This window comes from Pinus tabuliformis, chromosome J (assembly GCF_031772625.1).
Source record: "Pinus tabuliformis cultivar Carrire ecotype Pingquan chromosome J, CPIR1, whole genome shotgun sequence".
NCBI classification, from domain to species: domain Eukaryota; kingdom Viridiplantae; phylum Streptophyta; class Pinopsida; order Pinales; family Pinaceae; genus Pinus; species Pinus tabuliformis.
Window position 1 is genome coordinate 1107622906 of NC_142295.1, and position 288358 is coordinate 1107911263.

The window sequence follows — 288358 nt, forward strand, 5'->3', positions numbered from 1 at the left end:
TATGTCATCATCAGTTGACATGTTACAGATCACCAACCAAATAAGATCATAAGTCTAAAAGGTAACAAGACCTTGAGGAAACTAGATGCCCCTCAATAAATTCATCTAAAACAAGAAAACTTTGAGCCAAATGCAAAGCTTCCTTAGTGAATTGGCAAAACTGTTCAGTTCTTTAAATATAAGTAAAACTAATCATTTGATATGACTAGAGGTATCCTCCAAATGCATTCCCAACTCTGAAAGGATCAAACTGTGGACTTGGATGTGATTGTTCATCCTTTTGATAGCCATATCAGAGTCCCCAAAAATCTGTAGTTGCACTATATTTTTCTCTATAGCTCACTGTAATAGGAAAAATAATGTTCTAAATTTAGCTTGATTTTTAATACCAATAACCATATATGCCTTACGAGTGAATTTCTGATCCTTAGTAGTAAATAACACAATACCCAGACTACAAAAGTGTTCTGGACCCTGGCAGGCCCCATCAAAGAAGCTCCACGCATAATCCTTGTTCATGATCATATGACTGGGTTTTGGCTTTATACTAGGCTTATAAGAAGAAAATAGTGAAATCACTTGTAATGAAACTTTGAAAGTAGGCACTTAGACATCCGCAAAAAACCTGGCATTCCTCACTAACCAGATTCCCCAAGTAATCAAGTATGGAAGTGTTATATTTTCCTTCAGCTCTCTTCTACTAAAGTACTCTTGAAAGCAATCTTCCATGATCAATTTATTCCACAAATTGATGAAGTGAGGTATGTTGTTCAACTTCTTTCCACACCTGTATTGAAAAGGGCATAGTAATATCTTTCAAGGAAAATCAAAGTCGATTCGTGGCCACTTCAATCATGGACATTTGTGCCATGTTCCTACATGTTTCCCATTGTTTCCAGGGCAGATTTGCATAAGATAGGGCACTGCAGTAAAAGTATGTGGCTGTGGGTTATGTTCAGAAGTTCGAGTGTTCTTTTGAGGAGATATATCAGGATATGGGGCACTCCTTTGAAGCCCAAACACAGTATCTACAACAAGAAATTGGGCGTGCTTGTGATGGGAGTTATAACCAGCAGTAGGGAGAACTTAACAATAGAGGAAAGGTGTTGATTTGATGCTACTTTTGGGCATGTCCACGTTGATTTATGATAGCAGAGGAAGGCACAATACTTGATATGGTTATTTCAATTATTTTTGGATCTGCAGTCCTGTTGGTATAAATAGTTAAAACCAACGTTAGAGGTTCATGAGGGAGTTAACTTTACTGATTACATGAAGGGCACCCTCAATGAGGAGTTACATTATGGTGACCTGCTGGAAAGTCATTATTTACTTGAGTTATGCCAGCCAGGAGGGCACACTCCCTGGCTGTTACTTTAGATCTAATAACATTTAACTATGAGCAATATTTTAATTGAGTGACAAAGGCATTTCTCAACTAGTTGTAAAGAGGAACTTAAATGCATACTTAATAAAGCTTATGACAATATAGTTTTGTGCCAGTGTCATAAAGGAGTTTCTATGATGTGGGAAACAACTTCAGTTGTTGTAGCTTGGAAAACAATTATCGCAAGTTTTATCACTGCTTAATGATCACCAGAAAGTCCCCCAAGGCATGCTTAGTATTTGTATTGAGGGAATTAAAATATAAAACTCTTTTAATAAGAAAGTTCAATTTACTATTTGAGAAAGGCATGGAGAAGTTGTTTCTGTGTATTTACATGGGCCTGGAATGTGCATGGCAATAATCTTGGATATTTGATGAGGAGCTCTACTGATCTGTGGGTGTTTTAGTTCTACATATTGTAAGGGGTGCTCTTTTTTGGCCTCATGAGATTCTTGAATGTTAGTTTAATGGTCATATCATGTTTCTATTTTTTTCTAGAAAATTGTTGGGCATTGGGGTCTGCCTGATAAATATAATTTGTCTATTTGCTACACTGTAAGCGAGAATGGGAATGCTTATACCTTACCACTGCCACACAAACAGTAGCTTGGCCACATGTACATAGTTTACCCCTGTTTGGAATTGAACATATGACCTTTGTGGAGAGAATCACATGTTCTTAACTGTTAGGACCACTCAGGCTGTATGTATCATGTTTTTATTACATGGCAGTATTAAATAATAAAGTAACTTTAGGCATAATGTAATAAAGTAACATGTTATATGAATCTGCAAGGTTAAGAGATGTTAATTAGCTGCTAGTTTTGTCTTAACATTAAGCTAGTTGGTTGTATGAGCATTTTTCTCTCATTAGAGATAGGAGCTTTGAATGTCTCTTTCTGATATGGAGTAAGAATATCATACTCTTGCTCTTTTCTCTTTGCAACTTTTATGTGCAGTTGTTATTGCAAACTTTATAAATATGTAGAAATATGAGCCCCATTTGTCTTAGAAGTGGTTAAACAAGTATCTAGATTAAATGTGCTTATTTTGAAGCAAATGAATCTCTAATGAATCGAGTTAGGCATAGAAGATCCTCCTTTTGAAAGAAGATGCTAAGAGACATGCCTTAATTCTTGAAGAAGCACCACATATGTCTCATATTAAACTAGACTAGACACATATGTTGCATTCTTAGTGATCTGATTGGTTGTGTCAATGTAGAGCTGCATAGTTCACAGTGTGAAGCTCACAAATTGTAGAATTCTTAGTGATCTGATTGGTTGTGTCAATGTAGAGCTGCATAGTGCACAGTATGAAGCTCACAAATTGTAACAACAATCAAGGTCCAATTTACAGCCCCCTTGATATGGCCACAAAATTGGACTTTTCATACTAAATTATGCCAGATTAAAAATCTGGTGTGAAAGATGAAATTTCTCAAAACTGGAAACAACAGGCTCACCCCATAGGTAGTATATCTCAAAAAACTAGTTTCTGGAATGAAAACCAAGAAAAGATACATTTGCAGAAATAGGTTGTGGATTCCAACTCTGTACCAATCCATAATCTCTAACATCAAAACTTTGAAAGAATGGATGAGAACACAACAGGCCTTGTTTAAAGAGGAAGCATAAAGATAGCAACACATCCTTGCTTATTGGGTTCAACTGATCTGGAAAATCTGAATTGCTTCCCCTGCTTGCTGAGGTTTAAGGAATGTTACAAGCCAAGTTAAATGAGGAACACCTTCATTGGTACCAGGAATTTAGCCTTAGAGTGCATGGGTTGTCCCCTCCATCAGCCCTATGGGATTTGCTATATACAGGTCCATCCTTCCTTCATGAGTCATGACACATTGGACTTGAAGGACATAGCATTGAGTATGCATAGATGGGTTCCAACTCCACAATTTTCAATCATTTCTAGACAACAAAGGATTGACTTTGAGCATGTCAATAATTTTCACCAATTTTCACAAAAGACCAATTTATTATTAAATTTCTATTTCATTGAAATTCATTTTGTATTAAAGCAGCATGCCAAAATCACATCTATAGTGATGAGACAACCTTATATATATGATCCAGGTGGATATTGGTGGCCACCTGCCAAGTCCACCTAGACCCCCACCATTGTCCCTCTTGACATTTTCAGTTTCCTTAATTATAGCACAATTTACTATTTTTAGCAGTTTTCGGGTCCTAAACTTCCGGAGCCGTTTTGAGGCCCTAAACGACGTTTTTTGGGAAATCCCGCTCGTACGAGTTTTTAGATAAAAAATCGTTGTTTGCGTTATAGTCCTCAGAAAGATCTTTTCAACGGGCTATCATGCGCGTAAAACGGAGATCGTATGCCAAAGTTACGACCCCGGGAAGTTGATGTACCAATTTACCCAAACGAGGCCCATAGTTTGGCGTTTTCATCTTCTAGGGTTAGGTTTTGGAATGTTAAGGGTTTTCCATTGTTTCTCAATAATAAATAGGCCTTCGAGCCTCATTGTAAAGACAGTTCGGAACAGTTCAGAGGCATGTAGCCGACACATCTCTTCTCAGAGATAAGCTACCATCGCCCTAGCTGGGTCATTTCTATTTGTAAGCATATTTCAGTATTCTCCATTAGTGAAATGAAGTATTATTTCCGCTGCATCTCTATTTTTATGGTTATCGCATCTCTGTATTTATGGTTATCTCTGTAATCTATTGCGTTCCTGCTTAAATCCGGATCAGTGGTATCAGAGCGGTCTGCTTTTTCTCTGTTTTTCTTTGCATGTCCCCAACGAGGTTGGGATATAAGGAGTTAGGGCTTGAACTGGTCGAACCTTTGCAAGACCAGCCTCGCAAATCTCGACGTCCTCCCATGGCGGATGAGAAGAAAGACGAGGGGGCAGGAGATCCTATCAAAATCTTGCTCGAAGAAGCGCTCGAGCGGCAAAGGAACGCGATGATGGATAGCTTTGCGCAGATCCTTCAGCGGCTACCCAGAGGCGACGCATCGGCTTCCAACAGCTACTCTGGAAACGCCACACCGTTTAAGGTACAAGTTAATTTTGAAATCCCCATCTTCGAGGGTCAAATAGACGCAGATGCCGTAGATAAATGGTTAAATCTGCTAGATGGGTATTTTTCTGTTCACGAATTTTCAAGTCGGGAGAAGATTGTTTTCGCTCTTCTCAAAGCAGCCCCCCACGTCAAGGACTGGTGGGAAACCTATTGCGAGCAGAAGGATGAAAGTACAGGCTCACTATTTTCAACCGCACCCACTTGGAATGACTTCCGGGATGCCATCAAGGAGCAGTACTACCCCGTCGAAAGCTATGAAGACAAATACATCAAATGGACCACACTGCGGCAGGGACGAGACCAAGATGTGCCGGAGTTCACAAACATTTTTCATACCCTTCGCACACAGTTGGGTATCAAAGATTCTGAGCTGCATCTGGTACTCAAATACCGCGGCTGCCTACACAGATACATCCAGGAAGAGATGGAGTTCTTGAACATCTCCTCACTCGGCACAGCATACCGATACGCTGTCAAAATCGAGCAAAAGTTCAAACAGAAGAAGCGAGACTTTGGATCTGCAAATCTAAAGCCCAAAGGACAAAGCCAAGGTGGGGTGACCCAAGACAACCCATCGAAGCTGCAAGAAAAGAACAACACCATGAAGCTGAAGAAGGACACAGGAAAGTGGTGTGAGTTCCACAAGAGTCCCACTCATAACACAAGTGAGTGTCGGACCAAGCAGTCGCTGGTGGCCGAGTTGAAGGCTTCCGAATCAGATGCATGTTCCGACTCTGAGTCAGAACCCGACAAGGGGAATGACAAAGGGAAGCAGATTATTGATGCGGATCCCAGCGCCACTGTTGCTACTGCCAAGATCCAGAAAAATGAGCCCGAAGATCCAGAGGAGGGGGAACGTCTTTTCCACTCACAGATGTGGGTGAAGGGTTCGCCGCTGCAATTCATTGTCGACAGTGGCAGCCAAAAGAACCTCATTTCAGCAGAGGTCGTGAAGCGGTTGGGCCTACCAACTACACCACACCCACAGCCGTACACTATTGGTTGGCTTCACGAAGGACGAGATCTCAAAGTTCGCCAGCAGTTCCGCCTTCCCTACAGCATCAAGCCCTTCACAGACGAGGTATTGTGTGATGTTACACCTCTGGATGTTTGTGATGTACTATTAGGCCAGCCATACTTGTGGAGGCGACATGCTGTGTATGATTCAAGGCCTCGCGCTGTCATCATTTCTTTGGATAATTCATTATACAGGATACCAGAGGTAGCCCCACCTACCGCCACCTCTTTGATCACTGCTAAGAAAGGCAGCAAGCTCATCTCACAGACTAGGAAATTTATTTTCTGTCTGGTTCGTTCCCAAAGTAAGGGGAAGATCGTTGCTACATCCATGACCCCCGCGAAGGGTTCCTCCACACAGCAGCAGCAACAGAGGGATACAGTCATGACAGAACACAGGAACAACTTCTCGTTACCTGGAGGGGTACCACACAAGTTTCAGGTGGGTGACAAAGTCTGGTTGCATTTACAAAAGGAACGCCTTACTGGAGCCTATCGGAAACTGAGACCACTCCGATATGGTCCCTACACCATTACTAAGGCTGTGGGAGACAATGCATTTGAACTCAGCATTCCCCCATTCCTTGGCCTGCACCCAGTGTTCAATGTGGACCGCCTTCGGCCATACTTTCCACCATTGCTAGATACATCCGACATTGCAGAACAGCTCACCCCCACAGAATTAAATCCAGATTGCATGGAACAAGCTGCAACTGATCGAATCATGGATACACAGATCAAGAATACTCGCCGACAGAATATTCAACTGTATCGAGTTGTCAAAGCAGGCCAACTCCTTCACAATGGCAAGTGGCTCACCAGGGACCAAGTTCAGCAAAAGTTTCCCCATCTCATGGAGGAACTCAACGCAATGGGGACCATTGCTTCCTAAGGGGGGAGGAATGATCCAGGTGGATATTGGTGGCCACCTGCCAAGTCCACCTAGACCCCCACCATTGTCCCTCTTGACATTTTCAGTTTCGTTAATTATAGCACAATTTACTATTTTTAGCAGTTTTCGGGTCCTAAACTTCCGGAGCCGTTTTGAGGCCCTAAACGACATTTTTTGGGAAATCCCGCTCCTGCGAGTTTTTAGATAAAAAATCGTTGTTTGCGTTATAGTCCTCAGAAAGATCTTTTCAACGGGCTATCATGCGCGTAAAACGGAGATCGTATGCCAAAGTTACGACCCCGGGAAGTTGATGTACCAATTTACCCAAACGGGGCCCATAGTTTGGCGTTTTCATCTTCTAGGGTTAGGTTTTGGAATGTTAAGGGTTTTCCATTGTTTCTCAATAATAAATAGGCCTTCGAGCCTCATTGTAAAGACAGTTCGGAACAGTTCAGAGGCATGTAGCCGACACATCTCTTCTCAGAGATAAGCTACCATCGCCCTAGCTGGGTCATTTCTATTTGTAAGCATATTTCAGTATTCTCCATTAGTGAAATGAAGTATTATTTCCGCTGCATCTCTATTTTTATGGTTATCGCATCTCTGTATTTATGGTTATATCTGTAATCTATTGCGTTCCTGCTTAAATCCGGATCAATATAAGAGTTCCAATTCTGCCTTTATATACAATACACTATATTGCTATCCAAAAAGGATGTATCAAGCTTATAGTAGAAAAAAGGCAAATAACCATTTTCTGGAGTTTGTGAGAGTTCAGCCAACATTTACACTAAGATTTTATATGCTTTGAGTTCAACAAAAAGATTTCAATAGCTCAATACGATAACTGTGCAAACATGAAATTACATAATGTTGTACATATCCAGAGACATGTTCAACCCGTCATGCACACAATATGTTGTTGGATCAGGAGAGCCCTTTATAGGGTTATGCCCATATTTTCTCCATGAATACTCATCAGCTCGAATATTTGTCATCTTGCCATTGATTGCTGGCACTTTGATTGTTCTTTTCACCCGCTATTTCCTGTAAAACAAATTGAGAAGAATGTTGTCAAATGCTTTTGGTTAATCCATTACAAAACAAATTACCAATATAGGTTCACTTAAAATATAAATAGAGATTTTGATTCATACAAAATTTCATTCATGAAAGTTATAACATTTTCATCAACCAACTTTTCTTACCATAAAGTTTGAAGGCATGTGAGTAGATTGTTCCTCCTCTGTAGATGGAGCAACTGTAGGTAAATTTTTTATTGGAAGTGTGTAATAGTTGTGTAGTTCTGGGGCAATGGATTGAGGCATGTTGGATGTCATAAATGAACAAGGTATAGAGTGTGAGCGGCGATACAATCCGACTGGTTGTACAATAGGGGGCATCACCCTAGGGTGTGGAACCAAAATGTTAAGGGTTGAGGTAGGGTGCCCAATGAATGAATTTGGTGCAAATGGTGGAAACAACCAGGGGGTTCGATGATCAAACGGGAGAGGTGGACACGGTGAATCAAATGGAAAAGGAATCAATGAACTCCCCATATTTGGATCCACATTATTCTCATCAAATAATTGAACTTGACAACTTGAAATATTATGAGATGTGGAATCTTCAGCGGTAACAACAAAAAAAACATTGTTATGCAATTGCATGGAAGGCGATGAAGATAATGATATTTTGAATTTCACATAAAATGATACATCAATTGAAATTTCCATACCAATATTTTGTAAAATAGAATGTTGTACCCTTCTAGATGTGTGGTCCAGATTGATTTCTTTTGTAGAAGAGATCTCCAATTTTTCATTCATGCTTCTTTTCCTTCCACGACACCATCCAACCTTTAGAAACGGTGGTTCATCTTTTCTTGATTTCAACACACGAACACTTTTTCCCCTTTTTTTATTGGGCTCAAGAAACTATGTCACCTCTTGGTAGTGACCTTGGATGGAGTCACAACATCGATTTTCTTATTATTGTACTCTTGGCTTACATTTTCTACCAATTGATTTAATGCATATGCCTGCTCCAAAGTTGTGGGTGTTATTTGTAGTAAACCCCTCAATTTCTTATGAATTGATGAAATCACAAGTTTAATTTCTTCATCGCTAGTTAGTGTGCTATCTGACCTTACAATGGTTGAATCAGTGGAAGGAGAAGGTGGAAGGTTCATTTCAATTTCTGGGGTCATTACAAATGTTTCATTTAAATCAAGTAAATATCTAGGTCTTTCTGTAATAGACCTAGAGACATTAGGCAATTCATTGCCCCCCGAAACATTGCTAGTCACTAGCATCTCAACTTTTAAAATATGCTTACAAATATTGCCATTTAGGGCCCATTTGCAATTACAAAAGTTTAGGTTCAGCCCTTTATAGATGACATGATACCATGTATCACGAGTCTCCATAGTTTGGCTACGAACCAAATACTCAGATTCACTGTTTCCATCAGCCACACAATCTTCATCTGGGATATTCTTTGCTTTGCACTTACTTAAATTTATTTGTTGCTCAGTTTTTGAAGCTCGGACAAAACCAACTTTTTTTAGACGTTGCATGTGAATGTAATACAACTCAACCTTTTTCAATAACAGATGCAACAACCAATCCACCCTTCTATGGGACGCATTGTTCTTCTCACAAAGGTACCTTTGCTTTAGATACCAGTGATAAGATTCGATAGCATTATTAGTATCTTGTTTGGAATGTGAGAAGTCCCTATATGATTTTGCCCACATATCTGGAAAAAAGACATATATTAGATGTGAAGAAACAATAGAAAATGGTCCATTACAAAATAAACTGATAAAATGCAACTTTAAGAAACTTACATAATTTGTTGTTGCCTAACCAGTTGGTTGTAAAATAATCCAAAAACACAGTTTCTTCTTTGAATTCATCAAAGAAACTTCGAATTTCATGTTGTACAGATTCATCATATTTACACGAATGCATGATTTCTCCTAAAGCACGGAAGATATGGACTTTATTTTCCTTTCCCCTAACTTTAGTTCCAACATTTTTCAACCATGCTCTACGGACATGCCATACACACAATAATAGTGTAGAGTTTGTGCAAGTCCTGAAATAATATAACATTAAAAGAGAATATCCTTGTACATTATTGCTTTTTATCTCTTCTAAAAAGAAAAAACTGGTTCACCTTAATGCCTCGATTTCCGCCGCTGCATCATCTGTGATGACAGCTCGGACATGCCAATCTGGGTTTTCCTTTTTCCCATTTGCAAATAATTGTGACATCCATTTACAAATATCAGGAGTACCATTCCGTGATGATATTACCCATGCCACTGGAATCCCATTGTGATGATTATCAAAAATCATTATGGTGTACAGTTGATACTGCATTACAATAAGACAACAAAATTATAAGCATATAAGAGGACGACATTGAAATGAAGTTTTGGTAGATATGTTTACCCTATATTTATTAGTGCTGAAAGTGGAGTCCATTGATAACATGTTGTTGTGTGAGTGTTTCACCATCATTGAAAGCATCCACTTAGTTTGTATGCCTATAATGAAAGGGATGTTTTTAACAACATCTTGTTGTTGGTAGAAGAAAAAGCTCTTTGGGCACTCACTAACCCAACAATCCACACTCATTGGATCACTTTCATGCCTCACATACTCTAGCCTTTTGATATTATTGTACATATTTGACACATCCTTTCTTGTCATAAAAGAATCTCGAGGTGCCCCTGTGAAGAACTCACCAGATCCATACCTTACATCAAAGATAAATTTGTCCCAGATCATCGTAGCATTAAAACCATCACAAATCAAATCTTCAACAATGGTTCGTATATTCTCTGTTAAATGTGGCGCATAATTGAATTTCTTGGGCATGTCATTTGCCTCATTTCCATGACAAACCACATTTTGCCCATCAATATGTCTGCATGCTGTATATATTAGAACATCATCATTTGGTCTAAGAGAAAGTTGTCGCATAATAAAGTAACACTGACAACCAACTTTAATGTTGTGACGTGGAAGATGTTTTTTAGTTGTAGATCCAGGTTCAGCTACATTGCTGGTGGTGGGCTCCAGTATTTTAGCAATAATGCTACAACTCCTGGAGCTTCCTATCTCTAATTTTATCAACCCGGTAGTTCGTAACAAACTTGGAAGCGACGGTGCTGTATTCACAAGTACTAGCTCTTGTCGCAACTGTCACTTGGTCAGCTGGCACAAGTCCGCTAGGGCTCAAGCCAACTTCTATATGATCTCAGAAGAAGCTTTCTAAATGATGGACGAAGGCTATCTCAAAGGAAATTAACCTACTTTGCAATAATGAACTGAAAGCCAACAAAACAGGGAAACCCTAGTAAACCCTAATCTGACTAGTCTAATCTCTATGATGCAATGGTGGGAGTGCAAACTTCTAGAAATGATGCCATTACTTCTAGTGATATGAGATGCATGAATTCAAGCTACTTCTACTGAAAAGAACATTGTTTTTGTATTTTTGCTTAAGTGGTTGGAGTTATTATGATTTTGTTTCTTATTAGGGTTTGACTGTGCAGGGGTAGTTCGAAGGGAAAGAAAGCTTGGGAAAGGTCAGGAGGGCTAGGAGAGGTTCCAGGGGATCCAAAACATCATTCCACAGAAGTCCACAACGTTCAGGTGCTCGGCAACCGAGGTTACAGGTTTCTACAGGATGTCTGCAGGGGATCCTACAGGAAGCTCGGGATTTCTACAGGAAGTCTGCTAACTTCTACAGGATGGTCTGTGGTTGGAGTTTTGGGTGATGGAGGAGTGGAGGATTTGTATGAATGGACAGGTAGAATGGAAAGGAAGCTTATGATGGCTCAGGGATAGAGATGTGAGATGAGGAAAGAGTGGGTACAGTTGGTTGGTGGATAGAAGGATGGAAGCAATGAAAGATCAAAGAGATGGAGCTACGTGAACAGTAGAAGTGTTGGAAGGCAAATGAGCTGAACAGAGGTTGGGTAGGTGACTTTAGGCGTGGTTGAGAAGAAGAAGAAGATAACAGAGTGATGCAACGCAGTGTAAAGGAAACAAATCTGCACAAAACCAAGAATTCATCAACCTATCCTAACTGTGTTATTAAATCAACGAACAACAATGTAACTTCAGAGAAAAATCGTGCATGGAGTTGGAATGAAGAAATACTGCTCAAGATCAGAATGCATGGATGGATCTACGATTGAAATGACTGTGTTGCAGCTTGAATGAAAGTGTATGACTGCGTTTTTGGTGGCTGGTACGGTCTACACCCCCAATCTCTAAACAGAGATGGCAGTGAGTGCACTGTCAACCTTTTCTTGGAGCTCTAATGAATGCTGATCCTCCTACTCTAATCTAAGCAACTAAAAGCACTTGAACTGTAAACTAATCCTATTCAATCACATAAAAGAAATCAAATCAGCAGACTGTAATTTCTAAATGCATGTCAAAACATTGGAATAAAGTGCTGAAAGGAAAGACAAGTAATAATACAAGGAAGAGGAGGTCTATTGCTCTCAGGTTGGGCCCTAACCTGAGAGCTATAGCTCCCTTAAAAACTCAGAATTGAATCCAAAGCTACCTGCCTTTATTGAATAATCATGAGTCTAATATCATGCCAAAACTGGCTTACAAAAGAATAAAAAACCGAGCTGTAGCTCGTGCTTAGAAATTGCAACAGTAGTTCAAAGGTTCAAAAAGCTCCTATCAAAGGCTACGGCCTTAATATTTATACATGATGAGGGTCCAGCTGGCTTCCTCAATACGTGGAGCTTGGCTGTCCAACTGAAAGTTAAACTGCTGTAGACTGCTGTTCCTGTAGAACCCGTTGGCTGCGTTTAAGCTCGGTGGGGAGAGCTGTTGGAGCTCGGAGTTAGGGTGGAGATCACGAGGGAGGTCATTTAAGGTTGTAGACAACCTCCCTATAAACCTGCAATTCCACCTTTGCTGTCTCCTTGTCTCCTTCTGCGTGGTCTTTGCTCCCTTTAATGCCAAAAAACCTGAAATCATCATGTATTAGCCACATAGATATAATGCCTGCCCTTCTTCCTACAAATAACACGAATATACCAAGAAATGAATGCATAAGTGATAAAAGATAAAGGGTTGAGCAAGGTAAGTAGGCCAAATGAGCCCAAATTGTTACCAAAAATTGGGGCTCATCATCACCCCCCAGCTAAAATATTTGCTCATCCTTGAGCAATTTTGCCCCAGCTCCTTGTCCTTGGCCGAGAACTAGGCTCCGGAATACGCTCTTTCTTTCCTACTCTTGGTGGCTCTGCCTGTTCTGCCCTTGGTGGCGATGAGGGTGCCGCTCCTTCCCTCTTCTCTGTTTCCTTGACCTGGAGCCGGGCTTTTGAAGCCGATTGGTCTATCCTTCTTTTCCAAGTAGTTGTTTTTGGGCTCCCCTTCTCGTAGGTGACCGATATCTTCGAGGGGGACCTCTCACTGGGTGAAGTAGGGGTATCTTCAATGACAATCGGGCTGCTGGACGAAGGCTGTGGCTTGCCCGTCTTTACCCTAACACTTCTTCGAGCTTTAAAGTATAGATGGGTCTCCCTCTTTCTCTTTTCTTTTGGCTTAGGTGGCGTGCTGAGGCCAGCCAGCACAACTGCTGCCTCCCTTTCACGGATATCAGCTTTCTTCTCCTTGGGTTTCACCTTTTCAGGGCTTCCTATAGAAGACCCTGTTTTAGCCAATTTCGGGCTTCCTGTAGAAGACCCTGTTTTGGTAATTTTCGGGCTTCCTGTAGAAGACCCTTTTCCTGTTTTCGGGCTTCCTGTAGAAGCCTGTTTCTGCTTTCCTGTAGACACAGGTGTCACCACCTTGGCTTGCTTTGCTGCATGGGTTTTTCTTTTTGGTTTGGTTGCGGGTGTTGATGAGGTACCTGTGCTGATGTGGACCTTCTCAACTTTGTCCGTTCTGCTCTGCAACCTTTTCTCTCTTGCTGACAAGATGGGTGTGTCACCTTTTTCTCGTGCTTCCTCCTTTGTTCTTTCTTCTGCACTGTGGTCGGGGTCTTCTGGCCTGTTTCTTTCTTTCCCGCGACCACTGCTTCTTTTTCCTCACTGCTGGAGGAACCATTTTCTTCAGTCAACATCCTTATGTCTCCATCTCTTGTCAGATTTCTGAATGCTTCCCATGAGAGGGGAACCTTAAATGAATGAAGCGCATCCTCCACAAGAAGTTTGATCAATCCATGGTGGGCTACCTGATCTGGTATGCCTTCTTTTAACTTTGTGGCACATTCAATTAGAGACTGTAGCAAGAAATAAGGAATGCTCAGTTTGTTTTCTACAGGAAGATCAATCTGGTGTCTCAATTCAGTGAGCAACCTAAAGTGATACCCATACACGATGCTAAAACGACTTTCACAGGTTATATACTTCATGATTTGCAGGCTAACTTCATTCCATGGTGGCAACAAACTGGTTCTACGCACCCCATTTTTGTCCTCCGTGAATTCCTCCTCAGGTGGAAAGAATTCTTTCTTTTCCTGCTAGCTCAAATTCCTTTCTTCCTTATCCCATGGCAAACCCATCGGAAGTTCAGTAATTCGACTGATATATTGCGGGGTGAGCTTGAGGCTTAGGCCCCTGAAGTTCACGGTGGCCAATGTTTTGGATTTTGGCCTCAAAGCTTGTAAAAATTCTTCTGCCACTTCGTCGTCATAACCCTGCAACTTGTCACAAAAGGATATCCATTGCGCCCGTGTGAAGAGCTCCACCACCTCCTGGTTTTCTCTTAATTTTGATGAATCAGTGGGTTCCCCTCTAATAAACCCACCCGGCATGATAAAAATTGTTGCTAGAGGTGGCGAATGCGGAAGAAGTTTTAGCTTCTTGGGACAGAGTGTAGAATTACGCTTCCGTCGTGCAAATAATCCACAAAACATATCTCTGAGGACCTTAACACAGTTTAATTACACTGACATCCTATAGAACGACAGTCTATGCACAGCAGACAACACTTGCAACAACTTTCTACGACCAGACTGTAGACGACAATCCTGCCACCTTTAAAAACCAATTGCATGGAGAGTTCAGGGTTACCTTTTTATCTGCCACCTTTTTACGTGAGGAACCCGCCTTCCTGTAGAAACAACTTTCCTGTAGGAGCAGATTTCCTGTAGGAGCAGCGCGTGATTCCTGGGGAAGACTGCAGTTGGTCTGCGCTCTCGGTGTTGTTCAACAGCTGTTCTGATAGCCAAAGGCTCGGAGTTTCGAACTGCAGAGGGATCCGAATGTTCACTCGAGGTTCAAACGGCGAATGATAAATGCATGCGGGCAATCTAGCCGATTAGATTTGAATTGGCGAAATCCGTGGCGCGGGGGTGAGCTGTCCCCGCCGGACCGTTGGATGACGTCGTTCCATCATTTGTCTACGAGTTCACTTACTACCGCATCATCCTTCCAGCAGATCCGCCGCCGTTTCTTCTGCTAAATCCGTTTTTCCCGACCGGGATTGTTCTCACGTGTGTGCTGCCCATTCCTTTTGTCACGGCCGCCACCCAAACATCTGACTAGACAATTAACCGGTCGACGTGGCCAGTCAACTGGCCATACAGCCGCTCAACCCATTCACTTCACACTTTGCAAACAATTCAAAGTAAAATTCATGCGATCTGACGGAAGAAAGGGTCGAGACACTTACCTGCGCGGCTGCAACACGATTTTTCGGGTTTTGGATGATGATGAATGGATCTATCTGCTGCTGGTGAATTTGCACAGGCCCGGAGGTTCACGTTTTCAGGCTGCCGACGATGGAGTTGATGCTTGGCTGCATGCATCTGTGTTCATGGCGTATGGCCAGCGCTGTGAATAGTATACACTCTAGCGGGCTCAACTGTTACAGGACTCCCGCGGGATGTCTTGTAACAGTTCTTCCTCCTTGGGTGCATGCTGCACAACGAAGGATCTGGCCTCCCGATCACGCTCCCAGGGCTTCTGGATGACTGGGATGGATATGGTATGAGATCTTCAACGTTTTTTCATTTAAAAATTGCTTTTTCTTGATAACTCATCGATCTGCTTTGCTGGTGCAGGTAACTTCGTTGCATGTCGACAAGGATGGCAGGACGAGGTGACAACAATGTGCAAGGGAGATAACAATAGCTTGCATGCGTCCAAACCAATCCTTAGTCGTTAGATCTCCTCTTAAAATAGATTCTGGGCCGTCCTGAACTTCTACAAGAAGTTTCCTGTAGAAATACAGAGCTTCCTATAGAAAGGTTGCATTTCCTGTAGAGAGTCTGCACCTTCCAGTAGAAAATCTGCATCTTCCTGTAGAAAATCTGCATCTTCCTGTAGAAAATCTGCGTCTTCCTGTAGAAGACTGAAGCTGTGATAAAATTGCACATACCTTGGAGAAAATGAGTATTCTTGGAGGAGGTGCTGGTGAGGTCTCCTGACAGCATGATAAGGATCCTTGGCTTTGAGTTGAGAGGCTTCCTCTCCTCCATAGAACACCTGCAACTTGCATGCAATTTTACATTATGAATTTGCTGATCTTGTTTTTTCTTATTGTTTTTTTCTTTTTTTTTTCTCTTTTTTTGAAAGATAACAGGGGCGCCTCAATGAGGTTTTCACCCTTTCCATCTGCCCTGAGCGCCTCAAAGAGGTTTTCACTCAAGGATCTTTTTCCAATCTTTTTTTTTTTTTTTTTTGAAAGACAATAGGGGCGCCGCAATGAGGTTTTCACCCCTACCACCTGCCTTGGGCGCCTCAGAAAGGTTTTCACCCAAGGATCTTTATTATATATATATATATATATATATATATATATATATCTATATATTTAGATCTTTCAGGGTATGCCCAAAGGAGAGGCAGAACCCTTCTCTATGACCAACACTGATTTCTCCATAGTTTTGATGAACTCTTGTCTTGAGAGAGGCTTCCTGTAGATCTTCAATCGATGCCCATTGACAAGCATGGGGATGGCTTCCTCATTAATGGTCCGAATAAGAACAGATCCATTGTCATGACATTTCTCCACTGCATATGGTCCTAGCCATCTGGTTCTCAGTTTCCCCTTGAAATCTTTGTATCTGGAGTCATACAACAAGGCCCAGTCTCCCGGCTGAAATTGCTTGTCATGGAGATGTTGGTCATGCCACACCTTTCTCTGAAGTTGAACCACTTTTGAGTGAAGGAGGGCCTGCATTCGGTGCTCATCCAGTACATTCAGCTGTAATAACCTTTCTTGTTGTGCATGGCTGAGATCTAGATCTAGTTGAGCTGCCATCCTCAAAGTGTTGTACTCGAACTCAATGGACAGCAAAGATTTCTTCCCATAGACCAGCTCATAAGGTGTGAAGCCGGTGGTAGTCTTCCAAGTTGTGTTGTAAGCCCATGTGGCCTCAACCAGGCGATCTGCCCAGTCCCTTCTGCTGCTGCTCACCACCTTAGTCAAGATCCCTTCTAACGCTCTATTGGTGACTTCCACCTGCCCATTTTCTTGAGGGTGATAGGGGGTGGAAGTCCTATGCTTGATCTTGTGGTGAGCTAGTAAGTCTTCAACCAGGTTGGATGTGAACTGGCTCCCTTGATCGGTGACCAGCTCTCTTGGGTAGCCAAACTTGTAGAAGATGTTTTCTCTTAGGAACTCGGCCACCTTTTCTTCTGTTTTTGCTTTGATTGCTTTAGTCTCTGCCCACTTTGTCAGGTAGTCAGTACACACAATGATGTAGGACCTTTGCCTCGAAGGAGGGTTGATTGGACCCACAAAGTCCATACCCCACTTCTCAAATGGCTCAAGAGTCACTTGAGGTTGGAGGGGCATCTCATCCCTTTGAGTCGGTTTCCCCATTCTTTGGCATTGGTCACATTGGCTGATATATCTTCTGACATCTTGATGAAGTGTGGGCCAATAGTAGCCTGCCTGCAGGATCTTGAAGGCAGTTCTCTTTGCTGCAAAATGTCCTCCAAAAGGCCCATCATGACAGGTGAGGAGGATATCAAAGACTTCCTCCTCCCTTACACAACGCCTTAAGATCTGATTGGGGCCAAGCTTGAACAGATTGCCCCCAATCCAAGTAAATGAGGCACTTTTTCTGATGATTCTGCTCTTCTCTCTTGAAGATAGGTACGGAGGGAACTGTGCTGAAACAAGGTAGTTTGCTATATCAGCAAACCATGGAGAGAGTGCTGAGATAGAAAACAGATGTTCATTAGGCATCTGGTCATCCACTGTTCCATCCTCATCTGCAGACAAATCCAATCTAGATAAAAATTCAGCAACAACATTTTCTTTACCTGGTTTGTCAACAATGGTCAAATCAAACTGCTGCAACAAAAGTAACCATCTAATAATACGAGCATTCACATCTGGTTTATTCATTAAATATCTAATTGCAGCATGGTCAGTATGTACAAATGTTTGATAGCCAGTGATATAATGTCGGAACTTGTTCAGTGCATGGACCACAGCCAAAAACTCTTTCTCAGTTACAGTGTAATTCAGCTCAGCTTTGGACAAGTTTTTACTAACAAAGTAAATGACATATGGAAGTTTTTGTTCAACTTGTCCTAAAGCTGCACCTATGGCTTTGTTCGAGGCATCAGTGTGGATGTGGAAAGGTAGGGCCCAATTTGGACCTCTCAAGATTGGGGCTGACACCAACTTGTCCTTTAATTCATTCAAAGCCCTCTGACAATCATCAGTCCACTTAAACTCCACATCTTTTGCCAACAAGCCAAACAATGGCGAGGCTAGCTTGCTGAAGTCCTTAATGAATCTCCTGTAATACCCTGCTAGTCCTAAGAAACTCCGAACATCCCTTACCTTTTGAGGAGGTGGAACCTTCTTGATGAGAGCTATTTTGTTAGGATCCACCTGTAACCCTTGGCAAGAAATGGTATGGCCTAGCACGGTCCCTTCAGTCATCAGGAATTCACATTTTTCAGGACTAAGGGACAGGTCATCTCAATGCATTTGGTTAGGACTTTTCCCAGATTGGACAATGCTTCCTGGAAGTTGGCCCCATAAGGAGTGAAGTCATCCATATAGATTTCCACTGCATCATGGACCAGCTCCGAGAAGATGCTCAAGACAGCTCTCTGGAAGGTAGCAGGAGCATTGCATAGCCCAAAGGGAAGAACTCGGTAGGCAAAGGTACCCCAAGGACAAGTGAAGGTGGTCTTATCTTGGTCTTCCGGGCTGATTTGAATCTGGTTGTGTTAGCTACCACTGCCACTTCCCTTGAGGCCTATTGCAACAGAGAGACCTTTTCAACAATGGGGATTGGATTTCATTGGGGAAATTCACCCCTCATCCTCAGGCCAACACAGATGGATCTTGACAGCCATAGATTACTTTACCAAATGGGTTGAGGCCATCCCATGTAGACAAGCAAATGATTCAACAATTATTCAGTTCTTGGAGAACAACATATTGTCTAGATTTGGCTGCCCCAACAAGATAATAACAGACAATGCTGCTGCCTTCAGATCCAAGAAAATGGTGAATTTCTGTCACAAATTCCATATTACCTTGGGTCACTCTACTGCATACTATCCCCAAGGAAATGGCCTTGCTGAATCATCAAATAAAAGTCTGGTAAACATCATCAAGAAAGTACTAGAAGAGAACAAAAAGAATTGGCATAAGAAGCTGGTCAATGCCTTATGGGCAGATAGACTAACAACCAAGAGATCAATTGGGACTAGCCCATACGAGTTGGTTTATGGATTAGAAGCCAAATTTCCTTCATCACTGGGAGTCCCTATTATGAAACTTCTTCAAGAAAGCCAAGCTGAACCAAATGATATGCAAAGAAGGATCAATCAGCTCATATGCTTACAGCAAACTAGAGACCAAGTCTTCAGCAGAGTCCAAGTTCTACAAGAGAAATTGAAGAAGGCCTTTGACAGAAGGACCAAGGCAGAAGACTTCAACATTGGTGACAAAGTCCTCAAGTGGGATTCAAGAAGAGAGGAGAAGGGAAAACATGGAAAATTTGACTCCCTTTGGAGAGGACCATTTGCTGTCCAAACAGTGCAAGGAAACAATACCTATTTCCTTAAAAGTCTAACTGAAACTGACTTGGATGAAGGTCCTGTGAATGGTAGGATGCTGAAGCACTATTTTGACTACCACCCATAAGTACAGCATGAGCTTCCATTGTACATACCCAAATGTATATATTACTTTTTTTCAAATTGTAAAAATGCAGTTTCTCAAGTGTTATTCACAATCAGCATAAGGTAAATAGAATCAGAAGTCTACCAAGAAAAGAAGCACAGAATTTTGGCATTTCAAAACAGCAAACTTCAAGATTGGCAAGAGCAGTCAAGGAGCAAGGCAATCTGACCTGCTGTTCTTGGTCTTTCAAATGAAACACCATCCCCATGTGGAGCCACTGTTAGCTACCTATATCAATAGGTTTCATATTTCATGATTGGTTATAAAAAGGCCAAATATGCTCTGCTTTGATGGTGCAAAGCTCCCATATTTCCAAGAAGACAAGGTGTGTAAATAGTTTCATGTTATCTTAAAGCTTGATGGATGGTCTAACAGCCCAATCTGGATCATGCCATGTTTTGAATTTTCTGTTGTAGAATAGAGAAGGCAGTCTGTCCAAACTGTTTAATCTTGGCAGACAAGTAGTTTAGGTAGAGAAAAAAGGCTCCCAACAGCTTAATCTGGGATCTTGGAAGAAATAAGGGTAGAATTAGATAGAAAAACAAAAGAAAAAGCCAAAGAAAAGAAAAGGCAAGTGAGGGTCTGCAAGTCCAAGTGCACCCTCCAAGAAGAAATAAAAAATGCTAGGCAAATAGATGGGTAGGCAGTTGGGGTTGCAGAAAGGTCTTTTCCTACAATTTGCAGGTGTGTTAACTTTGTTTACCAAAGCAAAGTCAATAAATTGAGAAGGTGTCATTCTTCATCAAGTTGCAGCAAACAAGAGGCATGTCTAACCTCCCTTCTTCCCCTCTCTATTTCATTACTAACACTCCCTCATCAGCTGAGATTCATGGAAGAGATTATGGTTTTATGGTGGTTCTTATTCTTTTAGAAGCCACATTTCTTGTCTAAAATTCTTTTCATTTTGATCTACTCTTTAAACTAAGTAAGTTTCAAATAAACTTAGTGATTTCCCCCCTCATTCACTCTTTCATCCATATTAACTCTAACTCTACTATATAAATCCCCTATATCACCTTTTCCCTACTATAATAACACTATGGTGTATAAATCCCAGCACTATGTACATATCCTCCTCTTGGCACTATAGCCAAATAAATGGTCAAGGGAGACTTTAGTCCATCTGGGACTGTGGTCAACCCTATCTTGGAGCTGCTCTAACCTCTGGTTATGAGCAGCAACCTCTTCCCTCAGCCCTCTCCATCCCTCTGCTGAAAAAACCTTATAAATCCCCTTTACCCATGAAACCCCTTTGAAACTACCCAATAACCCAAAAAAACCCACCTTTTGGCACTTATCCAAAGTTTCGGCGCGTATATTTGATTCTTCAAAATAAATTGAAAAACCTTATAAAACACCATACCCCGATGGTCTTCCGCCTAAGCGCGCATCCCGAAAATAAATATTAAATAATACCGCGCCTTTGCCATATCCACCGACCATGTCATCGACCTGACCGCCGTCCGATCAAGCGTCATGAATCCAACGGTCCTTATCGATATCGGAAGGGCCCCGACGTCCGACAGATACCTTCCGATATCTGTCAGAAGATTACGTCATTCGGCCGCCACGCGTCTTCCCCACAGCGCGTCGGAGGTACGCCTGACAAATACCTCGTCCGTATCATAAGCGGTGCGATATAAAACCGCTAACCGCTTCCGGTTTCGGTCATCTCGCTTGTCCAACGTCACTCCCACGTCATCCCACGTCAGTGCCACCCTGCCATCGCGTCAACCGCTGCGCCCGCCCTTCTGCTAATGTGTCTCGCCACTTCATCATCCCCGTGGACCACTCAGAGCCTGCCACCCCACCTGATGACGTCATGCTGACGTCACCTAACCCTGACCCCACCGATGACGTCATGCTGACGTCACCAGAAAAACGCGCCAAAAGTCCGAAAAATCAATATTATAGCCAAATTTCGCGTTTTTGGGCACTTTTCTACAAAAACGTTCGTTGCTCCTACATGCATTCTTCACGTCCAACCGTGCACCAACCTGCAGAACTCGACCAGGAGACCGCCAGCGCACCATTTCCACTTGCATTCCTCTCCATTGCTCTCTAAAAAACAGGTATTTACCTTTGAGAATCCTTCCCTCACCTATTCGTTTTCTGTAAATTGCCAAGGACGATTAAATCTGTGAAAAAATATATAATTGACCGGCAAAATCCTCGCGCCTAGCCCCATTTACAACTGTGAACTCCAAAAACACTAGCTGAGCCTTGTTTGCCCATATTTTCACAGAAAACCGCATACTGTTCGCGCAAACGTGAAACAGTTGGTCAAGCCACCAAATACCTGCTACAAGGACAGAGTGAGACCAGCCTTTGGTCTTATTTACACTTTAAACAATATTTCAATTGCTGTTTATCAGAACTACTCTCTATTCCTTATAAATTCACCTCCCCGGCAAAGAGACACTCCTCTATACTGTTCTGCTCAATTGAGACCACTTTACACTTAATTCAGAATCCTCTTTTGCAATGGAGACACCTGTAGTACTAAATGTTCAGCCTCTGAATGCCCCTCAAAGGGAATTGGAATGGCAACCCTTGGCAGATATGGATTATCAGATTTCAGAAGAGATGTTAATGAGAACCAAGTTCCATATCCACCTGTTCAATGAACTTAAGGCCAAACATGAAAATGGAACAGATGTGTTGGGTATATGGGATTCCTTTCTTCCTATTTTTAAGCTGCCTCAAGTCAATCAATTCCCTGATTTGATCCACCTTTGTGCTGTATGTTATGACCCTACTCAGAGGGCTGTGTTGGATCCTTCTGGTTCTGCTGTCTTTTACATCACTCCTGAAGCCATCAGGGACATGCTCTGCTTCAAAACTCAGAGAAAATTGGTCCCTTTGTCACTAGTAGACCTGATAAAACAAGGGGCTAGACTGACAGATGCTCAAATCACTAAACTAAATCAGTTATACATTGACTCTGATTCTGTGCAATATCCTCCTCTGAATCAAGTATACCTTAACCAGTTGGGCAGGGACTTGGTAGATATGATTAGTCCTATTTTGGGCTATAGCTCAATTGAATTGGTAGACCAAACTGTACTGGTAATGATGCTGATGTTCACTCCGGGCAGAACTCCACTTTGCTATGATTATGCCACCTACATCTCCGACAAAATGCATGAGCAGCTAATGAATTTATCCAGAGAAAAGGTGTTCAGATACACCTCTTACATTTACCATTTGATCTTGTACCATCAACATGAGAAATTTCATTTTTCAATCAAAAGAGTGGATGCCCAAGGCAATCCCAGATCAGTGGCCTATTGGTCCTCTGTCTTCCACAATAGATTTGATTCTCCATACACTTACTGTGAATTCATAGATCTGTTCATCCATCCAGCTATGGCAATGCTGATGAGCTCACCTCCTCCAAGACTCACTGATGACATGCAGAGAATTCTTCAGCTATCCAAATCTTACAGCATTGGGGATTGGTACTTCTACCAAAACCACACCGTCATCAGGATATATGGGTGTGAGTTGCCTCCATTCAGATTACCTAAATATGTGCCTATGAGGCTATTTTCCCTAGAGTACTTCAGGTAATTTGGCCATGTTGATGTGCTTCACTTTTCAGGTAAAGGCAAGAAAGCACAGTTGAAGGTCAAGAGCCAACTTGGTCATTTTATCTATAACCAGAGGGAGGAAGGATGGAAGGAAGCAGATAGAATGCTTGAGTCCCTTGGCCTTCAAACCAGTTTCCTATGGAAGCCCTATGACCCTAACCATTTTATAACTATGAGGAGGCTCAAATATAAGTTGTCTGCCTATGATCATTATAGTATCCCTCACATTGAAAAATATGCAAACCAAGACAAATGGAGGAGAGGGACCTTAGAAGAGCCTGTATCACAAGAAGAGCTAAATCAGAGGGCAGTAAGGAATCTAAGGAAGATGGCTGACCTTGAACTTTGCTCACAGGTATTCACACTTCCAAGCACACAAGTGGGAGCAGCTGCATCCTCCTCAACTGCCAAACAGCAAACTACCAAGGCCACTGAAAATATATCTAGCAAAGGCAAAGAAAAGGAAATGGAGACAGAACAATCACTTCATGGCAAGGAGCAGCCACCTCCAATGACTCAAGAGCAGGCAGATAAAGAAATGCAGCAGCAGGTAGAGCAACAACAACAACAACAGGAATTGCAGCAAGAAGAAGGGCAACATGACAGACAACAGCCCCTACAGCAACCCCTACAGCAAGAAAGAGTAGTTGATACTCCAATTTTCACTGAGCAACAGGCTCAAAACATAGTGCCTCCTAGGCCAGAAGTTACCATTGAAGCCTCGGTCCTCCAAACTCCACAGAAGGAGGACATAAACAGAAAAAGGGATAGAGTAACTCCCCTGACATCATCTATAAACCAGGGAGAGAAAAGACAAAGGTTGAATGACTTTTCTGAGGAGGATATAGCAATAAGGCAAGCATTGGGCATGGGCCCACCCAGCAGAGAAGCTTCAGCCAGTTCCTTCCAGCAGGAACAGGACAGAACTATGGGAGGGGAGGTCAGCTCCTCAAGCCAGCAAAGAGAAGGAGAAATGAGCATCAAGCAGCAATTTATAGACATCAAAAAAAGGAGTGACCCTATCAAGATACAGCTGTACAACCATTTATTGAAAATGGCTCCCTCCAATCAACAAAGACTGATGTCTGCATTTGATGTGCAGGAAGGCAAAATGATCATGAGCCATTTTATGCCAACAGCACTGCAGCCCCAATCTACCTCAGATTACCTTAGAACCAATCTGGAGGTCCTAGCCAAGTACATACACCCAATGGATAAAATTGAAATGCACAAACAGACTGGTGAGATGGTGTATGCCGCCTTGGCAGACAAAACATTAGAAAATTACAAACTAGAAAGCAGCCTCAATAATACAGCCTCTCAACTGGAGTTGGAGAGGGCATCATCCCAGGCAAAGGACAACAGAATAAGGTCCTTGGAAGACATCATCATTGAGATTGGGCATGATCCCAAAGATATCAAAGGAATACAAGAGATATTGAAGTTGAGGGATGCTGACATGGCTGCCTTAAGGAAAAAGATCAAACTCCCAGCTACCATTCACCCTCAAACAGATGAAGTAGCTCAGCAAAGACATGAGCAGGATGCCACAGCCTTGATGATTTCCCTTTATAAGCAACTTGTTCAAGCACAAGAAAAATTGGGAGAATCAGAGGCTGCACAAGCAGCATTGCAAATAGCACTGAAACAAAGAGAAGAGGGTCAGACCTCTTAGCCTCCTCTGGTCATCAATCTTGAGGAAACTGCTCCTATCACTGCTCCTCCTCCTCAACAGACTGAACAGACAGCAACATCTACTTCAGCAGCACCAAAAACCACAGAGCGTAACTGGACAAGTGGCAGACTCATTTCTCAAGGTGTCAATGCCCAGGAAGCTTCCAAAATGACACTTGGATCAAGGAATTCGACTGGTGATGAGTAAGAGGTTCCAAATCTCCAAGTGGAAGTAAGAACCTCCAAGTGGACTCAAGAACTGAAGTGGGAGAGGACACTAGTCAGCTTCATACCAGCCTCAAGCTGACTCATCCTTTCTCCAAAACTCCTATATATAGATCTCTCTCATGCGGTCATGGGAGGCTGGAATATTGTGAATGCAAAGAATTGCTGTTGGTTTGTGGTTGGATCATTGGGTGCTTATGCTTTGAAAGGGGCTAAAGAAGGAATTCCATTCTGCTGGGAAGGAGATGCTGGGTTGGAACCCTATGGGTTGTATCTCTTCCTGAACCTTGTTTATCAATCAATAAAGCTTCTTGGTTCTTTCCTATATGCTGGTGTTTATTGTATGATTTACATTAGTGTATTTGATTTACTTCTAATCCTGAATCATTTATGAATATGTATATTTGCCTTTGTATTGTGTCCTTCTCTTGTTGCATGTAGCTGTTCTCTTGTCACAGGTAGCTGTTCTCTTGTGATCTTGTGGGAGAAAAAGCGAGGAGGCAAGTAGCTGTGGACACGCAAAGAGGAGAGGATCTAGATCGAGGGACAACCAAAAGATAACGGTAAGTCTATCAATCTCCTCTCTTTCATATTTCATAAAGGAAGAAACCGAAGTAGCTGCATTCGTTTGTTGCTAAGGCACTATCACGTCTTAGGTGGATAGGATCGTCCTGCATAGGCATTTTTCCCCACAACAAATTGGCGACTCCGCTGGGGAAGAACTTTGTTTTAGTCATTTTGTTTGAGTTTGTATCATTGTTTACTTCATAGACTCAACAGCAACAATCGAACTGTTTTGCAAAGTAGAATGTTGCTGCTTTGATCCTTCACTGGGTTTTTTGTCTATGATCTTAACAATGGACTCACAAATGACTTGATGATCCTTTGTGATAGTCTTTAGTACCCTTTCAAAGCATCCCTCTGTTTATACCTTGCTTGTGTTTCTGATTTGGCCTGAAACAATTGATTTTTGAGCATTTTATGACCCGGAAACCAAGAGAAACGAGAGTTTCTCCTTTCAGCGCAGACACTCTGAAGGCAGTCTGCATTTCAACGCAGGTCCCGTGTAGGCTACCTGCGCTGAATGTCAAACTGACAGTGTTGTACCTGCGCTGAACCAGTGTGGCCTTGTGCAGCTGGGGTTCCTTGCTGTCTTTTGCCTTATTTTGATCTCTGTTTTTTGCAGCCTTTAACCAGCATAGGTACCACCTTTGATAACCCCTTTTCTTTGCTTAAATTCCACCTCATTTTTGTACAAAAAGACTGTAAGTGTTTTTATGTGTTTGTGGCGTCATTTACAGTTTTCCTTTGCATAAGCGAAATAGTCATCCTGTAGCCTTGTTTCAGATCTGATTGAGTGATTGATTGTGATCTTAGGAGAGAGTTCATTGGCTGTTTGCAGTTTGATTATCATTTGCTTTTGCTTATTGGTTGGAATTTGTCACTTTTAAGTGTCGAAACGAGTATTTCTTTCGAAAAGTCGCAAATTGATTGTAATCTCTTCTACCCTTGCTGATTTTGGAAAAAGAAAACTTGTTTATTTTTCAGTCATTTAAAAGCAAATTCGAAGTTGTACAAAAAGCTTTCTTTGTAGGCATTTATACTAAGAAAGTGAAAACAAACACCTGCATTGTGCATTTTGCATTTTGATAAGATTGCATGTTTGATTTAGGAAGAGTGCATTAGAGTGTGCTGATTGCTCTTTGAGAAAAGATAGTCGCTCTCTTTTCCCTTAGTAGCTAGGATTTTCAAAGTTGAAAGATTATAAAGCTTGCTTATCATCTTAGACTGCATTTAGGAATTTGTACCAATACATCTCGTGGTGATCCTGAAAGACAAACTTTAAAAAGATCAACTTAAAATATATTGAATGAACCTAACAACGCTTTGCAACATAATGCTCATCATAGAGGTCTAGGTAGAGACGTGTTCCGGCGTCGTTAAACGTAGTGACTATTGATCTCTAAGAAGGTGGGTGATTCCTCCTGAGGGACGATAGCACTAATACGGACTTGTGCTCCCACGTACCGTCGCGTATATATTGGGAGACCCCTATAGGCATATATCCTTTATCCTTAGGAAGCCGTGTCGGCCGCCCTACTTATCGCAATGCAGTGAACACAGCATTCACGAAGATCGACCACCCGTATCGTAAAACGTATTCTGTGGTTTTGCGAAAAGTTTGGCACACCCTCTGCCTAGATCTCCAGAGCAGTTTCTTTTGGCCTTTTTCAGACTCTATAACAGAAAAAGTCCATCCGAGCATTTGTCACTTCGGGCTCGTTAAAACATCGAAGGAGACTAGAGTCATCTTTAGCTTTTTCTCGACTCTTTAAAACTGAAAAAGCAAGTTGTGTCTAAAAGCGTCGTTAACAATATATTTTAAACGGAACAATCACCCTTATTCCGGCGTTGATCTTTAGGTTGAAAAGATGGAGCACACCAAACAAGGAGTTCCCCTTAATGGAAATCCTAGTCCTTTCTCCTCTTGGGGAGATGTTGGTGCGCCCCACATGGCCACATTGTTGCTTCCAGGACTGACAATTGGCCTACCAGTTTGGCTCTTTTCAACCGATGTCGTTCAGAATGCCACCATTCCTGAACAGTCGAGTCAACAGTTAGATCAGACAAGAGTTGCCCACCAGCCTTCTACTTCATCTTCCTCTCCTCCTTCCTCTTCGCTTGACGGAACTGGTCGGTCAAAGAACCGAGTTCCTTATGAGAAGAAGGAGAAGAAGAAGAAAGAATAGAAGCAGAAGGAGCCTAAGGCGACTGGGGGCAAACAAGCGTCATCTAACAAAAATCCACACACAACACTCGTAAGGCCTAAATCGCCATGCGTCATATGTAGGGGAGACCACTTCCATAGAGATTGTCCATGTATCCCCTGGATACTAAGAGACTGGTCCCCCCATTTGCACAATTCGGTAGCATCGACCTCTGATAGCCATGTCGATTGTTCACCATCAACTAGTGGGAGTGAAGCTCCAGGACAGAGCGGGAAAGCTAAATTTCCCTGCAGACTGTGTGAAGGCGATCACGCCATCCACCGTTGTCCCTTCTTAGACGAGGCGAAAAGAGTTCTGGAAGATCACCCGATATTGCGAGCGAATCTTCCTCCTGGATATCAAAAACTCTTGCCAAGTCCCTCGCTAGTTGAGAATCCGGTTGACCCGCCCAGGTGGTCAGCCGAAGCACCTGTCATTGAAGATGAACCTTCTGAATCCATACCTGAAGAAAGTCTAAAGGTTGAAACGGCAGTTGACCCGGTTTTGCCTTCAGAGGCTCTATCTTCGAATGACACCATCACAGAGGAGAATAAAGACGACACTGTCCAAATTCTCTTCATCAGCACTGACTCTGATGATCAAGGGGGAAATGCCACCATTCCTTTATCGTAGGAAGGAAGTTCATCAGAGCGCTATCCGACCATTTACTCGGTCCCACCACCAAGCAACCTGGTTGTGTCCTTTGACTGGAACCAACTAGGCAGACCTCGCTTGCCAGCTAGCATACCATTCAGAATCATTGTCCAAATATACAGAATGGTAATGGCTGGTACAGTTATTGATGAAGGGGCATCTGTGAGTATCCTTTCCTCTATTGCTTGGAAAGCGCTTGGTTCACCTGCGCTTTTGCCAGAAATGAGAAATCTATCAGGCTTTGATAAGGGAACCAGTCGCCCTTTAGGGATCCTCCCCAATGTGCCAATAACATTGAAAGGGAAGACCGTTCAAATGAACGTGATGGTCGTTCAAGGACCCTTGGATTGTAACCTACTCCTCAGACGAGACTATATATATTGCATGGGAGCAGTAGTCTCCTCACTCTTTAGAGTAATGTGTTTTCCACATGGAGGAAGAATGGTCAAGCTCGTGGACCAACTTTCGTTTCCCGGATCACATATCGCAAATAGTCATATACCATCCCTAAATGGTCTATTCACGCAAGAAGTGTCTCAACCCATGGTCCGTCCTCCTGATGAGCGCGAGTAATTCGGGAGGACATGACTGGAACCCAGGGGGCATGCGTCCTGGTCTGCTTCGGCAGAGAACTTTGGGTATAAGGTAGGATTTCCGCGAGAGAATATGACTAGTCCGTACCCCGTCCGTGGAGGAAAGAGGGTTGTTCTAGAATAGGATTATTTTGTCAAAGTTATGTGGGAGGACGGGACCCGTCACCCACCTTTGTTTATTTTGGTAGGCATTGCCGAGGAAGTGTTTTGTTTAACGAGGCAATATTTAGGTAACCTGAAAAAGGTAGGCCAAGGAAGGGTTTTGTCTAACGAGACAATCTTTGGGTAACCAGAAAGAGGTAAGCCTCCCTCAGTAACACAAATGTTTTGTCTTTGAGTAGTGTTCTTCTCTTGTCGCAAGTAGTTGCTCTCTTGTCGCAAGTAGCTGTTCTCTTGCGATCTTGCAAAGAATCTATTGAAAGTCGGACTAACGAGAAGACAAGTAGCTGCTCTCTTGTGACCTCATATAGACCCGTTGAAACTGAACTAGCAAGATGACAAGTAGCTGTGAACACCCAAAGAAAAGCAGAGGTGAGAAGAAGGAGGGGCAACCTTGAAATTGTATTTTATACCTGGGGGCATGCAAACCTTTTGGAGTGCAAGGAAAGAGCAGTTATTTATCTGTTTTTTGGGTTAGCCGTTTCCGAACTTGCATAAAGAAAGGATGCGGAGCAAAGCATAGTGGGATGAAGCTCCATAAAAAATAGCGATCTCACAATGAGACAATCTTACCTTATGACTGGTATAATCGAGCAGTGTTACCACAGAATTTATGCTCGTTAAAAAATAGAAAAGCGAGATTCGAGCAGTTTTAGCAGCATAGTTCATGCTCGTTAAAAAATAAACATAAGCTTGAGCAGTTTTAGCAGCATAGTTCATGCTCGTTAAAAAATAAACATAAGCTTGAGCAGTTTTAGCGGCGCATTCAAGCTCGTTAAAAAATAAACCCATCCCGGTAAATAACCATTGAAGTATGTAACCTGATCAACCATAAAAAGACCTTGGTTGTGTTTGTGCACCGTCACCTCCACCGTTCATTTGGCCGATCGTTTACCTCCATTTGATTGTTTACCCATTTTGAGGAACAGCTGCGAAGAGTGATTTCACCTAGCCATCCTTGTGACACTGCCGTGATTGGAAAATTCCAACCTGTACCTGGAATCAGCTGCTATCCCTGTTCATCACTCGTTCCTCAGAAGACGAGTCTTCTTTAAGCTCTTTTCAACTGACTCGTAAAATATGAAAAGATTGCCGAGTTTTGGCCTTCCAGCTCGTTAAACGACCGGAAGAGCTATCCCTCCTCTAGATTTTAATCTTTTTGGACCTGAGGGATTATTGCACAAAAAGATCGAGCGCTTATTTTGTTCGGCTCGTTAAAAGTACCGAAAACTCATCCCTTCTGTATTGTTTTATACTTTTTCGGACTTAAGGGATTAGATGACGAAAAAGGAATTTTGGAGTTAACTTTATGTACCTTTTCAGACTCTCTAAAAATGAAAAGGGCCGAGTTTTCCTTGTCGTTAGACTCGTTAAAATCACTAAATAGCGACAAACTTGTCTTTAGACGAGAACGAGTTTCACTATCGCTAGGCTCGTTAAAACATAGCGATGGGCTTGCCCGAAGGGCAGGTTATAGAACAAGCATATGTTATCCTCCTCAAGCTTGACAAAAATAAAGAGGTACTGGTCAACAATGAATGGGGAAAAATTGGGAAAAATCAAGAAGTCTTTTGATGGTAGCAGGTCGCTCTTGAACATGACACTTTTCCTCCGTACCACAATCGGGTTGGGTTGTTTCATTCACCGGTCACATCACCATGGTCTTTGCACACCATCCATACTTGGGGTAATGCTACCAATCCATCGCATCAGTGTCGCCATATGTTCAAGAGAAGTCGTTCAGAAAGAGTCAACCAGGTCCCATCCACTGCCATACATTATCCTTCATCCATTCATGACCGCCACCCTGAATCATATGTCATAGATTATTTTCACCTCCACTAAAATCATTAGCTCCGTTCCGTGTCACTGATCTGGGATTCATTAAGGCCCTCCTTTGACGGATCGCTTCTTGTCGACATCAGCTCATTATCCAAGAAGTTGATCTAGGAACAACCCCTTCAGTACTTTGAAGCTTGCATGCCTCAATGGCAAGTTTCTCACTTCCGGCGATAGGTATACATCAATGACCTTCGACCAGAAGATTTTGCGTGGTGTTCGACGCCAAGTCCTTTATTCACACCACGTGAATTGTACTGCAGTACCTTGAGGGTCATTATCATTATCGGTGATTCCTCTCGCGCTTGTTAACAGTTTACATCATTGACCGGTAATCAAGCAACGTCTTTCCATGTTCGACTTCAGCGCAATTCTCACATGGATCGACTTGTACTTAGAGTGAAGATCGAACGAGTTTGAAGACCCCGGATCTAGTTTCATCCATCCGGGTTGCGATATATATTCAGGAAAATAAAGACATTTGACATGTACATCGTTGCAGCAGATGATCATCCTTCTCAAAGGATGATAGTTTCGCCAGAACTATCAGTCTACCATCAGACAATCGTCTGTTCTATGTACCAAAATGTACTTATAAAGCTGAGCATGGGAATGCCCGCCTCAGCTAGATCATGAAAGCAGAATGAATCATAATGTATTGTATTGTATCTTATTAAAGGTCTCCTCCCAGCAAATGGATGAACCTCGGACTCCCCTGGATAAAGCATTTCACCCGATAAACGGCCTCATACTTTAGGGGGCAACTGTTATAGACATTTTTGTGCCTTGCATCACTGAGCATGAAATTTCAATAATTAAGGGATCCAAAGTCCCTAAACATGTTTTTCCTACCCCTAGAGGAACAAGGCCAGCAAACCACAGCAATTCACAGAAGTTCTCCACCTGAAAACACTCAAAAACAAGGGAATTCTGGATCATGTCAACTGCTCCACTGAGCATCTGCGCTGAATGTCAACTGCTCCACTGTCTACCTGCGCTGAATGTCAACTGCGAAGAAGGCTACCTGCGCTGAGCATAACTGGACAAGTGGCAGACTCATTTCTCAAGGTGTCAATGCCCAGGAAGCTTCCAAAATGACACTTGGATCAAGGAATTCGACTGGTGATGAGTAAGAGGTTCCAAATATCCAAGTGGAAGTAAGAACCTCCAAGTGGACTCAAGAACTGAAGTGGGAGAGGACACTAGTCAGCTTCATACCAGCCTCAAGCTGACTCATCCTTTCTCCAAAACTCCTATATATAGATCTCTCTCATGAGGTCATGGGAGGCTGGAATATTGTGAATGCAAAGAATTGCTGTTGGTTTGTGGTTGGATCATTGGGTGCTTATGCTTTGAAAGGGGCTGAAGAAGGAATTCCATTCTGCTGGGAAGGAGATGCTGGGTTGGAACCCTATGGGTTGTATCTCTTCCTGAACCTTGTTTATCAATCAATAAAGCTTCTTGGTTCTTTCCTATATGCTGGTGTTTATTGTATGATTTACATTAGTGTATTTGATTTACTTCTAATCCTGAATCATTTATGAATATGTATATTTGCCTTTGTATTGTGTCATTCTCTTGTTGCATGTAGCTGTTCTCTTGTCACAGGTAGCTGTTCTCTTGTGATCTTGTGGGAGCAAAAGCGAGGAGGCAAGTAGCTGTGGACACGCAAAGAGGAGAGGATCTAGATCGAGGGACAACCGAAAGATAACGGTAAGTCTATCAATCTCCTCTCTTTCATATTTCATAAAGGAAGAAACCGAAGTAGCTGCATTCGTTTGTTGCTAAGGCACTATCATGTCTTAGGTGGATAGGATCGTCCTGCATAGGCATTTTTCCCCACAACACCAAGCAAAAGCATCTAGGTGACTGGCCAACAGGCTACATAGCTCCTTTTCCTGGGAAGGAGATAGGGAGGAGCTGATCTTTAACGTTCTCTCAGGGCCAAACTCCACATTCTTGACTCTGGGAGTGACAGGGTTGGTTGTACAAAGATCCACTAAGGTGCTGGCTTGGGCATCCGCCACCAATTTCTCTAAGGATAGTGCACTGGAAGGTGGATTCTGGATCAAGGTCTCAATCAAGTCATCCTCGGTTTGGGGGTCTCTTCTAGTGGTATCTAGGGTGCACAAAGGTGCTGAGTACACTTCATCCTCTTCTCCTTCCTCCAACCAAAGTGGTAAGTCATGCTCTAAGGAAGGTTGGTCAGGAGGATATAGGACTAGCTGCTTGGACATAGGACCATTCTTGATGGTCATGTTTCCTGCACGACAACTTATGTAAGCATCTGCAGTGGCTAACCAAGGCCTTCCCAAAATAAGAGGATATCCAGTAAGCTTTGCCTTGGGTTGCAAAACCAAGAAATCTGCAGGGTATTCCCAAGAGTCGACAGAGACCAAGACATCCTCCACAATCCCTTTGGGAGTCACAGTGGAGCGATCTGCAAGTTGCAGAATTGTCGAGGTCTTCCTCAAGGAACCCTGAATATTGAGTTTGAGCATGGTATCCCTGGTCATCACATTAATGGCGGCCCCCAAATCAATCAAAGTGTGAGGTATGATGATGCCATTGATGTGGACATCTACTACAGGACTCCCAGGATCTAGATACTTTGGGCAGATGAATTGTCCTAACATAAGGTCAGACAATTGTCCTAAGACATTGATGGCTGAAGCATCTCTCTTTTGCCTGCCTGGGTGTTTGAAACACTTTTCCTTAACCAGTTTGTTGTATATTGGCACATCCTTGATGGCTTGGAGAAGTGGTATTTTCACACACAACTGCTTGAGCTCACCCAGAAGCTCATCCTCCTCTGGGTTGGGTTGTGTGGTGGCTATTAGTCTCTCAGGAAAGGGTGGAATAGCCTTTGGTTCACTTTCCTGTTTATCTTCCTCATCCTCCGGGGGAGGAGGTTGGCGATCTGGAAGAGTCTTTCGAGATCGAAGATTGATCTCCTGGATCTCTACAGCATAAGTAGGGCATGATGTTTCCCTAGTGTATACCTGCTGGGCCTGTCTATTGTTGGGGTTCGGGTTCGGTTGAGCAGGTATTTGAGGTTGCCTTGGAGGAGCAGGAGGTAATGGTTGAGGTTGAACTGGTGGTGGAGGCAAAATGGCAGGAGGAGTATTGTACTGGGGCCTCCACCCCAGCTGAGGTGCATTCCACTGAGGCTGTGGCTGGGTATGTGAGTGATAAGAATGAGTAGTGGGTTGAGTAGGGTACTGAGGTGGATAAGACCATGGAGGAGGCATAGACCAGGAAGGACCAGCAGGGGGACCCCAGGAAGGCATAGGGGTCGATTGGTTGGGGCTGTAATAAGCTTGAGGTGCCCCTTGCATCCCCTGCTGGTAAGGTCTAGGTCCTTGTGTCCTCCTTTGGTTGAGGTAATAGAGGGGTTCAGTGGGAGCTTCTGTCCCTTGGTACATGGCTTTGAATCCAGGTAAGGTTGGACATTGGTTTGTGGGATGGTCCTCCTCACAAACGAAACACACTTCAACCGAATGCAATGGACATTCGTTCTTAGGGTGTCTCCTGGTACATCTAGGGCAGAAGATAGCCAAGGCTCTCTTAGCTTCTTCCTTCTTCTGCTGGATCCTGAATGTGTCCAGCTGCATGGCAATGGTCTGTCTCACCTCACTCTTAAGATCTTCTAATTGATTTGCAAACTCATGTTTGGGGAAAGTGACACCAGTTGAGAGGAGGTTTCCTCTACCTCGTTTCCGAGCTGCTTTGGAGTGGTTTCTAAACACAGTCTTGATGTCCTCATAAGGCAGTTGGTAAATGTCCCCCCAGCTAACATGTGAAGGGTATCTAAGAGGTCTTCAGGGACTCCTCGGAGCAGGACCAACTTGAGGGATTCAGGGTCAAGTGTGCACCTGGCCCGCTTATAGCTAAGTTGGAACCTCTCCTCATAATCCTCTAAGGACTCATCACTTCCCATGGTCATCCGAAAGATTTCTCCCTTGGTTTCCTTGGACCTACAGTAATCCTTGTACTTGGTATTGAAAGCTTGCTGCATCTGAGCCCAAGTGGTGATACTATTCCCAGGTAAGCCCATGAACCAGCGTAATGCTGCATCCTTAAGAGTGGAAGGGAAAAGTTTCAGCTTCTGCTCATCTTCAGTATAGTCATAGGTTCTACAAAGGACAACAAACTCAAACAGGAAGGTATCAGGATCTTCAGTAGTTAGTCCATGGAAGTGAGGTAAAGTGGAGGGGCTAATGTTCTTCATTTTCATCTCTCCATTGGTCTCTCGGATGGGGAAGGCACCTTCTATTCTCTCATCTTCTCTTCTATTGTCAGCCATAGCTTCAGATGGGATGGTCTCTAATTCTTCTTCTGCTATAGGATCTTCGTATATCTCAGGAGGTTCACCTATAGGTTCTTCTGGATCACTGTCACCGAAGAAGAGAGAAGGGTGACTCAGTGATGTGGTGGGGGTGTTGGGTAAGAATTTGCCTGTTTTATCTCGATTCCTACGAGGCATGAAATGGAAAGACTTTTTTTGATTGCTTTTGTCTTTTTTCTTTGGTACCTGCAAAACTGAAACAAACTGATCTACAACTAACTATCTTACTGAAATAAAGATGCAGAATTAAATTGAAAGCAGGAAAGAACTAATCTACTTTGCTCAAATGAAATTGCAGGAATGGAAAGGCTAATCTACGCTTGCAGAATTGAAATACTAATCTATGAAAGCAGAAAATGCTAATCTATGAAAGCAGGAAATGCTAATCTATGAAAGCAGGAAATGCTAATCTATGAAAGCAGGAAATGCTAATCTACGAAAGCAGGAAATGCTAATCTATGAAAGCAGGAAATGTCTATGCTACTTTTGCAGAATGGAAATGAAATAAACTACTTAGCAGAAGGCAAGAGTAAGAAAATAGAAGAAAAGCAACAATTACTAATACTCTGACGCTTCCCCGGAAACGGCGCCAAAAAGATGGTGGGCTCCAGTATTGTAGCAATAATGCTACAACTCCTGGAGCTTCCTATCTCTAATTTTATCAACCCGGTAGTTCGTAACAAACTTGGAAGCGACGGTGCTATATGCACAAGTACTAGCTCTTGTCGCGGCTGTCACTTGGTCAGCTGGCACAAGTCCGCTAGGGCTCAAGCCAACTTTTATATGATCTCAGAAGAAGCTTTCTAAATAATGGATGAAGGCTATCTCAAAGGAAATTAACCTACTTTGCAATAATGAACTGAAAGCCAACAAAACAAGGAAACCCTAGTAAACCCTAATCTGACTAGTCTAATCTCTATGATGCAATGGTGGGAGTGCAAACTTCTAGAAATGATGCCATTACTTCTAGTGATATGAGATGCATGAATTCAAGCTACTTCTACTGAAAAGAACATTGTTTTTGTATTTTTGCTTAAGTGGTTGGAGTTATTATGATTTTGTTTCTTATTAGGGTTTGACTGTGCAGGGGTAGTTCGAAGGGAAAGAAAGCTTGGGAAAGGTCAGGAGGGCTAGGAGAGGTTCCAGGGGATCCAAAACATCATTCCACAGAATTCCACAATGTTCAGGTGCTCGGCAACTGAGGTTACAGGTTTCTACAGGATGTCTGCAGGGGATCCTACAGGAAGCTCGGGATTTCTACAGGAAGTCTGCTAACTTCTACAGGATGGTCTGTGGTTGGAGTTTTGGGTGATGGAGGAGTGGAGGAGTTGTATGAATGGACAGGTAGAATGGAAAGGAAGCTTATGATGGCTCAGGGACAGAGATGTGAGATGAGGAAAGAGTGGGTACCGTTGGTTGGTGGATAGAAGGATGGAAGCAATGAAAGGTCAAAGATATGGAGCTACGTGAACGGTAGAAGTGTTGGAAGGCAAATGAGCTGAACAGAGGTTGGGTAGGTGACTTTAGGCGTGGTTGAGAAGAAGAAGAAGATAACAGAGTGATGCAACGCAATGTAAAGGAAACAAATCTGCACAAAACCAAGAATTCATCAACCTATCCTAACTGTGTTATTAAATCAACGAACAACAATGTAACTTCAGAGAAAAATCGTGCATGGAGTTGGAATGAAGAAATACTACTCAAGATCAGAATGCATGGATGGATATACGATTGAAATGACTATGTTGCAGCTTGAATGAAAGTGTATGACTGCGTTTTTGGTGGTTGGTACGGTCTACACCCCCAATCTCTAGACAGAGATGCCAGTGAGTGCACTGTCAACCTTTTCTTGGAGCTCTAATGAATGTTGATCCTCCTACTCTAATCTAAGCAACTAAAACACTTGAACTGTAAACTAATCCTATTCAATCACATAAAAGAAATCAAATCAGCAGACTGTAATTTCTAAATGCATGTCAAAACAGTGGAATAAAGTGCTGAAAGGAAAGACAAGTAACAATACAAGGAAGAGGAGGTCTATTGCTCTCATGTTGGGCCCTAACCTGAGAGCTATAGCTCCCTTAAAAACTCAGAATTGAATCCAAAGCTGCCTGCCTTTATTGAATAATCATGACTCTAATATCATGCCAAAACTGGCTTACAAAAGAACAAAAAACCGAGCTGTAGCTCGTGCTTAGAAATTGCAACAGTAGTTCAAAGGTTCAAAAAGCTCCTATCAAAGGCTACGGCCTTAATATTTATACATGATGAGGGTCCAGCTGGCTTCCTCAATACGTGGAGCTTGGTTGTCCAACTGAAAGTTAAACTGCTGTAGACTGTTGTTCCTGTAGAACCCGTTGGCTGCCTTTAAGCTCGGTGGGGAGAGCTGTTGGAGCTCGGAGTTAGGGTGGAGATCACGAGGGAGGTCATTTAAGGCTGTAGACAACATCCCTATAAACCTGCAATGCCACCTTTGTTGTCTCCTTGTCTCCTTCTGCGTGGTCTTTGCTCCCTTTAATGCCAAAAAACCTGAAATCATCATGTATTAGCCACATAGATATAATGCCTACCCTTCTTCCTACAAATAACACGAATATACCAAGAAATGAATGCATAAGTGATAAAAGATGAAGGGTTGAGCAAGGTAAGTAGGACAAATGAGCCCAAATTGTTACCAAAAATTGGGGCTCATCAGCTGGCTTGTACATGATTTGGACCATAGGCACACCAATATCTGGTGATCAAGAATTTACAACAAATTAAATAAAATATTTATGCGTGTTTGACATAGTGAACTTAAAATCAAAATTATATATATATATATATATATATATAGCGAGAGAGAGAGAGAGAGAGAGAGAGAGAGAGAGAGAGAGAGAGAGAGAGAGACTCACACAACATATTCTAGATATGTTGAAGAATTTGTCTTCTTGATATCCTTCACATCTTTAATTCGTCAAGTTTTAGCAACAAATTGAGTAGGTGTACTTTCCCTCAATTTCTCTCCACTTATAAAATCCTCAAGTTGACAATATGGAATAATCGCGACTTGGTCTCCTGCTACTTCCGTCCATGTCAAATCTTCCACTGAAAACTTTGTCATTCCTTCTGGGTCCTCAACCTCCAACTCATTGATCAAGTCCCACTTCTTCATTCTTCAAATCCCTATACAAATGAGGGAACAAGAATATTGACTAAACATATGAGCGACAATTCATGTTATAAATATTGAACACCACTTTATGTGCAATTTTCTATAGTGTGTACAATTTACACTCAAGACCCCACCAGATATAACCACATTTAGAGCATAATTCCCTATCTCCCCTTCATCTTTTCCTACCCATGCACAAAACAATATTATAGACTTTCAAATGCTTCATCTTGGTATAATCAATACATGGCTGAAAGAAACATAACAACATGCAAAATCTGCTGCAAAGAAAAGCCAACAACTCCTTGATAAATATGGATCACGACATGGTTTTATATTCCGAAGGCCCAACCCTATTACTGAAACCTCTGTCTATGTATCTCAATTTTCAATAGAACCCTCAATCTCTTAGCTCCAAGTCGTCTGCAAAGATTCCCCACCTCATTGCTCTTTATCCAAATCCATGAAACAAGAACTTCTTGCACAGGCTTCAAGTAGTTTGAGAAATTGCTTTGGTTCACTAATCCTATTTTGTAATTTCACTTGAAAAATAAAAAATAAATGTGAAAGTCTTATGCTTTGAAGTCAAGTAATGTTAGGAATCTAAATGAAATGTTCTATAAGTTCCAGAACATTAGTGACTTATATTAGGACTTAAACTTAGCCATACATCTCAAGATTGAGATAGGTGGCAGCTAAGATTGAGGAGAATAGTTATCTTCTCTCAAAGCAACAAAAGGACAAGACATGAGAGGTCGATCACACCTGAGAAAGGAGCAAGAGAACAATAGAAAGGCAGAATGCATTCAAGAAGAAGAGCAGATCGCTGCAGTGACTAGCAAGCACAACAAACTGTCTATTGTTGTAGCATTCTTTTCCATGTACTGGCCATACTCCTTCAGATTTGCAGGCCATACTTCATCTTTTGTGATTTCTCAAGTGTATTCATTGTTCAGTGATCAAAGAAGAGGAAGAGAAAACTGCTCTTCAGAACAGGCATAAAAGAGCAGCCTAGACTGTTCTACCATACTATGTAGCTTTTTCCTTTCTTACACGGGCCCTACACTTTAGATATAGGAGCTGGAGACTTGTTGATCATACAACAGCTGGTTAAAAGAAAGCTACAGAGGTCACATTATAAGCTTTGACCAAAGAAATGAATATTGTCTTTCATATCTTGAAAGTCATTGTCTGGCTCTGAATTCAAATCTAACAACAATCTTGTCTTTGCAACATCCCTTGTCTCCTGCTGCAACCTCTGCATCTCGTATGGTTGCATGTAATTTGTCAGACCATCCAAAGCTTTAAAAAAAATTATTTAACAACACAGCTACTCTAATCTGCCTATTCTACCGTTGAATATCAATTTTGATCTTTGTAGGACTGGATTTACCTTCCACTCAGAATAATCAATACGGAAGACAAATTGTGTATCATGTACACCCCTTGAGCTATCTTCGGTTGTTGAAGTAGTCTTAGAAACTTGCATAACACAATCATAGTATGGTCTCAATAAGAATGATCTACCAACACCTAATTTAATATAAAAATAAATTAAGCAGGGAAATCTATAGTTAACAAAGAATAAATCTATTGTTTGCAAGGTGTTATAAGTATGATAAACCAATATAAATAAAAAATGAAATTTGCAGTTAGCAAAGGTTAAATGTACAGCTCTTATAGTTTGGCAACATATTTTTGGATGTCAAAATAATACGAATGAAGATGGTCTCTAGCAGCAACAATCCTTAAAGAGGGGTAGTTTTGATCAAATAATCAATACAAGCATTACCACTCATTCTTTGTTTTATGGTCTATATGTAATGAAAAAAAACAGATATGAGATTTAAGGTGAGTTATGCAATATGTCCTTACCAATCAAATGTTCACCATCTTCACCAACTGTTAGTTCAACATTGCCATCCTTCACTAAAAATGATAATGCAAAAAGGTTTTCTATAGCTTGAGAAAATGATGATTCTTCAAAAAGAAGATTGTCTAAAACAAGAAGCTTGTTCTATAATAACTTGCCATAAAGACTTCCAAATTTTATTTCCATGCTATCATCCTTAAGGACATCATCGGTTATCAGTACCTAGTTATCCATTCAAAGGATTAAAACTCTTAAATTTTAAACAACATGATTATGCTAAACAGATTAACCTTCTTCCAAATTTAGAAGTAAAGATACTTACAAGTGGCTCACATTTCTCCAACATTAAATCCTTACATGCATGCTTTGATTTTCATTGTCTTGGGTTCACTTTAATTTCCAAGGAACCAATTCTGTCACACTAAAACAAAGAGATTCAGTTGCATATTATAATAGATGAAAACTATAAAGGTATCCGAGATGAATATTGCTTTGGCCTCTTGTCCTTCAACACTGTGTCAATGCATTCATGGCGCAAAAACCAGAAATCACATGCTTACAGAGTATAATTTACCTGGCCGAGATTCAACACTGTGAGCGTTTGCGGTGTAAGATTGAGGGTTGCAAAGGACCTGTGAGGTGAGCCAGCACTGTGAGAGGACCTGCGAGGTGAGCCAATGCCATGAGCGGGAGCGGTGTATGCTCGAGAGGGTTGCAGAGGACCTGCGATGGGAGTGCGAATGGAGCAATGAAGCAAATGAGTTTCGCGCGAGCGTTCGTTTGAAAATGCGCCAGCATAGCGGGTGCCAGCTCAGAGGTGGTGGGTCACCCGCTCCCGGAAAAAGTTTGATGCGATGGGCCCTCGAGCTCCCGGAGAAACGATGGATGTGGGATGGAAAGGCATGGGCATGCATGGTAAAGGGGGCCTCCATACGGTCATTTAATGCCCTATGGCAGGCTGGTTAGCTCTTACCTTGAAATTCTAGTCATTTCTATCCCATTCTACGAAAGTATCAAACACGGAAAGCATTTGAAGACTTGTCTTCATCACTTGCATTCAAGAAACGTAATGTCATGACTGAAGCATTGTCTGAATGTTTCCTTCCTAATAACTATTTCATGTTTGTTTTTATCCAAATAATTACAAACACATTATTTATTTGTTCTTGTATATATGTGAGAGTCAGTGGTTAAATTTGACCGTTATTTATTCATATTTTACTATTTTAACCATCATCATATATGTGAATTTAAATTAATGAAATGAAATTGGTTGATTATAGCATGTTGCAAGTAAAATATTGTCCTCCCAAAAATGCAAATTATAAAAGAGAATAAGATTTGTGTAGACTTTGTATGCTCAATTAACATATTATCACACCACTAATGCCAATTCCATGATGCTTATGTAAAATATTGTCACACCACCAATGTTGTCTCTCAAAGAGCATAGTGTTTGTGTATATACCATAATAGACCTCAAAGACTCAGAGTCTCGTATATTTTCAAAAGATATTGCCAACCTTTTCTTGTAATATAACCACAAATTCTTAGTGTAAACACAATCTTAAATGAAGATTTTAAAAACATTATAGAAAGTCTTATTTTATTTTCAATGGGGTATTTTGTTTGAATTACTTTTTATTTTGAATGATTTTAACTTATATCAAGTCTTGTAGAGGAAAATAAGACTTTTGCCAAATACAATGTTGTTTTGGTTTGTTTTTGTTGAAAATGCTAATTTAGAGGTAAGAATCATGTGACAAATGGTCAAAGCATGCTTGTGTCATATGAAATTGAGACATCATAAGGGATATCAACAAATAACAATGCTAACCCTCTCTAATTACATGACGCAGTTGCTCATCTCATCCCCAATAATCCCAAACATTTATAATGGCTTCAACATAAAATGTATAACATGCATCAATATTAGCACGAATGGGAATTTGTGTAATTTTTTTTTTTTTCATTTAATGTTTGTTGGGATTTTGTTTACTAATTAATAGGTTGGACACTTTACCAATTAATTTTTTACTAATTAATTTTTTTTTGTCAAAATCTGAAATAAAGAAAAACAATGTTAAGCTTTAGGTTTACCCTCATGGAGAAATAAATATAAATGTTAGTAAATTGAGTGCCACAGTAACAAAATTTCAATATGATCAAAAGTTTAATTGTATCATCAACCGAAACAAAAGTAAGATCGATGACTACATTTCAATAGATGGAAATTAAATGTACTTACTATGTAATATAAGTCCATCATTTTAGTATGAAAATGGAAAGTGTAATTTCCATTTAACCTTTGAATAAGAATAACATTTTCTTTTGGAATAATAAAACATCAACTTTTGAGAAGATCAATACAAAAAAATCATTTTTAAAAATGTAATAAAAATAATGGAAGGTACATATCCTAAGTCATCTACATCATTTTTTTTTACTCGAAATAAATATGAGATAGAAAACAAAAACAGATTAAAAAACAAAACAAAAAAGTGAAGAATTAAAAATGACATAATTTAACTAATAGAAAATATGGTTTTTTTTCCTAGAATCATACAATAGAATTTATGGGGATATTGTGATTTCTTGTTATATAAAAATTCTTAAATGGGTTCAATGCCCTGAAAATTCCCAAAGCACTTGAACTTTGCAAATTAATTAGCTTAAACTTATGGTTCTTAAAAATAACTACCATAGTTTGGTAAATGACGAGAAAAAATGATGAGGAAAAGACCATTTTGTTTATAAATTAGACTATGTTATTAAAAAATATAATGTAACCATATTAAAAAAGTAATAGTAATTATTTTAAATTTTACTTTGAAAATATATGTTTTATCAAACATAGCCATAAAATTTCATAACCTCAACCTAAAATTTGTTATATGTATTTATCTCTTGAACATGTATATATAGATTTATTGATTGAAATGAAAATATCACCATGGAAAATATTAAACTTTTACACTTGAGTATTTCGGAAGATGTATTCATGAATTCTCAAACAAAATTCCTAGTCATAGTAAAGTATAGGAGAAACATGCTTTCAAAAGACTTTCATAAAGTGTATAGTACCACTGAGTTGCAAAGCATTTAGTATAGTACCATTGAGTATTTATAGAGGAGTAACTTTTGACTTGCCCACATAAAATGTGGTTGTACATTATTCCATGTGAGAAAGGTCAAATGTCTTCTTCCTAACCCAATTATTATAGTGAAAACAAATGTATTCTTGCACAAGTATTCATTGATGTTCTTAAAAAAATATCACCATTGTCTCTTTATTCTTAATCCAACAATCCATTTCTAATCTCCTAAAACTATTGCAATCTAGAAAAATTAAATTGAATCTAGAAACTTGTTGAAGGTTGATTTTTTTTTTAAACTCATCATACAATGACAACTTCAAGTAATCAAATGGTGGTCAAGGCATCATTGATCTCTTAGAAAATTTCATTTTAAAAAATGATTAACATTTGTCATCTCATTTATGGTCTTATATGCATTTGTCATGAGAAAAACTAACACATAACTATGGTCTATGTGTAACCTTGAATTGGTACTACCTAGAAAAAAGAACATCCTTTTTCTGAAATATTCTTCCATATACATTTAGAAACTAATTATGACAGTGCTTAACAATCTGAAAAATCAGTGTAATTTATTATTTATAATTTATAATAATGTATGATTTCATGTTTGGGATTAAGTATAAATGTTATTGAAAAGGAAAGAACTTTACTAAAGATAATATTAACAATGACCACAATGGAGACTATTTATTTTGAGGACACTAAATCACACTTTTGAATTTTGGAGTAATTATTAAAAATCATTTTTATGTGATAAGAACTCTCTTTTCTCACACATAAATAACCATGTTAAAGACCTAAAGACACCTAGTATAAATGGATATATGTCCCCTTAAGAACTTCTAGTGTGTCATTTTAACCGGAACAAACAAATAAACAGTCACTTTAGATGCCATGGTTTTCCTTGAATAGAAATCATAAACCAAATCGATAAAACTAATAATCAATATTCTCACTACTAATTAAATATTAAAGAGAAATTAATAATTGTCCCCACAATTATTGACCACTTAACTCTAATAAATTTTATCACCTTTTAAAAATTAAATATATAAACAATTTCATTCTTTTGTTCCAGAATATCTAAACTCACTTTTGATTCCTTGAGAGCTGATTTTTATCACACGTAAAGAAGCAATATTAATTGTTTCATTATTTAGAAATGAGTTCAAATCAACAATGCATTGTACTCCCTCATTATTTAAGCAAAAATAATACCAATAGTATGTGTTGCCACAATGTAATCAATTTTTCTTATTTTCATGCACTAGAGGAATTATTCTTGGGAAAAATCCTAGAAGGCTTTAGGATGGAATTCTTCTTGTTTATTTTATTTGTTGTGGTTATGGAGTCCCCAAGCTGGGTGGAACCATGATGTTTATTTTTTCACGGTGGAGATTATGGGTCTCTCGATTCTCAGTGCATTTTTTGTTTGTAACTCAGTTAAATGGGGGAGACGGTGAGTCTGTTGATTCCATGTGCATTTGTTATTTGCAACTTAGTTGAAGGGTGGAGATGGTGAGTCTCTTGATACCCCGTGCATTTACTAGTTGCAACTCAGTTGAAGGGTGGAGATGGTAAGTCTCTCAATTCCCTGTGCGTTTGTTGTTTGCGACTCAGTTGATGGATGGATATGGTGAGTCTCTTAATTCCCTATGCATTTGTTGTTTGTAACGCAGTTGAAGGGTGGAGACAGTGAGTCTTGCAATTCCCTGTGCACTCATTGTTTGCAACTTAGTTTTGGGTGGAGGTGGAGAGACCTCTAGAGTCCCTGGAGAAACTATAGGTTATGGTTATGCCTTGAGCAGAGGACCCCTTAGTCTCTGGAATATGGCTTGGGGATGATAGCTACAATTTGCAACTATCTATGGCTGGGTGGAGAGTTTGAGCCCCAGACTCAGTTTCCCAAGAGTTTATAAGATAAGTATCCATGCGTAATTTTCATGATAATGAATGTATGTTACAGTTGGTGTCACTAATGTGTAAGACAAGGTTGTGTAAATCATATTTTACAAGATTAGCTAACATATTATGTGATTTAGGCATTAAGACAATGGATAACAACATTTATATGTACAATAACATTTAAAATGGCAGACCTTTTATGTGTAGCATTGTGAATATTTGATTATCAAATTCTATTGTATTGTTTGTACTTGAACGGTGAAATGTGAAGTTTCCTCCTTGTTTATCATTGTTGACTTGTTATTTGGTATTAGAGTATTTAGGATGGATACCCTGGTGTTGGGTATACACAACCATTTCATTAAGGTCTTGAACCAACAACTCCATATGTTGTGAGGTATGGAGCACGACCTTGTGAGCTGGTTGAGGTGGTTTTATACCCTGTTCTCCCGGTGATGTCTCACTTCTGTTATGAATGCGTTAATGATTAAATCCTTCAATACCATGAGTTCTAGTATGTATGTTGTCTTGGTGTTGGAACATCATGGTAATGTCTCCATGAATGGTTCGATATAGTCAGGTTCATTGACTGGGTTGATGTCCTATCTATCAGAGATCATTTACAAGTCCCTGCAAATAGCTAAGTTGTTTGAAAGCTTTTAGCAACTGTTGCATCTTTGTCCTTCATGCTAGTACTTCTTGTATACATGCGTATAACCATTTGCAAGGTTGACACATGCCTTGGGGTGCACCTTTGTGTGTGGAAAGAACGTGGAAATCCCTTTAATAGTCACTAAGCTGGCAAGAGGGGGTATTTAACTTCCATCGATGTAGCTCATGCCTGGAATTCTAGTCCATGACAAAGGGATGGTTGTAAGCTTATGATATTATTAACCATGTTCCTACATATATGGTTCAGGCTTATCATTTAACTTGAAAAGGTATCGTGCTCCTTTTTCGTGGAATGAAAATCTTCCTGTTTCCCTTCTCAGCACCATATATTCATGGTTGCTTCTATCAACTTACGATGTCTATTAGTTTTTCGTGAGTTTTTCAAGAGGCGTCTTTGGATATTTAGGAAGGACTAGATCTGGTTCTTATAAGATGCAGAGAACGTAAGAAAACACAAGTCTTTGAGATTCAGAATAGTTAGATCCCTATTCAATAACCCTCCTCATAGTCTCTTCGAGCCCAGAAGGGGAAACTGGTGAAATATCAAGAGGATAGCACATGTGTGTGCTTCACAGAACCCCAAAGATAACAATCAAGGTCTAACATAGGTCCAAATGGTTTTAAAACCACTAAGACTGACTCATGGTCATGACCTTCATGTATGGCCCTTTGTGGCTTATACGACCCATGTTAGGATGAAAGTGATGCAATCATGATGAACAGATGTTGATATGCATGTAGTAGGTTTTCATGATGTTGTTTTCATACCAAATGCATAATATTGCAACGAGAAATGAAGCATGAGATGTTCCTTTATAGGAGGTTTTCGTTCACTATCCCTTTCTCCTTCAACCCTTATGACCAGGTGCATGAACAAGTCCTATTAAACAAGGTCAAGGTTAGGTTTGATCTTATAGCTTTTTTGGGTGAGTAGGGGTTGGGGTTTACAATGTGGCTTGATAGGTAAGCGGTAGTCGAGCTCGAGACTAGCACGACAAAATAAAATTTGTGCCAGATTGAGAGCTGACCTCCGACTTCGGAGTTCACATGTGTATGAAGTCGAGTTCAGACCTAATGCAATGGAAATGGTAGTTGCTACCAAAGTAATGAGCTGACCTCTAGCTATGATTATAATTTTGGCTTTTGAATCATGATTTTCCTTGGTAAGGGTTATGTGTATATATGTATGGGGAATGGTAAAATCCCAACCCATGAACGGGTCAGTAACAAATATACAAGCACTATGTGGTATTGAGTGAGTGGCTAGCTTGGCTATGTGAGCACCATTTGGCGAGTTGATGACATGGCATCATCAAATTCACCAAAAATTTAATTGTCCATAGCTTTTGATCCATAAGTTAGATTGGGGTGAAATTTTACGTCAATGGAAAAGTCTCATTGGGACAAAGACCATGATGATATCCAATGCAAGTTTTAAGGGAAAAAATATTTATCCCATATCTCTAACTGAACAAGGGAGATTGGATTAGCAGGTGAACGCTTCCCACCTAGGATTGGGTTGGGGAGGGTGTTTACAGGTGCTACCATAACATATAGGTTCAACATTTGCACTGGATAGGAAATATCATGGGTGATTAATAGTGAAATTCATCCAAGGGGATTTCATAAGGATTTTTAAATATTAACTAAAAAAATGTTTAGGTGTTAAAAGTCAGTTTATGATTAGTTGACTACACATATATGATTGATATAGTTACCTTGTTGATTCATTGACAATAATGTGTTGACATGCATTGTTGGTTGTGATGTGGATGGTTACCAAAAATTGATGTGGTAGTCTACAATTAGACTAATGGTTCACTTCAAAACCAAACAGTTGCGCCTTAATAAGATTATGTACGTGTATTTCCTCTCGAGGGTCCTGCTAAGCTTACCAATCACTGCTAGTCCCACTTTGACTTCTTACTCCCCAAGCACTTCAATCTCCACCGTTTCTCTGTCTTCTTCAGATCCAACGAATATCGAGTCGTATCACGTGCCAACTAGCCTGGACGATCTCCATCGTCGATCTGTCTCATTCGATCCAACAGTTATCGCACAAACTCGCGTGAATTCTTGCACGACAGATATCAGGTTGAGGGCATGCGCGAAAAGAGGTTTTCCCGTGCTACGTGTCAACACCTTAGGTTAATCACACGATTTGGAAAAATACCATTTACCATTTATTTTCCATGCGATATACCACTTACCGCTTTTTTAATCTCGCTTACGTGCTCAATACATAACATTAAGAACCACGGTTTAATAAAGGTTTAGCTTAATCTCGAAATAGAGCCTTACGCTAATTGACAGTGATTAATGATAAAACACATAAATGGAAATAATACCCAATTAGGAACTAGAATTTTGATCTGTATATTCAAGAGAATTTCACACCAGGAATAATACACAATGCCACACTTCATCAATTTATTCAGTAAAATAGAAATTACAGAGTCTTGGCCCTCTCAGCTCGCTTACAACATTTTTTTTTACCTCTGTTTCACTCTCAAACCCTATCTCTCACTCAGTCTCTCACTTACTCACTCACCTGTTCCGCAGACACACACACCTTCATTACAATTTTTTCTCTTTTATGGATCAAATCCTATCCTAACTGCATTGGCAACTCAATCTCTATTTTTATCAGTTTAACAATTAAATTCCTATTCTCAAGCTCTGATACACACCTATCCTAACAACTTATCTTGACGCAGAAAAAATCGCCTAAAGGCAATTTCCCTGGTTTTCATAACAACCTTACGTGAACCTGTGGGTTATGGTCCACCTATAGAAATTGGAAGCCTTTACATCGTGGGTTTTAACAAAAACCCGACCAATCACTAAACAACGTTTCTACACGTAATCCGCCAACGAACACTGGTCCCACCTGAACGCACAAAACCAGACTCCAAATAAATAAACTCGCGTTCATACACTTCTCGGGTCCAAACAACAATTGAACAACAATCGGTCCCATTTTGACTTCGCACAAATCTTATTGAATTAATTCTCCACCATTGATCTCATCATTAATCTAACGGTTGATGGTTCACCCGATCAACGAAACTAATAGCTTATCCTCCACCATTTTATCAAGGAACGCTTGATCCAACGGTCAATAGTGATATCGTATGAGAAAATTGTGTGACACTTAACCACCCTTACAGATCCGATAAGGATTATAAATCCTTAATCAATAAAAGTTCAGGTCCGCCTTTGAAGTTAAAGTCCAATCTGTTTATGGCCAATATCCGTTGGATAACGGAGGCCATCAATCCTACGGCTAGCGGTTCTTCAACTACGATCAAGCCTTTCTATGCTCTTCTTTGTCGTAGCCGGATTTTGAATCAATACCGCTTTCAGCTTAAAAGCGGTGCCATAATTAGCTTTGGTTTTGACAAACCGCTTCTAGGTTCCAAGCTCACGCTTCTGCCTACTCCAATTTCCTTTCACTCTAAAATCTACTTAATCACAATTTCACTTCATCGTGGTTCCACTCTTCCATTAACTTGGTGCTTCCACTAAATTTCCTTCTCGCCTCTAGATCGACTTGTTACCAAGTTCAACTCTGCCAACTCCTTTCTCCTTTGAGACAGTATGTCGAGATTTCTCTGATTTCTTTACTCTGCCTTGCAACTATACCTCTGTTTCTTTATCACCACTTCAAACTGGAATACATAATATTCTCTGTGTTATTTCCCTTCTTCCAAATTTCGTAATTCGTTCTTTACTTGACCTGTACATACATCTATTAAATCCAAACTGGAATCACACAAATTCTACCCAGACGGTAAGTCATTTTTCACTCAGTAAGACTTTTAGAAATTCAACTTGAATTCATTCATCATGGTTTATCACACAGAAACCATAAATTCCGAATTACGATCACTCAGCATAGTCATAATGACTTCAATTTCCTCATTCATTAAACAAATGTACAGCTACAAATAAAAACCTGTTTTCAATATAGCTTTGGCCTAATCTGCCTTTACATCGTCTGTATCAATGGAGCTTTCTCATTTCAATCCCTGTAGGCTCACAATCCAACCATCCCGTCTGCTAACTCTCTCACTAACTCCTCCCTTTTTAAGCCTTCGAGACTTACGAATTATACACAAAATGATTCTGTTAACCAATTTTGGTTCAGATCCTAAATAATTTCACTCGAATCCTAAATATCCTACTATAATCCCTAAAATCATGAACTAATTCCTAGTTCCTCTAACTCACACACTATTCTTGAAATCTCTCTTAACGAGAAGATTTCATTACAATATCCTCACTATTATACAACCCTCATAAAAACATAGGAAAATAAATAATTAATCACTCTTTAGGGAATCAAGTCCCTTGAAACACAAGACCATATGCATACTAAAATGCAATGGTTTTTCTGAGCAGGATGCTCCTGCATCAAACTCCCCAGGTAAGAAAATAATAACGATCTCCAGATCATGTGCTTCTAATCTTTGTCCTCCTGGATCCCATACTTTGTTCTGTAATTTATCTTTGACTATTTCTTTTCCTTTCAACGATTCTGTTGTTGATGTTGTCTGCTGTTGTTTTCCAGGTTTCCATACCTTATTCTGCAATGCTCCACTTGCCATGCTTTATTTAAACTGATGTGATACTTACACGGATGATTTTACGTCTTAGTTTATTTGGTACTGTCTGTCATAGTTACCAAATTCGAATTCGAATTTCAATACGAAAAAAATTCGACTGTGTAAATATACATCTTATAAGAGTAACATATTATTATTTTTATTAAAATTTGAAAGAATTGAAATGAATTTGTATAAGAGAACAAGAAGATACCCTATTTACTTATTTCCAATATTAATCTTTTGTGTAGATTTATAACGATAAGATAAAATGCATCAAATTTTTTAGTATTAAGAATTGGGAAAACATATAGGTAAATTCTATTAAAAAAATTAACAAAACTCAAACCTAACTGTAATCTAACCAATTAGACACTAGCTATTAGAAGTATAATTTAAGTGATTTGCACATATTAAGATATTTATATCTTAATCACTCTCTTTGGAATCCAAATTTATTTAACAAAATCACAATTTTTAAATAGGTAACTTACTAATTTTTTTGTAATTATAATTTTCTAAATTTAAAAATTGCTATTTTTTTTAGTTACATTTTCTGTAACATAATGCGATGAGATAGATGTTTATACTACTATGGCTACATACATTGTTTCAGCTGATGAGTTTTGAGAATCATAAACCATTTAAAAGGCTGGAGAATCATAAACAATTTAAAAAATTCGTACCATGCTAATTCTCGTTGCTCAGAATGACAATAGGTGGTTCAAAGTTCAATTGGAACAAGATAACCACACTCACAATAAACTTATAACCCAAACCAAACCGTACTAACCAATTTTTAAAATTTTTTGGCCAATACAATCGAACTTGATAACTCACAAGAAAATTAAAAAATAAAAAATTCCACACTCACAAGAAAATTAAAAAAAAAAAATTCAAAACTCAATTATACATTTTTATGCCTATCTGTGTCCAAGTCCTCCTCTACTTTGAACCACGTTTAACATGAATAGTTAGGAAGTACACGTGAGACTGTCTCCAAGTCCTCCTCTACTTTGAACATGTGAGTTAGGAAGTACATGTGAGTTACACGTGAGACTGTCTGCAAGGCCTCCTCTACCTTAACTTTAGTTTCGTGTATGTCTCATTAGTGGGTGACAAGCTTTTTAAGAATTGGAAAATTAGGAACGAGAAATATGGAAAAGTTACATAATGAGAACCCACTTAGAACGAAACATTTTCTTCCGTGCATGAAACTGCTCATTCGTTGTTTCTTCAAACTTCACCTAACACCATTGTTGTGGTGTCTTGTTTTAGACATTCAAAGAATTAGGTGAATTTGGAAAACAGAGGGGATGAATTTGAATTTGGATTTAGTGGAAAGGTGTACCATTTTTATCCGCACTCGCAAGAAATCTCCAAAAGTTTTGCAAGTGTACAATGAATTAACACCTCTAACTAAGGAGTCCACTCATATGTTCTATCTTCCCCACTGCAAATTTTCATGTTTTTAAAGTTTCCACTTTTTAAACTAACTGTTTTGTTGTGTGTAATCTTTTAAACACTTTGTGCATCTAGGTTAAATGTCACGAGAAGAGGGAAAAGGCTTAGTTATTACAGGATTACACATAACAACTCACTGTTGAATCGCTTATAATGGGGCCTTTAAGATGTGGAAAATCTTCATTGTTGCGAGTTATAGCAGGACTGTGGAATAAGGGGAAGTGGTAATACAAGGACTATCTCAAAAGGAAATGTTTTTCCTCCCGCAGAAGCCATATACCAATTGGTACCCTTCGGGATCAATTTCTCTTTCGAGTATGTGATAGCAGTTTTAAATATTTGAGCGATGAAAAAAAGTGAGTTACCTTGAATATGTCTCATTTGTTGATGTACCGAGAAGAGCTGGGTGTTTTGGTGTTCGCTGTGACTGGGCAGATATACTAAGTAGCGGTGAACAACAAAAATTAGTATTTGCTAGGCTTTTCCTTCATGAACCCAATGTGGTTTTCATGGATGAAGCGTTAGATTTGGAAAATGAATCCTGATTGTAATTTTTGTTAGAAAGAAAGATTGAGACCTACATATCCGTTGGTCAAGGTTGGTCATAGGTTATCATTAGTGTAGTTTGACACATATATTCAAGAGGTTAGTGAAAACTTTGATGGGACAAAATATTCTAAATTCGATTTTGAAAGGTAAAGGTTGCATTCTGTAAATTGATATAAAAAGTTCTGATTTCTTACTTATTTGATAGTAATATTGTCAAATGTAAAGTTCTTGTGTATTTTTTCATTCAACTTAGATTTCTATGATACAGAGTAATAAATTAATATATTGATTATATTTGTAGAAGCATCACTCCAGTTCTTGGTCTGTAAAAGCTAGAATTTATTGATTCAAATTGTTGAAATAATCTGGATATGTATATTGTTACTTATTAAAAATTATTTTCAATTTTTGCAATTGTGACTATATACTCAATTTTCAATGTAATTACTTTACATTTGGAACAATGAGATTATGGAAAGTAATATATATATATATATATATATATATATAAGTGTGAATCTTTGCAAAGTTGTATACCGAATTAGAAATGTCATTCCAGAAAATCTTGTTTTCAGAAGAAAAAGTTATGATGACTTCCCACTTTAATATAGATGAGATTCACAGGTACGCTATATTTTCTATATTATTAAATTCATAAAGGTGATTTTAGGGTAGAGTTTACTGATGTCTAGAAAAATTAAAATATATAATTAATTAGTGAACAAAATTAATATTTTTATTATTTAAATCAGTTAAAAAAATAAAAATTAAATATTATCTTTTACAGAATTTCAGTCATACATAAACATTATTAGAATATTTTTACATCACTTTCATTCACCCATATCTATATTTTTCTCTTATTTAATAATTAAAGATTTTGATTATAAATTATTCTCATAATACTTATTTGATATAAACACTCTGCTCATTTATAATGCATATAATTGTAAATTATAAATTAAAAAAAAAAAAAAACATAAAACAATCTAAATTTAATATAACAATTATTTTTTCAAAAAATATAATAGTTTTCATTTCGCACTCTTCTCGGCTTTAAATAAATTGAAGAAATTGAAATAAGATATAACAAAGGATTCTAATGTGAAAAGGTCATGACGACTCTGTGCCATGTAAGAATGCAAAAAGTAGCAGTGACATGAATTATTGTGCCCCCTCAATCACCATCATGTAGCTGTTCTGCTGGCCCCCTCAATCATCGGACAATCATGAATTATTATGCATGAAGATTTTAGGTCAAGGGTTTACATCAAGATGTGGACAAAAGCAAATGTTGCGTTGTGTGTGATTTCTATGCACGTTGTTTGGTGCACGGCTAATTTGAGGCCTTTGAAATTCGGCAAGAGCCAACCAGCTTGCCATAGGGCCTTAAATGACCGTATGGAGGTCCCCTTTACCATGCATGCCCATGCCTTTCCATCCCACATCGTGCGTTTCTCTGGGAGCTCGAGGGCCCATCGCATCAAACTTTTTCTGGGAGAAGGTGACCCACCACCTCCGAGCTGGTACCCGCCATGCTGGCGCATTTTCAAACCGAATGCTCGTGCGAAAGACTCATTTGCTCCATTGCTCCATTCATGCTCCCGTCATAGGTCCTCTGCAACCCTCTCGAGCATACACCGCTCCTGCTCACGGTGTTGGCTCACCTCACAGGTCCTCTCACGGTGCTGGCTCGCCTCACAGGTCCTCTACAACCCTCGATCTTACACCGCCAATGCTGACGGTGCTGAATCTCGGCCAGGTAAATTATACTTTGTAAGCACGCAATTTCTGGTTTTTGCGCCATGAATGCATTGACACAGTGTTGAAGGACAAGAGACCAAAGCAATATCCATCTTGGATACCTTTATAGTTTTCATCTCTTATAATATGCAACTGAATCTCTTTGTTTGAGTGTGATAGAATTGCTTCCTTGGAAATTAAAGTGAACCCAAGACAAAGAAAATCAAAGCATGCATGTAAGGATTTAATGTTGGAGAAATGTGAGCCGCTTGTAAGTATCTTTACTTCTAAATTTGGAAGAAGGTTAATCTGTTTAGCATAATCATGTTGTTTAAAATTTAAGAGTTTTAATCCTTTGAATGGATAACCAGTTACTGATAACCGATGATGTAATTAAGGATGATAGCATGGAAATAAAAGTTGGAAGTCTTTATGGGAAGTTATTAGAGAACAAGCTTCTTGTTTTAGACAATCTTCTTTTTGAAGAATCATCATTTTCTCAGGCTGTAGAAAAACTTTTTGCATTATCATTTTTGGTGAAGGATGGCAGTGTTGAACTAACAATCGGTGAAAATGGTGAACATTTGATTGGTAAGGACATATTGCATGACTCACCATAAATCTCATATCTATTTTTTTTCATTACATATAGACCATAAAACAAAGAATGAGTGGTAATGCTTGTATTGAATATAGCTATATCCAGTGAACCCAATTAAAAACAGAGGCCCAAAAATATATTCATAGCTCTTCCATTAATGGTTTAAGATATTTGGCTATGGTGTCACATAGCTGACAAGATATTTATTGAACAGGATGCCACCGAAAAATGTTAGCGTGCAAAATTCCCTCCCTTGTTCCTAACCTTTCTTCACTAAAGCTGATATTGTTCAAAGTCAGAAATAATGACTGATTCCAAATAATTGTTCTCTTATGTCAGACAAACTACCACCATATACATGAATGAAAAACACTTACGTCGTTCCAAATCATTAAAAATTATTCAGTCTTGCATCTATAGACAAGTGTAGATATACTGATCAGGCGAGGTCGCTCTTCCATTTTTAATTTCCATTTTTAATCCTTTTTTTCCTAACTCTTTGATGGATTCAAAAGAGGATCAAGTGGAATGAAATGCAAAAGATAACAGGCAATGGCTGATACAAGAACCTAATCATGAACAACTTTAATTGTCTGATTTCTCAGACTTGAATCGGGAGATAGCACTGAAAATCAACCGAGTGCTCTGCAAATAAAGTCACAAGAAAATACCGATGTAACATTTGAAACCCAAGGGATTGTGTTCAGTGCTCTGCAAATAAAGTCACAAGAAAATACAGATGCTAGCATCTGAAACCCAAGAGACTGTGTTCAGTTTTTATCCACAAAAATGATGTCTAACTAATGAGCATAAGAACCACCATCTTATAGCTCACTCAATCTCTGTGAGCAAAAAATTTCTTACTGGCCTTGACATATGTCTTAATTTAATGTCTGGCCCCAATAAACTTGATCTATTGAAATCAGGTATTTTAGGAATTAGAGCAAGGATGAGGAGCAGAGGATTACACAACTTGCCCTAATCCATTACTAGAGGCATGACTAGCAAAATTGTGCAAAGGCACTGGATTTGTCTGTTCTGATCTCAGTGATGAAATTTGCGGGCTATCAGTGCCTTGTGAAAATATACCTAAAAAGTAACCATAGAAACAAACATTAATTTACCCATTGATAAAATTCTCCAGGCCAACATAATAAGACTACACATATTGTAACCTAAATGCTCACCCTTATGGTGAAATTACCTAAAGATTTCAGCATACTTGCAACATCAGATCCCAAGCTATGATTTCTTAGAATAACAGTTTAATTAAAATGCCTTTAATCAGAGCAAAATTATTCTAGTAACTGTCATCTAAGAGAAATAGGAAAAGAAGGATCACGTTCAGTATACAGCTAAGCAAAACCAGCATGCAATACTCTATGATGGTTGATTCTTGCAATAATAAAAATGTCACTTATAGACATTTCCTGTGATCTTAGGGTTTTTAACTTTTTTTTTTTTTTTTTCTTTTAGGTTAGAGCAACTTTTTCCTTTTAGGTTAGAGCAACAATTTGTTAGTATAAAGTGGTTACAGGCTTACAGCTGTGGTGCTATACATAACTGAAGATGTGGGTGCTCCTACATGCCCCTGAGCTTCCTAACAACTCATCCTGCTTTTCAATGGAATGTACACATGCCACATAATTAGAAAATAACTTGTGAAGGCCACCTTCTCTCAGCTGTCTAGCCAAAGTCCTTGGACTACAATAAGTGATGGTGCATTGCTATCCCTCAAAAGCAACTCTCCATTATACATCTGTCATACAAGAAACTGAAAGAAGGTTCTTCCTTGAACCAAGAAAAATAAAATATCACTCAGCGCAAGAAAATCACCTAAAAGCATCGACAAGGAAATGGAGTCAATTCATCTCACAAGGTAAGTGCCCTCAGCACCAAGCTCTAGAGTCATGCCTCTATCTATATTTTGCAACCTGATGATTAGGGACCTGTCATATGTTATATGTTTGAAAGCTCCACTGACCACATCCCATTCAACACTAGACACAGTGTTGAAGGACAAGAGACCAAAGCAAAATCCATCTCGGAAAATCTACACGATGAAGAAGATCTTTAACTTATCATGGGTGAAAAATACATTGGCATCTACTAGAACAAATCAACCATCTATTGGAGAATAAAACCATACCATTCAATAATCACATAGATCTACCACCTATCAGTGGCAATCCGTGGAACAAATCATCCACTTATCAGAGGTCATTTTAGGCATCACACCAGCTGAAAATACATCCATAACACCTATCAATGTAGTATATCCATCATCTCTTATCACAAGAGAAACTCATCTAAACCTCTCATAGGTGCAAATGCTCATCTCAAGCACACTAGGGCCTCACTACCCTAACAAACTTGACAACGGCAATCACCTCTCCTAGATAAATCTCAGTTGAAATACAAGTTTTCTCTTACTCTGGAGTGATCTCAGCTACAGGAAGCTCTAATACCATGTGAAAGTTTCTTCACTCTTTGACCTCCAATGCAAAACATAAATTTCACCACTTTGACTAGAGGTTTCCTGTATCTTTATCGTTTTGAATTTTTAGCCTTAGGGATGATCCCAAGCTCTTAAACCTGCTCATTTTTAAACCTGTGACTTATTTGGCTGAAACTAACCCCACAATGCAAACCATTTCTTTACAAATTGAAATCCAAATGCCAAACTGCAAATCAAAATCTAAATGCTTGAAATCAATTGTTATTGCAATCAAATCTACACTTGAACTGAAAAACTGAAATGTTAGTCCTTTGTACAAACTAGAATCTAAATGCTTGAACTAAAATCATATTTAATAGATCCTACTCTAGCAACTGAAAACAATTGTTGTATCAAGTAATACAAAATTGCCAATGCAACCAATCAAGCAGCTGGATACTTGATTGAAGCATGCTTTCAGCTTCTCCAAGTAGAAATAAAAATTGTAAATGTGACAACTCAACCTGCCATTTGAAACTAATCCCTCTGCTCATTAACATCGTAAAACTGATATCCTGTGACGATTCTAACAAAAATGCAAAATGGTCTTCAAAAATCTTTTGTTGATTAACAAGAAGAAAAAAGTAAGCATAATCTTTAGATACTGCTCCTTGTTCAAGTTTCTCATTGTAAACTTCAAGATCATTCCCAAATGAGAAAGAAATAGTCTGGTTATCATTGTTCTTATTTACGAGGAAAAACTTTGAATATTATTGGAAGCTCTCAAAAGGAACAACCACATCATGTTCTACATTGTCTGAATTCATCTGAATGCTAATTATCCGGTGTCAGAGCCTTCTCATGTTATAATACAATGTAAACTGGGCCCTCTCATCTTATGTACAAAGGCAATGGCGGTTGAATGAATATCAAAACAATGGAAGCAGAATCAGAAAAAAATTGTTTTGTTTCATTGGACTTTAAACAATTGGATAGCTCTGATAATTAAGTTCAACATCCATCATAGCTATAAGTGGTGTCCAATCTCTCCTTCTTGGACTTGTCTTGCCTACATGATTTGACTTCCTGGATATTGCCTCTTGTTGATGGAGATTTGGATAAGCATAGGAGTGTTCTCTCTATTTGGAACCCTCCACCCAATGCAATCCCTCTTTCAAGATGTGAGCAGTGGCTCTGGAGCATAGAAAATTTTAGGGGCGAATGTTCGACCTTTGGTGAAATTAAGGGGTTTTAAATTTTTAGTGGGCGAATATTTTGTATCATAGTACATTTTTACAAATCACCTCAAATAGCCCACCTTATTTTAAGGGAGAGGGTAAAAAAGATAAATTTAGCCCTTGAAATTAGGAGTTACAACCTTCCATTCGCCCATTTTCAAGAATAGGTTTTATTTAAGTGAATCCATTCGCCCATTTTCAAAAATAGGTTTTATTTAAGTGAATCCTATAGGCCAAAGGCCCAAATACCATATTTATAAAAGAGGTATGGTAAATTAATAAAAATATAAATAAATGAGAGGTATGGTAAATAAATAAAACATTTTTTATATTTACTCCATAAGTCACCTTATATACATGCAAGGGTGTAAACAAATAAAAATATAAGTAAAGTGGAGGTATGGTAAATAAATAAAACCTCTTTTTATATTTAGTCCATAACCCTCATTCTATTTATGAAGGCTCAAGAAAGAGGTTTTATTTAAGTGAATCCTATGGGCCAAATACCATATTTGTAAAAGAGGTATGGTAAATTAATAAAAATATAAATAAACGAGAGGTATGGTAAAAAAATAAAACATTTTTTTATATTTACTCCATAAGTCACCTTATATTTACGAACACTCAAAAAATGCGTTATATTTAGGAGAAACCTATGGGGAAAATACTATGGGACAAATACCATGGACTAGATTGTTATTAATACCATGCAAAAAAACATTATTAACCCTAATATTAGTATTAATAAAAATAAAAATGGCACATGGTATTGACCCATGGTATTCACCAAAATGGCACATGGTATTGACCCATGGTATTCACCTAGAATGTAGCCTATTTAAATGGGGGAATTAAACCAGCATAGAACCATCTTTACTCTTGATCTACTAACCCTCGAGAGGTATCAAATATTATGATATGCAAACTAGCATAGAGTGAAAAAATATTTGATCCGATCAAGAGTAAAAATGGATGTTGTAATTTAATGTATGTTAAACATTTTAGCTTGGTTAAAATAAAAATCAACTATTAATTTTATTAATTTTTATAAATTACTAATAGTAATTTTTAAGCTCCAGGTTTATGATAACCCATGGTATTGACCCATGGTAATACCATGGTATTCATGTGAGCATAGACTATTTAAAAGGAAAATTCTATCATCTTAGATCCATCTTAATTCTGGGTCTACCAAGTGCTCAGAGGGATAAATAGATTTCATCCCCCTAAGAGTGGTAGATGTGGAGTTAAGATGGATATAGGTTGGTTTTTATGATAATGAAGATATTAAATAGACTTAGGAAATTATATTGTAAAAACATCTTAAGGTGAATGGTTAAAGCATAGACATTGGACAAGTATATTTGTATACTTCTGTTTTAAACTGAAACAAATCCAGGGCTAAAAGGAATGGATTGATTGCACTAGTCATCCTTCTATAACTTTCCAACATATGCTGGAGTAAGTAGATTGTAATTTGGGTAATTTTTCTAATTGCAAAGAGGAACATACTTGTGTATTGGCAGGGTGGTTACGAGGTCCCTAGAAGTGATGAATTTGAATTTTTCTTGGTTTTATATATAGTATTAGGTTTTTTTTCATGCTTTCTGTGAATGGCACATGTGAATTTTATCCTACACCCACTAGGTTATCGATATGTAATTTCGGTAATTTTGATTTCAAAAGATATTTTAAAGAAATGCAATGATTTCATTTGTGTATTCAATAAACAAAAGATTTTATAATTGAGTAAAATATTCGCCATGCTTGGTGAGAGATTCGCCAAAAAAATTATATATACATATCATATTATTGATAAAATCGCCTTCCGTTTTTCCTATATACCATGGAGATTCGCCCATTTATTATACATGTAAATTTAGTGGGGGTTCTTAAAATTTTCCCTGCTCTGGAAAACACTAACAATCAACTTCAATCGGAATCGCTGGATATAGCAATGTTTTTGAAAATGTAACAGGAAAAACCATTTTCCAGGGTTTCTTTAGTCAATCTTACTAAAAGATGATATTTTGAAATCCTTAGAATCCTTGATAGCATGACAAGGTTTGTCTTAAATGGTTCATTTCTTCTTGTCATGCTACATCCTCATTTTCATGAGCATGCATGCATTATTAACATGAGCATGCATTATTAACTCTTTATGCTAATAGAAAAATAAAGATGCTCTCTTTATGCCCAAAGTCTTATCACTGATATTTGATTTTGTGTTATTTTTCAAGGATGTGCATTCAAACTTGAGGTAGAATAAAAATAATCAATTTCAATCAGGATATTTTATCATATTTCATATTCTAACATGAATCTATTTTGTTGTTGTCGCTATGTAGTGCTTCTAAGCTCACGGAATGGTGGAAAAGTGGACACTGTACATTGAAGTATCATGCCGCCCAAATCCGGGTCGAGCATATTTAAAATTTGTCCTTCACAATGGGGCAAAACATCATGTGCTTTATAAAATATGGGAAGTGCAGGGAAAGACAACCAATAATGAAGCATACTACATTACACTTGTTGCAGGGTTAAAAGAGGCAAAAACACAATGGGGTCAATCACATAACAGTATTGACAAACTTAGATTTAATCTGTAATCACATGGAAGGCATCTACAATGTTCGCGCAGACAATTTGAAGCCCCTCTACAGAGAAGCAAAAATCTGGAGTGCTCGATTTAATTCTTTTACGATAAAGCACCTTGTGGAGATCCTTAAAATGTCTACTGATCTAATGGTTGGAGCAATCTCAAGTGTAGATGTAGTTGCTAGAGATGATTTAGCATCACCATTCATTCCATTGGCAAATACTGATTAGCATCAGTATAGGTCTCGACTATGTGTATACACTATGGTTGTGATTTTTCTTGGGACTCTCATACCGTGGTTCTTTCACTAAAGAACCCGTTTTTATTTTTATTTATATTATTATATATTTTTTTTCTGTTTTGTAATATCATTCACCTAAAATGTCTACTCATTTTATAAATTAATTCACGTGTTCAGTTATATACATTATATTTGAGGTGAACTAATTATTCTTAACCTACTCCACCTGGATGGATGCCATGGGAATAAATGAAAGTAACAAAATAGGTTTATTTACATCTGGTTTGTTGGTTTTCACAACATTTAAGAAGTATAAGTCATTTCTGATGCAAACCCTAGCTATATCCATATCTATATGATGACAAGCCAGAAATAGTTGATGCATGATCTAATGTGAGATGAAGAAGCTCATACCATGAAACCCTCCTAGGAACATTGATGCATAATAATGACAAACTCTAACCTAGTATGAAGTGAATTTTCTTAGGTACATGGTTTGCCCTAGAATGATGCAATGTACGCATATATCAATGAAGCCCTAGATGCCCATGATGCCTTTGAAGATGCCCTAATCCTAATAAATAAAGAACACAAGTGAAGAAACACTCATCTTTCAAAATTGCCTAAAAGATTAAAAATATGGAAGCCCTAAACATTGTCGAAAACATAATGATAAAATCCTAAAGTCTGCCACAGATAAAATAATGATTACAGTTCACAAAATATAATTTTACTGATGGAATACTGATCTTAGTTAAGGATGAAAATGACACCATCTTGTAGAGGACACTTTCCCCTTTCGAATGAGCTATTACTCGCTTTCTAACTCCTCTTAGATTGAGAGAAATTGAATTTATAAATTAGAAAAATTAGTATTGGTAAAATGAATTATGTAGGCTCATGTTCCTTGGCCAAGTGACGTGTCATTTCATTAAAGGTAAAAAACTAGTATAAATATAAGCTGGAACTGGTCATTCCTCCCATCAACCTCAGTGAAGAACATCACAAGAAGACAGATAAGAGGGATACAAGCATGACATAAGCCAAGGAGATAAAAGCGAATACTTTTTTGGGAAAATACTATTATACTCCTTTCAAACTAGGACTTCTTGTTAGAAGCTCGGATATAGAATTGCAATAATATATGTGAGGCTCAAAACCTTGAGAGAAATCAATTTTATAGGCTCGAATCTCAAGATCAAAATCCATGAGAAGCCTGGATTGGCAAGAGAACTAAAAGCTCTGATAAGCCATTGTGATACCCTCGGATAGTCCTAATCAAGCTTGGACTGTGGAATTGTATAAATGTGACATATCTCAGACAGTGGAAAGTATATAAGCTCAGATGTTAACCTCAATTCATGTGATCAGTTTCGTATTGAAGAGCTCAGATTTGTTGTGAAGACTAGAGACTCGTTGAAACTCAGACCTGCTATAGCCTTGGGCAATTCCTGTGGTCAATGTTGTGTGAAGGATCATAACATTTAGATTGGAAAAACTATGAATAACTCGGACTAGTGATATGAATTTACAAATTAGAAAAATCAGTATTGGTAAAATGAATTATGTAGGCTCATGTTCCTTGGCCAAGTGACGTGTCATTTCATTAAAGGTAAAAAAATAGTATAAATATAAGCTGGAATTGGTCATTCCTCCCATCAACCTCAGTGAAGAACATCACAAGAAGACACATAAGAGGGATACGAGCATGACATAAGGTGAGGAGATAAACACGAATACTTTTTTGGAAAAATATTATTATACTCCTTTCAAACTAGGACTTGTTGTTAGGAGCTTGGATGTAGATATAGAATTGCAATAATATATGTGGGGCTCAAAACCTTGAGAGAAATCAGTTTTATAGGCCCGAATCTCAAGATCAAAATCCATGAGAAGCCTGGATTGGCAAGAGAACTAGAAGCTCTGATAAGCCACTGTGATACCCTCGGATAGTCCTAACTAAGCTTGGACTGTGGAATTGTAGAAATGTGACATATCTTAGACAGTGGAAAGTATATAAGCTCAGATGTTAACCTCAATTCATGTGATAAGTTTCCTATTGAACAGCTCAGATTTGTTGTGAAGACTAGAGACTCGTTGAAACTCAAACCTGCTATAGCCTTGGGCAATTCCTGTGGTCAATGTTTTGTGAAGGATCATTACATTCAGATTGGAAAAACTATGAATAACTCAAACCAGTGATATTACACATTGGAAAAGGGATAATTAACTAATTGGCAGCTCAGACCAACTAAAGAGTTGGTACTTCGAATATGAACCTTGTATAGAGATTGAACAAAACCATCTTCTTATTGAAATTGAATATCTTGAAAATGAAGAGATTGAATGAATATGCAACCTGAGTCTCCTTGTTGCATCTTCCTTCATGAATGTATGCATCAAACCACTGTCCAATATTACAAGAACTGGCCCTTTGTTGATATTTTCCTGCACAAAGCTTAGTTTCATCACATCCTCATTTTGTGTTGTTACCAAAATTGACTCCACGATAATACTCACAACCTACATCACTCCCACCAATGGGTTGTCCACTTGCTCAATGGAATCCATCCTCTGTGTGAACATGCAATTCTTTGCATATTTCTCTTTCACGCAGATCCAACATGGTCCAACTTCTTCTCTTTTTGCTACATCTATAGTATTGGCATACTCATAATTACCCCTTAGTCCACCCTTAGCTTCACTCTTGGAATCTAGGAGTTTATCTGCTTCCATGGTAGCTATTGTAAGAGTCTTGACTCCTTATCTTGACAGTTCATTATGTGTCCATGATTTCAATAATCATAAGGTGGAATATTTGGTCCTTATCTGATATCTCTTTGATTTGCAACGTGAGATAACTCCTTGATGTATTTGAAAATTGGGCAGACTAGGGATCAAACTTGGGACCTGGCCTTCGCCCGAGAATCCTTTCCTCTTCAATATAAAGGTGTAGATTGCTAGCTCTAACACCCTTTGTTTGAGCCAAAATTTTTGGCCTCCTAGCCATTTCCAACCAAAAAATGGACAGGCTAGGAATTGGACCCAGGACTTTCTCTCCACTGGCGGGCTGCTCTACAACTAAGCTACATGCCCTTTCAAGAAAGGTATCCTTACCAGTTCACTCTAAAGGTGTGGATCGTTTCATACTATTTTTCACTCTAAAAGAAGTTTGACCCCGACGAAATTTGATCCCTCTCGGCTCACGTTAGATCCCAAATTAGATGGATCTAGTTTAAGAGAAATTCTTCGGCGTAAATCACAAGATAAATCATTTGCCAACGCGTTTCGAACCAACTAGTGTGGTTCATCGTCAGGACAAGTTGGTTCGAAACGCGTTGGCAAATGATTTATCTTGTGATTTACGCCAAAGAATTTCTCTTAAACTTGATATGGATCACAGAAGCCTCAATTCAACAATTAGATGGATCTAGGCTGATATATCAAAAACCCTAGGCTACAAGTCCTTTGTAGGCTGCTCCTAAGGCACAATATTCCTTGTCTAGTAGAATTGAGTCTTGTCCTTAGCCTGAGTATCTTTGGTAAGCCTATTCAGTTGTCACCTTGGAACCCTAGACCAAGAATATCCTTTAGGTGACCTGAACTGGGAAGCCTTCCATGTGCTGAAATCCCACTAAAGAGCAGGAGGTGGATTGCTGAGGTGACAATGGCATCCACCTCATTGTTGTGTCTTGATCTGGCTTTTGCCTTGTGAGGCATCTCACAATACCTGGTAGATTTTGAGGCAACAATACGTAGTAGATTTTGAGGCAACAGTCCCACTGCATAAACTTTAACTAGGACAATCCAACTAGTAATCCATCTAGAAAGGCATTTCCAAAGTTATAAAATAAATTCATAACTTATAAGCCACAAATTCCTCTATGGAATTTCTTGCCATAGCCTTATTTTATAAAAATACAAAAGCAATGTTTTCCCTTTTATGCTAGCCTCTTAAATTGTAGAGCAAACAAGAGGATTATACCAATTATCATTAGCCCCTGTTAAAATTTGAACCAGTTAACAGAATCCGAGTAGTAAATCAGATTTTTGAATGGATTTCCAACCATTCAAAATGTTTTGCAAATACAATCCTTAGGTGCTGATGTACATACAATGTATGACTAGTTTTTTGTGGCCTACATGCCCACCAACACTACCGGTATCCTTTACATAAGTCATTCCAAAACCTTGCATATCTAATTGAGTTATATATCAAAATATGTCATCATCAGTTGACATGTTACAGATCACCAACCAAATAAGATAAGAATTCTAAAAGTTCATAAGACCTTGAGGAAAATCCTTAGGTGCTAATGCACATACAATGTATGACTAGTTTTCGGTGGCCTACATGCCTACTACCATTACTAGTATCCTTTACATAAGCTGTTCCAAAACCTTAAATATCTAACTGAGTTCTAATCAAAGTATATCATCATCAGTTGACATGTTACAGATCACCAACCAAATAAGATCATAAGTCTAAAAGGTAACAAGACCTTGAGGAAACTAGATGCCCCTCAATAAATTCATCTAAAACAAGAAAACTTTGAGCCAAATGCAAAGCTTCCTTAGTGAATTGGCAAAACTGTTCAGTTATTTAAATATAAGTAAAACTAATCATCTGATAATGACTAGAGGTATCCTCCAAATGCATTCCCAACTCTGAAAGGATCAAACTGTGGACCTGGATGTGATTGTTCATCCTTTTGATAGCCATATCAGAGTCCCCAAAAACCTGTAGTTGCACTATATTTTTCTCTGTAGCTCACTGTAATAGGAAAAATAATGTTCTAAATTTAGCTTGATTTTTAATACCAATAACCATATATGCCTTACTAGTGAATTTCTGATCCTTAGTAGTAAATAACACAATACCTAGACTACAGAAGTGTTCTAGACCCTAGCAGGCCCCATCAAAGAAGTTCCACGCATAATCCTTGTTCATAATCATATGACTGGGTTTTGGCTTTATACTAGGCTTATAAGAAGAAAATAGTGAAATCACTTGTAATGAAACTTTGAAAGTAGGCACTTAGACATCCACAAAAAACCTGGCATTCCTCACTGACCAGATTCCCCAAGTAATCAAGTATGGAAGTGTTATATTTTCCTTCAGCTCTCTTCTATTAAAGTGCTCTTGAAAGCAATATTACACGATCAATTTATCCCGCAAATGCTGAAGTGAGGTCTCATGTTCAACTTCTTTCCACACCTGTATTGATTAAGGGCATAGTAATATCTTTCAAGGAAAATCAAAGCCGATTTGTGGCCACTTCAATCATGGACATTTGTGCCATGTTCCTACATGTTTCCCATTGTTTCTAGGGCAGATTTGCATAAGATAGGGCACTGCAGTAAAAGTATGTGGCTGTGAGTTATGTTCAAAAGTTCGAGTGTTCTTTTGAGGAGATATATCAGGATATGGGGCACTCCTTTCAAGCCCAAACACAGTATCTACAACAAGAAATTGGGCGTGCTTGTGGTGGGAGTTATAACCAACAGTAGGGAGAACTTAACAGTAGAGGAAAGGTGCTGATTTGATGCTACTTTTGGGCATGTCCACATTGATTTATGACAGCAGAGGAAGGCACAATACTTGAGATGGTTATTTCAATTATTTTTGGATTTGCAGTCCTGCTGGTATAAATAGTTACAACCAGCGTTAGAGGTTCATGAGGGAGTTAACTTTACTGATTACATGAAGGGCACCCTCAATGAGGAGTTACATTAGGGTGACCTGCTGGAAAGTCATTATTTACTTGAGTTATGCCAGCCAGGAGGGCACACTCCTTGGCTGTTACTTTAGATCTGATAGCATTTAACTATGAGCAATATTTTAATTGAGTGACAAAGGCATTTCTCAACTAGTTGTAAAAGAGGAACTTAAATGCATACTTAATAAAGCTTATGACAATATAGTTTTGTGCCAGTGTCATAAAGGAGTTTCTGTGATGTGGGAAACAACTTCAGTTGTTGTAGCTTGGAAAACAACTATCGCAAGTTTTATCACTGCTTAATGATCACCAGAAAGTCCCCCAAGGCATGCTTAGTATTTGTATTGAGGGAATTAAAATATAAAACTCTTTTAATAAGAAAGTTCGATTTACTATTTGAGAAAGATATGGAGAAGTTGTTTTTGTGTATTTACATGGGTCTAGAATGTGCATGGCCATAATCTTGGATATTTGATGAGGAGCTCTACTGATCTATGGGTGTTTTAGTTCTAAATATTGTAAGGGGTGTTCTTTTGTGGCCTCATGAGATTCTTGAATGTTAGTTTAATGGTCATATCATGTTTTTATTTTTTTCTAGAAAATTGTTGGGCATTGGGGTCTGCCTGATAAATATAATTTGTCCATTCGCTACCCTGTAAGCGAGAATGGGAATGCTTATACCTTGTCACTGCCACACAAACAACAGCTTGGCCACATGTACATAGTTTACCCCTGTTTGGAATTGAACATATGACCTTTGTGGAGAGAATCACATGTTCTTAACTATTAGGACCACTCAGGCTGTATGTATCATGTTTTTATTACATGGTAGTATTAAATAATAAAGTAACTTTAGGCATAATGTAATAAAGTAACATGTTATATGAATCTGCAAGGTTAAGAGATGTTAATTAGCTACTAGTTTTGTCTTAACATTAAGCTAGTTGGTTGTATGAGCATTTTTCTCTCATTAGCGATAGGAGCTTCGAATGTCTCTTTCTGATATGGAGTAAGAATATCATACTCTTGCTCTTTTCTCTTTGCAACTTTTATGTGCAGTTGTTATTGCAAAGTTTATAAATACGTAGAAATATGGGCCCCATTTGTCTTATAAGTGGTTAAACAAGTATCTAGATTAAATGTGCTTATTTTGAAGCAAATGAGTCTCTAATGAATCGAGTTAGGCATAGAAGATCCTCCTTTTGAAAGAAGATGATAAAAGACATGCCTTAATTCTTGAGAAGCACCACATAGTTTCATATTAAACTAGACTAGACACATATGTTGCATTCTTAGTGATCTGATTGGTTGTGTCAATGTAGAGCTGCATAGTTCACAGTGTGAAGCTCACAAATTGTAGCATTCTTAGTGATCTGATTGGTTGTGTCAATGTAGAGCTGCATAGTGCCCAATATGAAGCTCACAAAATGTAACAACACTCAAGGTCTAATTTACAGCCCCCTTGATATGGCCACAAAATTGGACTTTTCATACTAAATTATGCCAGATTAAAAATCTGGTGTGAAAGATGAAATTTCTCAAAATTGGAAACAACAGGCTCACCCCATAGGTAGTATATCTCAAAAAACTAGTTTCTGGAATGAAAACCAAGAAAAGATACATTTGCAGAAATAGGTTGTGGATTCCAACTCTGTACCAATCCATAATCTCTAACATTAAAACTTTGAAAGAATGGATGAGAACACAACAAGCCTTGTTTAAAGAGGAAGCATAAATATAGCAACACATCCTTGCTTATTGGGTTCAATTGGTTTGGCAAATCTGAGTTGCTTCCCCTACTTGCTGAGGTTTAAGGAATGTTACAAGCCAAGTTAAATGAGGAACACCTTCATTGGTACCAGGAATTTAGCCTTAGAGTGCATGGGTTGTCCCCTCCTTTAACCCTATGGGATCTGCTATATACAGGTCCATCGTTCCTTCATGAGTAAAGTCATGACACATTGGACTTGAAGGACATAGCATTGAGTATGCATAGATGGGTTCCAACTCCACAATTTTCAATCATTTCCAGACACCAAAGGATTGACTTTGAGCATGTCAATAATTTTCACCAATTTTCACAAAAGACCAATTTATTCTTAAATTTCTAGTTCATTGAAATTCATTTTGTATTAAAGCAGCATGCCAAAATCACATCTACAGTGATGAGACAACCTTATATATAAGAGTTCCAATTCTGCCTTTATATACAATACACTATATTGCTATCCAAAAAGGATGTATCAAGCTTATAGTAGCAAAAAGGCAAATAACCATTTTCTGGAGTTTGTGAGAGTTCAACCAACATTTACACTAAGATTTTATATGCTTTGAGTTCAACAAAAAGATTTCAATAGCTCAATAGGATAACTGTACAAACATGAAATTACATAATGTTGTACATATCCAGAGACATGTTCAACCCGTCATGCACACAATATGTTCTTGGATCAGGAGAGCCCTTTATAGGGTTATGCCCATATTTTCTCCATGGATACTCATCAGCTTGAATATTAGTCATCTTGCCATTGATTGTTGGCACTTTGATTGTTCTTTTCACCCGCTATTTCTTGTAAAACAAATTGAGAAGAATGTTGTCAAATGCTTTTGGTTAATCCATTACAAAACAAATTACCAATATAGGTTCACTTAAAATATAAATAGAGATTTTGATTCATACAAAATTTCATTCATGAAAGTTATAACATTTTCATCAACCAACTTTTCTTACCATAAAGTTTGAAGGCATGTGAGTAGATTGTCCCTCCTCTGTAGATGGAGCAACTGTAGGTAAATTGTTGATTGGAAGTGTGTAATAGTTGTGTAGTTCCGGGGCAATGGATTGAGGCATGTTGGATGTCATAAATGAACAAGGTATAGAGTGCGAGCGGCGATACAATCCGACTGGTTGTATAATAGGGGGCATCACCCTAGGGTGTGGAACCGAAATGTTAAGGGTTGAGGTAGGGTGCCTAATGAATGAATTTGGTGCAAATGGTGGAAGAAACCAGGGGGTTCGATGATCAAACTGGAGAGGTGGACACGATGAATCAAATGTAAAAGCAGGGAAAATTTTAAGAACCCCCCCAAAATTTACATGTATAATAAATGGGCGAATCTCCATGGTATATAGGAAAAATGGAAGGCGATTTTATCAATAATATGATATGTATATATAATTTTTTGGCGAATCTCTCACCAGGCATGGCGAATATTTTACTCAATTATAAAATCTTGTGTTTACTGAATACACAAATGAAATCATTTCATTTATTTAAAATATCTTTTGAAATCAAAATTACCGAAATTACATATCGATAACCTAGTGGGTGTAGGATAAAATTCACCCGTGCCATTCACAGAAAGCATGAGAAAAAACCTAATACTATATATAAAACCAAGAAAAATTCAAATTCAAAAAACCTAATACTATATATAAAACCAAGAAAAATTCAAATTCATCACTTCTAGGGACCTCGTAACCACCCTGCCAATACACAAGTATGTTCCTGTTTGCAATTAGAAAAATTACCCAAATTACAATCTGTTTACTCCACTTCTAGGGACCTCGTAACCACCCTGCCAATACACAAGTATGTTCCCGTTTTCAATTAGAAAAATTACCCAAATTACAATCTATTTACTCCAGCATATGTTGGAAAGTTATAGAAGGATGACTAGTGCAATCAATCCATTCCTTTTAGCCCTGGATTTGTTTAAGTTTAAAACAGAAGTATACAAATATACTTGTCCAATGTCTATGCTTTAACCATTCACCTTAAAATGTTTTTACAATATAATTTCCTAAGTCTATTTAATATCTTCATTATCATAAAAACCAACCTATATCCATCTTAACTCCACATCTACCACTCTTAGGGGGATGAAATCTATTTATCCCTCTGAGCACTTGGTAGACCCAGAATTAAGATGGATCTAACATAGAATTTCCCCTTTAAATAGTCTATGCTCACATGAATACCATGGGTCAATACCATGAGTTATCATAAGCCTGGAGCTTAAAAATTACTATTAGTAATTTATAAAAATTAATAAAATTAATAGTTGATTTTTATTTTATTTTTATTTTAACCAAGCTAAAATGTTTAACATACATTAAATTACAACATCTATTTTTACTCTTGATCGGATCAAATATTTTTCACTCTATGCTAGTTTGCATATCACGATATTTGATACCTCTCGGGGGTTAATAGATCCAGAGTAAAGATGGATCTATGCTGGTTTAATTCCCCCATTTAAATAGGCTACATTCCAAGTGAATACCATGGGTCAATACCATGTGCCATTTTGGTTAGATCCAGAGTAAAGATGGATCTATGCTGGTTTAATTCCCCCATTTAAATAGGCTACATTCCAAGTGAATACCATGGGTCAATACCATGTGCCATTTTGGTGAATACCATGGGTCAATACCATGTGCCATTTTTATTTTTATTAATACTAATATTAGGGTTAATAATGTTTTTTTGCATGGTATTAATAACAATCTAGTCCATGGTATTTGTCCCATAGTATAAATATAATGTGACTTATGGAGTAAATATAAAAAAATGTTTTATTTGTTTACCATACCTCTCATTTATTTATATTTTTATTAATTTACCATACCGTTCATAAATAGAAATATAATGTGACTTATAGAGTAAATATAAAAAAATGTTTTATTTGTTTACCATACCTCTCATTTATTTATATTTTTATTAATTTACCATACCGTTCATAAATACAAGGTGACTTATGGAGTAAATATAAAAAAATGTTTTATTTGTTTACCATACCTCTTGCTTATTTATATTTTTATTAATTTACCATATCTCTTTTACAAATATGGTATTTGGCCCATAGGATTCACTTAAATAAAACCTCTTTCTTGAGCCTTCATAAATAGAACGAGGGTTATGGACTAAATATAAAAAGAAGTTTTATTTATTTACCATGCGTCTAGTTTATTTATATTTTTATTTATTTACCATAACTCCACTTTACTTATATTTTTATTTGTTTACACCCTTGCATGTATATAAGGTGACTTATGGAGTAAATATAAAAAATGCTTTATTTATTTACCATACCTCTCATTTATTTATATTTTTATTAATTTACCATACCTCTTTTATAAATATGGTATTTGGGCCTTTGGCCCATAGGATTCACTTAAATAAAACCTATTCTTGAAAATGGGCGAATGGATTCACTTAAATAAAACCTATTCTTGAAAATGGGCGAATGGAAGGTTGTAACTCCTAATTTCAAGGGCTAAATTTACCTTTTTTACCCTCTCCCTTAAAATAAGATGGGCTATTTGAGGTGATTTGTAAAAATGTACTATGATACAAAATATTCGCCCACTAAAAATTTAAAACCCCTTAATTTCGCCAAAGGGCGAACATTCACCCCTAAAATCGCCCCTATGTAAAAGGAATCAATGAACTCCCCATATTTGGATCCACATTATTCTCATCAAATAATTGAACTTGACAACTTGAAATATTATGAGATGTGGAATCCTTAGCGGTAACAACAAAAAAAACATTGTTATGCAATTGCATGGAAGGCGATGAAGATAATGATATTTTGAATTTCACATAAAATGATATATCAATTGAAATTTCCATACTATTATTTCGTAAAATAGAATGTTGTACCCTTCTAGATGTGTGGTCCAGATTGATTTATTTTGTAGAAGAGATCTCCAATTGTTCATTCATGCTTCTTTTCCTTCCACGACACCATCCAACCTTTAGAAACTGTGGTTCAGCTTTTCTTGATTTCAACACACGAACACTTTTCCCCTTTTTTTATTGGGCTCAAAAAACTATGTCGCCTCTTGGTAGTGACCTTGGATGGAGTCACAACATCGATTTTCTTATTATTGTACTCTTGGCTTACATTTTCTACCAATTGATTTAATGCATATACCTGCTCCAAAGTTGTGGGTGTTATTTGTAGTAAACCCCTCAATTTCTTATGAATTCATGAAATCACAAGTTTAATTTCCTCATCGCTAGTTAGTGTGCTATCTGACCTTACAATGGTTGAATCAGTGGAAGGAGAAGGTGGAAGGTTCATTTCAATTTCTGGGGTCATTACAAATGTTTCATTTAAATCAAGTAAATATCTAGATCTTTTTGTAATAGACCTAGAGACATTAGGCAATTCATTGCCCCCGAAACATTGCTAGTAACTAGCATCTCAACTTTTAAAATATGCTTACAAATATTGCCAATTAGAGCCCATTTGCAATGAAAAAAGTTTAGGTTCAGCCCTTTATAGATGACATGATACCATGTATCACGAGTCTCCATAGTTTGGCTACGAACCAAATACTTAGATTCACTGTTTCCATCAGCCACACAATCTTCATTTGTGATATTCTTTGCTTTGCACTTACTTAAATTTATTTGTTGCTCGGTTTTTGAAGCTCGGAAAAAACCAGCTTTTTTTAGACGTTGCATGTGAATGTAATACAACTCAACATTTTTCAATAACAGATGCAACAACCAATCCACCCTTCTATGGGACGCATTGTTCTTCTCACAAAGGTACCTTTACTTTAGATACCAATGATAAGATTTGATAGCATTATTAGTATCCTGGTTGGAATGTGGGAAGTCCCTATATGCTTTACCTACATATCTGGAAAAAAAACATATATTAGATGTGAAAAAACAATAGAAAATGGTCCATGACAAAATAAACTGATAAAATGCAACTTTAAGAAACTTACATAATTTGTTGTTGCCTAACCAGTTGGTTGTAAAATAATCCAAAAACATAGTTTCTTCTTTGAATTCATCAAAGAAACTTTGAATTTCATGTTGTATAGATTCATCATCTTTACACGAATGCATGATTTCTCCTAAAGCACGGAAGATATGGACTTTATTTTCCTTTCCCCTGACTTTCGTTCCAACATTTTTCAACCACGCTCTACGGACATGCCATACACACAATAATAGTGTAGAGTTTGTGCAAGTCCCGAAATAATATAACATTAAAAGAGAATATCCTTGAACATTATTGCTTTTTATCTCTTCTAAAAAGAAAAAACTGGTTCACCTTAATGCCTCGATTTCTGCCGCTGCATCATCTGTGATGACAGCTCGGACATGCCAATCTGGCTTTTCCTTTTTCCCATTTGCAAATAATTGTGACATCCATTTACAAATATCGGGAATACCATTCCATGATGATATTACCCATGCCACTGAAATCCCATTGTAATGATCATCAAAAATCATTATGGTGTACAGTTGATACTGCATTACAATAAGACAACAAAATTATAAGCATATAAGAGGACGACATTGAAATGAAGTTGAATAAATGAAGTTTTGGTAAATATGTTTACCCCATATTTATTAGTGCTGAAAGTGGAGTCCATTGATAACATGTTGTTGTGTGAGTGTTTCACCATCATTGAAAGCATCCACTTAGTTTGTATGCCTATAATGAAAGGGATGTTTTTAACAACATCTTGTTGTTGGTAGAAGAAAAAGCTCTCTGGGCACTCACTAACCCAACAATCCACACTCATTGGATCACTTTCATGCCTCACATACTCTAGCCTTTTGATATTATTGTACATGTTTGACACATCCTTTCTTGTCATAAAAGAATCTCGAGGTGCCCCTGTAAAGAACTCACCAGATCCATACCTTACATCAAAGGTAAATTTGACGCAGGTCATCGTAGCATTAAAACCATCACGAATCAAATCTTCAAGAATGGTTCGTATATTCTCTGTTAAATGCGGCGCATAATTGAATTTCTTGGGCATGTCATTTGCCTCATTTCCATGACAAACCACATTTTGCTCATCAATATGTCTGCATGTTGTATATATTAGAACATCATCATTTGGTCTAAGAGAAAGTTGTCGCATAATAAAGTGACACTGACAACCAACTTTAATGTTGTGACGTGGAAGATGTTTTTTAGTTGTAGATCCAGGTTCAACTACATTGCTGGCTTGTACATGATTTGGACCATAGGCACACCAATATCTGGTGATCAAGAATTTACAACAAATTAAATAAAATATTTATGCATGTTTGACATAGTGAACTTAAAATCAAAATTATATATATATATATCTATATATATATATATATATATATATATATATAGAGAGAGAGAGAGAGAGAGAGAGAGACTCATGCAACATATTCTAGATATGTTGAAGAATTTGTCTTCCTGATATCCTTCACATCTTTAATTAGTCAAGTTTTAGCAACAAATTGAGTAGGTGTACTTTCCCTCAATTTCTCTCCACTTATAAAATCCCTAAGTTGACAATATGGAATAACTGCAACTTGGTCTCCTGCTACTTCCATCCATGTCAAATCTTCCACTGTAAACTATGTCATTCCTTCTGGGTCCTCAACCTCCAACTCATTGATCAAGTCCCACTTCTTCATTCTTCAAATCCCTATACAAATGAGGGAACAAGAATATTGACTAAACATATGAGTGACAGTTCATGTTATAAATATTGAACACCACTTGATGTGCAATTTTCTATAGTGTGTACAATTTACACTCAAGACCCCACCAGATATAACCACATTTAGAGCATAATTCCCTATCTCCCCTTCATCTTTTCCTACCCATGCACAAAATAGTATTATAGACTTTCAAATGCTTCATCTTGGTATAATCAATACATGGCTGAAAGAAACATAACAACATGCAAAATCTGCTGCAAAGAAAAGCCAACAACTCCTTGATAAATATGGATCATGACATGGGTTTATGTTCCGGAGGCCCAACCCTAATACTGAAACCTCTATCTATGTATCTCAATTTTCAACAGAACCCTCAATCTCCTAGCTCCAAGTCGTCTACAAAGATTCCCCACCTCATTGCTCTTTATCCAAATCCTTGAAACAAGAGCTTCTTGCACAAGCTTCAAGTAGTTTGAGAAATTGCTTTGGTTCACTAATCCTATTTTGTAATTTTAGTTGAAAAATAAAAAATAAATGTGAAAGTCTTATGCTTTGAAGTCAAGTAATGTTAGGAATCTAAACAAAATGTTCTAGAAGTTCCAGAACATTAATGACTTATATTAGGACTTAAACTTAGCCATACATCTCAAGATTGAGATAGGTGACAGCTAAGATTGAGGAGAATAGTTATCTTCTCTGAAAGCAACAAAAGGAAAAGACATGAGAGGTTTATCACACCTGAGAAGCAAGAGAACAATAGAAATGCTGAATGCATTCAAGAAGAAGAGCACATCACTGTAGTGACTAGCAAGCACAACAAACTGTGTATTGTTGTAGCATTCTTTTCCATGTACTGGCCATACTCCTTCAGATTTTCAGGCCATACTTCATCTTTTGTGATTGCTCAAGTGTATTCATTGTTTAGTGATTGAATAAGAGGAAGAGCAAACTGCTCTTTAGAACAAGCATAAAAGAGCAGCCTAGACTAGTCTACCATACTATGTAGCTTTTTCCTTTCTTACACGGGCCCTACACTTCAGATATAGGAGTCGGAGACTTGTTGATCGTACAACAGCTGGTTAAAAGAAAGCTGCAGAGGTCACATTATAAGCTTTGACTAAAGAAATGAATATTGTCTTTCATATCTTGAAAGTCATTGTCTAGCTCTGAATTCAAATATAGCAACAATCTTGTCTTTGCAGGATCCCTTGTCTCTTGCTGCAACCTCTGCATCTCATATGGTTGCATGTAATTTGTCAGACCATCCAAAGCTTTAAAAAAAAATATTTAACAACACAGCTACTCTAGTCTGCCTATTCTATCGTTGAATATCAATTTTGATCTTTGTAGGACTGGATTTACCTTCCACTCTGAATAATCCATACGGAAGACAAATTGTGTATCATGTACACCCCTTGAGCTATCTTCGGTTGTTGAAGTAATCTTAGGAACTTGCATAACACAATCATAGTATGGTCTCAATAAGAATGATCTACCAACACCTAATTTAATATAAAAATAAATTAAGCAGGGAAATCTACAGTTAACAAAGAATAAATCTATTGTTTGCAAGGTGTTATAAGTATGATAAACCAATATAAATAAAAAATGAAATTTGCAGTTAGAAAAGGTTAAATGTACAACTATTATAGTTTGGTAACATATTTTTGGAGGTCAAAATAATACGAATGAAGATGGTCTCTTCAAATGAAAAAAAGCAGCAACAATCCTTAAAGAGGGGTAGTTTTGATCAAATAATCAATACAAGCATTACCACTCATTCTTTGTTTTATGGTCTATATGTAATGAAAAAAAACAGATATGAGATTTAAGGTGAGTTATGCAATATGTCCTTACCAATCAAATGTTCACCATCTTCACCGATTGTTAGTTCAACATTGCCATCCTTCACCGAAAATGATAATGCAAAAAGGTTTTCTACAGCCTGAGAAAATGATGATTCTTCAAAAAGAAGATTGTCTAAAACAAGAAGCTTGTTCTATAATAACTTGCCATAAAGACTTCCAAATTTTATTTCCATGCTATCATCCTTAATGACATCATCGGTTATCAGTACCTGGTTATCCATTCAAAGGATTAAAACTCTTAAATTTTAAACAACATGATTATGCTAAACAGATTAACCTTCTTCCAAATTTAGAAGTAAAGATACTTACAAACGGCTCACATTTCTCCAACATTAAATCCTTACATGCATGCTTTGATTTTCATTGTCTTGGGTTCACTTTAACTTCCAAGGAACCAATTCTGTCACACTCAAACAAAGAGATTCAGTTGCATATTATAATAGATGAAAACTATAGAGGTATCCGAGATGGATATTACTTTGGCCTCTTGTCGTTCAACACTGTGTCAATGCATTCATGGCACAAAAACTAGAAATCGCGTGCTTATAGAGTATAATTTACCTGGCCGAGATTCAGCACTGTGAGCATTTGCGGTGTAAGATTGAGGTTGCAAAGGACCTGCGAGGTGAGCCAGCACTGTGAGAGGACCTGCGAGGTGAGCCAGCGTCGTGAGCGGGAGCGGTGTATGCTCGAGAGGGTTGCAGAGGACATGCGATGGGAGCGCGAATGGAGCAATGAAGCAAATGAGTTTCGCGTGAGCATTCGGTTTGAAAATGCGCTAGCATGGCGGGTGCTAGCTCGGAGGTGGTGGGTCACCCGCTCCCGGAAAAAGTTTGATGCAATGGGCCCTCGATCCGGAGAAACGCACGATGTGGGATGGAAAGGCATGGGCATGCATGGTAAAGGGGGCCTCCATACGGTCATTTAATGCCCTATGGCAGGCTAGTTAGCTCTTACCTTGAAATTCTAGTCATTTCTATCCCATTCTACGGAAGTATCAAACACGCAAAGCATTTGAAGACTTGTCTTCATCATTTGCATTCAAGAAATGTAATGTCATGACTGAAGCATTGTATGAATGTTCCCTTCCTAATAACTATTTCATGTTTGTTTTTATCCAAATAATTAAAAACACATTATTTATTTGTTCTTGTATATATGTGAGAGTCAGTGGTTAAATTTGACTGTTATTTATTCATATTTTACTATTTTAACCATCATCATATATGTGAATTTAAATTAATGAAATGAAATTGGTTGATTATAGCATGTTGCAAGTAAAATATTGTCCTCCCAAAAATGCAAATTATAACAGAGAATAAGATTTGTGTAGACTTTGTCTGCTCAATTAACATATTATCACACCACTAATGCCAATTCCATGATGCTTATGTAAAATATTGTCACACCACCAATGTTGTCTCTCAAAGAGCATAGTATTTGTGTATATACCATAATAGACCTCAAAGACTCAGAGTCTCGTATATTGTCAAAAGATATTGCCAACCTTTTCTTGTAATATAACCACAAATTCTTAGTGTAAACACAATCTTAAATGAAGATTTTAAAAACATTATAGAAAGTCTTATTTTATTTTCAATGGGGTATTTTGTTTGAATTACTTTTTATTTTGAATGATTTTAACTTATATCAAGTCTTGTAGAGGAAAATAAGACTTTTGCCAAATACAATGTTGTTTTGGTTTGTTTTTGTTGAAAATGCTAATTTAGAGGTAAGAATCATGTGACAAATGGCCAAAGCATGCTTGTGTCACATGAAATTGAGACATCATAGGGGAGATCAACAAATAACAATGCTAACCCTCTCTAATTACATGACGCAGTTGCTCATCTCATCCCCAATAATCCCAAACATTTATAATGGCTTCAACATAAAATGTATAACATGCATCAATATTAGCACGAATGGGAATTTGTGTAATTTTTTTTTTGTCATTTAATGTTTGTTGGCATTTTGTTTACTAATTAATAGGTTGGACACTTTACCAATTAATTTTTTACTAATTAATTTTTTTTTTTGGTCAAAATCTGAAATAAAGAAAACAATGTTAAGCTTTAGGTTTACCCTCATAAAGAAATAAATATAAATGTTAGTAAATTGAGTGCCACAGTAACAAAATTTCAATATGATCAAAAGTTTAATTGTATCATCAACCGAAACAAAGGTAAGATCGATGACTACATTTCAATAAGATGGAAATTAAATGTACTTACTATGTAATATAAGTCCATCATTTTAGTATGAAAATGGAAAGTGTAATTTCCATTTAACCTTTGAATAAGAATAACATTTTCTTTTGGAATATTAAAACATCAACTTTTGAGAAGATCAATACAACAAAATCATTTTTAAAAATGTAATAACAATAATGGAAGGCCCATAACCTAAATCATCCACATCATTTTTTTTTACTCGAAATAAATATGAGATAGAAAACAAAAACAAATTAAAAAACAAAACAAAAAAGTGAAGAATTAAAAATGACATAATTTAACTGATAGAAAATATGGTTTTTTTTCCTAGAATCATACAATAGAATTTATGGGGATATTGTGATTTCTTGTTATATAAAAATTCTTAAATGGGTTCAATGCCCTGAAAATTCCCAAAGCACTTGAACTTTGCAAATTAATTAGCTTAAACTTATGGTTCTTAAAAATAACTACCATAGTTTGGTAAATGACGAGAAAAAATGATGAGGAAAATACCATTTTGTTTATAAATTAGACTATGTTATTAAAAAATATAATGTAACCATATTAAAAAAGTAATAGTAATTATTTTAAATTTTACTTTGAAAATATATGTTTTATCAACCTTAGTCATAAAATTTCATAACCTCAACCTAAAATTCGTTATATGTATTTATCTCTTGAACATGTATATATAGATTTATTGATTGAAATGAAAAATATTAAACTTTTACACTTGAGTATTTCAGAAGATGTATTCATGAATTCTCAAACAAAACATCTTCATGAATTCTCAAACAAAATTCTTGGTCAGAGGAAAGTATAGGAGAAACATGCTTTCAAAAGACTTTCATAAAGTGTATAGTACCACTGAGTTGCAAAGCATTTAGCATACTACCATTGAGTATTTATAGAGGAATAACTTTTGACTCGCCCACATAAAATGTGGTTGTACTTATTCCATGTGAGAAAGGTCAAATGTCTTCTTCCTAACACAATTATTATAGTGAAAACAAATGTATTCTTGCACAAGTATTCATTGATGTTCTTAAAAAAATATCACCATTGTCTCTTTATTCTTAATCCAGCAATCCATTGCTAATCTCCTAAAACTATTGCAATCTAGAAAAATTAAATTGAATCTAGAAACTTGTTGAAGGTTGATTTTTTTTTTTTAAACTCATCATACAATGACAATGTCAAGTAATCAAATGGTGGTCAAGGCATCATTGATCTCTTAGAAAATTTCATTTTAAAAAATGATTAACATTTATCATCTCATTTATGGTCTTATATGCATTTGTCATGAGAAAACTAACACATAACTATGGTCTATGTGTAACCTTGAATTGGTACTACCTAGAAAAAAGAACATCCTTTTTCTGAAATATTCTTCCATATACATTTAGAAACTAATTATGACAGTGCTTAACAATATGAAAAATCATTGTAATAAATTATTTATAATTTATAATAATGTATGATTTCATGTTTGGGATTAAGTATAAATGTTATTGAAAAGGAAAGAACTTTACTAAAGATAATATTAACAATGACCACAATGGAGACTATTTATTTTGAGGACACTAAACCACACTTTTGAATTTTGGAGTAATTATTCAAAATCATTTTTATGTGATAAGAACTCTCTTTTCTCAGACATAAAGAACCATGTTAAAGACCTAAAGACACCTAGTATAAATGAATATATGTCCCCTTAAGAACTATTAGTGTGTCATTTTAACCGGAACAAACAAATAAACAGTCACTTTAGATGCCATGGTTTTCCTTGAATAGAAATCATAAACCAAATCGATACAACTAATAATCAATATTCTCACTACTAATTAAATATTAAAGAGAAATTAATAATTGCCCACACTATTATTGACCACTTAACTCTAATAAATTTTATCACCTTTTAAAAATTAAATATATAAACAATTTCATTCTTTTGTTCCAGAATATCTAAACTCACTTTTGATTCCTTGAGAGTTGATTTTTCTCACACATAAAGAATCAATATTAATTGTTTCATTATTTAGAAAATGAGTGCAAATCAACAATGCATTGTACTCCCTCATTATATAAGCAAAAATAATACCAATAGTATGTGTTGCCACAATGTAATCATTTTTTCTTATTTTCATTCACTAGAGGAATTATTCTTGGGAAAAATCCTAGAAGGCTTTAGGATGGAATTCTTCTTGTTTATTTGATTTGTTGTGGTTATGGAGTCCCCAAGCTGGGTGGAACCATGATGTTTATTTTTTCACGGTGGAGATTATGGATCTCTCGATTCTCGGTGCATTTTTTGTTTGTAACTCAGTTAAATGGTGGAGACGGTGAGTCTGTTGATTCCATGTGCATTTGTTATTTGCAACTTAGTTGAAGGGTGGAGATGGTGAGTCTCTTGATACCCCATGCATTTACTAGTTGCAACTCAGTTGAAGGGTGGAGATGGTAAATCTCTCAATTCCCTGTGCGTTTGTTGTTTGCGACTCAGTTGATGGATGGATATGGTGAGTCTCTTAATTCCCTATGCATTTGTTTTTTGTAACGTAGTTGAAGGGTGGAGACAGTGAGTCTCGCAATTCCCTGTGCACTCATTGTTTGCAACTTAGTTTTGGGTGGAGGTGGAGAGACCTCTAGAGTCCCTGGAGAAACTATAGGTTATGGTTATCCCTTGATCAGAGGACCCCTTAGTCTCTGGAATATGGCTTGGGGATGATAGCTACAATTGAGACCTAATTGCAACTAGCTATGGTTGGGTGGAGAGTTTGAGCCCCAGACTCAGTTTCCCAAGAGTTTATAAGATAAGTATCCATGCGTAATTTTCATGATAATGAATGTATGTTACAGTTGGTGTCACTAATGTGTAAGACAAGGTTGTGTAAATGATATTTTACAAGATTAGCTAACATATTATGTGATTTAGGCATTAAGACAATGGATAACAACATTTATATGTACAATAACATTTAAAATGGTAGACCTTTTATGTGTAGCATTGTAAATATTTGATTATCAAATTCTATTGTGTTGTTAGTACTTGAACGGTGAAATGTGAAGTTTCCTCCTTGTTTATCCTTGTTGACCTGTTATTTGGTATTAGAGTATTTAGGATGGATACCCTGGTGTTGGGTATACACAATCATTTCATTAAGGTCTTGAACCAACAACTCCATATGTTGTGAGGTATGGAGCACGACCTTGTGAGCTGGTTGAGGTGGTTTTATACCCTGTGCTCTCGGTGATGTCGCACTTCTGTTATGAATGCGTTGATGATTAAATCCTTCAATACCATGAGTTCTAGTATGTATGTTGTCTCGGTGTTGGAACATCATGGTAATGTCTCCATGAATGGTGGATATAGTCAGGTTCATTGACTGGGTTGATGTCCTATCTATTGGAGATCATTTACAAGTCCCTGCAAATAGCTAAGTTGTTTGAAAGCTTTTAGCAAGTGTTGCATCTTTGTCCTTCATGCTAGTACTGCTTGTATACATGCATATAACCATTTGCAGGGTTGACACATGCCTTGGGGTGCACCTTTGTGTGTGGAAAGAATGTTGAAATCCCTTCAATAGTCACTAAGCTGGTAAGAGGGGGTATTTAACTTCCATCGATGTAGCTCATGCCTGGAATTCGAGTCCATGACAAAGGGACGGTTGTAAGCTTATGGTATTATTAACCATGTGCCTAGATATATGGTTCAGGCTTATCATTGAACTTGAAAAGGTATCGTGCTTCTTTTTCATGGAATGAAAATCTTCCTGTTTCCCTTCCCAGCACCATATATTCATGGTTGCTTCTATCAACTTACAATGTCTATTAGTTTTTCGTGAGTTCTTCAAGAGAAGTCTTTGGATATTTAGGAAGGACTAGATCAGGTTCCCATATGATGCAGAGAACGTAAGACAACACAAGTCTTTGAGATTCAGAATAGTTAGATCCCTATTCAATAACCCTCCTCATAGTCTCTTTGAGCCCAGAAGGGGAAACTGGTGAAATATCAAGAGGGATAGCACACGTGTGTGCTTCACAGAACCCCAAAGATAACAATCAAGGTCTAACATAGGTCCAAATGGTTTTAAAACCACTAAGGATGATTCATGGTCGTGACCTTCATGTATGGCCCTTTGTGGCTTATACGACCCATGTTAGGATGAAAGTGATGCAATCATGATGAATAGATGTCGATATGCATGTAGTAGGCTTTCTTGATGTTGTTTTCATACCAAATGCATAATATTGCAATGGGAAATGAAGCATGAGATGTTCCTTTATAGGAGGTTTTCGTTCACTATCCCTTTCTCCTTCAACCGTTATGACTAGGCGTATGACCAAGTCATATTGAACAAGGTCAAGGTTAGGTTTGATCTTATAGCTTTTTTGGGTGAGTAGGGGTTGGGGTTGACCATGTGGCTTGATAGGTAAGCGGTAGTCGAGCTCGGGACCAGCATGAAAAAATAAAATTTGTGCCAGATTGAGAGCTGACCTCCGACTTCAGAGTTCACATGCGTTTGAAGTCGAGTTCGGACCTAATTTAATGGAAGTGGTAGTTGCTACCAGAGTAATGAGCTGACCTCTGACTATGATTATAATTTTGGCTTTTGAATCATGATTTTCCTTGGTAAGGGTTATGTGTATATATGTATGGAGAATGGTAAAATCCCAACCCATGAACGGGTCAGTAGCAAATATACAAGCACTATGTGGCATTGAGTGAGTGGGTAGCTTGGCCATGTGAGCACCATGTGGCGAGTTCATGACATGGCATCATCAAATTCATTAAAAATTAAATTGGCCATAGCTTTTGTTCCATAAGTTAGATTGGTGTGAAATTTTACGTCAATGGAAATGTCTCACCGGGACAAACACCATGATGATATCCAATGCAAGTTTTAAGGGAAAAAATTATTTATCCCATATCTCTAACTGAACAAGGGAGATTGGATTAGCAGGTGAACACTTCCCACCTAGGATTGGGATGGGGAGGGTGTTTACAGGTGCTACCATAGCATATAGGTTTAACATTTGGACTGGATAGGAAATATCATGGGTGATTAACAGTGAAATTCATGCAAGGGGATTTCATAAAGATTTTTAAATATTAACTAAAAAAATATTTAGGTGTTAAAAGTCAGTTTATGATTAGTTGAATAAAAATATATGATTGATATAGTTACCTTGTTGATTCATTGACAATAATGTGTTGACATGCATTGTTGGTTGTTATGTGGATGGTTACCAAAAATTGATGTGGTAGTCTACAATTAGACTAATGGTTCACTTCAAAACCAATCAGCTGTGCCTTAATAAGATTATGTATGTGTATTTCCTCCTGAGGGTCCTGCTAAGCTTACCAATCACCGTCGGTCCCACTTTGATTTCTTACTCCCCGAGCACTTCAATCTCCATTGTTGATTTGGCTTCTTCAGATCCAACGAATATCGAGTCGTATCGCGCGCTAGCTAGCCTGGACAATCTCCACCGTCGATCTATCTCATTCGATCCAACAATTATCGCACAATCTCGTCTGAATTCTTGCACAACCGATATCAGGTTGAGGGCACGCAAGAAAAGTGGTTTTCCCATGCTACGTGTCAACACCTTAGGTTAATCACACGATTTGGAAAAATACCATTTACCATTTATTTTCCACACGATATACCACTTATCGCTTTTTTAATCCCACTTACGTGCTCAATACATAACATTAAGAACCACGGTTTAATAGAGGTTTAGCTTAATCTCGAAATAGAGCCTTACGCTAATTGACAATGATTAACAATAAAACACATAAATGGAAATAATACCCAATTAGGATCCAGAATGCCGATCTGCAGATTCAAGAGAATTTCACACCAAGAATAATACACAACGCCACACTTCATTAATTTATTTAGTAAAATAGAAATTACAGAGTCTTGGCCCTCTCGGCTCGATTACAGCAATTTGTCTGACCTCTGTTTCACTCTCAAACCCTATCTCTCACTCAGTCTCTCACTTACTCACTCACCTGTTCCGCACACACACACACCTTCATTACAATTTTTTCTCTTTATGCATCAAATCCTATCCTAACTGCATTGGCAACTCGATCTCTATTTTTATCAGTTTAACAATTAAATTCCTATTCTCAAGCTCTGATACACACCTATCCTAACAACTTATCTTGACACAGGAAAAACCGCCTAAAGGCAATTTCCCTGGTTTTCATAACAACCTTATGTGAACCTGTGGGTTATGGTCCACCTATACAAATTGGAACCCTTTACATTGTGGGTCTTAACAAAAACCCGACCAATCACCAAACAACGTTTCTACACATAATCCACCAACGAACATCGGTCCCACCTGAACGCACAAAACAAGACTCCAAATAGAATAAACTCGCGTTCATACACTTCTCGGGTCCAAACAACAATTGAACAACAATCAGTCCCACGTTGACTTCCCACAAATCTTATCGAATTAATTCTCCACCATTGATCTCATCATTAATCCAATGGTTGCTGGTTAACCCGATCAATGAAACTAATAGCTGATCCTCCACCGTTTGATCAAGGAACACTTGATCCAATGGTCAAGAGTGATATCGTACGAGAAACTTGTGTGACACTTAACCACCCTTACGGAGCCGATAAGGATTATAAATCCTTAATCAATAAAAGTTCAGGTCCGCCTTTGAAGTTAAAGTCCGATCTCTTTGTGGCCGATATCCGTTGGATAACGGAGGCCATCAATCCTACGGCTAGCGGTTCTTCAACTACGATCAAGCCTTTCTATGCTCTTCTTTGTCATAGCCAGATTTTGAATCAATACCGCTTTCAGCTTAAAAGCTGTGCCATAATTACCTTTGGTTTTGACAAACTGCTTCCAGGTTCCAAGCTCACGCTTCCGCCTACTCCAAGTTCCTTTCACTTTGAAATCCACTTAATCATAATTTCACTTCGTCGTGGTTCCACTCTTCCATTAACTTGGCGCTTCCACTAAATTTCCTTCTCGCCTCCAGATCGACTTGTTACCAAGTTCAACTCTGCCAACTCATTTCTCCTTTGAGACAGTATGCCGAGATTTATCTGATTTCTTTACTCTGCCTTGCAACTATACCTCTGTTTCTTTAACACCACTTCAAACTGGAATACATAATATTCTCTGTGTTATTTCCCTTCTTCCAAATTTCGTAATTCGTTCTTTCCTTGACTTGTACATACATCTATCAAATCCAAACTGGAATCACACGGATTCTACCCAGATGGTAAGTCATTTGTCACTCAGTAAGACCTTCAGAAATTCAACTTGAATTCATTCATCACGGTTTATCACACAGAAACCATAAATTCCGAATTATGATCACTCAGCATAGTCATAATGAATTGAATTTCCTCATTCATTAAACAAATGTACATCTACAAATCAAAACCTGTTTACAATATAGCTTTGGCCTGATCTGCCTTTACAGGGTCTGTATCAATGGACCTTTCTCATTTCAATGCCCGTAGGCTCACAATCCAACCCTCCTATCTGCTAACTCTCTCACTAACTCCTCCCTTTTTAAGCCTTTGAGACTAACAAATTATACACAAAATGATTCTATTAACCAATTTTGGTTGAGATCCTAAATAATTTCACTCGATCCTAAATATCCTAATCTAATCCCTAAAATCATGAACTAATTCCCAGTTCCTCTAACTTACACACTATTCTTGAAATCTCTCTTAACAAGAAGATTTCATTACAATATCCTCAGTATTATACAACCCTCATAAAAACACGGGAAAATAAATAATTAATCACTCTTTAGGGAATCAAGTCCCTTGAAACACAAGACCCTATGCGTACTAAGATGCAATGGTTTTTCTGAGCAGGATGCTCCTGCATCAAACTCCCCAGGTAAGAAAATAATAATGATCTCCAGATCATGTGCTTCTAATATTTGTCCTCCTGGATCCCATACTTTGTTCTGTAATTTATCTTTGCCCATTTCTTTTCCTTTCAGCGATTCTTTTGTTGATGTTATCTACTGCTGTTTTCCAAGTTTCCACACCTTATTCTGCAATGCTCCACTTGCCATGCTTTATTTAAACTGATGTGATACTTACACGGATGATTTTACGTCTTAGTTTATTTGGTACTGTCTGTCATAGTTACCAAATTCGAATTCGAATTTCAATACGAAAAAAATTCGACTGTGTAAATATACATCTTATAAGAGTAACATATTATTATTTTTATTAAAATTTGAAAGAATTGAAATGAATTTGTATAAGAGAACAAGAAGATACCCTATTTACTTGTTTCCAATATTAATCTATTGTGTAGATTTATAACGATAAGATAAAATGCATCAATTTTTTTAGTATTAAGAATTGGGAAAACATATAGGTAAATTCTATTAAAAAAATTAACAAAACTCAAACCTAACTGTAATCTAACAAATTAGACACTTGCTATTAGAAGTATAATTTAAGTGATTTGCACATATTAAGAGATTTATATCTTAATCACTCTCTTTGGAATCCAAATTTATTTAACATAAATATGTAAATTTATATTTTAATTACTATTTTTTTGCCATTTAAATTTATTTAACAATAAGTGTATAAATTAATCTAGGTAGATAAAAAAACATTTTAGTTGAATTCCAAACAAACTACACTTAATCTATATGGTGAATAAGAAAAAAATCATTTTAATTGAATTCCAAACAAACTATCCTTATTTTACAATTAACTTAATGAGTCTAATCCAATAGAATCATGAAATTCTATTTTAAAGTTCTTAATATTTTAAATATAAAATTTATTTTTTATTTTTTTAAATAAAAAGTCATAATTTTTTAAAATAATAACTTACTAATTTTTTTGTAATTATAATTTTATAAATTTAAAAATTGCTATTTTTTTAGTTACATTTTCTGAACATAATGCGATGAGATAGATGTTTATACTACTATGGCTACATACATTGTTTCAGCTGCTGAACTTTGATGACTTCCCACTTTAATATAGATGAGATTCACAGGTACACTATATTTTCTATATTATTAAATTCATAAAGGTGATTTTAGGGTAGAGTTTACTGATGTCTAGAAAAATTAAAATATATAATTAATTAGTGAACAAATTTAATATTTTTATTATTTAAATCAGTGAAAAAAATAAAAAGTAAATATTATCTTTTACAGAATTTCAGTCATACATAAACATTATCAGAATATTTTTACATCACTTTCATTCACCCATATCTATATTTTTCTCTTATTTAATACTTAAAGATTTTGATTATAAATTATTCTCACAATATTTATTTGATATAAACACTCGGCTCATTTATAATGCATATAATTGTAAATTAAAAAAAATAAAAAATAAAAAAAATCTAAACTTAATATAACAATTATTTTTTCAAAAAATATAATAGTTTGCATTTAGCACTCTTATCGGCCTTCCTCTGCACCCACTTGGGCAATGGCTTTAAATAAATTGAAGAAATTGAAATAAGATATAACAAAGGTTTTTGATGTGAAAAGGTCATGACGAGTCTATGCCATGTATGAATGCAAAAAGTAGCAGTGACATGAATTATTATGCCCCCTCAATCACCATCATGTAGCTGTTCTGCTGGCCCCGTCAATCATCGGACAATCATGAATTATTATGCACGAAGATTTTAGGTCAAGGGTTTACATCAAGATGTCGACAAAAGCAAATGTTGCGTTGTGTGTGATTTCTATGCACGTTGTTTGGTGCACGGCTAATTTGAGGCCTTTGAAATTCGGCAAGAGCTAACCAGCCTGCCATAGGGCATTAAATGACCGTATGGAGGCCCCCTTTACCATGCATGCCCATGCCTTTCCATCCCGCATTGTGCGTTTCTCTGGGAGCTCGAGGGTCCATTACATCAAACTTTTTCCGGGAGCGGGTGATCCACCACCTCCGAGCTGGCACCTGCCATGCTGGCACATTTTCAAACCGAACGCTCATGCCAAAGACTCATTTGCTCCATTGCTCCATTCGCGCCTTCGTCGCACGTCCTCTGCAACCCTCTCGAGAATACACCGCTCCTGCTCACGGTGCTAGCTCACCTCGCAAGTCCTTTGCAACCCTCGATCTTACACCGCATATGCTCATGGTGCTGAATCCCGACCGGGTAAATTACACTCATTAAGCACGCAATTTCTGGTTTTTGCACCATGAATGCATTGACACAATGTTGAAGGACAAGAGACCAAAGCAATATCCATCTCAGATACCTTTATAGTTTTCATCTCTTATAATATGCAACTGAATCTATTTGTTTGAGTGTGACAGAATTGGTTCCTTGGAAATTAAAGTGAACCCAAGACAAAGAAAATCAAAGCATGCATGTAAGGATTTAATATTGGAGAAATGTGAGCCACTTGTAAGTATCTTTACTTCTAATTTTGGAAGAAGGTTAACCTGTTTAGCATAATCATGTTGTTTAAAATTTAAGAGTTTTAATCCTTTGAATGGATAACCAGGTACTGATAACCGATGATGTAATTAAGGATGATAGCATGGAAATAAAAGTTGGAAGTCTTTATGGGAAGTTATTAGAGAACAAGCTTCCTGTTTTAGACAATCTTCTTTTTGAAGAATCATCATTTTCTCAGGCTGTAGAAAACCCTTTTGCATTATCATTTTTGGTGAAGGATGGCAGTGTTGAGCTAACAATCCGTGAAAATAGTGAACATTTGATTGGCAAGGACATATTGCATGACTTGCCTTAAATCTTATATTTGTTTTTTTTTCATTACATATAGACCATAAAACAAAGAATGAGTGGTAATGCTTGTATTGAATATAGCTATATCCAGTGAACCCAACGAAAAACAGATGCCCAAAAATATATTCATAGCTCCTCCATTAATGGTTTAAGATATTTGGCTATGGTGTCACACAGCTGACAAGATATTTACTGAACAGGATGCCACCCAAAAATGTTAGCGTGCAGATTTCCCTCTCTTGTTCCTAACCTTTCTTCACTAAAGTTGATACTGTTCAAAGTCAGAAATAATGACTGATTCCAGATAATTGTTCTCTTATGTCAGACAAACTACCACCATATACATGAATGCAAAACACTTACCTCGTTCCAAATCATTAAAAATTATTCAGTCTTGCATCTATAGACAAGTGCAGATATGTTGATCAGGCGAGGTTGCTCTTCCATTTTTAATTTCCATTTTTAATCCTTTTTTTCCTAACTCTTTGATGGATTCAAAAGAGGATCAAGTGGAATGCAATGCAAAAGATAACAGACAATGGCTGATACAAGAACCTAATCACGAATAGTTGTAATTGTGCGATTTCTCGGGCCTGAATTAGGAGATAGCACTGACAGTCAACCGAGTGCTCTGCAAATAAAGTCACAAGAAAATACCGATGTAACATCTGAAACCCAAGGGATTGTGTTTAGTGCTCTACAAATAAATTCACAAGAAAATACAGATGCTAGCATCTGAAACCCAAGAGACTGTGTTCAGTTTTTATCCACAAAAATGATGTCTAACTAATGAGCACAAGAACCACCATCTTATAGCTCACTCAATCTCTGTCAGCAAAAAATTTCTTGCTGGCCTTGACATAGGTCTTAATTTAATGTTTGGCCCCGGTAAACTTGATATATTGAAATTAGGTATTTTAGGAATTAGAGCAAGGATGAGGAGGAGAGGATTACACAACTTGCCCTGATCCATTACTAGAGGCATGACTAGCAAAATTGTGCAAAGGCATTGGATTTGTCTGTTCTGATCTCAGTGATGAAATTTGAGGGCTATCAGTGCCTTTTGAAAATATACCTAAAAAGTAACCATAGAAACAAACATTAATTTCCCCATTGATAAAAGTCTATAAGCCAACATAATAAGACTGAATATATTGTAACCTAAATACTCACCCTTACAACAAAATTACATAAAGATTTCAACATACTTGCAACATCATATCACAAGCTATGATTTCTTAGAATAACAGTTCAATTAACATGCCTTTAATCAGAGCAAAATTATTCTAGTAACTATCATCTAAGAGAAATAGGAAAAGAAGGATCACGTTCAATATACAGCTAAGCAAAACCAACATGCAATACTCTATGATGGTTGATCCTTGCAATAATATAAATGTCACTTATAGACATTGCTTGTGGTCTTAAGTTTTTTATTTTTTTTTCTTTTAGGTTAGAGCAACTTTTTCCTTTTAGGTTAGAGCAACAATTTGTTAGTATAAAGTGGTTACAGGCTTACAATTGTGGTGCTATACATAACTAGCATATCTTGTAGGAGGCATACTCACTCTAACTGAAGATGTGGGTGCTCCTACATGCCCCTGAGCTTCCTAACAACTCATTCTACTTTTCAATGGAACGTACACATGCCACAGAATTAGAAAATAACTTGTGAAGGCCACCTTCTCTCACCTGTCTAGTCAAAGTCCTTGGACTACAATAAGTGATGGTGCATTTCTATCCCTCAAAAGCAACTCTCCATTGTACATCTATCATACAAGAAATTGAAAGAAGGTTCTTCCTTGAACCAAGAACAAATAAAATATCACTCAGTGCAAGAACATCACCTAAAAGCATCAACAAGGAAATGAAGTCAATTCATCTCACAAGGTAAGTGCCCTCAGCACCAAGCTCCAGAGTCATGCCTCTATCTATATTTTGCAACCTATTGATTAGGGACCTGTCATATGTTATATGTCTGAAAGCTCTACTGACCACATCCCATTCGACACTAGACATAGTGTTGAAGGACAAGAGACCAAAGCAATATCCATCTCAGAAAATCTGCACGATGAAGAAGATCTTTAACTTATCATGGGTGAAAAATACGTTGGCATCTACTAGAGCAAATCAACCATCTACTCGAGAATAAAACCATACCAGTCAATAATCACATAGATCTACCACCTATCACTGATTCACTGGAAATCTGTGACAGCCACTTATCAGGGGTCATTTTAGGCATCACACCAGCTGAAAATACATCCATAACACCTATCAATGTAGTATATCCATCATCTCTTATCACAAGAGAAACTCATCTAAACCTCTCATAGATGCAAATGCTCATCTCAAACACACTAGGGCCTCACTACCCTAACAAACTTGAGAAGGGCAATCACCTCTCCTAGATAAATCTCAATTGAAATACAAGTTTTCTCTTAGTCTTGAGTGATCTCAGCTATAGGAAGCTCTAATACCATGTGAAAGTTTCTTCACGCTTTGACCTCTAATGCAAAACATAAATTTCACCACTTTGACTAGAGTTTTCCTGGATCTTTATCGTTTTGAATTTTTAGCCTTAGAGATGATCCCAAGCTCTGAAACCTGCTCATTTTGAAACCTGTGACTTATTTGGTTGAAACTAACCCCACAATGCAAACCATTGCTTTACAAACTGAAATCCAAATGCCAAACTGCAAATCAAAATCTAAATACTTGAAATCAATTGTTACTGCAATCAAATCTACACTTGAACTCTGTTGTAACATGAAAACCAACTGTTGAAAACTGAAAAACTAAAATGCCAGTCCTTTGTACAAACTGGAATCTAAATGCTTGAACTACAATCATATTCAATAGATCCTACTCTAACAACTTAAAACAATTGTTGTATCAAGTAATACAAAATTGACAATGCAACCAATCAAGCAGCTGGATACTTGACCGAAGCATGCTTTAAGCTTCTCCAAGTAGAAATAAAAATTGTAAATGTGACAACTCAACCTACCATCTGAAACTAATCCCTCTGCTCATGAACATCGTAAAACTGATATCCTGTGACGATTCTAACAGAAATGCAAAATGATCTTCAAAAATCTTCTGTTGATTAACAAGAAGAAAAAAGTAACCATAATCTTTAGATACTGCTCCTTGTTCATGTTTCTCATTGTAAACTTCAAGATCATTCCCAAATGAGAAAGAAACAGTCTAGTTATCATTGTTCTTATTTATGAGGAAAAACTTTGAATATTATTGGAAGCTCTCAAAAGGAACAACCACATCATGTTCTACATTGTCTGAATTCATCAAAATGCTAATTATCCGATGTTAGAGCCTTCTCATGTTATAATACAATCTAAACTGGGCCCTCTCATCTTATGTACAAAGTGAATGGAGGTTGAATGACTATCAAAACAATGGAAGCAGAATTAGAAAAAAATTGTTTTGTTTCATTGGACTTTAAACAATTGGATAGCTCTGATAATTAAGTTCAACATCCATCATAGCTATAAGTGGTGTCCAATCTCTCCTTCTTGGACTTGTCTTGCCTACATGATTTGACTTCCTGGATATTGCCTCTTGTTGATGGAGATCTGGATAAGCATAGGAGTGTTCTCTCTATTTGGAACCCTCCACCCAATGCAATCCCTCTTTCAAGATGTGAGCAGTAGCTCTGGAAAACACTAACAGTCAACTGCAATTGGAATCAATGGATATAGCAATGTTTTTGAAAATGTAACAGGAAAAACCATTTTCCAGGGTTTCTTTAGTCAATCTTACTAAAAGATGATATTTTGAAATCCTTAGAATCCTTGATAGCATGACAAGGTTTGTCTTAAATGGTTCATTTCTTCTTGTCATGCTACATCCTCATTTTCATGAGCACACATGCATTATTAACATGAGCGTGCATTATTAACTCTTTATGCTAATAGAAAAATAAAGATGCTCTCTTTATACCCAAATTCTTATCACTGATATTTGATTTTGTGTTATTTTTCAAGGATGTGCATTCAAACTTGAGGTAGAATAAAAATAATTAATTTCAATCAGGATATTTTATCATATTTCATATTCTAACATGAATCCATTTTGTTGTTTTCACTATGCAGTGCTTCTAAGCTCATGGAATGGTGGAAAAGTGGACACTGTGCATTGAAGTATCATGCCACCCAAATCCGGGTCGAGAATCTTTAAAATTTGTCCTTCACAATGGGGCAAGAAATCATGTGGTTTATAGAATATGGGAAGTGTAGGGAAAGACAACCAATAACGAAGCATACTACATTACACTTGTTGTAGGGTTAAAAGAGGAAAAACACAATGGGGTCAATTACACAACAGTATTAACAAACTCAAATTTAATATGTAATAACATGGAAGGCATCTACAATGTTTGCGTAGACAATTTGAAGCCCCTCTATAGAGAGGCAAAAATCTGGAGTGCTCGATTTAATTCTTTTACGATAAAGCACCTTGCGGAGATCCATAAAATGTCTACTAATCTAATGCTTGGAGCAATCTCAAGTGGAGATGTAGGTTCCAGAGATGTTTTAGCATCACCGTTCATTCCATTGGAAAACATTGATCAGTATCAATATAGGTCTCAACTATGTGTATACACTATGGTTGTCATTTTTCTTGGGACTCTCATACCGTGGTTCTTTCACTAAAGAACCCGTTAACGTACTTTTTTTTTCCATTTTGTAATATCATTCACCTTAAATGTCTACTCATGTTATAACTGAATTCATGTGTTCAGTTATATACACTATATTTGAGGTGAACTAATTATTCTTAACCTACTAGTGGTTCAGCAAAGATTATTGTAGCTCCGTTTGAATTTCATTTTAATTTTAAGTTTCAGATGTTGCCTCTTTAATATCGTCTTGAACTCCACCTGGATGGATGCCATGGGAATAAATGAAAGTAACAAAATAGGGTTATTTACATCTGGTTTGTTGGTTTTCACAACATTTAAGAAGTACAAGTCATTTCTGATGCAAACCCTAGCTATATCCATATCTATGTGATGATAAGCTGGAAATAGTTGATGCATGATCTAATGTGATATGAAGAAGATCATACCATGAAACCCTCCTAGGAACATTGATACATAATAATGACAAAATCTAACCTAGTATGAAGTGAATTTTCTTAGGTACATGGTTTTCCCTAGAATGATGCAATGTACGCATATATCAATGAAACCCTAGATGCCCATGATGCCTTTGAAGATGCCCTAATCCTAATAACGAAAGAACAAAAGTGAAGAAACTCTCATCTTTCAAAATGGCCTAAAAGATTAAAAATATGGAAGCCCTAAACATTGTCGAAAACATAATGATAAAATCCTAAAGTCTGCCACAGATAAAATAATGATTACAGTTCACAAAATATAATTTTACTGATGGAATACTGATCTTATTTAAGGATGAAAATGACACCATCTTGTAGAGGACACTTTCCCTTTCAAATGAGCTATTACTCGCTTTCTAACTCCTCTTAGATTGAGAGAAATTGAATTTATAAATTAGAAAAATCAGTATTGGTAAAATGAATTATGTAGGCTCATGTTCCTTTGCCAAGTGATGTGTCATTTCATTAAAGGTAAAAAACTAGTATAAATATAAGCTGGAATTGGGCATTCCTCCCATCAACCTCAGTGAAGAACATCACAAGAAGACAGATAAGAGGGATACAAGCATGACATAAGCCAAGGAGATAAAAGCGAATACTTTTTTGGGAAAACACTATTATACTCCTTTCAAACTAGGACTTATTGTTAGAAGCTCAGATATAGAATTGCAATAATATATGTGAGGCTCAAAACCTTGAGAGAAATCAGTTTTATAGGCCCAAATCTCAAGATCAAAATCCATGAGAAGCCTGGATTGGCAAGAGAAATAGAAGCTCTGATAAGCCACTGTGATACCCTCGGATAGTCCTAATCAAGCTTGGACTGTGGAATTGTAGAAATGTGACATATCTCAGACAGTGGAAAGTATATAAGCTCAGATGTTAACCTCAATTCATGTGATCAGTTTCCTATTGAAGAGCTCAGATTTGTTGTGAAGACTAGAGACTCGTTGAAACTCAGACCTGCTATAGCCTTGGGCAATTCCTGTGGTCAATGTTTTGTGAAGGATCATAACATTCAGATTGGAAAAAATATGAATAACTCGAACCAGTGATATGAATTTATAAATTATAAAAATCATTATTGGTAAAATGAATTATGTAGGCTCATGTTCCTTGGCCAAGTGACGTGTCATTTCATTAAAGGTAAAATACTAGTATAAATATAAGCTAGAACTGGTCATTCCTCCCATCAACCTCAGTGAAGAACATCAAAAGAAGACACATAATAGGGATACAAGCATGACAGAAGCTGAGGAGATAAAAGCGAATACTTTTTTGGGAAAATACTATTATACTCCTTTCAAACTAGGACTTGTTGTTAGAAGCTCAGATATAGAATTGCAATAATATATGTGAGGCTCAAAACCTTGAGAGAAATCAGTTTTATAGGCCTGGATCTCAAGATCAAAATCCATGAGAAGCCTGGATTGGCAAGAAAACTAGAAGCTCTGATAAGCGTGATACCCTCGGATAGTCCTAATCAAGCTTGGACTGTGGAATTGTAGAAATGTGACATATCTCAGACAATGGAAAGTATATAAGCTCAGATGTTAACTTCAATTCATGTGATCAGTTTCCTATTGAAGAGCTTAGATTTGTTGTGAAGACTAGAGACTCGTTGAAACTCAGACCTGCTATAGCCTTGGGCAATTCCTTTGGTCAATGTTTTGTGAAGGATCATAACATTCAGATTGGAAAAACTATGAATAACTCGGACCAGTGATATTACACATTGGAAAATGGACAATTAACTAATTGGCAGCTCGGACCAACTAAAGAGTTGATACTTCGAATATGAACCTTGTATAGAGCTTGAACATAACCTTCTTCTTATTGAAATTGAATACCTTGAAAATGAAGAGATTGACTGAATATGCAACCTGAGTCTCCTTGTTGCATCTTCCTTCATGAATTTATGCATCGAACCACTGTCCAATATTACAAGAACTGGCCCTTTGTTGATATTTTCCTGCACAAAGCTTAGTTTCATCACATCCTCATTTTGTGTTGTTACCAAACTTGACTCCACGATAATACTCAAAACCTACATCACTCCCACCAATGGGTTGTCCACTTGCTCAATGGAATCCATCCTCTGTGTGAACATGCAATTCTTTGCATATTGCTCTTTCACGCAGATCCAACATGGTCCAACTTCTTCTCTTTTTGCTACATCTATAGTATTTGCATACTCATAATTACCCCTTAGTCCACCCTTAACTTCACTCTTGGAATCTAGGAGTTTATCTGCTTCCATGGTAGCTATTGTAAGAGTCTTAACTCCGTGTCTTGACAGTTCATTATGTGTCCATGATTTCAATAATCATAAAGTGGGATATTTGGTCCTTATCTGACATCTCTTTGATTTCCAACATGAGATAACTCCTTGATGTATTTGAAAATTTGGCAGACTAGGGATCAAACTCAGGACCTGGCCTTGGCCCGAGAATCCTTGCCTCTTCAATATATCTAACACCCTTTGTTTGAGCCAAAATTTTTGGCCTCCTAGCCATTTCCAACCATAAAATGAACAGGCTAGGAATTGGACCCAGGACTTGCTCTCCGTTGGTGGGCTGCTCTACAACTAAGCTACATGCCCTTTCAAGAAAGGTATCCTTACTAGTTCACTCTAAAGGTGTGGATTGTTTCATACTAGTTTGCACTCTAAAAGAAGTTTGACCTTGACGAAATTTGATCCCTTCGACGAAATTTGATCCCTCTCAGCTCACGTTAGATCCCAAATTAGATGGATCTAGGCTGATATATCAAAAATCCTAGGCTACAAGTCCTTTGTAGGCTGCTCCTAAGGCACACTATTCCTTGTCTAGTAGAATTGAGTCTTGTCCTTAGCCTGAGTATCTTTGGTAAGCCTATTCAATTGTCACCTTGGAACCCTAGACCAAGAATATCCTTTAGGTGACCTGAACTGGGAAGCCTTCCATGTGGTGAAATCCCACTAAAGAGAAGGAGGTGGATTACTAAGGTGAAAATGGCATCCACCTCATTGTTGTGTCTTGATCTGGCTTTTTCCTTGTGAGGCATCTCACAATACCTAGTAGATTTTGAGGCAACAATACCTGGTAGATTTTGAGGCAACAGTCCCACCGCATAAACTTTAACTAGGAAAATCCAACTAGTAATCCATATAGAAAGGCATTTCCAAAGTTATAAAATAAATGCATAACTTATAAAGCAAATGTTGCGTTGTCTGTGATTTCTATGCATGTTGTTTGGTGCACGGCTAATTTGAGGCCTTTGAAATTACAGTCATTTCTATCCCATTCTACAGAAGTATCAAACACACAAAGCAGTTGAAGACTTGTCTTCATCACTTGCATTCAAGAAACGTAATGCCATGATTGAAGCACCATCTGAATGTTTCCTTCCTAATAACTGTTTCACGTTTGTTTTTATCTAAATAATTAAAAACACATTATTTATTTGTTCCTGTATATATATGAGAGTCAGTGGTTAAATTTGACCGTTATTTATTCATATTTTACTATTTTAACCATCATCATATATGTGAATTTAAATTAATGAAATGAAATTGGTTGATTATAGCATGTTGCCAGTAAAATATTGTCCTCCAAAAAATGCAAATTATAAAAGAGAATAAAATTTATGTAGACTTTGTATGCTCAATTAACATATTATCACACCAGTAATGCCAATTCCATGATGCTTATGTAAAATATTGTCACACTACCAATGTTGTCTCTCAAAGAGCATAATATTTGTGTATATACCATAATAGACCTCAAAGACTTAGAGTCTCATAGATTTTCAAAAGATATTTCCAACCTTTTCTTGTAATATAACCACAAATGCTTAGTGTAAACACAATCTTAAATGAAGATTTTAAAAACATTATAGAAAGTCTTATTTTATTTTCAATGGGGTATTTTGTCTGTATTACTTTTTATTTTAAATGATTTTAACTTATATCAAGTCTTGTAGAGGAAAATAAGACTTTTACCAAATACAATGTTGTTTTGGTTTGTTTTCGTTGAAAATGCTAATTTAGAGGTAAGAATCATGTGACAAATGGCCAAAGCATGGATATGTCACATGAAATTGAGACATCATGGGGGTGATCAACAAATAACAATGCTAACCCTCTCTAATTACATGACGCAGTTGCTCATCTCATCCCCAATAATCCCAAAAATTTATAATGGCTTCAACATAAAATGTATAACATGCATCAATATTAGCACGAATGGAAATTTGTGTAATTTTTATTTGTCATTTAATGTTTGATGGGATTTCGTTTACTAATTAATAGGTTGGACACTTTTACCCATGTTAGCATGTTTTTATTGAACTTACCTTTAAGGAAACATATTGGCTAAAAATAATTTGCTCAAAATCTGAAATAAAGAAAAACAATGTTAAGCTTTAGGTTTACCCTCATGGAGAAATAAATATACATGTTAGTAAATTAAGTGCCATAGTAACAAAATTTCAATATGATCAAAAGTATAATTGTAGCATCAACCGAAACAATGGTAAGATTGATGACTACATTTCAATAAGATGGAAATTACATGTACCTACTATGTAATATAAGTCCATCATTTTAGTATGAAAATGGAAAGTGTAATTTCAATTTAACCTTTGAATAAAAATAACATTTTCTTTTGGAATATTAAAACACCAACTTTTGAGAAGATCAATTCAACAAAATCATTTTGAAAATTGTAATAACAATAATGGAAGGTACATATCCTAAATCATCTACATAATTTGTTTTTTACTCTAAATAAATATGAGATAGAAAACAAAAACCAATTAAAAAACAAAACACAAGAGTGAAGAATTAAAAGTGACATAATTTAACTAATAGAAAATATGGTTTTTTTTCCTAGAATCATACAATAGAATTTATGGGGATATTGTGATTTCTCGTTATATAAAAGTTCTTAAATGGGTTCAATGCCCTGAAAATTCCCGAAGCACTTGAACTTTGCAAATTAATTAGCTTAAACTTATGGTTCTTAAAAATAACTACCATAGTTTGGTAACTGACCAGAAAAAATGATGAGGAAAAGACCATTTTGTTTATAAATTAGACTATGTTATTAAAAAATATAATGTAACCATATTAAAAAAGTAATAGTAATTATTTTAAATTTTAGTTTGAAAATATATGTTTTATCAAACTTAGCCACAAAATTTCATAACCTCAACCCAAAATTCGTTATATGTGTTTATCTCTTGAACATGTATATATATAGATTTATTGATTGAAATGAAAATATCACCATGGAAGATATTAAACTTTTACACATGAGTATTTCGGAAGATGTATTCATGAATTCTCAAACAAAACATCTTCATGAATTCTCAAACAAAATTCTTGGTCAGAGTAAAGTATAGGAGAAACATGTTTTGAAAAAGACTTTCATAGAAGTGTATAGGACCACTGAGTTGCAAAGCATTTAGTATACTACCATTGAGTATTTATATAGGAATAGCTTTTGACTCGCCCACTTAAAATGTGGTTGTACATTATTCCATGTGAGAAAGGTCAAATGTCTTCTTCCTAACCCAATTATTATAGTGAAAACAAATGTATTCTTACACAAGTATTCATTGATGTTCTTAAAAAAATATCACCATTGTCTCTTTATTCTTAATCCAACAATCTCCTAAAACAATTGCAATCTAGAAAAATTAAATTGAATCTAGAAACTTGTTGAAGGTTGTTGATTTATTTTTAAACTGATCATACAATGACAACTTCAAGTAATCAAATGCTGGTCAAAGCATCATTTATCTCTTAGAAAATTTCCTTTTAAAAAATGATTAACATTTATCATCTCATTTATGGTCTTATATGCATTTGTCATGAGAAAAACTAACACATAACTATGGTCTATGTGTAACCTTGAATTGGTACTACCTAGAAACAAGAACATCCTTTTTCTGAAATATTCTTCCATGTACATTTAGAAACTAATTATGACAGTGCTTAACAATTTGAAAAATCATTGTAATAAATTATTTATAATTGAAAATAATGTATGATTTCATGTTTGGGATTAAGTATAAATGCTATTGAAAAGGAAACAACTTTACTAAAGATAATATTAACAATGACCACAATGGAGACTATTTATTTTGAGGATACTAAACCACACGTTTGAATTTTGGAGTAATTATTCACAATCATTTTTATGTGATAAGAACTCGTTTTTCTACACATAAAGAAACATGTTAAAGACCTAAAGACATCTAGTATAAATGAATATTTGTGCCCTTAAGAACTGCTAGTGTGTCATTTCAACTAGAACAAACAACTAAACAGTCACTTTAGATGCCATGGTTTTCCTTGAATAGAAATCATAAACCAAACCGATAAAACTAATAATCAATATTCTCACTACTAATTAAATATTAAAGAGAAATTAATAATTGTCCCCACTATTATTGACCACTTAACTATAATAAATTTTATCACTTTTTAAAAATTAAATGTATAAACAATTTCATTCTTTTGTTCCAAAATATTTAAACTCATTTTTGATTCCTTGAGAGCTGATTTTTCTCACACATAAAGAAGCAATATTAATTGTTTCATTATTTAGAAAATGAGTGCAAATCAACAATGCCTTGTAATCCCTCATTATTTAACCAAAAATAATACCAATAGTATGTGTTGCCACATTGTAATTACTTTTTCTTATTTTCATGAAATTGTCATTTTCTGAATGAGAAAAATTATTGTCATTATTCATTTGTAGGGAATATTCGGCTATGACTACTTTATTCAAAGGCTTTCACAGCCGCACATTTTGGAAAAGAAAAAAAATCATTGTCATGGCGGTGGTTTTGATTGTCTTCCTGAACAAACATGGATTGATCCATAGGAGGGAGTATTAATTCCGAAAATGTTGGGCATGTATAAAATTGAATAATCGGTTATAGAAATTAATTATTCCCATTTTTTCTTCATGGCTTCACAGTTTTAGTCGACACCATTTGTATTGTAATTTATAGGTGTGCAGTAGGGGTCTGTAAGATTTAATCGATCTTGTTATTTATAGTGCCTTCCATAGTGTTTTTTTTTTTCGGGTAGTAAGAAATTATGGTTAATGTGATAAAAATTTCTGGTAGTATGTATTAATGCATGCATCGGTACTCAATATAACCCATTCTCCCAAAGACCAAAGCCTTGAATAAGGAGTAGAGTTGCGTGGCATCATGGTGATGTTCACAAAATTTAGGGAATTGAATTTGAAATAATAGAGTGGCAGTTCTTCGAGGAAATGGTGTACGAAAGATGGAAAGGAGGTGGATGCAGTGGTCTAGGTGTATTCCATTGCAATGACTTTGGTCGATGGTGGTCGATGGATGGTGTTTTTATGAGGAGGAAATTTGAGCAGTTGTGAGATGAAATCTATGACCAATCCAATTGCTTACACTCATATATGAAATGTAAATATTTTATAAATGGGCTAAGTAATGGGACACAAATTCCAGAGATTGGGGGGTTGTTGGCCTAGGATGGTGTAATATGTAAACATTTTATAAATGGGCTAAGTAATGGGACACGAATTCTAGAGATTGGGGGGTTGTTGGCTTAGGAGGGTGTAATATGTAAACAATTTATAAATGGGCTAAGTAATGGGACACGAATTCCAGACATGGGGGGTTGTTGGCCTAGGATGGTGTAATATGTAAATATTTCATAAATGGGCTAAGTAATGGGACACAAATTCCAGAGATTGGGGGGTTGTTGGCCTAGGATGGTGTAATATGTAAATATTTTATAAATGGGCTAAGTAATGGCACACAAATTCTAGAGATGGGGGGGTTGTTGGCCTAGGATGGTGTAATATGTAAATATTTTATAAATGGGCTAAGTAGTGGGACACGATTTCTAGAGATTGGGGGGTTGTTGGCCTAGGATGGTGTAATTTCCTTGACGAAGGGAAATCTAAATTGTTGGGACAACCATTAAAGGATGGTTGTTGATTTCCTAAATAGAATGGATCTTAAACTTAATGGAACTACAAGAAGGTACGCTGAGCCATACACTCTTAGAGAATAATGCAAGCAAGGGAGGACACAACAATAAATGAGGTTGACTATGTTGTTAAGGAATTAGGTCTAGAGCACATGAAAGACAATGGTCCATTAAATTGAATTAATGAACTATCGATAGAGGAAGGTGTGGCTCACTTGTCAATGGTTGAAAATATTTGTTGGCAGTGTGATTGTTAAAGTTTATCTAGAGGATAAAATGGCTCTAACAAAGAAAAAAAGGAAAAAAACATTAGAGAAATAACAGAGATAGAAAGAAGAAGGCAGAGGAGAGCAACATAGAAGAGGAGAATGTGGAAGGAAGAATGCAGAGGAGAATTGGATGCTTTCGAATAGTAAGAAGTTAGAAGAAATCCTTCCAGGTGGGGAGAAATTTCCTTTTGAGTCCCCAAAATCTAGAGGGTGGAGATGGTGATTCTCGAAAAATCCCAAAGTGGGGATGCACTGGAGGAATTATTCTTGGGAAAAATCCTGGAAGGCTTTAGGATGGAATTCTTCTTGTTTATTTTATTTTTTGTGGTTATGGAGTCCCCAAGCTGGGTGGAACCATGATGTTTATTTTTTCATGGTGGAGATTATGAGTTTCTCGATTCCCGGTGCATTTTTTGTTTGTAACTCAGTTAAAGGGTGGAGACGGTGAGTCTGTCGATTCCATGTGCATTTGTTATTTGCAACTTAGTTGAAGGGTGGAGATGGTGAGTCTCTTGATACCCTACGCATTTACTAGTTGCAACTCAGTTGAAGGGTGGAGATGGTAAGTCTCTCAATTCCCTGTGCGTTTGTTGTTTTCGACTCAGTTGATGGATGGATATGGTGAGTCTCTTAATTACCTATGCATTTGTTGTTTGTAACTCAGTTGAAGGGTGGAGACAGTGAGTCTCTCAATTCCCTGTGCACTCATTGTTTGCAACTTAGTTTTGGGTGGAGGTGGAGAGACCTCTAGAGTCCCTGGAGAAACTATAGGTTATGGTTATCCCTTGAGAAGAGGACCCCTTAGTCTCTGGAATATGGCTTGGGGATGATAGCTACAGGTGAGACCTAGTTGCAACTATCTATGGTTGGGTGGAGAGTCTAAGCCCCAAACTCAGTTTCCCAAGAATTTATAAGATAAGTATCGATGCGTAAATTTCATGATAGTGAATGTATGTTACAGTTGGTGTCACTAATGTGTAAGACAAGGTTGTGTAAATGATATTTTACAAGATTAGCTAACATATTGTGTGATTACTTTAGGCATTAAGACAATGGATAACAACATTTATATGTACAACAACGTTTAAAATGGCAGACCTTTTATGTGTAGCATTGTGAATATTTGATTATCAAATTCTATTGTATTGTTTGTACTTGAACGGTGAAATGTGAAGTTTCCTCCTTGTTTATCCTTGTTGACCTGTTATTTGGTATTAGAGTATTTAGGATGGATACCCTGGTGTTGGTTATACAAAATAATTTCATTAAGGTCTTGAACCAAAAATTCCATATATTGTGAGGTATGGAGCACGACCTTGTGAGCTGGTTGAGGGGGTTTTATACCCTGTGCTCCCGGTGATGTCGCACTTCTGTTATGAATGCGGTGATGATTAAATCCTTCAATACCATGAGTTCTAGTATGTATGTTGTCTCGGTGTTGGAACATCATGGTAATGTCTCCATGAATGGTTGGATATAGTCAGGTTCATTTACTGGGTTGATGACCTATCTATTGGGGATCATTTACAAGTCCCTGCAAATAGCCAAGTTGTTTCAAAGCTTTTAGGAAGTGTTGAATCTTTGTCCTTCATTCTAGTACTGCTTGTATACATGCATATAACCATTTACATGGTTGACATATGCCTTGGGGTGCACCTTTGTGTGTGGAAAGAACGTTGAAATCCCTTCAATAGTCACTAAGCTGGTAAGAGGGGGTATTTAACTTCCATTGATGTAGCTCATGCCTGGAATTCCAGTCCATGACAAAGGGATGGTTGTAAGCTTATGGTATTATTAACCATGTCCCTACATATATGGTTCAGGCTTATCATTGAACTTGAAAAGGTATCGTGCTCCTTTTTCGTGGAATGAAAATCTTCCTGTTGCCCTTCTCAACACCATATATTCATGGTTTCTTTTATCAACTTACGATGTCTATTAGGTTTTCGTGAGTTTTTCAAGAGACGTCTTTGGATATTTAGGAAGGACTAGATCTGGTTCTCATAAGATGCAGAGAATGTAAGACAACACAACTCTTTGAGATTTAGAATAGTTAGATCCCTATTCAATAGCCCTCCTCATAGTCTCTTTGAGCCCAGAAGGGGAAACTGGTGAAATATCAAGAGGGATAGCACATGTGTGTGCTTCACAGAACCCCAAAGATAACAATCAAGGTCTAACATAGGTCCAAATGGTTTTAAAACCACTAAGGCTCATTCATGGTTGTGACCTTCATGTATGGCCCTTTGTGGCTTATACGACCCATGTTAGGATGAAAGTGATGCAATCATGATGAATAGATGTCGATATGCATGTAGTAAGGTTTCCTGATGTTGTTTTCATACCAAATGCATAATATTGCAATGGGGAATGAAGCATGAGATGTTCCTTTATAGGAGGTTTTCGTTCATTATCCATTTCTCCTTCAACCCTTATGACTAGGTGCATGACCAAGTCCGATTGAACAAGGTCAAGGTTAGGTTTGATCTTATAGCTTTTTTGGGTGAGTAGGGGTTGGGGTTTACCATGTGGCTTGATAGGTAAGCAGTAGTTGAGCTTGGGACCAACACAACAGAATAAAATTTGTGCTAGATTGAGAGTTGACCTCCGACTTCAGAGTTCACATGCGTATGAAGTCGAGGTCGGACCTAATGCAATGGAAGTGGTAGTTGCTACCAGAGTAATGAGCTGACCTCTGACTATGATTATAATTTTGGCTTTTTAATCATGATTTTCCTTGGTAAGGGTTATGTGTATACATGTATGGGGAATGGTAAAATCCCAACCCATGAACGGGTCAGTAACAAATATACAAGCACTATGTGGCATTGAGTGAGTGGGTAGCTTGGCCATGTGAGCACCATGTGGCGAGTTGATGACATGGCATCATCAAATTCACCAAAAATTAAATTGGCCATAGCTTTTGTTCCATAAGTTAGATTGGGGTGAAATTTTATGTCAATGGAAACGTCTCATCGGGACAAACACCATGATGATATCCAATGCAATTTTTAAGGGAAAAAAGTATTTATCCCATCTCTCTAACTGAACAAGGGAGATTGGATTAGCAGGTGAACACTTCCCACCTAGGATTGGGATGGGGAGGGTGTTTACAGGTGCTACCATAACATATAGGTTCAAAATTTGGATTGGATAGGAAATATCATGGGTGATTAACAGTGAAATTCATGCAAGGGGATTTCATAAGGATTTTTAAATATTAACTAAAAAAAATTTTAGGTGTTAAAAGTCAATTTATGATTAGTCGACTACACATATATGATTGATATAGTTACCTTGTTGATTCATTGACAATAATGTGTTGACATGCATTGTTGGTTGTGATGTGGATGGTTACGAAAACTTGATGTGGTAGTCTACAATTAGACTAATGGTTCACTTCAAAACCAATCAGCTGCGCCTTAATGATATTATGTACATGTATTTCCTCCCAAGGGTCCCGCTAAGCTTACCAATCACCGCTTGTCCCACTTTGACTTGATACTCCCCGAGCGCTTTAATCTCCACCATTGATCTGGCTTCTTCAAATCCAACGAATATCGCGTCGTATCACGTGCCAACTAGCCCGAACGATCTCCATCGTCAATCTGTCCCGTTCGATCCAATGGTTATCGCACAATCTCGTGTGAATTCTTGCACGACCGATATCAGGTTGAGAGCGCACGAGAAAAGTGGTTTTCCCGTGCTACATGTCAACACCTTAGGTTAATCACATGATTTGGAAAAATACCATTTACCATTTATTTTCCATGTGATATACAACTTACCGCTTTTTTAATCCCGTTTACGTGCTCAGTACATAACATTAAGAACCATGGTTTAATAAAGGTTTAGCTTAATCTCGAAATAGAGCCTTAACGCTAATTGACAGTGATTAACGATAAAACACATAAATGGAAATAACACCTAATTAGGATCCAGAATGCCGATCTGCAGATTCAAGAGAATTTCACACTAGGAATAATACACAACGCAACACTTCATCAATTTATTCAGTAAAATAGAAATTACAGAGTCTTGGCCCTCTCGGCTTGATTACAACAATTTGTCTAACCTCTGTTTCACTCTCAAACCCTATCTCTCACTCAGTCTCTCACTTACTCACTCACCTGTTCCGCACACACACATCTTCATTCCAATTTTTTCTCTTTTATGGATCAAATCCTATCCTACCTGCATTGGCAATTCAATCTCTATTTTTATCAGTTTAACAATTAAATTCCCATTCTCAAGCTCTGATACATACCTATCCTAACAACTTATCTTGACGTAGGAAAAACTGCCTAAAGGAAATTTCGCTGGTTTTCATAACAACCTTACGTGAACCTGTGGGTTATGGTCAACCTATACAAATTGGAACCCTTTACATTGGGGGTTTTAACAAAAACCCGACCAATCACCAAACAACATATCTACACGTAATCCACCAACGAACGCAGATCCCACCTGAATGCACAAAACCAAACTCCAAATAAAATAAACTCACATTCATACACTTCTCGGGTCCAAACAGCAATTGAACAGCAATCGGTCCCACGTTGACTTCCCACAAATCTTATCGAATTAATTCTCCACCGTTGATCTCATCATTAATCCGACGGTTGATGGTTCACTCAATCAATGAAACTAATAGCTGATCCTCCACCGTTTGATGAAGGAACGCTTGATCCAACGGTCAATAGCGATATCATACGAGAAAATTGCGTGACACTTAACCATCCTTATAGAGCCGATAAGGATTATAAATCCTTAATCAATAAAAATTCATGTCTGCCTTTGAAGTTAAAGTCCGATCTATTTATGGCCGATATTTGTTGGATAATGGAGGCCATCAATCCTACGGCTAGCGGTTCTTAAACTACCATCAAGCCTTTCTGTGCTCTTCTTTGTCGTAGCCGAATTTTGAATCAATACCGCTTTCAGCTTAAAAGCGGTGCCATAATTACCTTTGGTTTTGGCAAACCGCTTCCAGGTTCCAAGCTCAAGCTTCCGCCTACTCCAAGTTCCTTTCACTCTGAAATCCACTTAATCATAATTTCACTTCGTCGTGGTTCCACTCTTCCATTAACTTGGCACTTCTACTAAATTTCCTTCTCGCCTCCAGATCGACTTTTTACCAAGTTCAACTCTGCCAACACCTTTCTCCTTTGAGACAGTATGCCGAGATTTCTCTGATTTCTTTACTCTGCCTTGCAACTATAACTCTATTTCTTTAACACCACTTCGAACTGGAATACATAATATTCTCTGTGTTATTTCCCTTCTTCCAAATTTCGTAATTCGTTCTTTACTTGACCTATACATACATCTATTAAATCCAAACTGGAATCACACGGATTCTACCCAGACGGTAAGTCATTTTTCACTCAGTATGACTTTTAGGAATTCAACTTGAATTCATTCATCATGGTTTATCACAAAGAAACCATAAATTCTGAATTTCGGATCACTCAGCACAGTCATAATGAATTCAATTTCCTCATTCATTAAACAAATGTACAGATACAAATAAAAACCTGTTTACAATATAGCTTTGGCCTGATCTACCTTTATATGGTCTGTATCAATGGACCTTTCTCATTTCAATCCCTGTAGGCTCACAATCCAACCCTCCTGTCTGCTAACTCTCTTGCTAACTCCTCCCTTTTTAAGCCTTCGAGGCTTACAAATTATACACAAAAAGATTCTGTTAACCAATTTTGGTTTAGATCCTAAATAATTTCACCTGAATCTTAGATATCCTAATCTAATCCCTAAAATCATGAACTAATTCCTAGTTCCTCTAACTCACACACTATTCTTGAAATCTCTCTTAACGAGAAGATTTCATTACAATATCCTCACTATTATACAACCCTCATAAAAACATAGGAAAATAAATAATTAATCACTCTTTAGGGAATCAAGTCCCTTGAAACACAAGACCCTATGCCTACTAAAATGAAATGGTTTTTCTGAGCAGGATGCTCCTGCATCAAACTCCCTAGGTAAGAAAATAATAATGATCTCTAGATCATGTGCTTCTAATATTTGTCCTCTTGGATCCCATACTTTGCTCTGTAATTTATCTTTGCCTATTTCTTTTCCTTTCAGCGGTTCTGCTGTTGTTGTTGTCTGCAGCTGTTTTCTAGGTTCCATACCTTATTTTGCAATGCTCCACTTGCCATGCTTTCATAGTCTGATGCTGTCTTCCTCTTGTTGTTTCTTCTTTCCTTTCTTGCTGTTGTCTTTTTCTGACACACCTTCATCATTAACCTTCTTATCAGTTCAATCTCTCTGTCTAGTATATCCTCTGTCTGCTGATCACCTTCAACTCTTAATTGCTGAATTTTCATTTTTACTGCCGCCCTTTTATCCTTACCCTCTTGTTCACTATTGTCTTGCACCTTTTTAGCTACTGCCATATTGTCTTCCAAGACAATTTTCTACTTCTGTTCATTGCAACTGATAACTTCTTCCTGATTGTCATTCATGACAATTTCTTTGTCTTCCTTCTTCAGCAATTCATCTTGAGTATATATCCTCTGCTTTTCCAACTTTCTTCTTTGAAGGTCTAACTTTCTATATAACTCAATGATTTCAATTGGAGTAGAATTTGGAAATTTTACACAATTTTCCATATCTTCACTTGTTGTTGACCAATCATCAGATGACCCTTCTCCCTCTGCTAAATCTACACACATGTCTAAATCATCATGCTTAAAAATTCCAAACTCATTAGGCATAGTAAATACCTTTTCTTCATCTTCATGTCTTAACTCATATATGTTATTCCAATCTTTACTATTACCAGCTCCAATATTCTGCTGCATATTTCCATGAGACCTTTCTGTCTCCTTTCGTTTCTGAGATCTTGCTATCTCAGTCTTAATCTGAACAGATTTTAGATTCTGCTCCTCCTTCTTAACAAACTCTAAAGTTTGTTCATCACCCTGTGTTGTACATACAACCATACACAAATCATTAGTTTTAAAAATACAAGACCTTTCGGTCTCGGTTGATGCTTCAGACATCAAGTCTTCTTGCCACTCTGAATCATTCATATGATTCAACTCCTCTGTCTCTTCATTACTTTCAAAAAGTAATGGTCCATATTTTGGTTCACATACCAAAACTTCAACACCTTCTCCAACATTTTCCTTTTGTTGTAGCTCAACTCCTTTGAGCTTCTCTGTCTTCAAATTTGACATCTATAATCTGTTCAAGCTTCCTCAGCTCCTTCATTAACTGCATATTTTCTTGCTGATTCCTCTTCTCTTGTAGCCTCTGCCACTTCACTTTCTTTCTCACGACATAACCATATTTCTGGTCCTCCTCATTTCTCTGCAACATCTCCATTAATACTTCAAGATGAACTTCCATCTCATCCATTCCTTTGTCATATTTTTTGTCACTCATTCTCATGCCATTTGCCTTGGCATCTTTCTTCTTCTGTCTTCTGCTGTGGTGTCTTTTAGAACCTATGTTATGACTGTCACTATTCATCATCCTTTCCATCTCTATGAGTTCCTCACTCACTTCACTATGAGTTGCGCAAGCCTCTGCAACAACAAGTCTTCCCTACTGCCACTTACCTCACCAAGCTCTCCTCTAGACTTGGTCTTTTAGCAAGTACTGGTCCTCTGTCTGGAACCTCCTTGAGCATTTCTCTCTGCTCCTTCTAGGCTTCAACTCATCTACACTTTAAGAACACAACTGTCCTTTTCTTCCAATCTCATCTCATCTCAAGATCTCTGTCTGATCTTGTTCCCCCATTCACCTGCACTTTGAATGGACTGTTCTTTTATCCAGCCTTCAGCTGTATCTTCAAACTCTGTCATTTCTCCTCAAATTCATAAAGGAATTCTTCTCATCCTTTCTGTATTTGGTTCCCTTTGTCTGCGTGATTCTTCTCTTGAGTTATTCTTCCACGTGCTCCTTTAAAACTACTACTTCTGAGCTTTGTGCTGATTTATTTGATCGAATTCATACAATTCGACCACTATCCTCCTCTGTATTCCTTCTCTAAATTTTCACTCATTCAATTTATACTAATCATTAAACAAACTTGTATACCATCACTTGTCTTCAGGATCTCACCACTCCTGCAAATCTGTTTCAGCAGATCTTCATGCTTCCACTGCACAAATTTTCAACATTCAGCTACTGTCAATCAGATTTAGAATTTGATTCTTTCTTTCAATCTTCCAGCTTTATCTTGGTAAGGTGTCAGTAACAATTACTCCTTTGCTGAGTTTTCTTTCACTGTTTCGTTCTTTCTCTGAGTTTCTTCAAAAAATTTACCTGTTCCTGCTCTGATACCACTTTGACACAGGAAAAACCACCTAAAGGAAATTTCCCTGGTTTTCATAACAACTTTACATGAAGTTGTGGGTTATGATCCACCTATACAATTAGAAGCCTTTACATTGTGGGTTTTAACAAAAACCCGACCAATCACCAAATAGTGTTTCTACATGTAATCCGCCAACGAATGTCGGTCCCACCTGAATGCACAAAACTAGACTCCAAATAAAATAAACTCACGTCCATACACTTCTCGGGTTCAAAAAACAATTGAACAACAATCGGTCCCACGTTGACTTCCCACAAATCTTATCGGATTAATTCTCCATCGCTGATCTCATCATTAATCCGACGATTGTTGGTTCACCCGATCAACGAAACTAATCACTAATCCTCCACTGTTTGATAAAGGCATGCTTGATCCAACAGTCAATAGCGATATCATACGAGAAACTTGTGTGACACTTAACCACCCTTATAGAGCTGATAAGGATTATAAATCCTTAATCAATAAAAGTTTGAATCGACCATTGACATTAAAGTTCGATCTCTTTATGGCCGATATCCATTGGATAACGGAGGCTATCAATTCTACGACTAGCGGTTCTTCAACTACGATCAAGCCTTTCTGTGCTCTTCTCTGTCGTAGCCAGATTTTGAATCAATATTGCTTTCATCTTAAAAGCGGTGCGATAATTACCTTTGGTTTTGGCAAACTGCTTCCAGGTTCCAAGCTCACGCTTCCGCCTACTCCAAGTTCCTTTCACTCTAAAATCCGCTTAATCACAATTTCACTTCATGATGGTTCCACTCTTCTATTAACTTGGCGCCTCCACTAAATTTCCTTCTTGCCTCCAGATTAACTTGTTGCCAAGTTCAACTCTGCCAAGTCCTTTCTCCTTTGAGACAATATGTCGAGATTTTTCTAATTTCTTTACTCTGCCTTGCAACTATACCTCTGTTTCTTTAACACCACTTTGAACTGAAATACATAATATTCTCTATGTTATTTCCCTTCTTCCAGATTTCATAATTTGTTCTTTACTTGACTTGTACATACATGTATTAAATCCAAACTAGAATCACACAAATTCTACCTAGACGGTAAGTCTTTTGTTACTTAGTAAGACTTTCAGAAATTCAACTTGAATTCATTCATCATGGTTTATCACATAGAAACCATAAACTCCCAATTACGGATCACTCCGTACATAGAAGGAACGACACAGACAGTCACAATGAATTCAATTTCCTCATTCATTAAACAAATGTACAGACACAAATAAAGACCTATTTACAATCTAGATTTGGCCCGATCTGCCTTTACCTAGTCTGTATCAATGGCGCTTTCTCATTTCAATGCTTGTATGCTCACAATCCAACCCTCCTGTCTGCTAACTCTCTCACTAACTCCTCCCTTTTTAAGCCTTCGAGGCTTACAAATTATACACAAAAATATTCTGTTAAACAATTTTGGTTCAGATCTTAAATACTTTCACCTGAATCCTAAATATCCTACTCTAATCCCTAAAATCATGAACTAATTCCTAGTTCCTCTAGCTCACACACTATTCTTGAAATCTCTCTTAACGAGAAGATTTCATTACAATATCATCACTATTATATAGCCCTCATAAAAACATAGGAAAATAAATGATTAATCACTCTTTAGGGAATCAGGTCCTTTGAAACACAAGACCCTATGCCCACAAAAATGCAATGGTTTTTCTGAGCAGGATGCTCCTGCATCATATCTCCTATTCTAAAAATAATACAATGGTTTAATTATTGCAATAATTGAATTTAAAGATAAATTTGAGAGATCCAACCCTCTCTATTAAAACTGATTTTGACCACTCAGGTCAATGAAATTCATCTCATGTTAGCCACAACATATGAACATACAATCACATTGCTGGCTAAGTCCGAATGCTCCTGCATCAGACTCCTGGGGAAGGAAAGAATCATCCATCAGAATTTCAGGGTTTACTCCATACTTCTGCAACTCTGCTACTGTCATCCTCTATTGGCTGTCCCTTCCATTTGACTAAATACTTAAAATAAATATGTCCTCTAGTTCTTTTAGTTAATCTTTTCTCCAGAACAAATTCCACCTCTTTCTTCACTATTTTAGGCATTTGTTCTTCCCAGTGTACAATTTGTTCTTCATCTTCTGTAGATTCATTATGTATCTCTGTCTTTGTCTCCTTGTATGGGTAGAAATCTACAACATTAAAGATAGGTGATATTCCAATCCCTTCTGGCAACTCAATTTCATAGGCATTGCTTGAAAACTTCCTCACAATTCTGCATGGCCCTGTCTTTTTCATCTTTAGTTTATTATAAGTCCCAACATGAAACCTTTCTTTCCTCAAGTGTACCATTACTAGATCACCCACTTCGAATTCTTTTTCCTTTCACTTCATATCATCTCTCTATTTGTATTTTCCACTGCTTTCTTGCAATCTGTCTTTGACATCTTCTTGTAGTCTCTTCATCTGCACTACAAACTCTTTAGCCTTTGCACTTCTTGTCTCTTGTTTGCTAAAATGTCTGAGCTCATTCAAACCTCTTGGTTTCATTCCAAAAACAATTTGAAATGGACTCGTCCCAGTACTTTGGTTTGGAGTACCATTATAAGCAAACTCAGCTTGAGCAAGTGTTAAATCCCACTGCTTAGGATTTTGATACACTAAACTTCTCAATATGTTTCCCAAGCTTTTGTTTACCCACTTTGGTCTGTCCATCTGTTTGAGGGTAATATGTTGAACTGAAACTAAGGTTGGCACCTAGTTTCTTCCAAAGAGTTCTCTAGAAGTGCCCAACAAACTTTGTATTCCTATCAGACACAATACTTATAGGCAATCCATGCAACCTTACAGCTTCTGAAAAAAACAGTTTAGCAATATATTTTGCATCACTAGTATTTTTACATGTAATGAAAGTGCCATTTTAGAAAATATATCTACCACAACATAAATGGAATCATTTCCTCTTTGGGTTCTAGGTAATCCCAAAAAAAAATCCATACTAATTGCATCCCATGGTCGATCTGGTATTGGTAATGTCTAGTACAATCCTGTATTTTGGCTTCTCCCCTTAGCATGCTGACATATCCTACATTTTTCAACAAATATCTTAACATCAGTTTGAATCTTTGGCTAGTAGTAAAAAGCATTTACCTGAGAAAAAGTTTTGTCTTTTCTAAAGTGCCCAGATAACCCTCCACTGTGTTTCTCCTTGATTATGTTTTCCCTCATAGAACATTTGGGAATGCACAGTTTGTTACCTTTAAAAAATAAACCTTCTTGGATAAGATAATCTAACGATTGGCTTCTATTATGAACTGTCGGATTTTGTACAACTGCATAAATATATTTAAATTTTGCATCATCTTTATACATATCAACCATTTATTCAAATCCTACAACACCCACCTTTTTTTTTTTTTGCACGTGGTTCACAAACACCTTCGAATAACAGGTGGTGCTACGTCCACTGGAAAAATCTGGGCTAATGCCCCTTGGCCTACTGCAAGACCTGACCCCAAGAGCTTTCGGGAATTGACCTCGTGACCTCCCATCTGGCGAGGCCTCGACTTGACCGATTGAGCTAACCCTTGGGGTTTTCCTAGATGTGGTTCGCGGACACCTATGGTTAGTGGATGCCGGCTACGTCCACGTAAAGACTAGAGCTGATCTCTAGGATCCTGCCCCTCGGCCATCATAGACCTGACCCCAAGGGCTTTCGGGGAGAATTGACCCTGTGACCTCCCGAACGGCGAGGCACTGACTTGACCAGTTGGGCTAACCCTTAGGGCTAAAAGGGGGGAGAGGGTGCAACACTAGGACTTCCCGGGAGGTCACCCATCCCAGTACTACTCTAGCCCAAGCGCGCTTAACTGCGGAGTTTTGATGGGATCCATTGCATTAACGCTGGTATGATCGCACCCTACAACACCAACTCTTAATTTTTGCACAATGAAATTTACCATGCTTAGAGCATCAACAACTTTGTTCAACTTACCACTTGTATGTTTTATCACGAAAATGAAACTCTGTAAAAACTCTACCAACTTGGCATGCTTCTCATTTAATTTTGCTTGGTTGTTTATGAACTGTAATGCATGATTATCAGAATACAATACAAACTCTTTTGGTAGTAAATAATGTCTCCATTTTTTTAAAGCTTTCACAATAGCATAAAATTCTTTGTCATAAGAAGAATATTTCTTCTTAGCTTCATTTAGTTTCTCACTAAAGTATGCTATTGGTCTCTGTTCTTGACTTGAAACTACTCCAATTGCAACTCCACTAGCATCAATTTCAACTTGAAAAACTTTTCCAAAGTCAGGCAAAGCTAAAACTGGTTTTTCTGTAATTTTCTTCTTTAGCAACTTAAAATTTCGGTCTGCTGCTTCTGTCCACTTGAATGGCTGATTAGTCTCTTTTATTGTTTCAATAATTGGTGCACAAATATGACTAAAAATTCCCATAAATTTTCTATAAAAACTTGCAAGACCATGAAAGATTCTTATCTCAAATATGTTTCTTGGAATAGGCTAGTTCCAAATTGCTTGGACTTTCTATAGATCCATTTTCAAACCTTCTTTAGAAACTACAAACCCCAAATAGATTAATTGTTCTTTCATTAAACTACATTTCTTCAGATTTATTAGAAGTTTCTCTTTCTGCAGAGTTCTTAGAACCAACTTAAGACGCTCCAGATGTTCTCTTTCTTGCTTGCATATTCCTCCAAGACTTCATTCATCAATCTCATGAATGTGTTGGGTGCATTAGTGAGTCCAAAAGGCATCACTAACCACTCATACAACTCACTGTTTGTTTTAAATGCAGTCTTCCATTCATCTCCTTCCCTAATCCTTATTTGATGATTTCCACTTTTTAGGTCTATCTTAGTAAAATACTTTGACCCAATTAAACAATCCATCAAATCATCCATGCATGCTAAAGGAAAACGATCCCTGATTGTGATTTTGTTGATGGCACTGGAGTCTGTGCACATGCGCCACTCACCACCTTTCTTTGGACTGAGTACTGTTGGTACAACAAATGGACTAAGACTCTCTCTAATTAATCTCTTAGCCATCAATTCCTGTACTTGTCTTCCAACTTCTGCATTTTCTTGAGGAGTTAACCTGTATGCTGCTTTATTTGGCAAACTTGCTCTAGGTATTAGATCAATGTGATGGCTAATACTCCTGATTGGTGGTAATGCATTTGGTAGCTCATCCATAATAATATCAGCAAAATCATTCAACAGAGTTTTGATTTCTTCAGATAAATCATCCAAGTTTGTAGAAGTCAAAATTACCTTAGGTCTCCTTATGACTCCAAAATGTATCTGTTCATCCTTCTTGACTTCTTGCAGCAATTCTTTCCCACTTATCAGCATAACATTGTTTCCAGGCGCTTCTTTGTCTGCTTCATTCTTCAATGGAAGCAATGTATGTTTATTCCCATCCTTCTCTAGAGTATAAGTGTTTCTTCTCCCATCATGTATAGCTTTCCGATCAAACTGCCAAGGTCTTCCCAGCAATACATGGCATACATCCATTGGCATTACATCACATAATACCACATCCTTATAAGTACCAATCTGGATTTCTACTTTGCATTGTTCTGTCACAATAAGCTGATGTCCTTTTTGCAGCCATGATACTTTGTAAGGAGTAGGGTGTACTGTTTTCACTAATCCTAACTTGTCCACCATTTCTGTAGAAACCAGGTTATCAGTGCTTCCACTGTCAATTATCACTTTACAACATTTTCCTTTGGACTTGCATGTAGTCCTAAATAAACTCTTTCTCTGAGTTGGTTCTCTTGTCTCTTTCTCTGCTTTGAGAAATACCCTTTTCAATAACAAAGATTCTCCTACTTCAGGTGATTCTTCCTTATTTGCAATTTGAGGTTTTTCTTCCTTTGCCTTAGCCACATTCACATTCCATTGATTTGTTGCTTTATTATGAGGACAGTCCCATGATCCATGTCCCCATTCTCCACATGTATAACAACGAATTTCTCTTCCTCGGCCTCTTCCTCTGGGTGCAAACATTCCTCTGCTAAAGTCTCCTCTCTATGGTGGTCTACTACTTGAACCTCATGCTTCACCCTAAGGGTGCTAAAATCTTGATCTAGTAGTTCCTCTACCTCTTGTTGAACTTTTCCCTCTGTTCCTTTGATTTTGTTTTCTCAACATCTTCTCCTTTGCTTTCAAAGTTGCTTGATAGGCATCTTCAATTGTCTTCAAACTTAGCAAGTTGATTTCGTCCTGTATGTCATACCTCAAGCCATTGATGTATATGGCTACCTTTTCTACGTCATCCTCTGCTTGTCCTACTCTAATGCTCAACTTATAAAATTCTTCTGTATATTCTTTGACAGTCATTCCTTTTTGTCTCAAATTTTTCAATTGTTTGAAAAGATTTAACTGATAATATTTTGGCATAAATTAGATTTCAATCTACTCACCATTTTATCCCATTATTTGATCTTTGACTTCCCCTTTCTTGCTCTGGATGTTTGTAGTTCATCCCACCAGATAGTTGCATGACCCTTCAATCTGGTAACTGCAAATTTCACCTTCTTTTTGTCATCAACCTCCTCATAGTCGAAATACTTGTCCAATGAACTGATCGAGTCCATCAACTCTTCTACATTGAGATTCTCGTCATACAAAGGTATTTCCACCTTTGGTCTTCCACTTTCTTTGGCCAATATCTTGAGAACTTTGGCAGCTTCACTTTCATCCTCTTCTTTTTCCTTAGAAGATTCCTCTGCAGCATTGGCATATCCTTCATCAGGTGCTCCCCTTTGAGTAGTTTCCATTGTCTCCATCCTTTTACGCAAGTTCCAAATCTCTTCCAGCAGAACTGCATTCACTACAGGTCTCCCCCGGCCTATGCCAGATCCTCTCCTAGGTGGCATGTTTACTATAACAGACTTAATCCTTGGGCTCCGATACCAAATGATGTGGATGGTTACCAGAAATTGATGTGGTAGTCTACAATTAGACTAATGGTTCACTTCAAAACCAATCAGCTGTGCCTTAATAATATTATATACGTGTATTTTCTCTTGAGGGTCCCACTAAGCTCACCAATCACCGTCGGTCCCACTTTGACTTCTTACTCCCCTGAGTGCTTCAATCTCCACCGTTGATCTAGCTTCTTCAGATCCAATGAATATTGCGTCGTATCACGTGCAAACTAGCCTGGACGATCTCCACCATCGATCTATCCCATTTGATCCAACGGTTATTGCACAATCTCACGTGAATTCTTGCATGACCGATATCAGGTTGAGAGCGTGCGAAAAAAGTGGTTTTCCCATGCTACGTGTCAACACCTTAGGTTAATCGCATGATTTGGAAAAATACCATTTACCATTTTTTTTTCCATGCGATATACCACTTACCGCTTTTTTAATCCCGCTCACGTGCTCAATACATGAATTTAAGAACCACTATTTAATAAAGGTTTAGCTTAATCTCGAAATAGAGCCTTACACTAATTGACAGTGATTAAGGATAAAACACATAAATGGAAATAATACCCGATTAAGATCCAAAATGTTGATCTGCAGATTCAAGAGAATTTCACACAAGGAATAATACACAATGCCACACTTAATCAATTTATTTAGTAAAACAGAAATTACAGAGTCTTGGCCCTCTCAGCTTGATTACAACAATTTTTTTGACCTCTGTTTCACTCTCAAACCTTATCTCTCACTCGGTCTCTCACTTACTCATTCACTTGTTCCGCACACACACACACCTTCATTACATTTTTTTCTCTTTTATGGATCAAATCCTATCCTAACTGCATTGACAACTCAATCTCTATTTTTATCAGTTTAACAATTAAATTCCTATTCTCGAGCTCTGATACACACCTATCCTAACAACTTATATCCTATTCTAAAAATAATACAATGGTTTAATTATTACAATAATTGAATTTAAATATAAATTTGAGAGATCCAACTCTCTATTAAAACTGATTTGACCACTCAGATCAATGAAATTCATCTCATGTTAGCCACAACATGTAAACATACAATCACATTGTTGGCTAAGTGTGGATGCTCCTGCATCAGGTTGAAACTATTTTATCATAGCAACACTATAAGAGTAGGATCATGGGCATGCTTTATTGTTGATTACTCATGCTATTATGTGTTTAACAATTGTGTGTGATTCACAAGACATCACACAAAGCAAAAAGGTAGTGAGAGACACAAAAATGAGGATAGAGATGGTGTAGTATGGTTCTAATAAGTCATAGTATGGAAATGAAGAGACCAAGACCAATGAGGAAGAACTAGTTGGCCAAGGGGGAGGGGAAAACTCTCCTAACTGGATAAACACCTTGTGGATCCTAAGGGGTGAAGTCAGAATCTTTAAGGTAGGAAATGAAAGGTTTGTGAGAGCTCAAGAGAAACAAGCTAAGATAAATGCATTTATTTTGTAAATCCTCTTAGATTTGGAGAGACAGAGACATCCTTAGTTGATGGATAGTTATAGAGATGATAGGATTCCTCAGGAATTAGAAGAGACACAAAATGGGGAAAATGGTAGTAGTTCCAGGAAGAGGCAGAAGTGGGAAACTGAAGATACTGTGAGAGGAAATGCACCACTAAGTACCCGAGAAAAATGAACTAGCGCTTATGTGCATTGTTCTAGTAGACCTTCCATCTCTACTACCAAGAGGCACCATCATCACTCTCATCATCATCATTATCATCAGATAAGAAAGGAAAGGACTATATGCCAAAGGAATTTAAAAAGGCCAAGTCACCCACATTTGATGGGGACATGAACAAATTCAGAGATGTGAAAACTTAGTTGCTTGGTATGAAGAATTTTTTTAGAATCCATGATTATTTTAAAAACATGAAAGCCAATATTCCCTCTGATATCTTAAAAGTAAGGGAAAACATCTACTGGGAAGATTTGAAGAACGTTAAAGCATTGTTGAAGACGAATTGACTTGGTATGAGTTTCAGATACTTTTAAGAATCAATATTTGTTCGAGTGATATTATGAAAACAAAGAAAAAGATTTCTATGAACTCAGGAAGGGACACAGGACATGTTATTACTCAGGTTGTCCCTAAAGCTCCCTAAAGGGATACGGCTGAGGTAACCACAAACCAATCTTTGGACTGCAGGTGCTAGCCCACCTGCAATCAGAGAGGGCTCTCTCTTAATTATTTAGCTTTGTTGATGATGATTTTAGGCTAGTTATTGAGTTCAAGGGGTTTTGTTTAAGTTTTGGTGGGATGGATGATGCTTTCAAGTTAGAGAGGCATGCATAGTGTGAGAGTTTCAAACCATTGGGCATGGAGTCAAGGAGTAGGACTGCTGGTGCGTTTTCTTGGTCACAAGAGGAATATGGAGCAGGATAGCTACACATGAAACAACATTCAAGCTAAATGGAGATGGATTGAAGGCTAAGGAATGAGAGGCAATTAAGAATCTCTCATTTAGCTTATCAGAGGGAAGGTGAATGAGCTCTATCTAGGAGCAGTAAAGAATCCCTAGATAACTGTCAAACATGGGTGAATTAGGGGAAATATGAGCCCAAGGCAATTCATATTCATTACCAATTCAGATGAAAACATAAAGAAACAACAGACATTGAGCATAGAGTGCAGCCAAGCAAGTTCTAAGCTAATCTTTCTTTCTGCTATTTAGATGGTGATACATGTATAATATGAGCATATATCAATGAAAACAGAGGTAAGAGGCACTTATTGAGTCATGTTGCAGCACAAGAATTCCATATTTCACTCTTCAAACATTAATACATAGCACACAGTCCATTCTCCAAGCTATCAGTAGTCTTTGATTAAGGAAAACATATCAGAGGGTGGTATATAAAGAGAAATAGTTACAGACTTGCCCTTGAACAGGTGTCAAGGGAGAAAAAATATCCCAAAAATATCTAAAAACAGATCTAAAACAGATCTGATGATACAACTGTCTTCAATGCTATTTTTGCTTGAAAATAAATGCATAATAGAACTACTTGAGGTGCGCTAGGAGGCAGCGACCTTATGAAATGATCATCCAAGGGCGCGCAGTGGGCCTCCAGCTTCAAAATTGAATGCAATGTGGCCTCTTGATCCACGCGCTGTCCTCTTTTCCATAACTGCGCATGGGGCACAGCAGCGCCGCTCCAAAATGTGGCTTCATACATTGTTTTTGCAATAAATCTGCTTTGAAATCCTTTATTTGTGCCTTCAAGTGGTCCTGCTGCCTTAAATCGCAAAAACTGTGAGTTGGTGAGCCATTATGGCTCAATGATGCTTTGTTGAATCTACTGGGGCCCCTTTTGCTTCAAAAATAGTCTTGAACTGTCAAATCATCTCATTACTGGTCGCTGCTCAGCCCAAATCCCTGTTGAGAAGCCCTCTGTTACTTCTGGGCGCCTATCGGCCCTTGGCCGACTCAAAAATGCTTCAGCAACACTTAAAATCACGAACTGGATGAGTAAAGGATCATTGAAGGCCCGCCGAGGTGAAAACCCTATGTTTGGCAATGTTCTGGCCCGAAGCGACTTAAAAAATGCCAAGGGAACCATCGTTTCCTTTATACCTGGGCGAGCGTGGGCACCGCGTGAATAAACACTGAAATACTACCTTCTTCTTTTAACACGGAAAAGGCATCAAAAAACATGATTTTTAACGAAAATGGCGCTTTAGAAAACACTGTTCAAAACCTTAAATTCTGGCCATTGGATCTGGCGCAGGCCGATCCAATGGCCCTAAATGCATCGCAATATCGGCGTCGGGGCGGACCGGGGGTTGGTAATACAACATGTCTTTGGAACCGCCGATGGGCCGATCGCCGATATCGCATCGGTGATCGCCCATCGGGCAACAATGGAATAACAATTATATATGAGCGACCGAAATGGGGGGCCATGCGACAAGATCTGGACCGTTAGATCTGGGGCCCGATCCAATGGTCCTGGATCCGTCGGCGGATCGGAAGTCGGCAGGGCGGAGTGCAGTGTTATATGTATATTGCGATTGTGATATGTTAACAAATATTAACATATGTGATATGCTATAAACGTGGCGCGATATAATATATGTGTTATATATGCGATATATGTAATATATTGCGTCGGTGGTATGGGCGGGGATTGATATATGATATATGCCATGGAACATTGCGAAGCCCGATCGCCGATATGCGATCGGCGAAGGGCCATCGGCTCGGAAACCTGTTGCTTATGGGAATAACGCCAACACATGATACCGCCCGACCTCCGACAGCGATATCGCGTCGGAGGGGGACCAAAGACCCCTTTTTCACATCGGAGCATGCATTTTGTAAAAAATGCAAAGGTAAATGAATTCGGAGGGGTACTCTTAGTGTTTTGAATGGACTTCTAAGGCATCGGAAGGGGTCCGATAGCCTTGGAAAAGGGATTTTCATGCCTTGAGGGTGTTTTTAATGATTTTTTGCATGATTCTTGGGAATTTCATGCCTTGGAAGGAGTCCAAAGGCAATTAAGAGGAATGTTATGTGTTTTGAGAGGGGTTTTAGTGGCCAAAAGAGGGGTTTATGCCTTAGAAAGGTAAACCAAGGCCAAAAGGATGATTTTTATATGTATGAAGGGATTTTTATGCTTTGTGAAGGAGTCAAAAAGCATTTGGGAGGTTTTATGGAGTGATGAAGGGTTTAGTGCATCAGAGAGAGTCCTTGATGCATGAGAAGATGGTTTGAGGGGGGAAATGAGGGCTCTTGCTGAGTTTCGGATAAACTTAGCAATTCCCAAGTGTACTTATGGTTATTTTTCAACCAGGGGGAGGGGATAAGTATATAGGGGAGTTATTAACATAGTTTTAGTAGGGGAAGGGGAGATAGATAGGGAGCTACATAGTAAAATTAGTAGTTAACATGAAAAGTGATAAGAAAGTGCTAAGTATGTGAATCTTAGGCTATTAAGGGGGAAAATGACTCATAGAGGAAGTATGAACATTCCTTGAGTAAAGCAGATCTTTACCAAGGCAAATGATATGGAAAATGATGAAACTAAGAGGTATCAAGAAGATCTTGACCTCTTTAGGGAAGTTAGTGAGTGATTTGGGGAAAGAGGAAGAAGGGGAAGTTAGACATGCCTCGCTTGAAGTCCTTCAAATGGAAAACTGCCTCAAACTTGTGATATGAATAGATATGACACTTGAAAAGATGAAATGGATCACAAGCCATGATTCTACAACCACAAAGCTACCTACCCGACCTACTCACCTAGCATTTTCTCTTCTTTTGGTTTGGGTGCACTTGAACTGGCATACCCAACTTTTCATTCTTTTCTTTCAACTGTCCTCCTATCTAAATCTACACTTATTGCATCCAGGGGCTCAGATTAAGCTGTTGAGCACCCTTGTTTCTCTACCTATCTACAAATCTGCCAAGATTAAGCTGTTTGGACAGATAATGATTCTCTATATTCTACAACAGGAAATTGAAACCTAGGGAGACCAAGATTAAGCTGTTTGGCCCTCCCTTAACTGAAAACTCATCAAAAATGGATCAACTCATCAAAAAATGGAACACAGCAGTGGCACTTAGACTAGCACACTCTCATGGACACTTCATTGGCCTCTGTAGAAAATATGGAACGGTGTAGCATGCACAATATGACATATTTGGCATGTAAAAATGTTGATCATGAAAGATGAATACCTGCTGCAGCGGGAGGCTAACAGGACAGATGAAGATTATGTCATCGTGTTCCTAAAACTACTGAGATACGTGCCATATCTCAAGGATGAGAAAGAAAAAATCCAAATATTCATTAGTGGGCTATCTATGAGCTTTAGTGACCGAGTTGAATTTCTAGAACCTCAAACCTTAAATCATGCCATTAAGAAATTGAATCACTACTATGAGCAGGTAAAACACAGACCATAATTAAAAGTGATTGGAGGAAAAGGAATAACGTTGGAATAAAAAGAAATGGCCCAAGAAATACGTAGATAAAAAGGATAGTAAGAACCCATACTTCGTGAATTAATTCTAGTAGAAAATTAGTCTAGTTGTCAAACAAAATACGCATAAGCCAGAAACATAACCACATAGAGTTGAAATGAAGGAGAAACTAAAGTGTTGGTCATATGGTGAGAACCACCAGAGAAGATATTTCCCACACCAAGGAAACACAGGGCCAAATATCTATAGTTCCCAAGAAGCTTGCATAATGGGCGATGTGGTCAAAGCTTGCCCAAAATTTATGCAGACATGGAAATCATCAAGAATACCACTAGTAGCCCATCATTGAGATGGAAGGAAAGTTTTGTGATCAAGTTATCTATTTTTTAATTGATCTATGTTCTAACTACAACTATATTAATCCATAGCTTGTGGAAATATTCAAATTGGATAAGGACTTGCACATAGAGCCATGATTAGTGAAATTAACAATAGGGACAAGGAGGAGAATTACTCATTAGGTGAAGTCACGTGCATTTGAGCTCAGTGGCATGCCTACAACAACACATTTGAATGTACTACAATTAGGTGTGTACACCATGTTATTTTGCATGGATTGGTTGTATATGCACAAAACCAAAGTAGACTATTTTGAAAAAGAAATTGAATGCCTAGATGATGTTGGAGAGAGAAAATTTTTATAAGGAAAGTGGAACTCCATGATGGTGAGGCGGATTATGGAAATGTAGAATAAATGCAATTTCCAAAAGTTCTATCAATTATTTTCTGTGCAAATATCTAGTGATAAGGAAGCTCGTGACGATGTCGCACAAGAGGAAATCAAATTTTTAAGGAAGTATCCGGTGTTACAGCAATACAAGGATGTGTTTCTAGTGAACATACCTGGTTTACCCCCTTAGGGAAGTTGAATTCTCCATTGAATTTGTGCCTAGAGTAGCACTAGTGTACAAAGCACCATATCGAATGAGCATGCTTGAACTAATGGAATTAAAATTATAGCTAAAAGAGATGCTTGATAAGGGTTACATATGGTCAAGTGTGTCACCTTGGGGAGCACCAGTATGTTTGTGAAGAAGAAGGATGGGACACTCTGACTCTATATTGACTACATGCAACTGAAATAAGAAACCATCAAGAAAGGTATTCGTTGCCACATATTGATGATTTATTCGACCAATTGAGAGGAGCAATAGTCTTCTCTAATATTGATTTGATGTGTGGATACCATCAAGTGCATATCAGGATGATATTCAGAAAACTACTTTCAGGACAATATATGGGCACTAAGAGTTTGTAGTGGTACCCTTTGGGCTCACAATGCCCTTGCGACGTTCATGTGTTTAATGAAAAATGTGTTGCATCTTTTTTTGGACAAAATTGTCATTATTTTTGTTGATGATTTATTGGTGTATTCAAGAACCGAACAAGAGCACGAAAGGCACCTATTTGCAGTGTTATAATTGTTGAGGGAGCATAATATTTATGCAAACCTTAGAAAATGTGAGTTCTTCCAAACACAAATACACTACTTCAGGAAAATTTTCTCCAAGGAGGGAATATCAGTTGATCTGAGAATTTCAAGGCCATAATGGAGTGGATGACACTAAAGAATGTGAAAGAGATTAGATCATTCATGGGATTGGAAGTATACTACAAGAGGTTCATCAGAAACTTCTCTAAGATAGGCCATCCTGTCACATCCTTACAAAGAAAGCGAAAGAAATTTGAGTGGACAGTTGAATGTGTAACAAATTTTGAGCAGTTGAAATAGCTACTCACTAATGCACCAATATTATGGATAGCAGATTCGGATAAGGATTTTTCGGTGTGTACGAATGCCTATAATAAAGGGATCAATGGAGTCTTTATGCAGGAAGTACATGTAGTTTTATACGAATCCAAGAAACTAAATGAGAATGAAGCAAACTATGTGAATCATGATCTCAAGTTAGCCACCAATATTCATTCATTGAAGATGTGGAGGCATTATCTTCTCAGCAGAAGATTCACACTGATGAAATATCATGGAGGGATCAAATATTTGTTTTCTCAGCCAAATTTGAGCACAAGACAAGTTAGGTGGCTGGCCATACTTAGCAAGTTTGAATTTGAAATCAAATATATCAAAGGTAAAGAAAAAGGGGTTGATGATGCATTCAGTAGAAGGATTCAAATGAATTAGATGGTAGCATGATCTAGGTGGATCTCCAGACACTAGTGGCATGGAAGAGGCTCAAAATTCAAAGTGGTGGAAAGACGATTAACTTGACATCAGATCGAAGTGCTCATCACCCTGATTCCAACGGTGTGAACGCCACTCCAATCCGAGTCCGGATGAAGGAGATAGATGCAGTAAAAGTTGGGTTGACTTTTTACTCACTACGCAGGATTAACAAAGACACAATTTGAACTTTTCCGCTGGATGGAATCTAGCCAACTCCGGCTAGATTCTAGGTGAAATTATCGCCTGGTTAAAACGACTCCTTCGGTCAAAAACCTGATTTTTCAAAAAGAGCATATGGTTTCATATAACAAAAAAAATATATATATATTAAAAAAAGGGGTGGTGGGCCACCAACCCTGCCACCCCAACCCGTACCAAAAGAAATGTTTAGTGGAGGGGTGGGTCACTATCCCCGGCCCCTCCCACGGAACCACCCCAAATCATAACAATAATATATATTGGTGGAGGGGCGAGCCACGACCCTCAGCCCCTCCCACGGGATTGTTGAAAACAAAATAACGAGGAGGTTTTTTGATGGGCCGAGCCTTGGGGCCCGGACCCAATCCTGACAGTGTGACACCACATCCTTAAATGAAATGGAGAAGGCAGAGGTGGGGTGGTCGAGCCCAGCCTGACCCTCGTTAAAAATAAATATTTGGTATGTAAAAAAAAGGAGGAGGCGGGGTTTGCTCGCTTGACCTCCTCTGTACCAAATGGATCTTAAACCAACTCAACCAACGAAATTCTTGAGAAATATGTCAGCCTGTTTTCTATTTAACACTTAGTTCATCAGTGCGCCCAGGGTAGAGGGGGAAGCACACGCAGTTCGAGGCAGATTTTTGCAGGAGGGCCAGATTTTCATTTTGTCAGAATTTGACAAATTTTATATGGTTTCAGCATTTCTCAACACCATGAATGCAATGGTGCTGTCCATTTCTCCATCAGAGTTCTGCAATTTTCGGCCATTTTTCAGTATGGAGATATAAAAGTCCTTTTTTGTAACTGATGCTTGTACTCTTCTTTCTCATGCCACTTAATGAATGAAGGTCTCCCCATTGATCGATCAGGGCCCGGAGATGTATTCCAAGGCGGACGAACTCCATTATCAAGTCTTGTTGTCTTCTTTCACGCTTTATGTGTTTCTCATCTTCTCTCATGTGCACATTAAATTTCAATGTTTAAGCTACAATTTATGCATGTAATTCTTTAACACATCTATAAGAAAAAGTTCTTGGATCAAGTGGTATGAGAGTAGGTCTTTTTAGATGTGAATTGCATGTTTGTATGCTAACAAGAAACAAGCTCCGAATAGGCGAAGGGAAACTAAAGTCTTTTGATCTCGAAGCGGGGCATGCACATCGAACGAGAAACATGGTAGATGAAGAGGCTAGTCATGAAGAGGAGCACAATTTCTGCAAAACCTTCTATACAATGGAAGAAAATGTTGGTCAATTGCTTTCAAGGCTGAAGAAAGCAGAAGAGAGAAATCTAGAAGAATAAGGTTCAGTGCATGGAAATGGTGGAGAAGAACCCCCTCCTTCTCCTTCCACGAGTGAAATTTCTTCTTCCTCTCATCACCATCATCATAGAAATTAAAGGGATGCATCTAAGTAACCTTTCTTTAAATTAGATGTCAAATTTGATCTTCCCATATTTAACAGTGAAAGTAATGCAGAAAGATTAATAATTGGACTAGGAATATTGAAATCTACTACAAGATTCAGTAGATCGAAGAGGACGAGGCAAAGATTCAGTTGGCCTCTCTTCGACTGAGTAGCACTGCTCTCGTCTGGTGGGAGAGAAAATTGCGAAGGAGTAAGAGTGTGGGTAATATTCTTTCCTCATGGCCTAGTTTCATTTCTGCATTAAAGGAACAATTCTATCCCTTGGGTTATAAACAAAAAGCCTTAATGGATTGTCAATACTTAAGGGAAGGCAGAGATCAGAATGTTCACAGCTTTACAGAGGAATTTAGAAAACAGGCACTTAATTTGGGCATTTCACTTGACTCACCTGAAGTAGTAACTAAGTATATTGGATCACTACATAGTTGGTGAGCCCCAGTATTGCAGCAATAATGCTGGAACTCCTGGGACTCCCTTCTTTAATTTTGTCAACCCGGTTGTTCGTAACAAACTTGGAAGCGATGGTGCTGTATGCACAAGTACTAGCTCTTGCCGCAGCTGTCACTTGGTTAGCTGGCACAAGTCCGCTAGGAGCTTAAGCCAACTTCTATGAGCTCTTAGAAGAAGCTTTTTAACTGATGGATGAAAGCTAACTCAAAGGAAGCTAATCTACTTGCGGAAAGAAACTAAAAGCCAAAAAGAAACGCAAACCCTAGAAAACCCTAATTCTACCAGCTAGTCCTACTGATGCAAGAAGGAAGATGAAAACTACTGAATGAGATGCCATTGACTTCTAAGAAGACAAAATGCATGTATCTAAGCTATGTCTATAGCAGAATATGAAAGAACCATCTTTTTGTATTTTTGAATAAGTTGTCACAATTATCATGCATGCAATTTAACTGTTTTTGACTGTGCAGAGGTGGATTGGTGAGAGGAAATGCTTGGAAGAGGTCGGGAAGGTTCAGAGAGGGCCTAAGGGGTCCCTAACACCCTTCCAGAGAGTTTCACAGAGTTTGGCTATCAAGAAACCTCATTCGTGAGCTTCTACAGGAAGTCTGCAGGGGTTCTACAGGATGTTCTGGAATTTCTACAGGATGTTCTGTGATTTTCTACAGGATGTTCAAAAATGGAATTTTGGAGCATGGATGGAGGGAAAAAGGTGGAGGAATGAGTATGGAGGTGAAATAGGGGTGTAGGGGAGTTCAAGACTTGGAGGATGGAGTTGAGGAGTGGCGCAGATGGTGAGATTTGTTCAAGGAGGGATGAAACGATGTTGCACAAGAAGATGAGAATCATGGCAAAGTAAGCGAATGAGGCAAATGTAAGGTAAGGGTTCTAAGTGAAGGATGAAGCAGGTAGGTTGGATGGAGTATGGGCAGATAAAGAAGGGTAACAGGTACTCTGCAAGTGGTTTTTCAAACTAAACAAACAAACACTTATAAAACCTATGACCTAGTTACTTTACTCTATTCTGACCTAAGTAACAACAAAAGGAAATGAGCAGCAATTTATTCGAAATGAAATGCGTGAAATAACTTATGAAACTAAGCAATCATCAACTGAAGCATTTAAACACTACTAATATTAGCATCTGCAAATGAGGATTCCAACACTAAGAATTGCATGACAAAGCAAAACAACGTTTTTGTTGGCAGCAATGTCACCTTTGTCCCAGCTCACGATCCCACTGAGGGAGAGGTGAGATCAGAGGTGCTTGATGGCCTTTTTCTGGAGATATTCCCTATTACTAATCTATCAACTAAATCTGAACATGAAAAGCTACTTTAACCATAAAAAGCAACCTAAATAACAAACCAAAATTTAAATCTAAATAGCAGATTTTATTCTAAGAATGCAGCAAAGACACATGAAAGTAAACAAAGGAGGTATTGGGCACTTGAGATGGGCCCAACCCCAAGAGCTACAGCCTCCTAAGAGAGATTTAGAGCTGGTGCAAAGCTGGATTCATCTTTATTGAGCAAGAAAAGAAGAGTTACATCAAAACTGTCCACAAGGGAAAGCTTGAAAATGTGCTGAAATGCAAAGCTAATCTACTGACTAAAATCGAACTACAAACTAGCTAACTTCTGCCTACAAAGTGACTAACTACTGGCTAACCAAAATGAGGCCCTAAGCCTTCTTATTTATACAAATTGAGGACCCCAACAGCCCTCCTAAACTTTAGGAACTCGGCTGCCAAAACTTGTAGTTAACAACACTTTTACTAGCACTTGCTCAGCTGCCCTTGTGATAATTGATTTGGTGGCCCTTGAACTCCGAGCTGATGGTGGATAATTCGAGGTAAGGGCCCATAAATGAAGGGGACACCTTCCTACAAATCCTCTCCCTTGTTCTCCCACGAATTTGGCTGCCAAGTGCTCATTAAAACCTTTGATTTTGTCTCCAAATTGACCAAAAAGACTACACAAAGCACACATTAGACTTGTTGGCATAATGACTAACCCAATTCACTCTATTAGCATAAATATAATAAAAAACATGCAATAAACTAATGAGAATGGTGGATTAAGTCGAATTAGGAGGTTGAATGAGCCCATATAATTATCTATTTTTGGGGCTCATCAATAGTTTACCTTAGACATTCATTATTATTGTTTGAACCAACTACTATTGACTCGGCCAGTGTAAAGGCCATTCATCTTGAGAACAGGGGAAAAAATGAAAGAGATGATCATTTCAAGAAACCACCTTTCAAACCTCCAAATGGCAAATCCAAAGTGAAAGAAAAAGGAAAGGAGAAGAGGACGACATCAACCAAGAAAAATGAAGGAGAAATACCTTATTGCACTCACTACAAAAAGGAAGGTCATGATGACGATCATTGTTGGAAACTGTACCCGGAAAAGAGACCAAAGAAGTATGGAGGAAAAGGCAAGCAAAAGATAGTGGAAACTATGCAGCAAGACCTTGGATCTGATTCGGGAGATGAAGCATTGATCACAGTAGTAGGAACAAAAGGTACTCTTACACCTCATCTTAATTCTGAATCACATGAAGGCACTACTTCAATATATGAGTCTCTTCCTAATGAACGAAAGAGAATTGAGCTATTTCATATTATAGTTATCATAAATCATACAAAAGTGGAAACTCTATTTGATACTAGATCCCAAGAAAACTTAATTTCAGAGTCCTTGGTAAAGAAGCTAGGCTTGGAAACCAAACCACATCCAAAACCTTAACCACTTGGATGGATACATGATAAAGAAAAATTGAATATAACTAAGCAGTGCAAGGTTAAATTTGTGATCACTTCTAAGTTAGTGGATGAGGTAAAACTTGATGTGATACCATTGGATATCTATGGCATGGTGTTAGGGAGTCCATATCTATATGATAGAAAGGCAATATTCTTCCATCATGAAAAAAAATACCAAATCACAAAAGATGGGGTAGAATATATCGTAAGGGCTCATCAAACTAAAATCAATGCCATCCTTGTAAGTGCAGGGAAAATGAAGAGGTTGGTGAATTCCAGTAAGGGTTGCATGCTCATGGTTGTAAGGGGAAAAGATGCAGAATTATTCGATGCTTTCCAGGGTTGTGATCATGTGCATAAAAAGGAATTATGTGAATTAATTTCTAACTATGATGAGATGTTTCAGGAACCAAGGGGATTACCTCCGAAGAGGGAAATGAAACATGAGATCCATTTGCAGCATGACGCTCCTTTACCAAATATTGGCATGTACACCATGTCGACCATTGAGATGGAGTAGATCAAAAAGCAGGTGCAGGAACTATTGAACCAAGGGGTAATCAGACCGAGCACTTCTCCATGCGGCTCACTGATTATCTTAGTGCCAAAGAAAGATGGCACGTGGATTATCTAACACTAAACAAAATCATGGTGAAAAATCGTTACCCTCTTCCCCACATAGATGATTTATTAGATCAATTAAAGAATGCTATCTATTTCACCAAAATGAATTTGTGTAGTAGTTATCACCAGGTCTGAATTGTGGAGTAGGATGTGTGGAAAACCACCTTCAAGACCAAACAGGGGTTCTTTGAATGGATGGTGATGCCATTCGGACTTTGGAATGCTCCAACCACTTTCATGAGAGTCATGAATGATCTATTTAGGCCTTTCATGATGAATTTGTTCTTGTATATCTAGATGATATTCTTATATTTAGTAAAATTTGGAATGAACACGTATGCCATGTGAAGAAAGTGCTTGATGTATTGAAAAAAGAAAAACTCTCTGTAACATTCTCAAAGTGTGAGTTTGGGAAAACCTCTTTGGTTTACCTAGGTCATATTGTCGGTCATGATCAGCTAAAAATTGATCCTTCTAAAGTTGAAGAAATTATAAATTGGCCTAAGCCTACTAGTGTAATCGAGGTTTGCAACTTTTTGGGTGTAGTACAGTATTGGAGGAGATTTATTGCTAATTTCTCTATTATTGCAACACCTTTACATGCATTGACAAGTGTAAAGCAAGTCTTTCAATGGGGAGGAAAGAAGCAGAAGTCCTTCGAAACATTGAATGAAAAGATCAGCAACGCACTGATATTGGTCTTACCAGATCTCCAATAGCCATTCGAGATCGAGACAGATGCCAGCGGATATGCCATGGGAGCTGTTCTGACGCAACAAAAGAAGCCGATATGTTACCATTCAGAGAAGTTCTCTCAGGCTGTGATAAACTATCCCACCTATGACAAGGAGTTATATGCCTTGGTCCAGAGTGTGAAAAAGTAGAAACACTACCTGATCGGCAAGGAGACCATCATCCATACAGATCATCAGCCCTTATAGTATCTTCAGTCACAAACCAAGTTGCAGAAATCTCATTATTTTAGGTGGATGGGTTTTCTTCAGTAGTTTCATCTGGTAATAAAGTATAAGAAGGGCACTAGCAACAAAGTGGCCGATATGCTATCTCACCCTCCTATTTCTGCTTCTGTTATTTTTCATAATTCTTCATTATCTTTTGAAATTTATGTTGAACAATATGCTAACGATGGTGACTTTAAGGAGATTTATGCAAAACTAACCCATGGTTAACAGGTGGACAACTATCACTTGCAGGGGAAACTGTTGTATCACCTTGGCAAATTGTGCATACCCACAGGAGAAATGGTACATGTAATCCGGGAGGCCCACACCTTCCTTGTGTCTGGTCATTTTGGTGTTGAAAAAACTTTGTGTCACGTACGAAGATTTTGTTTTTGGCCTCATATGAATAAAATTGTGACTCGCTATGTAAAGGGGTGTGTGATGTGTTTTGTTTCAAATCCCTCTAATAGAAAACTCGGGCTCTACACACCACTCCCTATTCCGAGTCGTCCATGGGAAAGTGTGTCAATGGATTTTGTAGGAGGTTTTCCTTTGTCTAGAAAAAGTCACGACTATTTGTATGTCGTCGTTGACCGTTTTAGTAAGATGTGTATTTTAATGCCTTGTAAAAAGCAAATCACTGCAGAGATGACTGCTTATCTTTTCTTTCATCATGTTTCAATCCATTTTGGGTTGCCCACAATGATTGTGTCAGATCAGGACTCTCACTTTCACGAAGAGTTTTAGACCAGCTTGTGGAAGATGATGGACACCAAGTTGAAAAGATGCACGACATTTCATCCACGGACTGACGGACATATAGAGGTTGTCAACCACAACGTGGTACACTTGTTGCAAGGCTATTGTGGGAAACATCCTAAGTTGTGGGATGAGCATCTTCCATATGTGCAACATTCCTACAACCGAGTAGTGCACTCATCTATGCATTGTTCACCATTTGAGACATGTTTTGGCTACCTGCCAAAAGACCCTTTTGATATGGTCTTTGGAAGGGAAGATGACTCCAATGGATGTGATGACAGGGACAAAGCGCAGCGATTCATTCAGCGGATCCAGTTGATTCACCAAATAGTACAGGAGCAATTGGAGAAAAGTCAAGCCCGGTACAAGGCTCGACATGATAGACACCGAGTCGACCATCAATTTCAAGTGGGCGACAAAGTGTGGTTCCACATCAGCAAAGAAAGGATGAAGGGAGAAGGGAATAATTTGCGACCAATTCGGTATGGTCCATTCACCATCTTGGAAAAGATTGGAAACAATGCCTTTTGTCTTGATTTGCCGATATATATGCAAATGTACTCTGTACTAAATGTGGAAAACTTAAAGCTATATGAACCACCATTGATTATGGACACCGAAGAGGTGGGCACAACTCCTACAGTTGATGACTTTGCACCATAATATCTCTATGAGTTACTTGAAGACATCATCCTTGATAGAAGTGTCATGCGGAAAGAGTCAATTTTGCGGACAAAACCAACCTCCCTAGAAGCTTAAGGCTTTCTAGTGACAAAAAAGACAATTAAGAACAATCCTTCTCTAAATATGCATTTACCATATAAGAAACCAAGTGTTTAGATCCTACCTGTAGTCCAACGCTGTTGTAGTAGTCCAGCCTCGTCGATCCGGATGAGCTCCTCCTTCTCTTCGAAACCTGCATTCACTAACAATCAAACGATTAAATAGCACCTGAATATCTCATAAAATAAAACATATTTAACATACAGACCAAGGAGTATATGAAACAACTCATGAATAACAAATTGTTGAGAAGAATGGACTTATTTGTATTAATAGGAAACAAAAGAAACCATTACAACCTGAGCCTTGGTGTTGTGCAAGTTCCTCCCAGGGTCCAGCAAGAGTTTTCCTTTACTTTGACCAGCTCACCCACTTCCAAATGAAACAAGAAAGGATGACAATCTCTCCTCACAAGCTTCTACAAGGAAGTCCTAATCTCAGCAGCATCTACCCTTAGGAATGTTCAACTTTCAACCTCTTCTCCTTCTGGCCCAATGCATGTATTTATAGTACTCTAGAGGAAGTTAATCAGGTCCACCATCAATGGGATAAGCCCCTCTTTGGGTGGGTTAGCTCCCCTCTTGATGGGATAAGTTCCTCTTTCGTAGGGATACATGAACCATCTGGAGGCGTCAAACAAGCTTCTAGAATGCTCTAGAAATGACCACAAGTAACTTTTTTAAGATGAAACTCGCGCCTTTTGACCTTTACAGGAGTACGCACCCATTGCTTTACAGACAGAGCGTACAAGTATGCAGGTATTGTGAACTTGGGTTGCGTACATGCAGGTAAGGTTGAGAGAAACTGTGTACCCAGAGATAATTGACTTTAAATGACTTTTTCTCTCTTTCTTGGAGTTTGACATGGAAAGCAGAGGCATGAGACTTGCCAAGGAGGATAGTATGACAGTTGATGGAGCCATACTAACTGCAAATAGTCATGGTGACATTTTTTAGTGTAACAGATTGCCCCCTAAAGTGCGAAGCCTGAAGTAGATTTAGGGTTTCATATCATCTAGGAAGGGTGAAGTACTTTATCATTTCAAGGATTATCTTGTGGAGAGCTCGGTCAGAACTTGCAAATATTCAACACAAAATACATATATAAGATGATATCATCGCTGAGGTAGGCATTCCCATACTCAGATTGAAAACTTTAACTAACAATCTAACTACTGCTCTGATACAGGAATGATTTTGCAGTACATCATAATCATAGACATATGTAGACACAGTATGGACGCAGCCATCTGTTTATGATTAGTCTATTATATAATGAATACAAAACTCCTCGCAGCTTGGATGGTGGGAACTAGATCCAAGGTCTTGATTTCTACTTCCCGAATTGGTACGATTCTATCCATGCGAATAAATGAGTTGATGTCGAACATGGTAGAAACCACTTGATTACCAGTCAATGATGTAAACTGTTAACAAGTGTGAGAGAGACCACCAGTTATGTCAATGGTTCTCAAAGTACCCAGTACAATCCATGAGATGTGAATGAATGAGTTGATGTCGAACACGTCATGGAATCCTTCGATCGAAATTCAATGATGTAAACTGTCGTCAAAGGCGAGAAACCTGCCATTGATGCATGCAGACTTCAAGGTACTGACGATTTCTAAGTCATCTCTCTAGATAATGTGCTGATGTCGATAGAAAGCGACCCGTTGCAGGCAAGCCCACAACACGAAATCATAGTTCAAGTTGAAGAAATGTTGCTGTAAGGACTGACTCAGGGATGGTCAAAGATGGATGACAAGTATTTTGCATATGAATGGTTTATTTGCAGAGACCTCTTGAACACATAACGACACGACAAATGGCTTGGCGACGATTGACCCCAAGTTAATACCTAGAAACGGTTGAAGACTTTCAAAGTGGTTTAATCAACTTTAAGACAAAGAACTTCCCAACCCAGGTGAATGAAAAGTGTCATGTTCAAGAGTGGTAGTAAGGTTCTTCTGTGACAAAGGATAACAAATAGGTTCATTCTTCTCTCTTTCCCCCACCATTTCTGGCAAGTACCTCTTTATTTTTTACAAGCTTGAGGAGGATAACATATGCTTGATTATAAGCTCATCCTTCGGATGAGTCCAACTTAGTTTAGATTCAGACCCTAAGAAGGAGTGGTCCGTTCCTGTTTGTAATCGAATAGGTCCTCTACTGTGAAATTTTAACGAGTCCAGTATAGGAGAAACTTGGCGTTTTTCAATTTTAGAGAGTCTGAAAAAACTAAAAAAGACTCCAGGGTTGAACTTTTTCGTAAATTTGTGTCTCCCAAGCCCGAAAAAGTATAAAATAATACTTGAGAGAACCGCTTGGTTTTTTACGACCAAGGAGTACTTTCATAGTTAGTGTCTTTGACCTGAAAAGTAAAAAGCGATCAAGGACACGTCGTTTTATTTCCAGTATCGAGTTTGAAACGACAAAAACCCGACAATCTTTTCCTGTTTTTATGGTCAGAAAAGGGCTATAAGGGGACCGTCTTTTAATTCCGTTTTAACGAGTGTAAAAGAAACGCTCGGCAATCTTTTCATGTTTTAGGAGTCAGAAAAGGGCTTAAAAGAGAACTCCAAGGTTTCACTTTTTCGTAAGTTTTAACGAGTTCGAAAAAATGATAAAAATGTACTCATGGTTTTCATTTTTTTGTAAGTTTTAATGAGTTCGAAAAAATGATAAAAATGTACTCATATGGCCGACTTTCAATTTAATTTACGAGCAGGAAAAGACGGAAAGAACTCGACATTTTCATTTGTTTTACGAGAATGAAAGATAGCAAAATAATCTCAGGATTTTCATGAGTTTAACGAGTCTTGAAAATAACTGAAATTGACTCGAGATAGGTTTCATTTTTACAAAAGCTTGAAACAGAGGAAAACTATGCTTCAAAGTAGTTTCATTTTTACACAAGCTTGAAACAGAGAGAAAACTGTGCTTGATGCCCCCTAAGCATAACTGCTAGAGCGCATGCCCCCCAGCTTCATTTCATTCAACTAAGTACAAGCTGGATGGAATGAAGGTTCATGTATGAGATCATTTGAAAGACCCGACCTAAAACTGTAAGAAAATTATGCAAAAAACTGAAATAACTAACCTAAATATACAACTTAACATTTATGAGATCTAGTCAAACTCTCGACTCAATTAGAGGATGATTTGTTTCATTTTTTAACGAGCTTGACACAGGAAAAGAACTATGCTCGGATTCGGTTTCATGTTTACGCAAGCTTGAAACAGAGAAACTATGCTTGTTATAAGTTCACATGCCCCTAGCATAATGACGCAAAACGAGGTACATGCCCCCCAAGCTTCATTGCATTCAATGAGGTGGATGGAATGAAGCTTTACTTTCGAAATCTTGGAAAGACACGTGGGAGTCGTTTCATTTTTTAGTGAGGTTGACACAGGAAAAGAACTATCCTCAAAACCCTTGTTTCATTTTTTAAACGAGCTTGACACAAGATAAGGAACTATGCTCATGACTACTCTCTACAATCTACCTATTTAACCTATCCTTGTTTCATTTTTTTAACGAGGTTGACACAAGACAAGGAACTATCCTCGAAAATCCTGGATTCATTTTTTTTAACGATCTTGACACAAGACAAGGAACCATGCTCGTAAACAAGGATAATTTTAGGGGCGAATGTTCGCCCTTTGGCAAAATTAAGGGGTTTTAAATTTTTAGTGGGCGAATATTTTGTATCATAGTACATTTTTACAAATCACCTCAAATAGCCCACCTTATTTTAAGGGAGAGGGTAAAAAAGGTAAATTTAGCCCTTGAAATTAGGACTTACAACCTTCCATTAAGTGAATCCATTCGCCCATTTTCAAGAATAGGTTTTAATTAAGTGAATCCATTCGCCCATTTTCAAGAATAGGTTTTATTTAAGTGAATCCTATGGGCCAAATACCATATTTACAAAAGAGGTATGGTAAATTAATAAAAATATAAATAAATGAGAGGTATGGTAAATAAATAAAACATTTTTTATATTTACTCCATAAGTCACCTTATATACATGTAAGGGTGTAAACAAATAAAAATATAAGTAAAGTGGAGGTATGGTAAATAAATAAAAGGTCTTTTTATACTTACTCAAAAGGTATGGTAAATAAATAAAAATATAAATAAATTAGACGTATCGTACATAAATAAAACCTCTTTTTATATTTAGTCCATAACCCTCATTCTATTTATGAAGGCTCAAGAAAGAGGTTTTATTTAAGTGAATCCTATGGGCCAAATACCATATTTGTAAAAGAGGTATGGTAAATTAATAAAAATATAAATAAACGAGAGGTATGGTAAACAAATAAAACATTTTTTTATATTTACTCCATAAGTCACCTTATATTTATGAACACTCAAAAAATGGGTTATATTTAGGTGAAACCTATGGCCAAAATACTATGGGACAAATACCATGGACTAGATTGTTATTAATACCATGCAAAAAACCATTATTAACCCTAATATTAGAATTAATAAAAATAAAAATGGCACATGGTATTGATCCATGGTATTCACCAAAATGGTACATGGTATCGACCCATGGTATTCACCTGGAATGTAGCCTATTTAAATGGGGGAATTAAACCAGCATGTAGCCTATGCTAAGATTCACTAGGACTTTACAAAGTTTTATTATTTAGTGAAAGACTCGCCAAGATCTTACAAGATTTTATAATTGAGTAAAATATTCTAATAAAAATAAAAATGGCACATGGTATTGACCCATGGTATTCACCTGGAATGTAGCCTATTTAAATGGGGGAATTAAACCAGCATGTAGCCTATGCTAAGATTCACTAGGACTTTACAAAGTTTTATTATTTAGTGAAAGACTCGCCAAGATCTTACAAGATTTTATAATTGAGCAAAATATTCGCCATGACTGGTGAGAGATTCGCCAAAAAATTATATATACATATTATATTATTGATAAAATCGCCTTCCATTTTTCCTATATACCATGAAGATTCGCCCATTTATTATATTTATAAATTTAGGGGGGGTTCTTAAAATTTTCCCTGCTCGTAAAACCTTGATTCATTTTTTAATGAGCTTGACACAAGACAAGGAACTATGCTCATACCTAATTCATTTTTTAACGAGGTTGACTCAGTAAAAAGAACTATCCTCTGACCAACTGATTCATTTTTTAACGAGTTTGACATAGTAAAAGGAACTTTCCTCGTTTAACTGATTCATTTTTTAACGAGGTTGACACAGGAAAAGAACTATCCTCATAGCAGTCTGTTTCATTTTTTAACGAGGTTGATACAGGAAAAAACTATCCTCGTACTCACTGATCATGGCTTCCAACTGGAAGAAAGACATGTCAATGGACACACCTTGATCATGGCTTCCAAGAGGTCTTCATCAGAAGGAAGAATAGTTCTCTGGAAGGAACACAAGTCAAGGGACTCAAAAGGGATAAGAACATCGTGTTCAAGTAATCCCATAGAGTTTTCCATGTCAATTACCGGATCTAAATCAAAGGAAGATGAGCAAACAGTGAGAGGCTCACTTACATCGGTAACTGAAAACATGGGACCAGTTGCCACATAATTAACCCGTGGCAGGGTAGATACCACTTTAGAATCAAGAACAGTTAGGGGTGTCATATTATTGGTAGTTGAAACAAGACTAGGGAACGAAAGCTGGTCTACAGTCACAATATTTCCATTGTGAGGGAAAGACATCACGCGAAAGAGTGTCGATACGACAACTTTCATTGCATAAACATAGTCTCGCCCAAGGAGTAAATTGAAATCCAAGGGACCTTGAACTACCATAAGATCAATACAGACAAGTTTACCTTCCAAGGTAATAGAAAACTTAGGAAGGATCCCTAAAGGTTCACTAATGGTTCTGTTAAAAGCTTTCAGATTCTGCGTAATAGGCGCAAGCTGAGGGGAACCCAAAGCTTTCCAAACAGTTGAGGATAAAATACTAACAGAAGCACCCTCATCTACCTGAGTACGATGTATGTCCCTACCACCAGCCTTGACAATGATTTGGAAAGGGATGGAGGAAGGAAGACGAGGTTCTGTCAGTCTATTCCAATCAAAGGAAAAGACCTCAATACTTGGAGGGGGTTCTGTAGAAACAGGTGAAATGCCCCCCGGCATAGAAGAATCTGATGTAACAAGAAGAACCTGAGCGGTATGAAGTTCACTCTCCAAAGGGAAAGTGTGATCGATCGAATGTGAAATTGAATCGACCACTTGATCAACTAATGGATCATCAACCTGAGTGACATGAGTTTCACTCTCCAATGGAAGAGTGTGATCGACCGAATGTGAAATTGAATCGACCACTCCGTCAGTTGACGGTAGGTTGGGAGAAAGTTTACGGTAACCAGTTGGAAATTCTTGCTGTGGAACAGTAAGTTTTCCAACAATGTTGAGGCTTCATCCATGTGAGGGCAAATGTGAGTTTGATGACTCCCTTTGCATAACTTACAAGGAAACCTAAGTTTACCCTTTTTCCCCGGAACCTGACTATCACTGGTTGATGGATCAATGGAAAGTTGATGAGATTTTCCTGACCATACTTCCAAGACCTTTGGAATACAAGGACAATTGACAAGGAAGTGGTCACCCTTACAAAGCCTGCAAGGGTATTTGGGTTTACGATGCATGTCGGAGTTTTCCTCAACACAACTAACACTTACAGCCATGGTTGGTTGGTTGACTTCTTTCTTATCTTGCTTCTTCTTCTTCTTCTTCTTCTTAGACAGCTGGTTACTAGCGTCAAGGCTTTTACCAAGTGAAGAGGAAGAAATGGAGGAAGAAAAATTAGGCGAAGAAGGTAAAGGGTCAACAGAAGGTTGGTGATGTTGAGATGGTGAACTCGATTGAGGTGAAGCATTCGGTTGAGGTGGAACAATTGGAGTATTTGGGGCCAACGAAGTTGAAAATAACCATATCGGTAAACCTATTGTAAATCCAGGTAATGACAAAGTAGCCATATAAGGAGGACCAACATTTCCAAAGTAAGGAAAAGTACTAGGATTCTCATTAGGAGGGGTTCCTAGGTTGGTAAATTCCGGAACATTTGCCATTATATCCAACTTCAGTGAATTTTATTAACAATTTAAAACTAAAATTAACAATTCACAATTCACACCTAACAATTAAAATTCACAATTCACACCTATGGTCTCTAAAAGTAAAAACAAACAAATTAACACGCGCTATCAAATCTAGGAGTCAAACCACACACAAACAGTAACTCTCCGTACCGAAAACACTAATTGGTGATGAAATCCAACCTCGCAGAATTCAGTACAGAAATGGCGGGTGGAACAGTTACCCCGGCAACCTGCTTAATGAATAGACTGGACCAAGTTCCTCCACTTTAACCGTCTCGAGTGAAGTGAACCCCCCAGAAAATCCAAGTGAGTCTAGCCGACGTCTGCTCCAGGTACAGTGGGATCTTCCCTCCATCGTCACCTTGGGTAGAATCCTAAAGATAATGGTCACTAAGGTTACCAACAACAACAAATATACCTGGGGGAACAGTCTACGACCCGATAGCACGCAAGGGCAGAGTAACAAGCTCAATCCCCTTGCTAGCTCCTTGACAATAATCCAAGGTTTACCGACAAGTGACCCCAGGCTCCTCGACAATAATCCGAGGTTTACTGTTTGTAGTACATGCGTATCTGGCGTCTTTCCCAATGAAGGAGGATTGATCCCCTCACTGTTTCGGACACGGTCTCATGCTTCTCCTTTAAGAGGAGCTTTCCCAGAGTACAAATGAAACAGTTGGATTTATCCTACCGCAAGATGAGCTACTTGTTTGGTTTTACTGTCTTGGAGAGTTAATTACTCTCCTACTCCAAGACACTAGCCTAAGCTATGTTGGTGTTTCAGAGCCCTAGAAATGTAAAAATTACTAGATGAATTTTAATTAAGCGCTGTGTTATTAAGGCTGTTATTACTCAAATGGGTAAATGGATATGAAACCAATGGTGTTATGACCCGACTCAACTGAATGCAATCGAATATGATAATGTAATCCTTTCAATTCGATGAATCCTAACTAAAGTAAGGAGAGAGTTTCCATTCACTTCCAACAATGCAAGAAATTGATCACTAAGAGAAAATATAACAAATTCTCTAATGCACTAATTTCATCAAGAAAAACTAATGAAACTCAATTCCAAAATAGTTTTTTATTTTTATTTTTGTGTAAATTCAAATCAAAGAAAATTGATCTAAACCTACAATTGATTTTTCAGAATGTAAACTATGCACAATTCACTTGAAAAGTATGCAAATGTAATCTATGCACATTTTTCATTAATATTCTGAAAATGAGAATTCTAATTATGCAAATGTGATCTATGCAAGAGAATTCTCAGACACAAGATGATTCTAATGTAATCTAAGAACCAATCAAGTGCAAGTCGAGAAAATTGGGTGAGAGTTCCAAAGATCAAAAAATAAAAACACTCAAAGGCGATTAACACTCATACACAATTTAGCCCCCCCCGGCGAATGAGGGGGAAATTTTTTTGCAAAAACAAGAGCAAAAAGATGCAAAATTGTGAAAAGACTGAGACAAACCTCCAAGTAATGACCAAAGGAAATCAAATTTAGAATTTCTCAAAAAAGAGACTCAAAACACCCAATTGATAAAAGCTTAAAGCAGGAATGCCAATGAAATTAGACAAGATGAAAGCTTCTGACAGGTGAACAGTGGATCTGGGTAGCAAAAACAAGCTATAAACAAAATATAAAAGATAAAAAAGAAGAAATTGAAATTTTCTAGGCTTTTGACAGGGGTACGCAGGCAGCCTGTTTGCACAGGTGCGGCCACGCTCTGTGTACACAGCAAAAGTGTGTACAGGTACGCACTGTGCTTAACGCAGAGGGTGCGTACTGCTAGCAAAACCAAGAAAAATAAAAATCTAATTTAACCCTAAGCTAGCCCACCCAAACACATAGTCAGACAACCAAAAACCAGAAAGAAAAAGACTTTTCTCAGATCAAAGTTTCAGACAAAGGAAAAATCATTCACATCAATGGAGTTCCCCAGTATGGTCACCATTTTGTCATGCGGAAAGAGTCAATTTTGCGGACAAAACCAACCTCCCTAGAAGCTTAAGGCTTTCTAGTGACAAACAAGACAATTAAGAACAATCATTCTCTAAATATGCATTTACCATATAAGAAACCAAGTGTTTAGATCCTACCTGTAGTCCAACGCTGTTGTAGTAGTCCAGCCTCGTCGATCCGGATGAGCTCCTCCTTCTCTTCGAAACCTGCATTCACTAACAATCAAACGATTAAATAGCACCTGAATATCTCATAAAATAAAACATATTTAACATACAGACCAAGGAGTATATGAAACAACTCATGAATAACAAATTGTTGAGAAGAATGGACTTATTTGTATTAATAGGAAACAAAAGAAACCATTACAACCTGAGCCTTGGTGTTGTGCAAGTTCCTCCCAGGGTCCAGCAAGAGTTTTCCATTACTTTGACCAGCTCACCCACTTCCAAATGAAACAAGAAAGGATGACAATCTCTCCTCACAAGCTTCTACAAGGAAGTCCTAATCTTAGCAGCATCTACCCTTAGGAATGTTCAGCTTTCAACCTCTTCTCCTTCTGGCCCAATGCCTGTATTTATAGTACTCTAGAGGAAGTTAATCAGGTCCACCATCAATGGGATAAGCCCCTCTTTGGGTGGGTTAGCTCCCCTCTTGATGGGATAAGTTCCTCTTTCATAGGGATACATGAACCATCTGGAGGCGTCAAACAAGCTTCTAGAATGCTCTAGAAATGACCACAAGTAACTTTTTTAAGATGAAACTCGCGCCTTTTGACCTTTACAGGAGTACGCACCCATTGCTTTACAGACAGAGCGTACAAGTACGCAGGTATTGTGAACTTGGGTTGCGTACACGCAGGTAAGGTTGAGAGAAACTGCGTACCCAGAGATAATTGACTTTAAATGACTTTTTCTCTCTTTCTTGGAGTTTGACATGGAAAGCAGAGGCATGAGACTTGCCAAGGAGGATAGTATGACAGTTGATGGAGCCATACTAACTGCAAATAGTCATGGTGACATTTTTTAGTGTAACAAGAAGAACCAAGACTTCACGATGAGGAGATGTGGAATACCTTTGAGTTGGTTTCAATGGGATGCACCCTAGCAAGGCAAAATGACTGGAACAAGGAAGAGTGAGGGAACAATTCCCTCACTTGCCAATTGACTAATAAAGCTTTTGGTGGTTCAAAAGCTCCTCAATGGGGGGGATTGATCCAGGTGGATCTCCAGACACCAATGGCATGGAAGATGCTCAAAATTAAAAGTGGAAGAAAGACAATTAACTTGAAATCAGACCAAAGTGCTTGTCGCCCTAATTCCAACGGTGCGAATGACACTCCAATCTGAGTCTGGATGAAGGAAATAGATGTAGTCAAAGTTGGGTTGACTTTTTGCTCACTGGGCAGGATTAACAAAGACACAATTTCAACTTTTCCGGTGGACGAAATCCAGCCAACTCCACTCAAATTATGGGTGAAATTGTCGCCTGGTTAAAACGACTCCTTCCATCAAAAATCTGATTTTTCAAAAAGGGCATATGGTTTTCATATAATAAAAAAAAAATATTAAAAAAAGGGGTGGCGAGCCACCAACCCTGCCACCCCAACCTGTATCACAAGCAATGTTTAGTGGAAGGGCAGGCCACTACTCCCAGCCCCTCCCACAAAACCACCCCAAACCATAACAATAATATATATTGGTGAAGGGGCTGGCCACTACCCCCGGACCCTCCCATGGGACCGTTGAAAACAAAATAACGGGGAGGTTTTTGGGTGGGTCGGCCCTTAGGGCCTGGACCCAATCCCGACAACCTGACACCGCATCCTTAAATGCAACAAACCCGACGGAGGTGGGGTGGGCGGGCAGCCCAAGGCGGGCCCAACTCGACCCTTGTTAAAAATAAAGATTTGGTATGTAAAAAAAAGGAGGAGGCGGGGTTTGATCGCTCGACCTCCTCCGTACCAAACAGATCTTAAACCAACTCAGCCAATGACATTCTTGAGAAATCTATCAGCTTGTTTTCTATTTAACACTTAGCTCATCACTGCGCCCAGGGCAGAGGAGGGAGCACACGCAGTTCGAGGTAGATTTTTGCAGGAGGGCCAGATTTTTATTTTGTCAGAATTTGACAAATTTGATATGGTTTCAGCATTTCTCTACACCATGAATGCAATGGTGTTGTCCGTTTCTCCATCAGAGTTTTGCATTTTTCGGCCATTTTTCAGTATGGAGGTATAAAACTCTTTTTTTGTAACTGATGCTTGTACTCTTCTTTCTCATGCCACTTAATGAATGAAGGCCTCCCCATTGATCGAGCAGGGCCCGGAGATGTAGTCCAAGTCAGACGAACTCCGTTATCAAGTCTTGTTGTCTTCTTTCATGCTTTATGTGTTTCTCCTCTTCTCTCATGTGCACATTAAATTTCTATGTTTAAGCTACAATTTATGCATGTAATTCTTTAACACATCTATAAGCAAAAGATCTTGGATAATAGCCATAAGAACGTATGAAGTGGACCCGGTGGAAAGGGTAAAAACTATGAGACAATATGATGAGAAATATCAACAAGTGAAGGAAAAGTTACAATAAGGAGGTGAGAAGGAGGACTATCATATGGCAAATGATGGTATATTTAGATCCAATAACATAATCTATGTACGAGATAGTGATGAACTGAAAAGGATTATAATGAAAGAGTTCCTTCAGAAGCCATATTCCAGCCATCTAGGGTATCAAAATACTCGTTCATCCATTAAAATATTTCATTATTTGATGAATTTGAAGAAAGACATGGCTAAATTTGTTGCTAAATGCATAAAATTCTAGCAAGTGAAAGTTGAATGCAAACATCCAAGAGGATTATTGCAACCCATTCCCATTCTGAAATGAAAGTGGGAAGTAATATCCATGGATTTCATCACTGGTTTGCCAAAAAAAATCTAGGAAACATGATGCAATCATGGTGGTTATTGAAAATTTGAGCAAGGTGGCTCACTTTTTAGTAGTTAAATCCACCAACTTAGCTTATGAAGTGGCTCAAATTTTCATAAAGGAAATTGTGAGGTTCCATGGAATCCCTAAGGAAGTTATCTCAGACAAAGATGCCAAGTTCACTTCAAAGTTTCGGAAGGGATTTTTTGTAGGATTGGGGACACAATTGGCATTCAATATGGCTTATCATCTCAAACGGATGGGAAAAATGAGAGGACGAATAGAATCCTCGAGGACATGTTGAGGATGTATTTGATGAAATATCCCAAGAGGTTGGAAGAGTATATTCCTCTGGTAGAGTTTGCATACAAAAATGGGTATCAGGAATCCATAAGAATGAGACTTCCATTCAAGGAACTTTATGGAAGGAGTTGCAGTACTCCTATCAATTAGAGTGATCCAATGAATAGGATCCTTATTCTGCCTAATATGTTGAAAGAAATGGAACAAAAAATGCAGATTATAAGACAAAATTTCAAGGTGATACATGATAGCAAGAAAAGGTATGCAGATCAGCATAGGGTGCGTAAAGAGTTCCAAATTGGGGAACATGTTTACTTGAGAATCAAGCCCAAGAAAAGTTCCTTAATAATTGGGTCATGTGCCAAGTTGGCACGACAATATTGTGGACAATTTGAGATCCTTGAGAGGATTGGGCCAGTGACCTATAGGAAAGCCTTACCTCCATTAGTAAAAGTCAATGATGTTTTCCATCTTTCTTTGCTTAAAATATAAGTACATGATTCTAATCATTTTATTGATTGGTTTGTGTTATAGGTGGAAATAGAGGGAGAGTTCCAGGAAAAATAGTTATGCATCCTAGATTGAAGGAGAAACATGCTATGAAATCAAACAATAGAGCAAGTCAAAGTGTAGTGGAGGCATTTTGGGCTCGAAGAAGCCACTTGAGAAATGGTTGACTCATTGAGGGAAGGATATCCTTCTTTGTTTTTTGATTGAAGAAAATGTGTATAAAATGTAAATATTGTACAAAGCTATGTATATAAAGCTCCATAAACAATATGTGTTTGCTTTAAGCATGTATTTTGTGTTGTATATTGACACAAAACACTAGGGATGGTGTTTCCCCAAGGGAGAGGGGTTTGTGACAACCCCGATTGCTGACACTCATATATGCAATTTAAATATTTTATAAATGGGTTGGGTAATGAGACATGGTTTCCATAGATTGGGGAGGTTGCTGTCCTGGGATAGTGTAATTTCCTTGAGGCAGGGAAATCTGAATTGTTGGGACAACCATTAAAGGTTGGTTGTTGATTGCCTAAATAGACTAGGTTGTGAACTTAATGGAACTATAAGAAGTTACGCCAAACCATAATATTTTAGAGAATAATACAAGAAAGAGAGGACACAACAACAAACAAAGTTGACTGCATTGTTAACGAATTATGCCTAGAGCGCGTGAGATAGAGTGAGTCATTGAACTGCATTAATGAACTGATCACAGAGGAACACTTAGCTCACTTGTCATTGGTTGAAAATATATGCTAGTAGTGTGATTGATAGAGGTTATATAGCGGAGAAGACAAATCAAATAAAACAAAAAGGAAAAAAAATATTAGAGAAACAATGGAGCCAAATGGAAGAGGGCAGAGGAGAGAAACATGGAAGAGGAGAACATGGAAGGAAGAACGCAAAAGAGAGCGAGATACTCTGGATTAGGAAGAAGTTAGAAGAAACCCTTCGAGGTGAGGAAGAAATTTTCTCTCGAATCCCTAGTAGCAAGAGGGTTTAGATGGCGATTCTTAGAAAATGCCGAAGGGATGGGGTGGAGAAATTATTCCTGGGAAAATTCTTGGAAGGTTTCTCAATGGATTTCTTGCTATTTATTTGATTTGTTGTGCTTCTTGAGTCCCCAAGTTAGGTGGAACCATGGCGTTGAGTTTTTCATGGTGGATATGATGAGTCTCTCGATTCCCTTTGCATTTTTTGTTTGCAACTCAGTTGAAAGGCGGAGATGGTGAGTCTCTCAATTCCCTATGAATTTATTATTTGCAACTAATTTGAAGGGTGGAGATGGCGAGTCTCTTGATTCCCTATAAATTTTTTGTTTGTAACTCAGTTGAAGGGTGGATATGGTGAGTCTCTCGATTCCCTTTGCATTTACAGTTTTCAACTCAGTTGAAGGGTGGAGATGGTGAGTGTCTTGATTCCCTGTGTATTTGTTGTTTGCAACTTAGTTGAAGGGTGGAGACGGTGAGTCTCTCAATTCCCTATGTATTTTCTATTTGTAAGTCAGTTGAAGGGTGGAGACAGTGAGTCTCGTGATTCCCTATGCACTTGTTGTTTGTAACTAATTTGGGGATGGAGGTGGAGAGACCTCTGGATTCCCTGGAGCAACTATCAGTTGTGGTTATCCCTTGAGAAAATGACCCCTTAGTATCTGGAATTTGGCTCGGGAGTGGTAGGTGCAAGTGAGACCTAGTTGCAACTATCTATGGTTGGGTGGAGAGTCATAGTTCCAAACTCGGTTGCCCAAGAATTTATAAGATAATTATCCATATGTAATTTTCATGATAATGAATGTATGTTACATTTGGTGCCACCAATGTATAAGACATGGCTATGTAAATGATATATTACAGGATTGGCTAACATACTGTGCGATTGCTTTAAGCCTTGGGACATGTTGTGGTGAAATCACAATGCCTCCATTTTTAACTTATTATTTCATAATAATAATGGGGACCCTTTTCATAAATTTTGGCTAAATCACCTTTTAATATTTTCTTTTGGTTAAGTGTCCGACAATTTGGAAAGATTTTTGTTTTTTTCTTATTTCTATTATGATTGTTTCATTGCGTTTGACTTTTCACTAACTTTCCATTGATTCTCGTTTCATCTCATTTGGATGCATTGTTTGATATTGGTGCTTTTCTAAAATTCTAAGATTTTTACCCTTGCGACCAAAAGATGTACAAAATGTAGATTATTTTAATTTTTGTAAATTAATTGTAAATATTCATTTTGTATTATTTTAAATTATTTTTTATCAACTTTTATTTGTTTTTACTAAATTTCCTATAAAACTACAGCGACTGAAATTGTAGAACAATTAATATTATATGTTTTTTGGATTTCGGAAGCGGATTAAAATTCCAAAATTTATAAATCCTCGAAATTCTGAAATTACATAGTGGCTGTAGTTTTTATATGATCAAGAATTATTAGTCCCTACAATATGGCTATGGCATGGGACTATAGTAAATGGTTTGATGGCATTTGACATTACTTAGTTTTCAGTTTTCGAAGCTTTTTTCTTTCATATTTGTTATTTACCTTCTCATTCAACTTCATCGTCTTATTTGGCCTCTTCCCGAGGTCGAAGAGGTTGGACTATATGTTATTCTGGGTTTAGACAATTCATTTTTTTTAAATGTTTTGCACTAGAGAACTAATGTTAACATTAATTTTTTGGTTTATTGGTTGCAGGTAGTTGCATTTTATTTGGTTTATTGGCTATGTCGTAGGTAGTTACACGTGTAGGGATTACAGGTGTATGAAGGGATTACAGGTGTATGTACAAGGTGTATGTGTGCATGAAGATGCGGGTGGATGGATGCTCTGTGCCTGTTCCTGAAACATCCTGAAATTGAATGGACATTCTGGGCAGTTTGAGCACTCCCTAGATGCTTTGGCCTTCCTCCTGCCTTTGGCTAAGCCAAGCCCCTAAGAGTAAGAGCGAGAATCCCAGTTCTCCATCTTCTCGGGATCATCCTGGCATAGATAGGAAAGGGCGAGGTAAACCCTCATTACCCAATAGAGTAGGAGGCCCTAAATCTGTTACAATTGCTGATATGTTGGTCCTCTGTCTCTTAGTTGTGTTCGTTCTGGTGTAGTTGCACATGTGTCTTCCGCAACACCATTTCATCATGCAACATCATTCCTCTCTGAAGCCTCCAACAGAGTGACTTCCCCCATCATAGATATGTTTTCACTCCGCATGAGTAGTTCTGTCTCTACAGCTGCTTAAAAAGACTCCACATGGATGAGACTCTCTTAAGGCTTGTTTCCACGACTGTTGGTTGGATCGAATGAATACAGGAAGACCCAGCTATCAGACCAGAGATAAACCAAATGAAAGGGTTTTAGTCACAAGAATCTTCATTTGAGATACTCTTCAATCTCCTATATAGATACTCCCTAACTGTTGGAATATATATGGAATGACACTTCTACGGACAAGAACCCACATCTGCTTCTTATCTCCTTAGGCTTGCATTAATGGCTGCCCACTCATCATCTGAATAGGAAGGAAGGGAAGGAAGGAATTTGAAATGAATGGATGACTTCAGGGCATGCTTGGGAAATCATTTTGGATTGCTTGGCTTAGACGGGAAAGAAAGGCTAGTTTGCACTTGAGTTACATGAATGGCTGGCTTGTAGTGTCGAGAACCCGCATCTATCAGTTTCACGATCCACATCTCAAAGGCATTACTAGTCATACACATAGGGGGTTTCTGTCAAGCATTGAGTTAGCAAGGGAAAGCTAGCTTTCTTGCCAACTAGCCTCCATCCCCAACAGTGAAACAACCAATAGCATAAACATCTGAGCCAGTAGCTAAGGTAGCAAGAAGAGAAAAGGTGGTTAGACCGTAGGCAATGGCAGCAGAAAAAGTGGCATCACTAGTAGGTGGCCTTATTATCAGAACTAAATAGGGAATATGACATCTATTTGGGAACCTATGAAATCTGTATTGGTTAAGATGCTTAGGTTGATTTGACAGAGGTTAACGCAAATCAGATCATTTATACGTGTTCCTTGCTAATAATTTATTATGAGCACATTTCTTTCGATTCAGCAGTATCCATGTAGGGTCATGATATGTGTAAGTTACTCTTATTTTTATATAATAAGGTTGTTGTCAATAAAGTTCTATTGTCTAAAAATCAATTAGTAGTGACCTGAGTGCTTCCACTTTTGTTTTTTCTTCGGATCGACTTCGTTGGTGTATATCAAGTAAGTAAAAGCATTACTGATTAAACTCTTTGCTTTCATGCTCTTATTACTGATTAAACTGTTCGCATAGGGACGTCGTATCTTCTTTGGAAGTCTTAGGGTTTTGCCCCATCCAGAGGGTGTCTGGAAACAAGTAATATCCAGTTTTTTAGAACCAATCCATTCAACTACTTGAACACTGAGAATGATCAAAGCAGCATGCTCTATAGTCGGAATCACTAGCAGGCCATAACCTATATCACACTAAATTTGTGATGAGAAAGCCTACCAATAGCCCTAGCTGACCATGTCACATGACCTCAACCTATTTATTCGAAAAATTGATTGGTTTATTTATAAAGCGGCGGGGTAGAATCAGAGTTGCTCCAATCCCACTGACATCCAAAGTAGCGGTTCTAACCTTCGATCCCAACTTAGCTTGTATTGAGATTCGAGACTAGATTTGAAACAAAATAGAACATTGGCCATGCTATTTATCCTCTATGCTTGCTCATGGGAGCTCCTATTTATTCACTTTAGCCTCTGCCAGCATAGAACAATCTTCTTAAATAGAAATTCCTTTTTAGGGGGGAGGAATAGCAGCATGAAACTAGATTCCCTCTCGACTTAAAAAAAAAGTAGGAATGATGGGGCACTTCAACAATAATATTAGAAACCCCTTAATGCTCATAGATGAAGACCTGATTCATTCAATAGCAGTGAGAGCTTATTCCTTACCTCACTGTGTTTGCGAAAACTATCCTTGTCTGAATACGTCTAGAGTTCTTTGGTTACTGTGTTCAATTCTGTAGCTTGTGTTACCTTAGAAATATAAAAAAATCACTATTTCATTAATGTAACAGACTACTTTGCTTAGATTGTTCTTGCATTAGTATTAAGCTTTATGTTCTGGTAATAGGACACGATTATGTTAATGCTTAAGGTAATATCTAGGCGTTCACTACTGAATCAGTGCTAATTAACTCAGTAGCCTTGCGCGTATTAGGCGAAGGTCTCTGTCTAGTCTTTCCAAATGCGTCGGTCTCCTGATCTGTTATCTGGTCAGTCTCTTTATTTGTCTTCTCCAATTCAACAAATGCTGGTCCCATTACTTACGCTCTGGCTGTCTCATCTCTAACTGTGTAGCTATAGCTGCCACCTCATTCAAAGTATTAACCTATTATGGGTGGAGGGGAAGGGCTATAGTCTTTTGTTAAAGTGGGAAGATATTTTGTATTAACAGATACCAATAGGCCTTAAGGGAAGGGGAGGGGGTATAGTGCTTTCTTATACCGCTTTGACTAAGGCTTATGCCATTTATATTTATACCCAAACACTAGTTCTATGCAGGAATTGCGTGTGTGCACCTAGAGTGACTTCAATATGACTGGCCTTAAGATGGAGACCTGATTCATTCAATAGCAATGAGAGCTTATTCCTTATCTCACTGTCTTTGTGAAAACTGTCCCTGTCTGAATACGTCTCCCCAGTTACCTCTTCTCTGCATATTGGAATGCTTTTTCCTCTGGAGTTTTTGGGATATAGCCTTACTGGAACAACAATTTGTATGGCTTCTTAGTAATGTCGACAGTCATGGTTAGCCCAATCATGATCATCTTGTGACAAATTGTATACCGGCATGGGAAAAACTAAAGAGAGTTGTATGCTTCATGCAAGCCAAACTGAGTTAGAGTGACTTCAATATCAGAGAATTCAAAGATTGTGAAAGAGATGTATCAAACTCTATCTGGGTCTAGAGCAGGGTAAACATTGACTAATCAATGCACTATAGGATGCTTAGGATTGCTTTAAACATTGACTAATCAATGCACTATAGGATGCTTAGGTTTTCTTTAGATGGTGATTGCTTAGGTGATATTAGCTGCTAGTTCACCTTTCTATAAGACCTCGACTTTACATCAAGATTTATGCATCTTTCTTTATAACATAGTTCTTTGGTTACTATGTTTAATTCTGCAGTGCACGTTACCTTAGAAATATCAACAATTCACTATTTCATTAACGTAGCAGACTACTTTTCTTAGATTGTTCTTGCATTAATATTAAGCTTTATGTTCTGGTAGTGGAGAACTGAATTTGTGTTTTCCATGCAATCTGTTGGCCCAAATTTATTAACATTGGTTTTTCTTAACATTAGTAGGGTTAGCATTGACTAATCAATGCACTATAGGATGCTTAGGATTGCTTTAGATGGTGATTTCTTAGGTCATATTAGCTGGCTCGAAAGTAACTCTATGCTTAATAGGCACCCATGATATCCCCGTGGTTTGGGAGCTCTGCAATGGTCACTTATTCATTTTCAAGTTTCTATTATATATACTTCTTATTATATGATGCACCCTACTGGTGCTTAAGCTCCTACTACCTCTATATCTAGAACTAAGGACGTAGTTATTGCATCTGTATCTTCTCATTAATTATAGCTTTAAAGAAATTCACTATTTCATTAATCTAGTACACTAATCATCAATTTATGCACTAATGATCAATACCTTTTTTCTTCAATGTCTTCTACTGAACCTATTCACTGGATGTCCACATTGGTAGTCTGAACAACTCAGTACACATTTCCAGTTCCAAAGGTACACAACAATCACTTCCTGTTCTACATCGAGTTTCGTTAACGCTGACATTGGCAGTCTAAACAACTCAGTACACATTTCCAGTTCCAAAGGTACACAACAATCACTTCTTGTTCTACATCCAGTTTCATTGTTCAACTTGTTGTTATGATTCTGTGACTTGTAATTGCATTGCATTACTAAACATATTATTGCATCGAACAGTTAGTGGTCATCATGTCTGCTTTATCTGAAAAAGACAAATTGCAATTAGTCTTGGAAAAGCATCACTTATTTTGCATGAACAATTTCTCATATCTGATTGGAGACAATTTATTAGATAGTTTAGAAATTTTACTAGATTTTTGATACACATCAGTAGTCTAACTAAGGAAAGGAAGAATAGAGTATTTTAGAAACTGTCTCGAAAAACATGATAGAGAAGAAATTTTGTCTTACGAACATGAATTGCATGAAGAGTCACTAAAAGAAATTCACAACATTAGCAGCCGTGAAATGCTTCTAAACAAAATGGCTAGATCAGCATCAAACAATATACCACTAAGATCTAGAGGTCTTTGGGGAGATATTTTATGTATCCATTGGCTGTCAAATTGGTTGAAAATTCCAATTAGGGTTTGGTCCAAAACGAACATGAGAATTCATCTACACTTCAATTCAAGTGTTGGAACAAATGCTCATGACATATTATTCCATGACGAGGATCATCTGAATGTGCACCTTGAACCTTCGGTTCATAGACCAGACTATACAATGGATTGTACCTTCCAGCAACAAAGCAACACCTCATACAAACAAATGAACTTAGAGGATACAAGTGAAATAAAGATATCTCATGCTGAGGCTGAAACATATGATACAACAATCGCGAAAAATAATGAGGAAATTGTGATGTTTCATTCAACACATTCCTCAAAGAACAATACTGAAACACAACCTGAAACAAAATGTCAATTTTTCAAAACTAAATTAAAACCATCTTGTGACTTAAACAAGCACAAGAGAAGTTTATCTTTGCGTGTGCTTAAGGAAATTGCTCAGAAAAATTTGAAAAGGAAAAAAATAGGCGTTGGATATAACAAAATCACAATGAAACAAGAAGTAGTTATAGAAAACCTAGAACATGTTAGTGACACAATGAGATTTCAGTCACTTGGACACTTGAAAAAACACATTAGAAACAGAGCACAAACAGAAATTGTAACTTCTTGTGCCTCAAGCAAACAAACAAAAAGGTTATCTCTGCATTTTCTTAAAGGAATTATTTGGAAAAAATTGAAAACACAGAAAATAAAACTTGCATACAACACAACAAAAATGAAACAAGACATAGTCATAGAAAATTTGGACTACAGTCCATCTGCAACAACATCAAAGGATCTTTCAAGACAAACAAAGAAATCAGGAAAATCTGATCCATTGATTCAATCAAGATCAATGAACAAACCAACAAAATTGTCAAAGTTTGAACAAAAATATCGAACACAAATAATTGACACACCTATTTTCGATTGTTCATCATGTGAAAGAAATTTTTTCGAAAGATACATTTGCTTGGTGAAATAGGAAAATCAAACAACACAAACTACTATTAGGAAACTATCAACTAGTTTTGAGAATGTCAAATCTAGTGTTGCAAATGCCTATATTTGTAAACATTACAAAAAAGCAATTGAAGATGACACAATCGCTAAATATGCAGTTCCTGAACAGATAAGAAGAAACAATGCCACTAGAACACTCACACAACTCACTGAACTAGAAGAAAGACTAGTTGCATTAAGATTGCCCTTCTTGCAAATAAAGGAAATGGGCCATCGACATAAAAAGCCACAACTAGGCTTAACTGGAGGGGTCATCAATGTCCCCACTAACATTTCTAGAATTCAATCTGCATTGCCTCAAACTATAAAAGACACTGACACAGTGGTCGTTGTTGTCAAAAAGAGTTTAAGATTCAAAAGTGCTTATGCATTTGGCCAAGTTCAGGTTCACAAAGTAATGAAAGCATTAAAACAATTATGCAAAAGAATGCTTTACAAGCTGGAGAACGCTACCATAAATGACAATTGGAAAGAAGCATTCCTACAAAACCAAGAAGCATATGAAAGTTCAAGTGAAGTTGAAGATAGCGAACACGATAACCAAGAAAATGATGAACCAATGACAAAAACATTGGTTCATGGATTCATTGATGCACATACTATCCATGACCTTGTAAATAAACAAATTAACATTGCACCTACTGCAGGATACATGCCATTAGGGATTTTCAAAGATAAGTACTCAGAAGAGATGAGTTTCCCATCACTTTTCTATGGCAACAAATGTCCAACCGACATCTCCAAAAACTTTACGTATCAAAAGATTTGTCAGTGGGAAGTCCTTCATAAAAACCACAATTTTGCTTATCATACTACTAACATGTTCTATAAAGCAATTCACATTATCATAAATCAAGTATTGAATACAATGTGGATTAGAATTAGAAAAGGGCAGTTAAAGGGTAGAAAACTAGTCACGAAAGATGTTAAGTCAAAACCGAATCTAGATCATATTTTAAAGTCTGAAATTGGGTACATGGACTTAAAAACAATTCGTACTTCACCTGACTACCACCAGCAAATGCGCAACAAACTCTATGCAATGATTCGACAACTAGGGCCACCCACTTTCTTTGTGTCCTCTAGTAGTGCATAGCATCTTTGGGATCCTTTAATGCATGTGTTGAGACACATAAAACAAAATACTAGAAAACCAAACACAAATGAACTAGACGAAAATGACCCTAGCTCATTAATAAGAAACGACCCTGCTACTTGTGTACGTTACTATAGGTCTAGGAGAGACGCACTATAGAAATTGATATCTCATGACCACAAGTATTATGGAGAGCTCAATGACTACTTCTATGTAACAGAATTCCAAAATCGGGGCAGTGAACATGAACACAACTTATTTTGGATAAAATCTGCACCAATCTATGGTCAAAATAAAAACATTGAAATCAAAAATTTCGTTGACAAATACTTGTCAACTAATTCATCGCTCATTACAAAGGAACTTATAGCTCCACAACACCATTTTCACACAAAAAGTTGTAGGAAGAATAGAAATTATAATTACAGATTTAATTTCCCAATACCACCGATGAAAGCAACAAAAATACTTGAGCCTCTTGAATTTGATAGTGATAAAACAAAAGCACATGTGAAGCTAATCTTTGAAGCAATAAAAAGTACAAGATACAGTGAAAATGGTACATTTGATAGCTTCTTGGATAGACTTGCACTGGTATATAATGAATACATACATGCCATCCAATGTACGCTAAATCGAACAACTTTATTATTGCAAAGAAAACCAGTTGAAATATTGAAGAATAACTTTTCACAACACATTCCAGGAATTTGGATTGCAAACACTGATTCCCAATTTGTACTTGATTCATATGTAGATGTAATGTACTGCAGTTCCTATATGAAAAAAGAAGATAAAACACACACAAGAACATTTAAGAACATACGTGAAGATCATGTCATAACAAAATTTGACATCATTAATACCATTAGTTCTTTAGGGAAAGCTTTGGTCAACTTGCAACAAATGTCTTCACAACAAGCAGTGCATATTGTGTTATCACTTCCACTAAATTGTAGTTCATGAAAGTGTGTCTTCATCAACACATCTCTTGTCGATGAACGTGCATTTGTTCTTAAAAGAAAAAAGGAGTTGCAAAAGGATGCATATGACTCAGAAGACATAATGTGCCCATCAATAATTGACTACTATGTTCTACGACCTATAGCTATTGAACTTGTTTGTTTAGCAGAATTTGCATCTAGTTATACAACGAAAGGACAAAAACACAAAAAATCAAGTAGACCATATTTCATTCGATGTGTCAAATATAGCAAATACAAGGACATTGAAAATCACTGTAGAGAAAAATTAATGTTATACTATCCCTATCGAGTAAGTGAAACTATGATTATCAATATCATGCAACTTGGCAATCTGCATATCTTTCATCCAAAGAAAAAATCAAGTAAAATGAACAAAAGTTCAAATTTATTACAACAACTACATGGGGTGACATAGATGATGCAATGCACGTAGTAGAAATAGAAACTGAACAAATATTCAACATAGATATTTTGAAATCAAATGAAATAGAAACTACAACATTTGACAAATCGATAGATGACAAATACGAAAACTATGACTTCCAAAATGACTTGGAACATTTCCAAGAAACAAAGAAGTTTGCTCTACAATCTACAAGGCCATATGAAATTGTCAAACAACCAAATATACTTGAAGACATAGATTACTTTATTTTATGCGACAATTAAACACAGAACAAGCAAGAATAGTGGCTAATGTTGTAACAAGAAAATTGTATAGACTAGATAAACTGATCTATTTTTTATTAACAGGAGGTGCACGAACAGGAAAGACACACACAACTAAGGCAATTTTCCAGTCCTTAGTACACATACACAATGAGGCGTTGCATTATAACCCATCTCAACTAATAGCAATAATCACTGCATACACGAGCAAAGCCGCTTTTAATTTTGGTGGTGTGACATTGCATTCTGCATTCTATTTTCCCTTTAACAAAGCAGATTTCCCCTCACTAAACAAAAAAAACCTAGACACATTATCAAAGCACTTCCAACAACTGCGTGTACTCCTCATAGATGAGGCATCGTTTGTTGGTGCAACAACACTACGAAATTGATAAGTGACTCCGACAAATATTACACACACCAACTTCATACTTTGGTAATGTTGACATGATATTCTCTGGTGATCTCTACCAGGTAAACCTAGTTAAGAGACTCTCTGATCTTTGAAAACCCAAAAATCAACAAAAACATAATTCCATACGACTTTTGGGCAAAGAAAATAAAATTGTATTAATTACACACACCAATGTGTCAAAAATACACATTGTTCATTGATGTCTTGAATAGGATGAGATTAAACATGCAAACAGATCAAGATATTGCTTACATAAAAGAAAATTGCTATAGGCCCACACCTTTAAGCCCACTTTTCCCATACATTTTCTATCTAAACAAAGATGTCCATACTCACAATGCAAAAATTATTTCACTAACAGAGGGGGAAAAAATAATGCTCACTGCAATTGACAACTACGAGATGGTTGGATCGAGCTATTTTGCCTTTGATAAAGCAATTTCATTTCCATCAACAATTACACTTAAACAAAACATGTTGGTTGAACTATATGCAGGAAACTACAATACTAACGATGGATTGGTTAATGGAGTTGAAGGGATTTTCAGATCCTATTAATCTAATAATAATAGACTTGACATCGTCTGGATAGAATTTTTAGACACAGAGATTGGGAAACAACAAAGAAACAAATTCAAACAGAGATACGATATAAATATATTGCCAAGTTGGACACCAATCTTTCGGATTGCAAAACCACTAGCAATGTCTCGTAACAAATTACAAATTACAATTCGAAAAAAAATTCCAATACAATTAGCCTGTGCACGAACAATACACTGAACACAAGGACGGACATTGGATCAACTTTCATTTGATGCAACTAGTGTCACAAAACATGGTCTAGTCAATACTACACTATCACGTGTTAGGACTATCGACTCATTATAATTGATTAGAAAATTGGTGCAACAAAACTTCCATGTCAAAAACAAGATAGTCAATGAAATGGCACGACTAGAAACAATTGGTGCATGGGAACTATATTTCTCAAAGAAGAGATATGATAACAAGAATTTTTTATCAATCGCAAGTCTTAACACATGTAGTCTACGTGCACATCTTAGTGATGTGATCCATCACAAGGAATTAATGGACAATATGATTCTCTGTTTTCAAGAAACTCATCTGCACATTCTGCCAATAGAAAAAGAGTTCTTATCATTCAACTTTTCCATTGCACATTCTACACATGGCATCCTTGTATAAACAAAAAAATAACTATCAAAGAAACAAAGTCATTTTGCAAAAACAAAACAGAACTTACGCTAATTGACATGTACTTTCAACAACCAATTTTCTTAATGAACATTTATGCAGCACCATTTGAGCAAGTATCCACGATAATACAAATGATTAAAGAAGAAAAATCGCAAACTACATATACCAATTGTCTTTTCTTAGTCATTGGTGACTTCAACATTGACATCCAACTACAAACAACTCATAGCAGAATCTTTGTATGGTTTGTGGAAATGGAACACTTACAAGAAATAACATATAAACTATCTCCGCAACGTAAAACAATAATAGACCATATCTGGACAACCTTGCCCATCAAACATTGTCAAATCAATGTGGCATGGGCATATTAGTCTGATCATAGCATATTATATGCTTTACTACAGCTCTAACGACACTTTTCTCTACAATCTACTAAACATGCCATAAAACAAAGTCTATGTTTTCCACCTCTTTTGCATCTATTGTTTTATGAAAGCAAAATCAATGTCACATGGACATACTAGTTTCTGTACATTTTTCTAAACATCACATTCGAGCAAAGTCTATGTTCTCCAAGCAAAATCAATGTGCAATCGACATACTAATTTCTAAACAATTTTCTAAAGATCTCATTACAACAAAGTCTATATTTTCCAGCTTCTTTGCATCTACTTTACCCAAACTAATCCAGATATGTAACAACTCATAGAATAGTATTATGGACGGATTTACTATTGAATACAACACATTTTTCTTGTAATTCTAACATCTTGTACTCATGTCCTATATAGGTAAATAATATGAAAAGACAACATGAAGAAATTAATGCTCCAGAAACTTGCAGCTCCTTAGAACCTGAAAAAAAAAAAGTAACTAAACAAGCTTTATATCTATTCTTACAACTTTTCTTAAATCTATTCTTACAAGTTTTCTAATGCAAGCAAAATGCTAATTCAGATTCACCTTATGTTGTTCTACGGACAAAAAGAAGAAGAAGAATCTCAAATAAAGGCTAAGCATCAAGAATGCAATCCGATCATGATACAAGAACTAAAGAGCCTCAAAGTCGGAACAACTTTTCATGGTAACATCCTTGTAATATATAAAACAATACTTGATCGAGTACACTGAATAGAATTGTTGCGTGCCGACCTAGTTGATAGAAAAGGGGATATGGAAATTACACTGAATGTGTGACACAATCTCATCGCCACTGTTGAAGCCAAACTTGTCATTGGCTAGGGAATTTTTATCAGAGATTTTAAGATATTTGCAAAAACAATTTATGACCATGGAGACTGCACTTGCATATTGGTTCTACATGATAGAAGCACTGTAGAAACAATCCCAACCATCTTTAATGAGTACAAATTTGTACCAACAACAAAAATTAGGCAGTGCACAAACACAACAACTCCATTTGTGATCGGCACAGTGATTGCCCTTGTAACATTTGCAAAAGATATAGGGCCTCAATATGTGCTAGACATCAAGGATTGCCAACCTGAAAACGACAAAGCCACAGTATGTACAAATTCAATCGTACATACTTTTCTACATTTACTCAAATAGATTTTAAAGCAATTACTTTTAACACTAGTGCATTTTGCAATTCAGGTTTATCTCTTTAGTACATTTCTATTATTTTTCAATTCCATACAAAAACAAATTTCGAAACAAGAAACACCAATGGTGTTGTTTCGAAATGTTCTTAGAGGAAAAGAACACAGATCACTACGCACATGAAAATCTACTTTTATAACAGCTGTCAACTCAAATAGAGTACTTCTAGATCTGAGCAAGCTAATTTTCTCAACAGCAAAGGTTATTTCATGTCTCACAAAATATAATTTTTTCTAAATTATTTATTGTCCTCTTAACATTTTCTATTACAATATCTAACACTAGAACTATACTAAAACATGAACTAGGTAGCAGGAATGTTGACAATAGAAAACATTCATGCAGATCCTTTTGTGACAATTTGAAACAATTCCTCTTTCCTAGCAGATACATTTGGAACAGTTTCTAGGGATAAACTTGATTGTTCCACATGTAAATAGTTAACCACATATCGATGTTGTCTACAATTGTAGTGCATTATCCAAACAAAGGCAAATGTTCAGTACGAGTGCATTTTGAAAAACAGTTTGCTACTAGAGATTTTTCCATCTTGAACAGATCTGACATATGCAAAGTACCTACAAGACATTGCTGATGTTACATACAACCTTTGAGACTTCCATGTACAAAGCAGTTTTATACTGGATAATTCAAATGTCATTTTGTGTATAGAATGATGTAACTTCATTGTCAAAGAGGGTTAATCTCTTCTGTTATCTTATGCGTCTACCTGCCATGGTGCTCGCTTTCTGTTGTTGCCTTTTCATGAAATTTGTTCAAATTGCGTTGTTTCAACATTTTCTTTCATAAACCATGCTCCATATATGACTGGCCTATCTAGCTAGAAATGGTCATGAGGATTTCTTGATGTTCATAGCCTTGTTCCCATATGGTATATCAAGCCAACACCCCAGAACAACTGACAGAATAGGTTGTGATTTGCAAATGTAACCATAGTGCAACTTTTGCAATCTGCAGTAAACCTGCAAGCCTTTTGGTGTTTGTGTCCTCAATCTGAACTTTGGGATCAAGGAGCAAGGTGGGATGCTACAATTCAGTATGTCATGATACACACCCCAGAATAGCTCACAGAATAGGTTGGAATTTTGCAAATGTAACTAGAGTGCAACTTTTGCAATCTGCAACAAACTTGCAAGGCTTTTGTTGTCTATGTCCTCAATTTGAACTCTGGGATCAAGGAGCAAGGTGGGATGCTACAGTTCAGTATGTCATGATACTTAGAATCTCTTCACAATTGTAAGTTGGATGTTTTCTTATCTGATCTACAAAAGCGAAGCATGATGACATGATACTCAGCATGTAATGATTGCTTACTGAAAAGAAATTGCAAAGTTAGTAACTATCTATCCTATGGACCAACTAATTTACCTAATCTCTGTAGATGTTGTATCATTGATCACTAGATGTTGTAAATAATAAATATTCATTTATTATCTTAGCTTAATGCTTTGGTACATATTGATGATCATTTCATATTTGCCTTTATACTTGTTTCATGGCTTTGATACAACTATCTATGTACCTCCATGTTAGTCATGTGCTACCTGCTCCTCTAAGCTATGAAAAATTGTTACTTAGTCAATTTTATGTTTTCATATTAATGCAAAAGTAGAATCTCCTCTTTCAAATATATAGCACTAGAAGCTTGCTGATAGCCTCAATAGAAACTATGTGGTATATGCACAAAATCAATTGTAGCATTCACATATTTCTTGCTACGTGTCTAAGCTATGAAAAATTGTTACTTAGTTAATTTTATCTTTTCATATCAATGCAAAAACAAAATGTCCTCTTTTCTTTTTTTTTCTTCTGTTCACTTAAAGAAACAAGAACTAAATATAAAAGTAGCCCTATCAATTGTGAGGAGTTATGGTCTTTGATTTCTTCTTGCATGAGTAGGAAATCGTAGTAAATTGAATTTGTATTTCCCATGCAACAAACCTGCAAACCTTTTCGTGTCTCTGTCCTCCATTTGAACTCTGGCATTCAATTTGTAGGACAGTAATCGCGATCAATTGTCCCTCCATCTTAGACATGTTTAGTTTCAAAAGTTTGCTATACCACTTTATTGAACAAAGGCAAAGTCACCACCTTCACCTTAAAATTGTTCATTCACCTCCTACAACTCAATAGACTTTTCCAAGGCACCAATAGGCTAGCAGCTTCATGCCCATTATCCCACAATTGGATAGTAAGTCACCTAAAGCACACAACATAGTATTCTTTTCTAAGATTGTCTCCACCAAAGCCTCCAATGCTGCCAACTTTTTCTTTGTCTGGACAACACTATCCTGAGCACCTGACCTTCTTCTTATTGAAACCTTAATCTTGCTGCTATGCATCGATACAAGGCATGTTCATAGGTTCTGTGACTACCTCAATAAAATTCATAGTTGACATTCTTAGCACCCTTCCTAACTTCCTGGTCATTATAGGCACACTACAAGTCTTGGTCTCATCCAAGAATATAAAACAATGGGTTGCACTAGTGTCCACCAAGTCTACCACCTTCAACCCAATCATTGTCACGTTCACAAAACAAAGGTCATGCTTACCTTCACCTTGCAAATTATGGTCTTCGCATCCTGTGCAAACTCGCCTAAACCTGCTGTAAAGCCACCTTCCAAGGTTTCCAAGTCTTTCTTGAAAGGAAATTCTATGGAAAAATGGTTTTGGAAACAAAGAAAACAAGCAACATTCTTACCTATACACTTACGTATACTCTGTTGCTTCCTTGTTGTACTGTTGCATTGTCTTCCATGACTATTCTTCTCCATCCATCATGTGTAAACATAGGCATGTTTGAAGAATCTACCTCAATTTTCCTAGACTTGGTGTCTAGCTACTTTATCTTATTGCACTTTTGCATGGTACAACATGAAAGGAAGGACTCCATAATGACATCATTTGGTTTGCGCAACATTAAAAAACAAAAATAATTGACCAAAGCTTTGGGACGATTGTTTCATCCTTGTTGCTTGCTACACCAAGGCACCATACTTGGTTCTTTCTGCAAGACTTCAAGCCAACTCTTGCATTCACTTGCTAGACTTGTAATTAAAACCTGTTGTTTTCAAAAGTTGTGGTTAAGAATAACTTGGCTTCGCTATGATACCACCCTTTTTCATCAAAGTGGTGAAAAGCAAAAAACTAGGTCTAACACTAAATTTTGTGGTTGTTTCCTCCTTAGATTGTGCAACATTGCTTTGCGTTAGCGACATGGCTTGAACAACTTGTGCCTACTACAAATAGACTACACTTCTTCACTTAGGGTTTGCCCATAACTACGTGCTAAGCTATATGTGTGAGGTCTACCAACGAGTTCTTCTAACACTTAGCTCATGTCCAACCGTGATTGAAAAACATCTCGATAATACTTCTTAACACTTAGCAAAGCATCTTAATATGTTTCCAATATAACATCAAATCGCTTGCAGCACTGACCTCTTTCTTGCTACATGTGTCTAAGAGATGAAAAATAGTTACTTAGTTAATTTTCTGTTGCTTGTTGCATTAAGTTTGTGGTAATAACTTTAAGACCATGAATTGTAGCACTATGACTAAGATTAAATTACTTCTTTCTATGCAAAAGGCCATTGGAAATTCAATTTGTAGGACAATAGTCATGATAGACTGTGCCTCCGGCCTCTAGAATGGGTCTTGCAATAGATACTACAACCCTTGCTGCTTACTCTACTATTAGTGGTGCTAAGATAGAATCTCCTCTTTCAAAGCTATAACACTAATAGATTGTTGATAGCCTCAATAGAAATTGATTGATATATGCACAAAATCAATTGCAGCATTCACCTCTTTCTTGCTACATGTGTCTAAGATATGAAAAATGGTTACTTAGTCAATCTTATCTTTTCATAACAATGCAAAAACAGAATGCCCTCTTTTCTTTTTTTTCTTCCCTTCACTTAAAGAAACAAGAACTAAATATAAAAGAAATGTTATCAATTATGAGCAGTTATGGTCTTTCATTTCTTCTTGGATGAGTAGGGTGCAAGCTTCATCTTGTCCCTAACATCTTGCTTTTGGTCACCCAAAGTGCACAACAGAGTAGTCTTTTCTAATATTGTCTCCACCAAAGCCTCCAATGCTGCCAACTTTTTCTTTGTCTGGACAACACTGTCTTGAGCAACCAACCTTCTTCTTCTCAAAACCATATTCTTGCTATCATGCATCGATACAAGGCATGTTCATAGGTTTTGTGACTACCTCAATGAACTTCATAACTGACATTCTCAGCACCCTTCCTAACTTGCTAGTCATTATAGGCACACTACAAGTCTTGGTCACATCCAAGAATATAAAATAGTGGGTTGCACTAGTGTCCACCAAGGCTACCACCTTCAACCCAATCATTGTCGCATTCACAAAACAAAGGTCATGCTTACCTTCACGTTGCAAATCATGCTCTTGGCATCCTGTGCAAACTCACCCAAACCAGCTGTAAAGGAACCTTGCATCCATCACGTGTAAACATAGGCATGTTTGAACAATCTGCCCCAGTTTTCCTAGACTTGGTCTCTAGCTGCTTTATCTTAATGCACTAAGTCTTTGTGCCAAAGAATTCTTCCTTCACCCAGAGTTTCCATTGCAACTCTATCATTGGTGCACTTTTGCATGCTACAACGTGAAAGGAAGGACTCCATAATGACATCACTTGGTTTGTGCAACATTGAAAACAAAAAATAATTGACCAAAGCTTTGTGAGGATTGATTCATCCTTGTTGCTTGCTACACCAAGGCACCATACTTGGTTCTTTCTGCAAGACTTCAAGCCAACTCTTGCGTTCACTTGCCAGACTTGTAACTAAAACTTGTTGTTTTCAAAAGTTGTTGTTATGAACAACTTGACTTTGCTATGATACCACCCTTAGCTCTAGCGCTAAATTTTTGGTTGTTTCCTCCATAGAATGTGTAGCGTTGCTTTGCCTCGGTGACATGGCTTGACCAACTTGTGCCTACTACAGCTAGACTACACTTCTTCACTTAGGGTCTGCCCATAACTACGTGCCAAGCTATAGGTGTGAGGTCTACCAACAAGTTCTTCTAACACTTAGCTCATGTCCAACTATGATTGAAAAACATCCTAATAATACTTCTTAACACATGTATCTAAGCTATGAAAAATTGTTACTTAGTTAATTTTTTGTTGCTTGTTGCATTAAGTTTGTCCTAATAACTTTAAGACCGTGAACTGTAACACTATGGCTTAGATTGAATTACTTCTTTCTATGCAAAAAGCCATTGGGAATTCAATTTGTAGGATAGTAAATAAAAACCCTCTGGTTTAATAAAGGAGTTGCTCATGTAAGATGGTTGGTTCGTGAAAAAAACAGGTAGTTCAATGTTCAAAGTACCAAGTTCATCGTTCATAGCACAGAGCTTAATCGAAACTACAACCAACATGCTCCTACTATCAGCTTGGACCATGGTGAGAATTGTAGTTCAATGTTCAAAGTACCAGGTTCATGGTTCATAGCATAGAGCTCAGCTTGGACCATGGTGAGCACTGTAGAGACTCTGTATCTTGAGAAACTGCTTCTTTCACAGCCTCTAGAATGGGTCTTGCAATAGGTACTATAACCCTCACTGCTTACTCTGCTGTTAGTGGTGCTTCTATTGGTTTAATTGGCACAACATTGAGATTTTAAACGGCCTCTACTACTAAAACTGCGTAGTCATCAACTAGCACGAACATGCAAGTATAAAAGCTAGCTAGCTAGTATTGTTTTTGCTTACTATGCTACTTGTGCTAGATACAGCTTGAACCAAAAACAACATAAGGCAGGAACTAACTACCGTGCAACCCTTTTTATTCATAAAAACAACTTTAATTTACATGGGAAGAAGGTGCCACCTTACGCGACCATTCCCCATATCAGAGCTTTTAATTTTCGTATCATTCATTTTTAGACTCCCAGAAATCCATACTTCCGATGGCCCAATACTCCCTCAGCGTATTTTATGTTGGACATCATATGTTTCAAAGCCTTTTCAAAAAAAACCTCCGAAACTCCAAATCCCTGATGGCTCATAAACCTAATGTTTAAAATTTCGATGGCACATAATAAGTCTCGGCATTTCGGCACATTACATTTTTCAGAGTCTATTTAAATAAGCCTCCAGACTTTGAAGTCCCCGATGACATTCAACTCCGTTGGTCGTTGTTATATAAAGTTTGGTGAAACATATAACGTTTATTTTGTATAAAAGGTTTGGTGAAGCAAGATTTGTTATATAAAGTTTATTTTTAAGTGTAGTTTCATATTAGTTGTAGATTACATATAATATTTAAATAATATTTCATTTCTTTAAATATTATTGTTTAATATTAATTTAATTTTATTAAATTTTAATTTTAATTTTTTTAAATTCTGGTATATAATTTAATTAATTTGTAATTAGTTCCATTATTTTAATTTAATTAATAAATTTGTTTAATTAATTATGATTATAATTTAATATTTTAAAATTATTTATATATTTAATTAATAAGTGTAATTAATTAATAGATAATTAGATTTTAATTTGAAATGTTAATTAAAATGCCTAAATTTCATTTATGAATGCTTTTTCTCAGTAATTTTGGTAGTTTTGGTTAGTCAATTTTGGAAAGGTGAAGCTAAGACTCAAGAGAATAATATGGGAATGATTAATTTAGCTGATTTAATTATTTAATGACTCAAAAATTGAGTAGAGGACAAAGTGATGAATTTTCAACAACAATTAGTTTTTCAAAATTTTTATTTGTGAATTTCCAACAACAATTAGTTCCTCCAAATTTTTATTTGGGGAAATTTCACTGACTTAGGAAAATTGTTGTCACTAATTCATCCTTCAGCATTACTCAAAATCTAATCATATTTACTAGAAGCAATCACATATTGGAATTTGTTTGGATTTCATTTATTTTAATCTAGCAATTTCATGAGAGTTATTTTGCATATTTTGTAATTTTGATTTTGATTTGCAATTTAATTTATTTTTTATTGGTTTTTTTTGCAGGAGAGAGGTTGAGAAGATGAAGCAAAGAATATTTGGAGAAATGAGAAGTGACCAACAAAGAAGAAGATGTAGGATTGACAACAACAACTTCAACAATTTTCCATTTTTAAATTTCATTTTTGTAATTAAATAACAGTTTTGAGAAGCAAAAAGGCGGTTCCTGATATGAAACTTGGGGAGAAAATTCTCTGCAAAGAGGGGGATTTTTCCACTACTATAAAAGGGGGGTCGGGGGGCGGGAATTTGTAGAGAATTAGCTAGTTTGGACCAGATTTGTGGAGATTAAAAAAGATGTATTTCATCTCTAAAAAATTCATGTCCTCAATGGCTTTGATCATATCTTTAATTCTTGTACAGTATTGTCAGAGATACTTGATGGTCTGCATTGAATAAAATTTGATGCACTTCTTGATCGAGATAAGTATGTGTTTTTTGAAGTTTTTCACTATTGTAAATTCATTTAATTATATGTTTGTCTAAATCATTTGAAAATTATCTTTTAATGATGAATCTAATTGTTATCAAGTTAAATAACGAATTCGAATAGATAAACATGACATACTTGTTAACTCTTTAGCAAATTCATGTCAAGTTTATCTTGGTTTTAATAACGATTGTTTTATGAAAACTATTTCCTTGATGCAATCATATATTTTTAGTTTGAATTTATTTTATTTGAACTTGGATGTATGTACACTAGAGATCTAATGACTATTCATCAGATAGTTGAATACATATACCACGGGGGCTTCACTGCGGGAGCAATACCATAGCACGTGGGTTCATATTGAGGGATATATAATGAGGAAAAAAGGACATAATATATTGGGGGATATATAGGGGGTAAAGGGTTTTTATATTGACAGGTATAAAAAATGGAGCTCAAAGTTAATGAAAAAATATAAAGGGGTATAAAAAATGTTAATGAAAAAATTGGATACCTAAAATATCTAGTGAAAGTAGGGGTTTCTCAAATTGTGAAGGCGTATTGGGTTATATTGGTAGGGGGTTAAATAATATGATTTTTAGAGGTATTTTCCAATATGTACTCAAATTAAGGGTATTGTTTAATATGCCATGATCGCACGTGATATGTCAGAGGTTCATTGAGTGAAGCCCCCATGATGTATACTTGCTTGAACTAGTAATAAGTCTTGAAACTATTTCCTTGGATTATTGGCTTCATTTTTATTCCAAATTCAAAGCTGGTGCAAATATCCTTTTATCTTGCTCTTGGTTGGGAGGGATTAATCCTTCTTTTAATTGAGATAGATTTACAATTTATTTTTTGTTACTTGCATGTTACAGTAGATTTGCATTTAGTTTTAATTATTTCTTTCTAGAAGTCCTCTTACACATGTGCAAACTTTAGAGTGGCTCGGTTGAGCCATTAATGTAGAAATTCTGTCTACAAATTCAATCCGTAGATCAACTGCAGGTTAACCTGATAATGCAATATAACCAAAGCAAAATACAATAACCTACTTCTACTATCAACTTACGGAAGCTTAAATGTTTGCGCGAGAACGAGCTGAACACATATAACCAGAAGAAGAATCAATGCACATGAAACACAAAAAATACTCAGGGGAAAGCCTCAGTTAAAAACCCCACTATATGTATTATCATACAATGTGGAAATATATCAGGATTACACAAAGCCTTAGCTCTCAGTACAATCCCTGACAAATTCTCACAGAAAAAATAGACTGCTGATAAGCCTTCTCCTCTACCCTCCAAGCTCCTATTTCCTTGCGTAGTTTTCCCTAGGTGATCCAGCTATTTCCAAGTGTAACATTGATCTCACACACTACTATAACACACTATTAGAATTGCGCAATCCTCAAGGAATGATATTCCCTCTGCATGCATGAGTTTTATTTATAAGAGAACACATGCAATTGATAGTACACTATCCCTGTCTTTAATCGCAACTGGGTCTTCCTCAGAATAGACATGCTTGAGTTATTAATGAGAGAATCTTCAGTTATCTGGAGTACACTAGTTGGATGCATGCATGCATTAACTGACTGAACTCACAATTATTTCCTCAAACAGTTTGGAACTAATTTAATTGGACTTAACTCAGTAAACTGAGCTAACTTCACAAAGACTTCTAACTTGAATTTCTCCAACTAATTAATCCATAATGAATGAATTATTATTTTTCAAGCAACTGGTGAGACTAAATTCAAATTTTAATTCTCAATTTTAATTCAAGGACAAATTAAAATTGGAATATTCTTGTTGCCATATTTCAACACTCCCTCTCAACAAGAAAGGGATTATCTATCATTCCAATCCTGTCTCTATGGAACTCGAATTTACACTTTGACAATGCCTTAGTCAAAATGTCAGCATCTTGCTTCTCGGTTGAAATATACTGCAACGACATGATCCTCCTCGCTACACAGTCTCTGAGATGATGATACCAGATATCGATGTGTTTGGACCTATCATGAAATACTAGATTCTCAGAGAGTTTGATACAACTCTAATTATCACAATATATCACAGTTGGATCCATCCTCTGATCAAACAAACCAGCTATAATTTTCTGCATCCAGATGGCCTCACATGGTGCCTGACTTGCAGCCATGTATTCAGCCTCTATCATGCTGAGTGCAACTGACCTCTGTTTCCTACTGTACTAAGAAATTGTCGTCGACCCAAGGTTGAAAATCCCTCCTGATGTGCTCTTTCGATCTGATCGACTCCCTGCCTAATTTGCATCAGTGAAGCCCTCTAGCTTCACTCCCTCTATCCGTCTGTACCATAATCCATACTGAGATGTGCCTCTGAGGTATCTTAATACATGCTTTGCCACCTTCCAAAACATCTTGGTAGGCTGAACCATAGCTTGACTCAGTTGGTTCACAGCATAGCACAAATCTAGTTGTGTTTTCACTAAGTAAATTAGTGAACCCACAAGCTGCCTGTACACAATAGCCTCTACTACTTCTCCTGAAGTAGAATCCTCCTTCCTCCAGTTACCTGCTAGAGGATTCTGCATGGGCTTGCACTTCTCCATGTGGAATCTCCTGAGTATCTCATTGGCATACTTGCCCTGAGACACAAACAACTCACCATCCTTCTGCCACACTTCCATGCCAAGGAAGTAATGCATGAGACCCATGTCTTTCATCTCGAATTCTCTTGCAAGGTCCTCCTTGCAAGACATGATCAACTGATCATCACTTGTCAATATGTGATCATCAACGTAAAGTAAAATGATCAATGGCTTACCTTTCACCATGATGTGGTACAGGTTTGCATCCACTTCAGTCTTTGTGAAGCCCAACCGGGTGAAGTAGTTGTCTATCCTGGTGTACCAAGCACGAGGTGCTTGATTTAGCCCATACAAAGCTCTCTTGAGTCGGCACACATGCGACTCATGATCGAAGGTATCAAAACCTTCTGGTTGCTCTATGTACACCTCTTCCTCAATCTGGCCATTGGGGAATGCAGTCTTCACATCCATCTGATGGATTTTCCAACCCATTTGTGTTGATAGTGCCAACATAGATCTGATAGATGAGTACTTTGTGACAGGTGCAAAAGTCTCATCATAGTCAATCCCCTCAACCTAAGAAAAGCCACGAGCAACAAATCTTGCCTTATGCTTCTCCACACTACCATTAACAGCTTTCTTTATTTTGTAAAGCCAACAGGAACTCACAACTGACTTTTTCTTCGGTCTTGGAATCACAACCCAAACATTGTTACAAACTATGGAGTCATACTCCTCCACCATAGAATCAACCCAAATCGGCTACTGCACTTCTTCCTCAAAGGAATATGGCTCGGTCTCAATACATTCCCCAACAAGGTCCATGTATCCAGTGTACCTCTTAAGTGACCTCCTCTGTCTGCGTTGAGAAGATCATTCTCCCACATTCTCTCTCGCATCCGTCAACAATCTGTCAGCTTCTCTTGTGTGCTTCCATCCACATTTGGAAGACTGCTTGAGTGGATGTCTCCACTCCTGGAACCTCTGCATGCAGTTGCTCCGCATTAGTCTGAGGCTCCTCCTCCTTAGGAACCAATAGTTCCTCCACAACCTATAGTTGGAGCTCCCTCTCAAGGGAAACTTGCATGGCCTTTTGCTCATCAAACTTGAGGTCTTTGAGAATCACTGTCCTCCGACTGGTAGGCAAGTACACCCGATAGTTGTGGGGTGTATCAGTGTACCCCACAAGTATCCCCAACTCGGTTGTCGGCTCAAGCTTCTTCTGTGCATCCTTTGTCACATGGAAATATACCAATGAGACAAGGATCCTGAAGTGACCCACATCTGGTCTCTTACCGGAGAAAGCTTCCTCTAGTGTCTTCATCCCAAGTGTACGATGTGGGCTTCTATTATGCAAATATACCACTGTGTTGCATTCCTCAACCCACAAGTGATGTGGTAGGCCTTGGTCATGCAGCATCGCCCGTGCTGCCCCTACAATCGTTTTTTTCTTCCTTTCGGCCACCCCATTCTGTTGTGGGTTATGAGGTGCCGTAAACTCTCGTTTAATTCCTTCCACTGCATAGAAGTCCTTAAACTCTTGAGAGACATATTCTCCACCATTGTCACTTCTCAAGGCCTTGATCTTCTTCCCTGATTCTTTCTCGACCAAAGCTTTGAACTCACAAAACTTTGAGAAGGTTTGGTCTTTCTTCTGCATGAAATAAATCCAACATTTACGAGAATAATCATTAATGAAAATCACATAATACCTTTGCTTTGATGTGGATGCCATCGAGAATGGTCCACACAAATCAGTATGAACTCGCTTTAAGATCACTTTTGCTCTATTGTCTTGATCATGAAAGGAAAACTTGGCGTACATTCCCAAGGTACAACCTTTGCATGTGTCAACTTGCTCAAGTTTACCTTTGGGAAGTCCTATAGATATCTTCTGCATTATCTTCAAGGCCCCATGATGCAAATGACCCAACCGCCTATGCCACAACTCGCCAATGTCTTGGCTTTGCACCAATTCTGCTTTCGAACTCAATGTTGCACAATCATCTACCTCTAGTTTATAGAGATTCTTCACTCGAATCCCAATCCTCTTGGTCTGACCCGTGGCTATGTGTCTTAGGAATGCCTTTCCTTTACTGAAGACAACATCGTAGCCTTTGTCCTCCAACATCGCGACCGATACCAAGTTCTTCTTCAGTCCAGGCACATACTTCACATTTGTCAAGGTGAGAGGAGCTCCATGCTCCCTCTAAAAAGCAACCGTGCCCACTCCTGAAACACTGTACTTTCCATCGTCACCCATCTCTATGTGCATCTTGAGGTCTTTCTCCTCCAAGGTACTGAATAAACTTTTATCACCGGTCATGTGGAATGAGGCTCCACTATCGAGATATCAAACACAACCCACCATCGATGAAATCATGCATGCGATGAGGGTAAAGTCCATTTTGAACTGAGAGGCTAATGCCTCACCTTCTGATCCTTTTGTGGATCCCTTCTTAGACTTCTTCGATGGGTAATTAGTTGAATAATGTCCCATCTCGTGACAATTAAAGCATCTCACTTTAGACTTGTCACCCTTCTTCCCTCCATGAGAAGAATTCGATTTGGAATGGGAAGCCTTCCCTTTCCCTTTCCTTGCCTTACTTGCTAAGGCTAGATTTTCTTCATCATCATTCTTTGATGAAGAACCATCTCGTGTGCTCCTCCTAATCTCTTCTTGCATTAGATTTGACCACAATCGTTCCCAATCTGGCAGTTTATCCCTTCCATTCACAAAGTCCAGGTGGCTATTCCAACTCTTTGGAAGGCCAAGGAGAGTGAGGCTCACCATATCATCATCGATAGTAGTTATTCCCACACTACCAAGCTCATCTCTGCAGGTGGTGAGCCTGTTCAGATATGTGGAAATAGTATCTCCCTTCTCCATCTTGATTTTCTGAGGCTTATCCTTGAGTGCCAATTTCCTCTAGTCTCTACTGTTCTGGTAGAGGTCCTTCAATGTCTTTCAAATTGAAAACGAAGTTTGCTTCCCATGGAGACTCAAGACAATATGGTCTCGAACTCCCTCCAGGATGATTTGTCTCACCTTCGCCACACACTTCTTCCACTTAGCCTACTCTTGTGCATTAGCTGCAACTGGCTTTGGGATTTCTTGATCAATGAAATCCTTTAAGCCATTGTCTTCCAATACAGCTTCCATTCTATCTTTCCATGCTATGTAATTTGAGCTACCTTCCAAGGCATACTCGAGCCTCAAGCCATAGAATGCCATTGACCAACTTGAAGTATGAGATGAATTCGATTTGCACCTGCAACCCTGAACTTCAAACTTTGAATTCTCTTCATTCATAGCTCCAATGACCTTTGCTCTGATACCATGTAGAAATTTTGTCTACAAATTCAATCCGTAGATCAGTTGCAGGTTAACCCTATAATGCAATATAACCAAAGAAAAATACAAAAACCTACTTCTACTATCAACTTGCGGAAGCTTAAATGTTTGGGCAAGAACGAGCTGAATACATACAACTAGAAGAAGAATCAATGCACATGAAACACAGAAAATAATCAGGGGAAAGCCTCAGCTAAAAACCCCACTATCTGTATTATCATACAATGTGGAAATATATCAAGATTACATAAAGCCTTAGCTCTCACAGCTAGCTAGCTCTCAGTACAATCCCTCATAGATACTCATAGACAAAATAGATTGCTCATAAGCCTTCTCCTCTTCCCTCCAAGCTCCTATTTCCTTGCACAATTTTCCCTGGGTGATCTAGCTGTTACCAAGTGTAACACTCATCTCACACACTGCTCTAACACACTGTCAGAACTGGGAAATCCTAAAGAAATGATCTTCCTTCTACATGCATGTGTTTTCTTTATAAGAGAACACATGCAACTGATAGTACATTGTCCCTATCTTTAATCTCAACTAGGTCTTTCTCAGAATAGACATGCATGAGTTACTGATGAGATAATCTTCAGTTATCTGAAGTACACTAGTTGGATGCATGCATGCATTAACTGACTGAACTCACAATTAGTTCCTCAAATAGTTTGGAAGTAATTTACCTGAACTTAACTCAGTAAACTAAGCTAAACAATTGAAACTCAAATACAACTCAATCTTATCTCCTTAATTAAGGGATAATCTCCTTAATTTAAGGGATAACTATTGCATGACTTCACAAAGACTTCTAACTTGAATTTATCCAACTAATTAATCCATAATGAATTAATTAATTATTTTTCAAGTAGCTAGTGAGACTAAATTCGAATTTTAATTCAAGGACAAATTAAAATTGGAATATTCTTGTTGCCACATTTCAACAATTAATCCAACTTAAGGATCATTTTCTTGCAAGAGCTTTGTAAAAGGGAAAATATGATGTCTTTCCTCCTATTAACAAGTAATAGACATACTATAAGTCAACAGAGAGAGAGAGAGGGTAACTGGACCCAATTGAATCAGTCATGACCACTAAATGAAACATATAAGAGATTACTTGGAGCTCTAACCAGGTGGTCTCTGTTACATGTTAATGAGGTCATTTTTTACCATCAAAAGGGCAACATATAACAATGTTGATATTTGCAGTAACATTTAAAATGGGGGACTTTTTCTATGTAGCATGGTGAATATTTGATTATCATCTTCTATTGTATTGTTTGTACTTAAATAATGAAATATGAGGTTTCCTCCTTATTTATCCTTGTTGACCTGTTATTGGTATGATAGTCTTCTTCCAATATTCAACATGGATACCTTGGTATTGGGTACACATAATCATTGCATTAAGGTCTTGAACCAACAACTCCATATTTTGTAAGGTGTGAAGCACAACCTATGAGTTGGTTGAGGTGGTTTTATACCCTGTGTGGGGCACAACCTTGTGAGCTAGTTGAGGTGGTTTTATACCCTGTTCTCCCGGTGATGTCGCACTTCTGTTATGAATGCATTGATAATTAAATCCTTCAAGACTAGGAGTTCTAGTTTGTATGTTGTCTTGATGTTTGAACATCTTGGTAATCTATGTGTGAATGGTTGGATATAGCTGTGTTAATTAACTTGGTTGATGTCATGTTTGTGGGATATCATTTACGGGTCCCTGCTAATATCCAAATTTCCTAGAAACGTTTCACAAGTATTTCATCTTTGTCCTCCATGCTCGTACTTCTTGTATATGTGTGTATAACTATTTTTAGGGTTGACACATGCCCTAGGGTGCACCTTGGTGTGTGGAAAGAATGTTGAAGTCCCTTCAAGAGTCACCAAGCTACTAAGAGAGATTATTTGACTTCCATCGATGTAGCTCATGCCTAGAATTATCATCCATGACCAAGGAATGGTTGTAGGATTATGGTATTATTAACCATGTCCCTACATATATGGTTAAGGCTTATCATTAAATTGAAAAGGGATCCTCATCATTTTTTGTGGAATGCCAATCTTCCTACTGCCCTTCTCAGCACCATATGTTCATGATTTCTTTTATCAGCTTATGATGTTTATTTGTTTTTGAAGAGAGGTTTTTGGATCTATGGGAAAGAATAGATATGGTTATTATAATATACAGAGAAACTGAGATATTGCAAGTATCTGAGTCAAAAAGGGTAGATCGATGTTCAATAAACTTGCTCATAGTCTCTTTGAGCCAAAAAGGGGAAAACAGGTTAAAAGCTCAAGTGGGATGGCACATGTGTGTGCTTCATAGAGCCCCAAAGATAAGGATCAAGGTTTGATATAGGTGAAAATGGTTATAGAACCTCCATGACTGAGTCATGGCTGAGACCTTCATATATGGCCCTTTGTGGCTTATATGGCCCATGTTAGGATGAAACCGATGCATTCACGATGAGAAAATTCTGCTATGCATGCAACATGGTTTCCTTATCTTGCATGCAGACCAAATGCATAATATCACAATGGGAAATGAATCATAAGATGTACCTTTATAGGAGGTTTTTATTCAACCTCCCTTTCTCCTTCAACCATTGTGACTAGGTAGATGACCGAGTCCTCGTGAACAAGATCAGGGTCAAGGCTGATATTATGGCTCTATTGGGTGAGTTGGCGTCAGGGCTGACCTCGCGGCTTGATGGGTAAGAAGTAGTTAGCATCAAGACCAAGGAGGCATAATAAAAGTTGTGCTAGAGTTAGAGCCAACCTCTGACTTGGGAGTTCACATGTGTATAAAGACAGGGTCCGACCCAAAATAATGGAAGTGATAGTTTCTACCAATGTAATGAACCAACCTTCGACTATGATTATACTTTTGCCTTTTGAATCATGATTTTCCTTGGTAAGGGTTATTTGTATATATGTATGGGGAATGGTAAAATACCAACCCATGTATAGGTCAATAGAAAATACGTATGTGCCATATGGTGTTGAGTTAGTGGTTGGGTTGGCCATGTGGGTGCCACGTGGCAAGATGATGACGTGGCATCATCAAATTCATTGGAAATTCAAATGGATATAGTTTTTGGTCTAGAGGTCAGATTGGGGTGAAATTTTACATCATCGGAAATGTCTCGCCAAGAAAAATACCACACTCATATCAAATGCAAGTTTTAAGCACTGAAAAAAATAAAAATAGTTATCCCATCTCTCTAACTGAACAAGGGAGATTGGATTAGCAAGTGAACACTTCCCACCCATGATTTGGGTAGGGAGGGTGTTTACAAATGGTATCAGAGCATCCAGGTTCAACACTTGGACTAAATGGGCTCTTTCATGATTAACAGTAGAATTCCCTCAAGGGGGTTTTATAGCAATTTTTAAAGATTAACTAAAGGAATGTTTAGATGTTAAAAGTGGGTTTATTATTATTTGACTGCACATATATGACTGATATAGTTACCTTGATTATTAATTGAAAATAATGTACTGACATGGATTGTTGGTTGCAATTATATTACCATAACAGATCTACAAGAGCGGGATCATGGGCATGATTTCTTGCTAATTACCCACGTTATTATGTATATAACAATTGTGTGCGATTGAAATCACAACACAAGGAACAAAAAGACAATGAAGGACACAGAAATGAGGATTGAGGTTGTGCAGTATGGTTCTGATCATTCACACTATCGAAATGAAGAGGCAAGGACCAATGAGGAATAAATATCAATTTGACAAGGGGAAGGCAATTTGACAAGGGGGAGGAGAAAAATCTCCTGACTAGATAGATACCTTGAGGAGCCTATGGGATAAATTCAGAAGCTTCAAGGTAGATAATGAAAGGTTAGTGAGAGCTCAAGAGACAAACTAAGATAAATGCAGTTATTTTGCAAAGCCTCTCAGATTTGCAAAGATGGAGGAAGCCTAAGTTGAGGGCTAGTTATAGAGACCAAAGAAGTCCTCATCATTTATAATAGAGAACAAATGGGGTAGATGGTAGCAACTTGAGGTAGAGGCATAGGTGGGAATGTGAAGATACTATGAGAGGAAATGCACCACTAAGTACCCCAAAAGTAATAATCAACACTTATTTGCATTATTCTTGTTGACCTTCTAGCTCTACTACCAAGCAGCACCATCATCACTCTCACCATCATTGTTATCATTAGAGAAGAAAGGAAAATGACTATATGCCTAAGGAATTTAATAAGGCCAAGCCACTCATATTTGATGGGGACATGAAGAAATATGAAGATGCGGAAGCATGGTTGCTTGGTATGAAGAAAATTTTCAAAATCCATGACTATTCTTAAAACATTTGGAGGGAAGATTTAAAGAAAGTTAGAAGCACTGTTGAAGATGTATTGACTTGGAACAAGTTTGAGAGACTTTTGAGGAATCAATATTTGTCCAAGCCATATTATGAAAAAAAAAGCAAAAGAGTTCTAGGAACTCAAGATGGGACAAATGATGGATGAAGATTATGTCACCAAGTTCCTGGAACTACTGAGATATGTGCCATATATCAAGGATGAGAAGGCCAAAATCCAAATATTCAGTAGTGGGATACCTATTACCTTTAGAGAACGAATTTAATTTATAGAACCTCAAACCTTGAATGATTCCATTAAGACATTGAAGCACTGTTATGAGCAGGAAAAACATAGACAATAAATTAAAAGTGTATGGAGGAAAAGGAATAATTACGATGGGAATAAAAAGAAATCGCCCAATAAATTTGCAGATAAAAAGGATAGTAAGAACCCAGCCTCCATGAATTGATTCCATCTAAAAATCAATCCAGCTGTCAAAGGAAATATGCAACAGGTAACAACAGAACCATGGAGAGATGAAACTAAGGAACAACTAAATTGTTGGACATGTGGTGTGAACCACTGAAGAAGAGATTTCCAAAACCAAGGAAACACAAGGCAAAATAACTACAGATCCCAAGAAGCTTGTACAATGGGCGATGTGACTCAAAGCTTGCCTAGAATTTATGTCGTCATGGATAGTCACCACGCAGACCACCAGGTGTCCATAATTGAGATGGAAGGTAAGTTACGTGATCAAGTTATCTCTATTTTAATTGATCTGGGTTCTAACTACAACTATATTAATCTGTAGCTCATGGAAATATGTAAATTGGCTAAGAAATTTCACATAGAGCCATGGTCAGTGTAATTACAAACAGGGACAAGGGAGAATTAGTCATTGGATGAAGTCGTGCGCTGTTGAGCTAAACAACATGCTCACAACAACACATTTAAATGTGTTTCCATTGGGTGCGTACAACATGTTATTGGCCATGGATGCTTGTACATCCAAAAACCCAAAGTAGATTGTTTTGAAAAAACAATTGAATGCCTAGAGGATGCTAGAGAGAGAGAAATTTTGCAACACAAGTGGAAGTCGACGATGGTGAGGAAGATCACAAAAATTCAAGCTAAACCAAATTTATAGAAGGGTTATCATTTATTTCTTGTACAAATATCTAGTGATAAGGAGGCTAGTGATAGTTTAAGGAAATAGGAAATTGAATTGTTAAAGAATTATCTTGTGTTGTAGCAATACAAGGATGTGTTTCCACAGACATACCCGGTTTACCTCCCCATAGGGAAGTTGATTTCTCCATCAAATTGGTGCATGGAGTAGCACCAATGTGCAAAGAACCATATCAGATGAGCATGCTTGAGTTGATGGAATTAAAATTATAGCTACAAGAGATGCTCTATAATGGTTGCATATGTCCAAGTCTAACCTTGGGGAGCTCCAACATTATTTGTGAAGAAAAAGGATGGGGCACTCTGTATTGACTATTGGAAATTGAACAAAGTAATTGTCAAGAACGGATATCTAATGCCATGGATTGATGATTTAATTGGCCAATTGAGAGGAGCAACAATCTTCTCTAAGATCGATTTCAAATTTGGATACCATCAAATGTGTAATAAGGAATAAGATATTCACAAAACTTCTTTAAGGATGAGATACGAGCACTACAATTTTCTAGTGGTACCCTTTGGGTTCACTAATTCCCATGCCATGTTCATGTGTTTAATGAACAACGTTGCATCCTTATTTGGAAAAAAATTGTCATTGTTTTTGTTGATGAGGATTGGTGTATTCAAGAACTGAAGAAGAGCATGAAAGACACCTAGTTGCATTGTTACAATTGATGAGGGAGCATAAGCTTTATGCAAATCCTAGCAAATGTGAATTATTCTAAACAAAAAATACATTACTTGGGGCACATTCTCTCTAAGGAGGGGATATAAGCTGATCTGGAAAATATCAAGTTCATAATGGAGTGGGCGACACCAAAGAACGTAAATGAGGTTAGATCGTTCATGGGATTGACAGGCTATTACAAGAGGTTTGATCATGAGTTTCTCTAAGATAGGCCATCCTATCATATTCTTACAAAGAAAGGGAAAGAAACTTGAGTGGATAGCTAAATGTGCAACAAGTTTTGAGAAGTTGAAAGAACTGCTCACTAATCCACGAGTATTATAGATCACAAGGTGGGGAAGATTGGATTCGAAGGGGATGTTAAGCCTGCTTGGCAAAGTTGTAGAGCTTGCAGTTAACTTTATCCAAAGCTATTATGGCACCAGCATTTCTGATCGCATTCGTATTCTAGGCATTGGGAAGAGAGATTAATGAACTAAAACAAAGTTCTCAATCTATTCTTTATTCATCGTGAAAAGCATTTGCATTTGTACCTTCGACTGATCAAGGAACTTATTCATGGAGGGAACGAGGTTTGATTTCAAACCTAGGATCTCCATCTCATCAACATTCCTTTTCCTGGCGTGAACTTGCATTTCTCAAGTAGGTCGGCTACTCTACTGTGATTTGCCATGGTTCCTTCATCTTCACAAGGATGGGGAGTTTGTTGCATGTAATTCAATGTGCACTGGTAATTTCTGTGAAAATAATACTGGCAAAACTCTTGTTGAACCATATACTAGTCTAGAGGAAAATGAGGGGCCCTTCAATCTGGCAACTGGGAGTATGCTTCCATATGTATTTTTTCATACAAGTGACATATATGAGTAGGCTAACCAGATTCCTAGAGAGTGTGGTTGAACATTGGAATTCAAGCTTCCATGGATAGAAAACATGTTTTCATTCGTTACCACATATCTAAAATATATAGAGTTCATTGAAAGACCAAGTTTCAAGGGAAGTTATTTTAAATGTATTTTTAATAATCTACTAGCTGAAACACAAAAGGTGAACAAAGCTTCAGGTAAGAAAACCTGTAATCAATTAAACCTGGAGATGTGAAAAAAATTCAGGCCTGTTCCAGTGACCTGTAGCTCTGGAAAAAATTAAAGGTACCCTCAGTTAAACTACTGAAAATCCCTGTAACCCAGATAACATCGCAAAAGTGGTGCTTCCCAATCATGAACCAGAGACGTTCGGTGTATAGCATCGGCGCCTACCAATCTTGAACTAGAGACCTTCGTTGTGTTAAATTTTATGCATGAGAAACTCTATAAAAACCCACGTTTTATAATAATTACAATTTAAGGTGTATTAAAAAATTTAAAATCAAATCCATTAATAATCATTGGTCAACCGTATCCATATTTAGGCGGATGGTTTGTATGTAATTTTTCGTGCGGATTGTGCTTGGTCATACAAAGGTGGTGCCATTATAAATAATGGCATAAATTTTAATTTTTTCTTTCCATCTATTCTATTTGATAGATATAATATTAATCATATCAAAATGAACCACTAAAAAACTTTGGCAAATTCCAGGATAAACCAATTGAAAGTGGAACCAATTTGAATTCAAAGCAATTACAATATAATTAAAATAACCTGTCTATCCGCAGGTATAATAATGCAAACAAACCAAAAAAAAATACTCTGCAAGGCTTTTACAACGAAGTAGAGGGATGAATACGATTGTTGTGTGAAGGCACATATAGATATTTTTCCCACAAGTAGCTGAGATTGCTGGCTTATTTAGGTAAATCTATATATATAGAGATGGGAACCAGGGGAAGAAATAGGGTCTCTACAATGCCTGCCAATATCTTCAACAGGTGGCTCATCATTGGCCTGTTCTCTTGCTCATCCTGAATGCACCATACGCCCACGACGGAAACCCTACTCACCTACTATCGTTTTGTATCGTTCACGTTCGTCAATCTCTTATGAAGCACACCCATGGAATTTCCGTTTCTTATCTGAGTTGCAACCCAAGCGGAAAAGAATAGCTCGCCAGAATCCAAGCAGGTATCCAATCTGATCTACGCTGCAATTATTTCGAGCAATGTCATGTCCAAGCTGTAAACGTCGATCATCACTATTACTGGTAGGCGGAGGGCAACTCGGGGGCGGGAAATAACCTCTGGTTACTCTCATGGTCATCAGGACCTTGCACTTACCTACTCCATAAAAACCACATGATTGCCATAATTGAAAAATCCATTCATTGCAGGTAGCGCTCGAAGGTGCATGCCGAACTGGTTCAATGCGTGTATGGCAAGATATGGACGATGACGTAAACAAGATTCGATGGAGCATAAAAAAATGGTGCCTTTCCTCAATTAGATATGGACAGGTGAAAAAAGGGACAAGGAAACCCTCCTCTCAAAAAAAACACCTTCGGTGAAATTATAATTTTTTGTTTATACTTTTTATTAAGGAGATGTAGATTATCGATTCTTCTTTAATGTCACTTAAAGTGCAGGTACATTCTTTCTTTGGGTTTTCACCTCACATATTACATAAAAATCACACTGGATTGAAAAAGGAGTTGCAGCTCATAGGTGAGTACTGCACCTGGAGACTGCACTCAAATAGAGAAATCACTTTACCTTTATTAATCATAAAATACATCTTTAAGTACATCACAAGAAATCAAGAAGTTGTAAACAGACTCCTAAATTCTAGGAACAAATCCTAAACTAAGGAGATACGTTACAACTATGTAACCATTTCTCCATTAATATAAAAATAATATTAGTTATTTTCAACTCCCCCCCTTAATGGAGAAAGGATTACCCTGAACTCCTAGCATCCCTCTAAACAATTCAAATTTTACACGCCCAAGAGGCTTAGTAAAAATATCAGCCATATTGTCACAAGTTTTATAATATTCAACAAATATCTCCTTTGACTGTAGTTTCTCTCGAACAAAATGGAATTGAGTATCGATGTGCTTGGTGTTTTTATGAAAGACTGAATTGTATGCAAGCTTGATGGTACTCTGGTTGTCAGTTTTGATGATAGTTGATTCTTTCTAATCTTCTCCTGCATCGTTGAGAAGTCTTCTCAACCAGATAGCTTCACATGTGGTTGCACACAATGCTTGGTACTCAGCTTCACATGAAGATAAAGCTACAGTGCTTTGCTTTTTACTGCTCCATGCTATGACCCCGGATCCAATACTGAATGCGTAACTTGTGATAGACCTTCGATCATCCAAGTTACCTGCCCAATCTAAATCTGAAAAACCTGCTAGAGTAACATCAGATGTGTCAGTGTATAAAATACCATAATTACTAGTACTACTAAGGTACCTCAACACGCTTTTTGCTGCAACCCAGTGACTTTCGAGTGGTTTTGACATAAACTGGCTCAACATACTAACAGAGTATGCCAAGTCTGGTCTAGTTGTAGTAAGATATATCAAACTCCCTGTTAGCCTCCTGCTGCAGCAGGTTAATCATCTTTCATGATCGACATTTTTACATGCCAAATATGTCGTACTATGCATGCTGCAATGCTCCATATTTGCTACAGATGGCCAAAGAAGTGTCCATGAGAGTGTGCTAGTCTCGCTGCCACTGCTGTGTTCCAATTTTGATAAGCAATCCATTTTTTGGTTTGAGGCAGTTTTTCAGTTGGAGGACTTCAAGCGAGGCATGTTTAACTCCCCCCTTCTTCCTCTTTTCCCAAATCACTCACTAACTTCCCCTAAAAAGAGGTCAAGATCTGCTTGATACCTCTTAGTTTCATCATTCTCCATATCATTTGCCTTGGTGAAGATCTGCTTCACTCAAGGAATGTACACACTTCTTTTATGAGTCATCTTCCCCCATTGATAAGCCTAAGACATCATACTTAGCGCTTTTTCTCATCATTGTCATATTAACTACTAACTTTACTATGTATCTCCCTATCTATTTCCCCTTCCCCTACTAAAGCTATGTATATTACTCCCCTATATACTTATCCCCTCCCCTTGGTTGAAAGATAACCATATACATCCTCGGGAATTGCTAAGTTTATCTGAAACTTAGCAAGAGTCCTCAATACCCCCTCTAACCGTCTCCCAAATGCATAAGGACTCATTCATTTGCATAGTTTCCCTTCATATGTATAAAAATCATCCTTTTGACCTTGTTGTTACCTTTTTCAAGGCAAAAACCCTCCTCCGATCGGAGAGGCTTTCCCCCGATCGCAATGTCCCTTGTTCGATTACATATACATTCTTCCGATCCCTTTGGATCCCCCTCCGAGGCGATATCGCTTTCGGGAGGTGCCCCCATCATATTTCCCTTTTTTATATATATACCTCCGCATTTTTGTAAAAACCCGCTTTATCGTATTAAACTAAAGTTTTTCATAAAACTTAGTTATAACGTAAACCCCACTTTATCGCATATCGCATCGCAATACACATAAAGGCCCGGCCCCTTGGGTTTCCTGATCGCCGATATGCCGACTGGATCACAGCCGTCCATCGCCCCCACTCATCCACGGTCTGCATCATTTCGGCGATCGCCCATTTCGGTGATCACGCATATGTAAATCTCATGTCCCTGCCGATGCCGAGGCGCCGACTTAGTCTTCGCCGTCCATTTGGGCCCTCAGATCAACGACCCGTTTTTAATCGCATCGCCCCATATATTGCTCCGGCTGGCCAGAGCCGAAATAATAATAAGGCACGACATATAAAAGTTTCGGGTCCGAAAGGAGCCCTTTGTACAGTGAAATGGGAGTGCTCCGATATTCCCGAGCCGAAATACAATAAAGCAGAGCTTAATGAATATCAGGTCCGAAAGGGGTCGCTACCATAGGTTCCATATACCGAGCCCGAAAAGCAATAAAATGCAGTTTTGAAGGATTTCGGGTCCGGTTATCATTTCTATTAAAATCCGCCGATGGGCCGGACCCAATATCAATAAAAACTGGGCTTATAAAAGATTTCGGGTCCGCGTATTTCGGAGGTTTTATGTGCCGCCCCCCTGGTCTGCCCCGATGCGATATTGCGATAAGATCTCGGCCGTTGGATCGGCCCGCGCCAGATCCAATGGCCAGGATTTAATATTTTGCACAGTGTCCGCCCAGCTCCAATTTTTCAATAAAATTCATGTTTTTGGGCATTTCGCCTGTTTATAATCAAAAGGGCCATTTTTTAATGTTTTGTGTGTTGTGCCCGCGCCCGCCCATGGTTTGAAGGAAAGGATGGTTCCCGGGGCATTTTTGGAATCGCTCGTTGCCCAGAGCGCGCCCAGTACAGAGATTTTTCCTCGGCATGCCTTCAGAGCCCTGTTTCACCACTAGTTTTGCAAATTTATCATTTTAAGGGCATTATTTTGATCGGCCATGCGCCGATAGCATCCCAAAGGCCACGGAAAGCACTTGCAACAGTTATTTTGCATTCAAAGAGCAGAATGGGGTGATTTGACAGTTAAAGAGTATCAGAGAGAGAAAGCGGCCCCATTCAGTGTCAAAGTGTATTAGAGGAAGCGGCAAAGAGTATCAGATCAAAGATATCAAAGCAGCAGTTAAAGCCCATAGCAGGGAAACATTAAAGAGGCCCCCATCAAAGTCAATAAAGCAGCTCAGAGCCATCAAAGCCCACCAGATCACAGTTATGAGCATTAAAGCCACTTTGCAGCAGCACAACCGCCTAAAAGGAGCAGATAAGAGAATTTAAGGCCCAAATATTGCACAAACAGTGTATGAAGACACATAACAGCAGCGTTGCAAGTTCCCAAGGCGCAGTTATGGAAAATTTCCAGTGCAGAGCTCCAAAGGACCCATATTTATTCATTTTTAAGGCTGCTGCCCCCAGCGCAGCTATTAGATAGACATTCTTTCATTTATTTTCAATAAATGTTAGGTTAGATCATTCATTTCTTCAGATCTATCCCAGATCTGCTTTTGTACATATTTTTAGATATTTTCTCTATTTATACCACCCTCTGTATAGTGTAAAGGGTTGGTTGGTTGTATTTCTCATTCTAGACTTGCGCTGTATATATTGAGAACTTCTGTAATCAAAGATTGCTGGAATGTTTGCATCTGAAATGGCTGGTTGTGCTTTCAATGGCTGAAGAGCATGATATGGAATTCTCGTGCTTGCTCATGGTCCAATAAGTCTTTCCTCCCTTTGTTTATCAGTTTATATGTATCATTTATATATCACAATCTAAGTTGCAGGAAGAAGGATTAGTTCAGAACTGGTGTCATGCCCTCTGTGCTCAATTCTTGTAACTTCTCTATGTTTTCCTCTGAATTAGTGATGAATATGCATTCTTAATTGAACATGTTTAAGCTATTTCCTTCACATATGAATGCTGTCTAGGAAACTCTTCATTGCTCCTATTTAGCCTTCATTCATTTTCCCTCTTTGGCTGGATGAGAGATCCTTAATTGCCTCTCATCCTCTAACCTCCATTTCATCTTTGTTCCAACATTTAATCATTGTGCCATGTGTATCTATCCTACTCCATATTCCCTCTTCTGCCAAGGAAAACACACCCTTCAGTTCACATTCATTGACTCCATGCCCAATGGTTTGAACTTCTTACACTTTGCATGCCAACTCTGCTTGAATATATCAACCATCCCACCAAACTCAAACAAAACCCATGTGCATCATATCTAGCCTAAAATCATCCCTTAAACAAAGCTAAATCATAAAGGGAGAGCCCTCTCTGACTGCTGGTAGGCTAGGACCAGCAGCCCAAAGTTGGTTTGTGGTTACCTTGGCCGTATCCCTTTGGGAGTCAAAAGGGACAACCTGAGTGTTAACACTCCCAACTAGTTGTCTGTACATAGTGGCATCCACCTCTTTAGTACCATCGTCACTGCTCAACTTTAAATTCTACTGCAATGGTGTTGCTGCTGATCTACACTGCTCCATTCTGAACTTTTCCAGCAAGCTTCTGGCATACTTCCCTTGAGTAAGAAAAGTCTGTCCAGAATCTCTCCATACTTCCAATCCCAAACAATAATGGAGATTTCCGATATCTTTCATTTCAAACACTTGTGACATTTGCCGTTTGATTTCTTTGATTAGATTGTTAGCATTCCCTATTATGATCATATCATCTACATACAAACAAATCAAAATAATTTGCCTCTGTTTATTAAACTTGGTATACAGATTTGGATCATTCATGCTCCTATGAAAGCCATGCTGTACAAAGAATGAATCAATCTTCTCATACCACGACCTAGGTGCTTGTTTTAAACCATAAAGTGCCTTTCTCAATCTACAAACAAGATGTTCCTGCCCCTTTTTCACAAACCCTTCAAGTTGAACTAAATAAATTTCTTCTTTCAAGTCACCATTCAGAAATGCAGACTTAACATCTAGGTGGTTTAGCTCCCACTTATGTTTTGTTGCTAAGGAAATTAGCATTCTAATAGTGTTTAATTTTACTACAGGAGCAAAGGTTTCATCGAAATCTATTCCCTCTTACTGTGAGTAACCCTTTGCTACCAGTCTAGCTTTAAGTTTTTCTATACTCCCATTTGCATTTATTTTAGGTTTATACAGCCATTTGCATCCTATGGGGGTTTTACCTTCAGGCAGTTAACCAAATCCCAAGTATGGTTTCTAATAATTGATTCAATTTCCTCATGCATTGCAGCCCTCCATGCATCAGATTGACTTGCTTCTTTATAATTTGTAGGTTCTACAATGTTTAAAATGTTTGTCATTAAAGCATAGTCTTTCAATCTGGATGGAACTTCAATGGACCTCCACCAGGCAAGTCCGATCTGCTACCACCGAACAAATCAGGAACTTCAATATGCCACCACCGGGCAGGTCCGATCTGCAAAAAAAAAAAATTGCAAACCTTCCCAAAGAGAAAGAGGTTGGCGCTTCTCCAAGGCGAAAAATCCGCGCCCAAATCAAAATGCACATATCTCCCAAAACTGTCGTGCTTTTGGCTTGTACCTCCGCACCAATAGCGTATTTTGGTGCGCTGGCGCGGGTATGGATCTCAAACTCGCCCGACTGTTCGCGACGAAACTGCGCCAACCCTTTCTTCCGCTCAGAGATGATCAATCATTTGAGACCTATGCTTCAGGTGTTGCTGCAGTCCACCTGTTCCTATGAAAGCTTCTATATACACCTCTGCCACTAAGGCTCTATAATAGATGATGCTAAAAAGAATAAGGCTCCCCCTACTCTGTGCTCTGATACCAAGATAAAAATCACACTGGATTGAAAAAGGAGTTGCAGCTCACAGGTGAGTACTGCACCTGGAGACTGCACTCAAACGGAGAGATCACTCTACATTCATTAATCAGAAAATACATCTTTAAGTACATCACAAGAAATCAGGAAGTTGTAAACAGACTCCTAAATTCTAGGAACAAATCCTAAACTAAGGAGATACGTTACAACTATGTAACCATTTCTCCATTAATATAAAAATAATATTAATTATTTTCAACTATACTTGGTTAATGTATGACGGTCTGAGACAGTGCAAAGCCTAGTATGATAATTATATCACCACGTTAATTGTGAACTTAGAAATAACGTATTGGAATTTTTTATTATTTTGTTTATTTAATTATATTTATAAACTATATATATATATATATATATATATATATATATATATATATATAATCTGTTTGAGTTTGGAGTATGTTTTTAAATTGATTTTATTTAGCTAAGAGCTTTCTATATATAATTTGTATGAGTTTGGAGTATGTTTTTAAATTGCTTTTATTTGGTTAAGGGCTCATTTTCTTCGGAGATAAGGAAACAAATTAACGTCCTAAGAGGCAAAGGCATATGGCAGGTGTGAAAGCCTTCTCATTTATAGACTACCAAGTGATGATTATAGATGTTGTGATTTTCCTTGTCATTTGCGAATATCACTTGTCCCATTGTTGATTTGACAATTGATTTATGAAAGATTTTCTTATTATTTATATCTATATATATATCTCTCTATATATATAGTTAATGATCACTCCAAAAAAAGTATTTATATTATTTCAATTTATACACTTATATCATTATTAAGTGTTATATTATAAAATTTACATTATTTAATTATGTAATTGAATGTTTTAATTAAATAATTGAATGGTTTTTTTATAATGTTAATTGGATATTTTTTTATTTCTTTCTAGTATTATATATTTTTATTTTATTTCATTAAAATAAACTTAAATAAGTACACATAACACATAAAAACTTTAAAGTTCTTCATGTTGTCCTAGATCTGAGAATAAATTTTAACAGGACTAAGGCTATAAAACTTGATAAGATGTGAGCATGCCTTGAGGAAAATTAGGTTAATAAAAAAATTTCATTGTTAAATTTAGACTTGTAAATTTTTTTTGAAGAATAGCACAAGATAAATAGAATCTTAAGTTTGCATGTAATTCTAAAATAAATATATTATAATACTTAAAATAGTAAACCAAAAAAAAATTATTGCTCAAGCGTGAAGGCCTAAGAGCCAAATCCTTGTCACTTGGAGAGGTTCTAGTTTGGAAAAGTGATCGACCAAGAGGTTGATGGGTGGTATTGAGAACCTATCGATATTACAAGGGCTAGAACACCACAATATTTCTTTTCTAACTAGGAACAAATAGTGCAGAGGATCTTACCCTGTGTTTCCGATTGGTCTAGCCTTACATAGATCTCTAACCATTCCCCTCCTAACCTATGAGTGCATGAGGAAAAAAAGACTCTGTATCTCAATATAATTCCAAAAGTATGAAAATCTTTGTGTCCTCAGTGACTACAACCCAAACTTTGTGTCCTGAGTGTGACTACAACCCACATTAGGGATGAAGCTCTTCATCTAAGCTTTGTTATGCTCAGCATGTAGTAGATGTAATTTGTTTTGAACCTTGGTTTACAAAAGCTTTAACCTTTTATGACTAGCGAGCTAGACCCAATACGGAAGGAGAAGGTAGTGCCAAGAGTAGCTAACTTGGCACAAGTTCGACACTGTGGCTGCTACACTGATAAATTTAGCGATGCTACACTGATAAATTTAGCGATATGCCATGGAATGACAGAGGGCCTGAAAAAAAGAGACCCAGGTGAAAAATAGAATAAAAAGGAATAAGAAAGTTTCCAAAATAGAAAAATGGTTAAACTAATGACAAGTCAATCATATTACAAACAAGAGCAAGAAATCCAGCCCATGAATATAATAAGCCATATTCTTTGGGGCGAAATCCATGTCCCCTAAATCTCATGTGATTCCATAATATCCGTTTCCTTACCTCAAAATGAGTGCCATGGGTACATGGTGCATGATAGAAAGGACAAGATGACACTGAAGCCAGGATTTCAATGCAATTTTAGGCTTTCTTATTAACTCATAAGAACATATCCTCATATCAAACGAAGGATGGAGAATGACATGTGGTTGGAGAGAAAAATCCAATCATCCCTCACGCATTTTAAATTTAAACATTTTATATTCCATGAAATGCTTTAAACCTTCAAACATGTTTATTTTATTATGTCACTGCCTAAGCAGTGAAATATAGCCACGAGTAAGGTGTATAATGTGTCTGTATCCAAATATTTTGTTTAATTTCTCAATTTTGCTATGTGAAACTTTGGTAACTTTGGCTTTGGAAGTTTCAATGTTGCTGACACCTCAGCGTCACCCTATATGGCTACAGGCCTCAAAGGCATGAGGTCATCGATACTGTCACATTTACTTCTCCCGCTGGCGTGTTAACTGGCACTGGTTTCAATTACCGCTATATTCAAATAGATTCTCATTCTAGCTACGACAATGCAGAAACTGACATGAAAGGGATTCCAAAGTGGTAGTAACAAACACTATATACAATGAATATACACAATGATACAGACAAATATTAATATTAAATATAGCTGGGAGGAGCTATCATGTTTACCTGGTCTGGATTGGTGCAATTTATTCTCATTTACGAAACAGTTTAATGCATAATGTACCCAACCTCATCTTTGCAGCTACTCAATGTTCTTGATCTTTTGTCAACAATGTAAACAAATGGATCCAATTACTCAACCCCTATGCTCCTCTTAAGCCTTAACAATGCCTAGAGTAAGCCCATTCCTTCCGTAAATGTTTGTTTTGCATATTCCTAATCACATTTGTATCGCTTTGATGCAAAACTATGATACTGTTAATGTTCTCATAAATAATACAATGCAGAGATTTTCTTCTTGGCATTCGGTGACCATGTTAAATATTGGGAAATAGTGAATGAGCCAAATCTATTCGTGTTGTTGGAAAACACCATCGAAATAGTCCCACTGACGAGATGTGCTTCCCACCACGGGAATTACTTGTGCATAACAGGGAATTCCTCCTCATCAGAGCCATATCTAGCCACACATCACATTTTCCTTGCCCTCACATTTTCAGTGGAGAGAAATAGACGGAGAAATATGAGGTTAGGAATCCTTTCACGCACTTACAATAATGCCCAATATTGTGATAGCTGGTCAAATTTGAATCATAACGGAGAATTTGTTTGAAAAGAATTCAAAGAGGATGTGTAGGATTAGTTATGAGCGCACTGGGGTATGAACCCTTGGAAGATTCTCCAAAAGAAAGATCAATCGTTGAAAGAATTCTATCCTTCAATCTGCGATGGTGGGTATCATGACTTGAATATGAAATTTTAGTGACACCCTCTCTCTGTACAATTAATGTATCCCTTATAATAACTAATTCCAACAGGATTTCATTTTAATTGTTGAAATTTCTACATGGTTTGCAGGTTTCCCGATATAATTATTTTTGCAAATTATCCACAAAAAATGAGGATGAGGATCATTCTTACTTTCCATATCCGCGAAATTATTTGGGAAATTCGGAGATTGTTGAACGTGTAATTTCAACGCCGATGTACCAACGCCAGAAACCGTTCAACTAACTCGCCGGAGAGTTCTCGGGGCATTTTTCGGCGAAGGGAATCTCCGTATATTTGAACCCGAGAAAATCTGGAGCAGACGCGTGGCTCTCCCCTGACATCAGCCAACGTAATTTCTCGGGCGATAAAGTTCGGTGACAAACTGCTTTCCAATATCAATCTCCGTCGTCCGATCTCCTCGCGCGTCCTCAGCCGTCGATCGTGTAAGGTGCATACGGGCCTGCAGCAAATCAATGCATTGCATGGAGTGTTTGTCTTTTTGGTTTGACCGTCGTGGAGGAAAAGCCATGGCCTTTAATGTTTCTACGTGAATTAGGTGTGGCCCTTAAATTTCGTTATAGGCATACGTCCCATATATATTTTTATATATGTTTTACGTAGTGTTTGGTGAAGGCCCTTTTTTTAATATGGGCATGGACACGTTTTAATTTATATATTTATATATGTTTTTATATATTGTTATGTAAGTGAAGGTTGTAGTTTTTTTTTATGTATGGGTGTATTTGTGCCTGTGCACGACGAAGGTAGCGAGAGTGGTGGCTGCGCTCGGTGGAGCAAAATTTTTGTAAACGCACAGTAGTGCGAGATATGAAACAGGTGATGTAATTGTTTTTGGCCCCCATTGTAAAACATAAGATTATGTAATTTTCACAGCAGTGGAGTATGTAATTTTTGTGGTAAATGTTGAATGCACAGCAGTGCGAAAGGAATTTGAAAACGTGGCTGTATTGTATTTTATTAACACATGGAATGAGTAAAAAAAAAGGGGCTCGGTGAGTTGTAATACATATTGACCATTTTGTAATATGTGAGCTAGTGGAGCGAAAAAAAAGAGCGCACAGCAGTGCGTAGTGTGAAGCAAGGAGGGTATAAAGAAATCAGTGTTGATTTTTTATAAACCAGAAATGCAGCGTAAGATGAAGCCAAGTCTTTGGTATTGCATTTGAAAATATTTTGTGAGATGTTGTAATGTGCAGAAGCACATAACGTTTTTTTTGGAGCTACATATGTAAAAGTTTGTTTTACAGTAGTATGTGTAAAATATTTTTACAGCAGTATGTGTAAAAATAGTTTTACACAGTAAATGTAAAAAGGGGTTTTACAGCAGTAAACCCATCACAGTAAACTCTCAGGAGGAGGCAGAGTAGTGTTTTGTTGAATGTATTTTTGTGGTGAATCCCTCTCAGCAAAGAGGATGAAGTTTGTATCAGGCTTTATATTGTAATGAAAAGAAATGTTTTTATGGCTGTGTAATGGACTGTTATGAGTACATTTGTTTTTAATAGCTTCCCTGTGCAAAGGTCCTGGAAGAAATGAAACAGAGCATTGGCTCTGTGGTGTTTGTTTGTTTGGTTTTTGGTATTTTCCCATAGAAAAATACACAACAGTGGTATCAGAGCTAGTCCAGGCTCTTTGAAGGCTCAAAGATGCTGAAGGAAGGACTCTTGTTGCAGCAGTGAAGGCTCTCCAGCAGTGTGAAGTTTCAGCCAAAGGGATTCAGGTATTTCTCAAGTTTTTGAGTTATTATTGAAGAAACAGTCAGTGATTTAAAAAAAACAGGCAAGTATTTAAAGCCTAGATAAGAATGGCAAGGTCAAAGAAGAAAGTCTCCAAGCCTGCTAAAAATGTGTCTCCCTCTTCTACTAAAATAGAAGACAGTCTACTTGAAAGCATTCTATTTGAAGCTTCAAAGTTTAATGGAAATTTTGATATGTGGGAAATAAAAATGAGGGCTGTCTTACAGTCTCAAGGGATTGAAGTCTGGGAATCAGTGATTGATGACAGCAAGAAGGATAAAGAATCCATGGAGTATGATGCACAAGCAGCAAAACTAATCTTGAATGGACTGCCTGATTCTGTGAAAAAGAATCTAGGAAAATGTTCATCAGCAAAGGATATATGGGACAGACTGCATGACCTTCATGCAAAGGGAGCACTGACCATGACAATCAGTGAAGAAGAAAATTCTGAACCCATCATAGAAGCTGAAAATGAGAAGGTTGACCTCATCAAGCTTCAGCTAAAAGAAAGGGATGAAGAGCTTGCCAAGCTCAAGAAGGAGCTTGACCAATGCAAGAAGAAACATCATGAAGAAGTCATATCCATGACAAATCAGCTGAATGAAGCAAAGAAGCAGGAAGACGCCTTGTCAAGTCAACTTGAACAAAGGCACAAGAGAGTGAACAAGCTTGTAGAAGAGATTGGACAGTACAAGGTAGAGGTCTCCTCCCTTAAGTCTGAACTACAAGAAGCCAGGAAGCAGGCACAAGGAGCTGAAAAGAAAATGGAGAGCAGTCAAGCAGAAATCTCCAAAATGAAGACTGATATTATCTCCCTTAAAATAGTAGCAGCTGAAGCTACTCGTAGCAAAGAAAAAACAGAGGAACAACTTGCAAAGAAAAATAATGAATGTGAAAAGTTAGAAGAAGAGATTGTCCTCCTCAGGAAGAAGGTTGAAGGGATGAACAAGATCATGAAGAGCTCTCAAGCTTTGGATGACATGCTCAGCTATCACAGATCTCCATCTGATAAATCAGGACTTGGGTATGTAAGTGAACCCTTAAACAAGAATGAAAATGCTTTAAGCAAAGGAGATGTGAAGAAGCCAGAAAGAAGTTGTGAAGCTCCTAGTTCTAGCAAAGGCAAGGAGAAAAATGAAGGCTGCAATAGAAGAAATCCTGCTCCAAGTAGAAAACCAGCTCCAAGAAGAAATGTAGCTGATGTCAAAGAGGCAAGATGCAATGATCATCAACAAAGGATCTCAAGGCAGCAAGGATTCAGAAGTACATCAAGGAAACCTCCATCTACCAGGTACCAAAGTTCATTTTATGGTTATTGTTATGCTTGTTCAAACTTTGGTCATATGGCAAAAGACTGTAGAGGATTTCATGGAGATAGATGTTGTGGTCCCCGACAATCTTCAAGAAATAATTCCACAAGAAGAAATCATGAATTCTTATTCATGAATAAAGTTGAATGCTTCAAGTGTCATAACATTGGGCATATGGCACGTGACTGTAACTTAACATGGGTTCTTACACAAGCTAGACCCATGCAAAAGAAGAAAGTTACACAAGTATGGAGAAGGAAGGAAAGGCAATCTGAAAACCCCTTGAACTCCCCAGTGGATCTAAATTTGTTTTGAGAAGAGTCTACCAAAAGAAGATAAAGCATACACTAAAGGGGAGTTTGTAATTTTTTTTGCTGAACTGTATTAATAGTCACTCTTTGATGAAGACCTTTTCATAAGGGAAAAATATGAAGTTAAATCTGCCATAAAAGCTGAGAAGAAAAAGGGGCAGCGCTCAAATGTGAAGTGCAGCAGCGCAAGAAGAAAAGTATGCAAAGCATGGAGACCCTCACAGCAGTGGGAGGACAAAACATAAAACAGCAGTTTGGAATTTTTTTTTGGAGCACATGGATTAGAATGAACAACAGTTTTGAATTTTTTTTATGGAGTACATGCATTGAAATGCATAGCAATGGAATGTAGCTTTCTTTTATGAAATGTGAGAGAACATACTCACAGCAGAGTGAGTACAATACACAGCAGTAAAAAAAATGTAATGTTTTTCTTCATATGCAATGCAGCATGCAAAGAAATGCATAAAGAAAAACATGGACAGCAGATTTTTAATGCACATGGGTGAATGATAATGTGTGGCAACAACAAAACGAAAGGAATTGCACAGCAGTGCATTGTGCAAAAAAAAATAAAAAATGAATGAAGACTAAGATTGTGTGAAGCAAGGGTGTAAAAAGAAAAGGCAGCAGCCCGTGTTAATATTTTTTTTGTTGTGTGGAGAATGCAGTGCAAAACAGCATGAGGATGATTTCTCTCTATGTGCAAGTAATGGAGAGTAAAGAGTTAGTGTATGGGCACACAGCAGTATGATGAAACAAAAGGCAGCCACAGTGCAAATTGTAGAGGCAACGCAGCAGCAAATAAAAAGCCCAGGGATGACAGTTTATGGTTATGGGTATGGACAACAGTGAATATGAAAAATGCAGCAGCAAGAAGTTATGGACAACAGCATGATGGCAAGAAGGAGAAGCACACAACAATGCAAATAAGAAGATGCAGCAGCATGAAGTTTTTGTTGAAGAAATGAAAGCAGTGAATGTAAGAAATATTTACACACAGCAGTGTAAATTTGTAAAGTGGGACAGAGTAATTGTTCTAGAAAAGACAGAGTATTCTGTCTTTGAAGAATGCACAGCAATGCAGAGTTTGCAAAGAAATGTAAGTGAAGTGCAGCAACACAACAACAAGTGTAGACACAGCAGTGTGGGGTAGACACAGTAAAGAAGATGGCACAACAGTGCAGCAGAGAATATGCAGCAGCATAAAAGAACAGTGCAATGATTGTTTGATTTTGAAACTGCATGTAAAGCAGTGTCTGTTTGTAATCCCTCTGTTAATGAGGAAGGTGCTTTTCAGCACAGTCATTTGGTGAAATCCCTCTGTTAAAGAGGAAGGTGCTTTTCAGCACAGTGTCATGGTAAATCCCTCTGTCAAGAGGAAGATGCTTTTTAGCATACACATGGTAAATCCCTCTATCAAGAGGATGATGCTTTTCAGCATAGTCATTAGTGAATCCCTCTGTTGAGAGGAAGATGCTCTTTAGCATAGTTTGGTAAATCCCTCTGTCATGAGGAAGGTGCTCTTAAGCACAGTTTCAGGTTAATCCCTCTATTAAGAGGAAGACAACTTTGGTTGTTTGTGGAACTGCATCAGAAGCAGTTGGTGAATCCCTCTATGCGAGGAAGATTGGTGAATCCCTCTATGTGAGGAAGATGTCTTTGTAACAGCAGTGTTGGGGAATCCCTCTATGTGAGGAAGTGTTTGGGTAAGATTGAATGCCCAGCAGTTGAAATTAAAGGGGAGTGTTGAACGTGTAATTTCAACGTCGATGTACCAACGCCAGAAACCGTTCAACTAACCCGCCGGAGAGTTCTCGGGCAATTTTCCGGGGAAGGGAATCTCCGTATATTTGAACCCGAGAAAATCTGGAGCAGACGCGTGGCTCTCCCCTGACATCAGCCAACGTAATTTCTCGGGCGATAAAGTTCGGTGACAAACTGCCTTCCGATATCAATCTCCGCCGTCCGATCTCCTCGCGCGTCCTCAGCCGTCGATCGCGTAAGGTGCATACGGGCCTGCAGCAAATCAATGCATTGCGTGGAGTGTTTGTCTTTTTGGTTTGACCGCCGTGGAGGAAAAGCCATGGCCTTTAATGTTTCTACGTGAATTAGGTGTGGCCCTTAAATTTCGTTATGGGCATACGTCCCATATATATTTTTATATATGTTTTACGTAGTGTTTGGTGAAGGCCCTTTTAATATGGGCATGGGCACGTTTTAATTTATATATATATATATATATTTTTTTATATATTGTTATGTAAGTGAAGGCTGTAGTTTTTTTTTATGTATGGGTGTATTTGTGCCTGTGCACGACGAAGGTAGCGAGAGTGGTGGCTGCGCTCGGTGGAGCAAAATTTTTGTAAACGCACAGCAGTGCGAGATATGAAATAGGTGATGTAATTGTTTTTGGCCCCCATTGTAAAACAAAAGATTATGTAATTTTCACAGTAGTGGAGTATGTAATTTTTGTGGTAAATGTTGAACGCACAGCAGTGCGAAAGGAATTTGAAAACGTGGCTGTATTGTATTTTATTAACACATGGAATGAGTAAAAAAAAAGGGGCTCGGTGAGTTGTAATACATATTGACCATTTTGTAATATGTGAGCTAGTGGAGCGAAAAAAAAGAGCACACAGCAGTGCGTAGTGTGAAGCAAGGAGGGTATAAAGAAACCAGTGTTGATTTTTTATAAACCAGAAATGCAGCGTGAGATGAAGCCAAGTCTTTGGTATTGCATTTGAAAATATTTTGTGAGATGTTGTAATGTGTAGAAGCACATAACGTTTTTTTTGGAGCTACATATGTAAAAGTTTGTTTTACAGTAGTATGTGTAAAATATTTTTACAGCAGTATGTGTAAAAATAGTTTTACATAGTAAATGTAAAAAGGGGTTTTACAGCAGTAAACCCATCACAGTAAACTCTCAGGAGGAGGCAGAGTAGTGTTTTGTTGAATGTATTTTTGTGGTGAATCCCTCTCAGCAAAGATGATGAAGTTTGTATCAGGCTTTATATTGTAATGAAAAGAAATGTTTTTATGGCTATGTAATGGACTGTTATGAGTACATTTGTTTTTAATAGCTTCCCTGTGCAAAGGTCCTGGAAGAAATGAAACAGAGCATTGGCTCTGTGGTGTTTGTTTGTTTGGTTTTTGGTATTTTCCCATAGAAAAATACACAACAGAGATGGGAGAATTTATTTGGGAAATTTGGAGATCTGGAGCAGTTCTCAAGTGTATATAGTCTTGCAGGAAATTGGACCACAAAATTTATGGAAACCAAACCTCCCCACTTAATCGTTACACCACAACCACTAGACTATCCAGACTCAAAACAGATTCAAAACAGTGGACTATCCAAACTCGAGGGTTTATATGACTAGCCACTGCCAATGGCTCATGCAATTCCTCGATTTATTATGCTAATTTAGGCGTTTTCTTTGCTAGATTGGGGTGGGAAAACGCTTTTCACCCCCACGTAATCGGAGAGCTTCATTTTCATTGTTATCGCCTATCAAGATTGGACACGTGGTTATTTCTAATTGGTCCTGTTTCTATTCATACTCTTCTCTCACTCGAACCTGCTTGTTGTGTTGACTTCAGGATTGAAGCTTATGCTAAACTCCATGGGCTTCTGCAGCAGGCGATGTTGCGCAACCTTCGTGGACTGAGTGCCCCTTCATTCACCCAGGTGAGAAGGAAAGAAGACATGATCCTTGACGCTTTCATTATTTTGGAAATGCTTGTCTGGATTTCAGAAAGGGAACCTGCCACCACGGGGATGCCTGCAAGTTTTCTCACAGTGTCTTTAAATTCTGGCTTCATCCTGCTCGATATCGAACCCAGACATGTTGTAAAAGCAGAGTTTGACCCAAACTTGTAAAGATGGGAGGATATGTAAACGTAGAGTTTGTTTCTTTGCTCATACTCTGCAACAACTTCACCTGTTGTCGGGGTTTTGATCACCCAACAACAATTCAAGAAGCAGTACAGCGTTGCATGTTGCCTCTGCTCTAAGAAAAATATTCTATGTCGGCCTCAACAGTACTTATGGCAGATGATCGATTCGACAGGCACCGAAGGAGTATTGATTTTGAATCCCCCGACATATCTTTGATGTCTGCCCCAACTTCAACATTGGTGGGGCATTCTCAGTCACCTCCCCCTCTATCTCCACCATTGTCACCATTTGTGCCTTCGCCTCTGTCACTAAGCCTGGCTGGTCTAATACGTACAAAATCAACCTTCAAAATGTTTTTATTAACAAAAAAATTCCTGGACACCGTCGTTAGGTAGCAAGAATTCCTTTAATGCCCTCTGAAGCCTCAAGAGGTTTGGCAAGCCCAAGGCTTATGAATGTATCTAATACTGTTGCCCAACAACAACCAGTGGTGGGGATTATGAATTGACGGCAGAATTTGAGGTTGAGGGAATCATCTATACCTTCATGGGTGCAATGCAATCCCAAATGGTCAATCAGGGAAGTGGGCATGGATCTCCAAGGGTTTCGAACCTGCCACTTTGTGTTGTTCAAAGCCTCTCCTGCGCACCAACTCACTTAGAAAACATCAATGATGGGGTGATTGGTTTGAAGAGCCTGTGGTGAATGAGTTTGTCGAGTAATGGATTCGAGGTTGTAGGATATTCTTTTGCAGGTCTTTATCTTTTGATATTTTTTTTATCTTATTTTAATTATTTTTCATATTTTTATGAGTTGGGGACTTTGTTGCAATTTCTATATTGTCTCGTAATGGAAATCATTATGTTGATCCATCTAGCATCCTACACGTGCATATGCCCAACAATAAAAATTCAAGATACATTGATGCAAGCAACAAATGCCTCTTCTCTGTCTTCAGCCAACTCAGAGTTGCTATGGGGTAGCGAATTCTCTTCTCTCAAGCTCTCGTGCCAGGGATGTCCTACAATTGATGGCTAGCTGTGTCTTATCACGTGTGATAACCGAGATGTGTAAAGGGAGTTGGGAGATGGCACAATTGTGTTTATCTTGAAGAGAGGCATGACATTCAAATTTTTCTGCCATAATTATGATAAATATATTTGTTCTCTTTATTCTCGTATGGCTACCTATTTGATACATATTTGAATTGGGTACTATTGAAATTTCAATTTCAATTTATTTTCACTGTCTGTTTATTTGTTTCATTCAGAAGTGAATTGACTACAATTGGAATTCCAATGTAGCATTTTTCCTATTAAATTTTTCTTTTATATTCATATATTGAATACGGATTAGATAGTACAATGGAGGAGATATAATTCCATAATCAGTAAATTCTTAGTCATTTAAGTTCTTCGTAGTCTAGTTTCCTTGTGATAGTATGATTATTCTTTTTCTCCCTAATTAATTTCCTTTGCACTAAAAATCTTGTGCTAAATATTTTTAGAGTTTAGGGTTTAAGTTTGTTGTGGGTTATGCAAAGGAAAAGAAAGAGGCAATCAAAAGAGTCAATGGTGATGTTTATTTAACACAGAATATGTATTTATCAATCCATTTTTTTATTTGTTATAGTGAATGATTATTTCATTTGGGTGTATGGCCAATTTGATTTGGCCTCATATGAGCATTATTGTAATTTCGAATTACGAACGGCATATTTCTTTGTTATTTAAACAACCTAATGCAAATTTCATCAGACGACAAGGGAGTATACACTGTCCATTTGATCATAATAACTGAGATCTAATGACGCAGTAGCAGAAGCAATATTCCTACTTCTATGGAAACTACTTGAAGGAAACAGAAATTCCCTGATACCATTAGTGGTATTATGGAGGAGCGTCCTAACATATAATGGCCATAAATTCCTAAGTTGAAATGCAACCAATTTGCAATGCAGCCTAGTAGAGAGAACATAATTTTGTTCACCTAGAAGAATAGTCATTTCTATTTTATTAAGAACAAAATATTTTTTAAGAACTATTGAACTTTTTTTCTTATTAATAATAGTTAAGATATTTTCACCTACACTAAAGAAAAAATCCATAGACTACTTCCCATAAATAAACAAGTACATGAGCATCATGGCCTTGGGAAAAAGAAACAGAGACAAGTGAATCCTAATGAGGTTTGAGTTTGGATTGTATACAAGCAAAAGAGGGAGGCTATATCAAATTTCTTTCACTGTAACTCCGCAATTGTTAGGTACCCAATGAGCATGTAATCATACACATGAGTGGGAGTCTATGGAAGTAAGAGTAGGTTACAAGGAGACATAAAATTGTTTAGCACTATCTTTTATGTGATTTTCATCTATGGGTTAAAGAATAAAAGTTTGAAGCTTGATTAATTAGGAAAATAGATTTGTGCATGCTGAGATGCTTAGCTATATTATTGTGGATGAAGTTGTTTATTGTGAAAGAAAACAAGTAGGTATTGGAAAACAAAGAAGTCGTCATCAATGTTTATCTATGAGAGTCACTACCAAGGCGATAAGCAGAGAAGCTGCCCATATATCAACATATCATTGGTGGCATGGGTCAACTTTAAGAGGCGAGACCTTGTGAAGGGAGGTATCTATATATATTTTATTTTATTGTATGAGTTATCCTGAGTTGGTAATGTATGTTTTTTGCCTGTAGATTGTTAGGTTTTCATCTGTGTTTCCATTTGGAATGCAAATGGAGACATTTTTATTAAGGTCATATTTAATTTGACTGGAAATTTTGGAATATTTTAAAATTTTGATGGATATCTGTAATAGCCCAAGTAAAATTCCATGTAAAAATATATAAGGCCACGGTGATGTGACATGTATTCCAATCTGGATGTTGGACAAGACATCCTAGGGGGTGTTCATTTAGTTTTTTATGGCTAAGGAAATTGGCAAAGGCAATGGCTAAGACATTAGAGAGACAAAAAGGTATTTTCGCACATTTATTTATGAAAATAATGGAAATTAGGAAAAAAGGAAGGTGAAAGGTCACAGGTTGCATGTGAGGAGGAAAATGAATGACCGGATACAAAATAAATTACTAAGTGAGACTACTCCTATGGGTAGTGCAAATGATTCATCCGAAGTTAATGATCAATTTGGATATGAAACCCAAACAATTAATGTGAAAGATCAAGATGATTGGACGACCACAATGAAAGAGCGGAATGATTAGGCGTAACATAGGTCAGATACCCTGGCCTGGTACGGCCAATAAATGAATGCAGGATGGAAGGCGCGAACGAAAGGGTAAGCCAGCTCGTGAGCGTAATGGAAGTAGGCATAGTTAGCATAGTTCACATAGTTCGCATAGTTTTTCATAGTGATTGCTATAGTTTCTACTAACCACTCTATCTAGCCCATTTAGCTTCCGTTTTACCCAAGTGGTTTTCGCTTCTTTTCGTTCTTGTTTCTCACTCTTTCCCGGTTAGTTCCCAATGTTCAGCACTTCCCATGCTTTGCGGGTACAACATCAACTAATTTGCTCATGATCAAGTTACAACCTAAGATTTTTGACCATATTATGTCAACTGTTCGTATTTCGTTCATTTCATCAATATGCTCCCAAGTACCCGTAATTGTGATCCGTTTGCCAGATAAGGGTATTTCTGTGAAAACTTCCATGAAGAATCGTCATTTTTTCATGGTTTCCCCGCTTCCCACAACAACTTTTTTCGCACCTCCAGATATCTGGTGTCAAATCGTCGCTCGTTTACCTATTTCTCTGATGATGGAGTTGACCATCTCTGTGGCATCGATTGTACGAGTTAGTGAGGAGATTGATATACTATCTGGACGGCCGATCTAGTGCTTCCCGAAGAGGAGGTCTAGCGAAAAAAACCTAAAAAAGAACTATCTATCAATCATTTCCCACCTAGTATGATGCAGGGAAAACGTAATATCTCATATATAACGAATGATTGAATGACCTTAGCGATCGTTCGCAAAAAGAAAAGAATCCATCGTCACCGAGTGGATCGCCACCTGAATCGACTAGTGGCATCCCGACAATCATAGGTCAACTTCCTAAGGGTATATTTGAGATTGATCAATCTCGTTTTTCTGGCGATAACGTGGTTAAATTGGATATGCTCGTAAGTAAACGACATAGCTCAATCTCTCTCATCTGTTGGGAATATGTGGGAAATGTTTCCTTATCCTCTGGCTAGTGAAGGGGGAAAGGGCATCCTGGTTATAGAAACTAATTTCAAGTGCCTATTTAAGTCAAGAGAAAATCTAGTTGTATTCCCGCGATGTGTATTTTCCTCTTAATGAACTATACGCTTTACGACGTTTCTATATAATATAAGAGCCAATCATAGCCGATAGCCGTCGGTATTCGATCCTAGGTTTCAATGCCCAAGAGTTTATGCAATCGCGATGTCGGTACTCGAATCAGATGTAGATGTCGCTAGTTGATCTCAGGATGCAATGGCTTCTTTTCTGTTTGGGAACCGATGGAGCTTTACAATTGAGGTGCCACAACGAACGATATGCAACAATGAGGTTGGTTAGTAGCTGTAAGTGAATAGCCTAATTGTGCCTAATCACAAGATCTCCTGCATATGGGTAAGGGTGTGGTTCAACCCTTCTACTCATCAGTGCAAGGGTAACGTTAGTAGAGCTCATGCCAGTGGGTGTTCTGGCAGTGGAGTTGCTTTTGATGTGATTGATCGCTTGTAATCCAATGACTTTCGTTCTACCAATCGGGCTCGGCCCAATCTTTTACTACTACCCCAAATATTAGTCCAAATCGTGAGCGGAGATATGGGATTTCAGATATCAATAAGCTAACTATAAGCTAACAGATATATTTCTATTCATCTATTAATAGCTTCATAATTTTCTCATCTCTCTCTTCTCAAAATTCAGATCTCATTGCCCTGATGATGGACTCACCTAGCTAGTCCGAAACGTTGGTTTCATAAATTGCTCACAGGTTTTTCCATTAACATAAAAAATACTTGAAATGCGTTTGGATAATATTCATTTTCGATTGGGTATGGCTCCCACCATTCCCGAAGCTAGACAATTAGTGAATCATGGACATATCCGGGTCAATGACCATATGGTAGATATACCAAGTTACCTCTCCCCTTATTTATATATAGCGTGGAGGTTTTCACATATTTCCCTCTTCAATTTACTTATTGGGTGGGGGGGCTTATGGTCGATTCTCTGTTAACATCAATGGAGAACTATGTGGTTTCTTTAGTAACAGTAGAGGTTTGAGGCAAGGGGACCCGATGTCCCCCTATTTGTTCGCTTTTGCTATGCAGGTATTCTCGGGGCTAATGGAGGAAGTCACCACGAACAAGAACTTTCAATTCCACTGGAAGTTCGAGAAGGAACGAATCTCTCATCTTTGCTTTGCAGACGATTTGCTCATATTGTGTAGAGGAGAGGAGGGTGGACAATGTATGGGTAGCAACACTACCTAAGGATATCATAGACTTCGGAGGGCAGGAAAGCACTATTCTCAAATATGAGTTGATGTTTCAGCAAGAGCAAATTGAGAATCTTATTACTATGTGCATGCAGTGAACAGCGACTATGTCAACCCCGGCATGGTACGGTATAGTACGGCACTATGAGCGACACTGTTAGTGAATCACAGCTAGTGATACCATCACACCAAGAGCGATTTCAAACAGCTCATTATATACGATTCACCATTGGAGGATCATACGTAATGCATAGCCATACTAGCAGCCTCACATAAACACCATAAGCCATACAGCCCATAGCTATACATAGCCATATATTGAGCATAGCGTAGAAAATAGAGTATATAAAGAACAGGCACGCCGCGCGTTAGAAGTTCCACTGTAGTCATGCCACTTCGCCTCATAGACTCTTTAGACTTTCTCTTGCGGAGCTAGGAAATCTTGTACGCGCAGGAACCTGGGACACCCCACTAAGCAGTAGATAGTCATTCGTGTGCCCTCCATCTTCTTCTTTCTTCTTCTGTAGGAGAAGCAAAGATGGCAGCATCTATTACAGGTGCATATCCAGTTCCATCTCTAGGGCCATAGCCCGTTTCAGAAACAAAAAGCATATCAATATCCAGCAAAAGATCCCAAGACAGGTGAAACCCAAACCTTAGATTCTCTTTCATTCCTCTATGTCCGGCCGGTTTCATTATCTTTCCTCTCTTTATGGGAGGGAAACTCTTTTCATTCTTTTACCAAAATGGATGAATGAAGCATCCAACGAATAGATAGAGGGGGATTCGTTTTATATATGTGTAATATGACATATATAAGGAATGATGAGCCAACCGCCAACGTGAAGCATGTGTAGCAGATTGAGAAGTTGAACGGCCAGCCAACTCAGAAGACATTAAGTATCGATCAATCAATCACTATCTGGCATCAACTATGTTCCTTCCTTGCGGGCACTACCGGAGACTAGTAATGGAAAATGAAGAAAATAGAGACATCAATGAAAAGGATTTTGAGGATCGGTGGGCAAGGCTTGGTTAGTTCAGTTTTGGAGCTCTCTTATTATTCTCTCTCTCTCTCTCTCTCTCTCTCTCTAATACTCTTGGAGACTTAGAGTTTTTTTGGAGTAGTCTTGGAAGGGGTGGCATACATGGACTTTTGGAGCCTTGTAACAACTTGGGATGAGTTATTAGTCCCGTAACCTTGGTTGGACAAAGGCTGTGGAGCCCTGTAACAACTTGGGTTGAGTTACTAATCTCGTAGCCTTGGCTATACAAACACTTTGGAGCCCTTGGTGGGTTGAGTTACTAGTCCTGGAGTCTAGGTTGGAGAAATGCTTTGGAGCCCGGCATCAGTTGTGGGTTGAGTTACTAGTTTTGGAGCCTTGGTTGGACAAACACTTTGGAGCCCGGTGACAATCGTGTGTTGAGTTACTAGTCATGGAATCCGGGTTGGAAGAAATGCTCTGAAGCCTTGGATGGCTGGGATAGATACCAATCTAACGATGGTTTGGTGATGTCCAACTGTGAGGTGGAATCATTGTTTGATGGGTTGAGGTGGATGGCCTGTGGAAGCCCTAGATGAGTTTTGATTGATGTGTTTTATGAGATCCCACATTCTTGCTTGGAATATTGCACGGGGGTGAATGGCTGAAGAAAGGTTTGGCTTAGCCATTCTATGGTTGGGTGGAACGTGGAAGTGCCATCATGGGTTTGGATTTTTCATCATTAATGAAAGGTTATTTCTCCTTATATATCCATGAGCGTTATGATGGATTATATGTGGTTTATATGGCTCTGATTTCATTCGTATTTTTGTCACTATTATGTTGGTTATTTACATGTTTTGTGACAACAACCATGAGTGGCTCTCATCATGTTCTTACTTTTTATTGAATGATCAATGTATCTATGACCTAATGGATGAAATGGCAACTGATGTGATAAGGAGACAATGATTCATAGAGAATATTAGATAGGTATAAGACCCCTATGCTAAGATATGTTATTTACACCTGTAGGTTGCATATTTACTAAGTGTTTGACAAAATGTATGTTATGACTAGTGGGGGTCTAGTCAAGGTCTTGAACAAGTGTTTTCTTTAGTACCATCATTTCAATGTTATTTTACTGATTTAGAGAGAGTTCAATTTTGGGTAGTGACCTGGGCTCTAGACATGAAAAATTCTCTCAAATCCCGGAGTCCCTGCTATTGCACTGAAAAATTGGGTCTCTAGTCACTAGCAAGCAAGCCTCTAACAGTGACTTTGGGTTTTTAGACGCATGCATGCCTTTTCATGGGAGCGAGTTTGGGTTTAATTCATCTAAATAATAGGTTAACTCAGGGGTTGGGCACCTGGAGTGGTGGATTAGCTCCTTGGAGTCCCGAAGCACCTGAGAGAGGTTTGTGTGTGATGTTCTGTCCATTCCATTTCCTTAAGGTTACCTAGGAGGTCGAATCATATCATAGTGGCCTCTCGTTGGATGTTTACCCCACCTGGTCGGTTGCTTGGGTAGATGTGGGAGGAGGGTGTTCCAGAGTGGTGTCAGTGGCCTCTCATCATGTTCCTACTTTTTATTGAATGATCAATGTATCTATGACCTAATGGATGAAATGGCAGCTGATGTGATAAGGAGACAATGATTCATAGAGAATATAAGATATTTATGAGACCCCTATGCTAAGATATGTTATTTACACCTGTAGGTTGCATATTTACTAAGTGTTTGACAAAATGTATGTTATGACTAGTGGGGGTCTAGTCAACGTCTTGAACAAATGTTTTCTTTAGTACCATCATTTCAATGTTATTTTACTGATTTAGAGAGATAGTTCAATTCTAGGTAGTGACCTGGGCTCTGGACTTGAAAAAGTGTCTCAAATCCCGGAGTCCCTGCTATAGCACTGAAAAATTGGGTCTCTAGTCACTGGCAGGCAAGCCTCTAACAGTGACTTTGGGTTGTTAGATACATGCATGCCTTTTCATGGGAGCGAATTTGGGTTTAATTCAGGTTAACTCAGGGGTTGGGCACCTGGAGTGGTGGATTTGCTCCTTGGAGTCCTGAAGCACCTGAGGGAGGTTTGTGTGTGATGTTCTGTCCATTCCATTTCCTTAAGGTTACCTAGGAGGTCGAATCATATCATAGTGGCCTCTCGTTGCATGTTTACCCACCTGGCCAGTTGCTTGGGTAGATGTGGGAGGAGCGTGTTACAGAGTGGTATCAGTGGCCTCTCATCATGTTCTTACTTTTTATTGAATGATCAATGTATCTATGACCTAATGGATGAAATGGCAGCTGATGTGATAAGGAGACAATGATTCATAGAGAATATTAGATATGTATGAGACCCCTATGCTATGATATGTTATTTACACCTATAGGTTGCATATTTACTAAGTTTTTGACAAAATGTATGTTATGACTAGTGGGGGTCTAGTCAAGGTCTTGAACAAGTGTTTGCTTTAGTACCATCATTTCAATCTTATTTTACTGATTTAGAGAGATAGTTCAATTCTGGGTAGTGACCTGGGCTCTCGACCTGAAAAAGTGGCTCAAATCCCAGAGTCCCTGCTATAGCATTGAAAAATTAAGTCTCTAGTCACTGGTAGGCAAGCCTCTAACAGTGACTTTGGGTTGTTGGATGCATGCATGCCTTTTCATGGGGACAAATTTAGGTTTAATTCATCTAAATAATAGGTTAACTCAGGGGTTTTCCTGAAGCACTTGAGGGAGGTTTGTGTGTGATGTTTTGTCCATTCCATTTCCTTAAGGTTACCTAGGAGGTCGAATCATATCATAGTGGCCTCTCGTTGCATGTTTATCGCACCTGGCCGGTTGCTTGGGTAGATGTGGGAGGAGGGTGTTACAAAGTGGTATCAATGTGTGGTTTTGCTCTCCTTACGCTGTGTGTTGATCATGCTTTCATGTTGGTTGGATGTGTGCTCCTTATGCATGTATTCCATTTTATTGTTGCATTTGCATGGTGTTAATCTTGGTTGTGGTGATGTCGCCATGTGAACATTGAAGTTGTTTTCCTAGAGTATGTCTTCCTGTGTGTATGGTTGATTATGCATTGTTATGCATATCAATGTTCACATTTTATCAAGTGCGTGTGTTGAGCCCTGAACTTGCATCTCTCCTGCACACTTCCTAGACTTTTTCCACTCACCTGGACCTCCTAAGCTATCAAAATCATTGCATATTGATTCTAAAAGAGCATTGAAATGGTTTTCTAACTATGTTTTCGTGTTTGCTGTTTGAACTAGATTTTGCTCATTAGTTGCGGAATCCAGTCACTTTCCGCAGCTGATTCAACTTTCTGCGATTGTGTTTGTTAAATTCTATGTTGTAGGTGTCATCAGGAAAAACAAGCCACATGGGCAAGTTAGAAATAACCTGGACATGGATTAGGTCCTATTGGTTCAGCCAGATTCATCAAGGGAAGCTATGGTCAACGGTGGTCCAACGTAAGAGTCCTACGGCAGCTGGACTCTGTTTTCAAACACGTGAAGGATTCTGAGGGATGCGTGGCCGTTCCTAAATATCTGGGGTCAAGTTGCCACCTGTAGACTGCCCCACGATGCGAATCCAACATCTACAGTTGATAGATTTAATAGTCTCGGCAACCATTATGCTAAATCCATGAACACTGTCTTTTACGTGTCTCTTGTTGACGTAGTTTCATAGGAAAATAGTTATGAAATTTTTGTTATAAATAACGCATTTCTATACACATAGAAGTTAGTCTTTTGTTAATGTAATTTTTCTGTTCAAAGTTCACTATGCCGTGACACTAGTCTTATTGTTGTAACTGTGTTTTTAAATATACAAGAAGACTCTGTTTCTACATGATTGCGTGAACATAATTTTGGATTGATAGCCTGTTGACCGAGGCTGTGCAGAGGGCCCCTGTACACTGAGGTTTCGTTTTCCTTGTTGCTGTAAAGTTTTATGCACTATTTCCTTATTTCCATTGCATATATTCCATAGTTATTCACCTGTGTATATTTCAATTGTTATGGTATTAACATTTCACTTCTGTTCATGATTTTACAAGCTTCGTATGACACTGATCAGTGTATGTATGTTTTAGGATAGAGTAGGTAGCCCAGGCATTTGCATATAATTTTCGCAATGACTAGTGACATGGGATTAATTCTCTGCTGACTTTGCTTTCCTTAGTTTTTTAATTCCAGTTCTGTTTTGTTGATTTCAGTCTTTCTCACTTGCTTTGTTAAGTTAGTTTAGAAATCAACTTACTCATATCATTGACGATTATCTCCGAAAGCCATAGCTTAGACTAACTGGCGAGGAATCGGATTATGAATGATGTGATTTTATTTTAGTTTTATTTTTCTGCAATTAGATATCAAATTGCTCATGTCATTGATGTTATCTCCGAAAGCCATAGCTTAGACTAACTGGCGAGGTATCAGATCATGATTGATGTGATTTGATTTTAGTTTTACTTTTTTGCAATTAGACATCAACATGCTCATATCATTGACGATTATCTCCAAAAGCCATAGCTTAGACTACCTGGCGAGGAATCAGACTATGAATGATGTGAATTGATTTTACTTTTATTAGATTGCAATTTCTGATTTATTTGAGTGCAGTAGCTTAATTCATTTTTCTATATTTAGACAATAGCAGAGATAATAGTGTCATGATCAGTAGTTCATTATTTGCTTGTTTTAAATAGCAGCACATTTTTCATTCTTGTTCTAGTATTACTTTCATCACTAGTATATTCTAAGACCTTTTGAAGTGTTAAGTGTTGGAGACCATTATAGAGGACATAATTGCCTAAAATCTATATCCATATTTGGCTTCTAAGACTTAGGAATAGGATTTCCATTCATATTAGGAAATAAATGAAGATAAAAACCCCCAAAACAAAATAAAAATTGAAAACGATAAAAAGATAAGAAAAACGTTGTCTTGCACATATAGTGCGCCACACTTCATCAATGTACGACTCTCGGATTGATAAATTAATGAAGCAATTTAGGACACACTAAATTGACCAAACATTTTGGCGCCGTTGCCGGGGAAGTGTAACTAGGTAGCCAATCTCTTAAAAAAAAAGGGAAAAACTGACAACTTCTTGAAGTATGCTCTCCTCTTGCACCTAGCATGATTTGGAGGATCAGAAAAGAGAGTTATTAGTTCAATAATTTCTTGATTATTCTCTCTTCGTGCACCTATTGTGATTTGGAAGATCAGAAAGAGAATCATTGGCCCGACTTGAAAAAATAAAAATAAAAAATGACATGCATAGAGCAAGAGATTCTAGGGGAAGGTTTATAGCTAGGGAGAAATTCTTCCTCGTTCGCCACTAATAGAAGAACCAAAGGACTCTGAGAACTCTGAAGAAACTATCATGACAGAGGAAGTAGTGAGTGGATTTGGAGGAGGGGGTAGAGGTAGAGGTAGAGGAGGAGGAAACAATGGCGGAAATAGGGATGGAGATAACTCATTTGGATTCCCCATAGCTGATGAGGAAACTCATACAACAATGAAAAATATTTCACCATCTGTCCTCCCAAACTTTTATGGGTTGCGAAGTGAGGATCCTGAAACATTTCTATTTGAGTTTGAAGTCTTGTGCCGAACCTATGACTATATGGAAGACTCTCAAAAACTCAAACTGTTTCCTTCAACATTGAAAGGAGCTACTTTGAAATGGTTCATGGGATTAGTCACTCAATCCATTAGGACTTGGAATGATATGAAACAAACATTTTTGGATAGATACCTGGATTATTGTATGCCCACCAATCATAAGGATGAGGTATTCAAGATGATGCAAAAAGAAGATGAAAACTTGGAGGATTTACTTGAAAGATTTCAATACAACTTAAAGAGAGCAAAAATGAGTAATTTACATGAGGAATCCTTGAAAGCCCTTCTATTGAAAGCCATTAGAGATGAATGGATAGATATTTTAAACATGATGAGGAAAGGAGATATTTCTCAACTTCCACTTCATGACATAGCAGAACTATGTGTCCATCTCTCAAGGGGAAAATCTAAAATGGGAAAAGGGCCTAGAGATCCTTCTCTTATTAGAGAAAACAAATCTGTAACTGGATTAGTAAGCAGGGCAGAGATTGGCAATATGCTTGATGAGTTCAAAACTGATATTCTAGGGAGTCTTAGTGAACAACTAGACACCCTTAAAATACAAAACAAGCAGAAAGTAGAAGCCAAAGCCTTAGCCATCTTTTGTCCAAAATGTAGAAAGAAACATGCTTTAAGGGAATGTCCCTTGGATGCAAAAGTTGTAGAAACATGTGCGATTTGCTCAGAAAGCCATGAGACCAAGGATTGTCCTTCAATTCCTGGGCTCAAAGTTGTCTTTCAGGAAGATCCAAATTCAGTAGAGTCCCTTTGTTTTGTTTCAAGAAGACTATGGCAGGGGCCACAAAATCAAGGATTTAACAATCCTATGAACTTTCAGCTCCCACCAAATTGGAATTCTTGGCAACAACCTTGGCCCCAACCTCAAAATCCATATCAATCATGGGCACAAGGGATGCAAAATCCTTCCGGAGATTTGCTCAATTTTATCAATATCCTCCATCTTTTCAAAATCAACAAACTCCACAAATTCCAAATCAAAACCCACAACTTTCATTGCCATTTCCACAACAACAACCTCCTCAACAAAATCCAAATCCTCAACTCTTGCTTCCATTTCAACAAAAGGCAAATCAACTACCAGCCCAGCCATTGCCAAATCCCAATAACAAAAATCCTCAGAATGCTTACATGGTAGAAGGACAAAAATTTCCTACCTATATGATTGTTCCTCTCAATGATGTACAACTCAGGTCTGGTAGAGTTTTAGAAAAACCTTCTATAGATGTTCAAGAGCAAGATACCTCTGAGGAGGATTCTCTTAAAGCCAATAAAGGTTCTGAGGAAGCATCTCTTCAAAACCCAAACATTCAAAAAGAAAAAGAAAAAGAGTCAACCCTCACAACTCCTATAGTTGAGCAACCTGCATCTTCATCCACACCTCCTTTCCCTGAAAGATTACAAATCGACAAAGGGGTGGAAAAGCAAATCTTGTTGCCTGACTATGATTTTCTAGATGAACTAAAGAATGTTTGTATCAAGACTCTCTTGCTACAAGCCATTAGAGAGATTCTTATTCTAGCAAAAACAACAAAGGAGTTGAGTTTCAAAAGACCAGGAAGGAAACCAAGAGATACAAGAAGAATTCACCTGGTAGGAAAAATTGTAGATATCATGATGGGAAAAATTACCATGCAGAAGTATGTAGATCCAGGTAGTCCAATTGTCAAGACACATATAATTGGGATAGAAATTCCAAATACTTTGATTGACTTAGGGGCTGCTATCAACATTATGAGTAGATAGACTATGGAACAACTTAAACTTCCTAATCTCCTTTTTACGCCTACCTTACGGCAACTTGCAGATCGATCAATAATCAAACCAGACAGTGTATTAGAAGATATTTCAGTCTCCTTAGATTCTTGGGAATATCCAGTAGATTTCATGATTTTGACTCCCAAGAGTAATTTAGGAGGGCACCCACTCATCTTAGAAAGACCTTGGCTAGCCACAGCTGATGCTTTCATTAGTTGTAGATCTGGGGATATGTACATTTCTAATGGTAGTTCGATAAAGAAATTCAATCTGTATCCTCCAACAAAAGCAATTACAGAAGTAGGAGATAATGAATGGATCGATGATGAGGACACTATACAACCTGTCTTTACCATTTCTGAAATTAGTGAAGATAGTCAAATTCTGAACACATTAGAAAATTTTGAAACATCTTTAGAATATGACCACACACAATTTCAGTTAGATTCTGACATTGAGTATTTATCATCAAGAAAAATGTCTCTTTACTCTATGGAAGAGTTCGGTAGTTCTACCATTGAGATTTTTCCAGGTAAAACATTGAATATCAACAAAAATTTGGAAAAATCACAACAGGAAGAGCTAACGAAAATCTTGCGAAAACATTCTACTGCATTTGCATGAGAGTATACTGATATGAAAGGTATTGATCCTAAGACTTGCATCCATCATATCTATATTGAGGAAAACAGTAGACCAATCAGACAACCTTAGAGAAGGATGAATTCAAATCTTAGGGAGATAGTGAAAGAAGAACTCCAAAAACTACTCAATGTAAACTTCATTTATCCAATTTCAGATAGCCGATGGGTTTCTCCTTTGGTTATAGTACCTAAAAACAATGGTAAATGGAGGGTATGCATTGATTACATGGAATTGAATAAAGAAACTCTGAAGGATCACTTTCCTTTGCCCTTCATCGATCAAGTATTAGATACATTAGTAGGCAAAAAGTACTTTTCATTTTTGGATGGTTTTAGTGGTTATAATCAAATTCAGGTAGCACCTGAAGATCAGGATAAGACCACATTTACCTGTCCATGGGGAGCTTTTTCTTACCGAGTGCTTCCTTTTGGATTATGTAATGCACCTGCAACATTCCAAAGAGCAGTACTAGGAATTTTTTCTGATCTAATCCATGATTGTGTAGAGGTTTATATGGATGATTTTACAGTTTATGGTGATTCATTTGAAGAGGCATTAGAAAATTTGGAAAAAGTTCTTATAAGATGTAAAGAAACAAACCTTTCATTAAGCCATGAAGAATGATTTATGATGTTTACTGAAGGTATTGTTTTAGGACATCATATTTCAGGGGATGGGATTAAATTTGATAGATCAAAAGTTGAAGTCATCTCCAAGTTACCTATTCCAAAATGTCAAAAAGATGTTAGAAGTTTTCTAGGATTTACTGGATATTATAGAAGATTTATAGAAACCTTCACTGGAATAGCATCTCCACTCTTCAAACTGCTTACAAAAGACTGTGAATTCAAATGGGATCTTGAATGCCAATCAGCATTTGAAACTTTGAAAACAAGAATATCTGAAGTGCCTATCTTGAGAGGACCAAATTGGAAACTCCCTTTCCATATTTCTACAGATTCTTCAGATACAGCTCTAGGCGCTGTATTAGGTCAAAAAGATTTAGTTCCTTATGCTATTTACTATACCAGTAAAAATTTAACTCCCACTGAGTTGAACTATATTGTGACTGAAAAAGAGTTCTTAGTTGTTGTTCATGCAATCAATAAGTTCAGACACTATATAACAGGCTATGAAACTTTTATTCATACTGATCATTCTCCAATTAGATATTTAATGAACAAACCTATTACTAATGGTAGAGTTACAAGATGGCTCTTACTTTTATAGGAATTCAATATTACTATGTTGGATAGACCATGGAAACAAAATACAGTAGCTGATTTCTTGTCGAGGATTCAAAATACTAAAGAAGATTCTCCTGTAGAGGATAAGTTTCCTGATGAATATTTATTTGCAGTAACTACTAAGACCCCTTGGTATGCAGATATAGCTAACTATTTGGTTACAGGGAAACTACCTCCACATTTATTTCCTGGTGAAAGAAAAAAGATTATTCAAGAGAGTTCAAAATATTCATGGGTTTCTAACAAATTGTTTAAAATAGGGCCAGATCTTATGATCAGAAGATGTGTTAGGGAAGATGAAATGCCTGATATCCTCAAAGCATGTCATGATGAACCATGCGGCGGACACTTTGCTGACAAAAGGACAGCCTATAAAATCCTCTCTTTAGGATATTATTGGCCAACCCTCTTCAAATATGAAAAACAATATGTCAAAAGGTGTGACAGCTGCCAAAGAGTAGGGAAATCTACCATTTCAAATGAAATGCCATTGCAGCCACAAGTACTCATCGAACCCTTTGAAAAATGGGCTTTACATTTGATTGGACCTATTAATCCACCATCTAAACAAAGGAAGTATATATTGGTATGTACTGATTATGTCACTAAATGGATAGAAGCTAAAGCATTATTTTCTGCTACTGAGCATTCAGTTATTAGTTTTCTTTATGAGGATATTTTTACTCGCTTTGGTGTTCCAAGAGAAATTGTGACAGATCAGGGAAGTCAATTCACATCCAACCTGGTGGAGAAGCTGATGGAAGAATACAAAATCAAGCACAAAAAATCTACTCCTTACCATCCGCAAGCAAATGGTCAAGTGGAGTCTGCAAACAAAGTTCTTGAAGGAATCATTACCAAGACTATTCATCTACACATAAGAGATTGGGCAGAGAGGCTTCCTGAAGCCTTGTGGGCCTACAGAACTACATGGAGGAATACAACAGGACATTCTCCCTATGAACTTGTTTATGGGAAAGAAGTCCTGCTCCCCATTGAGTTCCAAGTCAAAACTTTCAAGATGGCGGTTCAGTTGGGAATGGATCTATCAGAAGCCCAAAAGCATAGAATGGAGCAGTTGAATGAGCTAGATGAGATCAGAGAAGAGGCAATCCTAAGAACCGATCTAGTTCAATATCAAAGAGCTAAGTGGCATGACAAATACATCAAGGAGAAAAAGTTTCAAGAAGGAGATTGGGCATTGTTATTTGATTCCAAGTTTAAAGATTTTAAAGGAAAATTTCAGACTCATTGGCTTGGGCCATATGAGATTGACAAAATCTTTAGCAATGGAGCGGTAAGAATCAAAACCATTGATGAATATCAAACTCCTTTTATTATGAATGGCCACAGATTAAAAATCTATCATAAGCCACTCTCAAAAGAGGAATTTGTCAAAATCTTTCAAGATAATTATGCAATAAAGCTGGTGAAGAAGAATCCTTCTTCTCCACCAGCCTAGCCCTTGTTCTTTTCTGTTTCTTAAAAAAAGAAAAATATGTATAAGCCTGAAAACAAATCACTGATTGGCAGTCTTATACAGAAAATACAGGGGAAAATCAGGAACACCTGATGCCCTATATTTTCCAAAAAAAAAACTCTTCTCTCATTGTATTCATAGTTTCATGACATCTCATTTCACTTCATTTCACCTCATTTCACTTCGCTTCATTTCATCATCTCATTCCGCCAATAAAATTCCTTTTATGACCATTTTCATTCATTCAGTCGTCATTTATCCATCTCCATTCAGTCATATCATCACTGTATCAGTTTCCGCAGCTAGAAGTTGATTCCACAACCATCACTTTGTTTTTCAACACTGACAGTTAGATGCTAGTTAAGTAATCATGAAAATCAAATGCATGTGTGACCAAGGACCTATTTTGAAGAAATGAGGCACCTAAAAGCATCAACGGGAGCAGTTGATCAAAGGTTAATGGACGAAAAGTGAAAAATTTCCAAGGTATGAGTAAGGTTTATTTCAAATAGCATTTAGAGCACATTTTATATAGTTATGAAACCATGGCTCCATTATATGCAATGATTGGCATTGATAGCGCATAACCATTCCATGACCTATGATTCCTCCACAAACCTTGTATTTATTTTTCAAATGGCCTCATGATCAAGCCTCCAGATTTAACTCGTGTTTGGCTATACTTTGATACTCCACCTATAATTATGGGGACGTGGTTGATTTGATCACGGATTTTCTCCACCGCACAAATTCCGCAGCCATTTCATGAGCATGTTTACATCTACTTCGTGGCCATCCAGTTTAAAACTCTGTCGGGCTCACTTTACTCCTCTACTATTCTATTGAAGTCACATTTGCATTCCTACCCTATTCACATAAGCCTCCGCTCCACTCCATAAACTCACTTCCGCTACCTGTTCTCTATTTTCCATTTATAGTCACTAGTTTTTCTCCATAAATCTTGTCCATTCCCTGCTAACCCAGCCGTCTCACCTTCGTTCATCCAATACCCACGCAGACGTGTTTTAAGCAAGGGAAGGAATGTGTCCTCTGTTGAGATCAGAACCGAAAGGGCCCAAATTTATGGAAGGATATCCACAAGTGAAAAGTATGCTAAGGAAGGTCCGGTGGCTACAATTTATTCAGAAATTCAGAGGTTACAACAAGGAAGTTATGAAGACTTTTGCGAGGTCTTTTGACGGAGTAGAAGCTGAGGTGGGAGACCTTAAATTCTCAGTCACAGAGACGTCCATAGCAGCTGCAACCAAACTCCCACAGGAGGGAGAACGTTGGTTCAAAAATAAAAGCTTTGACGAGAGAGCATGGAGGATTATCCTACGAAATCCAGGTATGGATGTAGCCATCTTTAAACGTGGAATCCCTGTCGTTGCTTTAGAAGAAAAATGGGCTAGTTTATTATTAATAATCCATAAATTCATTACCTGTGAGGGACGATTCGGGTCAATGTACATGTATCAAACTCAGTTGCTGATGAATTTTCTAGAAAACTAAACTATTAATTTGCCCTACTTCTTGTTCAATAGCCTAAAGAAAATGTCCATCACCGTCCAAAAGAATCTGGGGGACGTAGAACCCCACTTGTATCACCACGGCCTTGTGAAAATCTTGATTGAAAAACAATTAAAGGAAAAGAAGGACACCTGGGAGCAGTTTTTGGTTATAAATTTCTTTAAAGATCCTCCTGAAACCCTTGAAAGCAGCTCATCGAGGAAAAGTAGAAGAAAGAAAACAAGTGTTAGAATTCAGGACACCCCTACTAACACAGTTAAAGAAATTAGTAGGGAAGAAAAATTGTCTGAAGGTAGGAAGGAAAAAACTGAGGGTAAGAAGCCAAGAAAATCAAAAGGGAAAAGAAATATTGAGGCTATCCATCAAACCCCAGAACCTTCCTCAGAAGAGGACCACCAAATATTGTCTGAAAGACTAGTTTACCTTTAGGAACAGTCAGCTGCAGCAAGGAAGAAAGGGAAAGAAAAACAAAGTGGAGAGAAAGAGGACACTAGCCCACAAAATTTGAGGAGAAGTTCCAGACTTAAAGGGAAATTGAGAAGAATACAAATTAAAGGGCCCAACTTTATTAATTTAGGATGGGAAACACCGGAACAACCTTCAGCAATCCCTCCTGGCCGTGGTCCCCACCATGCTCCTATTTCTCAGCCAGATTTTGACATGAGTCCTTCTCGGCCAGATTTTGAGATCAGTCCTTCTCAACAGGATTTCGGGGTCAGCCCAAGAAAGACTACACCTGAGATTGACCCAAACCAACAAGAAATGTATGATTATATCGATTCATTGGAGAAAACTGCTACAGATCCAGGCACTTCATCTACCCAGCCCAACACAGCACAAGAAGCTCTAGTCCAATCACTGAAACAAGAAATTTTTGAACTGGAGGTCTTAAATATACACATAAAAAGAGAAAATGAAACATTGAAGGAACAAAACAGATTGGACAAGATCATTCACGACAACACCATGTTACATCTTGGGCTGTGGCAGAAGAAGAATAGGAAATTGAAGAAAAAGAGCAGGAGCTTGAGTAGAGCTCTTATTAACCTCAAATTCAGGTGCTTAATGAGGAAGCCTAGAATGTTAGCAGTACCAAGAAAGAAGAGAAGAGGGCTGGATGTGCTAGCATAGGTCTCAGAACATATGAACTGAAAGGAGGATGATCAAAGTTTTGGTTGCATGGGGACATGCAACACCTTCACAGTGGGGGTATGTTGAGCCCTGAACTTGCATCTCTCCTACACACTTTCCTAGACTTTTTCCACTCACCTGGACCTCCTAAGCTATCAAAATCATTGCATATTGATTCTAAAAGAGCATTGAAATGGTTTTCTAACTATGTTTTTGTGTTTGCTGTTTGAACTAGATTTTGCTCATTCATTGCGGAATCCAGTCACTTTTCGCAGCTGTTTTTGTTAAATTCTATGTTGCATGTGTCATCAGGAAAAACAAGCCACATGGGCAAGTTAGAAATGACTTGGACATGGATTAGGTCCTATTGGTTCAGCCTGATTCATCAAGGGAAGCTGTGGTCAACGGTGGTCAAACAACGGTCCAACGTAAGAGTCCTACGGCAGCCGGACTCTGTTTTCAAACATGTGAAGGATTCTGAAGGATGCGTGGCCGTTCCTAAATCTCTGGGGTCATGTTGCCACCTGTAGACTACCCCACGATGCGAATCCAACAACCACAGTTGATAGATTTAATAGTCTCGGCAACCATTATGCTAAATCCATGGACGCTATCTTTTACGTGTCTCCTGTTGACGTAGTTTCACAGGAAAACAATTATGAAATTTTTGTTATAAATAACGCGTTTCTATACGCATAGAAGTTAGTCTTTTGTTAATGTAATTTTGTTGTTCAAAGTTCATTGTGCCGTGACACTAGTCTTATTGCTGTAACTATGTTTTTAAATATACAAGAAGACTCTGTTTCTACATGATTGCGTGAACATAATTTTGGATTGATAGCCTATTGACCGAGGCTGTGCAAAGGGCCCCTGTACGCTGAGGTTTCGTTTTCCTTGTTGCTGTAAAGTTTTATGCATTGTTTCCTTATTTCCATTGCATATATTCCATAGTTATTCACCTGTGTACATTTCAATTGTTATGGTATTAACATTTCACTTTTGTTCATGATTTTACAAGCTTTGTATGATGCTAATCACTGTATGTATGTTTCATGATAGAGTAGGCAGCTCGGGCATTTGCATATAATTTTCGCAATGACTAGTGACATGGGATTAATTCTCTGCTGACTTTTCTTTCCTTAGTTTTTTAATTCCAGTTCTGTTTTGTTGATTTCAGTCTTGCTCACTTGCTTTGTTAAGTTAGTTTAGAAATCAACTTACTCATATCATTGACGATTATCTCCGAAAGCCATAGCTTAGAATAACTGGCAAGGAATCAGATTATGAATGATGTGATTTGATTTTAGTTTTATTTTTCTGCAATTAGATATCAGATTGCTCATGTCATTGATGTTATCTCCGAAAGCCATAGCTTAGACTACCTGGCAAGGTATCAGACCATGATTGATGTGATTTGATTTTAGTTTTACTTTTCTGCAATTAGACATCAAATTTCTCATATCATTGACGATTATCTCTGAAAGCCATAGCTTAGACTACCTGGCGAGGAATTAGACTATGAATGATGTGAATTGATTTTACTTTTATTAGATTGCAATTTCTGATTTATTTGAGTGCAATAGCTTAATTCATTTTTCTGTATTTAGATAGCAGCAGAGATAATAATGTCATGATCAGTAGTTCATTGTTTTCTTGTTTTAAATAGTAGCACATTTTTCATTCTTGTTCTAGTATTACTGTCATCACTAGTATATTCTAAGACCTTCTGAAGTGTTAAGTGCTGGAGACCATTATAGAGGACATAATTGCCTAAAATCTATATCCATACTTGCCTTCTAAAGACTTAGGAATAAGATTTCCATTCATATTAGGAGATAAATGAAGATAAAAATCCCCAAAACAAAATAAAAATTGAAAACGACAAAAAGATAAGAAAAAGGCTGTCTTGCACATATAGTGCGCCGCACTTCATCAGTCTACGACTCTCGAATTGATAAATTAATGAAGCAATTTAGGACACACTAAATTGACCAAACAACATGTTAGGTGGTTTTTGTTGTCATGCATGAGATCATGGTTTGTGTAGTTGATATGGTCATGCATTGATGAATGGACTATAGCTAGAATGGTGTGTATATGGTTTTGTACTCATGTGTTATATGCATATATGTAGTTGTTATGCATGTATGGTCTTGGTTATAGTTATGCATGAATAGTAGGTCAAATATACCTTGTGAGGTCATTGTATGCAATTTAGGTCATCATGATGTTATTGGTTGTTATGATGCTAATGTGTTGGATGAGATAGAGCGGGAAATGCAGACTATCAAAGTGAGGTTGTAGTGTTAGACTTTGGGGTAAGAGAATACCACCATACAAGTATTATATGTTTGGCATGCAGGTATGTAAGTTAAGGACTTTGATATGCATTTGGTTTATGTACATGTCTTTTTATGTTATGGTTACATTCATGATAGATGTTAGTTTATTAGTGTAGTTATATGCACATGTGTCAGATAGTCAAGAATGGTAGTAACTTGTGTTTGTATGGATTTCTATTTTTGGTTGATTTTAGATAACTTTATGATCATGTTATATGTTATTGATGAGTATGCTATAGGTTAACTTGTTGTTGTTATATGATATTTAGCTTGATGATTAGGTCATATGTTGTTGATGAGCATGCTATAAGTTAATTGATTATTGTTAAATATGTTAGTTAACTTGATGATTAGGGTTATAACATTAATATCTTGATGTTAAATGTATCATGCTAAATTACATTGGACTATACATATGGTTATGGTTATGATATTCAGGTATGAGTTGGCATATTTGTGATGAATGTTGTCACTCACTACTTTATAACGTTACTAGTTGCCCAGAGCGCAGAAAAGAAGTAAAGTTTGAAACCATTTCCCAAGCCACTGAAGCTCTCAAGGTCGAATTAGACCTTCTCCACTACATAATTCTCATCTTAGTATTTCCAACGATATATAGAAGTCCAAAAATGGACTTCTAGATAAGAAGTTAGAGAAGTTTGAAGATGGGGGTTTTGTTGTCTTGAAATGAAAGAGAGGAGCACATTGAAGGGTCCCAGGCACAACAAATCCCACATCCCCGCAATCCCACATATCAGCCATATCGCATCCTGCATTCCTACGATATTAGAATCCCACTTACGCAGGTACTGCAGTACCGTGATCCCACACTTCTGCAGTCACACGATCTCGTAGTCTTGTAGTCCCATGATCCTGATGTCCCACATGGCCCCTATAATACCTGATGGGCCATCTTTAAGGAATTGTGGGGGGAAACATGCTGATATTTTTAATGTGTTGGGGAAGGCAAAGGCTGATTTACACTGAAAATCACTGAAAAAACAAGGGTAGGCAGTCCCCCTTTCTCTCTCCTCCTAGGGGCCACGTGGCAGACTACTCATAGTCCTATAGTCCCGCGATCTCGTAGTTGTGTAGTCTTGCAGTCCCATGATCTTGCAGTCCTGCGGTTCTGCAACATCACCCGATATTGTCGATTTACGATCCAATGTAAAAGTGTCGGGGGAGGCCAAAAATGATTTACAAGGGAAATGCATGGAAAAATAAACAATGGACAGCCCCCTTCTCTCTCCTCCATAGGGTGGTATGACATATCGACGATGGGTAATCCTGTAATCCCGCATTATTGGCGATCGGCGGGGTCACCACTCTAAACCATGGAAAAATGTTGATCTTGTGATTTAATGCAAAGTTGCCGAGGAGGGCCAAAATTCATTAAGAAAAGAAATGCATGCAAAAACAGGGTTGGGTGGGCCTTTGTCTCTTTCCTCCAGGGGGCCACGTGGTGGCATATGATTGGTTCTTAGATTTGACATGGCAGCTAATGTCATCAACGACGTGGCAGTACAGACGCTGATGTGGCAGTATGGGTGGACATGTGTCAAGAAATTTCGATTTTTTTAGGGGCCCTATAGGTGCATTTTTAGGTGACACATTTCACCACTCACAGGGTGGCATGTGGAAATGATGATATCATCCCTCATATCAGCAATCGCAGTTGCCTAGGGGAGAAACTTAAGGAAAAGTGCATTCAATGTCGGGATGCGGGATTCCGAGTAACAAAGAAAAAGGATCCCAGATGCGATAAGTTATTGTGATCTATTTGATAATGTCTTCGTTTCCAAGATATCGACCAATGTGGTGTAAGGGGCTATCAAATGTGTTTCAAGTTACAAAGGAAAAGCCCCGTGAGCAGCAGTTGAAAGCCTTAGTGCCTAAAGGGCTATGCCCCTGGTTCCAACCCTCGGTCATATGAGGAGAGTCACACAAGGGGCTATAATAAATAGGGGTTAAGGGGGAAATCAAAAAGTTCCCATTTCGCTTGTTTTAGAGGTAAAAAGCTCGCGTTGAGAGACTTCACTATTACACTACATCAAGGCACTGATAGTGTAGGATAGATATTTAAAGGACGAATGGGTCAGTAGCTGGGGCGTTGAATGGAAGTATGGAGCATTCAAGAAGGTATAGGTGCATTCAAGATTAGGACCTCTTGCAGCACACATCCAAATTTGGTGTTGAATGCATTTAAGGGAGAATGGAGAGTAAACCACCTCAACAGCATAAAAGAGCATGGTGACAGAGACATGGCTTGATCAGAATCTTTCACAAGAACTGTAAAGGATGTCTTCCTCCTTCTTCCTCATGTTTTTTATTGTTGGAAATACTAAAAGGGGGGCGTGAATCAGTATTTCTTTTCAATTGTTATTTTTACCGGTAAAATCATTTATATATGGAACACATAAATAGATAGCAGGAATAAATTCTTTTATTAACATAATCTTTGTAATAAGATAGATACAATATATATATGGTTCTAATCTATTGCCAAGCACCAACTTGGAATTTTGTGAGGCTCCAACCTCTAGAGCACCAACTCTGTTTTGCCAAGGCACCAACCTTGGATTTAGGAGCACTAACTCCTAGGACACCAACCCTTCTAGTTCTGAGGCACCAACCCCAAGGACACCAATCCTTCTAGTTCTGAGACTCTAGCCCCAGGGGCTTCAAACCTTTACTGTAAACTCTATGGATTTGTTTTGTTCTTGTTCTCTGCTCCCAACCCTGCTGGGCCTATGACTTACTTCTGTTCTCCTGCTTCTTCCACCTCTGCCTGAACTTCGGCTTCCTCTCTTTCTCACAGTTCACACACACTAAGAATTTCCTTGTTTTCTATTTTATATTCCTGATACCCCTGACCTTTGGCTTCCTTTTTTTGTTGGCTCTTTGGCTTCCTCAACACTTGCTTGATCTTTCAGCTTCCTCTGTGCTCACTCTTCGACTTCCTCTGTCTCTTCAAATCCATCAATACTCACAGGACACGTTGATTAGGAAGAGAGGCCATCTTTATTATTATTCAAATAATAGACTTATTCTTTATGACAATCGCAACATTCATGAACAGTCGGAGTTATTCCTTTAAACCCACAATCGCAATCACAACATTCTGGAGGTCTTTATAAGTCGTGCCCATAGTACAGCCAATGGCCGATAGCTGATTCCCCTACTACCGATGGAGCAGTTGTGATTATGTTATTAACCAGTTGTTAATAACTCAGTCGGGTCCATCGCCTTATCACAATCGGCAGTTTATATTGTTACACTCCTTCAAGACTTGCAGTTGAACCAGATGCGATATTACATTAAACAGAAGTTAATACACCCGTCGGGTCCGTGTATATATATATATATATATATATATATATATATAATATATATATATATATATATCGCAATCGCAGGTTTGCATCCCTTTGAGACTTGCGATATCACAATTGGAGCTTTAATATGACAAGGCCTTAAACACTTGCGATACATAACTCCCGACGCGGTGGACCCGATATAACATTAGGGCATATTACAATGGTGCAGTCGAGTCTACGGTATTATCGCAATTGGCTCTTTCAATGTGGCAAGTCTTTACACGAGGCTTGCAATATGGGGGATGCGATATAGTACTAAATCATATTACAATGGTGTAGTCAGGTCCACATACATATCACAATCAGGGGTTTCAACATGACATCCCTTTTTAAGCTTTTGCGATTCAATCTGATGTGATATTTCTATAAGGTGCATTATAATGGAATCCTCGGGTCTGCAACTCTTCTTTGCAATGCGACGAGCCTTTCATAACTTGTGATGCGGTATTCCTGTTAGCTCTTTCCTCGTTGTGTGTTCCTCTTTGCTCCTTTTGATGGTTCTGATATGCCTCCTTTGTTAACTCCTCCGTTAACAAACTCTTACTCATGGCTCTTTTGATGGACTCCTTTGATAGCTCCTGATGGCTCCTCCAATGTTTTCTTCTTTACTCCTTTGATATCGTTGTTGCTCCGTAACCTGCTTCTTTGATGGCTTCCGATGGATTCTTTCTCTTTCTTTTTGGCTTCATGATGGCTTCTCTTCTTTACTCTTTCTCTTTCTCTTTTGATGGCTTCTGATATGCCTCTCTTGCTCAATAGGCCTTCCTTTCACTGCTCCTGTGACTTCTAATATTCTCTACTCTGATATTCTACAATACTCCTTTGATATGTTCCTCTTTGCTTCCAATGACCTCTTCTGATGGCTTCCCCGATGGCTTTGCTCCTTGGCTTCTTTCTTCTGTTTCTTCATGGATCTACTCTGCTTCTCCTTGGCTTCATATCATCATTTAGTATCCTAGAATATTGCCATATTGACATTAATGACAATATAGATCAACAATCTCCCCCTTTGTCATTGATGGAAATATTCTTCTTCTCTCCCCCTTTGACATCAGTGGCAAAGGAGTGCACAAGGACTCCCCCTGTCCTGCAACAACTTTATGAATCAACTTAAGTGATGCTAAAGAGATAACTCCTATCTTTTGACGAAGATGTTCAAATGCTTCTCGAGGAAGAGGTTTTGTGAAAATATCAACTATCTGCTCCTTAATATTGATATATTCCAAGATGATGTTTTGTTTAGCTACTTGTTGATGAAGGAAATGATACTTGATTGGTATATGTTTGGTGTTTGAGTGCATCACTAGATTTTTGCTAAGGCTGATCGCACTTGTGTTATTACAATAGATGGTAGTTGGTTGATTTGTTCCTATGTTGACAGCTTTTAGAGCTTCCTTCTCCATAGTATTTGAGTACAACAATCTGCGATAGCTATATACTCGGCTTCAGCTGTAGATAGTGATATGGATGTTTGTTTTTCGCTGAGCCAAGATACTAAACAGTCTCCTATGAAGAATGCATTTCCACTAGTACTTTTTCGATCATCAACACTTCTGGCCCAATTAGCATCGGTGTATGCAGTCATAGTAAGAGTTGAGCGCTTAGGGTACCAAAGACCAAAATCAGGGGTTCCATCTAGGTATCTGAGAATTCTTTTTTACATCCAACAAATGGGATTGTTTAGGAGCTGATTGAAATCTTCCCACCATTCCTACTGCTTGCATAATGTCAGGTCTCATAGTAGTTAAATACAGAAGGGCTCCAATTGTTGACCTGTAATGAGTTGCATCTACTAGAGGGGAGTCGTCATCTTTTCTTAATTTGCAATTTGTGGTCATAGGTGTGCTCATGGGTGCACAATCTTCCATTCCATAGATTTTCAACATGTCTTTAAGATATTTGGCTTGAGATATAAACATGCCTGTCGTGGTTTGAGATACTTGTAGTCCAAGGAAGTGAGATAACTCTCCTATCATTGACATCTCAAACTCTTTTGACATATTTTGAGAAAAATCATGGCTCATCTCATCATTATTATTGGCAAAAATCAAATCATCAACATAAACAAGTGTGATTAGTAACTTATCCTCATCAGTCTTTATGTAGAGATTAATTCCTGCCACACCCTTCTTGAAGCCTTGTTGTTGTAGATAGTGATCCAATCTTGTGTACCAAGCTCTAGGAGCCTGTTTCAACCCATATAATGCCTTTTTCAACTTACAAACAAAGTCTTTTCCTTTTCTTAGATCAAACCCTTTTGGTTTCTCCATGTAGAGTTTTTCCTTGAGTTACCCATTCAGAAATGCTGATTTTACGTCAATTTGATAGATTTTGAGTCCTTTTGAGCAAGAAAATGCCAAGAACATCTTGATATCTTCCGCATGAGCTATTGGTGCAAATGTTTCTTCAAAGTCAATTCCTTCAATTTGTGAATAGCCTTTACAAACAAGCCTTGCCTTGCTTCTGATGATTTGTCCATCTTCATTCATTTTGTTTTTGAATACCCACATGGTTTATATTATGTTTTTGTCCTTTGGACGAGGTACCAGCTCCCATGTCTCATTCTTCTCAATTTGAGACATTTATTCTTCCATGGCTTTTACCCAATGAGGATCCTTGCTTGAGTAAATGTTTCTGGTTCTATCATGGATAGAAGAGCAATATCGTTTTTCTTTGGTGTACTTGTCATCCTTCTTCAGGTTTGCATCCCTTCATCTATATTGCTAATAATCTGCTCTTCTAGGTGGTATTTTTGGAGAAACTTCATCTTTGAAGGGGTTTGAGGTGGTTCTTTTTCCTCGGATTCTTCTTGATCTATTTCTTCTTTTCCAGGCTTTTCTTCTTCAATGAGAGGATCAACTTCATGTTCTTCAATTTTTGTATCTAGAAGATCTTCATCAATCTTTACGTCAATGCTTTCCACTATTTTTCGTAGTCGATTCTTGTAGCACTTGTAGGCTTTGCTTCATGTAGAATATCCAAGGAAGATCCCTTCATCAGCCCGAGAATCAAATTTTCCTGGTGAGCCATCATTGATTTTTATGAGGCATTTGCTTCCAAAAATCTTGAAGTATTTTAGTGAAGCAGGTTTTCCTTTCCATAATTCATAAGGAGTCTTTTCATAATTTGGTCTTAATTGAGTTCGGTTCAATGTATAGATAGTTGTTCCGACTTCTTATCTCAAGAATTTTGACTGCAAGTCAGCTGCTATTAATATTGTTCTTGCCATTTCTTGAATTGTTTAGTTTCTTCTTTCAACTACCCCATTTTTCTTGGGTGTTCTGGTAGCCGAGAGTTCTCTTTCAATTCCATGTACTTTGTAGAATTCATCAAATTCTTTTGATGTGAATTATCCTCCTCTATCTGTTTTGAGACACTTAATCCTTGAGTCCTTTTCAGTTTTCTATAAGAGCTTTAAGATGATTAAAACACTCAAATGCTTCAAATTTATATTTTATAAAATATATCCACATCATTCTAGTATAGTCATCAACAAATAAAGAAAAGTACCTTTCTCCTTGGAGTGCCGGAGTTCTAGTTGGTCCACATAAATCAACATGGATGATCTCCAAAGGCTTTGATGTAGAAAACTCCTTGGTCTTGCGGTTGGTTCTAGTTTGCTTTTCATGTTGACATGGACCACATATTCCTTGATTTGGTTTAAATAACTTTGGGATGTCTCGTACTACTTTAATCTTACTAATATGGATCACATTATCGAAGCTTGTATGTCCAATTCACTTGTGCCACAACCAACTTTCATCTGTTTGACTTAAGTAACATTTATCTTCTTGAATTTTGTTCAGAATTTAGATGTTGTCTAGTGTTCTAACCCCTTTCGCCACAAGTTCCCCTGAGGAAGAGTTCCTTATTTCACAGTATTTGGTGCTAAAGACAACATTATGTCCTTGATCACAGATTTGGCTAACACTTAGGAGGCTATGTTTGAGCCCGTTAACTAACAAAGCATTTTTGAGCTTTTCCTTTTCCATTAATAAGAGTAACAATTCCTTTTCCAACAATCTTGGCAGATCCACTTCCAAAGGACACATTTCCTTCCTTTTTGTTCAATGAGACAAACTTCCTCTTGTCCCCTGTCATGTGTCTAGAGCACCCACTATCCACAAACCAATGATTTTCATAATTTTGAGCACATAGAGCTAGGCCACATTTACCCGTGTTGGGATTCTTACTTCCTGCTTTTCCTCTTTTGAGTGGGAAATTTTGTTCATTGTGTCCATTATTATTACATAATGAACAAATCAGATCAAATTTGGTCAAGGGATCAAAAGAGTTGTAGGTCTTGATTTGTCTTTGCCCTTTGGGACCATATGGTTTGTTTGTTTGATCCTTCAGTTTTGATGTTCATTCTTACGAGCCATGCACTATCTATCTTGGTGACTAAATTTTTTTACAATAGAAACAATTCTCAAAAAAGATAGTTTTGTACCTGTTGTAATAGCCATGATTTGAATCAACATTCTTCCTTGGAATTACTCCCACTTCATTCTTTGAATTTGAGATGGGCCTTTGATGAAATACTATTTTGTGCCTATTGTAACATCCATGATTCAAATCAACATTCTTCCTTGGAGTTCCTCTCTCTTCATTCTTTGGATCTGGGATGAGCCTTTGATGAAATGATCTTTCTTCTTTTGGGTAGCTAGAAAGTACGCTGGCATAACTTTTAGCATTATTCTTAGTACTTGATGATTCTCCTTTAAAACCTATTCCAGATTTGTCATGTTGAGGTTTTTGATCATTTAGGATAGTGTCAGGTATTTGAGAGCTTTCCCAACCCCTTTTGACTTGCTTCAGTTCCTTCCTCAGAGAAACTATTTTGACTTCACGTTCTTCACAAACTTCTTCTTTTTCTTTTAGCTTATTTTTCAAGAGATCTTCCCTTCTTTTTGTTTCCTCATTTTCTACCTTGAGAGAGATGATTTTATTTTGTAATTTATCATTTTCTTCAATGCCACTCATTAACAATTCATCTACATTTCCTTCTAGCCTTGAGTCATCATCATTTGTGAATGCCATGAATAATGTTTCTTGGCTTTCAACATGGTCACTTTCTTCATCTAATTCTTCATTTCCTCCTTGGTTAGTTGATTTCTTTTTGATGACTACAAATTCATCTTCATCAGACTCATCTTGCTTAGAGAAGAGGTTCTTCTTATTGAACCCTTTCTTTTTGTATACCATCCTTTTAGAATTTTCTTCATCATCACTATCATGCTTATGAAGACATTTTGCAGCATAATGACCTATTTTTCCACATTTGAAACAAATAAGAGGGTACTTACCTTTTAGCTTAGATCCTTTCTTCAGCCTTCATACAAATTACGCCAATTAGGATTCAACATTGGAGTCATCACTACTAACATTCCTTTCTTTACCCTTTTTTGATTTTGAGGCCTTGAATGCTGCATATTTGGAACTTGGGCATCCTTTTCTCATCTCATAGGCAATGAGGATTCCATGGAGTTCATCCATTTTGAGAGTATCTAGATCCTTGATTTCTTCTATGGCACTTATTTTGGTGTCAAATCTGTTTGGGAGAGATCTTAATACCTTTTGAACAATGGTGCTTTCTTCAATGTTTTCTTCCAATCCTTTAAGAGAGTTGACCACTTCAGCTACTCGGAGAAAGTATGATGCAATATCTTCTTCATCATCCATTTTCAGGCTTTCAAATTGCCTTCTATGAGTTTGAAGCTTTGCCTTCTTGACTTTGGAGTCCCCATCATGTAAGCTAATTAGCTTATCCCATATTTCTTTGGCAGAGTTACAATTCATGACTTTTGTAAATTCGGAATTAGTGATTCCACTAGTGATGGAGTTTAAGGCTTTTGCATTTGCAACGTAGGTTTTCCTCTCGTCTTGATCTGTTGGAAGAGTGGAAGGAGTTGTGTACTCATTTAAAATTGAATGTCAAACTTCAGGTCCAAGGGACATTAAGTAGCAGGTCATTCTCTTTTTCTAGAAACCAAAATTAGTGTCATCGAAGAGAGGAGCTCTTCCTGACACTTCGTGATTTCTCATCATGACTACGAATCCTTCTTCAAGCTGTTCGGCTAATATGAAGAAGCCTGCTCTGATACCAATTGTTGGAAATAATGAGAGGGAGGATGAGTCAATATTTCTTTTCAATTGTTATTTTTACCAATAAAATCATTTATATATGGAACACAGAAATAGATAGGAGGAATAAATCCTTTTATTAATATAATCTATGAAATAAAATAGATACAATATTTATATGGTTCCAATCTGTTGCCAAGCACCAACTTGGACTTTTGTGAGGCTCCAACCTCTAGAGCACCAACTATGTTTTGCCAAGGCACCAACCTTGGATTTAGGAGCACCAAGTTCCAGGACACCAATCCTTCCAGTTCTGAGGCACCAACCCCAAGGACACCAATCCTTCCAATTTTGAGACTCTAGCCCCATGAGCTCCAACCCTTTACTATAAATTGTCTGGATCTATTTTGTTGTAGTTCTCTACTCCCAACCCTATTGGGCCTATGACTTACTTCTGTTCTCTTGCTTCTTCCACCTCTGTCCAAACTTCGGCTTCCTCTGCTTCTCACAGTTCACACACACTAAGACTTTCCTTGTTTTTTGTTTTATATTCTTGATACCCTTGACCTTTGGCTTCCTTTTTCCACTGGCTCTTTGGCTTCCTCAACGCTCGCTTGATTTTCAGCTTCCTCTGCGCTCACTCTTCGGCTTCCTCTATCTCTTCAAATCCATCAATACTCACAAGACACGTTAATTAGGAAGAGAGGCCATCTTTATTATTATTCAAATAATATACTTATTCTTTACGGCAATCGCAACATTCATGAACAGTCGGAGTTATTCTGTTAAACCCACAATCGCAATCGTAACATTCTGGAGGTATTTATAAGTTGTGCCCATAGTACAGCCGACAGCCGATAGCCGATTCCCTTGCTACTAAGGGAGCGGATGCGATTATGTTATTAACCAGTTGTTAATAACTCCATTCGGTCCGTATATATATATATATATATATATATATATATATATATATATATATATATATATATATATATATATATATCGCAATCGCAGGTTTGCATCCCTTTGAGACATGTAATATCGCAATCGGAGCTTTAATATGACAAGGCCTTAAACACTTGCGATACATAACTCCTGACACAGTGGACGTGATATAACATTAGGGCGTATTACAATGGTGCAGTCAGGTCCGCGATATTATCGCAATCGACGCTTTCAATGTGGCAAGGCTTTACACGAGGCTTGCGATATGGTGAATGCGATATAGTATTAAATCATATTACAATGGTGTAGCTGGGTTCGCATACATATCGCAATCAGGGGTTTCAACATGACATCGCTTTTTAAGCATTTGCGATTCAATCAGATGCGATATTTCTATAAGGTGCATTATAATGGAATCCTCGGGTCTACAACTCTTCTTTGCAATGCGATGAGCCTTTTATAACTTGCGATGCGGTATTCCTGTTAGCTCTTTCCTCACTGCGTGTTCCTCTTTGCTCCTTTTGATGGTTTTGATATGCCTCCTTTGTTAACTCCATTAACAAACTCTTACTCATGGATTTTTTGATGGATTCCATTGATAGCTCCTGATGGATCCTCGAATGTTTTCTTCTTTACTCCTCTGATATCTCTGTTTCTCCGTAACCTGTTTCTTTGATGGCTTCCGATAGAGTCTTCCTCTTGCTTTTTGGCTTCATGATGGCTTCTCCTATTTACTCTTTCTCTTTCTCTTCTGATGGCTTCTGATATGGCTCTCTTTCTCAATAGGCCTTCCTTTGACTTCTCTTGTGACTTCCAATATTCTCTGCTCTGATATTCTGCAATACTCCTCTGATATGTTCCTCTTTGCTTCCAATGACCTCTTCTGATGGCTTCCCTGATGGCTTTGCTCCTTGTCTTCTTGCTCCTGTTTCTTCATGGATCTACTCTTCTTCTCCTTGGGTTCATATCATCGTTTAGTATCCTAGAATATTGCCATATTGACATTAATGAAAATCTAGATCAAAATTTATTATTTTTTGTAGTTCCTTATTTCCAAGAGATGAGGAAATCCCAATTGTAATCGTTTTGGAAAATAGCGCCTTACATAAGCTGAGACAGCTAGTCTAGCAGGACATCTGGAGCTATCACTAAGGAATTTTTGTAACTGTAATTCCATCTCCCTCTATTCTTATGAAAAGGGGGAAGAAACACTTTAACGAGGGTTGGTTGCTTCCAGAATTTCTCACCCACTGGGTTTGAATTTTGAGATACCACTTTGGTTCTATTTGTTGTTTCATGGGGGAGTTAACTAATGTTGTGCTGAATGTATGGACTAGTTATTTGGACCCCTAAGACTAATGAAACTCCCTTTTGATTCTAAGCATGATAGATGTACATTATTTTCCCCTCGATAATCTCATTTTATTTGTGTTTTTCTTTCCCTGAAATAGTATTAATGAAGCTATTGGTTTCTCGCTGATTCATTGATTTATCTAGGCTACTTAATAAAAGAACAATACTTGTGCATATCTCAGATTTATTTGTGTTATTCACTAGCACTCAGTACATGTAGAAACTACAGATTTACTTGTGTATTTTATTAGCCTGCAATACCTATGGTAGCTCAGATTTACTTTGGCTATTAAGTAGAGAATGATACCCATGTATATTTAGCCTGAACCCTTAATTAATACTCCTCTATTTCTACCATTTCACCTCCTTCCTCTTCTATCTTTCTGCTGGGACATTATCGCTAAGGATTATGCTTGTTTATAGCCCTATGCATATATTCCCCTCCTACTTCTCCTCCTTTCCCCCACTACTCCAAATTTAGTTTTAAGTAGTCTCATTGTTGTGTGTCAGCCACTAGGATAAGACATTTCCCTTTGAAGATCTCCCCGATATACCCCCTCATTTGGATCCATTGTTGGCTTGAGTCTACCTTAATGAAGGCCTATTGAACCAAGCCCCTCCTATTACCCTTTTACGTGAAAAATGGAGTGTTACAGACCCCTCACATATAACCTTTCATGCACTCCTCTACTTAAGATGTCCAAGGCACTGATCTAGGATCAACCCAGAGGCTATCTCTAGGAGGCTTTCTATCTCCCCTGCAACACTTGTGCCACAGGGTGCTAGATTTAGCTACAACATTTTTTTGGTGCCGTTGCAAGGGAACAAATTAGAGTACTTTTCCCTGGGCATGACAAATTTTTACATTTCCCCTGTTAGGTGAGAAAGGGAAGTGTGGGTTGAATATCTCTCAACTTGGTGACTCCACTGTCAAATTTATGGTAAACATCTTGGCGACTCCATTGTCCCTATCTCTATTTGATCATCCTGGCTTTCAAGCAGCCACATACTCACTCAGATGCTACAGTAGCCCAAAACTCTCCCTACTTTTGAAGCTGAAATAAATCACATAGGGAGGTTTTTAAGATGGTCCTTCCTACATTCTTGGCCAACCAATTTTCCCCACTTAATTTCTCTTCTATTGATGGTTATCACAATCATGTCTCTGCATGTCATGAGTGGAATTCGTATTTTCCTAGATTCGGTGGGAACACAGAAAGAAGACCTGACCAACACCTCAAACACTTTCATGAATGCATAGAGCAACAAGGTATTTTTCTTGAATACGTACAAATGAAGTTGTTCAAGTGGTCTTTAGATGAGGATGCTAGAGTTTGGTTTAAAATGATACCTCATGGCATCATATCTTCTTTGAAATGTTTTCATACAACATTCTATCAATATTTCAAAATATTTTATCCACTAAATGCTCTATTTGAATATTGTTACACACTTTGTAATGATGAAGATATTCTCGAGGTAAATAACCCTGCTGAAGATGTAAGTGAGAGCTCATTCAAGAACATATCAACTCACATCAAGAAGCATATCCCCATGAGAAAGAAAGAGAAGAAGAAAACAACATTGAGCTTCCAATAAAATCTCAGAGGGTTTATTCAGTTGAGTCTAATGTTTCTCCTTCTTATGATGAATATAACTTCGATGGAGAGTCAAGAGAGGCAGAGCTACCATACTTCCAGTGATGGGAAGTTGAATAAGAAGAAAAGACCCATCAGGAGGTCAACAAAGAGGCTCTAGTCCATGATGCATATCTTTCACATGGAGAGAAGGATCAAGGACCTCCTCCAATCTATGATTCACATTTTAGAGGAGGACGAAATGGTCATGAAGGTACAGAAGAAGGTGTTTACTAGTAAGTGGGGAGAAAGCTCCCAACAACAAGTTTTTCAAGAAGAGCCCAAAGCTCAATTGTTGTAGAAAGAATTTTGCCAAGAATTCTCAATAGACCCTCCAATCTATGACTCTCACAATTCTGACAGTGAAGAGTCTGTTGCAGATTTCCCAGACAGTTGTCCTAGTGAAAAATGGATAGTAAAAGATCAACAAACATTTTTTCTTGAAAATGGTGAAGTTGAGGAGTTGAGAGGTGTTTGTTGTTGGCTTGGATAAGAGGATATTAATCAGTAGTCTGCTTATGAAATTAAGGCAACTGAAAAAATTTCCTTGCCTATTCCATGACCCTGTGGCTAAGTACATGAGCCTATTCTTAAGCCAACAACAGAGGTTGTTTCAACAACATGTGTTAAGTTTTCCATTCAATTATTTTTCATGGTGCATGCTTATTTGTATCTTTCTTTTTCAGCAATATGAAGGAATATGGTCCAATACTCTAATGATGGACTGGTTCCATTAGAGGGTTGAGCATACTTAGCTGAATTAAGATTTGTGCATAAGTAGGAATGTACATAAATAAGCTCATCGGCTGAGCATTTACTTTTAAGCTGTTAGAATTTTTATTTTTTCATTTTAGGTTGAGGAGGAAAGTACCATGGAGATTTTGTTGATTACAGAGATCCATTTATTACTGACTCCATGCCTAATGGTGAAGCATACTAGTCTAGCCATTTTGAACACCTTTCCAGCAAGGCACTGTCCCTAGTAGGAGCCAATGTTGTGCAAAAAAGTGTAAAGTTTGAAGCCATTTACCAAGACACTAAATCTCTCAAGGTTGAATCAGACCCTTTCTACTGCATTATTATCACGATAAGCTTCCCAACGATATATAGAAGTCCAAAAATGGACTTCTAGATCAAAAGTTAGAGCAGTTTGAAGATGGGGGTTTTGTTGCCTTGAGATGAAAGAGAGGAGCATGTTGGAGGGCCTCGGGCACAAAAAATCCTGCATACCCGCAATCCCACATATCAGCCATATCACATCCTTCATTCTTGCGATATTGCAATCCCACATCCCATAGGTCCCATAGTACCGTGATCCCATAATCTCGCAGTCTTGTGGTCCCGCGATCCCGCATTGCCCCTGCAATACTCGATGGTTCATCCTTAAGGAATTACAGGGGGAAACATGCCCATAGTTTTAAATCATCAGGGAGGGCGAAGGCCAATTTACACTGAAAATCAAACGGCAGGCGGCCCCCCTTTTCTCTCTCCTCCGGGGGCACACGTGGCATACTACCCGTAGTCCCGCACTTTCACGATCTCATAGTGCCACAGCCCCGTGATCTTGTAGTCCTGCGATCCCACAGTCCCGAAATTCCATCGTCCCACGATCCTGCAGTCCCGCAGTCCTACAATCCTGCAATCCCACAATTCCGCAACATCACGTGATATCATCGATTTGTGATCTAGTGTAAAAGGGTCGACGGAGTCTAAAAGGGATTTGTGAAGGAAGTGCATGGAAAAATAAAGGTTGGACTACCCCCTTCTCTCTCCTCCATGTGGCGGTACGACATATCAGCGATGGGTAGCCCGCCATCCCACATTATCGGCCATCAGTGGGGTCACCACTCTAAACCATGGAAAAATGTCAATCTTGTGATTTAATGCAAAGTTGCTGAGGGGGGCCAAAATTCATTAACGAAGGAAATGTATGCCAAAACAAGGCCAGGAAGGCGTTGTTCTCTCTCCTATAAGGGGCCATGTGGTGGCATATGATTGGTTCTCAGAGCTGACATGGTAGCTGATGTCATAAGTGATGTGGTAGTATGGTTGCTGACATGGTAATATAGGTGGACACGTGTCAAGAAGTTTCGACATTTTCAGGGGTCCTATAGGTGCATTTCCGGGTGACACGTGTCACCACTCACAGGGGAACACGTGGAAACGATGGCGTCATCTCGCATATTAGCGATCACAGCTACCTAGGGGAGAAATTTAAGGAAAAGTTAATTCAGCGCTAGGATGTGGGATTCCATGTAATAAGAAAAAGGACCTTGGATGCGTTAAGTTATTGTGATCTATTGGATAAGGTATTGATGTCTAGGATATCGGCCGATGCAGTGTAAGGTGATATCAAATGCGTTTCAAGTTACAAAGGAAAAGCCCCCTAAGCAGTCGTTGAAAGCCTTAGTGCCCAAAGGGCTAAGCCCCTGGTTCCAGCCCCCAGTCATATGAGGAGAGTCACACAATGGGCTATAATAAAGAGGGTCTAAGGGGGAGATCGAAAAGTGTCTGTTTCGCTTATTTTAGAGGTAAAATGCTTGCAGCTGAGAGACTTCACTATTACATTACATCAAGGCACCAATAGTGTAGGACATAGCTTTAAAGTACTTATGGGTCGACAACTGGGTTGTTGAATGGACGTATGGAGCATTCAAGCCAGGTATGGGCACATTCAAGATAAGGCCCTCTCGTAGCACGCATCTAGAGTTGACGCCGAAGGAATTTAAGGGAGAATGGACAGTGAACCACCTTAGAGGAAAAAGGAGAATGATGACAGGGACGTGGCTTGATCAGAAGCTTTCATAGGAACCACAAAGGACCTCTTCCTCCATCTTCCTTTTGTTTCTTATTATTTTTTGTAGTTCCTTATTTCCAAGAGAGGGAGAAAATCCCAATTGTAATTGTTTTGGGAAATAGCACCTTATATAGGCCCAGATAGCTAGTCTAGCAAGACAGCTAGAGCTTTGGCTAAGACATTTTTGTAATCGTAATTCTAGCTCCCCCTCTTATAAAAAGGGTGAAGCAACACATTAACGGGGGTTGGCTGGTTCCAAAATTTATCACCCACTAGGTCTGAATTCTGAGATTCCACTTTGGTTTTATTTGTTGTTTAATGGGGGACTTAACTAATGTTGTGCTGAATGTATGGACTAGTTATTTGGACCCTTAAGATTAATGAAACTTCCTGTTGATTCCAAGAATGATAGATGTGCAACATGTTCCCCTCGGTAATCTCATTTCATTTGTGTTTTTCTTTCCCTGAAATAGTATTAATGAAGTTGTTGGTTTCTTGCTGATTCATGGATTTATCTAGGCTGCTTAATAAGAGAACAATACTTGTGCATATCTCATATTTATTTATGTTATTCACTAGCATTAAGTACCTATAGAAACTACAGATTTACTTGTGTATCTGATTAGCCTCCAATACCTATGTGATCCAGGTGGATATTGGTGGCCACCTACCAAGTCCACCTGGACCCCCACCATTGTCTTTCTTAGCATTTTCAGTTTCCTTAATTGTAGCACAGTTTACTATTTTTAGCAGTTTTTCGGGTCCTGAACTTCCGGAGCCGTTTTGAGGCCCTAAACGACGTTTTTTTGGGAATCTGGGGCAACATGGGTCCATGGACCCATGTTGCCTCCCAAAGTGGTAGTACTCGGATAGATCTTTCTAACGAGCTATCGTACGCGTCAAACGGAGATCGTATGCCAAAGTTACGACCCCGGGAAATTGATGTACCAATTTACCCAAACGGGGCCCAAAATTTGGCGTTTCATCTTCTAGGGTTAGGTTTCGGGATGTGAAGGGTTTTCCATTGTTTCTCAACAATAAATAGGCCTTCGAGCCTCATTGTAACTCAGTTTTTAGAATAGTTCAGAGGCATGTAGCCATCACATCTCTTCTCAAAGATAAGCTACCATCGCCCTAGCTGGTTTATTTCCATTTCTGGTTGTAAGCATATTTCAGTATTTTCCATTAATGAAATGAAGTATTATTTCCGCTGCATCTTTGTGTATATGGTTATCTCTGTGATTTGTTGCGTTCTTGTTTAAATCCGGATCAGTGGTATCAGAGCGGTCTGCTTTTTCTCTGTTTTTCTTTGCATGTCCCCAACAAGGTCGGGATATAAGGAGTTAGGGCTTGAACTGGTTGAACCTTTGCAAGACCAGCCTCGCAAATCCCGACGGCCTCCCATGGCGGACGAGAAGAAAGACGAGGGGGCAGGAGATCCCATCAAAATCTTGCTCGAAGAAGCCCTCGAGCGACAACGGAACGCGATGATGGACAGCTTTGCCCAGATCCTTCAACGGCTACCCAGAAGCAACGCATCGGCTTCTAGCAGCTACTCTGGAAACGCCACACCCTTTAAGGTACAAGTTAATTTTGAAATCCCCATATTCGAGGGTTAGATAGACGCAGATGCCGTAGATAAATGGTTAAATCTGCTAGAGGGTTATTTTTCTGTTCATGAATTTTCGAGTCGGGAAAAGATTGTTTTTGCTCTTCTCAAAGCAGCCCCCCACGTCAAGGACTGGTGGGAAACCTACTGCGAGCAGAAGGATGAAAGTACTGGCTCACTATTTTCAGCCGCACCCACCTGGGATTCGTTCCGGGATGCCATCAAGGAGCAGTACTACCCTGTCGGAAGCTATGAGGATGAATACATAAAGTGGACCACGCTGCGGCAGGGAAGGGACGAAGACGTGCCGGAGTTCACCAATATTTTCCATACCCTTCGCACAAAGTTGGGTATCAAGGATTCGGAGCAACATTTGATACTCAAATACCGTGGCTACCTGCACAAGTACATCCAGGAAGAAATACAATTCCTAAACATCCCCTCACTCGGCGCAGCATACCGATATGCCGTCAAGGTCGAGCAGAAGTTTAAACAAAAGAAGCGAGACTTTGGATCTGCGAATCCAAAGTAGGGGAAAGGTGCCCCTAAACCACAGAACAAAGGACAAAGCTAAGGTGGGACAGCCCAAGACAACCAGCCGAAGCCGCAAGCAAAGTGCAGCGCCGCGAAACCGAGAAAGGACACTGGAAAATGGTGCGAGTTCCATAAGAGCTCCACTCACAACACAAGTGAGTGTCGGGCCAAGCAGTCACTGGTGCCCGAGCTAAAGGTTTCAGAATCAGATGCATGTTCCGACTCTGAGTCAGAACCCGATAAGGGGTATGAAAAAGGGAAGCAGATCATTGATGCGGATCCCAGCGCCACGGTTGCTACTGCAAAGATCCAGAAAAATGAACCCGAAGATCCAGAGGAGGAGGAACGTCTCTTCCACTCCCAAATGTGGGTAAAGGGCTCCCCGATACAGTTCATTGTTGATAGCGGGAGTCAAAAGAACCTCATTTCGGCAGAGGTCGTGAAGCGGTTGGGCTTACCGACCACAGCACATCCACAACCATACACCATTGGGTGGCTTCACCAAGGACGAGATCTTCGCGTGAGCCAGCAGTGTCGCCTTCCATACAACATCAAGCCCTTCACGGATGAGGTATTGTGTGACATTGCTCCCCTTGAAGTTTGCGATGTATTACTAGGACAACCATACTTGTGGAAGCGACATGCTGTGTATGAATCAAGACCCCGTGCTGTTATTATTACATTGGAAAATAAGTTGTTCAGGATAGCAGAGGTAGCACCACCTATCGCCATCTCTTTGATTACTGCAAAACAATGCAGTAAGATCATTTCCAAAACCAGGAAATTTGTTTTCCTGATGATACGCCCGCAAGGAAAGAAGAAGACAGTGGCCGCGGCCTCCAAACGGGGTCCCTCTGCATGACAACTACAGATGGACAAGGTTGTGGAGGAGTACAAGGACATCTTCACCTCCCCGGCAGGGGTTCCTCTGCACTGTCAGGTCAAGCACTCCATCGATCTGACCCCAGGTGCGCCGCTACCCAATGGACCAATTTATCGGCGCTCCGTTCTGGAGAACAATGAAATCAAGAGGCAGATTCAGGAGCTCCTGCAGAAAGGTCACATCCGTCCGAGTTCATCGCCCTGTGGGAGCCCGATCGTGTTGGTGTAGAAGAAGGATGGGACGTGGAGACTCTGTATTGACTATCGGGCGCTGAACAAGATCACTGTCCGTAATAGGTACCCGATCCCGCGGATTGATGACCTCCTAGACCAACTAAACGGGGCGAAATATTTCAGCAAGATCGATCTGAAGTCAGGATATCACCAGGTACCAATCGAACCCTCCGATGTGTGGAATACTGCCTTCAAATCCAAGGAGGGCCTCTTCGAATGGTTGGTCATGCCTTTTGGATTGACGAATGCTCCTGCAACCTTTATGAGGCTAATGGATGACATCTTGCGGCCATTCACCAACTTTTTTGTAGTAGTATACTTGGATGACATTCTGATCTTCAGCCAGAGTTGGGAAGAGCACCTCCACCACATCCGACAGGTTCTCCAAACACTGCGGCAACACAAGCTATGTGCCAATTTGGAGAAATGCACTTTTGGCATGACCCAGGTTCAGTATCTGGGATACATCATTGATGAACAGGGGGTGCATGTCGATCCGGCCAAGATCCAAGTCATTCGGGATTGGCCCTCTCCAACCACTCTAACAGAGCTCCGCAGCTTTCTAGGTCTTGCCAACTTCTACCGCAGGTTTGTGTTGGGGTTTTCTCATATTTCTTGGCCCTTGAGTCAAGTCACCAAGGGCGGGGCAAAAGCAAAATTCTTTTGGTTTGAATCTCAACAGAAGGCATTCAGGGAATTGAAGGATCGCCTCTGCACGCCACCAGTGCTCGCGTTACCAGATTTACAACAACCATTTGAGGTCGAGACAGATGCCTCTGACTATGCTATTGGGGCAGTCCTTACTCAACATGGACATCCAGTGGCATATCACAGTGAAACACTTTCAGACACAGTCCGGAAGTACCCCACTTATGATAAAGAGATGTATTCCATTGTACAGGCCTGCCGACAATGGAAGCATTACATTTTGGGGAAGGAAACAGTCATCCACACAGACCACCGACCTCTGCAGTTCATACAGACCCAAGGGAAATTGCAGAATGATCGCCATCAGAAGTGGTCTACATACCTGCAACAATTTCACTTGAATATCAAGTATAAAAAGGGCAGCACCAATAATGTTGCAGATTGCCTCAGTCGGCCACCGATCATGGCACTAACCACCGTGCTCAACTCTTGTGGGCACGAGACTGCTGATTGGCCACTTCTCTACAAAAGCGACCCAGAATTCGGCCACACATACCAGACACTCTTGGAGGGGTGGAATGTTGCAGATTTTCACCTCCAGGACACCCTATTATGCCACCTCGGTCACCTTTGTGTTCCTTCAAGCGAGCGTGCCAAGATGATTTGGGAAGCACACTACAGTCGGGCTGCCGGGCATTTCGGGGTCAAGAAAACAGTGGCAGTACTGCAAAATTATTTCTATTGGCCGAATCTTCGACAGGATGTTGGGAAGTACATCCGATCATGTACTGCCTGTGCCATTGCCAAACCGACCATTAAGAAGCACGGCCTCTATACCTCGTTGCCTACCCCTAGTCGACCTTGGGAATCCATCTCCATGGATTACATGTCAGGCCTTCCTTCCACTAAGCATGGAAATGACTGTGTTTTTGTGGTCGTCGACAGGTTCTCGAAGATGGCCATTATGATGGCCTGCAAGAAGAATATCACAGCAGAAGCCACTGCTAAACTCTTCTTTGAACGAGTGTGGGTGCACTTTGGGATCCCACAGTCTATCATCTCAGATCGGGACAGTCGGTTTCTCAGCACATTTTGGTCCAGTCTCTAGTCAATGCTGGACACCAAACGCACGAAGTCCACAGCCTTCCATCCTCAAACTGATGGCCAGACAGAGGTTGTCAACAGGATGATTCTGCACATTCTGCGCATGTATAACTCAAAGCATCCACGCACATGGGACGAGAGCCTCCCCTATGTTCAGCACAGCTACAACCGAGCTCTTCACAGCTCCACTGGCCATAGCCCTTGTTGGAGAGGCAAATCCCCTCTACGGATAGAGGCAATCCCTACTAGCCCAGAACGGGTCTAGCAACAATCATCAATGCTACTACGCATGTTCCTAGTTGCAATTAAAAGATGGGAAAAGAACACCTACTTGGAGTCCAACGCTTGTCGTTTGGTGAAGAGATACCGCTTTCACCCCTTCGCTTTGGCTGGTCACGATCCTCCGCGATCTCCGCGAATAGATACCTGCACACACGAAGAGAAGACAAACACAAGCGTGAAATCTAGTAAAAGCAACTATACATCAGTCAGAAAAGATGTAATTCACATTATACATTGCATGAACAAATGAGAATGGAACAATAATAGCAGTCATCTATTATTAATCAAATAGAGAAGAGTACAACCAAGCGTTCTGACGTCGATATCCTTCTCAAGAGGGGCCGGTCAGCAAGCTCTTCAAGCATTCACCTTTGGAAATGATTCTCCCAAGACAAGAGACTCTCTCTCTCACACAAGCAAACCAACATAACCTTCCCTAAGCTATCAATCACTTCCACACCTATCACACCAACTACCTACAGCAGCAGCAAACTGAGCACACAATACAAGCTATTCCATAATATGCCAACTATTCCAACTAGCTGCTCATGGTAATGGTGGAGGCTTATATAGGAGAAGGAGTCTCCTAAAAAGGTGGAAGGATGAGCTTATCTTCAAGGGGAGTAGTTGCAAAGGGTCGAACAGACATGCCATAGAAGGGAGGTGACATTCACAAGACTAACAACCAAGCCTGGAGTTATCTGGAAAGCTGGCTGTTGGAACAAATTCGCCCAAACTGGATCAGTGCGGGTGCATAACTGACCTGGCGCGCTGACAGCACGAGGCTATAACAGTAAAGCCTCGGTCAGCACGGGTTAATACAAGCGCAGGTAGCGCTGGTGAATCAGCGCGGAAAAGCCGTGTTCTTCCGCGCTGGCAGCGCAAGTGGCTAGTTATAAGGCGCCAGTCAGCGCGGATATTTTAGAAACAGACGCGCTGATGAGGAAAACTTTGGAAAAAGTGGGTTTTTGACCAGTTCAGAGGGCATGGACTTGGTTATTGTGAATTCTTGGTACAGTAGGGATACTGACTGGATGACAGTGACAAATTACTGTGTAATAGATGCCCCCCTAAAGCATGAAGACCGAGAGAGTGGGAGGTGTGAAATGCTTTACGAGACTTGCCGAACTGGAACACCACCAGGAAGGACCGAACATCTCTGATAATCAAGTACATGCAGTCTAGGCATGGGCGCAGCCATCCGAAAAGACATGCGAAAGGTCTGTGGAATGGACGCAGCCACCCAGCTAAAAAGACCATAATAGTGATAAGGTATGGTCGCAGCCATCCATGAAGACTCAGGTATGGGTGCAGCCATCCATCAATGAGTCATGTAATAATCATCCACAAATCGCAACCTGGACCAGAACAGACAGAGATCCAGGGTCTTGCGCTCCATCTCGACCCGAACAAAGTACAAGTCCAGACATGTGAATACATGAGTTGAAGTCGAACATGCATGAACATCGTCTGATTACCAGTCAATGATGAAAACTGTTAACAGACGCGAGAGGAACCACCAATAATGACAATGGCCCTCAAGGTACTATAGGTACAATCCGCGGCGTGTGAATCAATGAGCTGGCGTCGAACACCCACGGAATCATTCGATCGGAGGCCAATGATGTAAACCTCTCGTCGAACACGAAGAACCTGCCATTGAGGCATGCAGGCTCCAAGGCACCTGAAGGGAGTCTCTAGATCACCTTCCTGGATAATGAGTTGGAGTCGACAGGAAGTGACCTTGATCGAAGGTGGGCCATAATGTTTCCCACATCATCGACACGAGACAGAGGTAAAATGATTTGTGTGAGATAGCAGAGGAGGTTGTATGAGTGCAGAGGTCAACTTCTCTTGAACATATCGGCGGCACGACAGTGGACGTGGCAGTATTTGACATCAAATGAGCAGAGGGTATGATGACGAGGCAATGAGCAAATGAGAGGTCAAATAGGATAACCCATACCCACGGAGGCCAATTGTGAAACAGAATGAGGAATTCCCACCCGACACGAATGCAGACCGGTGCCATGTTCAAGAGCGACATACTACCGACACGACTATTATTACAGTTCCATTTTCCCCACCATTTCTGGCAGGTACCCCGGTTATTTTTGGATGACAAGCTTGACAGGGATAGCATATGCTTGGAGAGGTGTCATGTTGACAATGTCCGATGTCATTGAGTGTTTAACGAGCCTGACAAAGGAAAAACTCGGCGTCTTTTCTTGTTTAGGGAGTCTGAAAAGACAGCGGAAAAGGAGACTCCAGGGGGGTCCTTTTTCATAAAGTTGTGTCTCTCGAGCCCAAAAAAGTATAAAACGATGCTCGAAAGAACCGCCCGACCATTACGATCGAGGAGTACTTTTCGTAAATAGTGCCCTCGACCCGAAAAAGTGAAAAAGCGGTCGAAAACACGTCGTTTTAGAGCCGTTAACGAGCGCGAAACGACAAACACCCGGCAATCTTTTTAAGTTCCACGGTCGAAAAAGAGCTTAAAATGACCGCCCTTCGTTCCCTTTAACGAGCTGAAAGGAGGCTCGGCTATCTTTTCTTGTTTCATGTCGGAAAAGAGCTTAACGACGACAGTTTCGGGACCAAGTGTATCCAGGATCATTATGACTTCACCGTTTTCGAGAACCTGCACAATGAAAAATACCCGCATAAATCCGTTCGACATATTTAGAAACATAGTCAAGCATGCATAAAGACATAAAACATGGCAGAAGTGCTAAGTCCATGGTAAAAATGTGACGAAAAACCCATATTCGTAAAAGCTATAGTCAATTAAGCCATTTTTACTATAAATAGAAAGGTAAATAGTCATTTTTACCATTGTTACCAAATTGAGCCTTTGAGAACGTTGTGAAGCTGTGAAGTTGACGGAGCCAATTCTTCCTCGTGTGGACACCATTTGGCGAACGGCTTGCTCCAGGTAGGTTCCTCTTGCCATGCGCTCTTTTTTGAGTCCTTTTGTAAGCATTTTGACGGTGGGATTGGCCCAATTGGGCAATTTTTTGAGCCAAGGGTGCGCTCTCGGTCAGCGCGGGTTTCCCGCTCGGGACCGCGCTGACCGATGAAATATTACACGTACCAAATTTCGGGTCAGCGCGGAAAACCCGTGTTCTTCCGCGCTGACCTGGAGAAAATACAAAGGCACCGCCATAGTCAGCGCGGCTGTTTTAAAAACAGCCGCGCTGGCGCTGTCAAACTTCATTTTTTAAATTTTGAACGTGAAATTCTCATTAGCCAGCATTCTAATTGTTTTTAATGCTCATGCAGGACGCAATGGCCTTCCAGTGGAAAGAGAGGGCCTATGATGTTGAGGATATAGTTGCTTTTGCAAGAGCGGATTGCCGAGATGCCATGCGGGCGTGCGGATTCCTAAAATTCTTCCTGACCCCACGCTTGAGAGCTCATCATGACTTACTTGAGTTCCTGATCCGGTCATGGAACCCAATAGACGGCAAATTTACCATCCGCGGTAAAGACATTGAGTTCGACCACATGGACATATATTTCTTGACTGGATTGTCGCGCCGGGGTGTGAGGCCCATTCTGGAGGGGCAGCGGCCCAGCGGCGAGACTCTCGACCAACTCATGGCTCGAGTATGTCCAGGGGCAGAGAAATCGTGGAGTGGGAAGGTGTCAATTCCCACGGTGACAGATATAGTCCTTTGCACCATCCTTTTTATGGTGACCCGGGTAGCGGGAAGTTTGGCCAACCACGAGGCCTCGAAGACCCACCTGCTGCTAGCTCTTGAGTGTCTACACCCTACCGTGTTTGACTGGGCCACTGCGGTGACCAACAGCATGAAGAGGCAACTCAGCAACTGTCGTCGCGGAGAGACGAAACAGTTTGGCTATGGGTCGCTCTTACTCCCACTCATTCTGGAGCGGGTGCCAGCCATGCGGCTGCAGACTATGGCTGTGGATCCACCTAGAGGTCCCCGGGAGACGAGGGCCACTCGATGGGCTCGCATTATGCCACGCGGAGGTGGTGGCCGACCAGCTACTTGGGGAGTGATCTTTCGAGAGTGGTTGGAGCAGTAGATCATTTTCGTTGAGGACTGGCCATACGCAGGTATGGACTTCCGCAACGATCCTGACATGCCACTGCCCGCGGGAGATCACTGGGATGATGGAGGTATGACACTTGATTTTTCTGAGTTTTTTAATATTTTTTTATTTTTATGCATATGTCTTGATAAATGTCACGGTGTGCAGATGTGGGACCTGTTAGACCCATCGGCTTGGCCACAGAGGCACGGAGAGAGGGGCAAGGAGCTGGAGTCCTTACCTTGGTTCCTCTAGGAGTTGATACTTCAGAGACCATAGATCGCAACCTTGAGGGGTTGCTGGAGGGCGTGCCAGACTATCAGGGAGTCGAGGAGGTTCCATAGAGCACCAGATCCATACAGTGGGGGTGGCACCCAGGGTGCACCGCTTGTTGAGGCGGGTGGCACGAGCGGCTGTGTGCTACAGAGAGCACAACCCAGCACAATAGTCGCCTAGGTCTCTTTTTGATGTTTTGAGAGACATATGTCTCGAATGTATGGAAAACAGTGACTCTTATTTTTGACACATACACTTATTTTTGAGCGCCTCAGTGCGCCACACGATATATATACATACATATTTTTGGGATGGATCATTGTTACATGTGATGATGTTTTGTTTATGTTATGCGATTGTTCAGTACAACTGTGATCTTATGTATGAATTTGCACAACACATGACCCATGTATTTTAATTTTTTAATGCAAGCTTAAAATCACACACGGCACGCATGAAAACTATGCTTGGAAAACAAAAATGATTTTATTTACATATGCTTATGGTCTTATTATGCTTTCTACGTTTCTTGTATAATGTTCATCTGTTTCGCAAATGCCTATCTAACACATGATTTGCCAATGCATCAGTCAACGTGTTTAATCGTCTCGGGATATGTTGATATGTGATATAATCAAAATTCCTTTCTAACAATCTAACACGCAGGTACAACCTTAGGATGCGTTGGTCTCTGACGGAATATCGCCCGTTGAGTTGATGGACGACAAGCTGGGAGTCTAGGTTCACCATCATTGCACGAATGCCGAGATCAACTGCTTCGGCTAGTAGCTCAATTACGGCACTGTATTCGGCGACATTATTAGTGGTGCGACCGAGGCAGACTCCTTGGAGGTCCAGCAATTCACCGTGAGGATCATAGATTGCCCATGCCGCAGAGGACAAATTGCAAGTACTACGGCAGGCGCCATCAGCGAAACCAACATAAGGTGCACTAGTCATCTGCACAAGAGGGAGAAAACATAATAAGAGGCGAACACGCCTTCACACCAAAGCAAAAATGAAATCATGCACACAAAACACACTAAACACGCGTATGTACAAGCTGAGTGCATGAAATCATGCATAATATTTCTTCAGATAAAGCCCATTGCGGGGCTTGTCAAGAGGATTTCCTTCGTAATCAACTAACTCATATGCGCCCTTTTGTAAAACTCGTTTCACTATATAGGGACCTAGCCACATGGATTCGAGTTTTCCTGCCCCCAGCTTATCTTTAGCTTGATCATAGAGCAGTACTAGATCTCCCTCAACGAAGGAACGAGGATGAATATTCTGATCGAAGTGAGCCTTGAATCTCTTCTTTTGCGCTTCGATAGCTAGAGAAGCCAAACGACGGGTCTCGTCTAACCGCTCTAGGTACAGAAGCCGTTCCTCCACCGGAGTGGTGTTGGGAAGCAACTCGACAGCTAATTTCAACGAAGGAATTTCACACTCAACGGGAAGGGTGGCCTCCAGTCCATAAACCAATTGAAATGGCGTAAAACCGCTGGCGTCCTTCACAGAAGTCCGGTAGGCCCACAAAGCAGGGAACAGCATCAGATGCCAATTAGACTTGTGCATATTGACGGTGCGTTGAAGCATGGTGATCAAAACTTTGTTCACGGCTTCGACTTGACCGTTAGATTGTGGATAGTATGGTGTCGAACTATCTTGGCGCAAGCCTAGCTGGGTCGTTAGTTCCGTCATCATGTGATTACGGAAATGTTTTCCGTGATCTGTGACAATAGCCTGAGGGACTCCGAAACGAGTAATGACATGATTGAATAAAAACTGCGCCGCTGTGTAACCATCTTCGTTTAATGTAGGCATCGCTTCGGCCCACTTGGTGAAATAATCCACGGCAACAATGATATACCCATGCCCCCCGGCCGAACGAGGGTTACAGGACGTATAATCGATGCCCCACTTGGCAAATGGACCTACGGTAACGACAGGGTGCAGTGGTGCAAGAGGAGCACGCATCTTCCGGTGGTACACCTGGCATTCATGGCATGCCCGAACGGCGAGAATGCAATCTTTAAAAATAGAAGGCCAGAAGTAACCAGCACGGAGGATTTTCTGGGCGGTAGCATATCCGGACATGTGGCCGCCACAAGCACCAGAGTGGCAGTCATTCAACACCCGCTCAGCTTCCTCGAGATTCAGACATCGGCGGAGAACTGAGTCAACGCCGAGGCGGTACAGGGTATCGCCCAAGATGCGATAGGGTTGAGATTGGTGATGAATTCGCCGTCGAGCATCTTTCGACACATTAGGACGGAAGGAAGACGTCTACAAATATACGATAATATCCCCGTACCACGGGTCGAGGGTACTGATAAGAAACAATGTTTCATCCGGAATATGCTCCTCTGAACGAGATGGTGCAGAATGAGATGGCAAGGAACAGAGCAGTTCGGCAAAGACCAGTGATTTCTTTGACTTGGCCGCAGTAAACTCCAAGTCGAACTCTTGGAGGATGACAATCCACTTTGAGTATTTGCCCCCCAGCAGCTGACGCGACAAGATGTAGGTCATGGGGTTGCAATCAGAGATCACGGTCGTCGTGCGCAACAGGATATAATGTCGGAATCGTTGAACGGCGCAGACAACAGCCAATGCCAACTTCTCGACATATGCATAGCGAGTTTCCGTATCCAAAAGGTTGCGACTAAGATAGTAGATAACGTGCTCGGTGCCGGCATCATCATCCTGCACTAGAACCATGCCGATGGTGGTATCAGTGGCAGCTAGATATAGAGTGTAATCACGGTGATAGTTCGGAGGTCTTAAGAGTGGAGCTGAAACGAGAAGGTCTTTAAGGCGCTCGAAAGACTCCTGGGCGATGGCATCCCATCGAAAGGGTGTGTCTCGCTTTAACAACCATGTGAAACCCTTAGCTACCTCGGCATAATTCGGAATGAATCGTCTGAGAAAATTTGCTTTGCCCTGCAAGCTCTGCAATTGCTGCAAAGAAGCAGGGGGAGGAAGATTCAAGATGGCCTCGACCTTTAGTGGATCCAAACGGATACCTTCTCGGGAGACGATGAACCCGAGTAGTCGGCCAGATTCCACGCAGAAGACACACTTATGCGGATTGAGTCGAATACGGTAGTGTCGACAGCGGAGAAAGATTTCGCGTAGATGGGATGGATGGTCTTGACGTGTAGCTGAATGAGCTGGAAGGTCATCCAGATAAGGCTGCACGATGTGTCGAATATCATGAAAAGCGTACGACATCGCACGTTGGAAAGTGGCACCGGCATTTTTGAGACCGAAAGGCAGCTTCTTATAAGCGAAGGTACCCCAAGGACAAATGAAAGTTGTCTTATGCTAGTCTGCAGGGGCTATGTTGATCTGGTTATAGCCAGAAAATCCGTCCATGAACGAATAAATTTCACTTCCTGCACAGTCATCGATTAGCTGATCGATGAAAGGCGTGGGAAAGTTGTCTTTTGGACAGGCACGATTAATATCGCGATAATCAACACAGACTCTGATAGTACCCTACTTTTTATTCACAGGGACTATATTGGACACCCACTCTGTGAGGGGAATGGCATAGATGAAACCAGCTCTAAGAAGTTTCTCAACTTCGGCCTTGATGGCTGTGGCCTTTCTAGGGTGCACTGGGCGTAAGCGCTGACGGACAGGCTTAGCATCTGGATAAGTAGGTATTTCGTGCACCACTATACTAGGGTCGATGCCGGGCATTTCCTCGTAAGACCATGCAAAGACATCGCGGAATTCGCGAAATAAAGCGGTATAGAGATGAACTTCCTCAGGAGTGCATGTAACTCCAATGAAAATGTTCTCGACAATCCCTGGTTTGACAGAGATGTCGATAGGCTGGGTCTGCGTGATGTTGCCCATATTGCCCTCTGAAGACACTTGATATAGCTGAACAGGTGTTTGGAGGGGCGGGGATGGGACACATGAAGCAAACCGCTCGAGACATGCGACCATTTCCGAAGGTGGAGGGAGAAACGAAGAGCGATGGTGGTGATCTGACCAAGGGAGCTCTTCGAGAGACATGGTCTCTATGATAGCCTCGTCGGAAGGGAATGTTTCCTTCAATGGGTCCGAAGTGGCTTCATCACCCAACCAAGGAAAATGATCGTACGAATCGGGAACACTGCTTGAAGAAGCAGGTTCAGGAAGGGGAGCCGATGCAGCGACAATCTCGATGTAGTTGAGCTCGGCAGGACTCAACGGCATCATATCACCCCAAGTGTCTTCTTGATTCACGGGAGGGAGAACCCATGGATCAGAGCGCACTGAAATCATGTTAACAGGGGCGAGATTCGGAGGTGGGAGGGGAAAGACTCCCATTAAGGTGGGATCTTTGAACAATCCAGCACCCACGCTCACTAACGACTTGGAGGTATGCTCCACGAATGGCACATTTCCTTCAGAAGAAGAAGCAAAAAAGGACAGCTGGTCCACCGTGATGATCTTCCCTTGATGAGGGAAACGAACGACGCAGAATAAGGAAGAAGCCACGGCTTGCATGGCGTAAGTTCAGCTCCATCCGAGGAGGAGGTTGTAAGTGAGATTAGCGTTGACAACTTCAACCTCCACCTCTACGGTCTTTCCTTCTAAAGTGATAGGCAATCGTTGGAGGATACCATATGGACGAGATTCTCTTCCATCGAAGGCTTCCAGGGTTGTCGGAGACTGGCTCAAAGCAGGAGAACCAATAGCTTTCCAGCATGCAACAGACATAATGCAAGTTGAGGCACCCTCATCGATAACTGTACGATGGATCATTTTGCCATGGATGAGGACCTGTATAAGGAAAGCCACTTGGTGAGGCAATCTCTGAGTGAAACCCTCGAGATCAAAAGAAATTAAATTCGAATCTGCCGGGTCGATGCCACCAATGGCTGATAGCAAGGACTTCCTCTGGGAGGGGCAGCTCTGGAGGACTTATAACGCGGACATAGCAGACGGAGCCTGAGCTAAATCCTCGACAATGCTGTAGTGCTGAGCGGCACGAGCATTGGGGTTATAAGATGACTTCCTGAGTACACCTTTGGGAGGGGGTCGGGAGATCGTCTCAGCGCTGGGCCGTTCGATGTGAAGGGGACCAGAACTGGACGGAGGAGCGCTGGAGGTAACCTCCGACTCTTTCCCGGCTTGAGATGGATAATCTTTCACTCGAGTTGTCACATGGATGGGAATCGTTCCAGCCATGAACACTTGAGAACCGAACGAGGAAGAGGATTGAGACGGATCTGCCACCATTTGGGTCTGCTGGGAAGGGAAAGGCTCTTTAAGCACAGCAGGAGGCCCAGGAGCACCTTTCAAAAGTCGACTAACTTCAGACCGCCTCGGGAAATCCTTGGTATAGTGATCCTCATCGCAGATGAGACAAGGATACTTAGGCTTTCGTTTGGCTCCTTCCTCGGCGAGAGGCTTAGAGGAATCCTGCTTGGGCTGTCCAGATTTATCCTTGACTTTCCCTTTCTTTTTCCCTTTTGAGGATTTGTCTGCCGCGGTGGACTGGACGGCGTTTACCTCAGAGGTACTCCCAGAAATTGATGGGCCTTGAGAAGCATTTTCGCTAGAAGAGTTCTGTTTCTGCTTCCCAGGGTTCGCGGCGGATTTCTTCGATGATGCGTTCACAGAACCAATGACTCCATCAACAGAGGGTTTCGGCGGAGCCTTGGACTGTCCAGGCCTCGGGGCATCTGGCAGATACTCATATAAAGTACCTGACTGAGAATACACTAAGTCGAGGTACTGAGCTCGCGCGATTGCTTGCTCTTCAGTTACACATGCTCCGATTGCGATATCTTTTGCGATCTTAGGGACAAAGGAAGTTGTGAACCAATCAGTCAGGAGTTGATCAGGGATCCAGAATTTGATCAAGCGACGACGCCTTCTCCATTCATGTATATGATCAGAGATGTGCGTAGTCGTGTCCTATTTGAGAGACGTGAGAAGATGTGTCCCAGTCTCGTACCGAATGGGTAATTGAAAATGAGTCAAGAAGGCCATAGCCCACGAGTTGAAATCTTGAAACATGCCGCGATTCAGTTCGATATACCACTTAGCGGCTGAACCAGTGAGAGTTCTTTGAAAGAGGCGGAGCCGGATAGAGTCATCAAGCCACGAGTTCAATGAACACCAAAGATGATAGGTCATTACATGGGCCTGAGGGTCTTCACCAGCTTTGCCGTCAAACTTTGGACAATCACCTGGTATTTTGGTTGGAACTGGTGGCCAATATGCGTTATGCAAAATAGGATCATTTGTTAACTTGGACACATCAGGAAGTTCCAACGTCGCTAAGAATGGTAACTGCGGGTTAAAGGACATTTGTGGCTGCGGATTCGAGGCAGTATTAGGGTTCCAACCAGGTGGTGGTTGCCCCCATGAACTTGGTCCTGACGGGCCTGGTCCAAAAGGACCTGGCGCATAAGAACTCTGTCCCGATGGACCCGGCCCAAAAGGGCCTGGCGCATAGGTACTTTGTCCGTAGGGGTTCTGTCCATACGTATTCTGACCATATGCGGACAGTTGCCCCTGTTGCTACCCCCCAGCTCCCCACGTATTAGCAACTTGACCTACAGGTGCAGCATACTGATAATTTTGGTAAGGAGTGACTTGTGGTTGTTGATAATTCTGATAAGGAGCAAATTGAGTTTGCCCCTGGGGTTGCTGGTAGCCATATGTTTGCTAGGCCCCATACTGAGCCTGATGAGGAGGCTGCATTTGGTAGGAAGGTTGGGGCTGAGGCCCACCTTGCGTTTGATAACTCATTTGAGTTTGAGGCCCGGCATAATGTCCTTGAACCGGTTGGGCTTGGATCATCTGGCCCGAAGGTTGACTTGGTTGGATTTGGGATGGACCCGGCTGCCCAGTAGGATGAACTTGCTGGGTGCCAGGTTGTCCGTGGACCACCAAGGGTTGTCCTTGCGGAACAGATGATTGAGCCGACTGGACGGCTGGTTGACCTTGAGGTTGGCCAGCTTGTCCAGATGGATGACTAGGGCGGACAACGGGTTGACCTTGCTGCATAGAAGGTTGGCCCGTCTGCCCCCCATGGTGTACAGGCTGCGCAGAGGGTTGGCCTTGTTGTATAGCAGGCTGTCCCCCTTAGTACACGGGCTGGGCAATGGGTTGGCCTTGCTGTATAGCAGGTTGCCCCCCTTGCCCAGAAGGATGCATGGATTGAGCAGTGGGTTGACCCTGCTGGACGTAGGGTTGCCCTCCTTGCCCAGAAAGATGACCAGACTGGACAGTTGGTTGGCCCTGCTGAACGTAGGGTTGCCCCCCCTGCCCAAGAGGATACCCTTGCTGGACTACTGGTTGACCTTGTGGGGTGTAAACTTGCCCAGTTTGTCCAGATGGGTACCCTTGCTGAGGACCAGGTTGACCTTGTTGGATGTAAGGCTGCCCTGGTTGCCCAGTTGGGTAACCTTGCTGGGTACCAGGTTGCCCTGGATATCCAGTAGGTTGACTCTGATATGAATACGACGGACCTCCAACGGCCGAGGGTTGTCCCAAGTAGGGTTGTCCCTGTGGGCCCCCAGATTGTCCTGGGTAAGGCGGGCCATAAAGTGGTTGCCCTTGCGGGGTTTGCACATAAGGCGGCTGGCCTTGATTGGGTGGTCCCTGAGGCTGCCCAGGGATGATCTGGCGCCCACGACGTATATGAGTAACAGGGTCATAAGTAACCTCGAGAGGTATCGAGACTTCAACGAAAGGTTGACGAGGCAGGGATGAAACAAGCTCGAGATATTCACAGTTAGCATCGTAATAAAAGAGAGGACCTTGGTAATCGGGGTCCGTAATGGGCTGCCCAAAAGCATCATACGGCCCTGCTCCTGGAATGCCACCAGAAGAGGGTTGAGCACTTTGCGTAGGATCAACGACTCCAGATGAAACCTGTGGCTGGCCCTGATTATGAGAAGGACCAGCACTAACGTTTATAGATGAAGACGCTGACACGGCACTAACGACCGGGATCGAGTGCGCTATGCAAACGGTTGGCTGGGTAGGAACTGAGGTAACGGATGTAATATGAACCGAAGAGATAGGTGTATTAAGAGGTCATGAAATGAAGGGTCCCATGGTGGCAATAAGACTAGGATCCCATATAGTCGTAGAAGTAGTTCTAGCGGCTATCCTATCCCTCACTGATGAATATCTTGGAGGGAGCGGAGAAGTAGCTGGGATCGGGGACTCAACATCTGATACCACGGGCGTCTCACCTGTGCTGCGCGATGTCTCATCCATGTGGGAAGTGGACATCGGAGACAACATACCGGGAGGAGTACGAGGGGTATAGTCACTGTTAGGCTCCCAGATAGGATTCCAATCTTCTATGTAATCCTCGTCGCCCGGGGCACGTACGTTGATAGGCTGGATACTCGGGATGACAGGAAGAGTACCGCTTACAACTGGTGTCTCAGGGGCAACTGAAGATGGAGAACCTTGATCACTTGGACCGGGAGTTTACGGGTCAGCCAGGATGACAAGACCCTTTAGAAAACGATAAAGGCCCTACTCAAACTAACGCACACAAGATCTAACCAAGGAATGTTATCGTGGCCAAATAAATTTTAAGACACAGGAACCAAACTTGACCTTTTCATGTTTCGAGAGTCGAGAAAAGGACAAAAAGATGACTCCAGTCTCCTTCGAATGTTTAATGAGCACGAAGTGACAAGACGCTCACAGGCACCTTTTCTTTTAGGGAGTCCGAAAAGGATCAAAAGTGACTACTCTGGAGACTCTAGGTAGAAGGTTTACCAAGTGACCCGTAAAACTGCTTATACACCCCAGCAATCGTATGAGAGCCAAGGACTTTCCGTACTGCAGTCAATCTTCCCGAATGCTGTGTTCGGTGCGTTACGATTCACAAGGCGGCAGACTCGGCTTCCTATGGATCAAGGATAAAAGCCTAGTGGGGTCTCCCTATATACTCGACAGTACGTGGGAGCACAGTCCATGTTAGACCACTATCGAGTCACAGAAGGAGGAATCACCCAATCGTAATGTGAAACAATAGTGACTATGTTTAAAGATGCCGGAACACGTCTCTAACCTAGACCTCTAGATATTTGCGTTAAGTTCCAATGCATTTTTAGGTTAATTCAGTTCATTTTATGGTTGATCTTGAATTAAGTTTCGATTTCAGGCTCTATCGTATGTTCTCTCACAATTACCTAGATGCAAACTACATGCCAAAGAATATCATTTTGTTCAATGAATTCTAGCTATGAGAAGGTAAAGAATTTCTTATTCAAACAAAACGAATACAAGCAATCAAACAATCTAATGCAGCTAAGAGCGAGGAAAGGAAACTTTTCTTTTGAAAATGCAAATCAATGAAATGTTCTTTTCCTTTTCAATTCGAAAGCAAAGCTACTAGTTGGATTTCTTTTCAATGACACAAAGCACCTAAATGAATTTGGAGGAACCGAAACACCAAGAAAATCACTCAGTGAAAGCACACGAAGTTCTCAAAACACCCAAAAAGATCTCCAAACTAAAAGGAAAACCCTAGCTCCGCACGAGCTATGTGATCTAAGCTCGGCAAGACAAACAAGGAGGAAGCAAGAAACTGCTCGGAACACAACCAAAAAGACACCTCAACAATCACTTGAACAAGTGTAAAACACAAATCTGAAGTTGGCTGGTCAAACAAGAAAGCGAGATCCCTACGGAAGGCTTGACACACACACGGCCGCTAGATGCCCTAGGGTCAGAGTGCGAAATCAATGGAAAAGAGCAAACACCCGGGGGATGCGAGTCACAACCAGTCAATTGAAGGTTCAACACAATCCAGCAATTGTAAAAGCGATGGTGGAAACACAAACCAAGCAGCGATAGCAAAGAGGAAGGTACTTGCAAAACCGAAGAATGATCAAAAACGAAACCTCGTGGAACAAGACTTCGCAAACAAGTATCTCAGAGTTTAGGCAATGAAAAACAAGTCATAGACCAAGTGGAGAGAAGAGGGGAAAGTCAAAGCAAGAGGTTCAGGAGGCTGATTTGGACAAAATTGAGTTTTACAGGATCAGCGCGGGTAGCCTTCAGCAACTCGGCGCTGACAGGAGGGGTCCCGTAGCAACTTTGCGACGTCAGCGCGGAAGAACACGGATAAAGCGCGCTGGCTCAAAAACGAGGTCAGCGCGACTGTTAGCTGTACAGGCGCGACGACAAGGAAAACAAAGGAGCAGGGGCGCGACGTCAGCGCGTCTGTTTTGAATTAAAGCGCGCTGACGGTAAAAACAAGTAAAGTCAAAGCAAAAACTTCCCAAACCAAAGGCAAGAACCTTTTAACAATTAAGACACTTCCCAGATGCACCCAGAAAGTTTATAAGCAGAGAAACAATCCCAGAATCTCGAAAAGAGGGAACAATCAAATTCAAACACAAAAGTGGACTCAAGAGACAAAAAGGCTGATCCCCAGCGGAGTCGCCAAATTGTTGGAGAGGCAAATCCCCTCTACGGATAGAGGCGATCCCTACTAGCCCAGAACGGGTCTAGCAACAATCATCAATGCTACTATGCATGTTCCTAGTTGCAATTAAAAGATGGGAAAAGAACACCTACTTGGAGTCCAACGCTTGTCGTTTGGTGAAGAGATACCGCTTTCACCCCTTCGCTTTGGCTGGTCACGATCCTCCGCGATCTCCGCGAATAGATACCTGCACACACGAAGAGAAGACAAACACAAGCGTGAAATCTAGTAAAAGCAACTATACATCAGTCAGAAAAGATGTAATTCACATTATACATTGCATGGACAAATGAGAATGGAACAATAATAGCAGTCATCTATTATTAATCAAATAGAGAAGAGTACAACCAAGCGTTCTGACGTCGATATCCTTCTCAAGAGGGGCCGGTCAGCAAGCTCTTCAAGCATTCACCTTTGGAAATGATTCTCCCAAGACAAGAGACTCTCTCTCTCACACAAGCAAATCAACACAACCTTCCCTAAGCTATCAATCACTTCCACACCTATCACACCAACTACCTACAGCAGCAGCAAACTGAGCACACAATACAAGCTATTCCATAATATGCCAACTATTCCAACTAGCTGCTCATGGTAATGGTGGAGGCTTATATAGGAGAAGGAGTCTCCTAAAAAGGTGGAAGGATGAGCTTATCTTCAAGGGGAGTAGTTGCAAAGGGTCGAACAGACATGCCATAGAAGGGAGGTGACATTCACAAGACTAACAACCAAGCCTGGAGTTATCTGGAAAGCTGGCTGTTGGAACAAATTCGCCCAAACTGGATCAGCGCGGGTGCATAACTGGCCTGGCGCGCTGACAGCGCGAGGCTATAACAGTAAAGCCTCGGTCAGTGCGGGTTAATACAAGCGCAGGTAGCGCTGGTGAATCAGTGCGGAAAATCCGTGTTCTTCCGCGCTGACAGCGCACGCGGCTAGTTATAAGGTGCCAGTCAGCGCAGATATTTTAGAAACAGACGCGCTGATGAGGAAAACTTTGGAAAAAGTGGGTTTTTGACCAGTTCAGAGGGCATGGACTTGGTTATTGTGAATTCTTGGTACAGTAGGGATACTGACTGGATGACAGTGACAAATTACTGTATAACAGCCCTTTTCAGGTGGGTTTGGGATTCCAGCCACTATGCCCCATTGATGTGGCCATGCCCCTTGCAGCTACTCACATGAATTCAGCTCATGTCCAGTCCGAAACAGATAAGGCCACCAGCTTCATTGAGCGCATCCAACATATTCACCAGCAGGTCCATGACATTCTTGAGAAATCAAATGCCAAGTACAAGCAGCGACATGATCAACACCGGGTGCCACACAAGTTTCAGGTGGGCGACAAAGTCTGGTTGCATTTGCAAAAGGAACGCCTTACTGGAGCCTATCGGAAATTGAGACCACTCCGATATGGTCCTTACACCATTACTAAGGCTATGGGAGACAATGCATTTGAGCTCAGCATTCCCCCATTCCTTGGCCTGCACCCAGTGTTCAATGTGGACCGCCTTCGGCCATACTTTCCACCATTGCTAGACACATCTGACATTGTAGAACAGCTCAAACCCACAGAATTAAATCCAGATTGCATGGAACAAGCTGCAACTGATCGGATCATGGACACACAGATCAAGAACACTCGCCAACAGAATATCCAACTGTATCGAGTTGTCAAAGCAGGCCAACTCCTTCAGCAGGGCAAGTGGCTCACCAGGGAACAAGTTCAACAGAAGTTTCCTCATCTCATGGAGGAGCTCAACGCAATGGGGACCATTGCTTCCTAAGGGGGGAGGAATGATCTAGGTGGATATTGGTGGCCACCTGCCAAGTCCACCTGGACCCCCACCATTGTCTTTCTCAGCATTTTCAGTTTCCTTAATTGTAGCACAGTTTACTATTTTTAGCAGTTTTTCGGGTCCTGAACTTCCGGAGCCGTTTTGAGGCCCTAAACGACGTTTTTTTGGGAATCTGGGACAACATGGGTCCATGGACCCATGTTGCCTCCCAAAGTGGTAGTACTCGGATAGATCTTTCTAACGAGCTATCGTACGCGTCAAACAGAGATCGTATGCCAAAGTTACGACCCCGAGAAATTGATGTACCAATTTACCCAAACGGGGCCCACAATTTGGCGTTTCATCTTCTAGGGTTAGGTTTCGGGATGTGAAGGGTTTTCCATTGTTTCTCAACAATAAATAGGCCTTCGAGCCTCATTGTAACTCAGTTTTTAGAACAGTTCAGAGGCATGTAGCCATCACATCTCTTCTCAGAGATAAGCTACCATCGCCCTAGCTGGTTTATTTCCATTTCTGGTTGTAAGCATATTTCAGTATTTTCCATTAATGAAATGAAGTATTATTTCCGCTGCATCTTTGTGTATATGGTTATCTCTGTGATTTGTTGTGTTCTTGTTTAAATCCGGATCACTATGGTAGCTCAGATTTAATTTGGTTTTTAAGTAGAGAATGACACCCATGTATATTTAGCCTAAACCCATAAGCAACACTCCTCTATTTCTACCATTTCACCTCCTTCGTCTTCCATATTTCTACTAGGACATTATCGCTAAGGATTTTTCTTGTTTACAACCTTATGCATATATTCCCCTCCTCCTTCTCATCATTTATACCACTACTCCAACTTCAGTTTTAAGTTGTCTCATTGTTGTGTGTCAGCCACCAAGAGAAGACATTTATCTTTGAAGATCGCCCCGATATACCCCCTCATTTGGATCCATGTATTGGATTGAGTCTACCTTAATGAAGGCCTATTGAACCAAGCCCCTCCTATTACCTTTTTACATGACAATTGGAGTGTTGAAAACCCATCACATATAAACTTTCATGCACTCCTCTACTTAAGATGTCATAGGAACTGATCTACAATCAACCCAGAGGATGTCTCTAGGAGGCTTTCTATCTCCCCTACAACACTTGTGCCACAGGGTGCTAGATTTAGCTACATCAATGACTTTGCAACGTGGTTGTTCTGCATGAATGATAAATTCTTATGATTTTATGATATGAACATGTTAGTTAGTTAGTGTTATGGATATCGTGATCTTATTTATGTTTGAGTTGACATGTTGTTAAGTTATATCTTGAAAACTAGATTGATTGTGTAGACAAGATAGCCTCCTGTGAGGTACACTAGGTTATGAGTTTGCTTATGTAGTATACTTGGCGCTTCATTCTTGATTATGTCATCTATTTGGTGTTGAGTGTTTGGTGTCTACTATGTGCTTAGTTTATTTAATTAACATGGTATGTTTGCAAGTCAGTGAATGTTTGATGAATTGCATAATATGAGTATGTGTTCAAATGATCTCATTTTAAGATGGTTGTACTAATACATATGTGTTGAGACAATTGGTATGTAAGTAGGTGATAGTTGTAGCATTAGGTCTAATGACTAAGAGTTGACTATGGATTATGACATGATTGTTAGTCTTGGTAAAGGTTGATTTCAAATTGATACATATGATTGTCTTTATGTTTGGAACATATGGTTGACATGTGTGAGTAGTTGCAGGGTAACATGCTTGGTATTTGCATGACAAGGTAATAGTTGATGTGTTTATATAAATAACAGTGGGATGATGTGATAACATATAGTAAGACTCAATTACAGCAAGGTAAAAAGGGTAAAAGAAAGGAATTGGACAAGAATTCCTTTGGCTATGTGTGGAAACCCTAATTCCAAACATATGAGTGTTTTGCATATAGGAAGTCTTCCTAACCTTGATTTTGTCTAAAATTATGTGGATACATGCTATATTCATGAACATGTACTTGACAGGTATATTAGGCAGTCTCTAGTCACAGGTGGATCTGTTAAGAGAATTGGAGTCCCTTGAGAGATGGCTTAGATGTGTTTAGTTGAAAGAAACGTGCTTGGCATAGCGAGATAAGGTCATTAGGAATCTTTCTCGCGGAGGAATGACTGCTTATGTAGTAGAATGGCATGAAGAGATTCCTGGTCTTATGGGAATCAAGCAGGAAGAGTAGTCATGAAAAATATACGCAGTCAGTATCATGTGGTTATGAGTTGATATTATGTGATTGTATTATGTCTATGTTATGGACAGGTTATACCGAGGGATATATCAACTGGAATGAAAAGCAGTGTGGTCTGTGGCATGTTCAGAGCAAGGTTTCTTAGTAAAGACAGTGTGGTACTATTGTGCATATGTTGTGTATGTTGTACATGTTGCATGTGTGATGTTGTGAACATGCAGTTTTGCGTATATATAGTGTGTGTACATGTTGTTTATGCAATATTATGTATAGGGTGTTAGTGCAGATAATGTTGTATGAATGTTGCATATTCAGTGCTGGGGATAGATGGTGCTATGTACATGTTGGATATATGATGTTGTGTACATATTATACTGTGTGCATGATGGATATGTAGTGTTGTGTGCATATGGTGATCTGCACATGTTGGATATGTGGTGTTGTGCACAAATGATGCTATGTACATGTTGGATATGCAGTGCTATGTACATATGGTGTTATGTGCATGTTGTACATGTGTTCCTATATACATATGGTGTGGTGTGCATGATTATACAAGTGGTGTTGTGTGCATGTAGTTCTATGTACATGTTGTACAAGTGGTGTTGTGTGTAGGTAGTGAAGTGTACACGTAGTGTTGTGTACATGTTGTGCATGTGGTACTGTGTACATGTGGTGTTGTGTACACATTGTAGAGGTGGTGTAGTGTACATGTTGTGCAGGTGGTTCCGTGCCCATGTGATGCTATACATATGTTGTGGAGGTGGTTCTTTGTACAAGTAGTGTCGTGTACATGTTGTAGATATGGTACTAGTTTATGTGTGGTATTCATGCATTTCATACATGATGGGTTACAGGCATGCGGTACTATGTATGTGCATTGTGTATTCATGGTATCATAACATGTGTATTCCTTGTGTTGTACTCTTTGTTGTATGCCATGTGTAGGTACATGTATTGTGTGGCATTGTACATCAGGTATAGATGTATGAGTTGTGTTGTATATCAGGTGTAGGTGTATGCATTTGTGGTGTCACATGTTGTGTGCAGATGCATGTCTTGTGATGTATATTGTGTACGTATACATGTTGTGTTGTGTTGTACATCGGGTGTAGGTGTATGTGTTGTATGTCAGGTGTAGATGCATGTATTGCATGGTGTGGTATGTCGTGTGTGGTTTTATGTGTGGGATGTACACTATGTGTAGGTGCGTATGGTTGAGGAAAAAGAGCTAAGTGTTTTCAGTTGTGGCAATCGATCAAGTGTGTGTTTAGAGAGAACAAATGCAAAAGTAAGGATCAATGAAGGACAAGTAACGATATTTTATCTCAGATTTATTATGCATCTGATTATGATTATGGAATATGATGGTTACATGTGATTTGTGATTTAAGTTTTTGATGGTTGTGTTTTGAGCCAACCCGATGTGATACGTTTATGCATGATGATTTCATTAAATATGCTAGTTGACTTGTTGTGACAGGAAGTACATAAGATTTCAAGTGTATCTTATTGATGAGCTACTAATGAGGTATGATGTGAACTTATTTCAATTTATTTTAAATCTAATGGAAGGTATGTGGATAGTACAAGAAGCACGAAATTGTAGGGTTCGATGGTTGAAATCGACTGCAAGAAATTGCAACAACAAAAGGAATTGGAAAATTCAGCAGTATGTTGGTGGATCACTTCAGGAGCAGTGCCATTGTGGGACATTGGTACCCAATAGTGTCCATTGATTTACATGAGCATGATATGACTGGTATGATGGTTTTTAGGTAGGTATATGCCTTGTTTTTTGTATCTTTTGATGTGAGGAAGCCTTTCCAAGGGATGGACTACCTGGGATGGGGGTGACAGTGGAACTTGGAAGGTGAGTGACTGGACGAAAAGGGTGACTGGAATGCTCGAGAGACTGTGCAACAGAGAAAGGAAGACCAGGGATGGATTTGTTTTAGTAATTAACATTTCCAGATGGAATCAGATGCACATTAGGAGTGTGCCCTAAAACAATGAGCTGGTAACTATTCACTCAGGGGAAAAGTGGCATAGAATTGTGGCACCGAACATTGGATGCAGATTTGAATTTGTAGTGGATTCTAGACTTCCTGAGAAGGAGGTGAATCCTGTTATTACTTTGAGGGTGGAGGTGTGAGCCTCTCGATTCCCTTTGCTATGGATGCAGACTTCATATCTTTTTATTTTTTGGTTTAGAAAATGTGCATGTGTGTATATGTGTGTATTATTGTAAATACTGTATCAAGTTGGATTCATAAATCTCCATAGAAAATATGGTTAGTTTTTGGTTGAAGCAAATGTGTATGTGTATATGTGGATTTTAAATACCATAATGAGTTGATTTTTAAAAATCTCCAGTAAATGGTATGTTTTTCATGTTTTAGTGAATGGTCATTGTAAATATCGCAATGAGTTGTATTATAAAGCTCCATGGGCAGTATGTTTTGTTTTCAAGAGTCTTGTTGGCTATAGGTGGTGTTGAACATTGAGGATGGTGTTCCATGTAAAAATATATAAGGCCACAGTGATGGGACATGTATTCCAAGCTCGATGTTGGGAAAGACATCTTAGAGGGTGTTCATTTGGTTATTTATGGCTAAGGAAATTGGAAAAGGTAGTGGCTAAGGCATTAAAGAGGCAAAAAGGCATTTGGCACATTTATTTATGAAAATAATGGAAATTGGAAGAAAAGGAAGGTGAAAGGTCACAAGTTGCATGTGAGGAGGAAAGTGAAGGAAAATAATGGAAAGTGAAGAAAATAGAGGCCTCATTAATAAAAAGGCTTCTGAGAATCAATGGGCAAGACTTGGTCAGTGAAGTTTTGGAGCTCTCTCATTATTCTCTCTCTCTCTCTCATTGTCTTGGAGACTTAGAGTTTTCTTAGATCACTCTTGGAGGGTGTGGCATACTTTGATTCTTAGAGCCCTCTAACATCTTGGGTTGAGTTATTAGTCACATAGGATTGGTTGGACAAATGCTATGGAGCCCTATAACAACTTGGGTTGATTTACTAGTCCCGTAGACTTGGTTGGAAAAACATTGTGGAGCCCTTGGTGGGTTGAGTTACTAGTCCTGGTGCCTTAGTTGGGGAAACACTTTAGAGCCTGACAACAGTTGTGGGTTCAGTTACTAGTCCTGGAGCCTTGGTTGGAAAAACGCTCTAGAGCCTGGCAGAAGCCGTGGGTTGAGTTACTAGTCCTGGAAGTCAGGTTTGAGAAAACACTTTGGAGCCCTAGATGGATGGGACAAAGATCGATGTGATGATGGTTTGGTGATGTCCAACCATGAGGTGGAATCACTGTTTGATGGGTTAAGGTGGACGGTCTCTGGAAGCCCTGGATGAGTTTGATCGATGTGTTTTATGAGATCTCACATTCATGCTTAGAATATGGCATAAGGATGAATGAATGAAAAGAGATTTGCCCCAACCATTCTATGGGCGGGTGGAACATGGCATTCACATCCCAGGTTTGGATTTTGCATCATTAATGAAAGGCTATTGCTCTTTCTATCTCTGTGAGAATTATGATAGATTATATGTGGTTTATATGGCTGTGATTTCATTGGTATTTCTATCCCTATTATGTTGGTTATTTACATGTTTTAGGATAGCATCCATGAGTGGCTCTCATCATGTTCTTACTTTTTATTGAATGATCAATGTATCTATCACCTAATAATGAAATGGAAGCTAATGTGATAAGGAGATAAAGCTTCATAGCAAATCTCAGATAATTATGAGACCCCTATGCTTAGATCTGTCATTTACACCTGTAGGTTGCATATTTACTAAGTGTTTGATAAAATGTCTATTATGACTAGTAGGGGTTTAGTCAAGGTCTTGAACAAGTATTTATTTAGTACTATCATTTCCCTATTATTTTATTGATTTAAAGATATGGTTCAATTCTGGGTAGTGACCTTGGATCAGGCCCTGAAAAAGTGCCTCAAATCCCGGAGTCGTTGGCATAGCACTGGAAATTTGGGTCTCTGGCTACTGGCATGCAAGCCTCTGAGAGTGACTTTGGGTTGTTGGTTGCATGCATGCCTTGTCATGGGAGGGACTTTGGGTTTAATTCATCTAAATGATAGGTTAACTCATGGGTTGGGCACTTGAAGTGGTGGATTTATCGTTGGGGTCTTGAAGCACTTAAGGGAGGTCTGCATGTGATGTTCCATTCGTTCCATTTTCTTAAGGTTTCCTAGGAGGTCGAATCATATCATAGTGGCCTCTCATCGCATGTTTACCTCAGCTAGTTAGTTGCTTGGGTAGAGGTGGGAGGAGGGTGTTACAATATGATAAGGATTAATTAATTAATTTGATTTTTGTTTTTCAAATTACCAAAATATGGAATGTAATTAAACTTAAGTCCCTTTTAGTAATACACATGAACAATGAATGATTGATTATTATATTGGAAATTCCTAAAAAAAGTCCATGTGATGCATTAATGACTAACACAGATAGGCTCTTAAATCAAAACAATCACCAGAATAAAAGAAGTGTCCAGTAGAAATAAAATATTAGTTGAATGATCAAAACCATAGCATATCGAAACCAAGTCACGATAGATGTATTATTGAAGCATAGATCTTCAACTTAATATGCAGGGACACTATAGAGTATGAATTCTACTAAATAGATCCTCTTCATGTATATAAAAAATTGCAAACACATAGTTGAAAGATCTAGGTAAACCTATTACTGAAGTGTAGATCTTCAACTTAACATGAAGGGACACTGTAGAGTATGAATTATACTAAATAGATCCTCTTCCTGGATAAAACAAATCACAAACACATATTTGAAAAATCTAGGGTTTGCCTAGAGTGAAAAAACAAGCATCCAAATTTTTCTTGATTATTGCCTTTTAAACCCAATTTATTAAAATATTTGGTCATTGAGTGATTGCTTTCTTTGGGGCTGCCCTAATTTGAATGTAAGAAAATATTTTTATTTTTGGGGCTAAAGTTCTGCATATTTGTAACAATTGGGTTAGGGATGAATGATAGTGGTAGTTTGTGAAGAATCTACATTGTAGATGTCTATTCTATTGTGCATTGTTGCATTCCATTGTTTATTAGAGAATAAAACAAGCTAGATAGATTGTGAATATGAACTCCATAACTGAATAGAAATGCAATGTGCTACTCCTATTGTTAAGAAACTTGTGGAAAAAGAGTTGAAGCCACACGGATTTCTAAATAATAGACAACAAGAAAACCGTGATGCATGCATCACTCCCAAGATGTTAGCGTTGGTTACCATGAAATGTTTGCCGCCATAAAATTTAAGATGACAATACAAGACAAGAAATTGTGAACCAATATATTGTGTAAGTATATTTTGTATTCATGAACCAAACTCTGCAATATTGGTAATTTTTGAGTTTGGGTTGTTTGAGAGAGATATTCAACAAAACTTTTGAGGGTGAATATTTTTGGTTATGTAATCATGACTTCCATTATAAATGTAGTCTAGACAATTTAAGAAGTTCTATTCCCTAAATTTTTTTCTAAAAAACAATTATCCAAATTTCAGTTGATTACTGCTTTCACATTCCTCACTCCTATCGAAATTCCCTTGCACCTCTAGGTGAAATTGCTAATTATATCATTGCAAACCGGGATGGACAGTTTGGTTTTGGTATCTCATGAAATTCAGAAAAACGTGGAGTATGTAAAAGAATTCTATGACCATCTGCCTATTATTATCACAGAGAACGATAGAGAATTTATGTAAATATCTCAGTGGAATTCTTTTTATATAAAAATTGAGTCAAAGGTTGTCAAACCCTACCTACTTATGTTATCCCTCTGTTTCGCCTTCCAAGTTATCCAGAGTCTGAGGAATCCTCGTCGACTGAAAGTCTAAACGATGTGAGGAGATTAAGGTTTCATGGAGATTGCTTGAGTTATCTCACTGCAACAATCAAGTAAAATCAAATTTTCATGGTTTTCACTAGCTTGCCATCGGCCTTCAATAAAAAAATTGAAGATAAGATGCTATGTATACATAGTAAATTAGAAACGTGCGAGGATAAAAGGCTATTGAAATCATATAAAAATTAAAAAAAAAAAAAAATCTTATAAACTATAGGACTTCAGAACTGAAATACTATAAAGAATTTCCTTAAAAATTTTATTATATCATATTTGTCGATGTATATTTATAATTATTAAGAAATTTATTGTTTGTTTTATTATTTTCATTTAAATTTTATTAATTTTGGCGAGTTGTGGAAGGGTGAGGAGAAGGTTGTCGCCATGGTTCTACCTCCTCTAATCCTCGAAAGACTCATTCGAGTCCTCGAAGACTTACGCACATATTCTACACCTTGAAACAGGAGGCTTTATGTTGCAGCGAAATGTGCATGTTAACACATTGACGAAGGTTCTTCGTCTCTCGAGAAGTTTGTCCATCTTTTCCAAATCGCCCAGTGAAAAATCTTAATATAATTGAAAGAGAAAGCTCTAACTTGGTTAAGATGTTAAACACACTAGTGATTTGAAAATTCAAGTTGTCATAATAGTTGAACGCTGAATTTTGATAAAACCCTAATGATTTGCATGTGTCCGATTACTTAATATTATCAGTAAACAAAAAACTTATACTGCGTAGATCAATCTTCTCTAATTTCATTGTCTGGAAGTCGACTACTGTATCTTTTTCTTTGTGTTTTGTAGCCTCCCTTTTCTTTCATCGGCTTCTTCTGGAGATTCTGGAGATTTCATTCGATTTTGGCAGGCTATAAACTGCCGGAAGAAAAAGATGAATTCGTGCCCTCATAAACCATAGTGGACAATGTTTTTCATCTTTCTGTATCACAGTTAAATATATATGTATTATCTGAAGGAACATGAGCTCTCCGACTTTATCTTCTAAGGCTTAATATAGAATTAACCAGAAAAGCCAAATAAGCATCTTTTTGCTGGCTTTGGAATTCATTTGTATTGAAATTTTTACCGCTGCCAATATCCATTGTTCTAGTGTATCTATTTGTTCAGAACTTTTCATTATAACAAATTTTGAGCTACTAGAACCCTATTTATAACGAATAAAAAACATTTTTATTATTGTTTTGTGAATAAATAGAAAAACAACAGATGTATTATAACCTGTTTTTATTTATTACATATTTTTAATTCAATTTTTTAAAATTAATAATTTATATTATATTTTTGATATTTAATTTGTAATTATAATTTTCATATTGTCTAAATAATTATAATTATATAATTAAATTAATTAAATTTCAGTTTACAATTATAATTTAAATTATATGATAAAAAGAATAGGATGATCTACGAGAATTAAAGTTTTAAAACATGATAGAAATAATGTGATGTTCTATAATAATTATGAAATTAACCTTTTTTTAACACATATATATTCATAAATTAAAATAATGATATATAATAATTATTTACTCTTAATTGCCACAAGTGATATCCGAGCTCATTAATTAAATCATAACGTTAAACTTGAGATTATACTAACATGATTTGTTGCGTTCAAATGGCGATGCCATCAAGAAGTTCACGGGCAAAAAAAATGTATCCCCACCTCATGGGAAGAAGACTGGCTCGATTTATTTATTAGTGTGCGAATTTATTTATAGTATAGTGATCGTGATTTATTAATATTTTTTAAATTCGAATTTATAAAATACATTAAAAATATTTATTTATTTTTGTTAATTTGCATAGAAGCTAATCCTATATAATAAAATTTAACTAGAAAGTTTAGGAATTGAATTATTTAAATATAGAGTTAAAGGGGAAAAGAAACCAGACTTACTCAATATAGAATGAGCATCAACTAAAATTATATTGAGATTTGATGATTCTCTTTAAAATAGTTGAGATTGAGATTTGATAATTTTTTTTTATATAAATAGTTGAGATTGAGATTGGATGATTTTTTTTCATATAAATAGTTAAGTTATTTGGACAAATATAAACTAGCACAACCATATTAATAAAATAATTACCAAATTTAATAAAAGAATAAAAAATAAGCATAATTTAAAAATAAAAATTTAAATAAGAAATGTATTTATAATAAATTCATAATTAAAATAACTATAAATAAATAAAAATTATTAAAATAACCACATAAATTATAAATTCATTCATTAAATAAAAAACCACCCAAATTAATGAAAGATTAAAATAACCATCTAAAATAATAAAAATAATAAACCTAAGGGATTAATATTAATCTCCAGTGGTTACTATTATTCCCTAGGGTTTATAATTCCTTGAGTTTTTTGTATTAAATTGAGGGGATTATAAACTCAAAAGAATAATATTAAACCCAAGGAATTAGTATTATAATCCAAGATATATAAACCCTAAGATAAATATTATAAACCCTAAAATAAATATTGTTGACCATGATTATAAACTCAATGGATATTAAATCCTATGATTAATATTATAAACCCTACGACTAATATTATACCCTAGGAATATGATCCCATAGATTAATAAATCCAAGGGATTGATATTATAAACACGAGGGAATAATAACCCAAGGGATTAATAATAAAACCCCATTTTATTAGAAACCAAAGAGAATGGTAGTAAACCCAAGAGACTATTGGGATTAATAATAAAACCTCATTTTATTAGAAACCAAAGAGAATGGTATTAAACCCAAGAGACTAATATTATAAATCCAAGATATATAAACCCTTAGTTGGCCATGATTTATATTGAACCTAAGGGATTAATATTATAAATCCTATGAATAATTTTATGCCCTCAAAATATGAACTCTTAGATTAATATACCCAAGGGATTGATATTATAAACTCTATGAATAATATTATACCCTAGGAATATGAACCCTTAAATTAATATACTCGAGGGATTGGTATTCTAAACCCAAGGGTTTAATAAAAAAAACCCAAGTGAATATAAACCCAAGGAAATAATATTAAACTGAAGGGATTAATATTATAAACCCAACGTATATGAACCCTAACATAAATATTACAAACCATATTATAAACATTGTTGATAATGGTTTATCATTGTTGATTTTTATATTGAGACAAACATTGTCACAATGCAATGTTGAACCATGGCTGACCATTGTTCAATATTCCCTAGGGTTTAATATTATTGATATGATTTATAATATTAATCTTAGGGTTTAATATAAATCCCTTGAGTTTATAATCATGGTCAACGATGGTCTAATGTCAAATTGTGATAAAGATTTTCACAATATGTAAATCAACCATGCTCAACCATCGTCAACCATGGTCGATCATGGTCAACTATGGTCCAATGTCACAATCCGACAAAGATTGTCTCATTATGAAAATCAACCATGGAAATCCATGGTCAACCATGGTTACTCATGGTAAACCATGGTCAATCATTGTCAACCATGGTCCAACATCGCATTGTGACAAATATTGTCGCAATACGAAAATCAATCTTGGTTGACCATGGTGAACCATGGTTCAACATAGTATTCTGACAAAGATTGTCTCAATATATAAATCAATCATGCTCAACCATATTTATTTTAGCATTTATAATAGTTTATCATATGTTTTATATACCTTGGTTTATAATATTTATCTTAGGGTTTATCATACGATTTTCTCAATATGAAAATTAATCATGGTCAACCATGGTCAATAATCGTCGTCACATTGTGGCAAATATTGTCTCTTGGTCCAATGTAAAATTGTGGCAACCATGGTCATCCATGGTCAACCATGGTCCAATGTCGCAATGTGACAAAAATTGTCTCACTAGGAAAATCAACCATGGTCAACCATTGTCCAAAGTCACATTGTGAAAACAATTGTCTCAATATGAAAATCAAATATGTTCAACCATAGTCCAACTTCACATTATGATCAAGCTTGTGTCAATATGAAAATCAACCATGCTCAACTATCCTCAACCATGTTTATTTTAGGGTTTATATTATTTATCTTAGCGTTTATATACCTTGGGTTAATAATATTAATTCCTTGGGTTTAATATTTTTCCCTTGGGCTTATAATACCTTGGGGTTTTATAATTAATCCCTTGGTTTTATAATATAAATATCTTGGGTTTATAAATATAAGGGTTCATATTCCTAGGGTGTAATATGTCAAATTGTGACAAAGATTGCCACAATATGGAAATCAACCATGGTCAATCATTGTCAACCATGAACGATCATGGTAACTCACTAGTCAAACATCGCAGTGAGACAAATATTGTCTCAATATGAAAATCAACAATGAACATCCATGGTCGACCATGGTTATTCTTGTTCAAACATTATCAACCAGGTCAACCTTGGTCCAATGTCACATTGTGACCAATATTGTCTCAATATGAAAATCAATCATCGTGAACCATGGTGAACCATGGTCCCACATCTTATTGTGACAAATATTGTCTCAATATGTAAATCAATCATGGTCAACAATATTTATTTTAACGTTTATAATATTTATCATCAGGTTTATATTCCTTGGTTTATAATATTATTTAAGAGTTTATCATAGGATTTTCTCACTATGAAAACCAATCATGGTCAACCATGGCTAACCATGCTCCAATGTCGCATTGTGACAGAGATTGTTTCAATTGAAAATAAACCATGGTTAACCATGTTCCAACGTCGAATTGTGGCAAATATTATCTTGAAATTAAAATGAATCCCAGTCAACCATGGTCAACCGTGGTCTAATGTCGCATTATGACAAGGATTGCCTCAATATGAAAATAAACCATGGTCAACCATGTTCCAACGTCGCATTATCAGAAAGATTGCCTCACTATAAAAATCAACCATGGTCAATCATGGTTAACCATGGTCAATAACCATGGCCACATTGTGACAAATATTATCTCAATAGGAAAATCAACCATGGTGAACCATTGTATATTTTCGCATTGTAACAAACGTTGTCTCAATATGAAAATCAAGCATAGTCAACCATAGTCCAACTTCACATTGTGACCATGGTCAACCATGTTTATTTTAGGGGTTAAAATATTTACCTCAGGATTTATATACCTTGGGTTTATAATATTTATCCCTTGGGTTTGATATTATTCCCTTGGGTTTTAATATTAATTCCTTGGATTTATAATATTTGTTCCTTGGGTTTAATATTATTCCCTTGGGTTTAATATTATTCCCTTGGGTTTATAATACCTATGGCTTTAGAATTAATCCCTTCGATTTATAATATGATTCCCATGGTTTTATCAATCTAAGTGTTCATATTCGTAGGGAATAATATAATTCATAATGTTTATAATATTAATTGTTGTCAAACATGGTGCAATGTCACATTGTGACAAGGATCACCTCAATATGAAAATCATTGATGGTCAACCATGTTCAAATGTCGCATTATGACAATGATTGTCTCAATATGAAGATCAACCTTGCTCAACCATGGTCAATCATGGTCAACCATGATCAAAAATCAATGTCACATGGTGAAAAAGATTGTTTCTTGGTCCAACAACACATTGTGACAACCATGGTCCAAAGTCGCATTGTGACAAAGATTGTATCAATATGAAAATCAACCATGGTGAACCATTGTCCAATGTCTCAATGTGACAAATGTTGTCTCAATATGAAAATCAAATATGGTCAACCAAAGTTAAAATTTCCATTGTGACAAAGATTTTGTCAATATGAAAATCAACCGTGGTCAACCATGTTGAACCATGTTTATTTTATGGTTTGTAATATTTATCTTAGAGTTTATATACCTTTAGTTTATAATATTTATCCCTTGGGTTTAATATTTTTCCTTGGGTTTATAATCACTTGTGTTTTTAGTATTAAACCCTTGGGTTTATTATTCCAATGGGGTGTACAATAGTTATTCCCTTAGGTTTAATATTATTCCCTTGGGGTTATAATACCTTTGGGTTTTAGAATTAATCCCTTGGGTTTATAATATGAATCCCTTGGGTTTATCAATCTAAGGGTTCATATTCCTAGGTTATAATATTATTCATAAGGTTTATAATATTAATCTTAGTGTTTAATATAAAACCCTTGGGTTTATTATCATTGTCAACCATGCACAACCACGTTCCAATGTAACATTGTGACAAGAGGGTTTACAATATTAATCCCTTAGGTTTATCCCTTGGGTTTTTCGTATTAATCCCTTGATTTTATAATAGTAATTCGTTGGGTTTATTAATCTAAGGGTTCATTTTCCTATGGTGTAATATTATTCATAAGGTTTATAATATAGTTTATAATAAAAAACATGGTCAACCATGGTCCAATGTCACATTGTGACAAGGATTGTCTCAATATGAAAATCAACCATGGTCAACCATGTTCCAACGTCACATTATGACAAAGATTAGCTCAATATGAAAATAACCCTTGCTCAACCATGGTCAATTGTGGTGAACCATGAGAAAAAATCGTGGTCACATTGTGACAAAGATTGTCTTTTAGTCCAACATCACATTGTGACAACCATGGTTATCCATGGTCAACCATGGTACAAAGTCGCATTTTGACAAAGATTATCTCAATAGGAAAATCAATCATGGTCAACCAATGTCCTATGTCGCACTGTGACAAAGATGGTCTCAACATGAAAATCAAATATGGTCAGCCATAGTCGAACTTTGCATTGTGACAAATATTGTGTGAACAATGTTTATTTTAGGGTTTATAATATTTATCTTCGGGTTTATATACCTTGGGTTTATAATATTTATCCCTTGTATTTAATATTATTCCCTTGGGTTTATAATCACTTGTGCTTTTAGTATTAATCCAATGGGTTTATTATTCCATTGGATTTACAATATTTATTCCCTAAGGATTATAATACCTTGTGGTTTTAGAAATAATCCCCTGGGTTTATCAATCTAAAGGTTCATATTACTAGGGTATAATATTATTCATAAGGTTTATAGTATTAATGCTAGGGTTTAATTTAAAGCCCTTAGGTTTATAATCATGGTCAACCATGCACAACCATGGTCCAATGTCCCATTGTGACAAGAGGGTTTAGAATATTAATCCCTTGCATTTATATTACCTTGGGTTTTTAGTATTAGTCCTTTGGGTTTATTATTCCCTTGGGTTTATAATATTAATCCGTTGGGTTTATTAATCTAAGGGTTCATTTTCCTAGGGTGTATTATTCATATGGTTTATAATATAAATCCTTGGGTTTATAATCATGGTCAACCATGGTCTAACGTCACATTGTGACAAAGATATTCTCAATATAAAAATCAACCATGGTCCAACGTCACAATGTGTCAAAGATTGTCTCGATATGAAAAAAATCATGCTCAACCATGATCCAACGTCGCTTTGTGACAAATATTGTCTCAAGATGAAAATGAACAATGGTAAACCACGGTGAACCATGTTTATTTTAGGGTTTATAGTATTTATTTTAGTGTTTATATACCTTGCATTTAGGGTTCAATGATGGTAAACCATGGTTAAACATATTTATTTTAGGGTTTATGATGTTTATATTATTTTTTTTATACCTTGGGCTTATAATATTTATCCTTTAAGTTCAATATTATTCCCTTGGGTTTATAATCTCTTGGGCTTGTAGTACTAATCTCCTGGTTTTATTATTCCCTTTGGTTTATAATATCAATCTCTTGGGTTTATTAATCTAAGGGTTCATATTCCTAGGGTTTAATATTATTCATTAGGTTTATAATATTCATATTTAGGTGTAATATAAATCCAATGGGTTTTAACAATGGTCAACCATGGTCCAATGTCACATTGAGACAAAGATTTTCTTATTATGAAAAACAACCATGGTCTAAAGTCACATTGTTACAATGATTGTCTCCAAATGAAAATCAATCATGGTCAACCATGGTCCAACATTGCATCGTGACAAAGATTGTCTTAATATGAAAATCAACCATGGTCCTATGCCACATTGTTACAAACATTCAACCATGGTCCTATGTCTCATTGTTACAAAGATTGTCTCTATATGAAAATCAAACATGGTCCAGCATCGCATTGTGACAATGATTGTCTTGATATGAAAATCAACCATGGTCAAGCATGCTTTTTTAGGGTTTTTAATATTTATCTTAGGGTTTATATACCTTGAGTTTATAATATTGATCCGTTGAGTTTAATATTACTTCCTTTGGTTTATAATCCCTTTGTTTTTTAGTATAAATCTCTTAGATTTATAATATCAATCCCTTAGGTTTATTAATCTAAGAATTCATTTTCGTAGCATTTAATGTTATTCATAAGGTTTAGAATAATAGCCTTGGGATTAAATATAAATACCTTGAGTTTAATTAATTAAAAATAATTAATATAAATTATAAAAAAATCATTATTTATAAGAAATATTAGTGTTATTATTATTTATTAATTATTTATTAAATAAAAATTAAAAAGAATTAATTAATTATTATTATTAATAATTAATTAATAATGCTATTAAATTTAATTAATAATATTAAATAATAATAGTACTACTAACCATAATTATTTTAAAATATCATAATAATAATAAATTAATATAAATATTATTATTATTATTATTATTATTATGTGTTATTATTCTTATTATTATTACTAAATATTGAATATTACCATTAATAATTGATTTATATTACATAGTTTAAAGCTAAATAATAATAAATTGTATTTAATATTATATAATAATTTATACAAATTTATAGTTATTATTAATTTTATAATGATAATAATATATTTATGAATGGTAGATATACATGAAAGTCTTCGGCTTATATTAACCACATTAATATTTTTAACCACATTAACAATATTTAAATAAGAAAACAATTTTAATTAATTTATTAAATATAAATGAAGCAAAGTTTTTTCAGTAGAAATCACATAAATTTCTGGCTGACAACTTTCAAATCAACAAGTGTTGTTCATCATCGAGACAAGATGAAGAGGCAAACCATGACAAAGGCTTAAATAGAGAGCAACGTAGAGACCAAAATTTCAAGTAGCGACTATATTTGAACAATAATATTTAAATTGTGATATTAATTTATTAATATATCAAAAACAAATATTATTAAGTAATGACTATATTAAATGACTAGTTTTTGAAAAATAATATTCAAATTATGATATTAGTTTATTAATTTATTGAAAACAAATATTAATAAGTAACGACTAGATTTTAAGAATAATATTTAAATTAATTTATTAGAAAAAAAAACTAACCAAAATCAAAAAACCAAAGTCAAACTCCAAAAAAAAAAAAAATTATAAAAAAAATCTACACCCTAATGGAAACAACAACATTTAATAAATAAAAGTAATTAATAAAAATAAAATAAACTATAATATACCCGATTCAAAAGAAATATATATATATATTAATATTTTGAAAAAAATTATATATATATATATATATAAATTATAGGTGAAACACGATTTAAAAAGATAATATTTCATAAAGACACTAAAAAACTAAATGTTACGTTACGTAATTACAATTAAAAAAATATAGTTTAATATAAATAGTTTAATTAATTAAAAAATTTGAATAAATACTCGAACAATTTTAGTTTTATAAAATTACATTACGTATTGTTATAAAATTACATTACGTATTGTTATATATATATATATATATATTATGAATTTACACGGATAATTATTGATTAATTATCATTTTTTAAATATAATCATATATAATATTTTATGTTTATTTATATTATCGAAAAATTAATGATTTAAATTTTTATTATATAATTTTAAAATAAAACTGACATACATATATATATATAATCTCATTATTTACTACACAATTATTATAATGATCATCAATTATTAAAAATGTTTATTTTATTTTATTTTCATGATATATCTTTTATTATAATGATTAATTATTAAAAATATTATTTTTTATTTTCCTAATATACTTTTAAAATATTATTATTTCAACTTCAACATATTTGTAAGATATTTGATGTGAATGTTATTTAGTTATATATATATATATATATATATATATATATATAATTTTTGTTTTAAATTAATTTATTAAATTTAAATAATTTATTTATTTATTTATTTTTAATAATAATTAAAATAATAAATTTGAAAAAAGTTTTTTTAATAAAAAATGTTTTACTATTTTATTTTATTTTCGGAAAATATTAAAAAATAAAGTTGTGAGTACATGTTATAAATGGAAAAGGATTTTTTTTTGGGTTGTTTAACATGTAAATCTATAAATAATAAAATATAATAAATGTATGGTATAATTTTTATTTTTCAAAAATATATTTATATATGAATGTGAAGGTTGGGGTTACAATATATCTAGAGAATTATGGAGAAAGATGGAATAAATCCAAAAGCATTTCATAACCTACAACTTGAATATTAAAAGAAATACTCCCTACCTTATTCTCTTAATTGAACCAAGTCTTTCCCCCATTGAAATCATGACTATGACTAGATATATTATGTATATGGGAAGGTTATACAACATGGATGCCAAGTGGTTTCTTAAAATTGCTTCTACTTCTAGCTAAAATCCCCATCTTCAGTTCAAGTGGGGGTGGCATAAAGATGTCTAGTATTGGCTAGACCATTGGAGAATAAAGGAGGAGAATATACTGCAGAATTAAGATAATAATAAAAATATTACTACATCTAAATTTAAGGAGAAATTGAGGGGAAATAAAGAGTTGGAAGGAAAAATGAAACTATGGTATTATAAGGAGGTGATCAACCACAATCTTAAAAACCAAAATTATCTCTTTGTCTTGACTAGTGTTAAGAAAAGAATGAACATTTCCATGATTAGAACTAATCTCATGAGATTCATACTGAAACTGGGCATTGGTCAGTTCCTAAAACACCATGAGATGAAAGAGTTTATCACCTGTGCGAACCTAGGAGGGTTGAAGATGAAAATAACTTTCTCTTAGAATGTCTATCTTATACTCACATTCAATCTTTTTCAAAATATATGACACACTACCAACCTATTTGTCCTTTTAACTATACAAAACTATGGGGATCTAGGAGCACTTCTCTCACTCCTTTTTGAGCATAGATATTAAATGTTAAAGAATTTGAATTAATCTCTTACCTTATTAAGGTCTAGTAAACCATATAAATCTTAGGGAAAGCCCTGCCCAACAACAAAAGAGTGAACTTGACAACCCCTCAAGCATCAACAATTATGAGGATTCGAATACCGCACAAAATAAATCTTCATTTAACAGCAAAGCAGATCTCCTAGACCAAACTTCTTCTCCGACTATCTTCAAAAGGACAAACACAATAGATAGAGAAGCTAAGACACCAATGCCCCAAGAACCAGAAGAGATGAAGGAGATGCAAGATAAAGAAAGTTGGAAGACCGTAGAGAAAAAAAAGAAAGCTATAGCACCAATTTCACCAAGAAAGACGAGGAGCTAGATAATTAGAAACTAAGAAAATTATAGGTCCGATAGACCAATTTGGTCTCAGTGGATGTTAACCATCGTCATCATCATCATCATCATCATCATCATCATCATCATCATCATCATCATCATCATATAATTATAATTATTAAATTTGTTTTTCTATTAAATAAAGCCCCCCAAAAATCATATATATATATATATATATATATATATATATATATATATATATATATATATTCTTTTAAAAATTTATTGATATTTAAAATTGGAATTAAATTTAATATTTTAAAATTGAACCTTTCCAAGCAAATATTTGGTTAATATTATCAAGTGTCAAGTTTTATAACATGTAATTTATTATCAATTGGGTTTATCTTAAGTGGTTGGAAGGAATGATTAACATCCTCCCCACCTAGGTTCAATCTTGCAAGTGACATGACGAGCTCACATTGAGTATATTTTTGTAAGGCTTCAAGCCTTGTTGTTGAATGGCGTTGAGCCCTAAATAATATCTTAACCTTGCCTACATGTTGGAGGGTGAGGTTCTTTGTTTCATTATGCTTTATTAATTATATGAATTATATATAACCATTGATAAACATTGCATTATGATAACTGTAGGAATTGTATGTGACCATGATGAATATCACATTATTTAAAAACCCTTGTTGAATATTGAAATGCAACATACCTAGTGAGGAACATAGTAATTCAACATAAATCAACCTTCATTAATGTCGCATTACAACAAAACCTTGATCAAAATTGAAATGTAGCATCATTGAGGAAAATGACAATTCAACATACTCAACCATGATAATTGTGGAAATACAAAATTATCATTGAAGAATGTCAAAATCCAACTTAATCCCTAAGAAAAAATTACAATGTGAAATAACTGTTGAGGGATTTAGTACTTCAAAATAAATAAATAAAGATGAATGTCAAAATACCACATAACCATTGAGAAACATTGTTATGCAACATATCGCTTAATGAAAATTTCAATGTGACATAACCTTTAGGAACCCTTTAAGTCAACATAAGGCCACCAACATAATGTTACTTAGCCATTAAGGATAATCACAAATTTGACATAACCCATAATAAAAATCATAATATGAAATAACTAAAGATGAAAATAATGATTCCACATAAGTCATCCAGCCACGTGTATATCACAATACATCGTAACGGTTTGGGAACATTTTGATGGAACATAAGCCTCAAGGAATGGCATAAGGTAGCATAACCATTAAGGAAGGTCACAATGTGACAAAACTAATGTAGAACATAGAAATTTGGCATAATTCAATTAAGATGAACATAATTATTGTGGCATAAAAATAGTCAAGCATGGGTACCCATGGTCAACATTAGTCAACATTTTTTTTATAGTCAACCATGCACAACCATAGTCTACCAAATTCAATTATATTCAACCAAAGTCAACCATTGTCTACCATAGTCAAACATAGTTGATTGTGGTAAAACATAGTGAACCATGGCCATCTAAAGACAACCATGGTTAAGATAATTCAACCATGATAAAAATTCCAATATAAAATAACCATTAAGGAATGTCACAATCTAACCTAAGGAACATTACATTATGACATAACCATTGAGTAATATAGCAATTTGACATAAGTAAACAAAGAAAAATCTTGCATTGCTACATAACCATTAAGGAACATTTCAATCCAACATATCCATTCACAAACATCATAATGTGACAAAACCCTTCAAAAATGCTATAATATGACATAAATTCACCAAGATGCATTGTGATATAAATACTAATAATATGACATAAATTCACCAAGATGCATTGTGATATAAATACTAAGGAACATCACAAATGTAGTGTAATCCTCTATGAATGTCATAATATGACAAAGCCATTGAGAAATGTAGGAATTATACATAAATTGACTAAGATGAATATCACAATTTATTGTGGCCATTTAGGAACATTGCATTAAAGAATAACCCTTAAATAATGTTGCAAGACAAAACAACCTTTGATGAACATTGCAATGTGAAGTAACCATTGAAGAACATTGGAATGTGACATAAGTCAATGAATATGTACTTCTCAATGTGATATAATCATTGGGGAATATCATAATGCAACATAACTCTTGAGGAATGCCACATGACATCACCATTGATGTACATTGCAGTGTGACACAAGCATTAAAGTGCACAAGAATTTGACCTAAGCCAACCAATATGAACATCAAAATGTGATATTACCATAGTAAATAATGGTTAAGCATAGTTAATATTGTCAACCACATTCAACCATTACTAACCATAATCAACATGGTTAACCTTAGCATAACCACACTCTGACCCACTACTCCTATCTTAGAATGTGGGATGTGTTACTTGTTTGTTTTGACCCAACCTCTAAGGTTTGTTATGAAGGTGGGGTCACATGACCTAATTTTATTAATATATATATATATAAAAACTTAAAACTAATACCACCATCTCGTTGAGCTCACTGAGATATTTTCAACAATATATATTTTATCTCAACCTGGTCCCTAGATCGTAAGTTATACTCATTATAAATTTCAAATAAGAAGGGTCCAAAATAGTCTATGGATCTCCACGTGGACCCACATGGCCCTTTCCTAGCCCATGTGGCATTACTATGGATGGTTACCCATACAACGAGTCACCTATCTTATTGTGTGCCACAATGGGTATGAAACCAACTTGACCAAACAAATGGTATAACAGAACCCCCACTTGAATGGTGGGTTTGAATTTAGGGAAGGGAGGACTTGTAATTAATCTCACTTGTTTATTCAAGATGAGAAGTTTAGCACTAGTCCCCAACAAGTCAACCCCTTCTCTTTAAACATAAACTACAAGAGGGGGGGCTCAATCTATCTTGACCATCAATCACAACTAGGCAAAGATTTCACATGATTAACTTGCACTAGGTTTAATAAGCACTCCACAGGTGAAAAGGTAATACCACTCTGTATGTTTATTGGTTAATAAGAGCGATTTCAACCCCACCCATATTGAAAAGAGTTATGACTTGCCTTAAGTGTGGGGTGAAACCACTAGATTTTGTTGAAGAGTAGGGTCCACTCCAAACCATGTTACCTCGGCCACATAAACCCATGCCATGTCACCCTTATATTATCACCTTGTGTCCATTTGTACTTGTTTTGGCCCCCATGGCACTATCACGCCAACATTCTATAATAGTATTAGTTTATCTAGACCTGACAAAATCTGGGCCTACACAATTGTGTAACCTCTTCACGCCCCCGAATTTCTGAACCCCAGTGATAGCTTGGTGAAGGGTTTATTTAGGCATGATTCCCTAGCAGGACAGTCTTCTAGTGCCAAAAACTATATCTGGATTACTTTATATCCAAGATGTAGAAAGGAATGTACCTTTTCCCAACCCTAGACCTACGGATTCAAAGCCCTGATATTACTTATGTGATGCATCTCCAACATGAAAAATAAAAGGGAGTTATTTGGGCCTATGAGAATCTAGAGTCCCAAGAGGTGAAAAACCTTGTTCACCCATGAATGTTCCAATTCCTAAATATGATGTGAAATCCTATTAAGAGTAAATTTAGGCTTGTGAAAAGGTATGTCCTTTTCCAAACCCTTTGAATTTTGGATTTTCATATACTCATCCAACCAATGGGGGAAATATTTCCATGAAGAGATCTAGGTTGTTCCTAAGGAAACTACTTGTGTCAGCTTGTTGTAGCGGCTACAACTACCCTCCAAAATTTTTCCTTAGCTTTGTTTTGGAGCCTCCCTACCAAATTTTCGCAGCAGCATATCTTGCTTCGTCAAGTACACCATCTCCAGTGATTTTCTTGCAGAAAGACAACCTATCGATCAAATCTTGATGCATTCCCCTCACAGGTTGTTCATTCGGACTTGGTCCAGCAGCAGGCTGCGCAACTCCTTCAATAATTTGTGCAAATTTGGAGGGAAACTAGCCTTCCCTCTAGAAATTACGTAGTCTTGACTGGAAGCCTACTGGGCCCTAGAATTGCGTAATTCTTCTTAGCAAGCTGATGAGCCCCAAAAATGGACAATTATTTGGGCTCATTCAACCTCCTAAGTTGACTTAATCCACCATTCTCATTAGTTTATTGCATGTTTTTGATTATATTTATGTTAATAGAGTGAATTTGGTTAGTCGTTTTGCCAACAAGTCTAATGGGTGCTTTGTGTAGCCTTTTTGGTCAACTTGGAGACAAAATTGAAGGTCTTAATGAGCACTTGGCAGCCAAATTCGTGAGAGAACAAGCTAGAGGATTTGTAGGAAGGTGTCCCCCTCATTTATGGGCCCTTACCTCGAATTCTCCACCATCAGCTCGGAGTTCAAAGGCCACCAAATCAATGAGCACAAGGGCAGCCAAGCAAGTCAAGTAGGACTGCTGTTAACTACAAGTCTTGGGCAGCCAAGTCCCTAAATTTTAGGAGGACTGTTGGGTCCTCAAATTGTATAAATAAGAAGGCTTAGGGCCTCATTTTGGTTAGCTAGTGGTTAGTAATTTTTGTAGCCAATAGTTAGTCATTTCATAGTCTTGTTGTAGTCATTTTGTAGTTCGATTTGTAGGCTATAGATTAGTTTTGCTTTCAGCTCATGTTCAAGTTCTTCTCATGGACAGTTTTGATGTAACTCTTCATTCTTGTTTAATAAAGATGAATCCAGCTTTGCACCAGCTCTAAATCTCTCTTGGGAGGCTGTAGCTCTTGGGGTTGGGCCCATCTCAAGCGCCCAGTACCTCCCTTGTTTATCTTATATGTGTTTGCTGCGTTCTTCAATTGAAATCTGCTCTTTAGATCTTGCTTTGTCATTTTGGTTGTTTTTGATGGTTCAAGTAGCTTTTTATGGTTAGAATCGATTGATAGGAGTTTGTCATGCATTTAGATCTTTTTGAATGTTCTTACTCACGTGATGTACATGGTTCTCTTTCCAAACAAAGCTGTTGTTTATTCATTCATTAACAGTTGGATTGAGTTAGCTAGGACTTGGTTTGTTTGCAAGAATTCATTGATTTGTTTGAATAAGCATTGTGCAGGGCATCTCTATCACCTTCATCACCCCCTCATTCATCAGAGCCTCGTTCAGGTCAGCTCCTCCATCACCAAGTCTGTTCTTCATCTCCCATCTGCTCTTTTGCCACGTAACCCTACCTTCTTGCTTTTCCATTGCCTAAACCTTCGTTGATGCAAGTCAGCCTTCCACATCATCTCACCACTCCATCCATCAGTCCCTAGGTCACTTCAGACCCCCATCCTACCTCCATAACCATCCATGCATCTTCCATCAACCATCCATCCTCAAAAATCCAATTCGTAAACATCCTGTAGAAGAATTACAGAACATCTTGTAGAAACTTCCTATAGAAGCCCCTGCAGACTTCCTGTAGAAGTTCATGAACACGGTTGCATGTCATCCAGACTTTGTGAAACTCTCAGAAAGAATACTGGGGATCCCTTAGACCCTCTCTGTACCATCCCAACCTTTCCCAAAGCATTTCATCCCTTGATCCATCCCTGCACAGTGGAAAACTAGTTAGAAGCACATGCATGATAATTTCAACAACTTAATCAAAAATACAAAAAGATGTTTTCTTCAGATAGTGATAACTTAGACACATGCATTTTACCTTCCTAGAAGTAATGGCATCTCTTTTCGTTGTTTGCATTCTTTCCTTTGCATCAGTAGGACTAGCTGGTAGAATTAGGGTTTGCTAGGGTTTGCTAGGGTTTGTGTTTCTTTTTGGCTTTCAATTTCTTTTCGCAAGTAGATTAGCTTCCTTTGAGTTAGCTTTCGTCCATCAGTTAAAAAGCTTCTTCTAAGAGCTCATAGAAGTTGGCTTGAGCCCCTAGCGGACTTGTGCCAGCTGACCAAGTGACAGCTGCGGCAAGAGCTAGTACTTGTGCATACAGCACCGTCGCTTCCAAGTTTGTTACGAACTACCGGGTTGATAAAATTAAAGAAGGGAGTTCCAGGAGTTGTAGCATTATTGCTACAATACTGGAGCCCACCATCTTTTTGGCGCCGTTGCCGGGGAAGCGGCAGAGTATTGGTGATTGTTGCTATTCTTCTATTTTCTACTACAACCTTCTGCTAAGTAGTTTATTTCATTTCCATTATGCAATTTCATTTATGCAAAAGTAAATTAGCATTTCTTTCTTTCATAGATTAGCATTTCAATTCCGCAATTTCATTTCTGCAAGCGTAGATTAGCATTTCAATTCCGCAATTTCAATTCTGCAAGCGTAGATTAGCATTTCAATTCCGTAAGCGTAGACTAGCATTTCATTCCTGCAATTTCATTTGAGCAAAACAGATTAGTCCTTTCCTGCTTTCATTTCAATTCCGCATTTTCATTTTCGCAAGATAGTTAGTTGCAGTTCAATCTATTTCAGTTTTTCAAGTAGAAGTAGGAAAAAGCAAAAATCAACCAAAAAGATTCCATTTCATGCCTTGTAGGAGTAGAGATAAGTTAGAAAAATGATTGCACAACCCCCCACTGCTTCACACAGCGAACGTTATCTCTTCTTCGATGGCTGTGATTGAAGAACCCCTGGGTGGACATCAAGACATATCTGAAGAACCTCTAGGGGAGAAGAAGAAGAAAACATTCCTCTGGAGAAAATGGCTACAAGCAGAAATGTTGGGAGCAGCCCCTTATCCAAAGATGAATTTACAAATCAGATCGAAGATTTCAAGAGTGACATGAGGCAGTTTCTTGCCATGCAATTGGATACCTTGCGGATCCAAAAGAAGCAAGAAGAAGCTAAGAGGGCTTTGGTCATCTTTTGTCCTAGGTGCACTAGAAAGCATCCTAGGAACGAATGTCCAATGCACTCCCTAGAAGTGTGTTTCATCTGTGAAGAATACCATCCTACAGATCAGTGCCCTTCCTTGCCCAGAATCAAAGCTGCATATCAGAGAGCCAAAGGAGCCAC

The 288358-nt window shown here is 38.2% G+C and overlaps 1 protein-coding gene and 1 pseudogene across 1 annotated transcript; both read right to left on the bottom strand.

Annotated features, from left to right (window-relative positions):
• Positions 1-8300: 8300 nt before the first annotated feature.
• Positions 8301-10353, bottom strand: LOC149230930 (uncharacterized). Its single transcript, XM_089381475.1, has 4 exons — positions 9988-10353; positions 9542-9741; positions 9210-9286; positions 8301-9118 (listed from the first exon to the last, which is right to left on the bottom strand). Exons 1-4 carry the CDS (start codon positions 10351-10353, stop codon positions 8301-8303), a joined length of 1461 nt encoding a protein of 486 aa, XP_089237601.1.
• Positions 10354-116111: 105758 nt separating this feature from the next.
• On the bottom strand, positions 116112-116230 carry LOC149230931 (5S ribosomal RNA; annotated as a pseudogene).
• Between the last annotated feature and the right edge of the window lie 172128 nt (positions 116231-288358).

Coding starts and splice junctions, on each gene's coding strand:
- LOC149230930 (XM_089381475.1), bottom strand. CDS start 10,353: ATGCGACAACTTTCTCTTAGACCAAATGATGATGTTCTAATATATACA. Junction 9,742..9,987: donor CAATGAGTGTGGATTGTTGG/GTTAGTGAGTGC, acceptor ATTGTAATGCAG/TATCAACTGTACACCATAAT. Junction 9,119..9,209: donor GTTAGGCAACAACAAATTAT/GTAAGTTTCTTA, acceptor TCTTTTTTCCAG/ATATGTGGGCAAAATCATAT.